Source organism: Pogoniulus pusillus, chromosome 3 (assembly GCF_015220805.1).
Source record: "Pogoniulus pusillus isolate bPogPus1 chromosome 3, bPogPus1.pri, whole genome shotgun sequence".
Lineage (NCBI taxonomy): Eukaryota > Metazoa > Chordata > Aves > Piciformes > Lybiidae > Pogoniulus > Pogoniulus pusillus.
The window spans coordinates 48,425,752-48,669,544 of record NC_087266.1 but is presented as its reverse complement, the minus strand read 5'-3'; the positions used below and the strand labels follow the sequence as shown (position 1 = coordinate 48,669,544).

At 43.6% G+C, this 243,793-nt stretch overlaps 2 protein-coding genes and 1 long non-coding RNA gene across 7 annotated transcripts in view; all 3 read left to right on the top strand.

Moving 5' to 3' along the window:
- Positions 1-450: 450 nt before the first annotated feature.
- On the top strand, positions 451-122,823 carry LOC135192533 (uncharacterized). The gene is made up of 5 exons (XR_010309003.1): positions 451-512; positions 24,875-25,016; positions 97,453-97,572; positions 117,932-118,025; positions 121,746-122,823. It is a non-coding gene; the product is annotated as an uncharacterized LOC135192533 (long non-coding RNA).
- Positions 122,824-190,763: 67,940 nt separating this feature from the next.
- HTR2A (5-hydroxytryptamine receptor 2A) lies at positions 190,764-225,166 on the top strand. Of its 3 annotated transcripts, none has more exons than XM_064175519.1 (4): positions 190,764-191,313; positions 191,862-192,516; positions 197,793-197,993; positions 219,964-225,166. In XM_064175519.1, exons 2-4 carry the CDS (start codon positions 192,102-192,104, stop codon positions 220,761-220,763), a joined length of 1,416 nt encoding a protein of 471 aa, XP_064031589.1. In that variant the 5' UTR covers positions 190,764-191,313; positions 191,862-192,101; the 3' UTR covers positions 220,764-225,166. The 3 variants fall into 3 exon arrangements, with proteins under 3 accessions (XP_064031589.1, XP_064031607.1, XP_064031599.1); XM_064175537.1 differs by having other exon boundaries at positions 191,843-192,516; XM_064175529.1 differs by having other exon boundaries at positions 191,797-192,516.
- A 5,227-nt stretch (positions 225,167-230,393) lies between these two features.
- ESD (esterase D) overlaps positions 230,394-243,793 on the top strand; it is a 14,294-nt gene continuing 894 nt past the window's right edge. Inside the window, exons 1-8 of one of the 3 annotated variants that reach the window (XM_064175495.1) lie at positions 230,394-230,477; positions 231,580-231,655; positions 232,629-232,717; positions 234,927-235,025; positions 237,551-237,675; positions 238,633-238,752; positions 240,901-240,999; positions 242,420-242,587. In XM_064175495.1, the coding sequence (XP_064031565.1) occupies positions 231,588-231,655; positions 232,629-232,717; positions 234,927-235,025; positions 237,551-237,675; positions 238,633-238,752; positions 240,901-240,999; positions 242,420-242,587 (768 nt within the window). In that variant the 5' untranslated portion in view covers positions 230,394-230,477; positions 231,580-231,587. Of the gene's footprint in view, positions 230,478-230,498; positions 230,518-230,697; positions 230,782-231,579; positions 231,656-232,628; positions 232,718-234,926; positions 235,026-237,550; positions 237,676-238,632; positions 238,753-240,900; positions 241,000-242,419; positions 242,588-243,793 lie in introns of those variants that run through there. The other 2 variants (XM_064175510.1, XM_064175502.1) reach the window with 2 other exon arrangements.

The following is a 243,793-nucleotide window of genomic DNA, read 5'->3' as shown; positions in this document are numbered from 1 at the left end:
TTTTATTTTTGTTATTTTATCTCCTTCCCCCCCATCTCCTTCCTTTCCTCCCCATCTCCTATTTCCCCCATCTTCCTTCATTTCTTTCCATCTCCTTCCTTTCTTCTCCATGTTCTTCTTTCCTTCCATCTTCCTCCTGTCTTCTCCATCTCCCTCCTCTTCCCCTATCTTCCGCTTTTCATCTCCAATCTTTTCCTCTCCATCTCCCTCCTTTCAGCACCACCTTCCCTTTTCCACCATACCTTCACCTTTCCCACCCCACACAGCATTTTCCCCTTTTCTCCCCAAACCCAGAGCACCTGTGTTCTGTTTAAGTCTCCTCCCACCCCACACAGCATTTTCCCCCTTTCTCCCCAAACCCAGAGCACCTGGGTTCTGTTTAAGTCTCCTCCCACCCCAGGTGTGACCACTTTGCCCTCCCTGCCCACTCTCCTTTATAATTGGCCCCAGGAAAGGCAGAAGCCCTAAGCTGTGCCCAACTGGGCAGAGGAGTCCTTCTCCTGTCATCACTGGTGAGTCCCCATGGTGCACACCAGGTGAATGGGAGTGGAACAAAGGCCGGGGGGGGGGGGCCTGCTGGTCCCCCCTGTTAGGTAGGACTAGACTTGATGCTCACTTTCTCACTCACGGGTGCTGGCTGGGCCTCCTTACTTAGGCTGAGCTCCTCTATGTTTAGCTGATATTTTTCTGTTCACCTGTGAAACTGTAAAACTGTGAAATGCTTTGAGGAGCATTGAATTGGCATAAAGGAAATGTCTGAGAATCTCTAACAAGGAAAAAGGAATTAACCTGAAATCTCAGAGTCACAGAATGTTAGGGGCTGGAACAGACCTCAAAAGATCTTTTTTGTCTTTTTGTTTCTTTTTTGTCTCTGAGCTGATTTGAGGTGAGTTTCCTTCATCCAGTGCTTCACAGCCTCTTAATACTCATCCTTGATGCATTTATAAACGATAAGGAGATCACCCCTTAGTCTCTTCTGTCTCAAAGTGTTATAAGTAACACTGGGATGGCTCATCTATGCCCTCCTTGGCTTGTTGCCCTGCTCTCTCAGGTGCTCCTAAGGAATTCCCCATCCCCCCTTTAGGGCCTATTGTTTCATGTGCAACCCTACTGAGGTCTTGTTGTATGTCTTCGCTAGTGATGGTTCATCTAGACGTGCAGTTGAGAGAGTAAGGGCAAAGAATAACAAGAAAGATTTTACTGTAAGAATCGTTAGTTTCAGAGTCAGGGAGATGAGAGCAGTGCTGAGGAGATGAGATTGATTTTTTTGCATACAGATCAAGGAAGCCAGAGGGCCAAACTGAGACAGAATAGAGACAGCCCTTATTAACTTGCTGCCTAGGTGCAGGCTGTGCCCCCAGTGAAGCAGGACATAATTAACAGCAGAGGTGTGACTTTGTACCATTATTTGCATCAAATATAATGTCTTTATGAAACAAATTCATGAGACAAAAGGCATCACTTGCTTTTCTCTTTGCACAATACCCTATGGTTAGTGCTGTTGTGAGCAACTGTTTTTATGTACCTGGAATTCTTCAGGAGGAAAACTCCTCCACAGTTTCACAGCTGGAGAAGAGAAAGGAGTGTTTCAGAGCTCATCTGCATTGCTAGCAAAAGACCTTCCTTGTTAGCTGGTTTAAAAAGACTGACAAACAACAAGATTTTGTGCAACTTCCCTACTGATAAATGCGTGGGGAAGATGTCAGTGGTTGATGTGTTGTGGGAAAACTTATTTATCTTCTTCATAATCCTTGAGCTGACAGCCTCTTTCAGGCACAGCTTGCAAGAACAGATCTGATTAAGTGATCCAAAAGGCTTCAGCCACTATGTCAGTTCTGGTTGTGTCGCAAACTTTACTGAACTCTCCTGTCTCAGCAATAAACACAAATAATCAAACTGCCTTTTGAAAGGCTTGAAGAGCTGGGGCCAAATGAGTAATGTCAGACTACAAGAATGAAAATGAAGTATGAAAAGATGAAATTTATCACACACGTTGTAACCAGCCTCCTTGGATGTGCCTTTTTGTTGAGAAGAGTTCTAGTCTAGCCACTTAATGTCATTTTGCTACATTTAAGCTCACTTCCCCCCTTGCCTTTCTTCCCCTTGAGAACAGAACACCCAGAAAGAACATTTATTTTCTATTTAGAGTTTTGCATATTCCTGCCACTGGAAACTTGTTAAAAGTCAACCAAAGACTTTTTCCAGAAGTTCAGGTTCAGGACTTCATCGCTTGCCTCGTGTGCATGTCCCTGTAGGAGTCTTGCCTCCATTACAGAAGGTACTACATAAAATCCAAGAAGAACAAAATAGAATTCCTAGTATGCAAAACAAAAACCTTTGAGTAGCCTGTGAAGCAGTTGGGCTTTTGGGTATCTTGTGCACATATTGAATTAGTTGTAATTATAGTCCTCTAAACAGATGCCTTCCTCTTTCCACCTCACAGGTAACTTCTGGATGTGTAATTGTATCTGAGGGCAGATGGAGCAACAGAAGCATAAGTAACCTTTTTAGGAAGGCCACTTTTGCAGAGATGCTCTGCTCTCTGTATGCCAGCGGTTATACCAAAGTACTCTCACAAAGGGATTGGAAATAGGCTGCAGGTTGGAAATAGGCTGCAGGTCAAGCAATATTTTAATTGAGGGTCTTCAGATAGATATTACATCTGCAGGATATGAGCTCTGCATGAGAAAGATGTGAGCAAGCAGACTCTTTTTCCTTTAAAGACCTGTTCCTTCTCTCTGTGCTCTACTTGGGGAACCCTGGCACTTATTTTAGGGAGCTAGTTCAAACACCTACAATCTGGATGTGGAGTGAATCTCTCCACTCCTTTTGTGTTCGTAGCCAAGGGCAGCCAAGGAAGGAACCAGCTGAGTCACATCACAGCAATTTGAACTCTGCTTCTACCTGGCAGGCTGTCTTGTTGCTATTTTGAAGCAGGTTAGATCCTCCTAGAAGCATTTTTGTGGCACCATTCATTGTGCAAGTGAAGGCTCTCAGAAAGAACTATGGTATTTTAAATGCTGTGGGGGATTTCATTTCATGTTGGATATAAAGCATACAACTGTTTAAACAAGCCAATAGTTTGAGTCTAACATGTGACTAATTCTTGTAAGCTGTGTATTGTACAAGTCTGTGCTTTGATTTCTGTGCCTTATTAAGGATTTCAGACTTCAGCCCTAGTAAAAACTGTTTGTTATTCTTTGAAATGGTATAAGACAATACTCAGCTCTTGCTGAGGAATTAGGAAAGAAAACAAACCATTTTGCTGTTTTACTAGTTTGAGCAGATATTTAATTACAATGACGTGCCTTGGGCAAAACCTAATTAATGCATCATCTCTCTATAACTACAATTAATGGAAGGCTTATGACTGCTGAGCTATAGAAGGGCCTGAAAATGCCTTTCCTGTCTTCTTACTCATTTTTCATCTGATCATCTTTCATTATTTCCTCGTTGGAATAGGGAAGCTTTTTTCCTGATCATACAATTTTAATGTGTACTGATGGATAATTCTTTGCTAGATCTGCTGCTCTGCCAACCTCTCAGTTTTGATAATTTCCGTTGTGACTCACAGCGTGAGTGAATGCTGTGGTAAGGCTTTGCATGGAGGTAGTGAAGGTCCTTTTCAGCCAGTGCTTCCTCAGACAAACAGTTTTTCTCATGGAAGTGCAGGCTGGTGTGTGGGATGTGCTGCCTTCTGCCTTCTTTGAAGCTAGGATACTGTGCTTTTTGCTGGTGTGGCTTCTTGGATTAGGGAGTTTCCTGAGGTGTGCAAGGCATAAAGACGTTGGGAATGGTGGGATTTTGCAATGAGTTCATGGACATCGCCAGGGGAGATGTTATGCCCTTTCCTTGGAATGGGCTTGTAATCAGCTGAAGGGGCAGGGAGAAGTGTACAGGACACTGACATTGTGGATGAGTCTTTTTTCCTGTGGGATAAACCTAGCCCAGACTTTCTCTTGCATGCCTTCTTGAAAGTAAGTTTTGACAAGCTCATCACTAGCATGCCTGTCTCTATCATCTCCATCTTCTTCCCGTTCCTCCTAACTCACATCCATTATTATCATTGATATGACCCCCATTCTTCCTTTGTTTCCATGTGGTGTGAGCTCATCAGTTTATAAAGGTGAGGGCATTTTTTGGTCTCAACTCCTTGGCTGCAACTTACTGCTCTCTGGATGCCTGCATGTATCAAACCCCACTTATTTATGGAATTGATGTTTGTTGTCTTCTGCAGCATTGTTGCTCTGTCCCTCAGATGCCTTGTTTCAACTTCTCCTTGAAGTGGTCTGTAAATTCTCCAGGCTGTTGATCTTTCCCATCTAATTCAAATTTTACAGTCTGTAGAGAAACAGGAGCTGATGGTGTTGACAACTTAAAGACCTGCCAGGATGAAACTAGCCCCCCAGAGAGTGTCTGAATGTTAATGCTGGATAGTTGAACTAGATTCGTCATCTGCTGGATCTCTGTAAGGATCCTGCATTAATGCATGCCTGTAGAAAGTCTTCTGTATGTCAGAAAGTCTTTATGTGAGGTGAACTGAGATGAGGAAAGCAGGAGGCAGGTGAGAGAAGAATGGAGAAAGTGACTTGTCTTGCAGTATGAAGAGGTCATGCTTGAGAGTGAATTACAATGAGTATAGGGCACACCAACCCTTGCTGTGCATAAGGAGAGCTCTTGGTTTCAACAGGGTGGCAGGAATGTGGGGGAATATCCTAAAAAGGATTGCTCCCTGCCTTGAATCTAAATCTGAATTTTGCAGCAGCATAGAATATTTTTTTGTTAGAGACCTTTAAGATCGAGTCCAACCATTACCCTAACACTTCCACATCACCACTAACCTATGCTCCTCAGCACTACATCTGCTCATCTTTTAAACGCCTCCAGGGATGGTGACTCCTACTCCTGGAGTAGCCTGTTTCAGTGCTTTGCAGCACTTTCTGTGAAGATATTTTCCCTGATATCTAACCTAAACCTCCCCTGGTGCAACTTGAGGCCATTTCTTTTTGTCCTGCCACTTGCTGCTTGGGAGAAGACTGACTCCCATCTCACTCTGGTCTCTTTTCATGTAGTTGTAGAGAGCAATATGGTTTTCCCTCAGCCTCCTTTGCTTCAGGCTAAACTCTGGTTCTCCAGTTGCTTGTCACAGGACTTGCTCTCCAGACCATTCACCACTTTATTTCCTTTCTTTTGATCTGCTATGACACCTCAGTGTCTTTCTTGTAGTGAGAGGCCAAATCTGAACTTGAGGTGCAGCCACACCAGTGCCAGGTACAGGGGACAAAACTCTTTCCTAGTCCTGCTGGCCATGTTATTGCTATGCAAGTCAGGCTGCTATGGGCCTACCTGGACACACAACTGGTTCATATTCAGCCATCTGTTGACCAATAGCCCCAGGAACTTTCTCTGAACTTCTGATGTTCCTCATGTAGATGCCTTACTCTTTTTGCATGTGGAAAAACAACAATTGTGAAGATCAGTTCTGGGATTTGTGGGAATTAGGAGCAATGGCTGTGGAGTAACTTCCCTTATTTGTCAGCATCGCATCTCTACCTGTATCTCCTCTTCTGTCTCCACGTGTGGCTTATCCAAGGAGGATATGTATTGCCTAATGCATATGCCTATAAATTGCTCCAAAGATCACAACAAAGAGGAGTGTTCAGGCCAAATCCTTCAGCTTTTATGGCAAAAGAAAGGAGCAGGGAAGGAGAGGCAAGTCTGGAAAGCATAGGAAATTGGAGAGGCATCTGGTGACAGAAATAAATGAGTGTCGGAAAGAAGGGAGAAGGGCTTCCAATCAAACACAAGATCAGAAACAGAAAGTAGGGCTGTAAGAAATATTAAACACCAATATGCTGACAGCTATTGTAGCTTTCCTTATTATCACATTTCTATTTCATGCTGACAACACTGCTTTGTAGTGAATTTGTTGGGTCGTTTCCAGACACAGCTCCTAATCTGTTGCTGGAGCGTTTATGAAAGCTTGTGCTTTTTCTGCCCCTCTGGAGACTGCAGTTCACTCCAGTGAAGATCTGAATTGTCCTCTAAAGAACCTCTTAATTAATGAGACTTAAGCTTAGCTAAAATGAATTTCCACCTTAATGATGCTTCTCATTAAAGAAGTTGCAGCTGGTAAATCCTGTGGTTTAGGATTTAGGATATTCTACAGCTGAAACAAACCATCACTGATGGGTTGCTCCACAAGCGTTACACTGGGTGTTTTAAGCACTTTTATCCACTGAATGCTGTAAACCATCTTTACATTCTCCTCTTGGAAGTGGTTAAACTTGGAAGATAAGTTAAACTTATCTTTACAATCGTCACATCGTAGAATTGTTTGGGTTGCAAAAGGCCTCTAAGGTCACCGAGTCCAACCCTTAACCTAACACCACCATGGCCATTAAACCACATCACAGAATAGCATCTCCACAACATTTCTTGAAAGTCTCCAGGAGCAGTGACTCCACCACCTCCCTGGGTAACCTATTCCAATGCCTGAACACTATATTCCTGATACAGACCAGAATGCTGTTGGCCTTCTTGGCTACCTGAGCACATTGCTGGCTCATATCAGATGGCAACCAACACCCCCAGGTCCTTTCCCATCAGGAAACTTTCCAGTCTGCCCCAAGCCTGTAGCATTGCATGGAGTTGGTGTGACCCAAGTGCTGGACCTCGCACTTGGCTTTGTTAAACCTCATACCACTGACCCATTGATCCAGCCTGTCCAGATCTCTCGTCAGAGCATTCCTACCCTCAAGCAGATCATCACTCCCACCCAATTTGGTATCATCTGCAAACTTGATGGGAGTTCAGCCAATTCCCCTGTCCAGATAATTGATAAAGGTGTTAAAGTGACTTGGCCACAATACTGAGGGCTGGGGAGCACCACTAGTGATTGGCTGGCAGCTGATTTAGCTCTGTTCACCATCATCTGTGTCAGGACACCTGGCTATTTCCTAACCCAGTGAATCACCCATCTGAGTCATGAGCAGCCAGTTTCTCCAGGAGGATGCTGTGGGAAATGGTACCAGTCTTACTACTGCAGACTGAGACAAAGAAGGTGTTCAATACTTCATCTTTATTCTCACCTTTGACCACTACATTCCCCCCTGAATCCACCAAATGACAGAGATTCTCTTTAGTCTTCCTTTTGTTGCTAATCTATTTTTAGAAGCATTTCTTCTTTGCATAGCATAGACAACTCATGTCAGCTGTGCTTGACAAGAAGGGTTTTTGACTCAAATACCATTGAGAATGAATTTAAAATGTTGTTATCTAGACATCACAGAAGGAAATAACATCTAGAGGGCAAGTCCAAAAGTAATACAGACCAAGAGCTGCCAGACAGAGCAAAGAAATAGGGCTGGCTCTCTGGTAAACTGCATGTGACTTGTGTTCAGCCTAGCCCCACACCACTGCAGGCTGGAGCGAGGCAGTTTGAAAGCAAGAAGAAAATGCAGGTGACAGGGCTGCTAAAGCCACCAGACATGAGAAACAAACACTGATGCTAAGGTGGACATGGCATAGAGCCCCCGACTGGATGAAAGAAATGGTTTCTGTAAAGCAATTACAAGCTCATAAGGGGCAAGTGAGGAGGACAGGACAGTGGGGAAGATGACCCAGCAATATACAGTATTGGAAACTGCATGAAGATGTGAGCTCTGATGAAGTGACACTTTTCTGCTGACACAAGCTCTTCTTGGTTGTTTCTCATGCTGCATAATTTTCAGTGGTAACTAAGAATGTGGTTTTTTTTTCACCACCATACCTATTTCTACTTCAGGGATTAAGGAGCAGCTAAAGTTGTTGTAAGGAGTAGTCTGAAGAGCATGATCTGTCTCATCATTGCCATCAGGAATTGGGACCTCCCTTACCTTCGAGGACTTAGACTAAAAGCGTGAGTCTACAGTGGCCTACCCTATAATAAATTACTGATAAAGTTGCTGTTCCATTCCAATGGCATCTGGCACAGATGCAAGCCTCTCTGGGAAGAAATCCTCCTGGTACCAATGGTCCATACCTGCTCCCTATGCCGGACGGTTCCACTGTTTAGGACCATCATCTTGGAACCAAAGAATGGAGCTGCTGTCATCAGTGTAGACTTACACATCACCTCTTTATTGGCATTGTGTAGATCTAAACGTTACCCCTTCACTGGCATTTTAGGTGTCTCTGTTTGCTGCAGAGAGATTGGGCAAGACAACCTTTCAAGGTCCCTTCCAACCCAAAGTATTCTATGATTCTTTGATTTTAAATTTGCCTAATTGCTTTCTAGTAAAAAAAAGGATCAAGTGGGAAAGTTAAATAACACAGTAAGCAATTACTACGAGTTTATTATACCTTCTAAAGAAGAAATGTAGTACTTCTACATGCTTCAGGAATACAATTAAAGCAGATTTTTTTCTCTTCTCATGCTCCCCTAGATTTTAATTGCTGCTAAAACCTGATTACTTGAACATAAGAAGGCATAGAGCAGTAAAGGATGTCAAAGGCAGAAGCAAATTGCTGGAGCAGAGTGTAAATTGTAAATGCACTTGCCTTTGGCTTTGCTGACAGGCACTATAGCTAAATTTCAGCAGGAGCCTGGTCATTTGCTGAACAATTTGTAGCAATTCCCAGCTGCTGCTTCGCTTGGGCAGCAGAGCAGTTTTACGTGCAGCTGTCCGAGTGAATTGTTCTAATGTTTTGCTGGAATGACTACCTTTCACTTTGCTGTACCAAGGGCTATAATTGCACACTTTATGACTAGCTGCATAGCAAGTAAAAATTACAGTAAACACTGGAATATTTTAAGTGGTGTTGTCAAGAGTTAGGCCAACTCAAGTTCCATTCCCTACGTTTAGTACCTAGGAGATGCTGTGACTTTATCCAAGGCAAAGAAGGAAGCTGCTAAGGGTGCTGATTGCTATCACTGCTTGGTCCTTCAGTTCTAATTCCAGATAGAGAATTTCCAGGTGAAAACATATCCAAAGTAGTTTGCTTGTGTTATGGGTTAGATTGGATTCCCTGCAATATCCTTTTCTGGGAATCTGCTCCCCAAAGCACAACTTTACCACACTCATAACTTGGAAGTAAAGATGGAGTTGTATTTACAAGAGAAACTAAGTGTACATCTCAGCAAGCCTGTGAGTGAAGTAGGCATCACCATTGTTTTCCTTCCACAGCCTGTAGTCTAATCCTTCTCACCAGAACATTCCAGCTAGCTTCAAACTGGCACATCCCAGTTTTCCTAAAAAAGCTGGAGAGACCAAGATCCGTAACAAGGCACAAACTGGCTGCCCCTGGGTATTGTAATTTCGTTATCCCAATCCCATAATCCTGCAAATGCTTTAAAAGGGAGCAGCAAGCTCCAGTCTCTCTCTTTCCTCCCTGCCTTTTCAGCTCTCCAGAGGGATCCTTGTCTGGGTGCCTTGGTAACTAGGTAGGAATACCCTGTAGGTCGTGGCCCCCAAGGCTATCACTGCAGTGAATCCAGCCTGCTTGGGGCCTAACTGGGAGAGAGTGGGTGATGGGAGAAAATGAGCACTGGGGTTTTGGTGGATTTAGTTTGCTTGGGAGGAAGGTTTTGGGGGAATTCTTGGAATTCTTATGTATCCTGTATCTGTATTAGGTGTTAAGGATTCATGTATACCATATCTTTTCTTGCACACCTTTCAATGCAATCTTTCTGTGTTTTCTTCTCCAGTTCAGCAAGTGTTATTATTTTACTGCCATTTTCCTTAGAAAAAGAGTAAAGTGAAATAATCTGAGTCTGTAGTGCTCTTACACCAAAAAGCTGTGACAACCTGAAAATATCTGGAAATGGGAGATTTAAACAGAGAAAAAGATGTAATTCTGGCTCTCTGTAGGTGCCTTTAATATCTAATTAACTCTCTAGGTTACTCCATTACCCTTTAGACATGATATTTCAGCTTCAGCAGTCATTTTGGAAAGAGATCTGAGGGTGAAGTTACAGGACCTTCCATTGTAACAGCATCATTGTTTTCTCTGCTGCAAGAGATGGATTTGTCAATGGGAAGAGAAGACACTGCTGTGCTTAAGCTGGCAAGCTACTCCAGGAGGGAGTCTGGATTTCTGTATTGTTTCTAACTTGTATATCATTGTAAAGATATAGGTATATATGCTTGCAGCTTCTGCTGTGCTGTAAACATAGCTTCATCTGACTCCCAAACTGCCTGAGCTCATCTGGTAAATTTCACACTGGGGGAGGGAGAGAGAGTTCCTGTGCCGTGTCACCAATGGAGTGATATAGACTATCTATTGTTGTTCTTCTGTATCCAGTCCCTTTATTTGCCTTCTTCTCAAAGATGTCCAGGAAGTTCCTATTCTTGTTTATAATAACAACTAGGCTAAAGTGTTAGTTCTAAACTATCACAGCCATCTTTATAGGAACCTTTGTACCAGCCCCCCTCTGAGAGCAAAGTTCTCCACTAATTAATCTTCCTAGGTAGCTTCAAGAGCAGCTGATAATCAGCTAAATAAAGGGTTGGGGAGGGAACCACTGGGCTAAAAATGCCTACTTAGTTTTTCATGAGCTTTAGCACTGCGGATTTACACCATCCTCTGGCTGCTGAATGAAGCAACGATGATCAGAACAGGACTGAGGTAGTCTCTTCACAGCAGGCTGCCAGTAAACTTAGTTGAGTACTTACATTACAATTGGAGAGAGAACGATAGATTCCCTCATTGTTTTTTGTTTTGTTCTGTGTCATTGTTTGTGGGTTTTTTCCTGCAGCTGGCATAAGCAAATAAACAACCACTCTGATTTTTTTGAAAAGGGAAAAAAACCCCAAACCAGCCCAAGCCTATAAAAATGTCGAATGTAAGCTTAAGTAGTAATAGCTACTGTAGATTCAAGAGCACAGCAAAAATTCAACTAAAATATTGCTGCTCACATTAGATATTGGGAAGGTCCATTTTGCATAAATTCAGAATTATGCATTGAAACCAAACCTGCATTTTGCACAAGGGCTCATTGTGCAGGATGGGTAGAATTTGCTGACTGAATCCAGCATTGTCTGGAGCCTTGCTACATGTACCTGCTGTGAGGGGAATACCTTCTGCTGCAGCACTAGCATCCCCAAAGCATTTCTCTCTCCCAGTTACTTAAAAACAGATGACTGTATGATTACTGATAGGGATGTTTTGTCCATTTCCTTAACACCTGCAGCCCAGACACTTGTGCAGATAGGTACTGCAGTGATTTTATAAGTCAGATACTGACCTAAGTCAAATTCAAAACACAACCAAAAGGTAAATTCTGACTTAGAGACAGATTGTTTTACAAAGAGTTGGGGGAGTCTTCATGTGAGCAAGTAGTGAGGGATAGCATGTTCTTGGTGTCTCTGGACAGAGCATTAGGTGAGTAAACCTTGCATGGACCTGGTCCATCTGACTGCTGCTTGTTTGGGTTTTCATACCTGTCTAGAGACCTTTCATGCTTAGCTGATTAGCTGAATCAACATTTTTTCCTCTCAGTTTGCAGGAATAAGTGGGATTTCATTGAATCATAGAATGGTTTAGGTTGGAAGAGACCTTAGAAGTCATCTACTTCAACCCCAAGTAGCTGATGCCTCTCAACCAGACTTGGTTGCACAAGGCCTTGTGCAAACCAGCACTGAACACCTCCAGGGAGGGCACATCCACAGCTTCTCTAGATAACCTATTCCAGAGTATTACCTCCCTCATATTGCAGAATTTCTTCCTAAGATGTAGTCTAAACATACTCTACCTCAGCTTAAAACCATTCCTCCTTGTCCTATTACTAGACACCCTTATGGAAAGGGTAGCCTTCCTGTAGGTTCCCTTAAGGCATTGGAAGGCATCTCTAAGGACCCCACCAAGTCTGCTCTTCTTTAGGCTAGACAACCCCAGCTCCTTCAGCCTGTCCTCATAGCAAAGGTGTTCCAGCACTTGGATTATCTTTGTGGCCCTCCTTTGGGCTTGCTCCAACAGCTCTATGTCCTTCTTATCATGTGGATCCTAGAACTGGATGCAGTGTTTGAGGTGGGCTCTCACAAGAGCAGAGTAAAGAGGAAGAATCAACTCTCTTGCCCTGCTAGCCAAAATCCTCTAGATGCAGCCTAGGATATCTTTTGCCTTTTGGGTTTCATGAATGCTCTGCTGGCTCCTGTCTGGCTTCTCACCAGTCAACACTCCCAGGTCTCTTTATTCAGGGCTACTCTCAACTCACTCTACATTCAGCCTGTATTTGTGTCTCCCCTTTAAATTTGTGTATTTCCCTCTAAAGATGAGTTCTGAATAAATGGGTTCTTTAGATCCAGCACAGAAGGAAGTGTCGTGCAAGTGATGAACTCAAGTGAATTGCCTGGTTAGTTCCAGTAGAAAGCTCTTTGCTGTTCACTTCTCTTAACTGCTCTTGCTTACGTGACACACTTGTAAAGCTGCTGGTTTAGATTAGTGGCTGAAAAGTAGTTTTACATTTCTTTGTTTTCGTATGCAAAAGCCATTATTCTGTATCTGTTCTTCCTGCTTCTTGCTTTTCTCCTCTGCATCTCGTTTTTGGGGTACATGCCAGCATAATGACATGCCATTGAAATCAGAGCCAAGACTCATTAGCTCCAGTAATTACCACCTTCCTCTGCCCTGAAGGCTTAGAGCATCTCTCTTAGCCAAGCCTTTCATTAGCGCAGCCATCCATAGCGTTACCAAGCTCACTGGCGGCAATGTGCTGCTGCTGTGTCCACCTAGAGCGTAGGGATGCTCTCCTCCTCTCAGCCAGGAGAATCACTGACATAACAGCCAACATAAGCTGCCAAGGTACACTTGAAAATCTCCCTTCCTATGATTACTTATGGCTCCTTTCCATATTTTCCACATATTCTACAATTAGAAAATAATTTTCCTCCAATACCAATCAGACTGATGTCCTTTGCTTCTCTTTCTCCACAGTTTTCACTACTTCCTCCCCCTGCCCCTAGTAACTTTCTATTGCCTCCTTCTTTCTTCCCACTTCCTTGATATTTCTCCTTGCATCCAATCATAACTGTGGTTGATTTGCCTCACATCTACATCCCACCTCTTGAAAGGATGCAAAATAAAATGAGCAAGAGGGATCCATAGCTATTTAGAAGCTGAAAACCTCCAGCGTACCAGAGCCTTCCTGCTTGTGCCATCACTTCAGTTTGAATTAAAATGCAGGCTGGGGAGGCAGATCTGGGTACCCTGTGACTTGTCATGCTGTAACCTTACTGAAAATCATTGCAAAAACATCATCTCCTGTTATTATCTTGGCTTTGTTCATATTGTTACACATCTACTTGATTTGGATGGAAATTTATTTAACTGACACTTGTTGAAAGAGGTTTTTAATCGCTCAGTTATGACAAAGGAGTAGCAGTTTGGTCATTTTCTTGTTGCAACACAGCATAGCTAAGACTGTCTTTAGTATTAGCAACAGATAACTCCTTCTTTCTAACTGTAGTAGATGGACAGAGGCTCATCTTTTTGGACACTGAGGTTATTTCTTTCCCTTTGTGTTGTTAGAGTTACCGGTCAGAGTTTGGTTTTGTTTTATGACTGGTGTGTATTATTGATCTCCCACTGCTGCTAGTTCTTCTTCTGACAAACCTTATCCTCTCTCTGGGCACCAGAGAAGCACAGGGTATGAAGAAATAGAAACAAAAGGTGTGTTTTGTGAACCAAAACAGCTAGTCATCATAAATCATGCGGAAGAAGGCACAAAGGCAGTTGTGTAAGATTTAGTCAAGGTGGTCTATCCTCACTCAAAGTGAGAACATGGAGTCTGATCTTATGAGACCTGCTCCTACTCTTAACTACAAGAAGCGGGTGGAAACATAGAATCAGAGAACCAACCAGGTTGGAAGAGACCTCCAAGCTCATCCAGTCCAACCTAGCACTCAGCCCTATCCAACCAACTAGATCATGGCCCTGAATGCCTCAGCCAGGCTTTTCTTGAACACCTCCAGGCACAGTGACTCTACCGCCTCCCTGGGCAGCCCATTCCAATGCCAATCACTCTCTCTGGGAAGGACTTAGCCTTGTCTCCTTTGCTGAAGTTGCAGTGAGCCATGCAAACAAATTTTCTGTAGTCTGTAGATGACATAACATTTGAATATCCAGTCTGCATTTCTGCACTAACAGAAGTGTTGCCCTGTCTGATCTGTCATTGTGCTGGATCAAGGGTAAGGCCTTCTAGGGCTGATTAGCACTGCCAAGCAGCTCCTGTTTTCTGTTAGGAAAGTGACATCTAAAGCCTTGTGCCATTAACTAAAAGATAAAATGAACCTAAATAACGCTTCTTGGAGACAATTAGATGCAGTTATAGCATTTACATGTATTTCTGTCACAAAGGCAAGTGCATTTACATTCAAAAGAGGCAATTTGATGAAGGTATCATTCTCACAAAGGAGCCCAAGGAGACAGATTGTTTGTGGCAAAGCATACGTCATATGCTTGGCTAGCTCTGTTCTGTACTCTTCTTGGAGAACAGGGGTCAGACCACGAAGGGCAGTAGATTGGCTTGCTTCCCCTGATGCCAATAGATTTGTGCTGTGGCTCTCACACCTCATCTTCCCTCTCCCCTCACTGGTCACAGATCTAGATCTTCTTGACTGCAGAAGGTTTTCTGGAGGCAGAATTTTATAAATTCAGCCAGATGAAAAACATTTCAAACCTTAAAGTGATTGTTGCCTCTAAATCTAGCTAAGCTTGGAGAGAAGATGTCTATTTATACAAGCCTGCTTCACTTTGCCTCACCTGCTCAGGCCCCTTGCTCTACCATAGTGGAATGAAATGCCTTTCAACTGTACTTATGCCCATTGACCACAGTGGTCACATGCACATGGGGTGGTTTTAAGTTCAAATAACGTTTAAGTTGGCCACATCTTGAATACTCTGTTCAGTTTTGGGCCCCTCACTACAAGGCAGTGTCTGGAGAAGAGCCACAAAGACAGTGAAGGGCCTGGAGAGTAAGTCTTATGAGGAGTGGCTGAGGAAACTGGGATCATTTAATCTGGAGAAGACGAGGCTGGGGGGAGCCCCCATTTGTTCCCTAAAACGCCCTGAAAGGAGGTTGTAGTGAAGTGGAGTTTGTTTCTTCTCCTTAGTGTCAAGTAATAGAACAAGAGGATATGGTCTCAGGTTGCACCAGGGAATGTTTAGAATGAGTATTAGGGAAAAATTCTCTGCAGAAAGAGTGCTCAGCAGTTTGAACAGGCTGCCCAGGGAGGCAGGTGAGTCACCATCCTTGGGTGAGTTCAAGAAATGTGTAGACATGGCACTTTGGGACAGGGTTTAACGACCATGATGATGTTAGGTTGGCAGTGTGACCTGATGATCTTAGAGGTCTTTTCCACCCACAGCAGTTTTATAATAGCATGATTCTGCAAGAATCTGAATCAGTTTCTTGAGGCTTTGTGGAGCTTGGGGGAGCAGCTTCTTTTCATATGCTGAGGTGGTGGTTTCAGATCTGAGAGATTCAAGAATGAGTTGTTATTGGTTAGTCTGGCACTGACCCATGCTGAAACCTACTACCGTAGGCAGAATTACTCTAGAGACACCAATCTGCCATGAGCTTCATCTAGTAAAGAATGTAATCATATGGCTATGTTTAGGGCAGTGAATAACTTTCCTCAATCAGGTTGCTTCCTTGGAACTAATAGGTCTATTCATACATTGAGATTAAGCACACAGTCAAATATCTTGCTTAACTGGAGTCCACTATTCTTTATGTTGGCTGAGACTGAGGTGAAAGGATTTTATTAACAATGAAGTAAAAATTACATTTTTCAAGGTTCTTTTCATTATCTCACCAGGGAACATTTGTACTGTTAATTAATGGAATGATTATCTCAAATCAACTCTAATAGTGCTTGATAATTTCGCAAGTAGCACAGTGCAAGTACAGCTAGCAAAAGGAAGAGATCAACTCTATTAATACAGATAATTCTTCAACATTTATACATTAGAACATAGGAGATTTAACTGAACACTCTCTGAAGACTTTCTTGGGTGCTTTTTTTCTGCAAGATATTTTTTTCCTATTCATCTATTTTAGAGCTGCAGTTTGGCACTTCTATTCTAGCAAGTTAAGTTTTATCTTTAAAGCACACTATTATTTTAAAGTTCTGAATCTTCCCCACACTTTCACTTCCAAAACTAGTAAAAATGTCTTTGGGGGAAGCCAGGTTGGTTTGTATTTGTTGGAATGAGTTAACAATCCATCACAGTACAGTAACTAAATGCCTACAGGTGTGTCCAACTCTGGACTGCAGAAGCAGCTCGTTTGTTAACAGGCTGTAGAAGGCAGGGAGCCATTTCCAAACTCCTTTTTTTTCTTCTCAGGTCTTGAAAGCTCAGGGGCCTCTGCACAGGACAGATACTATTCAGCTAGCCTTGTGCAAGCAATTTGCAAGTCTCTCTTAGTTTAAGACTATCTGATCAAGGTGTACTTTCTGCTCAAATCACACAGGACTAGATTCAGAGGTCACGTTTTTTAGGATATATAATCTAAATGATTGCTTATGAGTCTTAATGATGAGGGTAGATTTGAAAATGAAGAATCCAACAGGCCAAATGTATGATTTTTCCCCCCCCCCCCCCCACATCCTTTTGTTGGCTATCTTGACATGGCCCTTCTGGCCTCGAGGTGTTCAGACCAGTTCACATTCAGGCTACAAAATGTATATGCAGTGTGTATGCTGGCTTTACTGAGCAATGAGCTCTCTTCTTTAAGTCTGTGGATGCTTCACTTAACATCATTTCACTTGGTATCTGTCCAGATGAGAATTTGATATCTCTTCCACCTGACTATGTTTCAAGCATTCCTTGAAGCATCTCTTAGTATCGGAATCAACCAGGTTGGAAGAGACATCCAAGACCATCCAGTCCAAGGAGCCCTTGCTCTGTCGCTGGTTGCTTGAGAGAAGAGACCAACCCTCACCTGACTACAAACTCCTTACAGGCAGTTATAGAGAGCAGTAAGGTCTCCCCGGAGCCTGTTCTTCTCCAGGCTAAACAACCCCAGCTCCCTCAGATGCTCCACGCAGGGCTTGTACTTATGAAGATCTATTTTTCATTGCAAGCTCTCTTAAGATTTGTTTTGGATGCAGATTTGTTTTGTCAATGCAGAGCTAAGCAGTCATCTTCTTGCTCCCCTAAAAAGTTGCCCAACTTCCATTGTGGTGCTGCTGAGCATAACACAAGCTATTAGGGGAATTTGTTACCATTTGCTGTCAATGCTACCCTGTTTCATAATATCAGGCAATGTCTGCACCTGCTTATTGTGCCGAGAAGCTTGTAGAGAGACTCAGGAAACTCAAGGGGAGAAGAGCACTGGTAATCGATGTGCCAAGGGCAATCCTTGCAGAGACAAAGGAAAGAAAGGCTTCTTTGGTTCTGAAGTAGCTTACAGGGGACTTGTAATTCTGCTCTATTGCAGGAAAGAAGTGGTGGAGGGAGATTAACATTTTACTAGTGCACAGAGGTAGTTACACAAGCAAATAAACACTGAAGGATTTCCATGACTTAGAGAGTCTGTCTCTCTGATTTTAATCACTGCTGATTGTGCCACAGTAGCCAAGAGAGCTGGTATGTCAAAATGAGTAGTTGTTCATGAGTTCCTACAGTTCAAGGGGTTTTTTGGAATTTACAGTGTTTGAAGCACCTCCAGGTAAATTACATCAACATCAAGACTCTATAAAAAGGTTGTTGCCAAAACAAGGGAAAGGGCAAAGGCTCATCAGTCAGTTGCGGCAGTTTGTGTTGTTCAGAGATATCCTCTAGCTCTATCCTACACCCATCACTCTTACCTAAAAACACAAGTAACAAATGGATGATGATACCTCTGCTAGGCAATAGTGATAATCTGAAACAAGAAATGTCATACCAGCAGGCTGTGTAAACACCTTCAGCAATATGTATTGTCTGTGTAACAGACATACTCCTCTGTGTAATATTTACTTCTCATAATGCCTCCACTCGTTAAATAGATCAAAGCAACTTACATGGACTGCTCTTTCCAAGCTCATGTGCAGTCAATTCATTGAACCTTTGTGGCACTTGAGCCTTTTTGCAACACTGATGTACTAGCTGAACTGCACACAGTACTCAAGGTGAGGACTCACTAGTGCTGAGTACAGGTGCAGAATTACATCCCTAGTCCTGCTGGCCACACTATTCCTGATTTAGACCAAGATACCATTGGCCTTCCATGCCACTTGGGCACACTTCTGGCTCATGTTCAGGTGGCTGTCAGTTGTTTTGTCATGGGCAAGTCTGAACTTCTGAACCTAGTGTTAGTGATTGACTGATAGGTGGCAGCCAGTAGCATAACTGCATTTGGAGTAGGAATGGGGAAAAAAAAGCAAAGAGCATTTATCAAAGATTGTCATTAGAATCTCAGATAAACAGGGTGAAGTCATCTCTTGCTAAAATACTATTTGCAGTAATTGCATGTTTTATCCTTAGCAGCTCAATGTGTTTGTTACCTGCCTGATTTTTTATTCAGGCTTAAACTGTAGCCACTTATTTAAAACTGCATTTGTCATTTTTTTTCCTGTGCAGGCTGCATAAATGTGTGTCAATAGTGGCAACATGGAAATGAATCAATTTGTAATTGCAGTAGCATTAGAGATGTTTTGCCAGTGTCTGAATGGAAAACATTTCGAATGAAAAATTAATTCCACCCACACAAAACAGGCAATCAGAAGTTGGGCTTCAGTCTTTACCTTTTAAAAATAGCTGTCAGTCATCTTTTCAGCTTTTCTAATTATCTTTTATATATATACATGTACATATTTCAGCTTCTCTGTGAAAATGAAAGCCACTATTCTTTCTGGAAAAACAAACTTGTTTAGAGGGACAAGAATGAAGTCTATGTTGGAAATACTGAATACTATACTCTGGGAAATTTTAGTTTAAGCTGCAAACTGATGGTAAATAAGTTTGGTGAATAAGCCTGAAAAGAGTTTCTCAAACAAACGAATGACAAATGAAGTACTCACAGCAGTTTTTGTTTGGTGCTGTGCTCAAAGTCTCATGACTTGTGCACACCTTCCTGCTTCACGTGAAGATAATCGCAGACACAAGCTGCATTTTGAGTGCCTAAGCATCCAGTTATGTAAGCAAGTGTGAGAGAGCAAGAGTATGCATATGTTCATATGTTCACATGCATCAGGTTGTTCAGCTGCCAGTCAAAACAGTTGCCTGATGAAAAACTCCATGTTACAAATATGGACTTGGAAAAATGTAATAGCAGAGTCCCTAAAAGCAATACAAAAATGACTCAGTAAAACCATTCTTAGTGACAGATCAGTCCTAACTTAATTAGCAAGTCACACAGAAGCTGCCTGTAGTGCTTATTGGGAGATAAAGGTTTTGCATAGAACCAATTATATGTACCACAGTTTCTTAATCATAGAATCATGAATAGAAAGAAGAAAAAAATTGAAAGTAGAAGTCCTGACAAGAATGAGAATAGAAAATGCTGGAAAGAAAGACAACAGCCAAGGACAAGGCAATGGGGCCTTGTGTTTTACAGTCTGCACATGGTGTCTTGAAGGCCAGGTAACCTTGTAGGTAACCAAGTTCCATGAATGTGAAAAGCAGCTGAGAGAGGCTAGTCAAAGCCACTTTGAAGTACTGCAGAAAGAAGAAATCCATTCATTTGGTTCCATGATGGTCCTGACAGCCATTTAGCAGCAGCAAAAAAACCCCAACAAGGTCTATGTGATACTGGGGAGAGTCTACAGGAACTTGGTTATAAGATGAAATGGCAAATAGAGCCTGTGTATTTCTGTATAAATCTTCTATAAAAGAAGTAGAAGATGGAATCTACCTCAAAATACAAAGGATTGTTAGGTTACCACTAATTATGGCATACAATTAAAATCATTATGTAATTAAAAAGCCCCCTAAAATACAGTTTGCAGTTAACTCTCCTAGGTTTGTAGAGTCTGGCTCAACACAAATGAAGGAAAACTGATTTTGCTTCCTGAGACTCCCAACTGAAAATGAAGACCCTGTTTGCCAACTGCAAAGCCAACTTTTGTTGTCACTGACAAAACTGCAAGTGATGTGTGATGAAATAAATGTGCCAGAAATCAGAAGCTACTCTTCATCTGAGGACAGTGAAACTTTGGAGTTCATTAATGTCTTTTTAATGTGTTTCAACTGAAATGCTATCTGAGACAGTCCCAGTGAAATGCAGGAGAAAAACAGATTGCCTTTTTCTGCCAGAGTTTTCAGAATGTTTTAAACTAAATGTCAGGGTTTTGACACTTCCCTGAAACACAATTAAAGGAATATTTGGAGGTCTGCTCAAGTGTTTCAGTTTAGTGATAACACTAAAACACTTGGAGTAACTTTTGCTTTTTAATACAATGACACTGCAAAATAAAATGTGACTTCAAGTGGAAAACTCAGAGTTTGTGCTTTGAAAAGGATGGAAAGAGCTGGATTGGCAGAATGTCCTGAAATGGCTGAATTTTTGCCCTTTTTTCTCTTGTTCTTTCCAACTGAATTTTTGCTGCAAGTGCTGTGTGCCTACAGAAAGGCTCTGGTTTGGGTTTTGGGTTTTTTTTTTGTGTGGAAAAAATATTCTCTAGGAAAATGTTTGACTGGTACTCTTCCTCAAGACTCCTTGATCAGCAAAACTTCAGGTGCTTAAACCTTATGTAACCACTGCATAATGCATGATTTAAAATAAAAGATTTTACAGGGTTTTTCTTTTTCTTCAGAGTGACAGAATACAGGGCTTAGCCTGAAGAAGCTGTTTCTGCATGCCAGCATGGTGATTTAAGCACAGCCAGCAACAAAATACCACACACATGGCCTCTCTTCTACCCCTTGGGTGGGATGGGGAGAATAGGAAGAATAATGCAAAATCTCATGGATTAAAATAAGAAGAATTTAGTAGAACAACACAAGGGGAGAAGAAACAATAACAATACCAATAAAGGTATTTATAAAAGCAGTGATGCACAATGCTCATCACCCAGAACCTAATGCTCAGCCCATTCTGCTCCTCTGTCTATCTTCCTCAGTATGCGTTTTAACTGTGCTCTGAGAACTTCACTTGCAGCAGTCTGTATCCAGATTACTGCTGAAAAGAGCAGGCTCTTTGTTTCTATGGCTGCAGAACCCAGGCAAAGATAGTGGAAAACAACAGATGCCAAAGAAAAGTGACTACTTATGTGAGTGCCTATTTGACATGAAGTTCTCAAAGTTCTCTTTTTCTTACCCAAATATTGGTTGTTATTCAATGCTTAGTTACTGGACTTGTGTAAAGCATATAGGGGAAAGGACAAAAAAGGCTTGCACAGAACATGTTCCAGATAGTGATGGTTGTAAAAGGCACCAAGAAAAGGCTCAGTTTTTGTATTGAGGCCATTTCATTAATGGTGCAACAGATACAGACGTTGTTGTCTGAGCTGTCCAGAGGTGGGCATTAGAGAAACTGGAGAAGGCATTATTTCTGTTTCCCCCTCTTTCAGTTGAAATGTAGTGCCTTGGTATAACACAGTCTGCTCTCACAAGCAAGCTCCACACAGAAAAAAGCCTGGGCTGAGATAAGGGGTTTAATGAAGTGATTACAGTGTGCAATTACCTGAGCCTGTTTCACAGAAAAGCACAGTGAAAGCAGATGCAGTAGCAGAAGACAACTATAAAACAACTCTGCTAACTCCCGAGTCTGCAGCTAGGTCAGCAAAAGAGATCTACAACCCCAAACCAGAAACTAGAAGTAGAAGCTGAAACAGGAAGCCTTTCATGTCACAATCGGAACTACCAAGCCCCATGATACTTTGCTCTGGCCAGCACTTTAATTTTAAAGCTGGGGAGACACCAACATGGTATTGTGAATACACAGCATAGAATCCTAGGATCAACCAGGTTGGAAGAGACCTCCAAGATCATTCAGTCCAACCTATCAGCCAGTCCTGTCCAATCAACCAGACCATGGCACTAAGTGCCTGATCCAGGCTTTTCTTGAACACCTCCAGGGATGGTGACTCCACCACCTCCCTGGGCAGCCCATTCCAATGCCAATCACTCTCTCTGGCAAGAGTTTCCTCCTTACATCCAGCCTATATCTCCCCTGGCACAACTTCAGACTATGTCCTTTTGTTCTGTTGCTGGTTGCCTGAGAGAACTAGCAGAGTCCATTGGCCATGACACTTTAGCAAATACTCTCAGCATCTCTTAGCTGTTTGTCTGTAGGGTTGTAAACGCCTACATTTCCAAATGCAAGTGTTTCACCTCTCTCCCTCATCTCTGAAAAATCTCCTAAGGCAGCTTTGAAACACATCTTTCAAAACCTATTTGAAATGTCTTTTACTTTCAGTTTTACCTTCATTCTCTTTTCATTGTGTTTCCCATCTATTAAAACCAACCAAACAACCCCCCTACACATCTAGTTTGCTGATTGATTTGTTTTTCTTCAGGATCTGTCTGAGGGTTATATAATGAAGCTCAGATTAAGTAATTCCAAAACCTTCTGTCATTCTCACTTCCCTTTGGAATCTTAACAACTGTTACATTCACTTCTAAAACACCTGAATCTAAGGTGAATAAAGGTTTCTGAAGAGTAAATCCATCTAAACATGTCCTGCTCCCTGATTTCTGTGTTTGTGCCTCATACAGTTTAGACAAAGGGATGTTGTAGCCAGGTGGGGTTGGTCTCTTCTCCCAGACAACCAGCAATAGAACAAGGGGACACAGTCTCAAGTTGTGCCAGGGCAGGTCTAGGCTGGATGTTAGGAGGAAGTTGTTGGCAGAGAGAGTGATTGGCATTGGAATGGGCTGCCCAGGGAGGTGGTGGAGTCACCATCCATGGAGGTGTTCAAGCAAAGCCTGGCTGAGGCACTTAGTGCCATGGTCTAGTTGATTGGACAGGGCTGGGTGCTAGGTTGGCCTGGATGATCCTGGAGGTCTCTTCCATCCTGGTTGATTCTATGACTCAAAGGACAATTGGATGATGTTTCTGGAAGCAGAGGAGAGTTTTTTTTCCTTCACAAACATTTGTTGTTGTACTCAGTACCTTCTGTTATACTTAATTTAACATTTCATTTAAATTACAGATAAAGCAGTGAATTCTAGAGTAAAACAATGATAATGCCAGTGATTTCCTTCTTCGACTGAGGCAGTCAAAGCCATAATGATGGATTAGTTTGCAGTGCTTTGCAGATATACAGTGTACATAAAGTATTGCAGCACAAATGCTGTTCTCACTGTTGCTTTGAATACAGATAACCTGTCCTCCTCACTTCAAAAAGTTATTCATGGAAGACTCACTCTCTACAACTAGCTCAGGGCAGGCTGGAGTGAGGTGCAGGGTCTGTCTCTTCTCACATGCAACAAGTGACAACATGTCTTGGGTTTAGAGAGTGAACTTCACACCTCCCAAGAAGAGTAAAGGAAACATTCCACACAGGATTAGAAAGAATTAGAAGTTGAAGGGGAAGTACTATTCACAACTACATAAAACAGTATAAAATCTGGTCAGGCCATACCTTGAGTGCTGTGTCCAGTTCTGGGCTCCTCAATTCAGGAGAGATGTTGAGGTGCTGGAAAGCGTCCACAGGAGGGTGACAAAGCTGGTGAGGGGCCTGGAACACAACCACTGTGAGGAGAGGCTGAGGGAGCTGGGGGTGTGCAGCCTGCAGAAGAGGAGGCTCAGGGCAGAGCTCATTGCTGTCTGCAACTACCTGAAGGGAGGTTGTAGCCAGGTGGGGTTGGACTCTTCTCCCAGGCACCCAGTGACAGACCAAGGGGGCACAGTCTCAAGCTGTGCCAGGGGAGATCTAGGCTGGATGTTAGGAGGAAGTTCTTCACAGGAAGAGTGATTGGCATTGGAATGGGCTGCCCAGGGAGGTGGTGGAGTCACCATCCCTGGAGGTGTTTAAAAGAGACTGGATGTGTGTCACCTAGCACCATGGTTTAGTTAGTTAGAAGGTTTTAGGTGCTAGGTTGGACTGGATGATCTTGGAGGTCTTTTCCAATCCTTTTACTTCTGTGATGTTGTGAATTCCACAGTCAACCCTGGCCATGGGTCTCCAAAAGAACCTCCCTAGGCCAAAGCTTCCAGAAAGCTTCACCTAACCAGGCCAAACCCCCAGGCTCCAAATGCCCTCCCCCTGCCTCTCTGCCCCCCATACCTGAGTCACACAGCCGTGAATTCTGCTTGCCAGCTCCAGGGTGAGCCAAGCTGCCCCAGGCCCTGCTGGCACTGCGGCCAAGGCTGAACTGGGCCTCTCTGCTCCGCACCAAACCCAAACAAGGCTCCATGCAGCTGCCCAGAAGCAGAGGGGGAAGAACAGCCAGGAGTGCCTGGGCTGATGGAGATGCAGGGCTTTGGGGAACGAATGACAAAGAAATGGCACTTTCCAGTGCACCTCCTGGGCCTGCATGGCCTCTGGAGGGCTGCATCCTGTGCTCTGCAGCATTGCGGTGCCTTTAACCCGTGACAACAGGAGATGGGCTCAGGCTGTGCCAAAGCAGGTTGGGCTTGAGAAGAGTTTCCTTTCAGCAAAGGACGTCAAGCTCTGGAACCAGGTGCCCGGGGAAGGGGGGCAGTGGCCACTCCCGGAGGTGTGCCAGAGAGGCGCAGGTCAGTGGCAGCAGCTTGGCAGTAGCGGTGAGCGAATTGCCAGCTCCAGGCTGGCACCTGCACCAGAGGGGCTCTGAGATCTCTGAACCTCAATAGTTCTGTGGTCATTCTGAAACACACATGGGAGAAGCTCCCCCTCCCCTAGGTTTGGCCTGTGAGTCTATAGATCGTGGGGAAATAATGAGCTTTGAAATGCATCAGGCAGAAAGCGTGAGGGTAGGATCATGGCAAGAAAGCCACCTCTTACCCATCAGCTCCTTTCTCTTGGTCTTCTTATTTCAGAAATAGCTTGGGAATCTGAAGACTTTCTTTTCCATCAGCCATTCAATATCTTCCCAGTGCTGTTTCCTAGGAGAGATGTTACGTGTTCAGAAGAGGCTCTTCAAGCAGCTACCAAGCCTGAGGTGACAGTTCCCTACCAAAGGTAAACTTTCAAGCCTCGTACAGCTCCCAGTGGAAAAGGAGAAGATGAAGTTATCAGGCCAGTTATGAGATTTGCAAACAAAGACCTTTAAAGTGATTTAGATTATTTAGGCAGGCAGTGGAGAACATGGAGTGCATCTTTAATTTATTACTTTGATATTATCTTTTGCTGAGCAGGAATGTATAGCTATATCATGTGTATTTCAGTAAGGTCTTCATTACACATCCACTGGGAGCCTCCCAGTATTTTAATCTGAAGGCAGCTTGCTGTGTCTTTGCCTATTATCGATACTTTGGTTTATCACAAGTGTCAGAGTTTATTGTGTGTTGGTCCTGGTGGTTCAGGAGCTTAGAACAGACAGAATGGTTACCCAAAACATCTCATGATGCTTCATCTTTTTAGGAAACCAGATGCATCTTTGATGGTTGTCATTCAGATGTGATCTCTACATGAGGTGGGATGCATATGGATGTCTGTGGTTTTGTGTGTGCTCTTCTTTTGCTAAGCTGGTGAACTGTAGGGGATAAGATGTGGGATACTGAGTGAAAGCTCTGGGTCTTCATCATCAAGTCCTTGCCCAGCAGCTGCCCCTATATGTTAGATATGGATGATGATAGTCCTGAGCTCCATGGGATGCTCCCAAATCCCTCCATGCTTAGGAAATATGAATCATTGTCTGTTTAATTCCCTTTAAGAACCCTTGGGGAAGGAAGATCAGGATCAGATAAGTGAAATCTGATCTTTTCCTTCCAGGCAGTCCAGTTAGCTTAGTCCAGTTAGCCTGGCAATGCAGGCTGCTGCCATCTCTGATGGTGTTTACCGTGTTCAGGTTTAGACAAAAAATGGACAGTAGCTTGCTCAAAGCAGTTTTCTTTTCCTAAAGAGAACATTCTCTGCCACAATACACAGCTCTCCATCCATTTTTTTACAAAATACCCTGGTCTGTATCTAGCTTCCATCCTTTCTCCAAGGGAAAGTCACCGAGGAATCTTCTCAATAATCTGGGAGCAAACACATCAATCCATTTGTCAGTGACTCTGAGCACCATGAGAGAATGGAGAGGACAGCATGAAATGGAAGCACCAGAGGCAAAGTAAAATATTAGTCTAAAGAGCACCAGTGCTACATTCTCATAGAAACTGTTTTACACCACTTGCCATATGAAACAAAGAACTGTGGGGGGGTTTTTTGTCTTCGCTTGGTTTTGTTCCCTTGTGTTTTTTCCTAAAACCCAGCTGCTATTTTGCAGAACACAGCAGTCATGATTTGAATTCCCATACCTGTTTTAGGTCTGTCCAGTGGCCAAAAGAGGGTGATACACAAGGCAGCCTTCACTGGCCCCCTTTGACTGTATCTTGTATTGGATGAAGAGGTTACCAAGTCATAACCTGGCTCAGTCAGGTCTGAAAAATATTCAGTAGAGTATCAGTAGCCATGGAAATCATTTGGAAGAGATGCTTGCAAGTCTTGTTGCAAAGCATTCAGAGAGCAGACTAGCAGACAGGAGGCCTGCAGACTTTCAAAGGACTAACAAAAGCCTAAGCAAGCCTTTGTGTTTTCACATAGCTGTTGTGCAGTAAGAAAGCGGATTGTAAGATGTCCGAACATGACATTCAAACATGTTTTGCAGGAACTGTGAGGTATGTTGCAATTGCTGATGCCTAGACACATAGCAGAAGGTTATGATCTGTAGGAAAATCAAATATAGTTGTATCCTGTGGGTTATCAGCTTCTATTAAGGAGCCTATTAGAGATCACAGCAAAGGGAAAGTGAAAACTGCAGCTGATGAAGGCTGTCCCCTAGAATCTTGAACAGACGATGGCCTGAATCATTCTTGAAATGAAGGGGAAAATCTATGCCAGCACTGGAATAAGCAAGAAACATCAATCTTTTTATGCCCAGACTTCTCTGATCCTGCATATTCTTAGAAGATTTCTAAGACTTTTGTTGCTCAGATCACAAACTCGATGAGTTTTCCTCCTTTAAAGATAGCTCTGGTACTCACTGAGAAAAGCAGTACCCAGTTCAGCCAGTGTCTTTTCCTTGATGGCAAGAGCTGTTCAGCCTTATGAAAATGGATTTACATTTTGGGGGACAAAGCATGAGATGTCTGCCCTGAGCCTTAAATGCAATTAAAAGAACAGGAAAGAAAGCAAAGGTGGGACAGTCATGATCACCATCCCTTGATGGTGATTAGAAATAGATGTTGTTAGTCCTAGACACATGAGCGGTTTTTTACTGGTTTACAGTCAGATTTTCTTGCTGAATATTGGTGAAAATTTCAAGCTCTGAAGACTCCACAACAGCATTCAAATACATTTGATGTTTCCAGGCTATTTAGCAGTCCCTGTGCTGAGATAGGCTCCTTGGTAAATCCGAAGCTATAAAACTAGTAGGCATTAGCCCTCAAGCATAAGTTCTGTGGAGTAATCCTGCAATTTCTTGATGAACTGCAGCAAACCTTTTAGAATAGTAAGTACAAAAAACTGCTATGTAATGTTTATGTCCAACTTTATGTGTTCCTAGGAGTGCAATTTAAAAACAAATGTCAAAAGAGAAAATGTCAGGACTAGTGTTGCATTTTGCAGGTTAAATCCTTTTGATCATAGAATTCATAGAATCAACCAGGTTGGAAGAGACCTCCAAGCTCATCCAGTCCAACCTAGCACCCAGCCCTAGCCACTCAACTAGACCATGGCACTAAGTGCCTCAGCCAGGCTTTGCTTGAACACCTCCATGGATGGTGACTCCACCACCTCCCTGGGCAGCCCATTCCAATGCCAATCACTCTCTCTGCCAACAACTTCCTCCTAACATCCAGCCTAGACCTCCCCCAGCACAACTTGAGACTGTGTCCCCTTGTTCTGTTGCTGGTTGTCTGGGAGAAGAGACCAACCCCACCTGGCTACAACCTCCCTTCAGGTAGTTGTAGATAGTTGTATTTTGTTTTAAGAATTCTAATGTGTGCATTGCCAATTTCCATAATCCTGTTTCCTTCAAAGGAAAAAAAATGCAATTAAAATTAACTAAATGAAAGCATTTCTGGATAAGAGAAGACTGAGAGGGGCTTTAATAAATGTTTATAAACACCTGAGGGCTGGCCAGGAGGCAGGGGACAGGTTCTTCTTGCTTGCTTCCTGTGATAGGACAAAGAACAATGGGTGTAAATTGCAGCACAAGAATTTCCACCTCAACACAAGGGGAAACTTTACTCTAAGGGTCACAGAGCACTGGAACAGTCTCTGCAGAGAGGTTGTGGAGTCTCCTTCCCTGGAGACTTTCAAGGCCCGTCTGGATGTGTTCCTCTGTGATCTGTGCTAAGTTGCATGGTTCTGCTCTGGCAGTGAGGTTGGACTCAATGATCTCCTTGGGTCCCTTTCAACCTCTAATATCCTGTGATGCTGTGATTTTTACATTCAGGTCAATGGTATTTTGCAGTTGTCTTTTAAAAGACAGTTTTTAATACTGAAGTAATTGAAATAAGCAAAACATCTTCAAATGGCCTGGTGCTTGTGAACTTTTCATTCTGTGTGCTAGTTTAAGTATCAGCCACCTCACTTTACATGGAATAGTTACAAATGAGAAAATATTGCATATTCTTGCCCAGACATCCTTTTCAGTATTTGTATTTACTTTATTTTATTGACCTTGAAACCTCGAAGGACACTTCCTCCTTCTTATCTGTGGTTTCTTCTGCTTATGTCTGCATTTCCCATTTTTTCTTTTGGTGTTAGAGGTGGGAGAATCAACCTGAAGGGCTTCTATCCTGAAAACACACTTTTTTGGAACTTATAAACTCCACAAATCACTAGAAAAATCAATGCCAGGTGTGGATAAATAACATGCTAAAATCTACACTGGGTTTCTTTCTAAGACAGATGTTTGCAGTCAAGATGCCTGCTGAATATTTAAATACCCAAATAACTCACCCTCAGAAGCAGGTATAGCATCTATTGACTTTACTGACCAAAGCTACTGGGACTAAGCAAGGCACTTCTCCAGAGCATGTGAATGCTTTCATACATCACCCAGCTGTACCCTGGAGGACTGCATAAGTTCAGTGCAAGGACACATCTGCCCTCCCTTGCCGCAACTGGATCACGCTAGGTCACCATTTGCCGTGGTTGAGAGAGGGAGAGAGCAGTTTGATGCAAGCTAAGCTCCATTTATTGTGCTTTCAGCACTTGGTTATATACCTCAACATACAAGCTAAAAGGTCGTGCCAAATCCTAATTGGCCATTAAGACACTCCCTCCCTCCCTTCTTGTTGGAGTTTTGATGCTGCTCGTAGTTATTCTCCAGCACCAGCTACAGAGTCTGGGGCTTCCCCAGCCTTGCCATCTTTGTGCAAGTGCTTCAGGAAAGGTGGCTCCAAAACTGGAAAATCTTACCTTTTCAGAAGTATCCCAAACCAGTCCTGTGACACAGAGGATGTTAAACGAGATCAGGGTGACCCACAAGAGAAAAGAATTTGACAACAGAAAACAACTGATTCTACAGGCAGGAAAAGTTATCTACACCAGACCCTACCTTGAAATGTCTCCCTATTTGGAATGGAAGGAGGCAGGCACTCCCCAGGGTGAGCTATCTCACCCTAATATTTGTATGCCAATGAAGCTCTTTGGCTTGTGATCTCACCCTAATATTTGTATGCCGATGAAGCTCTTTGGCTTGTGATATACCCTACCCATGCACACCTTGGGATGAGATGATTCTTTCTTGAGGAGATGCCCATTTTTCTCTGTCAGTTTCAAGAAGCCAAGGGTTGCTAGCAGAGATTTAGGGGTCTCATTTTTAGCTACCAAAAGCTAGATGATAAGTATTTTAATGTCTGCTTATTTATTTCTCACTGATAAAAGACAGCCTTACAATAAAACTCTCTTCTTTGCTGCATCTTCCTTCATTGCACATTCAGATCAAATATCTAGGCACTATATTCCATGCGGTCCTTTTTATTAAACTTATCAGACCTAAATGTATATTTTTAGCATGAAAAAAAATATTCCCCTCATAAAAAAAAATCTTGCAGTGAAACATCAAATGTTACAGAGCACAGTGATAAGTTTTATTTACCCATTCTCCTTGAAATGATGTTGCTGAGAACTTGGGTAAAAATACCTAAGAGTGGGAAATGCCACAGCAAAGTGCTGAACACTGCAGAATGGCAAATGAGTCTGCCTCCAGTGTAGTGACACAAACAGCTTTCAGCAAGGCATAGGTGTAATTTTGCATACCAATTCCCATCCCACCTCTTGTACCACCATCCTGGAAATATTTATACCTTTGTGCATGATGACAGTTCTTTCCTCCTTAGTTTCTGCTCTCCCCTCCTCGTTGGTGTCATCATGCTATTTTGTCTACATGCACACAGTTGGACTCACAAGTAGTTGTTTAGTTATAGCTCTCAACATAATTACAGGAGGAAAAATAGCTATAGGAATGCTTCCCCACACGTGGATATTGAGGATGTAAAAGTGCATTTGTTGTAGGAATTTTGGGCACATCCCTGTCCCAGAGTGTCTAAGTTGGCTGGCAGTGACATGCCAGTTCAGTGAAGTGTTTAATGGTGCACCTGACTTTAAGCACCTGGAAGTCCTGTCAGAAACACTGGCAACAATTTGGTGTAGTAATCCATGTCCATGCACTGGTGTGCTTTGAGACTGGGTTCCACTGTTGCTGTAAATACAGAGCTACTTCCATAAGCTACTGAGTTATGTTGAGGATCACCAATGGGACAGAGAACAGGCAAGGGGAGTTTGGATACTGAGACCAGTGGGAATGGCAAAAAGCAGCAGACTGCTTTGGAATGAAATGCTCATCCACAGGTGGAAAGAATGAGCTATGTTGTGGAGTCTCCACAAATCACCTTGTCCTTGCGTCCTGTTCACTATAGCATGCAACTTTAATCTTCTCTTTATGGCCCAAAGCTATTTATTCCTGAGATTATCTCAGAAACCTGAAGGCTCTTTGCAAGTCAGCTTTGTGTGCTTATTCTACCTCTAGTCAGAGCCTCCTGGTAGTGCTCAGTGAAAGTCTGCTAAAGCAAACAAACTAATGTGGCTGCAATGACAGGGAGCAGGCCATATCCTGTGGAGATCTGAGGAGAGGACATCTTTTTCTGCAGCTCCCCTTCCAGTTTTTGCAGCCAATAGTCCCAACATCTCCTGTGGGCTCTCAGAAATGGCAAGCTGGCTTGGGGACAGAGAAGAAGGGGAGGCATTTGGTAGAGTGAACTTCTCTCCATGGTATATCAGGAGGGATTGTGTGAGGTGTTGTAAGGAAGGTCTGTGTTGTGGCTTGCTCTCTGTAACAAAGCTCCTGTTAGCAGCTGGTTTCCAGAGAAGCCCTGTGCAGCACAAGGGGGTCCTCTGGCACGCAGAGAGCAGGGGTGTGGGATGACTTTGGGTCTGAAAGGAGTGTGCAGGCAAACCCATCCTGTTGCAGAACCACAAGAGTTTTGGAAGGATTAGAGAAGAAAAGAAGTACTGAATATGATTCACACTTCGAAAAGCTGCTCAAGTTTTTATAAAGTTACCTTAAAAAATAATCTCTGGTCATCATGCTGATGTCTGGGCACATTCTGGGTAATGCAGTGAAGCGGTGGCAGTGTGTGAAACTGCTGATCTTGAAGGATAATGATGACATGACACATTGTAATGCAGAGCTAGAGTTTCTCTTAATGCAATCTGGTTGCTAAGAATGAGAAAAGGCCTTGTGGGAGCAATGATTTGGTTTGGAAATCTCAAGCTACAGTCTGTAAACACTAGGAACTCAATTCAGTTGGCTTAACATCATTAGAGGCATCCAGGAATAACTTGACAGGGATGGGACTGGTGAGCTATGACCTTCTGGGCTAGCAGCTGATGACAAGACAAAACAATCTTGGGCACATCAAATAATTATGTGACTGTATAGGACTAATTATATCTTTCTGTATCTAGGGCATGGGCTGAACCTCCACTGTATTCATCAAGTGTCATCTTGGTGGGAATCAGATATTGGCTGTCCTTTAGAGGTGAACTCACTTTCCCACCTCCTAGCACTGCAGATACCTCTAAGCTGTATCTGTCAGTCTGTGGTTGTGTAACAGCTAGGAAATGCAGCAGAATTATACAGGACCTTTCTGAAACCTGCCCCCTGATGGTGGCTTAAAGATTGTTTTGGACAACAGTACTGGGGGGTGGGCTGGAGCAAAAGCCCTATGAGGAGCAGCTGAGGGAGCTGGGGTTGTTCAGCCTGGAGAAGAAGAGGTTCAGAGGAGACCTTTTGAGTCTACACTACCTGAAAGGAGTTTGTAGCCATGTGGGGGTTGGTCTCTTCTCAAAGGCATCCAGAGACAGAAGAGGACACAGTCTCAAACTGCACCAGGGCAGGTTTAGGCTGGACATTAGGAAGAAGTTCTTCATGGAAGAAGTGATTGCCCACTGGAATGGGCTGTCTGGGGAGGTGGTGGAGTCGCCATCCCTGGAGGTGTTTAAAAGGAGGCTGGATGAGGCATTTAGTGCCATGGTTTAGTTAATTAGAATAGTTAGGTGATAGGTTGGACTTGATGATCCTAGAGGTCTTTTCCAACCTGGTGAATTCTGTGATTCTATGAGAATAGATTGCCTTGCATTTTCTTCATGTCAAGAAAGTTCATGATGTCCCAGATAGTGCCACTTACACAGGTGAGGTGGGATACAACTCTACTGAGTCAGAATGTCAGTTCAGTGTCTAAGCATAGGTGTGTCCTGTTACAGTCAATGGAGATTCAGTTCTCTGTGTACAGTCACCTAGTGCTCTTTGAAGTGCCCTTGGCTACCTGAGACTTCAAAGACCTAGCAGATGAAACAGGAACTGCTGAAAATGCATGCCTTTCTGGAATGGCAGCTCCAGAAAGTGGTAGCAGGGTCAGATCACCAAGGACATCTCAGATGGTGAAACTTCCTTAATTGTGGGAAGCTGCTATGAGCTTGCAGGACAACCTGCAGGACAATTCAGCTCAGTCTGAAGCAGATACATGTGTAGCCTTTTGCTCACCAAACTCCACTGACTGCATTGCTCTGACATAACAAGGTCAGTACAGATGCTAAACAGTACCAACAGGATCAAAAGTTAGTACAGTTTCAGAGTTCAGAGAGAGAAGCAAAACTTTTGTGGCTCCTTAAGACAACTGGAGAAGCTACAGGAGGAATCCAGGCAGATTTAGCTCAGGCTTTCCTCCACACTGAGGAGGGACAAGGAGGATGTTCCAGTGATCACAGGCATGACTCCATTCCTCATTGCTCAGCATGAGTGACATACACTGGGATAATACTGTGTGCTTTATTTGCAAACATATCTGCATAAGCTCACTAAATATTGCCTACCAGCATTAGAAACTAGTGTGAGGTCCTTCCCTGGCTTTTAGCTTGTATCTTACTTCCTATATTCCCCACCTCTTCCTTGTCAGATTTGACTCACCTCATTTTATGGTATTACAAATTCTCCAGAAAGGATGTCAAAATACCTGCAAAAAGCTAAAAAAAAAACCCAAACAAAACCCCAAAGCCTAGAAAGCTCAGTTTTAAAGAAAGAAATGAGACTGACAGTTTGTGAGACTGTAGAGAAAGATGAGGCAAAAATTTTGCACTCAATGTTGCCTACATCTTTCCCCCTTATTCTCAGTAGTATTCTTCCTGGGTTATTTTAAGACAGCAGCATTGTTCAGCTAGGAGACCTGGGATATAAATGTGAATAGGGATGAAGGTAACTGGCATAACTCCCAGAAATGAGGGAATGATGTAGAGATCACCCACCTCCAGACTGGTCAGAGATTAGTCCTGCCAGCTGGGGTGTGGATTCAGCTCACCAGCTGTGTAATTCTGGCCAGCCCTCTTGGCTGGAGATGGGAGATGCACTGCCAATTCCTTAATCTCTGCAAGTGCTTGAGTGCAACTTGCAATGTCCTGACAATTGCTTTTGCATTTCTTTTTCATTTTGGGAACATCTTGTCGTTAGAGGTGCAGCAATGAGGCCAGAGGAACAGAGAGGGAGTGGTTATTGCTTTCACAAAGACAGAATGAGATGTGCAATTACCTTTAGTGCATCCTAGTGCCTCTCATCTGCGTTACTTGTCTGTGTTAAATCCTTTCGTGTGTGTCACATACCCAGCAAACACTTGGTGTTCTGTATTGGTGGTGGCAGTGTTTCTGAGGGGTACTTTCTCATAAATGATTTCCAAGATGTACTCTTAACTTCCTCAAGCCTTTCACACCCAGTTTGTTAGGGAGTGGCATGCCAGAATTTTCATCTCCCATTCCAGTAAAGAAGCAGTCCGTCAGCCATCATTAGGCACACTAAGCCAACTTTTGGAGTGGGGCAGAGGAATCCTCAGCTCAAGAGAGGAAAAGGAGGGTTCATGAACCCATGCAGGCTGCTGACAATAGTTGCTTGACTTTGCTGTGGTTCCTATGAGACCTATAGTGGAAAGAGAGACAGATGAGCAAACTCTGACGTTCTGCTGGAGGGAAGGGAGAGTCTATTACAGAGGCTGCCCAAAGACAGGTAGGATTAAGCTCCTAGCTTAGAGTCTCTGAAATGTACTGCATACAAGGATTCAAAATCAGCATGAATACCCTGGCATGAGAGTATGGAAAAGACAACACAGTGGCTCCACACCACTAGCAAAACCTCAGTGTAAGAGAAACCTTGCAAAGGCTGAGTGGAGGGATTTGCTTTAGGCCAGGTGTGGGCCTTTAAAGCTTTTAGGAGTAATTCAGGATTGTATCCCCTGTCTGTCAAAATGTGACCATACCACCTTAAAATGTTTTAAGAGAACATCCATAGGTTAGCATCTTTCATTGTGTGCTTCTTTGTGAGTCATAGAACAGCCCATGTTAGAAGAGACCTGCAGAGGTCATCTGAACAAACATCTGGGAAAGGAAGCCTAGCTGAGATTGCCTAGCACCCTGCCCAGTTGGACCTTGGAAACCTCCAGTGATGGAAACTCTGCCACACTCTTGGTGAGGTTGTTTAAGTGGTTGGTAAAAAACACCTTTCTTTTGCAAGACAAAACCTTGTCTGGTGCAACTTATACCCATTGTCATTTTGTCTTCTCTATGTGACTTTTTGTGAAGAGAGCCTCACTTCTCTTTGTAGCCACCTTTTAAGTACTGAAAGAGTATGATGAAGTCCTCCTGAGCCTACACTTTTCCAGGGGGAAGAAACATAACCTCTTCATAAGGCAAGATCTCCAACCCTTTGATCATCTTCATGGCTCTTCTTTGGACCCTCTCCAGTTTGTCTCCATTTTTCTCATGTCATGGGCACCAGAAGTGGGCACAATACTCCAGGTGCAGCCTGAGAAGTGCTTAGCAGGGTGAGGTGTTTTCACACCTCTACTAGTAAAGGTTCTGACTTTCTTTCTTCCTGACTGGAACTTCTTTTTTTTTTTTTGAGTGAATGTGTCTCAAACAGACAGGAAACATCAGGAGAAACTGAAAAACTTGGCAAAAGAATGTTCCTGCCTTCTATACTAGCCTTTCATGTGACACCTCACCTTTACTTTCATGTGACTGAGGGATCTCAGTAATCCACCTTAATAGATGTATAATTTGCAAGTGAGATTTCTCTTTTGTTTTTAAGTTAACCTAGACTGACTTGGAAATCCATTTGCTTAATCTGAGCTGGAATTGTTTGAATCAGTAAGCAGACAGTGGCTGAGGATAATGGATCATTAGAAAAGCATATGGCTTCCTGCATCTTCATTTGTCGTGCCAGAAAATCACTAGGCAAACAGTGTTAGTACAAAACATCCTCTGACCACTAAGTGAAACATAGCCAAATCCTGTGCAGTCCTCAGAGAGGATAAAGTGTGGGAGTAGCAAAGAAAACCCTCACAAATGGCTGCTTCCTAGGAAGTGAAGAAGAACTCCACTTCTTAGGAAATAGATTGAACTTTCCTTCTGATGATCTACTACCTCTAACCTTGAGGTCTGCCTAACAGTGCAAATCTCTTCATCATGTCACTCCTTCCTTCTACACCAAACATGTGTTGGACTTCAGCGGAGACATTCCTTCTGTGTGGGATGCCACCTCAGGTGGATGACTTGGCAAACAGCAGATAACATTTGGGATGTGAAGAACCAAGATACAGCTTGGTTTTAACGTGGCTAAAACTGGAAAGAAGAAATGGAATAAGTAGCACTTTCTTGGTGGATCTGAAATCAACATTGTTACAACAGGTCAACATGAGTCTCCTCACAAATGTGAATTCTGATCTCCTGTAAGGTGTTGGAGATAACATCTAACAGTCACATTATTTGTTACTTTTAGGCCCTTAGACAGCTTTAAGGTTAAAGGAGTTCTGAAATCATGTTTCCTAACAGGATGCAGGATGCTGTATTTGTCCTTAGCTGTTCTTGGCACTCTTAGGTGATGTGCACAAGTACTTCTCTGCTAAACAGATGTATAACGTTTGTTATAAATCATGCTAGAATTAGGTGGTGGATTAGAGCTATCCCTCCCCACTATTTGAAATTTCCCAGGCTCACTCAGTTTGGAAGTAAGATGTGGCTGTATTTACAGCATGGCAACATTTATAAGCATATACACACAAGATATACAAGTATTTACAATTATATCCTAGGTAGAAATAATGCAGAAATCCAAACTCCCTCCCAAAGAAAACTGCCCAGAAGGCCTCAAAGTTACCCCCCTCTCTGTTCCTCCCCTCCTCTATCTCAGATGGACAAACACAAACAAAGTAGAAAGCAGCAGCAGCAGCCAGCAAAAGATTGTGTTAGCTGCTGAGATTAGAGGCGAGATATCAGAGCAGATTGGAGTTAACACAAAGTAATTAATTCTAAGGACATAGACCAGGCAGAGAAAGGAACAGGGCATCAGCCCAGGACAATGTTTCGACTTTTTATCCCTCTCAGCAAACCTATGAGTGATACAGACACCACCACTATTTTCTTTTCACAACCAATGATCTAAGTTCTCTCATTAAAATGCTCCAGTTAGCCTCAAACCAGCACAAATTAGCTGATTTTACAAATGTTTATCAAGGGGACCTGTAATTCTCCACTTTTGAAATCTGTGTATTTACCATTTTCTCCTAAGCATTTTATTAACCATAGCTGTTATTTAGTGTGGAAAGTTTCTGTCAAGTCACTATCAACATCTGGTGTTTTGTAGCTCATCTTTTTCTTTGTCATGTTTGCTGTCAGCCCCTGGTCACTCACAACATGCAGGTGGTTGCATTAGACTTTTCAGACATACATTGGTTGATCTCTGCAAATTTTGGCTTGCCAGCTATCTTTTGGAGAAGAGATCACAACTAAAACAATCAGTGCCATTCCTGCCTCATTTTTAATTGGAGTGAACTGGTTATTTTAATAATGATGTACTGAGATGCAGGCTACACTACAACTGATTTCAGTGTGGTTGACTTTCTGAGGTGGATTAGAATATAGCTCCTGAGACTTGTTAGTGGAATATTTTCCTTTTCTCCACCATGTTTTCTTCCCAATGTGTGAGAAATGTTTGACAATACTAAAGTGATGTCTTTTATTCCTAATGAGCACAGTGTGTTGCACGTTTGTAATCCAGTTGTGTGCAAAGCAGCACAGAGCTGACCAAACCAGTGTATCAAGAAGAAGGCTTAACAACATCTGAATTTCCCCCTTTCCCTTTAAGCTTTTGGACTAGGCAGATTCAGTGATGCAGAACATCCAGGAGTTTTTGAGTTGTGTAAATGAAGCCTTTTTTCCTCTTACTTCCCAAGGTTTGTAACAAAATAAGCTCAAAATTAAATGATTAATTTTCATTTGGAGTAAGTACTGACTTTACTGGACAAGAGGAGGCTCAGGGCAGACCTCATTGCTGTCCACAACTACCTGAAGGGAGGTTGTAGCCAGGTGGGGGTTGGTCTCTTCTGCCAGGCAACCAGCAACAGAATAAGGGGACACAGTCTCAAGCTGTGCCAGGGGAGGTCTAGGCTGGATGTTAGGAGGAAGTTGTTGGCAGAGAGAGTGATTGGCATTGGAATGGGCTGCCCAGGGAGGTGATGGAGTCACCATCCCTGGAGGCATTGAAGCAAAGCCTGGATGAGGCACTTAGTGGCATGGTCTGGTTGAGTGTCTAGGGCTGGGTGCTAGGTTGGAGTGGATGATCTTGGAGGTCTCTTCCAGCCTGGTTGATTCTATTCTATTTACATGCCATGGTAAAAAGCCACTGGGGAAAATAAATAGCAATACCTAGTAGGATCCAGGCATATTTATCAGATGCTGGAAAACCAAACCAAACCAGACCAAAAGTTCTGAGATGAGTGCAAATTGCCACTAGCAGAAAGCACATGGGAAGTCTAGCCTAGCTGCACCCTGTCCAACCATTTCTGTCAACACAAAGTAATACATTATCCACAGAAATGGCAGAGGAAGGTCTCTCCAGCTCAGTGAACTGGATTTTCAGAATGAATGCTGGTTTTGTCTTCCTCTTCTGTCCTTAAGAAAAAACAATCTAGTGCTTTTGAAAAGCATCTGCTATCTAAGGAAAGTGAAAAACTGCAAAGAAATCTGGAAAAAACCCACATCTTAAAAAAACCACCCCAAAACCTAAGTGTGTTATGTATCACATGTTGCAGAGTGATTAAAGGAGAGATGAGATCCTTCTGAGTATAAGCCCAACACAATTCACAGCCCACAGCTGTGACTCAGAAGGGAAGTTCTCTATTAAAATGTCAGCCTTGTCAGTTCTTCCTTTTGCCGTTTACTCACGTCCTCGAGGAAAATTTTGTTCATTAATGCCATTCTATATTCTTGGTACAAGTCAGGCTCTGGTGGACAATTCTGTTTGCATCCAGTCTTGAAATCTGGAGTCTCTTATGAAAAGTTTATGGATGATCCTGTGCTGCAGGTAGTGTTTGACCAAAGCAGTGTTGTGTGTGTAAATATCCACAGCACCACACAGCAAATAAGCTGAAGACAAATACCTGGTCAAATTCTTACCACAATCAAGAGGAAGAGGAGAGCAGAAGACAATGAAACAAGCTTGGAACTTACTTTCCTTCTAAGAGACTCTCCGGGAACACATGCATTCAGGGCTTGAACACAAAATATATATGAAAAGGTAGAAGAGAATCATGTATTCACACTGGAGTACACAGTATCATCAAACTCATCAGTGCATTGGTAATAATGAGAGATAAAGCAATGGAAAGATATAAAAAAGTGCTCCTCCCTGTTAGCAAAAGAAGTCTCTGGTTACACAAAAAAGCTGTACAGGGACTGCTGAACGCTCACTATGGCTACTCATAGCAAAGGAGTGTCCTGACATCATTTTGACATCTCTGAGAGCCAGAGCAAAGGTTGATTGTCCTGTAGTAGGCAATGATCTCTCAAGCTCCATGTAGCTCAGAGGAACAATTCTGAGCTGTTCTCTGCAGTAGCAAATCAGAGTAGAAAACATATGGGGCTCCTTACAGTATCATCTAGTCCTAAAATTCCTAACAGAGACATTTCTGTGTGCCTGGGTAGTATGAGCAGCTGCACTCGTACATCTTCTGCACATCTTGTACATCATTTGAGGGCTTCCTGGGAGGGAGGAAGAATGTGATTATGTTTCTGTTATCTGAATTTGACAAGAGATGTCATGCTCAAAGGTACAGTGCTTTGCTTCCATGAATCTGAGTGACACGTGTTAGTTACCTTTTAGATGAGGAGATCATTGGAAATGTGCTTTTCTACCATCTCTGACTGGACTTCACAGAAAATCTCTATTACCTTTTTAATATGTCTTTCAGGAAGAATGAATCTGCTTCCTTAATACACTCCAGCTTCCAGACATTGCAATGAGCTACTTATTCCATGTTGTTTTACTGTGTGGATGACCTCTGATTTAGTCCTTGGTCCTACTGGTAGAAGAAGGGGCTGCTCTATGTAAGCAATGATTTCATAGTCCATCCCATAACGCTTTTCATGACAGCTTTTGTGATTTAACATCACTCCACTGAGTGTACTGTGGTGGTTGGTACCAGGTCTGTCCTGGTCTCCATGTACATCCTTTGCTGTACTGATCCAAAGACTCCTTTGCTGCATTTCCTCCACAACATATCCTCCCCTTTGCTGTTGTCTTTCTCAGATGATGCTGCTATTTCCTTTTGTCCATATTCCTCCATCCTGGAGCACAGTCTTTTTCACCTGCACCCTAGCCAGCTCTAGTTAACCCAGCTGACTGTGCCAGGCCATTGCAGAGGCTACCAACTTAATCCTCCCTGTCTCACCTGTCTATGAAAAACATCAGCGGTTGGGAGCTGGGAGCTCTTGACAACTGGGAAGTGGTTCAGAGCAAGCTTCTTGAAGGGTAAACAAGAGAACTCTCTGTTCCTGTGAGGCATCCACCATTGCCACCTGGCTGTATGATGCCTTTCTCTGGAGAGAATTGCTCCTGAGACACCTCACTTGCCCCTGCTTTGATCGTGATTTACACCAACTTGAAGGCAGCAATCATGTGCAGGTGAAAACGAGGCTCAAATGCCTTAAAAAGTGAGGGCTGGATGGCTTACAGAGAACAGAAGTGAAGCTGTATTAATCTTCAGTCTCTTATGATCATGTTGCACGCTGAGCTGGGTACCCTCATTTTGTAATGATAAGTCACTGGCTTCACAAGGTGTATGTAAGCTGTGCTGTGTCAGCATGTACTGACAGCATTACAAGGTTACCCTGCACACTGGATAAACTCTAGGGAAGAAAATGTGCTTAATGTGTTTGTAGGATTTCAATAAGTAGGGCATTCAGGACATTACTCTGCACCATTTGTAATCTGAACCAGGCACTTGCCTGCTTACATGTGAAAAATAATCTTTCACTTTGATGCCAAGAAATATCCCTGTGCTAATATCTTTTTAATGGATGCATCCTACTCAGGTGCTTTGTGGTGGTTTTTTTTAACAAAAAGGGCTGGTGAGAAGAAACACTTTTATAGAGCTGACTTCCAAAAACCTCCTGCAGATTAATCTATATTGCATTAGATGAAATACATAAGAGGCTGCATCCCTCTTGATTTATGAGCAAAAGTTTTATGAGAAATATGAACTGTATAATGTAGATGATCCATCATTCAGGGATGAATATGAGTAACACGAGCTGAAAATCAAAATTCTCCTGGGCTGCTATCCAGTGGTTATATGAGATAATTTTCCAGAGGTCCCAGAACACTATGGCATGGGTAAATTGGCCTTCAGACCAAGTGCTGCACTGGAACCTGGAATTTCTCAGAAAAAAGGATAATTAATCTCCATTTTTACCTGAGTTAATATACTCCAAGGATGGCAGCACAGTTTTTTCCTCAAATTCTCTCTTTTTGATGTTTGTCCAGCAACTTATGAGCATCTGCTTTAGAACAGCTTCCAGCCTTGATTATCACAGAATCACAGAATGTTAGGGTTTGGAAGGGCCCTTGAAAGATCATCCAGTCCAACCTCCCTGCCAGAGCAGGATCACCTATGCCAGAGCACACAGTAATGCATCCAGGTGGGTCTGGAGTATCTTCAGAGAGGAAGATTCCACAGTCCCCCAGGGCAGCCTGTTCCAGTGCTCTGTCAGCATCACACTGAAAAAATTCTTCCTCACATTTACCTGGAACTTCCTGTGCCTCAGTTTCCATCCCTTACCCCTTGTCCTGTCATTGGGCATCACCCAGCAGACCCTGGCTCCATCTTCTTGGTGTTCACCTTTTACATATTTGAAAACATGAATGAGGTCACCCCTCAGTCTCCTCTCCTCCAAGCTAAGGAGCCCCAGCTCCCTCAGTGTCTCCTTGTAAGAGAGACGTTCCACTGCCTTAATCATTTCATGGCTCTGCACTAGGCTTTCTCAAGCAGCTCCCTGTCCTTCTTAAACTGAGGGGCCCAGAACTGGACACAATATTCCAGATGTGGCCTCACTAGGGCAGAGTGGAGGGGCAAGAGAACCTCTCTCAACCTACTAACAACAGCCCTTCTAATACAGCCCAGAATGGCATAGCCCTTCCCAGCCACCAGAGCACATTGCTGGCTCATGGTCATCCTTCCATCCACTAGGACCCCCAGGTCCTTTTCCCTTTCATTGCAGTCCAGCAGGTCAGCCCCTGGCCTATACTGATACCTGGGGTTGCTCTTTCCCAGGTGTATGACTCTACACTTGCCTGTTACCATCAGAATGGGTTAATTAGGATGTATTGCCTTGATCTTAGTTGTTGATATCATTAGAACTGTATTCTGTCCTACTTTATTTCAAAGTGGTATAATAGATGCTCAAGATGTTCTTTCCCAGGGAGTGGCCAGGTTAATTTTGCACTTCTGCTGCTCTTTGCCTTCTGCTCACTAAGATTTAATTTGATTGATTTTAAAGTATTTTTAACCCCTTTTTCTTAGAGGGCTTTTCTCATCCTTTGTTTTTGTTTCGCTTTGTTTGTTTGATTTTATGGTGGAGTACCACAGACCTCATGGTAACATGAAGGCAATGGGATCTCAGTTGAGTCTGACACCATTACTCACCAGCCATGCAGAGAGAAGTGGTGATTTTACATTTAAAATGATCTGTTTAAGATAATCTTTCTCTTGTTTTCTCAAGACTCTGGTGATTTCCCAGTATTTAAACCTGAACAATGCTTCATTTAATCTTATTACTTTACATTACCAATTGATTATGTTCATTTAATACACCCAAGGGCAGTGATGGATATGAGAGGCTGACTTTGCTAACTCCTGCCAAGGACATGACAAACGAAGGTCTCCCTTTCTCAAAGCTTTCTGCATTTATCTTCCAGCTACAGATGAAATGTCAGTGATAGCTTCTGCTTTCTACACTAGGCAGTGCTGTGCGTGGCCATAGCTGTCAGTGTCTGTGTTGTGGCAAGTGAATGCTGTCCACTTGGAAGGCTGAGCCCAGTTCACCCCTTCCAACTTGGGGTGCTCCACTGGAACTCTTCCTTCTGTGCAGGCATCCAGTGCTGACCATATTCCCAGTTTGGGCATCTCCATTAAGTGTCTGTATTGTAGGTGGAGGTGAATTTGGACCAATGCCTCCAAGTAGAAAGTCTGACACCCCTGTGTGCCCCTGGTTAAAGATCCAGTTGAGTAACAGTCTTTCTTTCCACACTTCAGCTGGGTTCAAGTGCCCCAGCTCAAGCCAAAAGACCAATATCCCTCCTGACAGGAGTATGGAACATTTCACTGCCTTCTGTTCTCAGCCTCTGCTTCCTTCCTTCCTCTTCTTTTCTCCCCATTCATTCCGTGGGCACTTAGGGGCTTCTTTTTTCTTGTTTGACTTTGCTGTCCCTCTCTTCTTTGGTATTTAAAAAGATCTGTGGTAAATGGAGTGTGACAGATAATAGCTGTGTGCCCTGAGGGTCTTGAAGTGTAAAGGTAATGAATCTATACCCAAGCAAACAAATAGAGGAGAAAAGAACATCAGTCACAGGCTAGGGAGAGAGGAGTGCATTGCAGCTAATACACTCCTTGGAACATGGCCTTTAAAGACTTTGCTAAAGTAGGAAGAAACTTGAAAAACATTAAGTAAAGGATATTCAGACACTGGAGGGAGATGAAAAATTAGGTTCTTTGCTTTATTTCTCCTTTCACAGCTAGATTATCAGAAGGTAGGTAGCCAAGTATGGAGATGTCACTGTCAAGCATAGGATGATATAAACATCCCTTCAAGAGAAGTCCACTCCAGAGTGGTCCAGGGAGAGCTCACTCACATGTGTGTGGAAACATCACTCGGGTACCAGATTGCTCCCAGGTCTAGATGAGTATGAAGCATTCTGAGGCCTGGCTTTGTGTCACTGGTGCTGAAATGCATCTGTTCATTTATCATTAACAGTTCAGTTAGTCTCTAATCAGAGCTTGTCATCAATGGTAAATGTAACAGCTTTCTCGCAGCAAATGCTGAAAATGCTGAAAGAAATTAAATGGATTCATGTCTGAGTGCCATGGTCCTGGCAAAATGTCTGTGGAAAATTAACAAAGTGGTTTTTTAGATAAAAGATTGTAAGGTTTCAGTTTGACTTTATTGTCTCATACATTTACTTCAGAGGATCATAGAATCAACCAGGTTGGAAGAGACCTCCAAGATCACCCAGTCCAACCTAGCACCCAGCCCTGTCCAATCAACCAGACCATGGCACTAAGTGCCTCATCCAGTTTTTTCTTGAACACCTCCAGGCACGGTGACTCCACCACCTCCCTGGGGAGCCCATTCCAATGCCAATCACTCTCTCTGCCAACAACTTCCTCCTAACATCCAGCCTAGACCTCCCCCAGCACAACTTGAGACTGTGTCCCCTTGTTTTGTTGCTGGTTGCCTGGCAGAAGAGACCAACCCCCACCTGGCTACAACCTCCCTTCAGGATAAAAAATATATATAAGAATCTACATAATATGTTAGACCAGTCAAAGGGAAGCTTTTTTGTTTGTTTGCTTTTCTTTTGTGATGTAGGATGGAACTAAATAGTAGTGTCTTGAAGCTCCCCCTCCCCCCCAGGATATGTAATTTGAATTTCACCATCTTGAATTATAATACATTGTTTCTTCCTACATAAGCAGCTTGGCTTACTTATCTGTGCTGGAAAACAAATGAGAGGCAGAATTCTTAGCCCTGGATCTGCACATGGAGAAGGAAGAGGAGATATTTCTAAACAGGAAACATAAGCTCTCTCTTCTGCTTCAGGCTACATTTGATTAGCCCAAGACTGTGACTGAAATCCAACCTGCCCACACCTTTAAAAACTACTCTGGTCTAAGAAAAACAGGAGGAAAATTGTCTTTGTCTAAGACACATCTCCCCCTGCCCACTGTATAATCTATCCCAACACAATGCAGCATTTTGTCTCTCATTTGATGATGAGCACTCGTGCTGATATTTGTTCGCTTCTCCAGCGTCACCTTCAAAGAAGTGTTGCAGTCTGTGTTTTCACACCAAGCGTGGTGATTTCATTGCTCAGAAGACACAGAGCTGGCACACATTCTGATGCTTCTGGAGCGAGTGTGTATTATGGAAATGAAAACTCATCGCTTCTGGAGGCACATACAAAGAATGAATTGTGTGCAACGTGGCAGTTACTCCGTCTGAAAATGCTTCTGTTTTGTCTCCAGATGAAATGAAGTTGCTGTCCTACATGAACCACAGTGACAAGTTTCTCTGTTGTTTGACACTCACTGGCTAGAAAATCTCAATCCAAACACAAAGTAAGGGCATGATGAGGCACTCAGTGCCATGGTCTGGTTGAGTGGCTAGGGCTGGGAGATAGGTTGGACTGGATGATGTTGGAGGTCTCTTCCAACCTGGTTGATTCTATGATAGGAAAATTCCTATTTAGCTTTTATCCTGTTGAGGATTGTGTCGATCAAGCCTCGTGTATCAAGGCTGCAGTGATGGTGAAGATCTTTATCATTTCTGCACTACTCAAAAGCAAACATTGACAGCCTGAAGTGCATCTGAGCCTGTCCATGTCAGACTATTCTTCCTGCTAAGCAGTCCTGCATGGTGTCTGGCTCCAGGAAAATGATCTAGCACGGCACTGATTTAAACTATAACCCTCTGAAATCAGATTTCTCATGCATTTGTCATACAGTGCACCCTGATATTAGGGTTGTGGTTTCTCCTCCAGCCATTATAAAGATCCCATGTTCCCTTTATGATAGGTGCTGTGACAGATAGCATTGCCATGGTGGACAGCACTTGGGCATAGGATCATAGCATCATGTGTTGTCTTGTAGAGCAAAAAGGGTCTGATGCAGTTGCTAGTGCTCACTTCTGCCTTCCTCAGGCAGGCCCAGTACAGGCCTGCTCCTTAGTGCCTGTCCCAGAGAGCAGGCTCCTGCCAGGCCCAGTACAGGCCTGCTCCTTAGTGCCTGTCCCAGAGAGCAGGCTCCTGCCAGGCCCAGCACAGGCCTGCTCCTTAGTGCCTGTCCCAGAGAGCAGGCTCCTGCCAGGCCCAGCACAGGCCTGCTCCTTAGTGCCTGTCCCAGAGAGCAGGCTCCTGGCAGGCCCAGTACAGGCCTGCTCCTTAGTGCCTGTCCCAGAGAGCAGCCTCCTGGCAGGCCCAGCACAGGCCTGCTCCTTAGTGCCTGTCCCAGAGAGCAGCCTCCTGGCAGGCCCAGCACAGGCCTGCTCCTTAGTGCCTGTCCCAGAGAGCAGCCTCCTGGCAGGCCCAGCACAGGCCTGCTCCTTAGTGCCTGTCCCAGAGAGCAGGCTCCTGGCAGGCCCTGCAGGCTGGCGGGCAGAGGAGAGCAGCACGAGCTGGCCTCACCATCAGTTTACAGAGATAGCTGAAGTGTGGGATTGGACAACAATCTTCTGGTCCTCAGAGGATCTTTAACCCAGCCTGGGCCACCTCTGCTGGACATCTGGGAGCTGGGCTGAGTTGTGGCCCCAGGCCATTGCCTAAGGACCATTGCTGTTGGTCTCTGCTTTTGCCTCCTCTGAACGGTGAGTCACATCCAGGCAGTGAGCTCAACAGCCATGAACCCTGCCCTCTCTAGGGTAGCTTCTGCTTTGTACAGCAGAGACAGCAAATGTTTTAGCTGCTTGAGGACACTTCTTACTTTCTCTGAAGAATCTTAGAATGAAAAAAACATTGAGTACAAGGCCACAGCTTGAGTGCTGTGTCCAGCTCTGGGCCCCTCAATGCAAGAGAGATGCTGAGGTGCTGGAAGGTGTCCAGAGAAGCTGGTGAGGGGCCTGGAACACAAACCCTATGAGGAGAGGCTGAGGGAGCTGGGGGTGTGCAGCCTGCAGAAGAGGAGGCTCAGGGGGGACCTCATTGCTGTCTACAACTACCTGAAGGGAGGCTGTAGCCAGGTGGGGTTGGTCTCTTCTGCCAGGCAACCAGCAACAGAACAAGGGGACACAGTCTCAAGCTGTGCCAGGGGAGGTCTAGGCTGGATGTTAGGAGGAAGCTGTTGGCAGAGAGAGTGATTGGCATTGGAATGGGCTGCCCAGGGAGGTGGTGGAGGCACTGTCCCTGGAGGTGTTGAAGCCAAGCCTGGATGAGGCACTTAGTGCCATGGTCTGGTTGAGTGTCTAGGGCTGGGTGCTAGGTTGGACTGGATGATCTTGGAGGTCTCTTCCAACCTGGTTGATTCTATGAGATTGAGGAGCATAAACGACACCGCTCTTTAAGAGAGCTTCTAGATGGAGTGCCAGATGTGTATCACACTACGTCCCTTAACCACCTGCCTCTCACCTGCTCGGAACACACACCAGTTTCCTTCCAACTTCCATGCCTGCATTTTTCCTTGGAAAAATCAGCACATGCAGCAGGGTGCCCTGTGCTTCCTGTGCTCAGACCAATATGGAGCCATGGTGTTCAGAGAAACATCAAAGACAGCACAGGATGCTGGGTGAAACGAACTTTTCTGGCAGGTTACCCCCAAGCATCTGCTCCTCAGGCTAACTCACAGGTTGACTCACATCATCTTTCATTTACCACAAGTTTACAAGAGTTTCTAATAGCAAATACCAGCACCCTTTGGCCTGAGAGTGGCAGCCCAGAGAGCTTGCACTCTTTATGCTTCCCAGTTTGGGGTTTTAGCATTAAACTCAAGTGAATGGCTGAGAGACAGAAGTTGTTCCCTAAATTGCCTGTCAGCAGTGATCCCATTTAAACCACAGGAGAACCTGAAGTGCTCTTGGCACTGAGATTTGAGCACAGGGTCTTCAGGGCATACACCACAAAATAATGAGGGTTTCACAAGAGTTTTCAGTTTGAAAAAGGAAGAAGCTGCTTTACTGTTCAGAGGATACCTAGGTGAGTGTCCTCAATGAGATTATCTTGCCACATGTGCTACTGGGAGTCTTATGAATCAAGTGAAAGTGTTGTGCTGACACAAAACGCTACCCACTGGTGATGGCAGTGTGGATGGCTTGAAATCTGTATGACACTATGCCAGAGAGCTGAAGGGCTTATGTTGATGCAACAACATGTCTTTGGCAGTGCTGTCTCCTCAGGAAATTAGAGTATGGAGGTGCCTTTCTGAGTATAGTAGTAAATATGCTTGCCTCAAAGTGGATGTTTTTAGTGCAGGACATAGTTGGCAGTGGTTGTTTGAGGCTAGTGAAAACAAACCTTTGGCCAGTACTTGTGGGTAGCAGCTGTTATACAACAGTTTGTCCAGTGCCACCTTTGTCAACCTACCTCATAGGCCTATTCTTTTTGTTGTCTGCTCACTTTATTCTCGCCAGTCAGGCATCCTCTTGCACCTCCCTTGGCATAACAGCTTCCAGCTTCTGCTTCACTTGCAACGTTCCTGAGCCCCAGCTCCAGCATCTGGGTGTCCGATTTCAGAGCTACCTTTTAGCCGTCGTAGGAATGGTGATTTGCAAATCTATTCCCTTTGAAGTCTTCGCCGCCTGTGTGCAAAGTTCACACTTCTGCACGGCCATCAAAATCACAGATCTAAGTCAGCAAGTTTGAAAATCATAGGCCTATTGATGTGGCTGATTAGTGATTCTTGCCTCTCCCACAGGTAGCTGTAATAACGTGTGAGCCTGGAGTGTACCACTAGTGTTTACCTATATGTTGGTATTTGTGTACCTGTAAGAGGTCTTTTTGTGCCATACAACTTGTTCATAGTGGAAATATCATTCTCTCTGTTTCCACACCTAAGGTAACAGATGAACTCTTTTCTTTTTCCTTTTGGCAGAATTGAAAGTATCTTCTCTATGACAAACCCAAGCATTTTATCACAGCATATGCACATTAACAAGAAAAACTTTTGTCACTGTTTCCCTGCACTTTGTCTGCTGTGTTTTGTGTTTTATGGTTGGTTTGATGGTATAGGAAGAACAGCTACCAGTGTATCTACCCTGAGGAAAAACTGAACTAGTCTCTAGAGATTTATGCTGCCCTTTGCAAGGCAGAGGAATTTTTAAGTTCTCCCTGGGCATGTGTATGAAGCTGTAAAAGCTTTCTCTTTATTTTTAGGGTGTTCTTTGTTCACAAAGGATTTTCCCAGAGAAGCTGTGAAGGGTAGTATGAAGGTCTCCATCTACCGACAGTGTCACAAACTAGGGTGCAACTCCCTCCTGACTGTCTTTGGAAAGTGATGCTGCTCTCCATTTATCCAAGGCCTGTGGAAAAAAATGCATGGCTGTCTGTTTCTTGCATCATCTCTGCTTAGGGAGCCTGCCTTTTTAAACTGATCTTAGCATCCTTTGCACATAATTGTTTTGGGCTTGCTCCTTGTTTTCTTGGTTGCCCTTTGGGGTAGTTAACTACCCCTGCAGCCAGACCAGAATTCATCATAGGTGTGCAAAGGGTTGTGTAGACCATTTATAAATGGACCATGTCCATTTATTTGAAGAGGTAAAAATGACTCTTCCCTCTTCTCCTAAGGGACAGCATGGTCTAGTTTTTTTCCTAGGACAGTGGAGCTTTACAATAACCCTGATTACTCAACTGGTAAAACTGGCACAACCAAGTCCATCAATATCACTGTGAATAGCCTGGAAAGGTAGGTAGGCCTAATCAGCCTGCTTCACACATGTGTGAGTATTGAAGTAAGAAAATTTGCTTCAGTTCCATAGAGGGAACAAAAGCAGGACAACAGCTCTATTATACACCAAGAAAGTTTTAAGTGTGCACATACAGCTACAGTACAGCATGCTTCTGCTCCTCTCCTGAAGTTAGATAACCATTTTGCCTCAGTGCTGCGCTATTAATCTGCTCCCTGACTCACAGCACAGTTAGCCAGCTTGGAGTTGAAGCTTCACACTGTCTCAAAGTCAGTTCTAGCTAATAAGTCTTTTTCCTGCAGTCCCCTGCATGCTGCAGTTGTACTTTGACAATGCTTTCCACTACCACCCACATCTGCACCCTAAGTGATAGTCCAACCTCACCATCATTTGCATTCCTACTAAGCAATCTCGTACTGCCTTGCACTTATAACTTGAAAGGATGCCTTGATGAGAATAACTGACCTCCCAGAGTTAATGATTTGGTTACTGTCCTCATTTATGTATTCTCAATCTAGGCATGGCATTTCTTATTAGACTCTCTCTGCTGAGACAACTGGAGAAATATGAAGCCCCCTGTAACCTCTTTAATCAAGTTCTGGTGAAGCATCACTAAGGTCCAGCACATCCCTACAAAGCTGATCATTTTCTTGCTCTCTTCATCTGCTTCCTGAGTACGGACTTCGGAGAAGGATTTCTCATCTCTCCACAGAGGCAGGCTGGGATTAGACTGTTAGTGATGGGCTCGCGTGTGCTCTGGCAGTGTAATTTAATGGGCTATCACTCTATGATGAAGGCTTAGGTCTCTTCTGGCATTTTCATTTGAAATGGCTGGGTGCTTTGCTTCCTTTCTTTATTGCATGATTTTCATGTAATTGTACCAAGTTACACATAATTACATTAGATCTCCTATTTAAATGCAATATAGTGATTTTCCTTATTCAAAAGCCTGCCGCTGTTATCAAACTTCAAAGAAAATGGAAATGTGAGACACTTTCCCAGCAATTGCAGGCTTCCAGTCTAAGTCACTCTTTTACTCTTTACCCACTTCGTACCCTGAAGCACTAAGTGCACAATCTTGTACCAGTCACAGCTCTGAAAACCTACTGCAGTGAGGCAAGGCTTAACAAGGGAAAGCAAAGCAGGAGGGTGAACACTTGACCTCTCTTTTCTTAGCTCTTATTTATATTCAGGTAGCTAATAGCTTCCACCTGAATTTACGAGTGCCTGTGTAGCAACTGTCCTGAAAATGACTACTTCTAGGCCTGAAGGCTGTTGCCTCTTTTGAAAACACTTCATCCCACAAATAGTTTTGTGTCGTGCTCTGCTCATGGATCTTTATGCCGCAAAGATGATGTTTTTATGCCACTGCAACAATGCCTACCTTCTCTTGAGCTTGCAAGCACTCCCAACTCTTCTCTTACTCAAGCCTTATTTCAAACACCACACCACTTGCAGAATCTGTTGCTCCCGAGGTGAACTTATTGCTTGGTTTGTGTATTTATTTCTTTATCTCCTCCTATTTTCAAAAACGGTTATTATGAATGATGTGGCTCAGAGTATGTATGTTTTTATTAGAAAAAAACATAATTTCCTTCAAGTGTGGTTTCACTTTCTAGATTGCTTTGTGTGCTGCTGGGTCCCAAAGCAAACCAGGGAGCCAGCAAGCTGATCAGGGTCCTGATGAGAGATCATTAAGCCTAACAATTGGCACTCTGTGAATTACTTATCAAGGAGTGCAGTCCCAGCCAACATGAGATTTTCACACTAAACTATCACCCAAATGCAGAAGTACTTTGTAATTTGCCTATTGAAGGGAGAAGCATTAGAAATGATAGTTCTTCTGTAAGTTTTGAACAGTTGTAGTCACACTGAGCGGGCACCAAAAGCACAGTTTCAGACAGGGCTGATTGCTGTGTAAGTTAACTCAAGTGCCTGATTTATCTCATTCTTAGACCTCATTTCAGATGTTCCTTACGTTGCCAGCAATTAACCATCTGAAGTGAACCTCTGCCTGTCATGTCTACTCGGGTGAAGTAGACTCTACTCATCTTGCTGAAAAACAAGCTTGTGTGTGTTCAAGAGGCACTTGCTACAGCTTCATTTTTCGTGTCATGCTGTTTTCAAGAGTAGAACTTAGGAGCCTCTAAGATTCTGTGCCATCAGTGCTTTTAAATGGACTTAAATGACACATAATGATCAAGGAGCTCTAGCACAGTGTAGATGGGACCAAAGCTTATGATTGCTCCTTCTGAACCACTGAAGCAATCTTAACCAAATCTGCTGACCTTCCCACCCCATGCTTAATGCAAGACTAAAGGTTGGGGCAACAATGTAGTCTCATTTCCAAGGCTTCAATTAGCTAAGTTCCTATTGCAAATTTAAAGGCTGTTCTAAATAACACAGATCTTTATGACCCCTTTGATGTCTTTCTCATTCTCAAGGTAGCTAAGTGAGAGTAGCTATGAGGCTTATGGTCAGTTTGTTTGCTTGTTTGTTTGATTTTCCTAAGAAAAGGTGAGGGAAAGATCTGTGCTGTGCTCCAGACTGGGGACTGCGTGTGTTAAAACTTGCAAATGATCCTTCAACAACTCCAAGAGGTGGAAAGCTCCTCCAAGCATCAGACTGTTCATGATGCTTCTGTTGGTTTCTTCTTTGGTCAGAAGCTCAGAGCATGTGCTGATGTTCTCCTAGTTCTCTAACTCAGAATATTTTTAAACAGGGCGTAAAGCAAAAAGGCAAACCAAGTGGAACCAGAAAGAGGAGAAGAAATAAATTCTGGTATCCAAGTGCTCTTCACTATGGAGGTGAAGCTGATGGCTGTGGCTGTATGATGGTCTTCTTCTCTGTACCATAGGTAGGAATATCTGAAGATGAGGGTCCCAGGAGACTCTAAGCAGACAAACATGAGGATAGTATAAATTGTTGTTTCAGTCTCTAGGTTTTGTCTTCATTTTCTCTTGTTTGAAGACTGAAGTCATTGTCTTCTTCACTTTATCTTGTTTCAACTATTTTTATGGTCCTCAGAAGAGGAGGTGGATAGCATTTGACTATTCTCTCTCTCTTTAGGTCTAGTTTCTGCCACAGCAATTTTGGTTCAGTTTATTGCTCCACTTGTTTATCAGACATGATTTCAGCATGTTTCCTTGTGCTGTGTTTGGGACAATTTGTCTCAATTCTGTACTTCCCTCAGAACAGCAGGAGTAGCTGTGGCAGAGCTCAGCAGCCGTTGGCTTCTCAAATATTTACCCATCTTCCCAGCAACGTTTTGAAGCTATTTCTGAGTTCTCAACTGCTATGGGCATGTTGTTATCAGCATTCCACCTAACAAACAGAAGGCCGGTTGTGTTACACCTGCAGAGTGGTCCCTGGAGAGTAGCTGCACATAGATAAGCCTCAGGCAATGCTGTCCTTGCAGCCAAATTCTTTGATGATAGTGGTAGTAATCACTGGCAGTAACACAGTGGACCATCTGCAGGACTTATTTCTTCATCACTGAAGACACTGCTAACAAAGGAAAGGGATATTTGATTGAGTTCATGCTCATTCCCTTTAGCCCACGTGCTTTGGCAAGATCTGTGCATCAGCAAAGAGGGAAATTGACTCTGGTACTGAAAGAGAAAAAACCCAGAATCAATGCCATGTCATTATCAGCAGTTTCAGCATCCCACACTGTGTCAAAAACAAAACCACAGAGTCCACTACTGGAACATTAGTGTCAGCTGAATATTAGACCTTTGAACTTGTGTTGTCTTCATCTTCCTTCATCTTCCTCTGTTAATATTTCCTGTATTGTTTGTTTTAGTAAGAAGACAACAAGGAAGATGTCCAGATTGCTCTACTGGTCAGCAATTTTAATAAGCAGCACTGCAATTCTGACAGTGGTGCTAACAACAGGCAGGAAGGGCCCTCTTGAGCTTCAAAGCTCTGTCTTAGCTTTCATTAGGTTTTGTGCCCCTGCCTTGACCAAAACATTGTTCCACTAACTTCATCCTCTAAAGGCAAGAAACTTTCCCATTTTCACACTGTGTGCACAGCTGTCATTTTAGTATATTGTTTAACTGGCTTGTTCATTAAGCAACACATGTTACACATAAACAAATACAGGCCATTCTTCCACTCTAGCTGGCTTTAACTTCGTATTCTTCTCTCTGACAGGACAGGCAGATCAAGTTGTTCCTCCTTTTTCCACCAAGATGAACTGCCTATTGCTTTGGCCACCTGGACAAGGCTGCTCTGTATCTGTTTAAATCTCAACTCCAGTTCCCAAATATTGAAAGCCAGAATTTTACCCAGTTCTCCAGTCTGTTGTATGATACTCCTATGTCCTTCTCCACTAAGAAGTAGTTATTCGAAGCAAACAGCAAAAATAGTTGCTTATCAGCATCAAATTAATAAATTTGCTTTATTTCTAATAATGTTCTGTCTTCAGTGGAGACCTTGCAGACTTAGTTTCCCATGCTCCTTCATGTCTCATAAATGTAGCTTTATTTCTAATAATGTTCTGTCTTCAGTGAAGACCTTGCAGCCTTCCTTTCCCATGCTCCTTCATGTCACATAAATGTAGCTTTATTTTTGATAATGTTCTGTCTTCAGTGAAGACCTTGCAGCCTTCCTTTCCCATGCTCCTTCATGTCACATAAATTTAGCTTCTCAGTCTTACCAAATCTTCTAAATTTTTTCAGCAATTGCAAGACCAATAAAAATAGCATGGAGTCTGCTGGGAGTTTTGGCTAATTAGTTGAGAATTCTGCCACCCATCCCATCTGGAAGTAGCTTATACTACTATTACTCATCATATTTATTCTACATTCTTTATGTAGGACATTGAAGTCTCCCTTAATGCTGTGATTAGTAGTAAAACTCTCTTTCTAATATTACCTAAATATCTGTAACAGACAGATTTCATGATGAAACTATATGGTGACTTCTCATCCTGCTAAAACCTCTTTTTCCTTTTTTTTCCCCCAGTGAGATGAGGACAGATAGAGCTTTACTCATGCCATTGTTTCTACCTTTACACGTTTGTGCTGAGTTCCCTTGTTGATGCACCCTACTGCCTTCAGCTTCGTCTCCGTCTTTCTGCAGACTACTGTTCCTCAATGCATCTGCTGTAAACGTGGTTGCTGTTTTACCACGTGCTGTTATCCCTTACAGTCTGATTTCATGTACTGTTCCAATAGTTTGTTCTGTTTACCAGGCCTCCAACATTAGCACACATTAGGGAAGCAGTTTCTTGCCAGTCACACTCAGTAACCCAGCTGGGAGAGAAATAGTCCCGTAAACTTGCTATCAGCTACTTGACTTTGGTTCTTATTGGAATGAGTTTCCTTTCTCATGCTCTATCAATTGTTGCCACATGTTTGGTTATCTCACTTGTTGCTCCTGAGAACTAAACCCATGTTCAGTTTCATCCTTCATTTCTTTTTCTAGTCTGAAGTCCCTTCTATGGGCCTTGTCATCCTGTTCTGCAGGAGTTCAGGATTTCATTCAACAAGCTGCATCCTCTTTCCATGACTGCCTCTTTGTAGCTGGGTTCTCCTAAATGTCCTAAATATCCTGTGCCAGGGCAGGTTTAGGCTGGATGTTAGGGAGAAGTTCTTCATAGAAAGTGATTTGCCACTGGAATGGGATGCCCAAGGAGGTGGTGGCATCACCATCCCTGGAGGTGTTTAAAAGGAGACTGCATGAGGCATTCAGTGCCATGGTTTAGTTAATCAGAAGGCATTGGGTGATAGATTGGACTCAATGACCTTGAAGGTCTTTTCTAACCTGGTTAATTCTGTAATTCCTTGATTTTGAAACCTGTTTTTCTCAGTGTTTGCTTTGCAGCAAACATGTGAAACCTGGTAGCCTGAACCTGGAGATGTTCCACTTGCAGGTAATACAATAAAAGTTTGGAATTAAGTATGGAAGTATTAATTTAAAAACCAACCAACCAAACATGGTTGTCTCAAATGCCATGAGACAAACTAAGCAAAATCCCGTTTATACAACAGCAACATCAGTGAAAGTTAATTCCTCCAGAAATTTCTTTCATACAAATAATTTATTTAGATAGAAGTAACCAACTTCATTGCTTATAAAGTAAGTTTATGCTAAGGGCATGTCCTTGCCAAAGAGTGAACACACCTGAAAGCCCAATTGTGCTACTTTGTTCACTTCAGTGCTGCATAAACCCAGGTATTAGGTTGAATGCTTGCCTTGGATCATGAGCTGTGCCAATCCAAAATTAAGATGGTATTGTGGGAAAATCTGTTTGAAAGTGTCATTATTCTTCTGTTTCAGTAAACTAAGGCAAAACTGTGAGGGTTTTGCTATGGTGGCAGATGACAGAAATCATCTTCTAGGAATGAAGGGTGTTGGTGGCATTTTGCATTGACTCAGAAACATGTTGTGGAAGTGTAGGCAAAGAAGGCAATCAGCAAAACCCCACTGGTATGGTCAGTTATTTGGCAGGGCAGCCTTGAGTCCAGGCTGGCAGGACCACATAGTAAACACAAAATAAGCACCAGTGATGCAGCAGCAGTATCAAATGGACACTACTGATCTGTCAAGTCCTGAGCTGCTTTCTTTGGTCATCCTAAACACATTCTTCAGTATTTTATTTGCCATGCTTAGGCTTCTCTTTTGGGAATCCTTTTTTTGGTTGTTTGCTCAGGAATTATTGAGTTTCTAATTTTTTATGATCTTACTGAACTCTATTAAAAGCCTAATGCAGTCAATTCCCACCTTGCTATAAACTCCTTTTGGGTAATTGCAAAGGGTGATAAGGTGTCCCTTGAGCCTCCTTTTCTCCAGGCTAAACATCCCTAGTTCCCTCAGCCATGCCCTGGCACTGAGGTCAGACTGACAGCACAGTAGTTTCCTGGATCCTTCTTCTGGCTCCTGTAGATGGGTATAGAATTTGCTAACCTTCAGTCATCTGGAACTACCCTGCTTAGCCAGACCTGCTGATAAAGGATGGAAAGTGGCTTGGTGAGCACTTTGGTCGCTCTTTCAGTACCTCTTGGGATTTTATGTGGCTCCATGGACTTGCATGCATCTAGGTCACTGATCATTCCCTCCTGGATTGTGTGGTCTTTGTACTGCTCCCCATCCCTATCTTTCATCTCAGGATGGCTGGGCACTCAGAGAAAAACTGTTCTTGTTAATAAAGACATAGGCAAAGAAGACATTCAATACCTCCTTGGGTCCTTGATTCCTATGTTTGCTCCTGCAACTGATAGTTGATGGAAATCCTCCTTAGTCCTCCTTTTGCTGTTCATGTATTTATAGAAACATTTTTTACTATACTTTGTGGCAGTAGCTAGACTAAGTTCTAGTTGAGCTTTGGCCTTTCTAATTTTCTCTCTGCACAGCCTCATGCCAGCTTTGTAGTCTTCCAGAAGGCCCGTCCCTTCTTCAATAGGCTATAGACTTTTTATCTTGAGTTCCAGCCAAAGCTCTCTATCTAGCCATTCCAAATTTCTTCCCCACTAGCTTGTCTTACAGCACACTGGGGCAGCTTGCTTCTGCACCCTAAAAATTCCCCTCATGAAGGAAGTCCAGCCTTTCTGGGCTTCTTCACCCTTCAGGACTGCTCCTCATGAGACTCTGTCAACCAGTCTCCTGAACAGATCAGTCTGCCCACCAGCATTCCAAAATAGCAGCTCTTCTAACTCTTTTTACTTCTCTGAGAACTGAAAACTCTATCATTTCATGATTGCTATGCCTCTTCAACTGTCACATCACCCACAAGCCCTTCTCTATTCACAAACTGATGTAACAGGGAACCTTTCTTAGTTGGCTTATGCACCATCTGTGTCAGGAAGTTATGTCCCCCACACTTCAAGAGCCTCCTGGACTGTTTTCTCTCCTCTGTATTGTATTTCCAGCAGATATCTGGAAATGTCTGAAGCCAAAGTCCCTCACAAGGACAAAGGCAAGCAATTGTGAGACTTCTCCCAGATGCTGATGGAATATTTTGCCTGCCTCTTCATCCTGTTTGGATGGTCTGTTACAGGCTCCCACCATATCCGTCTTATTGGCCTTACCTCATTGTTACCACAATTAAGCTCTAGACAATCAAGACATTGCCCAACACACAGAGCTGCCACCATGTCTCCTTCCTTGCCCATCCTTCCTGAAAAGTTTATAGCCATCTGTTGCAGCATGTCAGTTGTGTAAGTCATCCCACCATGTCTCTTTGATGGCCTCTGCATTGCAGTTTTCCCACTGCACAATCGATTCCAGCTCCTCCTGTTTGTTGCTCATGCTGTGTACATCAGCGTAGATGCACCTGAGTTGGGCTATTGATCCCACCACTCTTTTGGAAGGACAAGCTCTAATTCCTACATGACCATTCCCAGGTGCTTCTGTGGTTTCAACAGAGTGTCTTTACTGTCACACAGACCTCCATCCTCCACCTCCATTGAGATGGCAGATTGAAGGCATTTGCCAGAATGCCATCCCTCAAAAACTACCATGCTGCTCTCAGGGTTATTACTAACGAGTCTGGCAAGCCTTTCCCCTTTGGAATCTAGTTTAAAGTTTTCCTTAGGTTTCTCTCAGTTTTCCTAAGTACTTAGACTTGAATCTCAATTTACAGGGTGTATTAGTTGGTAGTATTCAAGCTTTTCCCAGCAGCTCAGGCTCCCTGCTGCAAATCAGTCCCATGGATCCCTTTTCCAGTCATTTCATTGGAAACATAATCATTTTATGCTCTTTCAGTAACTCCTATACATTCACTGGCTTTGACAGTCTCTACAGAGATTTTCTGCTGGCACCATGGTCCCCGTGAAAACAAGCAGCATTTACTGGACTTCAGTGCAGCAAGACCTATTTCGAAAGCAAAGGAGTCCTGATTACTGCTCTGAGTGTATCTTATAGCTAAAGTATTGGATCATTTTCATAGACCTTGTTCTCAGAAATGCAACAGAACTCATACATACACAATTAGTGCATGGAATTACCTGGATTTCATTCACAGTTACTTGTGAGTGCTCATATTTAATCAGACATTGCTCTGGGGATCATGTGTGCACTGCACTTGCAATTAGAGAATCATCTCCTTAGCTCTGTAGTAAAGGGAGTTGGCATTGCTTGTTGGCATTGCATGTGGAGCTGCTCTAGAAGAAGCTAATTGTATTGTACTTTCGATATGGGAACTGATGAGGTTCATTAATGAGGGTGCTTAAGCCTATTGCTTTGCTAATATTATTCTATTAATGGCATTGTTTACAGCTGTTTGTGTGGTGTGCCTTCTTTTTCACAGTATTTACTTAACTGCTGTTTGGTTTGGTGGGGCTTAAGCTGGTACTTAGAAGTAGTCTAAAAGTGTGGGGCCTCATTGAACAAAATGAATATCCAAGGATATTTCAGGACATCCAAATCACCCTAAAGGAGAACAGCTGGGAAGGTGACACTGTTGGAAAAAGAGAAGATCTTGCTGTAAGGTTTTTAATTGCAATTCCATGCTCAGAGTTGTGTGCAGTTGCACACAACAGTTTTCTGTGTTAATATTTTCTGTGGAATTTAGCAGTTCTCCTTTACATTCACACTCCTGGAAATCACCAAGACCCTGATTTTCTTCAGGCTCAGCCAGGCAAACAGACCCCAAAGGGAGGAAAGCAGAGCCCTTTTGGGTCAAATCTTTGTGGGAAAACATAGGTTTGGGCAATTTTTGCCTCCACAAAAGGAGTTGCCATAACTACCCAAGAAACCTGTCTAGAGAAACCTGTCCAGGGTTAAGGTTTGTCTCCCTTGACAGGCTGCCCAGAGAGGTTGTGGAGTTTCTGTGGTAGATCAGAAAATTTCTCCCCTACTACTTGAAATATCCCAGAGTAACTCAGATAGTCTAGAAGTAAGATTGAGCTGTATTTACAGCATACAGCATGGCAAAGTTTATAAGCATCTGTACACACTCTATACAAGTGTTCACAAATATTTACAGTTACATGCAAGTTAGAAATAATACAGAAATCCAAACTCTCTCCTGGACAAAGAAAACTGCCCAGAAGGGCTCAGAGCTAGCCTTTCTTTCTCTTGCCCCCTCTGTCTCAGACGGGCAAACATAAATAAAGCAGCAGCCAGCAAAACTGATGTGTTAGCTGCTGAGATTAGAGGTGAGAAATCAAAACAGACCGAGTTTAAAGGGAAGTAGTTAGATCTAATGACACAGACCAGACAGAGAAAGGAGCTAGGCAACATCCCGGGATGCAATGAGACAACACTGTTTACATTTTGACTCTTTATCCCTCTCAGCAAACCAATGAATGGTATAGACATCATCATTATTTTCTTTTCACAACCAATGATCTAATTTCTCTCATTAAAATACTCCAATTAGCCTCAAACCAGCACAGTCTCCTCTGGAGACTTTCAAAACCCACCTGGATGCACCCCTTGTGCAAACTACCCTAAGTGACCCTGCTCGGCAGTGGGATGGACTTGATCTCTGCAGGTCCATTCCAACCTCCAAGGTTCTGTGACTCTGTGACTCTCTGTGGTATTTGCAGGCTAAACTGATGAGCAGGCAGATGAGGAAGATGACCAGCAGAGTTTAAACCTAGCACTCTGTGAAAGTGCTGGGCAGTTTTCAATGCAGTTTTCAGATCATATGAGATAAAGAGGCAGCTGCTGTTATCATTTTGTTCTCATAGCTTCAGCCTGAAGCTCAGACGTTGATGTGATATCATCTCTGCCTCTTTTTCTGTAGCCTGTCAATATGTTATATTGGAAGTTTTCTGTTTGAGTTTTAACTCAACTAGAATTTTCTTTCATGAATATTTGATTGTCATACTAGATTATGAAAAAATCTTAACTGATGCTTGTCTGTACCTGGAATGCTCAGTGTGGTGTGCAGGGGTTCATGGGGCAGCAGATGTGATAAATGAGTACTTGTCCACGTAGCTCTGTATGTTTTATAAGGGCTATGGGTTTATTTGTTACATGCAGGAGCTATCACTCTGGATCAGAGCTGTGGTGATTCATTGACTTAAGGCTACCAGAACAAGAAGCAGCATTCACATGAGAATTTCAATGAAAAAGCAGGAAAGTTGGGAGATACACACAGGGAGAGTGATTCATCACTGGAAAGGCACTAGGGTTAGGCACAGCAAAATTTGCATTTGTGTTTTCAGATTGTCACTGGAGGCCTTTCTGGAAGATGTGCTGTAGCTAGAACCAAGTTATTGGATTAAGTACAAGGATAACAGAGTGAAATTAGAAGACATATGACAAAAGAGTGGGCTAACTCAACAGACAGACTTCTCAGTTTATTTATCCTGCATGCAGAAGAATAACATTCATAGGAATGGAAAAGACTAGTTTTCTCAGGAGGACTGGGGCTGCCTCCTCCACCAGTCCCTTGAAGCTGAGAGGGTTTCATTCTGCTAGCTTGTTGCTTGCCTTTGACAGAGACCATTGGCACAGTGCTGAAGCTCTGTAATTCTTGCATTGAGGTTGGCTTTAGAATATATGAGACCTTCTGCAAAATCAGCATGTGTTTGCATGGGAGAAAAACCACGTGGCAGAGTGTGTGTGTGTGTGTGAGGAGGAAGGCAGTTAGGAAGATCAAATCCATCATTTTCTGTTCCTAGCAACCACAAAACATAATCATCTGGGGTTTTTGTTGGGTTGCTTTTTTTTTTTTGCTTTGAAATTTTCAGCAAATTTGAAATAAATCATTTCCTAGCCTGGATACACCTTAGCATATGATCACATGTCAGGGCTACAGAGTAACGTATTTGGTTTCACTGATGTGGATTGCTCATATCTCTGAATTTGTTATTCATGCAGGCCAGATCTCAATAGGTGTCTTCATTCACAATAGTTTTGGAAAGACCATTATAATCTCCTGTTGCTTTCCACTCTGGATAGAGTCATATTTCCTCTGTGGCAGCAAAATAAACTCAGATGTTAAACCAGGGCTTGAATGAGGCCTCACTGGACTGAAAAGGGACAACATGCACAAGGTGGTGTTCCTTTACGCCCTTATTTTTTTAGCTAGGATGTTGCAGACACTTTCATTTTGGCATAATTTTTCTGTCACGTTTCCTGGCCTTGCCTCTGATTTATCTTGTAAAATTCACACTTCTGAATACCCACCAGTAGTCACCAAATTGAAAAGAGAAATCTCACAGTTCTCCATGTGCTGTGGAATTCATGTCTCCTGTAATGAGCAGATTTATGGGGTCCGAAGGAAAGATCAGGTGTTTGCAGCAGCTTGCAGCACATACAGTTACAGAAGGAATAGCTCTTGTCTCAATTATTTACAGGTCTGGCTAAACTGGTAAAAGCTGGCTGCCAAAACTTCAGTTACAGAATTGGCCTATAAAAGTAAATTACAGAAGGGGCTGTGTTTCTCAAAGTTACTGAGCATTCTCCCACTAGGATTCAGAGTGTCTGTAAGCTTGTAAAGACTGTGAAAGATTGCTTTGGCTGAAAGTGGGGTGCTGCATCATCTAACTTTACTATGCCATATCCTAGGAGTGAAATCCAGCAATATGTCTTCACTGGCTGTGTGCTCCTCATGAAGAGGCTGAGAGCATGTCACCTTAGCAGTGTTTCATGGCTCTGTTTTGGTCAATGCCAGTGAGTCCTCCACAAGATAATGGTGAGACACTGTTGGTGGGGATGATTCAACTCTAATTATCCCTTTACACCTGCAGAGAGTATGAGATGTAGCCCTTCCAAGTATCTCCAACAGCACCTGCAGCTACCTTTCTGCCACACTCCATGACCTACTCCACACACTTCTAGCTTCACAGTGTACAACACCATTCACTGAGGCTGCATTTTTTAACACGAATTTGCTCTGCCAAAACACACACAAAAAGGAATCATCTTTTTCTGAGTGGGACTCAAAGACCAGCTGAGTGCTGTGTTAGGTGGTTGTGGTCATTCTACTCTTTGTGGTGCTACATGAGAAAGAGTTTTTCTCTGGTCCTTCTTAATGAATTTTATAGGCATAGGCTAAGATGTGTCAAGAGAGGAGCCAAAGTAGCAGCAAGTTCAGCAGAAGCTTCTTCATTCCAGAGTGCTGGGGATGGAGTCAGAGAACATGTCAGGAAATGCTCAGACACAACTGGGCCTGGAATTGTGGACCTATCTGGAGCTTGGTCATCTGACCAAATATTCCAAGGAAGAACTTCTGCCAAACTGGTGACCACAAGTGTGATAGGTGGCAGTATCCTTTTTTACAAGGGAAGAGATCACTCTGGTGCTTCTTTTGACTAATGTGGTGAGATATCAACCTACTAGGCTGCAGTTGAAATTCCAGACTCAGTTCCTGCCTTAGCCTCCTAAGGTTCAAGGAGAGTCCTGGCAAGGGAAGGAGTGTCCTCTACCTCTCCTCCTGAAGCTGTGCCACTGTGCAGAGGAGACATGCTTGATGTTTAGAGCCTTTTTATAAGCCAATCTGAAGCTGATGTGGTCATTAACGGGACAAGAAAGAGTCCTGCGTTGCATGCTAAACAAAGTCTGAGAGATGAGACCATGAACTTCAATCTGCAGGTGAATCATCCCAGCCTGGTAGAGCTGACACTGCACACATGGGCATTTTCTGCCTTTGGGCTGATGGAGAGAATGATGTGAGAGTGCACACTACCCATACCCCTTTAGCCTACAATCTTGTATTGAAATTATATCCTTGCCATATCTTGCCTATGAATTTCAATCCTTGTGCAAACCTTGTTCAAACCTTGCATCCTTGTGCAATCCTTGTGCATCTTCTATACATCTTGTCAGATTTGTGGCATTTGGGTAAATTTCTATTTCTTTAATGCTATCAATAATAGCTATGCTCCACATTGCTAAGTCCAGCTCAAGTGATATCTTTTGCAGTTCTGATATGCTTCAGTTAAATGCAGGCATGATACTATAGGCCTATCACTTACCATTTCCTTCACCTTAGCACCTTATCACATAGTGAAATCCTTTATACTCTGAAAGGTCTGTTGATAGGACTGGGCAGTTTTGTGCTTTCTACTATTAGTAGAAATACAAGATACAGCTTCAAACAGTCTCAGGTTTTAAGCCTGATTCCTGATACCTCAATGATAAATGATGGCTAAATAAAAGGTAGAAATCAGCCAAACTATTTCCATTACCTCCTGACTTGATAAAGAGAAAGCAGCAGCTAATTAGTTTCATAACTTGATGCAGCAGGTTTTGAGAAAGGAATTAAGGTAAAGGAGGATTTAAAATATGAAGCAAGTTTTAGTCTCAAATACCAGGAGCCAAAGAAAAGAAAGGAAAATTAAACTTTAAAAAAGTTTAATGAAATGATTCCAAGTAACTTCTAAAGAGAATTCAGTTTCTGTTTGGCTGTTGATGTTTTGCATAGATATTCTGGAGAAGCCCTAGGGCATTACCAATGTATCAGAAACATCAAATAACATTAAATACAAATAAAAAGAGACTATTTATAGGCAATTCTCTGGAGCTTATTGAAAAGGGCAATGTGGCTTCTCAAGTGTTGCATTTTGCATGTGCTAAAGTAACAAGAATAAACAGAGTCTTTGCAACTGCATCCCATCTTAACAGAAAAATCCATGGTAATGACATCCTTAGTAAATTCAGTTCATGGTACTGTTTATCTAGCAATACCTTGGGAATTGAAGTTAGCTTTAATGTTAATAATTTTGGTGCAGTTTTCATGTGTTATTGACACATTTTACACAAAATCATAGACTCATAGGATAGTCTGAGTGGGAAGATCAGGTTAGTCCAATCCCTTCTGCAGTAAGGGGCATCCTCAGCTGGATCAGGTTGTCCAGAGCCCTCTCAAGCCTTACCTTGAATATTTCCAGGGATGGGGCCTCAGCTAGATCAGATTGTCCAGAGCCCTCTCAAGCCTTATCTTGAATATTTCCAGGGATGAGGCCTCAGCTACCTCCCTGGGCAACCTGTTCCAGTGTTCCACCACCCTCAGAGTAAAGAACTTGCTTCTATCATCCAATCTAAACCTACTTTTCTCTAGTTTGAAGCCATTTCCTCTTGTCCTGTCACTGCAGGCCTTTGTAAAGAGTTTCCATCCTTCTTGTAGGTCACTTCAGGTACTGGAATGTTGTTATTAGGTTTCCCCAGAGCCTCCTCTTCTCCAGGCTGAACAACCCCAGCTCCCTCAGCCTGTCCTTGTAGCAGAGGCGCTCCAATCTCCTGATGATCTTTGTGGCCCTTTGCTGCACCAGCTCCATCAGGTCCATGTCCTTCCTGTACTGAGGGCTCGAGACCTGGACACAGTACTTCAGGTGAGGTCTCACCAGAGCAGAGCACAGTGGCAGAATCATCTGTGTGGATTTGCTGGCAGCACATCTTTTGATGCAGCCCACGATGCAAGTTGCCTTCTGGGCTGCAAGTGCACACTGTCAGCTCATGTCCAGCTTCTCGTGCATCAGTACCCCCAAGTCTCTTTTCCAGGATAATGGAAAACTTTTTAGTGCATGAGTTTTAAAAATGGTTTTTCAAATACAATAAAGCATAAAATGAAGTAAAGCAATCCCCTAGGAGCACTGGCATGCAAGGGAGTATTGCTTGGCAGACTTGTCTCCTGCCTGCAGGGCATTGGCACCAATAGTATGGCATCTCACCAGCCAGTTTAGGATTGGCTCTCCTGATTCCCATGAGTATTCCTTTCTAACTTCCCTCCCCTCTCTGAGGGGATTGTTGGAATCCTAGATGTCATTCTTCTCCTCTTCCTCTTGTTGTTCTAGTTGTCCCTGGCCTAGAAACAGGCAGTTACATTTAATAACCAGAGGCATGGCATCATTTCACCTAGAATGCAGGACCTGAAAAACCTCACTGTCCCTTTGTTGTCATGGCAGCCTTATGAAAAACACAACTGAGGATAACACAACCACAAAACTCAGGATGTGAAATTCCAGTGAAGTCAGGATATTGTTTGATAGACTAACTGGGTAATTCAACAGGAGCCACTGTCTTCAAGAATCATGCAGCCACAGACCAGTGCTGATGTGAAGGAAACACAGTGGAGAGAAGTGTTGCTTACTCTTGTCCAGTTCTTCTGGAAAATGGTGAGACAGAGGGGTTTGCAGTGAGGCTTTTTGATGCAGTCTCTGTTTCCATGACCACAGAAATCGTTAGAGCTCATCTTGAATGTGTCCTTCTGCCACATTAGTTAGAGTTTGGTCTGATGTCTCACATTTTAACAGCCTCAGCCCTGAAGGGATTTTGCCCTCACTTGAAATGACCAGTTATTAGGCACCAATTGTTTTGGTGCAGGCAAGCAGTCTGAGATGTGTTTAGGACAACAATCTAATGAAAGGTGAGTGCACAGGTCAAACTCTAATGTCTCTACAGAAAATCAGTAGAGACAAGTGGCTACTTAGGGCCAGGACCCAAGAGAACTTTTGTTCTTAACGGACTTAAGTGGCGATGGAGTATCCCACTGCCAGGCTGAAGGTTGCTTGCTGTCTAACCTCTAACTGTGTCACATATTTTGTAAAGTTCATAGCACCTCCAACCAGTATTAAACAAATACTCATCAGTGATGCTCACTCAATGATTTGGATTTCTGTTCATTAGTCATTTAATTTGTATTGGTTCTTCAACAATGGACAGCTGCTTTCCATGAAAATACCTTGGAAAAGTGTCTAGTGTCAGCTCAGTCTAGTATCAGGCAGTAGCATCCTTGTTACTGCCTTCCTCTGCCACCATCTTGCAGGGTTTCTGTGCTATCTCTATCTCAGAGTCATGACTTGTCTCTTGCTCCATGTCCCTAAGTACTGAACATACCAAGGTGGACAAAAGGTACGACTCAGAGCTAGGAAGATGACAGTTGTGTGGGACAATGGCTTAAATGTGTTTCAGCCTTCACCCTATTCTCACCATGTCTTAAGGCCCCAGAGGCCACTCAGTCTGCTCCTCTTGCTTACATCATAGCATCCACACAGGCACGTTGGGGTAAAATTCAGAAACCCATGTCCTTCAGAGCAGGAAGACAAGAGGAGCAGCTCAATTTACACCAAGTAAACTTGGCCTTCTGGTGCTCTGGACCGTGGGTATCATCTGTTGATGCCAATTTGTACACAAATCCCTCAACGAAATGGAAGTCACCCATCCAGCCTGGAGTGCACATATTACCAGTGTGTTCACACCAACACTACTCTGCAGTGTGACTTCACCCTGCAGTGACATCCCTCGCTGTGCCCTAAAGGGTAAAATAAGGTTTTAAAACAATAATAGGTGTTCAACCAGCCATACTTATCACAGGATGGATACTCTAAAGCAAAAATGTTGGATCATATCCAAACAGAGCAGGGAGAGAAAGAAAATCACATACAGCAAAAATGGAAGGGAAGGGTAGATTGTGGCACTGCCAGAAAAGGAAAGGAAAATATTGATTAAATGATAATATTGATTAAAGGCAATGGACTTAAGTGCTGGTGAAGAAACAGAGGGAAGAAGCATCTGCCTCTGAAAACACCAGAGAGAAAAGAACCCCATGGGATTTTGTTTTCCTGGTGATAAAGTAAGGACAGCCCAGTCTGCTGCCTGCAGAGAAGCATGTTGGCAGAGGGGAAGCGTGACAAGTGCATTACCATGCTTCTCTCTGAGCAGAGCCATGAATGTGCTTTTGAAACCCTGCCGATGCCAAGCAGTGCAAGAGCATGAAAAGGTGGGAGAGTGTCATTCCTGCTCTCCTGACGATATGTGCTGTGAACAAGTGACAGATGGAGCTTCCAGCACCAGCAGCCTTTTCAGGCACACTTGCTCACAATGCAGGCTTGTTAGGAGTTTGAAAGTGTGGCAAAGGCTCTGATGATGAGGTTCCTAGCGCACATATGTTGCCCAAATCCTCTTAAATCAAAAGTGATGGTTAAGTACCACCACCCATTTCCCCAGAGTGCTGAAGGTTTGTCCTTCCATGACCTCTCATAACACTGCATACAAGTCTCATCTTGTTGCATACAAGAGATTTTAATTGGGAAAGAATGGATGAAACACTTGAACACATGCAATTAGTCACTAAGTTTTGATACAACAGGTTTTAACTGGAGCAACATGTCTGAGTGGAATCTGCACCCTGCTGACAGACAGGAGCTTTTATTTGGTTTGGCTGAGCTGGAGTTAATTCTCCCCCAATGCATTCTTCCAGTGCTGTGCTTTGCAGTACTGTAGTAGTATTTTGGCTGCTGCTGAGTCCAGCACCCAGGCTGTGTATTTCCAACATTTCTCCACTCTGAGAGTATGCTGAGGGGTGGGCAAGATCTTGGGAGGGGACACAGCTGAGCCTGCTGACCTGAACTGGCCAAAGGGCTATTTTATGCCCTATGACATCAGCTCAGATCTAAGAACAAAGTGAAAGAAAGAAGAGGGGAGGCTATTTGTTGATGGTGTCTGTCTGTTGGAGCAGCTGTTATGTGTAGCATCCCTCCTTCCTCAAACCAACTACTGTCTGCTAATGGTAAGTAGAGAATAACATTTCTGTTTGTTTTCGCTTCCACACACTGTCTACTGCCTGTAGAAGCATTATTGAGTTCCTTCTATCTTATAATTGACTGTTGTTATAGTCTCCCTTCTCCCCTGTCCATCTAAGAAGGGGAGTGATAGAGAGGCTTTGGTGAGCATTTGGCCCCAGCATTTGGCCTCCCACCACACCATCCTTGCTGCAGTTGGTTCTGTACCACAACAGATAGCAACCACAAGAGTGTGCAGAGGCTGAATCTGTCCAGAAAGTTCAACTCACTCCCAAATTTCAGATGACAGGTTGATGGAGGACAGAAGATGCCAGGCTCCTTTTGGGCTCTCCAGCAGAGCTGACTCTCCTATAATTGGTGAGTCGCCTGCTTGCCCACTAAAAATGAGTGGCAAGGCCTAGCTTTTCAATGGCCTTGTTTTGAGTCTGAGGAGGGAATGATTTTGACTAATGTGTCACAGTGTTGGCTTTTTGTGTCTTTCTTGTTTGTTTTGCAAGCTTAGAGGTTGAAAAGTTATCTTGCTTTATTGACTGGTTTAAAATGTATACTCCCTTTATTTCCCAGATGGTATGTCATGGCTGGTGGCTAGGATGCTGTTTTAATGAGTTATCAGTTGTGAAAAGCCCCAGATATGTGCAGTAATTAAACATAAACATAGTTGAGGATGGAGAAGTCATTCTGTGAAGGAGAAAAGGCTGCTTCTGATGCCAGTATCCTTTCCGCCAGTCCAGCACAGCAGAAAGCTGTTCCACGTGAATACTAAGGAGATGGCTGTGGCCCACAAGAGATCTGAAGAAGTCAAAAGCAATAAAAAAACCCCAGCACGTTTGTGCCTGAGCAGTGTAAACAAGCCCTGAAACAAATAACAAGTGATTTGCAGTGTCTTGTTCCGTGGCTGATGAACAGGGCTGGGGGGACTTGGCCATGCTGCTGCTGGTGGGACCTTCTTGTCCAGATACTGCGGGGCTCACTGTCAGCATACTGCTCCTTTTAGTTTCCTTTTTGAAAATGAGTGCTGCTGTCTGACCTAAACCAAAGGAGCAATGATTTTGAAGGGTATGATGAGACACAGATATTCTGGTGTGGACCAAAGTGTCAGGAGCGTGACAGGAAGCAGCAGGTTGTCGTTCAGAGTAGCAATTTTCATCATATGCTTGTGATTGCCCTAGGAATTCACAGCATTCCAAACCATTGTGCAGATCAGTTCTGGTGCAGAGACATTTTTCACATGCTGTGTTCTTTTTCACATGCTGTGTTTGTCTTTACACATCATGGAAATGATTTGAGAAGAGCCCACAGGCTTTCTTAGGGAGTAGAAAAAGAGGTTGCCTTGGGAAAGGAAGAAGTAGAATATAAGGACTGAAAGCTTCACCTATGTGTGCTGAAACCAAACAGTGATTGGAGGTTAAGGGACTTGCCCACTGGACACATTTCTTGTCTCCTCTGGAATCCTGTGCTGTCCCTGGGGCAACTATCTCATATGTTTTGTGTAAACATGGAGAGGATTTTTTTCACTGTGGAGGTGACAGAACACTGGAACAGGCTGCCCAGGGGAGTTGTGGAGTCTTTTATTCTGGAGATATTCGAAACCCACCTGGACACGTTCCTGTGTGATCTGGTATAGGTGATCCTGCTCTGGCAGGGGGGTTGGACTGGATGATCTTTCAAGGTCCCTTCCAGCCCCTGACATTCTGTGATTCTATGATTCTACAATTCTATGTCAGCTCTGCTTTCTCCTGGGAGATCATATTGATGGGAAGGAGTGTGAGAGTGGCAGCACAAAGGTAACTTCTGCTAAAATTTCACTTTGGTCAATATGAAAAAAAATCATTGTTACAGAGCAAAATCCCTGTCCCATTCCACTGTCCTGTATGTGCACACACTCCACGTGTGTCAGCTCTAGCGTTGCTAGCTGGCATCCTGGCATCTGCATGTGGTCACTAGAAAGGAGAAGGTACCTGTGGAAGAGTCTTTTCCTTGTCTAAGGGCAGATATTAAGGCTAAGTTATGAGAGCATCATTCACTGAAAGATATATCAGAACATTGCATTCTTCCTTCCTCAGTGGAAGTTCTATTCCTCCTCTCTACATCACAGAATCATAGAATCATGGGATTGGTTTGGTTGGAAAAGATCTCCAAGATCATCAAGGCAAACTGTCAACGTATCACCACTATGGCCATGAAACAACATCTGAAAGTGCCACATCTACACATTTTTTAACACTCCCAGGGGCAGTAACTCCACCACCTCCCTATTACAATATCTCTTCCCGTTGTGCAGTTTCAGGCCATTTCCTCTCATTCTGTCGCTTGGTACTAGGGAGAAAAGACCAACATCCACCTCACTAGACCTTTCTTTCAGGTGGTTGTAGAGAGCAATAAGGACTCCCCTCAGCCTCATCTTCTCCAAATGAAACAGCCCCAGTTCCTTCAGCCACTCCTCATAAAGTGTGTCCTTCAGGCCCTTCCTTCACCAGCTTCGTTGCCCTTCTCTGGACACACCCCAGCAACTCAATGTCTTTCTTGTAGTGGGGGGCCCAAAACCAAACATAGTATCCGAGGTGTGGCTTTACCGGTACAGAGTAGAGGGGCATGATCTCTTCCTCACTCCAGCTGGCCACGCTGTTCATTTGCCAGACCAGGATACTGTTGGCCTTCTTGACCACCTGAGTACACTGCTGGTTTATGTTCAGGTGGCTGTGAACCAGTGCCCCCAGGTCCTTTTCTGCCAGGCAGCTTTCTGGCCACTCTGCCACCAGCCTGTAGCTTTGCATGGAGCTGTTACAACCAAATGTAGGACCTGGCACTTGGCTTTATTAAACCTCATGCAGTTGACCTCAGCCCATGAATCCAGCCTGTCCAGATGTCTCTGTGATTGAGTGCTGGGACATTCCCCAGCAAATACCCTAGCTGTTTGGAACATGTCTTTGAATTCAATCTATGGAAATTATTTTGAGGCTGTTCTTAAAGTTCCCAGGCTGTGTGTCCCTGGGCCATTTAGAGTGACAAAGTGTGCCAGGAATGCAGCTCACCCTTGTCATACTTGGTTCCTTTTTTGGTGGGGTTCTGTAAGTCCCCAGGCTGCATGTGAAAGGACTGTAGCTATTGCAGCAGCTCAAGGTCAGCTTGTTTAATCTGCACTCATTGCTTCTGGCAGTTCTAGACTTGGATGGATTGCAAAAGAAATTATGTTCTCAGGTGAATTTAGGTAAGAAGAAAGGTGAGGAAAACCACATTTTTTCATTGTCTGTACAGTTCTGTACCAGCAAAATGAAATTGTGGAAACAGAACAATAAGTGTCTTGGAAAAAAAAGAAAGAAAAATCATTCCTTGCACCTTCGCTAAGGATTGTATTTTATCATTCCTCTACAACAAAGGCCTTCAAAGGCATAGCCTCTTTTGTGTTGCCTTAACACAATCTGCTGTAAACAAGACTCAGTCTCATGACTGAGAGTGAGTGAAAAAAAATTCCAAGCAAAAAAACCCTGATAGGGTTAGACCAAATCTCTGAACTACTACTGCTGGGCCCCTCATGAGACCAGCCAGATAAAACCAATACACTCCTCCATTTCTGCATGTGCTACCATCTCTGTCATGGCAGGGTGCACTGGATACTGCACTGCCAGGTCCCAGATTCCCACTGGGGCTATTTGAACATCCCTGTTTACCTCCTTTGGTAGGTCCAGGTCCTGCATTGGCCAGCAATGTGCTCTTGTGGCCAAGACAGCCAGTGGCATCCTGGGGTGCATCAGGAAAAGTGTGGCCTGCAGGTCTAGGGAGGTTCTTCTTCCCCTCTACTCTGCCCTGGTGAAACTACATCTGGAATACTGTGTCCAGTTTAGGGGTTCCCAGTTCAGGAGGAACAGGGACCTGCTGGAGAGAGTCCAGCAGAGAGCCACGAGAATGACTGGGAGACCTTACAAAGAGAGACTGAGACATCTGGGTCTGTTTAGTCTGGAGAAGAGAAGACAGAGGAGATCTGATCAATGTGCACAAGTGTCTGAGGGGTGGGTCTGAAGCAGATAGGGTAGATCTCTGTTTGTTGGTCAGCATCAATAGGACAAGGAGTAACAGCTACAAACTGGAACATAGAAGGTTTCACCTCAACATGAGGAGAAACTTCTTTACAGTGAGGGTGACAGAGCCCTGGAACAGGCTGCCCAGAGGGGTTGTGGAGTCTGTTTCTCTGGAGACTTTCTAAACCCATCTGGATGCGTTCCTGAGGTGACTACCCTAGGTGATCCTGCCTTGGCAGGGGGGTTGGACTCGACTGATCTCTGGAGGTCCCTTCCGACCTCTGAAGTTCTGTGATTCTGATTGCTGTATGTAAACCCACACACAGAGAAGTGCAGCTCACAGTAGTTAGGACAAAAAGCTGGCAGCATGGAGGCTTGGCCATGCCATGGTTCTGTGCAATAGCACTGTTGTCAGAAGTGTGCTTGACTGTGTGACCTGTGGTTCTGAGCCCAGTAAGCAGGTGTGTTTATGTGTGCTTCCCCACTCTAAAGACAGGGTTCTTTCAGAGACTGAAGGCTACCTGTGAACTACCACACAGTCTTCCCACTAACATCCAAGGACAGTTTTTTAACTGGGTGGTCATCAGCTCTGAATAACACTGGGCTTCATCTTCTGTTTGCAGTTTGTGCTAATTATGGGAGCTGTTCAGTGGGGTTGCCTCAGAAAAAGGCACCAAGGGAGCCATATCCACCTCCTGGTGGCATTGCCTTCTGTGATGTGTCTCACCTACATGCTGCTCTAACACAACCTTGTCCAGCTGTGTGTGACACCAGTTTCTTCACCCTTATGCCAGAACTGCTTCAGTTATTTCCTGGTCTCACATAAAAGGAAAACTGTGTCCTTATATCTAGATCCTGCTTTTTGCAGGCAGAGGCATGAAAATGAAGGGAGGAGGAAGTGCTCTTTGCAGCCTGCCAGCTGCCTCCTGTACTGTATCTCTTTACTGAATAGGAATAAATAGAACACGGCCCAGATGGGCTACTTGTGACTGACAGGTGTCAGGATGTGCATACAGTTTTGTTAGTCAAGTCGCTACGTGTCAATGGAACAACTGAAATGGTTTGGGGCTCCACTTGTTTGTCAACATCTGAAATGCTCACTAAAATCAAGCTGGAAGATACACAATTAACTATTCAGCACTTTTAACCAGAGCTATATTCTGCATCAGAAATTCAGCCAGATTCTCAGTGTATGCTGTCATGTACAGTTTGGGTTCATCCAGGTGAACAAAACTCATACAATCATAGAATCATAGAATGGCTTAGGTTGGAAGGGGCCTCAAAGATCATCCAATTCTGACCCCCTGCCATCGGCAGAGACACCTCCCACTAGAACAGGTTGCTCAAGGTCTCATCCAACCTGACCTTGAACACCTCCAGGAAAGAAGCATCTACAGCCTCCTTGGGCAACCTGTGCCTGTCTCAACACCCTCACTGTAAAGAACCCTTTCCTAACATCTAGTTTGAATCTCCCCTCTTCTTTCAATCCACTACTCATGCTGTCATTACAAGACTTCATAATCCCTCCCCAGCCCTTCTGTAGGCCCCCTTCAGATACTGGAAGGCTGCTATAAGGTCTCCTCAAAGCCTTCTCTTCTCCAGGCTGAAGAGCCCCAACTCCTGTAGCCTGTCCTCATAGCAGAGCTGCTCCAGCCCTCTGATCATCTTCGTGGCCCTCCTCTGGACTCACTCCAAAAGTATCATTCAGCATTATTATTGCTTCTGCCATTGTCACTTTTCACTTGAAGATGTAGTTTTTTGCAAATGCCATTCAGTCCTTGTTGGAAACTCTGTTCATCTCTAACTGTACCTACAGGAATGTTTTGTTAGCTGTGCTACTTTCTACTTATTTAATGTTCATTGCAATTTGTTATTCCCCCAGGAAATCATTTTCCCAGGTAGGTAACAGAAACAATGCTGCTGTGTATATGTGACATACCACATTAGAAAGGGTGATCAGTGAGTTCACAGAATCACAGAAACATTCCAGTTGGAAAAGATTCTCAGGGACACCAAGTCCAGCTGATATCCCTACTCTGGAACACTCACCTAAACCTGATCTCTAAGCACCACATCCAAACGACTTTCAATCTCATCCAGGGCATTGGGTTAATTCAGTGTCACTTATACATATTATGCCTCCTTGGCAGTTTGAGTGATGTTTACCAATCTCTCAAGTAGCAGTGGGAAAATACTAAAGACCCCCACAACTAAACTGCTTATTGCCCTCTCATGCGAGTTGCCAGATATGTAGCAGTGAGACATGTCAGCAAAAGCAATTTCAGTGCCAAAGTCACTAACCTGCTGGACTAATGTCCCGACAGAGCATCCCTTTGGACCACCATGGACAGTCTGCAGAGACTCTGTCTAACTTGGATAAACCTATGAGGAGATAGTCACAAGTAATAGCCCACAAATATGCAGTGCTTTTCCCTGTGTACTGTGTTCACAAGGTCCAGGGATTTTTCCCAGCCTAGATGTTTGGTTTATACATTTGTATACATTGCCTTTGTTTTGTGTGTGTGTGTGTTAATTCCTCCATGAAGTGAATGAAATGCTGTAGTTACAAACTGGAGTCAAAGCTGTTTGCTAGAAGAGAAGCACAGTAACTATCTCCATAGTCTCAGGAGGTCTCTTGCTGTCTATACTCCCTAGTTTTGTGAGGCTATGTATGTTCTTGGTGCCCTTTCCTTGTGCTCAGCAAGGTAAACAAAACACTGGGAAAGCATCCCATCTGTTGTATAAGAAATTGGGTTTTGTTACTTCAATTCTCAAGGCAAAAATCCAAGCAAACATTATTTTTCTTGTATGCAGCAAGTTCACAGGAACTCCCCAGTGAAAACATGCATGTACACTTGAGGCTAAGGGATGAATGTTCTGACTCAGACTCCTAAGAAATAGGTTGCTACTCTCACAGCAGGCAGCTGCTGCTTTACAGCTGAGACAGGCTCTGTTGCCTCCCTGCCAAACACATGTACAAATCATCCTCTGTCTCATGGCTTTTCTCTAACCGTTTATATTTGCTAGTGTTTGTTTTACAACTAGGAGAAAGCAATGCTTCCTTCACCAGGGGTGACACAGCTTGCACCAAGTGCCAGCATGTCTCACTTAACTCTCAGTGCCTTCTCCTTTCAGTTCTGTGCAGTCAGGCAAAAACTTAACCCATGTGCTATGGTTTTTTTTTTTTTTTCTTGGTTGTTTTTTGTTTATTTTTGGGGGGGATATTTTTGAAAAGGGAGAGAAGGATCAGCAAAGGTAACACAAGTGTGACTGAATTCTTTCACTTGATAGCATAAATCAGGCTTTGGCTAAAGCTGGATAGCATTTCCCTCTGATATTTCTTGATATAAGTTTGTTCTTTGCTTCTTGGCATGATGTCATCCTCCAGAACATTTGAGGTTTACACTGATGGTAGCTCATTCATTTCAAGAACAGACACAAGCATGATAGCCATAGATCTCTTTCCAATAGCACAGAGATTTGTTTTTCTCTCTTAGAAGCAAAGATGACTGCAAACATTTTTCTGTGACTTGTTCAGCAAGTCCCTTTGGACAATATCTTGAATGGTTCTTTAAAGATGTCACCACGTGGTGGGATACAAGACTGCTTAGCAGGTAGTAGGGCAGGCAATAATCTCACTTTAGCCACAGGGTAAACTGGAAAGATGTTGAGATGCTAAAATGTGTCCTTGAGAGATGCTCAAATGTGTCCAGAGAAGGGCAACAAGGCTGGTGAGGAGGCTGGAGCACAAACCCTAGGAGGAGAGGCTGAGGGAGCTGGGGGTGTTCAGCCTGGAGAGAAGGAGGCTCAGGGGAGACCTTATTGCTTTCTACAAATACCTGAAGGGAGGTTGTAGCCAGGTGGGGATTGGTGTCTTCTTCCAGGCAACCAGTAGCAGAACAAAGGGACACAGTCTTAAGCTGCACCAGGGAAGGTTTAGGCTGGATGTTAGGAAAAAAATAATCACAGAAAGAGATACTGACCTTTAGAATGGACTGCACAGGGAGATGGTGGAGTCCCCATCCCTGAAAGTGTTTAAAAGGAGGCTGGATGAGGCACTTAGTGCTGTGTCTTAGTTCACTAGATGGTGTTAGGTAATAGGCTGGACTCAATGATCCTGAAGTTCTTTTCCAACTTAATTAATCCTGTGATTCTGTGGTTAGCCTAAATTTAAACAGCATGCTAAAATACAGTGTATTCCCACCCCTGTCCTGTTCATAGTGGTTTTCTTCAACCAGGAGTGCCTTTGCCCATGTTTGAAGTTATTTTGTGCTGTACTACAAGTCTTAAACTAGTGTCATGAGCTGAAAAAATGTAGCATTGTAACCATGATTCATCTCACATCAGCAACCAACTCCATCTGGCAGCATGAAGCAGGACTTTCACTGAATAGAACAGTAAGTGTCCATTAGAATTGGACTGGAAACCTATTTAAGGAAAATATACCATTAGGTGACAATGGTAATACATCAGGTCAGGTAGACTGCTCTAAACCAGGAGCACTGAATACTGCTAAGCAGCTGCGTTCTTCAAGCAGCCCTTGCTCAGCACTAGCTTGAACCAGAAGTGTAGGGCTGCAGTGGGGTGACCATCAGTACTGCAGCATGTTGCCCTGACCCTTGTCTACTAGCCCACTCCAAGCAACGTGAGGAAGAGTCCAAAGAGGCAATTGAGAATGTTGAGTGGGATGTAAATGGAAGCTTCGTGAAGAAGTGAGTTAGAGCAGTACCAGGAGCAGCACAGAGAGAAGGTCCTTGTTTTGGGAAGGACATACATGCACCAAGTGACGTTTAAGATGTCTGGTTTTGCAGCAGGAGTTATGAAGCAGAAATATATCCAAGGACAAAAAGCATGCGGAGTAGTGAAAGGCTGGTCTTCGTTTCTTTGCATCCCAGTGCTTTTGCAGGAGATGTGCAGGCGCGCTGCAGGTCCAGCGTGCTGTGAACTTGAGGAAATGTGGATCTGGCAGTGCCTCCAAAGCAAGTGCTGAACTGATGCCCTGAGCCGTATGGTGGCAGCACAACCGTGCAGTCACGAACAACTCGTGCTTCCCGAGTACCCTAACAGCACACCAGCGCTCTGGAAGCAGAAGGTGCCTCATTGCTGTGTGATCCACGGCAGATGTGTTTCTGCCCATGTGGAGACAAAAATGTTGTTTGAGAAGCAAGCTACCTCTTTCAACACAGCAGGAGATAAAATAAGATGTTAACAGGCTCCTTGCCTCAGCTACCCAACGACTATGAAAGATTAAATCTTGTCTGAAAATCTTCCTGATAACGGCACCTGCTGAGATCTGGAAACTCCTGGCTTTTAGCTAATTCAAATGCAAACACAGCCTGCTTCTGCATCCTGATTTACAGTTGCAGCACAAAGGGGCTGATCTCGCAGCCTTTAATCGTGCACGTAATCTTTTTGCTGCAACTGAGCTTGAATAACAACATCATAACCAATCCACAGGGGCTAAAATTTAACCTGAAATGATTGCCCAGGGTAGCAGGCCCCTCAAGCTTTTTTTTCTTCACTGCTAGATAGATATTATGAAGTTTCCACATATGAGTAGAAGATTGTGCAAGTTCACAGCATCACAGAATTAACCAGGTTGGAAAATAACTTTGGAATCATTGAGTCCAACCTATCACCTAACACCTTCTAATTGACAAAACCATGGCAATAAGTGCCTCATCCAGCCTCCTTTTAAACACTTCCAGGGATGGGGAATCCACTACCTCCCATTCCAATGGCCAATCACTCTTTCTGTGAAGAACTTCTTCCTCACATCCAGCCTAAACCTGCCCCTGTGTCCCCTTATTCTGTCACTGGTTGCCTGGGAGAAGAGACTGATGCCCACCTGGCTACAGCCTCCTTTCAGGTAGTTGTAGACAGCAGTAAGGTCTCCCCTGAGCCTCCTTCTCTCCAGGCTGAACAAACCCAGCTCCCTCGGCTTCTCCTTGTGCAGCTTTTGCTCCAGCCCCCTCACCAGCCTTGTTGCCCTTCTCTGGACACATTTGAGCATCTCTCAAGGATACATTTTAGCATTTCAACATCTTTCCAGAATTGGACACAGCACTCAAGGTGTGGTCTGACCGAGTACAGGGGAAGAATAACCTGCCTTGTCCTGCTGGCCACCTGGGCACACTGCTGCCTCAACTTCAGCCTACTCTCTACCAGCACCCCCAGGTCCCTTTGTTCCTGGCTGCTCTTCAGCCACTCTGTCCCCAGCCTGTAGCACTGCTTGGGCCAAAGTGTAGAACCCTGCACTTGGCCTTGTTAAATCTCCTCCCACTGGCCTCTGCCCACCCATCCAGCCTGTCTAGGTACCTCTGCAGGGCTCCCCTACCCTCCAACAGATCCACACCTGCTCCTAGCTTAGTGTCACCTGCAAACCTACTGATGGAGGACTCAATTTCCTGGTCCAGATCATCAATAAAGATATTGAACAGGACTGTGCCCAGCACTGATCCTTGGGGAACACCACTAGGGACATCTGCCAACTGCATGTGGCACCATTCACCACTGCTCTCTGGGCCTGGCCCTCTAGCCAGTTCTTGACCCATTTCAGAGTGAATCTGTCCAAGCCAGGAGCTGCCAACTTTGCCAGGAGCTTGTCGTGGCAGACACTGTCAAAGGCTTTGCTGAAGTCCAGGTAGACTACATCCACAGCCTGCCCCACGTTCACCAGGCAGGTAACTTGATGATAAAAGGAGATCAGGTCTGCTTCCTGATTTCACCTGTATTTTACCTGTCATGCAAGGCTGTTGGCACATTACAAGTCAGCATTTCTCCTTCTGTCTTATGCTACAAAACAGTCAATCCAAGTCAGATAGAAGCATTCATTCTTTAGTATCTGCACTGCTGTGGGCTAAACATCACTTGCACACAGAGGGAGCAGCCTGATGGCTGAACGAAGCAGCAGTGTGCTCCAGCAAACACATTAGAAACAAAATTTCTTCTGGGCATTTTGATGTGCTTATAGCACACTGAAATTGCTACCTCATTGTGAGTGATATTGTGATCTCCCTACAAGCAGTTCCTCCCAGTCATTTTGGACACTGTAGGGGACAAGAGTGAAAATCTTACCCTGCCTTTCCTAACATTTGGTTCTAGAAAAATAAAATTGTGTGCTCAAGCCTTTAGACAGTGCAGGTTGAACTCTCAAGGATATTCATGCCCAGTTTCTCATGTTTTGGTGTCCTTGATTTCCCTGTGAACTCCCCTCCATGTGCCCTGCAGAACTCACAAACATCTAAGAGCAGCTGGGCCAGGGATATTATTGCTTTAGTTTTGCTTTGATACTGGTAACATCACCTGGCACCATCTTTGTTACACCTCTGAGCTGCCTATGACCTTACCCTCCAAGGGAAACTGCCACCTTCCTGTTTGATCACCACTAAATCCTGCTCATCCATCAGCAGACCTGGGATTATTTAATGCTTTTTCTTACTGTTAGGAAAACATAAAGTGAACTTTAACAATTTAGCCTGTGAACTTCACAGGCTCCTTTGAAAGGAATCCAACATCTCAGGGGGAAATGAGTCTGATCTTGTATCCAAGTCTGTCAGGCCTTTGCTTTAATCAGAAACTGCCTCTATTTCTGTATATATATCTTAGGGGAAGCATTTTTTTTTTTAACCTATATTACTACAGTAACTAAACAACAATCCTGGACAGGTTTAACTACTTTATGTAGGTTTAACTACTTTAAGTAGGTTTAACTACTTTAAGTAGGTTGTCTCAGGCTACAAAGTGCAGCCGTGAGGAACTGTCAACCTAGGGTTGTGGGAGTGTGAGCAAGTGTGTATGCACAAATACCTAGATGATAATGTCCTCTGTGAAGTTAGCACAGCTTTTCTTTCACTGTGGTGTAATTCACTTTTTGTTTAGGCTTCCATCCATAGTGTTAATTTCTGGGTTGGAATGAATAGTAACACATTGAGGAAGGACTGTTAAAGAGCCTATGCCTCCCACTGGGTGAGCCTGACTGAGCTCAAAAAAGTCCTGTGAGCAGCAAGGACTTTACCATCACCACTTTGCATTTCTCCCTCACAACATGTGCCAGATGTTTCCTTTTTCAGGAGCAGTCATTAGAACCATTTAATGAAGGGGTGGACGGAAAACAGAGGCCACTCAAAGTACACAGCTGAAAAACTCCGCCATAATCATTGCTTAGCCTCTACAGGGGAAGGATGGAAGAAACATGCTTTGGGAAAAACAACTCATGTAGCTGGGAAGATAATTCATTCCAAGTTAATCCAGGCACACCACAGAAATAACTCTGTTGGAGGTTGTTCTGCATAGATGCCATTCTTGATTTGTGAATATCCCAACACCAGGGACTGAGAAAGTGTCTCGTAGTGACTCAAGCATTCCTGTATGAGTTATTCATAAATGAGTGGTGCTATCTAATTCTGCCTAACAAAAATGCCTTATGAAAAATTAATAGAAGCAAACCCAGAATGATCTTTCTGCATTAAGAATCTGTCTCTCAAAAGCAGTCATCTGATATAGCTTGAATAGACAGGTTCCTGGCTGCTCAGGATGCCTGATAAGGGAAGGTGCTAGACAACCACACATACAAACTACTAACTTTTTGGTCTTTGCTGCTGAGGATGGAAGTAACAATACACCAAGGAGTAAGACTCAGAACATTTTTTTCCCCACTGTTGGTATACAGTGTATCAGCTACTGAGATATTCCAATGTTTGCTTTCCTTTTACTTCTGTGTGATTTACAAGAAACATTAAGGCATCAAGAATCTCAAGGAGCTCTGTCTGGTATTAATAATACAGTGGGATGAGATTGAACAGGGCCAAGTGCAGGGTCCTGCACTTTTGCCACAACAACCCCAAGCAGTGCTGCAGGCTGGGGACAGAGTGGTTGAAGAGCAGCCAGGAAGAAAGGGACCTGGGGGTACTGGTAGATAGTAGCTGAAGATGAGCCAGCAGTGTGCCCAGGTGGCCAAGAGAGCCAATGGCATCCTGGCCTGCATCAGGAACAGTGTGGCCAGTAGGATGAGGGAGGTTATTCTGCCCCTGTGCTCAGCACTGCTCAGGCCACCCCTGGAGTGCTGTGTCCAGTTCTGGGCTCCTCCATTGCAGAGAGCTGCTGAGGTGCTGGAAGGTGTTTGGAGAAGGGCAACAAAGCTGGTGAGGGGCCTGGAACAGAAACCCTATGAGGAGAGGCTGAGGGAGCTGGGGGTGTTCAGCCTGCAGAAGAGGAGGCTCAGGGGGGATCTCATTGCTGTCTACAACTACCTGAAGGGAGGTTGTAGCTAGGTGGGGGTTGGTCTCTTCTCCCAGGCAACCAGCAGTAGAACAAGGGGACACAGTCTCAAGTTGTGCTGGGGGAAGTCTAGGCTGGATGTTAGGAGGAAGTTGTTGTCAGAGAGAGTGATTGGCATTGGAATGGGCTGCCCAGGGAGGTGGTGGAGTTGCTGTTCCTGGAGGTGCTCAAGAAAAGCCTGGATGAGGCATTTAGTGTCATGGTCTAGTTGACTGGACAGGGCTGGGTGCTAGATTGGACTGGATGATCTTGGAGGTCTCTTCCAACCTGGTTGAGTCTATGATACAGGCATAAACAGAATGAGGGAGAGTTGGGTGGGTCTGTGGAGACATGAAGTTTTACAGCATCGCTGGATGTGACCTTTCAATGACACATTCACAGATGTGAGGATGTAAGGGGGGAGCAGGAGGAGCTGATATTAGTCATTATGTTTCTGTTGGATTCCAAGTCTGTAATTCCAGCAACAGGATGATGCTGGCACTCAGCTGGGTTGCAGGCAGACTCACATTCAGCACTGACACCGCAATATTGCTCTTTGCTGTGACTGAGAGTCTAGCAGAGTGAGCAGTTGTTTTGATGCCTGCAAATTTCCAGGGGGAATGAAATGTCACTACACTAATTTTTTTGTGGGTTTGCTCTCCAATCTATTCAAGCCAAGTGAAAAAGAAGCTGACAGCTGACAGCGTACAGGGGAACTTGCAGTCAGACTGCTGCAAAGTTTATTCCCCTGCCCCGTAATTGTGCAAGAGAAGAACCTCATTGGCAGCTGTGGGAATCTGAAGGATCCAATGTGCACGACTCACTCTGCCCCAACGGCTGTCAGGAAATGCCTGTCAGCAGTGGAGCAGAGCAGATGACTGTATTTGTAACATCTTGAACTAGATGAGTTGGACTACAGCTGCCATAATATACTATTAAACAGCTTCCATGAGCTGTACCATCAAATAAGTTACTCTTATAACATTTTAAGCCTGAGACTCTACCCTGGGAAACCCTGAGTGAAGAGACTTCTTTGGAGACTTCTTTCTGTGGAGAAATGCTGCCTAAATACTTTATTGAAAGGTACATACCCAACAAAGGGAATACTGCAGTCAAAAGTGCTAACATAAAACAGCTAGAAGCTCTTGTGAGCACTAGACTTCATTTATTGACAACAGAGTATGTGAAATGCAAGGAATGAAAAATGCAAGGAATGCAGAGAAGAAGATAACAGTTGGAAGTACCAGAGAGAAGATGGCAAGGAGAATTGTGCTGCACAGTACCTGTGGCAGGAGGTTCCAGTGATATCTGGAGGCTTTATGAAAAGGTAGAAGGTGTCAAATAATGTGGCAATAGGTTGATGAAATGGACAAATCCCATAACATTTAGATATCTGCCAGGCTTCCCTAAGTATTTTGACCACTTTCTCAGCATCTTCTCTCTTACTCTGACCTGTTGTTGTTTGCTGATGCTCTTCACAACAAGAGCACATGTGAGAAGCCGAGGGATGCAGATTGGATAGTTTGCAGAGGAAGAATTTGCTCATCTTTTCTCATCCTTGCTGAAAAGGTCAGGGAAATGACCCTTGTGAGAAGTCTGGTAACAGAGGACAGCTTCCTGGTGTTCTAGAAAAACTATCTAAAGTCTATCTCGAGGCTTCATGTCGCAGGATCAATGCAGTCCCAGGTGAAATGGCAGCTAGAATGGCAGGCTGTTGTGCCTGACACTTGTCTTTGCCAGGCCACACTGGGATAGACAGAGGATTCTTCTGCTGCTGAAATGACTCTTGATTCAGGGAGTCTGTATTTAGTTAAATGGCCACAGGTCTGGAAATAATAACTAGTTAAATAACAAACAGCAAGTAGTGTTCAGAGAGGAAGAGGTGTGAAGAAGCAACATTTTTGACACGTACCTTCCAGATGCTTTTGCATTTATGTGACATGTGAGAGCACCTATCTGTGCTAGAGTTTGGTCTGAGCCATCAAAGACTGGATGCTGTGTTGCCTGAGCTGCATGGGAAGAGGGAACCATTGCTGGAAGTTTCTTTAACTGATGCATTCAGTCTTGATAAAACTGGTGCAAGCCTGGTTGGCAGTTCAGAGCCTTCCAGAGGCTGTCAGGTGGGAGCCTGTCAGTGTTCCCACTAATTAAAGCTGCCACTCATTTTCACTGGCTGGTTTTAATATTTTGCATGTAACCTCCCTCTTCCCCCTAACTGCACTATGGCATGGAGGCACAGACTGCTTCTGGTGAGACAGTGATCTTTCTGTTCACTTTTACTTGGGAAAGCTGTTTGTGGAAGGTGAGAACTTCTGGTTTTGGTGGCAGGAACAGGTCCTTTGGTGTTGCTGCCTGACAGTGCCCTTGGGAAAACGCACAGCGACTACCCCTTAGCAATGCAGCTCTCATTGAAGGCAGCACTTAAATGTAAATAGCAACATTTCAAACCCATGTAGATGCCCTTCCTGATACTTGAGTGTTTGGGAGACTGATGGCACCCACACACTGAAACAGGCAAATCAGCATTTTGCAAATCAAACCCATGCCACTCTTGATGATAAATGATTTTGTACCATCACTAGCAGCGATGCAAACCAGAGCGAATGCAGCTCAGGCTTAGCCCAAGGCAAGGCTCTCACTTCTCCAAAGACAAGATCGTGTCCTCAGGGAAACATGATAAAGGGACTGAACACAGAAATAGGATCACAGAATGTTTGAGGTTAGAAGAGGCATTTAAACATCATTTAGTACAACTCCTTAGCAGTGAGCAGAGACATCTGCAACCAGATCACGTTGCTCAGACCCTTGTCCAACCTGACCATGAATTTCCCCGGGGATGGGGAATCTGCTACCTCTTTGAGGAACCTGTTTCTCTTTTACACTACCCTCACTGTAAAAAATGTCTTCCTCATTGTTGTGAGTTGGACTTGCACCCCAACAAACTGGACATTTGCCTTCCAGAGTAAATTTACTGCACTTAATCAGAGTTTTGGAAGTCAAATGAAATGATATTTACAAAAGTGGACTGAATACAAAAGCATAAAATGCAATAAATAGGTACAAGGTATATTTACAGTGCCACAGCAACACCACACCTCCTTGTACACTATTTCAGCTCTCTCCTGTGCTGGTTTGAGGTCCATTGGAATATTGTAATGAAAGAAATTAGATCATAGGCTGTGAAGAGAAAATAAGGGTGATGTTTATATCACTCCTTGGTTTTGCTTAGGGATTATCTTGTATCTAGTTTAAATTTCCCAGAGACACAAAATACAGCTAATAGAACCAATACAATAATAGGATGCCTTCCCCACCCCCCTCCCCCTTTTTGGAAAGAAAGGAATTAGATGTAGAGAGGAAGAGGGTAAAAGACCACAGCCAAATAAATAGCCTTGCTTTGATTTGGAAGTTAAAATGAAAAAACCTTTAACAATAAATAAAAGGTATTTGAGTTAGGGGAGTTACTGCTGTCTCTAACTCCCACATCTCCCTAGTACACTCACACAGCCAAAACAGAAGAAAGTCAGACAGGAAAGGTCAGGAGCAGAGGCAGAGCAGCCAGAAGCCAAGCTGAAAGTAGCCAGAGAGAGAGAGCAAGCTTGTACAGCAAAATAGAAGACATTCAACAGGCCAATGAAATTAGATACATTTATCTTATTATTGTTCCATGTCTGATCCCCCAAATTGTTTATCCTTTAGACTGGAATTCTCTGGAAAAAGCTTATTCTTGTTTGTGATTAAGACACTAGACTAGGACACTAGCCCTAGACGCTAACACTTACACTTAGTCTAAGTCCACCTCCATTTAGTTTAAAATCTTGAGCCCTCATCCTGTTGCAAAGGGTCCTTAGTTAAAAAAAATTGTCCCCATCTTTCTTGTAGGCTACATTTGAGTACTGAAAGGCTGCTTACCATCTCTCAGTGGAGCCTTCTCTTCTCCAGGCTGAAGCACCCCAACTCTCTCAGCCTCTTCTCACTGGACAGGTGCTCCAGCCCTCTGATCATGTTTCTGGCCTTCATCTGAGCCTGCTCCAACAAGTTCACGTCTTTGTCATGCTGAGAGCTCTCAGAGGTGGATACAGTGTTTCAGAAGAGGTCTTAGAAGAGAGAACTGTGAGTTCTGCCTCATATCCAGCTTTCCACACGCCTGTACTCCAAACACCTTCTTCACAGGACTACTCTTAAACCCCCAGATGATTTTGATACTGGAGGTTGCCCCAACCCAGGCACAGAACCTTGTATTTGGCTTTGCTGAATCTCGTGAGGTTCCTCTTGAGCTTGTAAATTGGTGTCAGTTATTATTTATCTGTTATTAGATTTTTCACTTTCTTTGAAAGTGACTATTTAAGAGAAATTGGCAATTTCCCAGCATCACAGTAAATGAGGTTGCATGCACAGTGTCTGCTGAAACATGTTACCAGCTCAGTGACAAAGGCAGACAAGCCATGAAATAAAGGAGCAACTAAGTAAAAGGGCAGGCTGGTGGTTACAGAGATTTTATCTGCACTACAACAGAGTGAAGTATGTCAACTGAAGCAAGCAAAGGTGGAAGATATGTTTGTAGGACTAAGGCAATGAAAAATACACACTGACAAAGAAGTAAGTTACACTGCAGTGCACTCAAAGATGATTCAGGCAGTAACAAAGGTCAGATGAATCATAGAATCATAGAATCAACCAGGTTGGAAGAGACCTCCAAGATCATCCAGTCCAACCTAGCACCCAGCCCTAGCCACTCAACTAGACCATGGCACTAAGTGCCTCATCCACGCTTTTCTTGAGCACCTCCAGGGATGGTGACTCCACCACCTCCCTGGGCAGCCCATTCCAATGCCAATCACTCTCTCTGACAACAACTTCCTCCTAACATCCAGCCTAGATCTCCCCTGGCACAACTTGAGACTGTGTCCCCTTGTTCTACTGCTGGCTGCCTGGGAGAAGAGACCAACCCCCACCTGGCTACAGCCTCCCTTCAGGTAGCTGTAGACAGCAATGAGGTCCCCCCTGAGCCTCCTCTTCTGCAGGCTGCACACCCCCAGCTCCCTCAGCCTCTCCTCATAGGGTTTGTGTTCCAGGCCTTTCACCAGCTTCTGCTAGATCTGCTTTAAATCTCGGGACATAAAGCTACAATGGTTCAAACTTCAGGGAGATCATTCCTGAATTAATGTGATAAGGGATTCTCAGCTCTTCCAGCAGCAAGCAAGCTTCTGACCCCGAGCTAAACAGAATAAATAAGTCCTTGCAATAGCCACATCACGTACAGTTTGTGTTGCCACCCTTCAGTCCTTTCGCTGCTGCAGCAAATGGAAAGTCTCACAGTTTCTGCAGGAGTGCATTCCCGTTCAGCATGCTTGTCACAGAGGCAGGGAGGCAGCCCTGCATGCCAAGCAGTAATACAGTCCTATTAAATAAATGCATTTATAATTTCTATTATCCTGGCTGTACCATGACCTAATACAGTGTCCTGAGTCTCTCATCTAGTTTAGAATTGTTTTTCACATCCCATGCACTATTAAAGATTTTCATGATACCTAAAGCTCACATCTGTCTTTCCCAGCACCAAAGAATTGTTTGACTCATGATTTGAATGAGGCATACCAGCTAATACCCTAGAATATAGTGCTTTGCAACTTGCTGAGGGCATTCAGGTCAGTACTGAAGAGCAGCTGAAAACTTGCTGAAGCACATTTTAAAGGCTTCTCTGATGCAGGGTCACATTTCTCAATTTCTAACTCGTTATTTCAAATCATGAATACCTAAAGGCAACAGAAATCAAATGTTCCTGCAGAGCAAGAGTTCCATGAAGCAGAGAGTGTGCTAGTAGTTGACTTATGTCTAAACTGCTTTCTTTCTAGATCCATGCATTTTCCTAACAGATAGAACTGCATAAGTGATGTTAGAAGTCATACACAGTTTTGTTTTGCAAGCTTGCAATGGACCTTTGACTTGTGAAAAACTAGAACAACAATGTGGTTGTGTTCAGGGAGGCATTCTCTAGTTCTGAGTTTCAGGCTTTGCTTGTGTAATGTTGCTTTCCTGACTTCTTCTCCCTGTCTGTTTGGAGAGTTTTCATTCACCTTGTTCTGAAAGATGTAAGATGTGTGATGTGTGTCCCTGATGAACCATCTCTCCTTTCTCTAACCAATCACACCTCTCTTGTTTACTGGCACTGCACTGGAAAATGAGACCTCCCAGTGATCTCAGAATTTTTTTTCCTGTGCTTGGCAGGAATGAAGAGACAGTGCCAATAGCAGAGACATTAATGCTATGGCCAAAGGATTGCCTTTTATCTTTCTGAGTTTCTACTCCCAACAATGAACTACTAACAACCCTCAACCCTGAATCATAGAATCAAACAGGTTGGAAGAGACATTCAATATCATCCAGCCCAACCCAGCACCCAGCCTTGTCCAGGCAACTAGACCATGGCACCAAGTGCCTCATCGAGGCCCCTCCTGAACACCTCCAGGGATGGCAACTCCACCACCTTCCTGGGCAGCCCATTCCAATGCCAATCTCAAGGTTTTATAAATCAAAGTATGTCATTAACTCATGTTATGAACTGATCACAAGTTGCATGAGGGAATCAACACAGAGTTTTTAACAGGGTCTTGGAAATAAAATCCTGAGTCTTCAGTGAAGCAGAATATGTGTGGAGGGTAGAAGAATGTGTCTTGAAGAGGAACAGAAAAACTGTAGAAGACATTGTACTGAACTCAGATTGTGGCTAGCCCTAGAAGTGCTGTTCCTTAATTTATATTCATTGTCATTGCTGGGAAATGGGTAGGTGATGACAGTTCCTACTTTTTTACCTCCTTCTAGGCCCTTCCCCTGAGCTGAACGAATCAGACTAGCAATGGATATGCTATAAGGCCATTTGCTTCCATACAGGTGTGTGCAAAGAAGCAAGAGGGTCTCACTGAATAGGGTCTTCCCTACAGGAACACCTCTGGTGAATGTCCTTGCCCTGTGGAATCCCATGACACATGGTAGTCAGCCAAAGAATGAAGATGAAAAAATGACCTTCCCTTACTCCTGTTACAGTTGGTTCTGATAGATTGCAGATGTTCTTCTTCAGACTAACTGATCACCTGGTGGGAACTGTCCCTGTAAGGACCCAGGACAGCCATTTCTAATTATCTTGATCATTTCCTGAGAAGATGTTTCTCAAAAGAATGTGAGACTGAGAAATGTGAGGAAGGATGGATGGGTTTGTTGTGACTTATGGTGATGCTGCTGAGACAGGGCACACACTGTTCTGTGGTCACTGCAATAACATCTGCCCTAGAGCTTGAACCCTGCTGCAGTCTGGTCAAAGTTTATTTTGAGCCTTGCAAGATCTACTTCAGTATTTTGGTGAGATTTTTAGGTGACCATGTAGGTTTCCAACACAAAGTGTAGCCTCCTCCATCACCCCCTGAAGTGTCCAGGTACACTTGCGTTGTTCTGAGTGTACTGTTGGAGATCAGTCATCTCCAGTACAGGCTCCCAGTGGCAGTCTTTTTAAGCCCAAATCTGACTTGGTTTCTAATCAAATCAAGGCACTGTAACAATGTTTCCTCTGTTAAAGGCAGAAGAAAATCTTGTTGGCCAGGCAATAAATTTTATGTGCAAAGTAATAGTGTTAACATTTGGGACAGCCATTTAAATAAAAAGGTAATTAAAAGTCCTAGACCTTCAGGAGCTCATTGTGTGGTTGGAATATGAGATAAATCTTGAAGGATTTATCTCATATTAAAGGAACTTTTCAAGTTTAAAGATGGGGAAGACATCTTCTGCCAGGCAACCAGCAGCAGAACAAGGGGACACAGTCTCAAGCTGTGCTGGGGGAGGTCTAGGCTGGGTGTTAGGAGGAAGTTGTTGGCAGAGAGAGTGATTGGCATTGGAATGGGCTGCCCAGGGAGGTGGTGGAGTCACCATCCCTAGAGGTGTTCAAGCAAATCCTGGCTGAGGCACTTAGTGCCATGGTCTAGTTGAGTGGCTAGGGCTGGGTGCTAGGTTGGACTGGATGATCTTGGAGGTCTCCTCCAACCTGGTTGATTCTATGACTCTGTGATTACAGGTCTGTTATGTGTCAAATGTTTATATTCTTTTGCGTTCTTCATTCATGAGAAACAGAAGGAACTACTTTGAGAGCTTAAGAAAAATGAGTTAACAAACCATCCATGTCTGGAAATAACAGAGATCTCTTGCAGTTTGGGTGAAATTTGTTTGTTTGCTTGTTCGCTTTGATTTTTCAGACATGACATGTCTGGAATGAAGATGTTTAGGACCTGTCTGGAAAATACAAATGAAAACATAAAGAGAAAAAAAAATCGTTTTAATGAATAAGGTGGGAAAAGCTGAGCAGAAGCACAGTGTTGGGAAAGGGAGCAAGACAAATCCAGACTTGTTTGCTGTGTATTATCCAGACATGAAAAGGACTCAATGCCTGTTAAAGACACTGATTTCAGTAGATACTTGTTCAGGCCTAGAAACACATGGTTTGAGGCTTGAGTTTACCATGAAAATTCACCAGAAGTCTTTGGCTTTCTCAAGAGCAGTCAGACACCTGGAAGATGACTTTCAGGTTGGCTGGCAATGTTATATGTCATACTTTGAAAAGCTCTTTGCATTTGGGCCTGACAAAGATTCATTTCTCTTGTCTTGGGTTAACAATTGTGTGCAGCTCTCCCATTCCACACCTACTTTCAAGGTGTTGAAAGCTCTCCCTTTCTGCCTTAGGGGAAAATTAACATCTCTTGCAAGGCCTTCTGCAAAGGCTGAGGGAGAGAAAAGAGGATATGCTAAGCAGGTAACAGCCTAGTGGTTATTGCACCTCCAAGGCTGTAGATAAAGGCAGCTGCAAAACGATGTGCTTATGTAAGTAGCAAATGAAGCTGCACTCTCCTTTTCAAGTGGCTGCTGGCCCACTGGTTTGTTGGTTCTTCTCGGGAGGAAGCAAATTTCTGCATTCTGCCCATCTTAGGAGCTCAGCACAAAAACTACTTTTTGAAAAGGGCCAGCCATGCTCCACCTTTCCCTTCTTGCTCTGAGAAAAGGATTGCTTAGCTAGCTCTGCCACCTGCCAGAAACACAGATTGTTTTCCTCCTCATCAGATATGGAATTGGTTGTACAAACTCTTAAAGACATTCCACTGGGGAAACTCAAAATTGATGGAATGAAACAGAGCTAAGATCGTGTTGAAATGTCATTTCTGGATTCTTGTGACCCTCACCTCCCTTTTGTCCTGTGCAATTCCCTTTTTGCTTCACCAGATGTAACCAATCAATATATTTGGTCAGAATAACATGAGGAAAAGCCATAGATCAAATCTACAGCACAGCAAAACCAAACCGCTCTGCATTCTTTCTATGTGTGTTCTTGCTCCTTGCTTGGTTGCTTTCAGGGGCAAAAAAAAGGCTTTAGGTCTTATACTACAGTTAAAAATGCTGCCCGTGGCCTTCAGAACCGTAGAGTTGTAGAGCCATAGGACTGTTTGTTTTTATTTTCTTTTCTTTTTTGAAGAGGAGACCTTTAAGATCAAGTCCAACCCTTAACCCAGCAGCATCAAGTCACCATTAAATCATGTTCCTAAGCACTGCATGGATTTACCTTTTAAATACCTCTGGGGGGGATGGTGATGCCACCACTTCCCTGGGCAGCCTGTTTCAGTATTTCACAACCCCTTCAGTGGAGAACTTTTCCCTAATATCCAATTTAAACCTTTCCTGGTACAACTTGAGGCTATTTCTTCTCATTCAATCACTTGTTACTTAGAAGGAGAGACTGACCCTCACCTTATTATTACCTCCTTTCAGGTAATTGTAGAGAGTGATAAGGTCTTCCTCCAGCCTCTTTTTCACCCAACTAAACAACCAGTTCCCTTGGAAATCATAATGTCTCAGAAAGAGTTCTCCCAGAAACATAATGTGTCCAGAGAAGTCAGAATTGGAAATAATGTGCAGGGTTCAAATGCTGCCATTTGTAAAAAAAAACAACCTGTAGAATGGGTTCAGAGTTTTTCTCCAGCTCTTTTTTTCTCATACTTGACTCACAGGGGCCTTACTGCTGTCTTGTGAGGAACATCTTGAATTTTGGGAATTGAAATATCCCTGCCTTAAAATAGCATGGAACATTTTTTTCCTCCAGACTCCCCAGCATTGGTATTAGAGAGCTATTTTTATGCTATCTGATTTGCCATCTCATCCTCTAATTTCTCAGCCAGTTTCTTGGTATTCTCAGAAACCCCAGACACCAACTGAGTCATTATAGCAAGGTCTGAATTACCCAAAGCCTCCAGTGTCCTTTTGGAAAACATGAGCATCCAAGGTTTATCTGCCACAGGAGCAGGGCTCTTCCTTTTGTAATGCCTCTGGCCACCCTGGTTTTGCAGAACTTCATGCTTTAGTTAGCAACCAGCATTTTAACTGGTGCATTTGCTTGAGAACTCAGTCTGATGAACTTCAGCTCCAGACACACTTTACTCAGCAGATCCTCTCTTCTGCTTTGCTGAGCATCACATGGTGGGAGTGACTTCCCTTGTTATTTTGGGAGCTCAGCCACAGGTTACTAGCATCTGCCAGCTACTTGGAAACTATGAGCTGTTTGGCCTGGGTTGTCAATGGAAATAGCATCATAGAATCAACCAGGTGGGAAGATGTAGCAGCTACCTGTTGTTGCTGTGGGAGAATGTGATCAAAGCTCACACAGATCAGTGTGATCAGAGCGATGCCACATGGTCTCCACATGATTCAGTGTGAATTACACTGGAAACCTTCACTGATCATTCTGGCTGTCATTACATAGTCTTGAGCATAGAGCTCACACCTACACATTAGCATAACTTTGCATGGACTCCACGTGATTCAGTGTGAATTACACTGGAAACCTTCACTGATCATTCTGGCTCTCATTACATAGTCTTGAGCATAGAGCTCACACCTACACATTAGCATAACTTTGCATGGACTCCACATGATTCAGTGTGAATTACACTGGAAACCTTTATTGATCATTCTGGCTCTCATTATATAGTATTGAGCATAGAGCTCACACCTACACATTAGCATAGTTTAGCAGTGCTGTAAATATTGCTACATCTTACTTCCAAACCGTCTGAGTTAGCCTGGGTAATTTCACCTAATGGTGGTGGGGGGAGGGTTCCTAACCCATTACACTACTGGTGATGATAGGCAGTAATGAGCTCTTGCTGAGAAGGTGAAAAGCTCTTCTCCACAGCCACTTGCCTGGGGCCTGTGCCTTAACTTTTAAACACATATCTGACACATTCTCCGAGCCATGCAGTCTGCAGCAGTTTACACCTCTTTAAAATGAATTTATCTAAACATATTTGTTGCTTCCTCTTTAGGTCAGGAGCTGTCTTCTTTTTGTGTGTGTGTAGAGGCTCCAATGTCTCAGGGCTCCTGGATCCACTGGTGATTTACAGTTGCTAATACAGCTAAAAATAACCTGATCACTTTGCTGCACCCACCTGCATTCAGCTCAGGTCTCTACAGAGACCACAAGTTTATTCAGGTTGCTTCATAGTCAAAGGAGAGAGGGAAGAGCATCACCAGAGAGCTCACCACCCTTGTTCTTTTAACACTGCAGCAATGAGAACATCTGGCTTCCTGGCTTAGGTATTTTGCTTAATAGTAAGGAATGAACCTGATCCTACACCTCCCAAAGAGTAAGCCTATGTGTAAGGAGTAACCCTGTACCTTAGGACTTCTGGTGCACTGGGATTTTTTTCCCCCTGCAAGGTAGTGGTTCAGGCCAGCAAAGGACATTCAGTCATGGATTGGATCATATTTTGAAGTATTTTTCACTACTTGAATAGGCTTTTCATCTGAATACTAAGTGCATGAAGCATTTATCATAGCAACTGTCCTAAGGAACTGTCCTAAGAACAGACTTCAGGCTAAGTCCAAAACCAAAAGAAGGTTAACCAATATCTATTTGACCTGTCTATGAACAAGCAGCTAATACACCACAGTTTGCTAAGCTGCAGAAGTATGTGTGACTGAGAGCAAGTTTAAGACTGCTGCAAGAGCTAACAAGCAGGTCATGATGATTAGAATCACAGAATCAGTCAGGGTCGGAAGGGACCCCAGGGATCATCTAGTTCCAACCCTTCTTCCATAGGCAGGGACACCCTACCCTAGATCAAGCTGGCCAGAGCCATGGTTATTGAAATGCAGCACTGCACAGTTCTGAACCAAAGCCAATGTCCTAAGCTAGTGTGAGGACAGGGCAAATGTATGGAGTATGAGCTATTTCCCATGCATAGCAGTATAATGATAGTCTTTACCTGTGCTTAGGATAAAATTGGTATTTTTTAGACTGTTTCAGTCCAGCAAGCAACTCAATACATATCACTGAACTTGTGGGCTCCAGGCACACCAGGTAGCAGCATCTGTGATCTCTGTGCACCCTGAAATTGTAAGGGCCTTGCAGCATTAGACTTCTTCAAAGGAGAATATTCACTGTTATAGACAGATGCTTATAAAATGAAACTGCAGACCAAAAGTTTAAGCAATAAAGAGGCTAAATGATCCACACAAATGCAACATTTTTTTTTGTCATTGAATAGCTGCTGCCCTCCCAAAAGCACTTAGGCATAATGGGGAAATCATCTTACAACTGCATAATAAGATTACATGTATTTAAAATTACCCTGTATTTAATCTAGCTCTGCTCAGAGCTTTATTGTTCTGAGTCATTAAAAAGGTACTTACACGTGGGAAATATTTTGTAGAATTGAAAGAGCCAACAATGCAAAACCCACAAGTCCTGAACTCCCTTGCAGCTTAAAGCCCAGTCTGTGTCTTATGATGAATATATCCATGCTAGCAAACTCTGACAGCATCCTCAGAGAGGTGCAAATTAGCATATTTCTCTCAATTGTTTCCTCCATAGAAGCTTGAGCAGTAAGCCAATCAGTTGTACTGCAGCTGGCATCATTAGCAGTAGCTAATGCCACTACTGATGGGTGCAGTTTTAAAATGGACTTTCCATTTTGATCCTGAGGAGTACTAATTTCATTTGCAATAATACATCTATCTGAGCGACAATCAAGTGTTAATTAGAAAATGACATCACTGAGAAAGAGTTTAAAGGAACTGGTCTTGTTCTGCTGGTCCTTTACTCGTCCTTGTGGCCTGAAAGGTCTTGCTGCAGGCAAGGCAATTCTTGTGCAGTGCAAAAGGCACTGACTGCAAGGCAGCAGCAGAGATTTATGCTAGCAGTTTCTATTAAAAGTGCTATTCTTGTGTTACTTCTGCCATTTGCCAAGAAAATTCACCAAGTAGAGTTCTTTTCATGGCAGGAGTCCTTTCAGACTTCCATTATATAGTCCTAGACAATTTTCTATGCAGCAGGAAAATAGGGTTTGATATCCAAATTCAAACCAGAGTTCTGACTGGTGCTGGTAAGGACTTCCAAAGAATCCTATGCCAGGTGTTCCAGGGGAAAAAATAGTGACTAATCCAGGCGCAGGAAAACTGTCCTCAGTCTACGTCACACATATGCAGAGTGTATGTAAACAGATGAGTGCTACTTTGTCACATGAATCAGGACCGAGCTTGTATCCACAGCTCTCAGTTGTGCTCTCATCGTGGGACAGGAGCTAATGTGCCAAGATGTGGCCTTTGCACAGATGGAGATGCCAACGCTCGCCTGGATTTGCAGCTGACTAAAGTGAAGGGTTAGCCAATGTCCCCTGATTGCCCAGAGCTCCGAGGAAATGCTCACAGATGAATTAACACTCCTGCTAAAGCTGGAGCTAGCTCTCCAGAAGGGCTTGCATGGGATCATGCAAGAGAGCCAAGAGCAAAGCCAGAGTAAGCCCTTGCTCTGCTCTAGGCTATTAGACTTTTCTGTTTGTGTCAAGGGTTAGGGCAGAGCCAGCTGCTTGACAGCTGACAGACACTCTCTATTAACCTTTCTCCCTTCCCAAAGGGAAGAGAGACTTGAAGACTGAAACAGAGAAATAAAGTAGTTCTAATGAAAAAAAACCCAGTACAAATCCATACAAAGCCAGTGTTGAACTCCCAGGTGGCAATTACACCACAGCCAGCACTGATGGTGTGGGAGGCACTGGGAACATCCCAGACTAGACTCAGCAACATGTGGGAATCAAATTCAGGAGCTAGATTCAGAAAACGGATTCAGGCACACACAGACTGGGATCAAAGGTAGAACAGACAGAGTCCTCGGCAGGTGGTGGCCTTTGAAGAAGACAGCTTAACACCAGTGATCCCTCCGATTTACACTGAATGTGGAATGGACTATCTTGTTAGCCAGTTCGTGGTCACTTGTCTAGTCTGTTCCTGTCCACAGCCGTGGCCTTTTGCTCCACCCCCAGCAAGAGAGAAGCATGCTGCATTACCCAGCGGTGAAGAGAGGCATACAGAGCAATTAAGCATTGTTTTCTTTAGTAGGGCACGTTTACAGTTGCTTTTCAAACATGAGGCTTGGGAAAGTAAATACAGAGAAGTGCTCTTGGAAAAACTCATGCACAGAGCCCTCAGTGCTGACTGTTTTATTCTGGGAATGTTTTTTTGTCAGAAGCTGATGGGGATTTTCAGAATCCATGTGTGATCCCCACCCTCATACTGCACGCCAGACAGGTCTCCTGGCTATTTTCCTTCACTGTTTCATCAGTTCAGCTAGCTTTTTCTTTCAGGCTATGCTGGATGCCACATAATGGTGTGACTAATTGAAGTTGTTTCTTTCCCTCCTCCTTCTCCAGATCCCTTGATTAATATTTTGTTGTATACCTTAATTAGCACATTTCTGGCTTCTGGCTGCTTGTATCTCTTAGAGCTTTCTGAAGAGACACTAGCAAAACTTTACACATTGCACGATGACAAATATTGCAGATGCAAGCTCCTCACTAGGTTTGCAATTCTATCATGCCCACAGAATTCTATTAGAGCCCCAGCACGACATCACAGACAGTGAAATGGGGAACAGGTTGCTTCCTTAATGCATGGAATTAATTCTGGTAAATCCCCTCACAATCATGTAACAAAGTCAGACCATTAAAAGGAAAACAGCAATTGTTAGCCTTCCTAACAGAGGTTGTGTTTTTCAGGGGGCTTTATTTCAGTGGCTCCTGCCTACTGAATCACGCTTTCAAATGGGGTTTGTATACAAAGACACAGAGGAAACCATCTCTGACATCAGTTTTTCCATGAAAAACATTCATTTTAGCTATAATCAACAGGCTTACACTTTCTCTTACAGAAGTTTAAGATGCCTTCAACCTCTGCTTTTAGCCTTACATGCACACAAAGTTGTCCCCACTGAGATCCAAGACATCTTGGATCTTGGTTGTTCAGCCTGGAGATGAGGAGGCTCAGGGGGGACCTCACTGCTGTCTACAACTACCTGAAGGGAGGTTGTAGCCAAGTGGGGTTTGGTCTCTTCTCCCAGACAACCAGCAACAGAACAAGGGGACACAGTCTCAAGTTGTGCCAGGGCAAGTCTAGGCTGGATGTTAGGAGGAAGTTGTTGGCAGAGAGAGTGATTGGCATTGGAATGGGCTGCCCAGGGAGGTGGTGGAGTCACCGTCCCTGGAGGTGTTCAAGCAAATCCTGGCTGAGGCACTTAGTGCCATGGTCTAGTTGAGTGGCTAGGGCTGGGTGCTAGGTTGGACTGGATGATCTTGGAGGTCTCTTCCAGCCTGGTTGATTCTATGATTTTTATGCTTCTATGATACTCACAGTAGACAGGAAAGTAAGTTTTGCACAGTTTTAAAGAGGTTCAGGAGGAAGATGGAGTCTCAAACTGGGCAATCTATAGCCTTGTCTTCCAAGGCCTGATGCAATTTTGTGCCTTTTGATGTGAATCAGATTAAAAGGGATGCCTTTGGAGACTCCATGAAAAAGTGCCTCCTTTAATCTCTGTGCATACATTTTGATCTGCGTTGGGCTGGGACAGAACGCTACTGCTATAAACTGATTTGGTGAAACCACTTTGCTTGACTCAAAACTGTGGCTCTTGCACTTTAGGTTGCAAGTGAAGATTCATGTTTTCTGGGAAAGTGTAAATTTCCTGTGCAGCCTTTATGGATCTGACTGCACTGCTTCTATTAATATCAGGATGAGCCCGTGTAACTAAATCCCCGTGAGCAAATATGTCCCTTTCATATGCCAAGGCTTGGCAAATCTATTTCATTTCCCCTAAATGAAGAAAGCAGTGACGCAGAAAGACAATAAGCTAAGCCCACTGCTCTAGGCATGTGATCCTTGAAGGGATACTTACTTATCTTATTTATATGTTTTTAATAGAATTGCAGGCTTCAAGCATTGTGTGAGTTGCTTGGAACATGGATTACGGTGGCTGGAATCTTACTGACATCAACCACAGCGACAGAAAACATCCAGCTTTATGAAAAAAGAAAGACCTTGGTAAGTGAAATAAGTGTGTGTGCATTCTTCCTGCTGAAAAAAGACTGGGTTTGAGGAAAGATGGTTGGATGGCACACAGTAATAATCTCTCTTTCTATAAAAGCTGTCACTCTGTGTCTTACAAAAATTACATAAGGCAGGCATGTAGAGCCAGATGGTTATTTCCTGTTATTAAAGCTCTGAGGGACAAATTAATCTCTGTTGTAACTCCATTGATTTCAACAGGGTCTCTATTTACTTGAATGAAATTACATTGCAAATTATTTGGATGTGGCTTCTGGAGGACAGGGGCCATTTAGAGCATCATCTGTGCACAACTACTGCATTTTACTTAACTGTCATGAGTTGTCTGTATCTTTGGAAACAACTTCACCATGTAGCTCTTCCTACTACTAATGTAGCAACTCTGTATTACACATTGGAGCATCAGAGAACCACAAAACTTTAGAGGTCGGAAGGGATCTCCAGAGATCATTGAGTCCAACCTCCCTGCCAAGGCAGGATCACCTAGGGTAGTTCACACAGGAATGCATCCAGGTGGGTTTAGAAAGTCTCCAGCGAAGGAGACTCCACAGCCCCTCTGGGCAGCCTGTTCCAGTGCTCTGTCACCCTCACTGTAAAGAAATTTCTCCTCATGTTCCAATTAGTTGCTATTAGTACTTGTCCTATTGCTGCTGGCCACCAAAAAGAGATTGGCCCCATCCACTTGACACCCACCCCTCAGATATTTGTATATATTGACAAAAATATCCTCTCAGTCTTCTCCAGACCAAACAGCCCCAGGTCTCTCAGTCTCCTTCTGTAGGGGAGATGCTCAAGTCCCCCAGTCATTCTCACAGCTCTCTGCTGGACTTTCTCCAGCAGGTTCCTGTCCCTCCTGAACAGGGGAGCCCAAAACTGGACACAGTATTCCAGGTGTAGTCTCACCAGGAATACTGGAGAAGGAGAGAGCAGAATGGTGCTTAGATTTTTAAAATACCATTGTGGACATAACTGGAACAAACAGCTCCAGTGTTGAATCAGCCTTTAAGTTTTGTGGAGTTTGGAGCAAGTTGTTAGGCTTGCTCAAGATAGGATAGGGAGGAACGGTGCTGATCTGGTCTGAAACTTTGCAACACTTCAGGCATCAAACACACAATCAATGTGGTGCTCAGTCTCACATCTGGATATGTAACCTCTGTGCTTAGTTGTTGAATCTGTGCCCTTGAGTGGAAAAAAATGACAGTCAGGGAAATCCATGGATGGGAGAATCCCTTTGCAGTTTAGTGATTAGAACACAAATAAGAACTGTGCATCCAAGTTTTACAGTAGGAGTGTTAAACTCCTTTCCACTTCTCCTTTGATAGCCACCTGACACATCCGCTGTCATACAAAATGGGAGCAGCTCTAGGTGTTCATGGCTTAACCTCTCTCAAGCTTTTCTTCTGAGCCTCTCTCCTCTTTTTTCTAACCATTAAAGAACAAGGGAATAGAGGGCATGAAGTTTCTCTTCCTGCGAACTGAGAGCTGAAGTAAAAATTTTGCCAACTTTACACGTGCCAAACAACTAGAAAGGAGCAAATGAACTTTGAGGTCCCTTACAGTCTGTTATTCTGTGATTCTATGAATTTAAACTACCTCAGCTCCAGTAGCTGCTAATCAGAGGTTGTGATGAACTACAGGGTTGAAGAGCTAACGTGCACCCAGCGCAGTCTTACGCTCTACTAATCCCACTCTGCTGATGTTACAAGAAATGCTAATGAGGGATGAGCTTTGACCAGCAGGCAATGAACAAATCCCAGCACTGCAGACTGAGGAGTGAGCTGTAGCTATCAAACTGTGAGACTTTCTCCCAGTGATATTCAGATATCAGGGAAGTCAAAATAAAACAAATGGTGAAAAGATTCCAGCGAGAGAGGATCTTAGGGTAAAAAATGGTATTTCAGCGTGTCCTTAAGAGTTTCAGTTTTAAATCAATCTTAGTGTACTATTTATTAAACAACTTAGGATACTATGTTGATTTATTTGGCAACTTCAGATGCCAGTTGATTACTTCAGAATATGACAGTGAGTAGAATAAGGATAAAAAGACAAATACATCTTAGTCCAGGACTTGGAAGGGCAATCTGCCACCAGAGACGAACATACTAGCTTAAGCAAAGAGAAGAAATGTTGTGTAGTAAATTCAACACAGGAGAAGGCTGTGTGCTGCCCCTGCCACTGCACTGGGGTGTTATGGGCATGGTTTACACTGTATCCCAAGGTGGGCAGGATCTGACCAGTCTCCACATCTCTCAGAATGAGCAACCAAGCCATGATATACCTGGGATGCTTCTAAATATTCCAGCCTGTAGTGCTGTAGCCCAATGGGAGGAATAAAGAGCAGTGTGGATATAAGCCTAGACCAGTTGAATATCTATGCAGATAGGAGACAAAAAAGTCTCACTATATATATGTATTTTTAACAAGACTACACAATGAAGCCTTCCCTTAGGAATATAGGCCAGGAATGACAAGGTCAGACATGTGTGACACTTTGAAAAGAGGCTGTTAAGAGCAAAGCAGGTTTTTAATCCACTTTTCATTTTCTGTATGCAGAGAGTGTTTCTCTGGGTATGATGAGAATGAACAGCATCACGTCTGTGGTTTGCTCTACTCTGGAGATACTGAGAAGCAGAGAACATTGTTTATTCCTCTTTAATTAAAAAAGTGTTTCCACAATGCTTAATAAGTCCTGGTAGAAATGAAAGATAAGCCACAGAAGTATTTCAATCCATCTTGAATTCACTTGGCTTGGAAAATTGGCCAAATATAGTCATATGCAAGCAAAAATATCTTTACCTTCCTTGTTTTTCCCAAACAAATTACCTGCATGGGGGAAAAAGAAAAGAAGATAATTCCTTTCCTCTTACTACTTTGATGTAACACTTAGAGTAGATTTTGTTTATCCACTTACACTAACTTGATGCTTTACTGAAGATCTTATTACTGATGAAAAGAAATGTTGAAGGCAGAGACAACAGCCACTGCCCCAATGTGCTGTACACAATGTGCCCTTGTTACAAAAAGCTTAGCAACTCATTAAGTAGCATTTAAAAAACCCTGAACAAACAAACAAAAAAAGCCCCCCCCAAGCTCTTTACTAAGCCTAAATTGATGCTGTTATGTTTTTGGGGTTTTTTTGTTCACAATCAGCAAGATAACGGTGAGGGGCCTGGAACACAAAGCCTATGAGGAGAGGCTGAGGGAGCTGGGGGTGTGCAGCATGCAGAAGAGGAGGCTCAGGGCAGAGCTCATTGCTGTCTACAGCTACCTGAAGGGAGGTTGTAGCCAGGTGGGGGTTGGTCTCTTCTCCCAGGCAGCCAGCAATAGAACAAGGGGACACAGTCTCAAGTTGTGCCAGGGAAAGTCTAGGCTGGATGTTAGGAGGAAGTTGTTGTCAGAGAGAGTGATTGGCATTGGAATGGGCTGCCCAGGGAGGTGGTGGAGTCACCATCCCTGGAGGTGTTCAAGCAAAGCCTGGATGAGGCACTTAGTGCCATGGTCTAGTTGAATGGCTAGGGCTGGGTGCTAGGTTGGACTGGATGATCTTGGAGGTCTCTTCCAGCATGGTTGATTCTATGATTCTATGATTCTATGATTCTATGTTGTTATTGGTTTTGGTTTGGATGCTTTTTGTTTCATTTTGAGATGTGACCTAAATGTAATGTACTTTGCCAATGGGATCAAACTGCCAACAATCAAATTGAACAAAAACCAGAAACAAAAGGTACAGGAATCTGGCACCTACTTGAGCTGAGATTCTAAACTCAGGGATTCAAAGACTGGAAACAAAGAAATCTTGGTCCAAATTTCAGGATTGTAGGTGGATATTTTAAGCACTGTTTAAAATACAAAGTTGACAGAACTGATGGGTTGGTGTGATGTTGGCCATTTAACCCAGCAGGGGATGCAGTGTGTTTGAGTGTGGCACAAGAAGCTCACTGCAATGTAGGTATTTTCCAAAGAGAGCTGTCTGGGGTGGAAAAAGGGAATATTGGAAGAGGCAGAAAGCAAGTTGTTCTCAGCTTGCTCAGGCCATTAATGTGATTAATGCCGTGAGGTGACTAACCTCAGGCCTCTTAAGAGATGCTTGTTTTCAAAAGTATAGCAGAGTTTGCAGATCTTGAAACTCAGGCCATTAAAGGTCTATTTCTGTTGCTGGTAAAGCACAAGTCAAAGCTTAGCTGCAAACCTAAAAGTCACCTAAGCCTGACTTCTATGATGGAACAGCCCAAGCTCTCACCCATACCACCCTGGTGGCACATGAGAAATCAGATCTCAGGCCATGGCATATGGCTAAGCACAAAGGTAGTTGTCCAAGGCTTTATTGCAAGGAGACAAAGAATCATTAGGATTACCATGGTGAGGAACAAGCCTTTGCTGCTTCTTGCAATGGGATCTTTCCTGTCAGCCCTCCTGAATTTAGCACAAAATGTAGAGACTGAACATCATTGGTCATTTTGGGACACCTTAACTCTATTTTTATCCCTCAGAAAACCTAAACTGGAGAATGTCTGATTATTGAGGGGACAGAAATTCATGTGCTCTCTTTTGTTTGGTCCTGTGATTTGTACTCCCTTCCTTAGAACAGTTTTGCTGCTGCAAGCGATGTGCTGTGACAAATAAACCAAACTACACTGTCTGCCTTTCCAAAATATAGGAGTTGCCATAAATCATGATGAATTCTCTATGGTCTTGTGAAGTCAAGCCTTTGCATCATAATCATGGGATAAACATCAACTTTCACTGCAAAGGTTTTCCCTGAGTACCTCTACAGTGCAGCATCACGGCACTACAATAAAGAAAACACAGCTTGGCTGTAGAGCTGTTTCCTAATGACTCTCACATGTCTACACCATTGAAACATTGCAGTGATAATCCCATTTGGGTGAGTCCTTTACAAGAACTACTCAGGAGACAAGAAACAGATGCTAAGGCTACACTCAGTTTGTGCATCTGGCCTCTTTTGATTATGTGACTTGCCTGACCAAAATATCTTTTGGGAGAAGTTATCTGGAAGCTATTTTGAGGAAGATACATGACAACCTCTATCCATCTCTTTTCTGTCACCCTGATGATGTCTGCAAACCATTTTCCGTTCCAGTGAGGTAATGATTGTTAACATCACCCAAACAACCTTTTTATCTTAACTATTTTAATAGAAAAAAAAACCCTTGGTCTTAGAACATGTCCTGAAGCAATGCCTAATGCTGTATTGCATACATTTCCCCTTTCAAATCAACATTGCCTTACTTAGGTGCAGTTTGGAGACTGGATTAGTAATCAGTGCTTGACTTCACAGCTCTCTGGGAAAGCCTAAACTGTTTTGCTCACTGTGAAATATTTATTCCAACTGGGCACAGGGACAAGAATCACTCCCAGTGAGAATGAAGAAGCACTGTAAGAGAGACCCAATGAGGCTGTGGAAATCTACAGCCTTGATAGTTTTCAAACCAGCATCCTGAGCAGCCAGGATTAACTTTGCTATTTACCCTGCTTTGAGCCAAAGAGCAGGCTAGATGACTTCAGAGGCTCCTTCCAAACTACTTTATTAGATGAGTCTATAAACTCACCCAAGTTTTTCTGTGGGCTCAAAGTCCTCTGGTATAAAAAAGGGAAATATGTTATACACAAAGCACTGGTGATTATACCAAAGTTAATGCATATATCACAAAATCACAGAAGGTTAGAGGCTGGAAGGGACCTTAAAAGATCATCTAGTCCAATCCCCTTGCCCTCCAACCTAAACCATTCTATGATTCTATGATATACACATTTAGCCATTGGCCCTGCATTATAGGTATGATCTTTTTACTTGCATGAACAGTTGCACTCCAGAGCCTTTCCCCAGCTGGCTGCCCCAGCACTAGTTGTCATCTTGTGGCAGGTTCAGGAGGGCACTGGTCAGCGTTACACAGGAGGGTTCTGGACTCTCTCAGATGGGTTTTACTTTCCTTATCCTCTTTGTAGGATATTAAGCTAAAATCTTTCAAAACATAAGTGCCCAGTGCTGCTGGGAATGAGCAAGCACTCACATTTCGACTGCCCAGGATGCTGGGGCCCTGTGGCACAGATGCTTTGCCCTGATGACTGAAGTGCTACTGTAGATAGCAGTCATGTTGGTGTATGCTGTGTGGGAGGCAATGATTTTCAGCTGGGAGTAAGACAACAGCCAGATCACAGCTGAAAATTACTGTAACTGGACAAAAGTCAGTTTGGTTGCCAGGCTCAGGAGTGGGATTTCCAAGCTGTCAGGTCACAAGAAATGATGCTTTCAAGGGGTCCCTTGGCAGAGCTGTAAATATTGGCACACCAAGTTGTCACTGCTCATGGATTCCTTTGTGTGTCTGTAAATATCAAGAAAAACATCCCAGGCACTAATAGACCAAGCACTTTAACAAAGGTTAGAAGTCACAAAGATGTCAGGCAGTACTTACTCACTTGCTCAATGGCCTGCAGCTGATAGCTAAGCTGGGCACTGTCCCCAGGAATCCTCACACTTTGAGAGACAAAAGCCTCAGATTGCTTCTCCTTCAATTCTTTCATAAGAACACAGAGCAATGCATGAAAAAAACAACTCAAACTTCTTTAAGTTGAAGAGCAGCTTCTCAACAGTGAAGGAAAAAGTGTGCTTTGTCTTAAGTAGCACCATATTGTTCACCTGAAACCCTCCAGCACCAGGACAGTAGGAAAGAGGCAGCATCAAGCAGGTCATAATTCTCTCCCTAGTCAATGTTTTGAGCCTAAACTGACTCTTCTCCCATATATGTAACAATCACTATATAAAATGCTCCATTGTATCTTATCCTGCACTTGTTCATTACAGCAAATACAACATGCAGAAATGTTTTATCCTTGGACTATTTTTCTGATGATAAACTTCACCATGTATGTGCCCAAGAAATCCATTGACAGCTAACTGAAAATCCACCCAGAAGCACTTTGAGCCTTAGACATAATAGGAGGAATTGTGGTTTCTTTTCTATTTTCACACTCTGGAAGTGTTCATTACTGCAGCTACTTTTACAAGGAATAGGAACTTAAGTGAGAGGAGGGCAGTTTGGTGGCAATCACACAAAGTGCTTAGTTATATCTGTAGTTGTAGGCAAATGCTAAGAGTTAGTTGGTAATATACCAAATCAATTTACAAGGCTATGTAAAGATTGCTCTAGACATAGCTGCAGAAATTATTTCTCCCTTTAAATGTATGCAATTTGTGTTCTCTCTAAGAACTTTTTATCCCTCCTACTCAATCCTTGTTATGAAAACCATACTGGAAGTGATGTTCAAATTTACATTTCCTAATGCCTCCTACTCTACTCTTTAGTGATAATGAAGGGAAAGTTTTGTTCTGGGCTGTTTCTCTGCTTCTAGAGCACCCACATAACAGACACATGTGAAAATAACTCAAGAAAGTATGAAAGTATGCATCTTGCTGCTAATCTCACATTTTTATTCATTGGAATGGGCTGCCCAGGGAGGTGGTGGAGTCACTGTCCCTGGAGGTGTTGAAGTAAAGCCTGGCTGAGGCACTTAGTGCCATGGTCTGGTTGACTGGCCAGGGCTGGGTGCTAGGTTGGACTGGATGATCTTGGAGGTCTCTTCCAACCTGGTTGATTCTATGATTCTAGTTGCAATAAACATCTCAGCCCTGAGATCCTTCTTTACTTCTTTCCCCATGTCTTGTTCCTTCATTTGCTTTTCCTTTGCATGCCTTTTCTTTCCTGCCTGTGCAATACTTAAGCCCACTGCCTCTCACTTCTCCATCTGGCACAACACTTGTCCTTTTGCCTTTCCTTAGATTGTTCTCCCTGTTTGTCGTGTCTTTAACTCACTCTTCCCAGAAGGTCTGGCATTCAAGTAAAAGATCTGCACAAAGCAGAGGCAAGCAGTTTTTCTGCTGCTCCATTTGAGAAGACAGAGAAGTATGTTGATGTGACAAAAAAAGGTGAGAGTCCTAAAAGATTCTGTATTGGACACCAACTCTGCATGCTGCTCTCCTCAGTGAGTCTTCCATTTGTCAAAGGGGTAGAAGAGTGAGGGAATCTTTTTTGAACAGTTCCTTAGTGGTGGATTCTGTTAGCTCTCAAGGTCTATGGACTAGGAGAATGCATTGCCAGCGGCAACACCTGAGGTTGGGGAAAGGGTCTTCTTCAAAGACATTGGTGTGGGGGACCTTCTTCAAAGGGATTAGCTTGCAGTACTCTCTCCACACCTCGAATGCCTCTTTGGCCATAACTTTTGGAAGACTGTTTTCAACCAGATGAACTGGAAAATGGATAAGTCATGGTAGAATAATACATATAATAACAATAGAATAATTGAATGATCAAGGGTGGTTTGCATTGGAAAGGACTCTTAATGATAATCTAGTGTCCAGGGATCAGCTTACTCAGAGCCTGGTCCAGCCTGACCTTGAATGTTTTCACAGCTTATGTTTCTACCATCTCTTTGAGCATCCTGTTCCAGTGTTCCACTACCCTCATTGTAAAAAAAAAAAAAACGTTCCTTAGATCTAAATCTGCCTAGTTTTAGTTTAAAACTATAATCTGTTGTCCTATTGCATTGGGCCCTTACAGAAATACCTTCTCCTTTTTTATAGGCCCCTTTTAAACATTGAAAGGCCATGACAAAGTCTCCTTGAAGCCTTCTCTGCTCCAGGCTAAACAGCCCCAACTCTCTCAGCCTTTCTTCAGAGCTGAGGTGCTTCATCACTCTCGTCATCTTTGTGATGCTCCAACAGAGTCATGTCTTTCCTGTGCTCCTGACCCCAGAGCTGAATGTAGTACTCCAACGGGGTTACACAAAAGCAGAGTAGAGGGGCAGAATCCCCTCCCCCAACCTGCTGTCCATGCTTCTTCTCGTGTAGCCCATGATACAACTTGGTTTTCCAGGCTGATCTGGTGACCAAGTCCTGGAATTTTGCATGAAGCACATCTATGTTAGAATGTCTGTGTGTCTGTGCATGTGTGTGTCTGAATCCCTCAAGCTGTGATTTTAGCTGCTTTCATCCTTGTAGTGGCAAAAATGTGAAAGAAGAATCCCCAGTGCCAGAAATTTGATTGTAGTTCTACCTTTTTTCTTTTCCTTCTAATGAATAATCTCACTGCAGTTACTCAGGGAGTTCTGACCTTCTGAGCTGTAATTGTGCTGTGCTTGCCAGACAAAGAGTTTAAAGGCCCATTAGGAAAATGACAACCTGATTATTAAGTTAATCATCACATTCAAATTGTACATACAAGAGAACAGCCCTGCTAAAACTAGCTCACTTTCTGAAATGGTCTGAGCCAGTAACTCCCCATGAGGTGGATAAACAAGCAAGGCAAACATTTCCACTAGCAATGGCATGACCAATGCTGAGCAATAACACTGATTTCTACCCTACTTAAGAAATTTGCAGCAGTTTAAGGAGAAAAACATTCTGGGAGACATTTCTTACTGAGCTCTCAGACAGCAGGATACATACAGCTGTTACCACTGCAGTAGGCCTGAGGTTTTCTTGTTTACCAAAGCAACATTCTGGCTAAGCTATATCTGGCAGAGAAAGAAGTTCACCTTGCTTGCAGCCTATTAACTTTTTAAAGGAAGCTCTCCTGGACAATGCCTGCATCACTGCAAGGAGCACATTGAGATATGAGCCTCCTGGGATACTCCCTGTTTAGATATTTTACTATCTTACATCCTTCATTTCAGCTAAACCTATATTGTTGATTGTATAAATAGCTTTTGTTAACCCAGGTCAGTGTAACTTTTACTTATTTCAGAGAAATCTCACGTGGTGAAAAAGAGAGAAAGGCAGCAATCATCAGAGAGTGACCATGTCATTCTCTGCAACTGTGCACTGAAATACTGCTTTTATTGGCAAGTTGTGCCGGCGGAAGTACAGGCTGGATGCTAGGAGGAAGTTCTTCCCAGAGAGAGTGATTAGCATTGGAATGGGCTGCCCAGGGAGGTGGTGGAGTCACCATCCCTGGAGGTGTTCACGAAAAGCCATGGTCTAGTTGACTGGCTAGGGCTGGGTGCTAGGTTGGACTGAATGATCTTGGAGGTCTCTTCCAACCTGCTTGATTCTATGATTCTATGAGGGCCAGTGGTGCTATGTGAGACTGAGAGAGGGCATAGTTTTTGCCCTGAGTGTGATTCAAAGCTGAGAGCACAGGTTCTGATGCCTTTGTCTTAGACTGGTGAAAGAACATTCACACAGCAAAGTGGAAATACTTGAAGTAGGAATACAACTCTACGAATATCACTCAAACAAATATTCAGCTGCACATTCTGTATCAAACCCAACAAGAACTTTTCTCCTAGGAGAACAAAAGCCATGTGAGGGCTGCCAGCCAGCTGTCACCTGGGGTGACAAAGGAACCTAAGGGTAAACTGAATGGAAAAAAAGCTCCTAGTGGTGTTAGGACTGGCAGTGGTTGTAATGCGTGTTGCTTGCTGAACTGCTGTTACAGCTTGGATGATGAGGAGTTTCAAACATACAAATATCTACTGCAGCTGCTGAAAACATGCCTTGAGAGAAGAAACTGCTCTTGGCAACTGCTCCTTTTTTTTTAACCTTATGACATGGATCAAGTGAACCTATCCAAACTACACCACCCCCTCCCTCGCCAAATATTTCACATGTCTTGGAGCCTCTAGTCCCAGTTTAGAAGCTAGGCAGCCTTAGCTTTCCTTACCAATTCAGTTTTTACTCTTAGCAGTCAAATCTTCAGCAGTTCAAACTATTAATTAAACATGTCCATCCCTACTAACTTGCCCAGAACCACAACAGCAGCTGCTTCTGATGGAAGAATAAAACACTTCTGATGGAAGAAACAAAGGGAAGCTCCAGCTCTGTCATATCTTTTGTCTGGATGAGGAAGAGTAGAGGTGTCTTTGAGAAGAGCCACACACAGGAGTATGTCTCCAAGTGCAAGTGAAGATTGTGCCTGCCCAGAAATCTTACTCAGATTAAGTGCTGCACAGTGCCTTCAGGTTAAATACTGCACATTTTCAGCCACACACAGGAGTATGTCTCCAAGTGCAGGTGAAGATTGTGCCTGCCCAGAAATCTTCCTCTGATTAAGCACTGCACAGTGTCAAGTCCACTCCTAGGTTCTCATCAAGTCCACTCTTAGGTTCTCAAGTGCAAGAAGGATGTGAACACACCAGAACAAGTCCATCAGAGGGACACAGAGGTCGTTAAGGGACAGTAGCATCCCTCATAGAAGAAGAGGCTGGGACTGTTTAGGGCAGAGATGTCTCATGTGTATAAATGCTTCCTGGGGAAGCAAAGGAGATGGACCCAAACTCTTCTCAGTGGCATCCTGTGAAAAGTCAAGAGGAGATGGGCACAAATTAAAACACACCAAATTGCACATAAGCATAGGGAAAAACTTTTTACTGGGAATGTGCTTAAGTACAGAATTAGGTTGCTAGAAAATCTATGGAATTTCTAACCTTGAGGATATTTGAATCCAGACTGGGGACAGTTGTGAGCAGTCTTCCCTAGCTGGCCCTTTTCTGAGTAGAAGGTTGGACTGGATGATCTCCAGAGATGCCTGCCAGCCTCAACCTTTCTTTGATTCCATGAAACAGAACACATTAAATATGCTCAGTTAATCATGTGTGTGGAATACAAATATTTCTCCCTTAAATACATCGACCTAGATGAGACAGCCTAGAGCAACTCTCTCCTCCAGATGAATCCTGCACCCAAGACATCTGACTTGCTAGAGCTTATCAGCTCCACTTCTGCCCAGTGGATGAGCAATAAGTTTCTTCTCTGCAAATATTTCAAAGGGGCAAGTTGCTGAAATGAAAAGAACTAATGTGGCCCTAGCACAGGCCTCTATGCACACAATGCAGGGTGTTCTGGATCCCCAGGAAGGCTGCAACTGCCTGCAGTCTAACCTGCTGAGGTATGGAAAAGCTTCCTTCACTGTGCAGAGGGCATGGAGCAGTCTTACCTGCCAAGGAAAAGGGAGAGCAAAGCACAGTTCCCTAACTCTCTCCCACCATTCATGCTCACAGTGTACTTACTCACATCTAACTATCAACCCAGATATACCACTCTAAGGATAGCCCCCTCCCAGGGAGGGTGCTGGGCACAGGGCAATTCAGTAGGAGTGAAGGGTTAAATAACTCTAAGAACTTGTTCTCACTCCATAATTGCAAGCATGGAGAAAAAGAAAGGTGAGATTCAGTTCAATTTTGCTTTTATTAGATCCTTACTTTCCCCCCCCCCAGGCTTTTAAAGACAAGAACCTGACAGTGAAAGGGGGAATGAGTCACTGCAATAGCTTGTCATTAAACTAATGACAAGATGTATAAACAGAGGGAGCTCACTTGGCTAATATTGCTACTATCCCCAGTGCTAAGTCCTAGAAAATTAAAACAGAATAAAAACCAACTCATGTAACATGCCTTGGACTGAGCATTCAGTTAACCTTAAATTGGAAGTGTTAATATGCAATTTGAAAACAACAGGCAAGCATTTCCACCAGGTGCCCTGTAGACGGACAGGGTTAAAAAGAAGTAAAACCAAGCATCAATCTCAATTTCCACTTTTGAAGTGAATCTGTCCTGGGTGGTAAACAGCTCCGTGGAACCACATTTCCAGAGGTAGGCAGCTCCTTGCTGCTCGCATTGCTTTCCATTTTTAATACTGAGTCAATTACCCAAACACCTCCACAGGCTGTGGTAGGTGCTGAACGCTTCTGAAACACATCCTCTCAGTAGAAGTCATTATTTGCCTGCCTGACTCCATAAAAATCAATCTGCCAGAGAAAACAAGTTCTGGAGGACCCCATGCTCACGCTTCTCCTCAGAGAACAACCCCTTTCACTGGAGAAGGGGCTGTGAATGAACCTCACCCAACCCAGAGAGGTTAGAGAGGCCATAAGATGCTAACTGGCACAGAGCAGAGCAGGACGCGAAGAACACTACCAGTTGTTGTGCTGGTTTGGAGCTGCCCAGAATACTTTAGTGCAAGGAATTAGATTGCAGGCTGCGAAAGGGAAACAGTGGTGATGTCTGCTTCACTCACAGGCTTGCTGAGATGTTGTTAGGAAGGGGACTAGTTGAAATCTGAGTTTGGGGTAAAACGCAATGAGGCCAGTTTAAAAGTTATTAAATAACTTATGAGTATACACAAAATGATTCCCCTAAACTTACTTACAGCTCTCCATGCAAGTTCTTGGATGCAGTTAGCAGAACTGTTTCACAGAATGGCTCTGTACAAGGGAATTTTTTAAGGGCTTCAGAAAATGTCTTTGACACAGAGTCCACTGCCTTCATTTGCCGCTTGTGAGGTCGACTACAATCCTGTAGCAGCTTCCACAAAGCATGGACAATACTCACTAGGCCTAAAGGCCGTGGCCCAAAACACAGGTGGGAAAATATTCAACAGAAGCCCTGTGGTGAATTCCACCTGGGCTGCAAAGTGGAGTCAGCTGCTGGCCGAGGCGGCTGAGGCGGCTTGAGGTGGCTGAGGTGTCTGAGGTGTCTGAGGTGGCTTGAGGTGGCTTGAGGCAGCTGAAGTGGCTGAGGTGGCTTGAGGCGGCTTGAGGCAGCTTGAGGCAGTTTGAGGCGGCTGAGGTGTCTGAGGTGGCTTGAGGCAGCTTGAGGCAGTTGAGGTGTCTGAGGTGGCTTGAGGCAGCTTGAGGCAGCTGAGGTGTCTGAGGTGGCTTGAGGCAGCTTGAGGCAGTTTGAGGCGGCTGAGGTGTCTGAGGTGGCTTGAGGCAGCTTGAGGCAGCTGAGGTGGCTGAGGTGGCTGAGGTGGCTGAGGTGGCTTGAGGCAGCTTGAGGCAGTTTGAGGCGGCTGAGGTGTCTGAGGTGGCTTGAGGCAGCTTGAGGCAGCTGAGGTGGCTGAGGTGGCTGAGGTGTCTGAGGTGGCTTGAGGCAGCTTGAGGCAGTTTGAGGCGGCTGAGGTGTCTGAGGTGGCTTGAGGCAGCTTGAGGCAGCTGAGGTGGCTTGAGGCGGCTGAGGTGGCTTGAGGCAGCTTGAGGCAGCTGAGGCGGCAGAGGCGATGGGCGGGTGAGCACCAGGTGAGTGAGGAACGAGCGAGCAGGCAAGCCCCTTATTCCCCTGTTCACCCCCATTTATAGGGTAATGACCGAGGCTGATGGTCTCTTTGGCCACACAAGCACCCAATCACCTCTGGCAGTCACCCAAACAGACCCAAAAACGGCAGAACCCACAGGTGTTGTCTTCCAAGACTGGGGGGCGCATAGGCCTTGCACGCGACAGGGGCGTGGGCCTCATGAAACCCCCCTCAGGCGACCGGATCAAACCAGACCGGGCTGCCTGGGTTTCTCTGTGCTCTTTTCCCGCCTCTGGCTGCAATGCAGACAGGCAGGTACATAAGGCAGGACATGCTTGAGCCCATTTTATGTCCCTGGGGACTATTCAGCACAGAAACCAGAACATGAATGCAGATAATGGAGGTGCTCTGTGGCTCTGGCTGCCTGCACTTCTCTCCCTGACTTTCTGTCTGTGTAACGAATCCCTCTGCTTCCCAGCTCCCCTGGCTGATTCTCCAAGCTCACCTTGATCGTAAGGCACACTCTGGGCTAAGGTAAAGGGGGGGAAGGGAGATGGAAGGGCGGTTGGGAGCCCCTCCTGGGGACTCTGTTTTCTGGGAGGGCTGCTGTGCTTCCCTATTACCTTTTTAACTTATATATTTCTATATAGCTGTGTATGTTGTAAATATCTGCTTGTATATTGTGCTAAGCTGTTAATGTAAAGCTTCATTCCTTAATTTCCAGCTCAGCTCAGCTGTGTCTAGTTTGGGTGATTTTTTTAAGCATGGGGGTGCAGGTAACACCCAAACCACCACAGTTGTATAGAAACATAAGGCAGACACAAAAACTGGCTTACAAATGAAGTGTGATCAGCCCACTAAACACATCTATTACAAACTGTGTGATACTCCCTATATGACAAAACCTGAGAGCTGAGTAATCATTTGTTTTCTTCCTGGCATTGCTCAGCATGCAGCGGGAGTGCAAAAAGCAGAATGATTTCTATGCTGAGTAACTCTTGCTAATAAACAAGGTCATTATTCTGGCAAGGGGAAAAATAATCACAACTAGCTGAAGCTGGGTGGGTGGGTGGCTGGCTGGGGGCTTGCTGATAACCTATAATGGAGATATTTTTGAGCCTGGACATAAAATTAATTTTCCCTACTGGTGTTTGGAGAGAGGCCTTTCAGAAGTGGCAGCTGAAAATCAAAGAAGAAGGTTGTTATTACACACTGTCAGCCTGACAGGTGCTTCTTCATTAACATGCAAATAAAGATGGTGGCTTGTGCTATTTTCAGTTTGCTTGACAAACTTCAGTGGTTTGGACCAACAGCTTCCACAAGAAGCGAATGATTTAATTGCAACCTTTGTTTAAGTGCTGTCTAACCCTATTCACCCTTGTCTGAGAAAGGGATTAAGGGAAAAGAGGTTTTGTTTAGTGTACCAAAAGTCTTACATGGCTTTTTAATGAAGGAGTTCTAACACCCACATGTGACAGAGCCAAGATGACATTCATCTATGCAGATTGGGTGCCAAAAGCAAGGTTGCATTTTGTGTAATTTCTGTGCAAGTTGGTTGCTGTTTCAGCTTCAGTTTCATCTAAGGTTGATGTGTTCAGTGCATTCTTTGCCTCCACTCTATATGTCTACCAGACCCCTGTGAAATCAAAGTGAAAATGTACTGGTTTGAGGCTAAGCAGAATATTTTAATGAGAGGAGTTAGATTATTGACCATAAGAAGAAAATATAGTGATGTCTGAATTACCCATTTGCTCTGCTGAGGCATATAAAAGCAAGGACACAAACATGGCTAAGACAGCCTCTGTCTGGCTTTTGCCCTATTAAATCTTCTGCCTGACCCTGCACATCTTCCAACTTGTTCTGCTTCTAACAGCCTTGCTGAACTTTCCGGCTCATCTTGCACATAGGGGAGATTCTGACATAAGGGAGAGGGTGGAGAAAAGGTGGAGGGGTGGTTGGGAGCCCCTCCTGGGCATTCTGCTATTGACTGAATATGGAGGGCAAAGCAGAGGGAAAGGAAGGAGTTAGCAGAAGCAGAAGTAGGACATGGGAATATATGCTTGTGATTGGAGTCAAAAAGAGATAGGACAGGATCTGTAACTACCAGATAAACCTGAAGTAGACGATGCCATCCTTGATTTAGGGCACTGTTACACTGCCACACCACTGCCATGGAGAGCAAAGTTCATCCCAATTCAGTAACTTTAATGTTTGCATTGTAGGATGTGTAAGTAGGGGAGCAGTCACCAGGGTGTTAGTCCGCACCATGATACATGCATGAAAGCTTGCATAGAGAGCCATCTCTGGGATTCTCTGAATGCTTGCTGTTACACTAGTCATAGTTTTAGGATATTCTTTTGTACTGATAAGTCTCTCAGCAAACAGTTTTGCTTTACCTAACTCTCAGAAAGGCATCCAACTGGAAAGTGAATCTGCACAGAAAACAGCTCAATGTGCTCATTTGCAGAAGCTTTAATAGTAATGAAATTCAAATACTGTTATTAAGAAAAGAAAACCCCTTCTGCTACTGCTAAAATCCCATAACTTTGCTTTCTTAATTCTACAGAAAAAAATAAACCAGGAATGTTTGCTTCCACTCAGCACACTCAGAGCCTCTTTCCCAAAGGGAAAGGAGGTTGACTGTCTGCTCTCATTCCAAAGGACAGGAGGCAGGATAATGTTAAAGATACTGCACTGAAAACCCACCACACTCCACTGTCTGTCTGGGAAGAAGTGAAAGCTGGAGTTGGAGAAAATAGATACAGAAAGATACATCTGAGCTGAAGGCCCAGATGTGATTTCTTCCCCTGTACTCAGCACTAGTCAGGCCACTCCTTGAGTGCTGTGTCCAGTTCTGGGCTCCTCAATTCAAGAGAGATGTTGAGGTGCTGGAAGGTGTCCAGAGAAGGGCGACTAAGCTGGGGAGGGGCCTGGAACACGAAGCCTATGAGGAGAGGCTGAGGGAGCTGGGGGTGTGCAGCCTGCAGAAGAGGAGGCTCAGGGGGGACCTCATTGCTGTCTACAACTACCTGAAGGGAGGCTGTAGCCAGGTGGGGGTTGGTCTCTTCTCCCAGGCAGCCAGCAATAGAACAAGGGGACAGAGTCTCAAGTTGTGCCAGGGCAGGTCTAGGCTGGATGTTAGGAGGAAGTCGTTGGCAGAGAGAGTGATTGGCATTGGAATGGGCTGCCCAGGGAGGTGGTGGAGTCGCTGTTCCTGGAGATGTTGAAGCAAAGCCTGGCTGAGGCACTTAGTGCCATGGTCTGGTTGAGTGGCCAGGACTGGGTGCTAGGTTGGAGTGGATGATCTTGGAGGTCTCTTCCAACCTGGTTGGTTCTATGATTCTATGAAATGAAATCCTATAATTTCTAAAGCCACAGGCTTCTGAATTCTGAGTCCAAGCACACATTTGCATACTTGCTAAATCTGGACTTCATCAACCAACAAATCTTGTTTATTAACAAGAAGCAAAAGGAACTGATTCTATATATTGAGTAATGCACTGAATGATTACAGTTTTTATCCAGTGCCCCAGACAAGGGAAAGAGTGAAATCAATTGATAAAAAACCCCTCTCTCTTGTATGCAAATATCAAGGCAATCATTAAGCAAGAAATTGATGAGTGATAACTTCAAACACAGCAGCTAACTCAAGAAGAATCACTGCTTACAATGCACTAACAATGAAAATGTCAAAGAGGCTGAGAAAAGCTTTTTTCCACTAGAAAATTACTTTAAAATAAATGACTGATAGAGGCTGGGTTGAATAATTGCAGTTAAGTAGTCTAATATGAATACAGACAATATGTTCTTCAACTTTAGGATTATCTACTTAGGCACTATTGTGAAAGACAAATCTGATCTAAAAACTGTTTTTCAACACTGGTAGTATTTACCTAAAATGAATCATTTCATAAGGTCAAAGTGGCATTAATGGATTTGCCATGATCTAGTTGAGCCATGGTCTAGTTCAGTGGCTAGGGCTGGGTGCTAGGTTGGACTGGATGATCTTGGAGATCTCTTCCAACCTGCTTGATTCTATGATTTAATAGAAGCATAGGATTCTGTGATTCTATTTATTATTTGTGAGCTAAGATTCTGTAAGGGAAGCCCACACAGGATTAAGCACAGAAACCTCTTAAATTCTGGACATATTATTTAAGGTGAATTAGTAGATGAACTGGAAAAAGCACAGATTAAAACCATTTTTTTCTGTGATTCATTAAATTTTCTTTATGTTTTCAATAAATGGCATCACCTAGTTTGAGACAATTTGTTCATGCACCTTAAGCCTAACTTTGTGTTATTTATTGTGGCAGCTTAATGTTTATTGGAATATTGTAATAAGAGAAACTGGTACTCTCCTGACAGTTCACTGCAGAACCTAACTAAATTGCACCATTGGTTGTAAAAGAATAATAACAATGATAACATTTATTTGGTTTGATAAGAGATATAAAACACCACTGTGTGAACAAGCTCATTCTTAGCTCTTGGGCATTGGATCTGTCCTCCGCTCCTTTGCTTTTCACTGATCTCTTCCTCTAACCTGGGCTGACCAGATAAAATGTGAGCTTTGCTGGCTGTTTTCTATCTGGAGGGAGAGAGAGTGATGTTGGCCCCTTCTGGGCTTTGTCTGGGGAGTGTGTGTGTGTGTGTGTGAAGATTGGATTTCTGTATTATTTCTGAATTCAGTATGATTGTAAATATCTTTTTCTATATGTGCTTGTAAATTTAGCTTTTGCTGTAAAATCTGTCTTTATCTTACTTCCAAGCTGAGCTGGTCTGGCAAATTTTAACTAGGGGAAAGCAGGGCAGGGGAAGCTCCTAAAGCACCACATTTACAAGCAATATTTCTCCTGAAGTTTTTTCAGGGAAAGGAAATTCTAGGATTGTCAATCTCCAGAAATGGATTGTCAAAAAATAGTAGCCTGAGCTACAAAACACAGCAGTTTCCTGTGTCTGTGCTGTTTGGTCTCTTCTGCCAGGCAACCAGCAACAGAACAAGGGGACACAGTCTCAAGCTGTGCTGGGGGAAGCATAGGCTGGATGTTAGGAGGAAGTTCTTGCCAGAGAGAGTGATTGGCATTGGAATGGGCTGCCCAGGGAGGTGGTGCAGTCACCATCCCTGAAGGTGTTCAAGCAAAGCCTGGCTGAGGCACTTAGTGCCATGGTCTGGTTGAGTGGCTAGGGCTGGGTGCTAGGTTGGAGTGGATGATCTTGGAGGTCTCTTCCAACCTGGTTGATTCTATGATTCTATGATTGACTCTTCAGACAAAATACATCTAGGGGACTTGCAGGCCTGAGACAGTTCTTGGTTGAAATTGAATACCATTTTGCAGATGGGTTTTAAGAACGAAAAGCACAATCAAGTTAATTAATCAAACATAATGCAGAGGATAAGAAAGGACAGTAATGTAACTGGATTTCACATCAAGCTGTCCAGATGTAAATGCCAACACTATAATTACAGAGAAGCCAGGAGATGATCAAGTGAGGCAGCTCACAAAGCAACACTAACTTGTCACTATATCAGAGTGCAGACATGCATGTCATGTTGGAATAGGACAAGAAGAAATTGCCTTATTTTCTTACTTTGGTGATTTCTCCATGTCCCTTTACACAACTGGGACAAACCCCAGGAACTTCAAAGGGACCAAAACAAAGCAAGCAAACAAGCCCTCCCTCCCCACAAAAATACAGCTTTAGAGCAGTAGAAATAATTACTTCTAAATGCTGATCTGTTTCATTCAAAGTCTGGAGCTACCTTTCAGTGTGAAAGCATTTCTGATATGAAAAAGTAGAGCATTTCATTTTGAAGATATCTGAACTAGATATTAAACAAATGTCAAATGTTTTTTTTTTACTTGAAGAAAAAAAAAACACAGAAAGCAATTCTTTGTCATAAAAATGTCTGCTTTTGACAAACTGGCATTTTCAAGCAACAACAAAAATGATTGCCTTGTAGATCACATTCAGCCCTACACATCTCCAGGCTGCATTGTGATGTATTGATTCTTGTGTGACTATGCATGAGCATTAGGAGGCAAACCAGCCATGGACTCACAGCCAGATGGTCTCCCACGATCTCTGGACTCCTGAATGTGAAAACCAAACAAAACTAAAAGCAGCAAAAAGAGGTTTCCACATTGCAATATCCCTCTTAGGAAGCTTTAAAAGTGGTTTTCTCTCTGATTCTGGCTTGAATACAACAGAGGTGACTACTAGGAAATGTTATCTATTAGATAAATTAATTGCCTGAGATATTTTCATTTCCTTTTCAATATATATATGCAATTACACATCTATTAGCAGGTGTATTTCATTTGGGGAAGATGATATCACAACTTGAAGAATTATCAACTGAGAGCTTAATCAGCCACCTAAGTACTTGTGAATATAATTTGTAAGTATAATGAATTCATTTTTCCTCCTTACTTACATCTTTATGCCCCCAATAACTGCAGTGCTGAAGTGGAAATGGGAGCTGTATCCCAATAGCAGTCAGCAGGTCACATCAGATTGCAGAAGCACCCAGCTTAGCTATCTTAGAGCTAGTTGGCCTCTGCCTTGTGCTGTTTGGTAGAACATCAACCATCTTAGTGAAGCAGCAGTTGGGTTGTTCTTGAAAAGGAAACCTGGGGCCAAGAACTCTGCCAACTGTCCACCATTCTGACCCTGAACGTCAAACAAAGAGGCCAAAACACCTCAAGTACAAATTTTAGAGCAGTCTAAGTGTAATGTTGATGTGATTTCACAGTCACTTCTTTGTCAAAGTAAGCAAGACTCTGTGTTCCAGCCCTGCTGTACTCTGGTGCATCCCAAGGTCCAACCTCTTCCTTGGCAGGAATTGGAAGGGGCTGGCATAAGGCAAGCCATGCCTGGAGCATCCTTTCCTGCCCAAAGCCAGAGAGTGCTCGACTCTTTGCAGATCTCTTTCTATACATGCAGTCTATAAAAGCTGACAGATCAGGGAAATTGGATCAGTGGCTATTGCACTCCATATTTTCCTCTTCCTAAAGGCAGACATTTCTTATCAGCCTGCTGCACAAAATGGCAGACAAGGCAGTGTGCTGTCAGAGCTGGCAGGCTGCAAGAGCTAAGGATGCCTTGTCACACGGCACTTTGGACGAGAGAAATGGCACACAATGGAGCTGTTTAAAGGCAATTTTCACATAAAAAACTGAAGAAAGAAATCTGACAACAAATGGATTGGAGGCTGGAGGGAACACCAGTCAGTCACCATAGATACACATTATCTCCCAGCAAAATACAGCTGAAAAAAACAAGGGAGTGTTGACCAGAGCTTGCTGAGAGCAGAGCAGATGGCTAAGGCAGTATGAGGGCAATGCCATCCAGATGTCAAGTGTATCACAGGAGGAGAATTTGAAGGTATTTTTAAGGTATGCCTTCATATTTATTTGTCCCAGTTGCATGGCAAAATAAGAATAAGCCTTCTTTACTAGTGATGCTTTGTTGCCATTTATCTACATGCTCATAAACCATAGCTGGCATGGCTCTATAAACAATGCTATGGCCAACTCCGGCAGCGATGAAGCTGTAAAACGTGTGCCAGAGCAACAGGTGAATGATGTTCTTAGAGCCACTAAATCTGTTCTGTTCAGCCTGAATCAAGAGGAGATTTCCTCTCATTATCATCACTACCATTAGCTTTATGATTGTGACATATAGAGGTTGTCAGAGAATAAAATATGTCCCTTACTCCACAGAAGGCTCTGATTTAAATTTAAGACATGAGACTATTAATAACACCAGAGAAATAAAGAGGGATCTTCAAGGAAACAACTGCTAATTGACAAGATGGGAGGGGATATCAGGCTGCCAAACAAAAAAAAGGGATAAGCTCTTTCAAAAGTTTTTTTTTTTAATAGAAATTGTGTAAAAAAATTTAGAGAAGTACTCTGAATGACAGCAAAATAGAGCAGAAGATGTTTATGGCACTGTCTTCCCAGTATGAGTGAGGATGAAAGAGAGGCATCACAAACATCTGAAATTCAGCAAGCAGAAGATTGGAAATTGCAGATCAATCAAAGACAGCAGTGGCCTTTGAAGAACTAAATGACAGATGACAGGTAGAGTAAGGACAGGTCATGAAAGGCTTTGAAAGTACAATGTCACTTAAATTTAGTGAGATAGAGAAGCAGGATTCAAAGATGTGGAAAATAATAGCTAATGGTAGCACTCTGGATGGATAAAGGGGGAAACCTTTCTATCAAAGCCAGTAGAAAACGTGTTGTAACAACCAAGATGAGCTGATGATGAGAGATGTAAAAGAGATTTGATTATGTGGATGAACTGCAAGCAGTGCTGCACTTAGGCTGGTAGGGAATACAAAGAAGCTACAGATGAAGTTGATGACTGGATTAAGAACCTAGGAATGTGTACTACCCAAAGGAACTAACACCAAAAGGGGAAGGAAGAGATTAAATACTCTGGTTAGTTTAAGTGATAGTTGCACACCCATGAGAAGGCATCAGAGATGTAGGCTGGCCTCTGGTGTATCAATAGAGGAAGGTTGTCTTAGAGCCTTCTTTTAATGACACACATGAGCTGTCTTGTTGAGCACTGGAAGAAGATCCAAGCAAAGGCAGTCACTACAGTCAGAGAAAGGCAAGGTTTGCCAGAGGATAATATAGTCAGTGATGTCAAAACAGAGAGGCAGCCAGGAAGTACATTCCTGCAGCAGGGATGCAAAGTCTGCCTGTGAAGAGTCACTGAAGACTGGGAATGAGAGCTTCAGGAAACAGTGTAAAAGATGGAAACAACTTTCACAGCAAGGTTTTCTGTGCAATCAAAACGAAGGAATGAATTTCTTAGCAAGGACTAGTGCAAAGGGCAGCAGTCAGAAGAGGTAAGGGAAACTGAAAAGACTGTTTTAAGATTGATGAAGTGGAAAGTTTTCTACATCATGAGGAAAAAGGTCGAGATGAAAGTGAAAGTGTAAGTGAAAGGATAATAAGAGTTCTGGGGAGACCAACGATGGCTTAGCCAAGAGAAATGAATGTTAGCATTGCTGTAGGTACTCTCTTCTGCCTCAGTAACTTATTAGTAATGCATTTGTGAGCTAGATAACTTGACTGGTACCCAAATTTCTCCCTGTAGAGCAGAAAGTGTGAAAAAAAATTGGAAGAGGAGTGAAGAGTTTTGGTGCCTCTTCATTCTGATTCAAAAATTGCTGTGGCTCCCAAATCAGATAAAGGCATCAGAAAAAGAGACTTTGGCTCTTGGAGAGTGGTGCTATAATGAAGCCAGTGGGTGATTCACCACTGATTTCCAAACAAAGTCTCACCCCTGATCTTAGGTAATGTCTGGACTTTACCAAATGACCTAGCAGATAGAGAGATCCAAACAACTCTTTCAAGCTGAAGTGAGCTTCTACACAATGTTGGCTTCTATATCAGCTGCTCTGAGCCCTTGGTTAAATGGGAGGCTTCTGACATTGTCATGCACATCTTTTTTCACTGGTCCATGGCCCGGCAATCTCTCTAGTGTGCTACAGCAACCACCAGATATAGGAAAACTGGAAACATCAGATCTCATTTCAAAACGATTCCATAGGTGTTTGCTTCTGTTACTGCTGCTATGTATGAAGCACTGTCCATAGACTCAGCTCTGGAAAAGACAGACAGTGAGTTACAGAATCATAGGGTCATGACATAACTCAGGTTTGAAGGGACCCCTAGAGGTCTTCAAGTGATCATCTGAAATAATTCAGGGTGCTGGAACCAGCATGACTTCTCTCATCAGTATCACCAAGGAGAAGGAGCAACAGCATCTTCTGTGACCTGCTATCATCTACCATGATTTTTATACCTCAGATAACCACCAAATCTTTAAAAGCAACGTTTTTGAAAGCTGCCCTAGGATGTGAGAGACTTCCTCAGGTAACCCACAGAGCATCAGAGCTGGAGGAAAAGGTGATTACAGACAGAAGACAGACATGTTTCTGTAGGCACTTGGAGAGTAGCTGCAAAGAAACAGCTCAGGAAGGGAAGTCCAGGAGAAGAAATATCTTTTTAAGCCCTATTGTCTCAACCTGGGACAGTTATCCACTTATATGTTCAATCTTTATTGCTACTGAAACATGTTTGTTTAGTTTGCACAGGTGATATCTACTGCATCTCTATGACATGTAAGACAACAGCATACAACAACTCTACTCTTCAGCTGAGGTTAAACATCTGAACACTGAAAATGGTCTGGGTTCCCAGAAGGAAGTTCTTTCCTGTGACAATCAAGTGTTTTTCATTTGTTTTTCTCCGGTTATTCCTTCATGGGAAAGAAATCCCAGTGGCTTAGTAATGCTTGTAAGAAACTGCAGAGAACTAGGAAAAGTGAGGGAGGGAGAGTCACCTAAACAATCGAAGTGTTGATGCAGGATTTGAAAGGAAAGGTGGTGGCTTGGCTGGATTGGAGAAAAAGAAATCCAAGCACAGAAGGAGGAAGGAGTAGAATAATGAAACAAACACAAATTGGAAGTGAATTTTGTTTGCTAAGTGGGAGGTAGACAAAGCAGACAACATATATATAAGGATTCGTGGCAGCTGCTTTGTGAATGCAGCTGTGAGGGCTTTGAAAGAGAACAAACTACTGTCTGAAGGGAAGTGAGACTGTGGAAATGAGGTGGGTACAGCCAAGCTGCAAGATCCAAGAGCAAATTCAGGCAAGGCAGAGCATATGGAAGGTAGAACCAGGCAGATAACAGAACTTTTTTGGGGGGGAGGTAGGATTTCTCCTGCCAGCTCTAGAGTATCTAAAATACACATCCATATCTAAACCTGTCACTGACTCTAAGTTTAAAACTGCCACTCTGATTCTTCCTTTATAGCCAGCAGAGAGAAACAGGCACTTTGAAAGGGGAATTGGAAAAGAAACTACTAGCTAAGGTCAAACTTCTAGATGTCTGAATTAAAGCAGACTGTGGGTGTGAGCCTCTTTCCTAAACATAGATATGTACTGCCATTGGAAATGCCCTAAAATATCACTCTGTCACTCAGCTATTGGTAGTGAGAGCTCAGGCCTCCTTTAGGTTACATCTGCCAGGCCTGATGGGGGGCCCTAACACCCTGTGATGCCTGAAGAGTCTCTAGGGACTACATGTGGGAACTGGGCAGAGCTCCTTCTATCAACCAATGGATCTGGATTTTTCTCTTTTTGGGGAAAAAAAATCTGCATCTCAAAGTGATTATTTTTCCCCCTATTCATTTTCTCTCACCTCTGCTAGAAAGTTGACTGGCTAGGGCTGGGTGCTAGGTTGAACTGGATGATCTTGGAGGTCTCTTCCAACCTGGTTGAGTCTATGATTCTTTGAAAGACATTGGACATGTCTGCTTTCACAGACTGTGATGGTTTACCCTGAATGGAAATGGTGGTCAGGCTGCAGAGCTAAAGGCTAAAGCAGAATGTGATGTGATGCTTTCCATTTTAGCACAAGATTCTCCTCAAACTTTAGACTTCTAATTGGTGCTGCCTGAGTGCGAGTTATTTCCTCCTGACACAGGCTCATTCACTAGACAGCTGTCTGGTACTGCCCATTCCTGTCATTTGACCCTAGGAAAGTATGTGTAGGCACCCATTTGGCATGCAGATAAACAACCCTGTAGCCAGATTGCAGAGATGATCTGGGTCCTTAGCAAGATCTGCTTTACTTCCACATCCTGAGAGGTCCTGATGGGATGATAGGGTAATGGAAAAGAGCAAGGAAGCAGATCTGCCAGCCATGATAGTCCTGCTCCAGAAGACCCTTGCTCTGCTTTCAGTTCCCTCCTGTCCACCAGCTGCACTGGTGATGCCACCTTTTCAGCTACCATTGGCTCAGTTGTATAGCTGTTGAGGAGCAGAAACCTCCAGCATGGCAGCAGCAGTGATCATCTTTGGATGATTTTCCTAAGTCAATTACTATTTGTGCCTATGAAGCAAAATTAACAGCTCCAGCTGCCAGTGGGTGCAAGCTGGAGACAGTGAACATATTAAACTTTTAAGACCTGAGTCTGAAACATATAATTTAAGCCAGATTTAGGAGGTCTCTGCCTCACATGGAACATGAGTAATGATCTGGGTCTCTTTTCTGAGTCTTTGCTCCTTATCTAATCCAGGCCTTTCTACAGTCAGAGAACAAAAGCAGCCTTGTATGAAAGGACTTGTCTGGAGCATAGGAAAGCACTTTGGGAAAAGCAGAGACTTTAGAGAGCTGAAGAGTAGCAGTTGTAATGCAACTGTCCAGGGAACAGCTCATCAATTGAAGCAAATTGAAGTGAAGTGCACACTCTTAGTGGTATGGTTAAATTCTGTGTAGTTAGATTATAGTAAATGACTCCTACTTAATTACTTTATCATTTTCACTGATGGATTTAGTGAAAAGGTGTTTAAAAGGCAGTTGTTAACTGTGAGAAAAAGAACTCCACCATTGAACTCTTTCCACTTTGAGATATGCCAAAGCAGTAGGGAAAAGCTTTTGATGATTCTCCCTGTTTCTATGCAACATTTTTACATGCCATTACTAATATCCAGCAATCAGAGAGTTCAGATTAATTGCCTCAAATTCACACTTAGCAGAAAGCCTGCTTTGTTTCTGGCTGGATTAGTCCTCTACAGGGCTCTGGGCAACCTGGTCTAGTTGAGCATATCCCTGCAGGACTATATGACCTTTGGAGATCTCTTCTAGCCTGGACCATTCTGTGACTCTGTCATTATGTCACTGTGGATGTTTAGGAGCAGGGCAAGAACAAGTGAAACATTTCAGTTATGAAGTAGGGGGTTAGTTTCTTTTAGCAGCTGCTAAACATCAGTGCTAGTTAAACTGCACCCTCACAGGTTGCTCTCATGGAAGATTAAACCAACCTAAATGTGGTCTGGGCAACCTGGTCTGGTTGAGCATGCCCCTGCAGGACTACACGACCTTTAGAGATCTCTTCCAGCCTGGACCATTCTGTGACTCTGTCATTATGTCACTGTGGATGTTTAGGAGCAGGGCAAGAACAAGTGAAACATTTCAGTTGGGAAGCAGGGGACAGTTTCTTTGACAGGAGAAGGTGCCAGGAAGGGAGAGAGCTCAGAAGAGGCCAAAAGACCCTCCTTTCTCTGCCATACAGACAACAAATGAGTGGCAAGAACAATAAAGGCATGCAGCCTTACACTCTGGTTGGAGGTGGCGATGCAGTGTAAAGTGTGAATAGCACTGCAGTGGACACCAAGCAAGGAATAAACACTTCTCTGCTCTCATCAGAGCAGCTTTTCCTAGCTTGAGGAAGCTTTAGGCCCCCAAATTATTCCCACAAATGCTGTGCCCCCACCTCCAGCCTCTCAGTAGAAAGTTTGACATCAAGTTGTCACCAAATTGCCAGTAATTAATCTTATGTTGTGTTTCCTGGAGTAATTTTTGCTTCACACTCTTGCAAAGAGTACATTTTGAGGCTCACAAGTGACAATTCTTGTCACAAGGAGCAGATCAGTGATTAATTCTTTCTGCTCCAGATTAATTTGTGTGACAATCATTTGTGGCAAAGATTAATCTTTCAAACAATTACTGTGGCAATCTTCTCCACAGAGACAAGCCATCACACTTCTGCTTCTTTGCTCTGACCTTGTTTTGTGACTTTGGGAAAGTTACTCTTTCCCCAAGACTCATTTTAGCCATCTCTGAAATCTACATAAGGCACCTACGTGGAGTATTACTACACATCACAGGACATGAGGTCTTTGAAAAGCATGAAAGCATCCAGGAGGAAAACAAACCCTGGAAAACAATCTCTGCCTTCAGTTAAACAAAGTAACAGCCAAAGCTTCACAAACATTGAAGGGAAGAACCATGCAAAACATTAAAAAACTCCACACATATTTTGCTTGTCTGCTTTAAAGCACTGATGGTGTTTTCATTGCTGTCTACAACTACCTGAAGGGAGGTTGTAGCCAAGTGGGGGTTGGTCTCTTCTGCCAGGCAACCAGCAACAGAACAAGGGGACACAGTCTCAAGTTGTGCTGGGGGAAGTCTAGGCTGGATGTTAGGAGGAAGTTGTTGGCAGAGAGAGTGATTGGCATTGGAATGGGCTGCCCAGGGAGGTGGTGGAGTCACCATCCCTGGAGGTGTTCAAGAGAAGACTGGATGAGGCACTTAGTGCCATGGTCTGGTTGAGTGGCTAGGGCTGGGTGCTAGGTTGGAGTGGATGATCTTGGAGGTCTCTTCCAACCTGCTTGATTCTATTCTATTCTATTCTATTCTATTCTATTCTATTCTATTCTATTCTATTCTATTCTATTCTATTCTATTCTATTCTATTCCATTCATAAGTAATTGCACAATTCTTTGGAAAAAAAATGCTATCCAGCATTTCATAAAAGGAGTTGGGGAAGTGATCAAAGCTCTATGTCTAGCAAGTAAACAATATTAATAACACTAAAGAAAGTTAATCTGCCTTTTTTTTCTTGGCAGGACTGCAGTGCTGACAAGGTAAAAGTGTTGGGGGGAAAAGAAAAAGTGTTAAGGTTTAAAATATTTCATTTTTATTGAAGTATTTTGGCAACCTCTCATGAACATCGGTCCACACAGTGACTTTTTGAAGCACACAGAATCCTTTCTTTGCATGAAAAATTAATAATGCAGAGATAGGGTTATTCTTAGAAATACACAGGGAAAATGTGAGCAGCATGATGGAGAAGGTAGCTTGTTCTGTTAACTGATTCCTGCTCTCTCTCTTATCTTTCGTGCTTGAGCCAAATATGTACTATGCAGCTACCACTCTTGTCCAAATGGTTTGTGCCCAGGGGGTTATGTAACAGCTCACAACAGAAAGCAGCCAGGAAGAAAGGGACCTGGGGGTACTGGTGGATAGTAGCTGAAGATGAGGCAGCAGTGTGCCCAGGTGGCCAAGAGAGCCAGTGGCATCCTGGCCTGGGTCAGGAGCAGTGTGGCCAGCAGGACAAGGGAGGTTATTCTGCCCCTGTGCTCAGCACTAGTCAGGCCACACCTTGAGTGCTGTGTCCAGTTCTGGGCTCCTCAATTCAAGAGAGATGTTGAGGTGCTGGAAGGTGTCCAGAGAAGGGTGACAAAGCTGGTGAGGGGCCTGGAACACAAACCCTATGAGGAGAGGCTGAGGGAGCTGGGGGTGTTTAGCCTGGAGAAGAGGAGGCTCAGGGGGGACCTCATTGCTGTCTACAACTACCTGAAGGGAGGCTGTAGCCAGGTGGGGTTGGTCTCTTCTGCCAGGCAACCAGCAACTGAACAAAGGGACACAGTCTCAAGCTGTGCCAGGGGAGGTCTGGGCTGTATGTTAGGAGGAAGTTGTTGTCAGAGAGAGTGATTGGCATTGGAATGGGCTGCCCAGGGAGGTGGTGGAGTCGCTGTTCCTTGAGGTGTTGAAGCAAAGCCTGGCTGAGGCACTTAGTGCCATGGTCTGGTTGACCGGACAGGGCTGGGTGCTAGGTTGGACTGGATGATCTTGGAGGTCTCTTCCAACCTGGTTGATTCTATGATTCTATGATTCTAAAAAGTCCTTCCCCAGCTCTTTTTAGGCCCCCTTCAGATACTAGAAGGCCACAAGAAGTGCTGAAAGGGATAAAAAGCCAAAAAGCAAACAATCTGGCCCACTCTGTTCTGCAATGCTGCTCCTGTTTGCTTCCTCTTCACTCAGCAAATAACAACATAATCTTTGCCAATTGCTTTTGTTTGCCTGGCTGGGAAAGTAGAGGGAGAAAGGGAGAGTAGAGAGGGTAGCTTTGAGCCCCTTCTGGGCAGTTGTCTTTGTCTAGGAGGGGGTTTGGGTTTCTGCATTATTTCCAGTTTGTATATAGTTGTAAATATATTGGGTATATATGCTTGTAAATGCTGCTTTGCTGTAAATACAGCTTCATCTTACTTCCAAGTCACCTGAGCTAGCCTGATAAACTTCAACTGTGTGTGTGTGTGTGAAAGTTCCCAACCCACTATGGCGTGGTCTTGCCGAGGCCCTCCGCTATTTTTGGGCACCCTGCACACACAAGGCTGAGAAATGCTTTCTTTGGGGAACAACCAGGATGAAGCAATTTCTTTATCCAGGCTGAAAGTTAATGAGCCTGATGCAAAGTGTAAGTAAAGAATCATTCCTGGAAATTAAAGTCTTTCAAGAACCATTGAGTGTAGACATCTGGGGGTTCTGCAATTCTTTTCCGATGTAAAGCTTTGGGAACTGCTGCTCAGCTGTGAATTTAACCAGTGAAACATTTGATTCTGATGATGGAACAAAGGCACTCTAAACAAAGATTGATTTTTTTTCCTGTAGAATGTTGTCTTAATCCTTAATTCAGTTACAAAAGGGCAAAAGCAATATATTTCATGCAGCTGAAATTCTGAAAAGGATTAGATACTGTGGTTACACTGGAGGCTGAGGATGTAGCAATGGGTTGAGGATGTAGTAATGGATTGACAAGAAAGTTATGTGGGCATCATGGGTGGGGTACTGTAAGAAGAAGTTTTGTCTGAATGGGGCTACTGACAGAGCTCGTCTAGAACCAGTCAGAAACAAGAGTGATCAGAGCACAGTGCCCAGGCCCAGGGTGACTTGCAAGGCAGCCACTGAAAGACAGCTCCAAAGTTAGGATGGATTCAAGTGAGATGTGCCCAGAAAAGGATAGGAGGTATCACTGCCACGGTTCTAGGCAATAGTGACACCTCTCTTGAGTTTTGTGTGTAATCAGAACATCCATGCTGAAGACTACAAAAGCAGAACAGATGCTGGAAATAGAATCATAGGATCAACCAGGTTGGAAGAGACCTCCAAGATCATCCAGTCCAATAGTCCACTTACAGACTTCTCAGGGCAAACAGCAGACTGGGGCAGCACTAAAAGTACTTCAAAATGAAAGCAGCTGTATCATCCCATCCATACAAATGGAGGGTTGATAGGAGCTGCACTTCATGCTAGATGAGTGTTGGGCTTAGACTTTGGTCCCAATGTACTACTTAATACAGAATTCAGTGTGTCCTAACCTGCAGAAAAGACTGTTGAGTCATATCATGGCTAACATCAGGTGCTCAAATCAACGAGCTCCTTCTCAGAAGTTGATGATCTTATTTGCCACAGAGTGCTGTAGGTTTTGTGTGAAGCTGAGCTGCATGCACACTAGACTGTCACAGTGACTGTGCAAAGCTTAGGGCAGGGGACATACCTTGGGTTAGCTGTGCTTCAAGCAGTATTTTTAACTCTGAAAAAGTCTGGCATGATTCATTTGAGAAAACAAAGTCTCTTTTCTTGTATAAAGGAGAATACTTAAGTGTAAAGAAAGAACTGAGACAGGCTAGACCCTTTGCCTTACCAATGAAGTTTAGAAGACCTTCAGTGAGCAGAAAAGAGAAATCTGACTCACCTGTCATCTAGAAAATAATCTGAGTAAAAGTAATGCCTTGATCAAGCCATGCAGCTCTTCTCACTGCGTTCACTTTGCAGCTATTAAAATGTCCTTGTGTGGCTATCAGTGATTGTACAGAGAAATAATTCCCGTCCTGGAGAAGTCCCTCGACACCAGACTATCATTTGAAAGATCAGTTACTGCAAGGAAAAAGCTGTGGCTGCCCACAACACAAAATGAAGGCATGTCCTGTCAGCCAGGCAGAACTGGCACAGCCCTTGCTTCCCTTGTTCTCACCCTGTGCCCAAGTATGTAGATTCTTTGAATCATAGAATCAGCCAGGTTGGAAGAGACCTCCAAGATCATCCACTCCAACCTAGCACCCAGCCCTAGCCACTCAACCAGACCATGGCACTAAGTGCCTCAGCCAGGCTTTGCTTGAACACCTCCAGGGATGGTGACTCCACCACCTCCCTGGGCAGCCCATTCCAATGGCAAATCACTCTTTGGCTGCTCTTTGGCTCTTTGCCATTCCGAGGATTTTCAAAGATACACAACAAATTCTGGAAGAGTACAATACTTGATAACTGTAATCAAAATCTAGGAGAATAAGTCAGGATCATTGATTATTAGGCCTACCATTAGAATCATAGAATCATAGGATCAACCATTATCACTTGTGAAGAAGATCCACTGTGGGAGATCAAGTTTCCAGTAAGTTTGTAGTTTCCCACATGGCAAACTCAGCTCTGTTGTGACACAGAATCACAGGATCACAGAATGGCAACTGTTGGACATCATCTAGTCCAACTGCCCTGCTAAAGCTGGTTCAGCTAGAGCAGGTTGCACAGGATCATGTCAAAATGGTTTTTAAGTACCTCCAGAGAAGTAGACTCCACAACCTGTCTGAGCAGCTGGTGCTGATGCTCTGTCATCCTCAAAGCAAAGAGAACTTACAACAGGTTAAGGTCACCTTTGTGCTAATGTCTAACCATTTGGTCTCCACAGCAGTTCAGCTGTGCTTGATTCCTGCCCCTAGTGTTTGGAGCTTACATATGTCTGGTAGACCTTAGACAGCAAACCCTTGAGCATCAGGCTCCACATCAACTGCTCCTGGCTCTCTATCCTCTTTTTACTTTTCTCTAGCACCCCTTAATAAAGACAAGCCCAAGGGGATGGAGGAGCAAGGCGCGGTCTGCAAAGTGGCATGGTCCTGCTTCAAAGAGCAGTTTGAAGACTCCATTGTTCCTCCTCGTTCTTTTCTCTCCTGTCTCCTCCATTGCTCACTCTCACTCTCTGAGGATTCAGGTGTTCTAAACCAAGCAAGCAAATCTTATGATAAACAAAAAGATTAAAAATAAGAAGACGTTGGTTTATTTTGCCAGTTGTTGTTCTAACCTCAGCTCATTTTGCTGATTCCATTTACAGCATAGTCCTTACATAATACTGCTGTGAAGGGGCCAGGTTCAGATCAACAGCAGGTAAATTTTTCAGCAAGTTATTCATGTAACTGGACCTCCAATTTGCCTAAACAACATAATTTAGATAAATGCAGAGCTGTAGTCCTTACCTGCAGATAGCTTAACCTCTTGCTTTTTTTTCCTCTTCTAATCCTAAGAAAATATGTGCTCTGGAGAAAAGCTTGTATGATTTTTCCCAATTATATTGCTTAGCCTAATAGAAGATTCCCCTGTTCAGTAGAAAAGTGACAGGATTATGTAAGCATGCCAGGAATATAATAGTTGGGAAGGTTTTAGGCTTATTTCAAAGCTTTGTACTCATATTGCTCTGTGGGCTTTGTAAGAAACGACTCTGCAAGAGATCTCACGGAAAGAGAGGTGATGTTGCAATACCATAATCTCTAAACAAGTCAATTCCACTCCTTCTCAGCCTCCCAGAGGTTTCCTTCACTTTCCTCTGACCCCTATGCTCACAGGTATGAAGGCATGTATGCCCAAGCAGTTTTGGATTGCTTGCATGTGACATAGAGAACAAAGAATGACAGCAGCTGAAGATTCAACACACATCTTGAGTTTCAGAGCTGCTTTTTGGAGCCTTTAGCAGTGGATGAGATTTTGGACTGCTTGCCTGCTGATTTTGACTCACCCCTTGCAAATGTTAGGCAAAATGCCTGAATTTCACAACTTGTGCTTTCCTCATCTGATAAGCTCCAGTCCTGTTTTTCATTCACTTGACAACTCTAACTTTAGTTTGGGTTGTTCCTCCCTTTAATCAGGGTGAAATCACAGATACTGAGCTCTGTGTTGATTAACACATGCCTTTCCTTTTACCCTTTGTGCTGTTGCTTCTGGTGTTTTTGCACATTTCCATTCTCACTCCTTTCATACCAATCTTCACTTTTCTATTACAAATTTCTGCAGTGCTGGTGGAGTGAATCCTAATGAGACACTGGAATGGACAATTCTTAGTAGCCCCTCCAGAGCTGCCAAATGCATGTAATGGTAACACAACTGAAAGCTTTTTGTTGCTTTGTTTGTTTTCAATTCAAGATTTATTAAAACATATAGAAGAATCCCATGCCTTTAAGCTCACATAATACAGGTCATTCAGAGAGGTCGTAGAAGTCCCCCCCGTGCTTGGAAACACTCAAAGACAGACTGGATGGGTCTTAGAGCAACCTGAAAGAGTTAAAGATGCCCCTGCTGACTGCAGGGGGGTTGGAATAGATGACATTTAAAGATCCTTTCCAACCCAAAGTATTCTATGATTCTGTCATTCTTTGATTTTAATATAGGTACAGTTCTTCAGATAATTTGCTCTTGGTTAAAACCATGATGCTATTGCAGTCACTTGTCAATGCACCCACACCTTCTGTATGGCATCTTCCAGGTCAACAACACCTCAGCCCACCTCAGCTCTAGCTGAGGAAGATTGCAGCTGATGCACTTCTCTGGCACTCACTGATTCTTCTTCTTGATGTGCAAGCAGGATCTCAAACAGTGCTTCTTAATCTCTGACAAGAATGCTTCCCTCTAACAGCAGGCTCATAAGCAAACAACAAAATGTCATTGACAAAATGATTACAGTGGAATGACAGAATGGATCTCCATAGTAACAACTAAGTGGGGCTAATACCACCCCTCACAACATCACAGGCAGCCACTCAAAGTTTCCTGTACTTTCTTAGAGCAGTATGCACAGAAGATCTCAGATGCTGCTCAGCCCTGGGGGGTGGAGAGCCAGAAAATGCTTCTAATGGCTGCTTATTGCCTGCTTGGGATGGGTAGTCAGATACTGTCACAGCTGTGAGCAGCACCTGATGTTTCTTAAAACTGTTCTAAAGGAAGAAGCAGGACATAGTAGTTGCCACCATTGGCCCTCTTCATCTTCAGTAAAGCAAGCTGAGCATGACTCCCTGCTAAGCATGCTTTTGCACCCACATGCAGTTCATTTCAAGTAATTCTGTGTTTTATTTTGGAAGTGACACATGTCGAGTGGTGATGAGGTGCCCAGGCAGCTTTTGCTCTCTTGCTAACCACATAGTTTACTACCATCAACATTTTGACCACTGCAAATATGCTGCATTTCTGTAGCATTGAATACTTCTACTAAGTCTGTTGAGTTCATGCAACAAGAACAGGCCAAAGTTTCAACCCTTAATTTAGCTTGGGTTAGGATTTTGTTCTTTGATGCTGTTTAAATGTGTTGCTCACCTCCAAGGGAGGTGTAAATTCAATTATTTCAGTACATCTGTACCATTTCCCTCTTTTAGTATCTTGTCCCATTACCTGTTTTGTTAACTTTCTTTAAAGGCTCCTGCATCCACAAATGTTTCTTGCAATTCCCATGTCAAAGGTGAGAAATGCATGGGTACATTTGAGAGGAAACATATTCCTGGCATGCACAGTTCTTCACTCTGAACAGCACAATCAGCCTCCAGGTGGATAATCTGATCTTAGGGCATACAAATGATTTCCATAAGCGTCACTGCTAGGTGCCTGACTCATTCCTCACTCACAAAGCAGCCCTTCCAAAGTGAAGCCAGATTGACACTGAAGACCAGCACACATCTTCTACTGAGCACTTTTCTTTGTGCTTTTCTGTCATTGTGCATGAAATGAAGTTGCTGCCTTGAGATTTGATTCAACATCACTTTGGTAGGTACCTGCTGGGGATAATTCATGTGAAGGCATGGTATTATATATCTTGAAAGGAGGATGTGCTCAGGTCTTCTTATGCCCCTGGCATTAATGATTAACAGTAGTCTCTAAGCTATTAATATAACTCACATTGGCAGTTTATGGCTTCTTTCCTACAATACATTACTTCCTCCAATTCCAGGCAGTTTTTCAGGCAAAGAAGTCATCTGAAGTGGCTTAATTTCCCTTCAACACAAACTTCATGCAAGCAAATCTGCTGCTGTGCATTTGCAGAAGTCTTTCCTGATGCGCAGCAGGTAGCCATAAAAAACCAACAGAATACAGGGCAATAGAGCTTACAATTGACCACAAGCAGACAGAGCATGCAGTGGTGGTACTCCTGACAAATGTCTGATCTTCTTAATCTGATTCAAAAGGACCAAGAAGACAGTAAAAAAAAAATGCTGCACGCATGCTTTGATGTGGTAATGTAGAAAGCTACATAATAAGAGGCAGCTTTATTTTGTGGGCAGTGATTTTCAACTTAATAGTTGTCTGAACTCCTTTGTGGTCAATTTATGACTGTCAGTTTTGTGGCTGGTATTAGGGTACCACTTCTGGAAGTTAGACTGTCTGATGTCCACTCCTGTGTAATACTGTTAAGCACAGCTGGTCATTTCCATGAGTAAAGTAGGGCTTTAATGAGGTACTTTTTTGCACCTCTTTTGCCCCACTTTCCTGATAATAAATGTGTTTATCAGGTTCAGTAAAGAAGTTCCCCCTTGTGTTGAGGTGAAAACTCTTTTGCTGCAATTTACAGCCATCACTCCTTGTCTCCTATCACAGGGAGCAGTGAGCAGAGCCTGTCCCTCCCTCCTGGCAGCCTTCAGATGCTTATAAACATTTATCAAATCCCCTCTCAGTCTTCTCTTCTCCGGACTAAGCAGCTCCAGGTCCCTCAGCCTCTCCTCACCAGGCAGTGCCCTCCTGTCCCCTCATCATTCTTGTAGCCCTCTGCTGGATCCTCTCCAGCAGATCCCCATCCCTTTTCAACTGGGGAGGCCAAAATTGAACACAGTATTCAAGATGAGGTCTCAGGAGGGCAGAGTAGAGGGGGAGGAGAACCTCCCTTGATCTGCTGGACACACTCCTCTTAATACACCCCAGGATCCCATTGGCCTTCTTGGCCAGCAGGGCACATTGCTGTGCCATGGGTAACTTGTTAGCCACCAGCAACCCCAGGTCCCCCTCCACAGGGCTGCTCTCCAGCAGATCACCTCCCAGCCTGTACTGGTGCAGTTTGTTATTCCTCCCCAGATGCAGGACTCTGTGCTTGCCCTTGTTGAACTTCGTCTGGTTCTCCTGTGCCCAGTCTGTCCAGGTCTCTCTGGATTCCCCTGCCTTTGGTGCTAACATCTTCCTGGGTAAGCATTATTTCAAGTGACACAGAACTACTGTAATTCCAACAATAATTTATTATCTTTCAGGAGCAAAGGTCATTTTCATTTTGAGCAAATAAATGTCAAATAGCAGATGATATACAGGATAATAATGCATGAGCAGCCAGTCACAGGAGATAGCTGTAATTAAATTCAAGCTCAGGATGGCATGGAGAGCCAAGAGATGAAAACTGGAATGTTTTTAGGGAGCTTATCAAAGCCCATTTTACTGCAGGATATGCTGTTATCTGATCCCCTAATCCTGTCTGTGCCCTGAATTGATCTCATAAAGCATGGAAAACTTGCAGGATGAGAGAACATACAGAAGTTACTCTCTTCTGAGGGCCCAGGCAACCAGCAGGATGGCTTTATGGAAGCCATGGGCTGGTGCTGATGATTCACATTCAATGGAGATGCAACAGTTTCCAGCAGTAGAGAAGGTGTTCAGGGCCCGTGGAGCTTAAGTGCAACAGGGAGAGAAGCATGAAGTGCTTGAAAGGACAAAACTTCAAGGAACAAAACTTGCTGGGTACTGTGGGGTACTTAGGCAGCTGTCTGCCTTCCCTGCTCTGGTCACTTTTGCATCTTCACTTGAGATTCAGTTCAAGGGCAAAATACCCAACTGTAGCTTCAACAGGTAGATAGTCAGGGGTAAGTGGAGAATAAGGCTTCTGTGCAGTTGACCTACTTTGATGATCTTTTAATCTCTAAATCCTCTGATAGTCTTGTCCAGCAACATACTTGTAAATTAAGCATATGGCTTAAAGTTTTGTTGAATGTGTGCTTGATTCCATCAGTATTCTGCATTAAGCCCTCAAAAAGTAATACAATCTATCCTGCTTCTCTTCACTAACACTGAATAACCTTTGCAATAGGTGTGGGGTGTTTTTCCCTACTTTGAGATTCATGCTGGTTTGTGTTGTGGTATTGGTTCAGATCCTGTTAACTAGAGACCTTTTAAATGTGCTCTGAGGTAAGGAATCTGCTTTTGCAATGTACATCAGTTACAAAGATCTGAAGGTCTTAAAACCACAAAGCCACCACACTGAGATTCAGTGCTGCACAGGGGAGAGATTTTGTAGTCTGAAGCAATGCTGGCAAGGGCTTCTGATCATGGAGGCAGTCATTTAACAGATATCATATTTGCATACTTGCCAACTGTTGCCCTTTCACTCTGTGCACTGAGCTTTAACTGATTTGGCACATCTGCTTTCCTCTTGCTCTAGGCGTTTTATCCAACAAAGTGTCAAAGCTTGTGATGCTCTAAGGATGACTCAGTGGGAATACTTTTGAGGTGCTGGCACTTAATAAAACATTTTTTTTGAGAGTAACATCTGGCAGATGTTAATTTAGAAAGTTTTTATTCTGAATAAACAGATTAAAATTGTCCCAGGAAATCAAAACAGTTTGTGCTTTTGATGCTCCAAATCGAGAATATAAGGTGGAGAGCTGTCACATTCAAATGTGCTTGCTTTCACAGAGGATGGGTGTCTTTATTTCAAGGGAGAAAAAGATGGCTCTTACCTATCTGTCCTTCCTCTCTTTCTACCCAAAGAGTTCAGGCATTCCATGAAATGGAGCAGAAGAACTCTTATGCTGAGCAGAATGGAATTTCAGGGCTAGGAAATGTACTCTAGAAGTTGCTTTCTCGTTAACCTTTTATCTTCTTCAACATTTACAGAGTACACACATATCCCCAAGACAGCACAAGCAATGGGTTTTAAACACTAGTATTGCTGCACTGGACTATTGTGTTGTGCAAATACTTAGAATCATAGAATCAGCCAGGTTGGAAGAGACCTCCAAGATCATCCAGTCCAACCTAGCACCCAGCCCTAGCCACTCAACCAGACCATGGCACTAAGTGCCTCAGCCAGGCTTTGCTTCAACACCTCCAGGCATGGTGACTCCACCACCTCCCTGGGCAGCCCATTCCAATGCCAATCACTCTCTCTGACAACAACTTCCTCCTAACATACAGCCTAGGCCTGCCCTGGCACAACTTGAGACTGTGTCCCCTTGTTCTGTTGCTGGTTGTCTGGGAGAAGAGACCAACCCCCACCTGGCTACAGCCTTCCTTCAGGTAATTGCAATAAACTCTGTCCTGAGCCTCCACTTCTCTAGGCTAAACAGCTCACTCCTCTTCTCTAGGCTAAACAACTCCCTTTCATTTGGCCGACCTACGTACACAGGAAAGCAGATTGAACGTCACAACCTGATCTAGAATGAATTCCTCTCTTATTGGTCATGAGGTAAGATAAAAAGCACTGGAATTGTCTTGCAATGAGTGCTAGATCACAACACTGCTAACATAATGTTATCCATGACTGCTAATACTCAGGCAATAAGCCCTCTTTGCCAGGTGAAGACTGCCTTTCTGCATATCTCCGAGTTGCAACAGCAGATGTCCTTTGCACTAGGCTCAGTATTTAACTAGTAACCTACTGCAGCCTGTTCTGTGGTGTGACTCATAGTGGTGAGCACAGAGAAGTGGTCAAACACCTGTCATGTCCTATTTGCTCCTTTTCCTCAGGAGGAACACCTAGGTGAATTGTTCCTTGACCCCTTCTGCATCACCTCTCTGTTGGTTTGCTGAGAGGGTGTCTTAAACCCAGATATCTGCTAACATTTCTGGAATGAGCCTCACCATGTTTTATAGAGGAAACCCTGGAAAAAATGAAGAGCAGATTTGGAGTCAGGACTGTAAGGCGTACTTCTGAGATTCACAGTGCTCAGGGTGGGACATAGAATCATAGAAGCATAGAATCAGTCAGGGTTAGAAGGAACAAGGGGGAATGACCTCAAGCTGAGACTGGGTAGGTTGAGACTGGACACTGGGATAATTTTTTTAAGAGATAGAGTGGTCAAGCACTGGAATGAGCTGCCCAGGGAGGTGGTTGAGTCACTGACTGTGGATGTAGTTAAGGGTCGTTTGGATGTGGTGCTTAGGGATATGGTTTAAGGAGAATCTTGTTGAGTGGGGTTATAGGTTGGATTTGGTGATCCCGAGGGGCTTTTCCAACCTGGATGTTTCTGTGATCATCTAGTCTATGTTCTGTTTCCTGAGCCAGTAGCCTTTACACTGTAACCTCCACACTAAGATGATTTCTGTTTGATTAAACATGTGATTGGAGAAGGGCATCCATCCTTGACTGCAAGAAAATGAGGTGACAGAGACTTTATCAGCTCCTTCTACCCAGCAGCTAATCACTCTCCCTGTTAGAAGTTTGTCTCTAATTTCTCATTTGAATTTGGCTTCACTTCCAGTTGCTTATTCTTGATGTGCCTTTCTCTGCTAGATTAAAGAGCCATTCAGTAACTGGTATTTACTCCCCATGAAGGTTCTCACATGCTATAATCAAGCTGTCTTTTGATCTATTTGATAAGATAAACAGATTGAGCTCTCACTGTTCTCTCTGTTTTCCCCCCTTTCAGCTATCAAAACATATCCGTGGTTTATTTTGAAGTTCTCTGTAGTATCTCAACAGCCCTTTTAAAATGTTGACATCAGGACTGTATACATTATGCCACATCAAGTCCCAACAATGTCACACAGTAAAAAAAAAAAGAGGTAAATTTCCACCTCCTACTCACTCTCCTGTTGTTTATACTGACAAGAACCGAATTAGCACTTTTTGCCTCTGTATCATAGGGGAGCTCATGCTGGTTCAGTTTGCCTTGGAAGCCAATGCTAATTTAAGTCAGTGCTTTCCAGGCTACAAACTCCTTGCTGCAAGAACAGTCTGCATTGCCTGCTTTTAAATGGAGACCTTTGGTTTGGCTAGGGTTTAGCCTACCCTACCATGAGACGAATCTCTGCTTTTGGCAGTGCTGCTATTTTCAACAGCAGTTAATATGACAGCACTAAAGATTTTGTAATAGCTTCCTGAACAGATGAGACTACTCAATGCAGTGAAAAATCTCACCAAACTTTACAGACACTCCTAGAACTAAAACTGTCTAATAAACATCCCTGATGACAGTTTGCTTTATTTTTGAGACCTTTGAGACAGTCATAGAATGGTTTAGGTTGGAAGGTTCCAACACCCCTACCACAGGCAGGGACACCTCCCACTAGAACAGGTTTCTCAAGACCTTATGCAACCCAGCCTTGAACAGCTCCAGAGAGGGAGCAGCCACAACCTCCCTGGGCAACCTGTGCCAATGTTTCACCACTCTCACTGGAAAGAACAACTTCTTAACACCCAGTTTAAATCTCCCCTCTGCCAGTTTAAACCCATTACTCCTCATCGTGTCATTACCAGACCTTGTAAACGGTCCCTCCCCAGCCCTCCTGTAGGCCCCCTTCAGATACTAGAAGGGTACTTACAAGGTCTCCTCCAATTCCCACTGCAAAAGATCTGAAAGAACAAAGCAGCAATTTTGCATCAGAGCTTGCTGATTTTGTGGAAACATTATGAAACCTGCCTGGGTTTTCTTAGCTTACTGCCTGAACCTCTCAGCTGCCTCCCAGGCAAGGAACCTGAAACTGCAAATTTCACGTATTAAATGACTCAGTATATATTTCGTCAATACCACAGAGAGCTCCTTTGTTAATCACTGTGTTGTGTGACACTAAACCAAACACTTCACAGAGGTCTCAATAGTACCACATCTTTGCAATTGCTCTTGCTGAGAGAACTTGTAATCTCATTTACAAATGACATCAGTTGTCTGAGAACATCTACATCCTTAACGTACACTGAGTGCCATTAATGGCTCACGCTCCTGTATCTTATAACAATCTATTCCTAGGTCACCTGGTTTGTTATTCTGCCTCTGGCAGATGTGCTGTCAAAGCTGTACAACGTTCAGGTCAACTCATTGCACTTTTGAATATTGGTGCTGAAGCAGCACTTTGAGGACCTTGCACATTTCAATTGGTATGGCAAGATTTGTTGGGAAATTGCATTGCCAGCAGACATAAAATACTGTAACCATCTCCCGATTGCAAGTAGTACAGGACTGGCAGTTAGAGAAATACTTGTCATCTATCAGCCACCAAATAAGAGAGCACAAAGCACTTCAGCAACATGCACTTCATCATTCAAAGACCTCACTCTGCTCTTCCTAAACAGCCTGTAAGATTATTTTTTTTCCCTAGCATCTTTGCGTTTTCAACACCTCTACTAAGATTTCCATCTAGCACATCATCTATGCCAGTGCCAGGGCTGATACAGTGTCCTGATACTGTCCTCTGATTCACAGACAGATATGGATGCTTGCCAATGCCTACCACTTCCTCCTGATTGTCTGTTCTTGTTACACATTGCACAGTGGCACACATGAAAGCAAATTTCAAGAGCTCATAGAACCTCATGATTAGACTGTTCCTCCAACAAGGTGTTAAATAATGGCTTATCACAAAGCCTATGAGGAGAGGCTGAGGGAGCTGGGGGTGTGCAGCCTAGAGAAGAGGAGGCTCAGGGAGGACCTCATTGCTGTCTACAACTACCTGAAGGGAGGCTGTAGCCAGGTGGGGTTGGTCTCTTCTAACAGGCAACCAGCAACAGAACAAGGGGACACAGTCTCAAGTTGTGCCAGGGGAAGTCTAGGCTGGATGTTAGGAGGAATTTGTTGGCAGAGAGAGTGATTGGCATTGGAATGGGCTGCCCAGGGAGGTGGTGGAGTCACCATGCCTGGAGGTGTTGAAGCAAAGCCTGGCTGAGGCACTTGGTGCCATGGTCTAGTTGATTGGACAGGGCTGGGTGCTAGGTTGGCCTGGATGATCTTGGAGGCCTCTTCCAATCTGGTTGATTCTATGATTCTAAAGTTATCAGACTAGCACTAAAATGTGCTACCTGTGTGTATTTTGTACAAGGAACCACAGCAAATGCTGACTATTACATTTGTTTTACTACCTTGTAACAGAGACTTCAGCTTACCCACAACACATACATCTCCCCAGGCATGATATTAGACCTCAGAGAGACTCAGAACACTCACACCACCAGCCAGAGGCTGAGAGTTAACTCCAGCCATGCCAAAAGCACCACTTGTCTCTGTTGAGGTAACTGTATGTGGGCTACCTCTCCATAGAACTGTCAGCAGAGATGAGGACAAGACTCACCTCAGAAGGGAGAACATCTCTCCTGAATAGACTCAAGTGTCTCAAACAGGGATGTCTAGTGTCTTTTGGAATGCTCTTGTGTGCCCTGCTTGTTATTCATCTAACAGTCTCAAAGGTCACCTTATGTCCCATGTGATATATGCCAGCCCCATAGGCTTATCTTGGATAACCTGAGGCATCTTAAATGGCAGTAGTCCATGAAATTGAATGATCCCACCTAGATGGTCAGAGAAGTCTCTCTTTAAGCTTCACCAGCTGCAAACATTGACTGGAATAGAAGCTTGGAAAGCCTATTTATGCATAGATACCTCAATTAAGGTGGCTTGGACATGGACAGTTAAATTAGAGTTTCTTGATTTTGAACTCAGTCCCATCCTTCTGGTTGCTTCATGGTGGGCTGGAACTGAGGCTTTTTATTTTATAGTACTTATTTAAGGACCTTGTCCTCTCATACTTAGTTAATAGCCAAGATGGACTAGTAATCTCTCCCAGGTTGAGAACTATAGGGTTAAAAATCCTCTAGGGACTAGAGGTTTTTTTTAACCCCATAGTTCCCAGCCTGGGACATAATCTGAGGCAAAAGTGGTGCTTTTTGACCACGCAGTCATGATTTAGAAACTATGGGTGACAGATCTCTGTAGTCCCTCAAAACTCTTTAATCTCACAATGTTGATATGTTTTTTTCTTTGCTTTCAATAAACCTTTGATTCCCAGTACACTTTGAGCATTTTATCTGCTTACTTTTACCAAGATTAAAGTGGTGTTAATTTTACACTTCTGTCATTGAAAGAGAAGTTCTATCCTCAGCTGATAAGGCCACTGATTTAATGAATCTTTCTCCAACAAGGTCTTTACCAATTCTTCAATTGTCAAACTATAGTTTTCAAATTAGCTCCTATAAGAGCATAATGCAATGAACAAGGGTTAAATCTGAGTCCTTTTGATCTCCCTGATTCTGAAAATATCTTTTCATGTGTCTACTAATAGCCCATTAGGCAGTGCATTTTTTTTCTCTTGCTAGTCCTCCTTTTCGTGTGCTTTTTGTTCCCATTAGTAAGACAAGAACAAAGAACTGAGCTTTGTATGTGAAATTAAATGTCCTGTGTAGTGTCATTCTTATTTCCTACAAACTTCAAACTCAGTGTCCTGAGACTGCCCTTACCCACTCCCTCACAAGGTATCTGCCTGGAAAGATAATGGAACAGATTGCCCTAGAGGCTATGCCAGGGGCAGAATAACCTCCCTCATCCTACTGGCCACACTGTTCCTGACACAGGCCAGGATGCCATTGGCTCTCTTGGCCCCCCGGGCACACTGCTGCATTTCTCTAGGGCTTTATTTCTCCTTATACTGATATATTTCAACTATAAGAAATACAATTTCATTTCCCCCTACCTTCTCCAAAAGAAAATCCATGTTTGGTGAGTTTATTCTACTGGGGGGAGGGATCCACCCTAACCTGAGACATTAATTTGCCAACCACCTGCAAACTATCTGCAAAGGCAGAATTTCCCTCTGTATTTCACACAGAGCTTGAGGGCAATACTGAGGGGTTTTCTCACTTGAGTCACAGCATCTTTTGGAAGATGTTAAAAATTGGAGGCCATTCTGATAGCTAATATTGATTCATGCCTACAAGTGATCCTCAGAAGTATTCTGCACAGATTTGAAGTTCATCATGAATGGTTGAAATGGAACAGCCATTAGCTCTTGCACCCCAGCCACGGCTACTGGGAGAAGGAAGGGACACATCTTCGTGTCCTGTCTTTTTTCTGTTCTTCACCTTTCCCTCTTCTGCTCTGTGCTACACAATTGTTGGCAGTTGCTTCTCTTTAGGTCACCCCCTGCTCGTTTTTTGCTGTTTGCACTCCCCTCTTTCCACCCTTCATCCAGAGCTGTAACACTTCTCAGGCAACAGGACATGGTGAAAAATGGATTCATGCTGTTTCACACCTATCAGCACACATTTTAAACATCAGAAAATCAAAACAAAAGCTCTTTTTCAAGTGCAATAAAGAGCTAAGTAAACTAGTTAAATCTTTTGGGTTTGTTTTGTTTTGTTTTGTTTTTGTCTTTTTATTGCTCTTAAAGGTTCTCCCTCCTCTCTTTAGCTCCCTCTCTTGAATTTCTCCTTTCTTATTATATATGCTTGCAATATACTACCTTATATTTAAACCCTATAAATTACCCAGACTGTTGGGCTTGTTCATGGGGATGACTTTGCCAAAACTAAATTTTCCAGTCCTTCCAGAATATAAATGATTCAAGCTACATTTCAAGGTCTGGCCAAGAGCCATCCATATCTTTATAAAAAAGTAGTTATATCCTCTCTTCTTAAGCAAATTCCAGTTAAAGAGAAGTTTGGAAAATGGTACCTCCATCAGCACCTCTATCACCCTGCACAAGATTGTTTACTTACAACATTCCCACCCCAGAGCACCTTCCCTCTTCAAACACTTCACAGGTGTAAATACTGAAAAAGCATCTTTAACCTACTGGTGATGTTGTGTTAGTCATTGCACAGTAATGAACTAGGACAGACAGAAGCAGTTGGTCATAATTCACTGTTAGTTTGCATCAGTTTAAACTTGCTCTTAGGCTTCCTCATGCTACTGATGTATTTAATTATAAACTCTTATCTTTTTTGTCTTCTAATTGATGCTGCAGTTCTGCCCTGTGTCATGATGAGGCTCACATAGTGCCAGGCTTTTAACCTGAAATAAACTATAGCCTATATATGAAAGAATTTGTACTCTAAGTTAAATATTTCAGTTGCAAATCTGTTGTGGTAGACCTGATAGGCCCAAAATAGGCTTGTACATGTCCTGCCTTGCCTGGGCATGTTTTTCTGCTCCACCAGAGAGGCAAGTGTGGAAACGGACACAAATGGACCTGTAGCCACTGAGTCTGGCCTGCCCAGGGCCCTGTGGTGTAAGGTACACACACTGAGCTTGTGCCTGCCTGGTGCAAGGCCTGTGCTGTTCCCAAATTAGGGAAAAGTGAGCCTGTGGCTTTGCCTCATGGTATGGTTTGGCTAACTGCCATCCTGATTGGCATTCTGTGTCCAAAGGGCAATGAATCTCGGCCCACATTGGTAACAGGAGATGTGCAGGTGAACAACCTGCTTTTGCTTCCCTGCTTTTGCTTCCCTGCTCTGTGCCTGCTCTCTGCTGTGCCCAGCCCTGCTGCCATTGCACACTGCCTTATTGCTGCCTGCTAAACTCCACTGCCACCAGTTACCAGGAGCAGACCCTGGATGCCTGCAGGCGATCAGCCTGTGTGGGCAGCTGACATGGTGCTGAGACTGCACACATCTGCCTCTGCACCTGAAGGTCCTGCCTAGAGTCCCTGGGCACATACACAGATGGTTCAGAAGCAGCCAGGAGACAAGGGCAGAGATTGGCTGCATCCTGTCCCTAGAGGCCGGCAAGGTTCAAGCCTCAATGTCCAACAAGACAGAGTCCCCTGAAGGCATTTGGGCACTGTCTGGACTGTGGCCAGCCCCCACGAGGGTTATAATAACAATCTGTGAGTAAATGCTCAGTGCCTCTTTGTAATTCTCTACTGCCTTCTGCCACAGAGCAGACAGAGCTTGAGCCCAGCTACTGGGCAAGTGGCATATTGACCACGGAACCTTCTCTTCCAGCTCAATTCCTGTTTCTATATCTTGCTGGTTATTTCTAGATCTAGATATTATCCATAGAATGTTTCCATGGCCATGGAAGAACCAAAATATTATTGAATATGAGTGGTCAGGGGTGGCAGAGTTCTGAATAGCAACAGTAATGAACACTATTAATTTTGGAACATAGCATCTCACATCAATTAATTTCCCCTCCACAACAAAATCCTGCCACAGCACCTGCAGCCACCATACTGATGCATGACTGTGTTCTCACCAGCACTGTCCTCCAACTTCTTTGTAGTGTAACCCTTTGAAAACAGGCAAAGAGATGTGACAAGCCACAGCTTTGTATATAAAAATATAGCTGTTGCTATTGGAGGGGCTGACAACTGCACTGTGCTCTCACTGGTTTGGATGTTCTCATGCAAAACTAAAAGCTGTTATAAGTTGTACACCAAGGGGGGAAAAAAAAAGTCTAGAAACTTGGCTTTCATGCTGCTTCTTTGATCTGCTGAGAGATTAGCTTTTCCTGTGGTGGTGCAAATAATGTGTGAAAACCTGATAAACTTTGCCAGGGAAATCCCTGAGCTGTTGAAAGAACCAACAGGACCCTCTGCAGTCAAAAGAGCTTTCCACAGTGCATACCAGAGAGGGGAAAGTGCTTTGAGGGTGATTGCAGTAACTTTGATCAATCTAAATTGCAGCCAGTGAATGAATCACACTGAAATCTCTACTGCATTATCTTTAGGCACCCTTAGCAGGCAGAGTTCCTCCATTCACAAGCTTTTGAAGCTTTCTGCAAAACAAGTGCCATGGTCTAGATGACTGGATAGGGCTGGGGGATAGGTTGGACTGGGTGATCTTGGAGGTCTCTTCCAACCTGGTTGATTCTATGATTCTAAGTGAAGGCACAGCCAGAAGCTGTGATAGAGTATGCTGTATAAAGAGCAATTATATTCAGATCCTTTCAGAAGGGTTAGCAGAAGTCCATCTCATGTCTTCAAGCTCCTCTGTCCAAAAGATCTCTGTGAGACAATGGCACAAGAGCTGTTTTGCATTGCCTTCACTCATGGCTTGGGTAGCAGCTACTCACATCCCTCTAAAGAGCTGAGCTAGGCTTTAAGGATCTTTTTCATTGGTTGAGCAGGGAAACACCACCCTTAAAACACTTCAGTCAGTCATTTCATTTTACTTGACAGTTTATCCATCTCTTCTTCAGTCAGCTGCATTCTTCTCAGATGAGCCCAGAGAAGGTCTGAAACTGCTGATCTTTCCCACAGAAGCTTCTCTGTCCTTTTAGGCAACTGTTACACCTCTGAAATTTAATGGTGAGTAGATAGACTGTGAGTGTGGAGCCTAAGCTGAAAAAACTCTCTGTAGTAGTTTTCTTCCCCTTGATCATGTGGGGAAGCACCACAGGGCCTGTAAAGCAACCATTCTATCCTTGTTGTCATCCACAACACCACTAACTCACTCACAGGCTCATTTGTTATAAGCTTATGCAGGATAAAACTTGCCCCTCTGAAAACAGTCATCCAGTCTTTGACACACTTTCATCTCACATAGAAGTTGAATAATTTTCACAAGTGCTTATATGTCTAAATTCCTTAAATGACAAAAATTAAATGTTGCCCACAGAGTTATTAACACTCCTCATAAGCTCTACTGGAGCTCAATTTGCAAGTTGTATCTATTGTTGAATTTTATGGAACCTCTTTTCCTATTCCAGTGGAAAACTCTGAATGGCTATGAAACAGAAAGGAAACTCAATAGCCATGAAAAATCCAGAAGCTGGCTACCCTTATACAGCACAAGTGGATAGCAATATCATTTTCAGAGGTGCAACTAGGTCAGTGATATTCAGGGACAGGACAGGATAGTCCTTTATAAACTTAATGAAAGAGGCTCTTGATGCCATTCTTCACAATATGGCATTACTTGGAATATTTATGTGCTCCTTTTCCCTGTCCAGAAAGAGATAACTTGCAGTCATCTAAATAACTTGAGCCACAGCAGCAATCTCCCTTCTGCCCAATGCCAGTGGAGATCCTGGCACTCCTTTCCAACCATAGCGATTCATCGTGATTAGATGTTGTGCTGAGGGATTTGGGTTAGTCAAGGACTTGTCAGTGTGAAACTAATGATTGGACTTGATGATCTTGAAGGGCTTTCCCTTCTGTGAGATCCAAGGGTGGGTTGAGTAGGTTCTACCAGCATTATTCCCATATGGATCCAGCAGTTGTGTCATATAAGCTGTGGAACCTCAAAGAGCAACCACACTAATTGTCAGTCTTGCATGCCAGTGCAAGATATAGTCATAAGAAGTTTTCTTTCTACATGCCACTTAAGTGTCTTACAAATTAAGTAGCAGAAGAGCTTGCTTGTGCTTCAGTTGTTCACTTCTTTACATAAGTGACCTCAGAGAGTTGCATAACCCAACAGAACACTGTGATTCACTGCAATGTTCTACCATATTTAGTCTTATTAGCAGCTATTTGAGAAACGCTGCTATTCACTCTGGAGGAACCATTTATAGTGCTATATAAAGGTCTCTATATTTTTCCCCTGATGAAAAGGATTACTGCAGCATTCTTATCTGTAATGCAACCCAGAATAGGAGACGCTCATTGATTTTTGAGGAGGCGTCTTCAGTATGGTGACCTGTTCCACGCTTCCATTCGAAGTGTAATTATAGCACAAAACACCAGGATGGGAGGTGTGTGTTGTAGGGGGAAAATCAAATATGTATGTATTTTCTTGACATTTACTTGCCTATATTTTTAAATGTTAATGAGCAGCACACACAAGAAGAACCAGGGCATTTCTTCACAGAGCCTAAATACTCACCATGCTTATACCAATGGCAATGACAGTACTCTTGGAAAACACGAAGAGGATGGCATTTTCACTCCCAGTGGTAGCTCTTTTAGTGGGGAGGAGCAGCCAGAAGACAGATCTGCACTGCCAGAACATTTTAACATTAAAATCAAGGAATAGATGCCTTTTCCCCTTGTCCTCCTGCACTGTAGTATGCCTGGATTTTGACAGAGCTACTCCTGTTACTGTCAGTGCGAGTGGCAGAGGAAAAGCAAGGTTGGTGTTAGCCTATTTGTCAGAAAAACAGGGTTTGCTCCTTTAACCTATGTGTTTTATTATTCCTTTTGCCTCCAAAACATGAGAATTAAACTAATCAATCTTGACATGTTACCCCTGTCAATACTAGATTATCAGTCTTGACATGTTACCCCTGTCGATACCAGATTATCAATCTTGTCATGTTACCCCTATCAATGTTAGATTATCAATCTTGACATGTTACCCCTATCAATGTTAGATTATCAATCTTGACATGTTACCCCTGTCAATGTTAGATTATCAATCTTGTCATGTTACCCCTGTCAATGTTAGATTATTTTTGTTGGGAAAAGTAGGTCTTTCATCCTGGTCATTCTGGACTTTTTACCCCAGACTTTCTGCCTGAGGCTGAGGAATGAACATTTCCTACCCCCTCAAAGAAAGCCTCAGGTGGGCTCAGATTTTGTAACAGGCAACACCAGGAAAATCCTTGAGAAATTAAGAGCAAATTTCATATAAACCACAAAGTTCCTATGAACACCCACTGCCAAAATCCACATTTGAGGGCATTCTGCACTTCTGAAGAAGTCAGCACCTTGGAATATTCAGGCCTATTTTCTTTGTAACTGTGAACTTGCTGTAATGGGAATTCTAGGGAAATCTAGAGACCTCACCATTATTGTCAATACCATGAAAGTAATGTTGCTGCTGTATGAAATGATAAAGAAATGTCAAACAATACTGGAGAGCACACAAACAAACACCTCTTGATTTTAAAGCCCCTCTGTCATTAAGAAGAATCTTTCTTCTGGAAAACAGATGTGCTCAAATCAGCAGGGCAACAGGGTTGTCACCATCCTGAACACAACATTACAGCTGCCCTCGCTTCAGCTATCACTCACAAGGTGTTGCAATGGGGTTTCACCCAGCAGACAACTACCAGATCTCATCTTCATAGTGTCATGAGCTTCCTGCAGTCAAAGATAACAGTGTGATAGCAGGTCTAGATGAATCATCTCAGGGCTATAGAGATCACTGATAGGATGAAGCAGTGCTCAATCATCACCTTTCATCACAGGCTCCTGTGAAGCAACTTGCCTTTGTTCTAACAGCTGCTGTTACATCTTTGACCCTGGAGCTTTTAGTGGCTGTGAACATGCTGGGTTTGTATAGAGAGGCAAATGTCCACCTCCATCGTGCCTTCCTTGTGTTGTCTACTGGAAGTGGAGAGATGAGTGTCATGCATCCAAGCAAATGAGACTGGATGTACTGAAGGACTCTATTACTGGAAAGGCATGACAGGACTGGAATAGATCCCTGAAACAAATGTACAATCTCCAACCTTTGAGATTTGGCTGGACAAAGCCAGAAGTGCTAATTCTGCATTAGCACAGATCTTAGTCTGAATGAAAGTCAGGGCTGTGCATCCTATTGAGGTCTCTTCCAGTATTTCTATGGCTCTGTGACATGTACCTTATGTCTCCTGTAAGTAGCAAAACCTCCTTTTCTCACTCTTATTTGTAAAGGAATTGGAGCTACTTGAGTACTGATCACATTTTGCCCAGACCTCACGATGCTGGGTTAATGCTTTCAAGCCAGGAACACTGCTCTGATTGGACTGCTGTGTCCTTTACAATTTCAGTGCTGCTCTTCTCTTTGCCCAGCACTGCAGTGACTTCAGCGAGGATGTACAACTCTTTTCATTGATGCAGATCTGCTTGTTTAGCAAAGACATCTCTTGAACTTCACTGTTAATTCAGTCCTCTTCCTACCATCCCTTACACTTGTAGATGAGACAGAGCAATATATAAAGAAAAAAGGGAAATAAAACAACTGTGAGGGCTGCAAAAACAAGACAGTTGAAACAGAAAGCTGGAAGAAAGCACATTTAAATTGAGTTGAAGGAAGAGTTGTCAGGGTCTTTTGGCCACAATTTAAAGGACATGTAGAAACCTGCCCTGACTGCACTGATCCTTTATTTTTTATGAACTGAAAAGGCATGCAAATTTGCAGATGACAAGAACCAGAAAAGTAAGCAAATGTTCTGGAAGACAGGTTCAACATTGAAATTAATCCTGATCAACTGAAAAAAAAAAAAAGAGAGTGCAAAATATGAAAGGTAGAACTCTGTAAAAAGGAAAGCAGGGTAGTCCATTAAAGGAGGCATTCAACAAGGAAGTCCAAAATGGGAAATGATGTAGGAAGTAGCAGAGTCAAGTATGTGAGCCTGCAGGATTCAGAAGATAGTACTAGATCCTTGTTAACAAGGGAGTTAGACACAGGACACTAGAAGTAATTATTCTGCTCTATTTGGTATGGAGGGAGCCAAAGCTGGACTGGTGGGTCCAGTTGTGTGTGATCCTTATACAGTGAAGAAGCATACAACTATTGAAGCTTACAAGAGGGATATGACTTAAAAAACATGATGTAGGGGAAAAAAGGATTTGTTAGAGGAATCTTTATGTGAAACACTGCTGTAAGGATGGTGATGATTCACTATACTGTCTGCTATGTCACTACTAAACAGCAGCTGAAGAAGAATCATAGAATCATAGAATCAATCAGGTTGGAAGAGACCTCCAAGATCATCCAATCCAACCTAGCACCCAGCCCTAGCCACTCAACTAGACCATGGCACCAAGTGCCTCAGCCAGGCTTTTCTTGGACACCTCCAGGGACGATGACTCCACCACCTCCCTGGACAGCCCATTCCCATCCTCTCTCTGCCAACAACTTCCTCCTAACATCCAGCTTAGACCTCCCCCCGGCTCAACTTGAGACTGTGTCCCCTTGTTCTATTGCCCGTTCCCTGGCAGAAGAGACCAACCCCCACCTGGCTACAGCCTCCCTCTGGTTGCTCCCCAGTGCAGATGGACAGACTGCATGATAACCTCCCTCTAGCCTTCCAGAGTATAAAGACTTGGACACAAATGCAACGTGTTCTGAGGACTTATCTTGCTAATCCTCCCTGAAATCCCTTAGCCAGTTTTGTGGCTAATTGTGTGAGAGCACTGTGAATGAGGCAATTAAAACTGAGAGCCAGAGGGCAAAGAAATATTGCCAGAAAGTCCTGCTCAAATTTATTCCTCTGGCTGTCTTTAAATCCTTCTTCATTTGACAACTCTCACCAACATCCCGCTTCAGCCCCAGGACACGTTATGTATTTATTCCTGAGAATTGCTGAATTTAGACTGTCTAACTCCCTTCCTCTCACACAAGCGGCATGTACTTGCCACGTGCTCTCTGGCACCCCTTCTGCAGAGCTCTTTTCCAGATCCTGAAGAGGCATCGACAAAAGAGCATGTTCTTGTCAAAAGGTTTCCACTTTGTTGAATAAGACTTTGCTGCTGGGCAGCCTTGGGAATGTGACTTCCAGCAATTCCACGACGTATAAATGTACACCTGCTTGTTCTGCTTCGTCAGCAATGAGTTATGATTTCGGAGGTAGGCAAAGTGAGAAAGCTCTGGGAAGGAAAAAGCTCTTGCATTAAAGATGTAAACCAGGTACTTGTGTTAACCTTATTGCAGCAACCCAGAAATTTACTATCTTTTATATACTTTCAGTACTTGCCTTTAAATTGCCCCATCCTGTGAGGGAGGAAAGTATGATACCTTTTTGTACGTTGGAATCTGGGTTGGAAAACTGAGCAGAGCGCACGGCTCAGAAACTGACTGCAAGTCTCCCCAGCTGCAATAGTCTGCTAGCATGCATTACCCTGCAGCATGCACTACCCTGCAGTATGCATTACTCTGCCAGTGCCTACTGCTGATGAACATTCCTTCCATTATGGTGGCTAATTCTGACCCCATGTCAAAATTCTTCCTTGACCTATTCTGTACTTACATCAAGCATTGTCTGGGGGTGCTGACTGCTGTGCACAATATCTGAATGATGCTGTTACGCAGCGGATAATGAAGCAAAACCTGTTCTCTAGCTTTTTCTTCTTCTTTTTTAATATGACTACACTTTAAGCACCAAGAGGGAACAGTCCAGTTCCAGAACCCTCCTGCTCCATGTTCATTTTCTCACTGCTGATCCAGTATTCTTCAATGCAAGCTGAAGATTTCTCAGTGATACACCCTCAGGAGAAAAAAACCTCAAACACATTTCTTCTTTCTGCAGATGAGTTTTGTGGAGTGTAGCTTTACTGATTCCCTGGCACATCTGCAGCTTAGTGATTAGTGCTGTTCTTTATTTTGACCATTTCTCCTGGACTGTCCATTAGTTCACAGATCATAGAATCACAGAATCAACCAGAGTGATTGGCATTGGAATGGGCTGCCCAGGGAGGCGGTGGAGTCACCATCCTTGGAGGTGTTCAAGCAAAGCCTGGCTGAGGCACTTAGTGCCATGGTCTGGTTGAGTGGCTAGGGCTGGGTGCTAGGTTGGACTGGATGATCTTGGAGGTCTCTTCCAACCTGGTTGATTTCACAATTCTATGATTACAGATACTATTGATATATATATATACATATATATATATATTTGCAATAATCTGTAATGAAGATACTTAGGAAAGAAAGATTTGGTGTCCTTGGATATCATGAAATCATGTGAACCCAGTGCCACAATAACCTTTTAAGTCACAACGGTTACCTAAAGGTAGATTTACAGCATTCACTACTAATACCAGCAGGCTTATAATGTTTGCCTTTCCTACTTTACTGCCTAACATGCATCAGAAAACAGAAACATCAGCAATGGAAAACCAAAAGTATTATGAGATTGTACAGAGCATGGCTTGGCTGCTGTACCTCCCTGTGGCTGCAGTTCTCCTGAATTTCATTCTAAATATGTCAAATTCCCTTGAAGCTAAGGAGTCACAAGGATTGAGCCCTCTTCTTCAGTGGCTGACATTCAAAGAGGACTCCATCTGTTCTGTCTTCAATCATAATCTTCGTGTTTCTGAATCCAGTTCCAGAATCCAACCCTCAAATACACATCCCTTCTGCCATTGAGTCCTGTCTGGGGCTTCCCAGCACCAGCGGTCACGGAGATGTAACTGCCACTGCAGCTGCCTGGGTGTGCATTGTGTCCAATATGTTTGAATGTACCTCCTTTCCTTGCTATTATCTTCATTAAAGCTGTTTCAGTTTTCTTTTATAATCCATCTCTCTCCCTCTCTTGCTCCCTTTCTCATCTCCTTTGGGAAGGCAGGGGGTTAGTAAAAAATGCTTGTCACTTGTCTGGTGGCCAGTCTAGCCCTATCCCTTGCCAAGGGCTCCCAAGGATGAAGCATGTACTGAGTTACATTCTCTGAGGTCCCTCAGCTGCTCTTTGTTCAGATTATGTCACCCAAACCAATGAAAAGCTGATCTGATTCCCTCTAACTCCAGCACACTGCTCTCTGTTCCCCAGCAGTGCTAAATCAGTGGCAGAATTTGGTGCAGCTCTTAGCACCTCTGGAGGCTGGGCTTGATGACCTTCGAGGTCTTTCCCGACCATCTCTATTCCATAGCTCTAGGGGGGAAAGCCCTGTTCTGCAGCGCTGACACACTTATTGGCAGGGAGGCGGTGTGGAGGAGTATTCTGCTGCATTTAGGGGTGTTCAGTCCTGGAGTCCTGTACACCCCTCAATTCCTCTCCCTCGGCGGCTTGAACGGGCGAGGAACAGCCGCCTGGTGCCCCCCCCGCCCCGCCCTGCAGGCGTGAAGGGGGCAGCAAGGGGCCCTCAGGCACGCGGGCTGCCCGCGCAGTGCCCGCGCTGGCACCGGGCTGGGACCGGCTGGGACCGGCTGGGACTGGCTGGGACTGGCTGCACCCTTGGCGCCCAGGTGTGGTAGCTCTGCTCTGTGTCTAGGGAGGGTACAAATACTGGGGCACTTCCCGCCTTGGGGTGCTTGCCTTGGAGTCCGTTCCCCGCCTGGCAGCGTTGGTGCCTGCCTGAGACTTCTGCCCGGCCTGGCCTGGGTACAGACAGGGCGCAGCAGCGCAGCGCTCCACAGGCCTGCCTCACCATTAGCACCTTTTGTGCAGGCCTTAACGACCCTTAACGGCTCTGCTGCGGCGCCAGAAGAGAGCAGAGCGCAGGCCGCGGGACCAAGCCAGCCTGACGGTGAGTTCTTTGGCTCAGCTTTACTATTAAGTGGGAACGCTATTCAATTAATACCTAAAGCCTTTTCCAGCTTCTGGCTTCCCAAATGGTCAGATCATCGATGGCACCCTGTAGATCTTCTCAAGGAACTGAATCTGGTAATTAAACTCAATTAATTTCTGTCTGTAGTTTTGGGGGCAGGCTTTAGGGAACAGAAAATAACTATTTTGGTATGAAATTCCCGACTCGGCCACATTAATTCCCTGCCTCCACAACAGGTCTCTAAGGTCCTGTCCCCCCATCATTTTTCACAGGACTTAGATCCCTTGCAGTTCAGCTTCTTAATCCAAACAAAAAGCATCAGAGCTCCTTTCCAGAGTCTGGTGTCCCTACACAGCCAGTGAGAGATGGTGGTTGGGGCACTGAAGCAAGGCATACAAAACAAAGGTCTGGAGATGATGAAACGACACCGAGTTCTCTGTGCTGTCAGTCCTGGTCTGAGTTAATATGTTTAGGTCTGGGAGTGGGCAGCTATGTCTGGTGTGTCACTGCAGCCATTGGTCTTGATGCAGTCACTAAATGGTTGTTCCTGAAAGGCAATCGCAGATGGTCTCAGGTCAATTTTAATATGAAATTGGGCAACTTTTTTTGTCTACAGACAGGGGAAGCTGATAGGGGAAACTAACAGAAAACTGTTTTAGGGAGCCCCCATATTGAAATGCTATCTTCATCTGTATTTACAGAAACCTCAGGTGCATAACCAGATTCTGTGGACAAATTATGTAACTGTCTGCATTCTTCCTCAGACAGAAGTTTCAATCATATGCCTGAGCCCTGCTTCAAAGTATTTGATTACAAATCTGTATTTAGATTTGGCCATGCCACTGTGATAGGAAATATAAATGATGTTTCCAATTCTTATAGATTCCAATTTTATTCAAATGGGGCTTAGCTGTCTGCTCACATCTCAACAAACATAAATTTTACTGGCAGGGATACACACAGCTTAAAATTGTGTGATCTGAATTTGGCTTCTGCTTTTCCCCACTACTTGATTTGTTTTTTAACCCACTTTACAGAGTAATCATTAGACATATATTTATGCTGATTATTAGGGTCAGTTTTGAAGTTATCTGCAAGGATTCTCAGGTACATATCAAACCTTTTACCCACATCACAGCTAGCTACAGAGTACTCCTTATTAAAGTGGAACTGTAATATGGTTTTATCACAGATGCCCTTTATCTCCTGGAGAGGAGAGGAGCCAAGAGAGGGTGGGAAATGTGGTGCTGACAGACTCCTTGTGTTAAATCTTGCAACAGGGAGGTATGACAGGATGGTATGGGAGTCAGGGATGCTCTACAATTTAGCCCTCAGTACACAGACTATCTGAAACAAGTCTGGATGGCCAATGTACCATGAGCCCACCTGCACATCTCTGAGCCAGATCCTGCTCTAGTATCAGGAAAGTGGAGGGGCTCAGAATATTGGTCAGAATAGGACTGCTGGTCAGAGAAGGTCATCTAAGCCTAATTTGTGGGCACAGAAGAATGATAATAGAGACAGTGGATTCTGTCCATGCTGAGAGTTTCCCTCTCAGTCCCACGAAGCAGGGGAAAGATCCAATCGTTATTGTGACTCTTTTTTTCCTTCCTTGGATGGCCCAGGCAGCTCTTCCAGCTGTGCCATTAGGCATACAGTGCACTACCATTTGCACTAGAGTGACTTCTCTAAGGATGCTTTGCATCACTACTCTTCAGTAGTGGAACCTTAATCTCTGTGTTAAACACAAGCCCATGTGTTTCTGGTCTTTAAACAAGATTTCTATAAGCTGAAAACCTAACATTCATTAAGAAGACTAGTCCCTAAAGCAGTGCTGTGAACATACATTTATCCCTATGCTGTGGCTATATTAGCTTAAGGAATGGTTAAGATTTATTTACTACTGCTGGATCTTCCTAAGAAAATTAGAGTATTGCTTCACACAGATTAATTTGTTACCTTGCCCCAACCTACACGTCAGATTGTATTACATTCTCATGTTTCACATCAGTGAGTATTTCAAGGAAGAAGGAACCAAAGATAACACAGAAGGAAGTGTATGCTCAACCCAACATACCTCAGTACTGTTGTATCCCATGAGTGGGTTGTTGATTATAACTGAGCATTCAGCCAAGCTGAGCAGGACTTTGGCTGCAGTCTAGTGCGCAAACACAAAACTAAATAGGAAACCCATTCACTGCCAGTGTGACAGTTACATTTGTATCAGACACGATTTTCATGTGCTTGTCTTGTTAGGCAAGGTAAGTCTAAAACCCACTGTAGTGTCAAAAGGTTTTTGTTTTAGCCAGGATCAGTATACTTAGCACTTTAATCTTGATCAGAAGACAGGAAGACACATCAGATTCCACTGGTTTTCACTAGGTCAGAAGAGCAGAGTTCAGATTATTGAGCAGATAAAGGCATTAAATTTTGCAGCACTGAAAACCCATAGGAAGATAGATACTAATCTTCACAGCAGCACTGAACACTGTTTTCCTGAGGCACCATATAGAATCACAGTAGCAAGCAGCTCCTATCTTCAAGTAATTCAGGCTACTGATGTGGCTGGGGAAGACTGAGGCATATTCATAGGTAGCTTCATTATAACAAGCAGTTTAAGAGAGGCCTGTCATTGTAGAGCTTGAAACAGGAATTAGAGACTGATAAATTTATTGGGAGATTCCTGAGCACTGCTTGGAATTCCTTTAGCAGGAAGCCTCAGCTTACAGGTATAAAATTCTAACACTCATTTTAATCCTAAAATGAAGAAGAACAAGCAGATGAAATGACTGTGTCAAATGAAGGTAATGGTGCTGATTTAAGTAACTGCAATGTTGCAGAAAGAAGCTACTAAACATGTTTGGAATGAGACATGAGACATTACAGCACTCTTAATACTGAAAACCCTTTCATATGCACTTGTTCAGACAAAAATGTTCACAGGTAAATGAAGTCTACCTTAAACAAGTCTATTAATTTTTGGAGACATAGTGTCATTAATATCCTCTAAATAAACAAAACGAGGCATTACTAAATCATCAATTAAGCACTGTCAGATGTATTATAATTACATGGAAGAAATACCATCCAAGATGAATTGTTAAACTGATAAAAGAAAGACTGGATAAAGAAAAATCAGTTACTAGAGTGTATTATAAAATTACAGTTGGTTCAGGCAATAATAATATGTATGAGTAAGCAGAGGTGGTCAGATAGAATCATAGAATCAATCAGGTTGGAAGAGAACTCCAAGATCATCCAGTCCAACCTAGCACCCAGCCCTAGCCACTCAACTAGACCATGGCACTAAGTGCCTCATCCAGTCTTTTCTTGAAGACCTCCAGAGACCAGCTGCTCTTGTCCTCCCCTGCACAGGGGAAAGAAGAGGCATAGGTCACGCATCTCTTCATGCATCTTGTATTGTCATTTTCCAGTGCTCGTCTATGTGTGGCATACTTAATTTCTTGTACAAGAATTCTAGAAGCTCCACATAAACAAGATGCAAATATGAAGCTGTATAGCTTGAAATCAAGCTGCTCTAACTTAGAAGGATGTGACATGGCTTTGCCAATATTTCTTGGTAAGGGAGACATGGATAGATGTGCATTCTGCAAACAGCTGTGCAAGTGTCATCTAAGATTTCTGAGCATCTTCTCTCCAGCTTTTCACAGCCATCCTTCTATATCATATCTGCCTGCAGAGCTGCTTCCAGCTCATTTCACTGCTATTTGTGCACCAGACTCTTTTGGCATAGCTGTGCCAGCAGTTCTACTGCCCTGTATAAGGTAACAAAAGGATAGGGAAGAGGTTTGAGGAAGATGAAACAGATACTGAAGGGACATTGTAGACAGGTGGGGGTTGGTCTCCAGGCTGCACACCCCCAGCTCCCTCAGCCTCTCCTCATAGGGTTTGTGTTCCAGGCCTTTCACCAGCTTTGTCGCCCTCATTCCATTTGATTGCTAATTAGTATATAGTGTGCTACAGAAATTATTCCTTCTCCTTTTTGCCTCTTCCGCCTGCAGCCTGCTTTGCATTACTCCCTTACCTCTTTCCTGACCTTCTGCTGGCGTGTTGCATCCGTGGGGTACCGGCGGGGCAGGAAGGGAGGTTGCTGGTAGTCTGTTTTGAGTTTGTCCAGAGGGGTGGACAAACTCGAGGGGGTCTTTTGTGTCATTTCTGAATGGTAAGTTGTTGTAAATATATGTGAAAACATTTTGTATATATGCATTGGATTTTGTGCCTTTAGGTTTTTAGCTTGCTTGTAAATATAGCCTCATTTTGCTTCCAAACCTTCCCAGCTAGTCTGATGATTTCATTCTGGGGGTAATTGAAACGCACCACAGGAGCTCGGGTGTATTTGCTGCCTCCAGGCCCTAGGCTTCATAAGTCATCTTGACTGAAACAAAGAGGCATCCTTCTCACTTTATTAATTCATGGTGGTTCACACCCTAGTAGAAGTTCTCTGACCTAATGTTGATATCTAATTTGTAAGTGACCACCTGAAAACATTTTCCTTATTCATAATTAAAGAGAGGAACAGCATTCCTGTGGTGTGATTCACCTCGCTGCCATGTGCACAGACACATTGTAAGATGTGCTATGCCTTAAAAAGTGCCTGCTTCTCTCCATTGACTGGATGGAGAAGCTATTCAGACATACAGGCAGCTGACTCACCTGACATAGCTAGCAGAAGCTGAAATGTAGATGGGACAAATCTATTCTGCTATCAATACTTTCTTTTGCTTTCTAAAACAAAAAACTAGCGTGTCTAGCAGAAGCTGGTGAGGGGCCTGGAACACAAAGCCTATGAGGAGAGGCTGAGGGAGCTGGGGGTGTGCAGCCTGCAGAAGAGGAGGCTCAGGGGGGACCTCATTGCTGTCTACAACTACCTGAAGGGAGGTTGTAGCCAGGTGGGGTTGGTCTCTTCTCCCAGGCAAGCAGCAATAGAACAAGGGGACACAGTCTCAAGTTGTGCCAGGGGAAGTACAGGCTGGATATTAGGAGGAAGTTGTTGGCAGAGAGAGTGATTGGCATTGGAATGGGCTGCCCAGGGAGGTGGTGGAGTCACCGTCCCTGGAGGTGTTCAAGCAAAGCCTGGATGAGGCACTTAGTGCCATGGTGTAGTTGAGTGGCTAGGGCTGGGTGCTAGGTTGAACTGGATGATCTTGGAGGTCTCTTCTAACCTGGTTGATTCTATGATTCTATTCTATGGGTATCTAGACATATCTAGCAGAAGCTAAAATGTAGATGGGACAAATCTATTCTGGTATCAATACTTTTCCTTTCTAGAACGAGGCACAAATACTGACTTTGTCTCTCTCCACTACAATATCTCCTCGCTTTCTTTGTGGTTCATACAACTGATACTTTTTTTTTCTAATGTGTGACACAACCTCTGGGAGGTGAATGCTGAGGCTGGTAACACTGTTTTCCCTGTCACTAAGTGCTCTTTTTACTTGGTATTCTATGTATGAGGTTACATTGCAATACCCATAGACCACAGGAGGCCCTTAAAACGACCACAAGTCCCCCTGCAAGGGAGCTACTGGAGACCTCCTTGAGAGAGAGAGAGCCTAACACATCCCATTCCAGCTAGACTCATTGCTTTTTAAAGCTTCTCTAATTCATCCCTGCTGTTTGCAGAAAAACCTTCAAGAATCAGCAGGGAGAAAGCCCTTAGGCTAAAGAAATACCATTTAACTTTGGCTGAGTTATAAACTGTTAAAAACCACAAGCTTCCCAATACAGCTTGAAATCCTCAGGGAAAAAAAATAACTGTTGCCAGAACAACCCAAAAAATGAGGGGAAAAAGGATGTATGCATTGGTTTATTGCACTGACAAGCAACATCAGTGAGTTCTGGATAATCTGAGAGTGGCAGACTGAGCCAAGTCTGGTTGATCATAGAATCATAGAATCAGCCAGGTTGGAAGAGACCTCCAAGATCATCCAGTCCAACCTAGCACCCAGCCCTAGCCACTCAACTACACCATGGCACTAAGTGCCTCATCCAGGCTTTGCTTGAACACCTCCAGGGACGGTGACTCCACCACCTCCCTGGGCAGCCCATTCCAATGCCAATCACTCTCTCTGACAACAACTTCCTCCTAACATCCAGCCTAGACCTGCCCTGGCACAGCTTGAGACTGTGTCCCTTTGTTCTATTGCTGCTTGCCTGGGAGAAGAGACCAGCCCCACCTGGCTACAACCTCCCTTCAGGTAGTTGTAGACAGCAATGAGGTCCCCCCTGAGCCTCCTCTTCTGCAGGCTGCACACCCCCAGCTCCCTCAGCCTCTCCTCATAGGCTTTGTGTTCCAGGCCCCTCACCAGCTTTGTTGCCCTTCTCTGGACACCTTCCAGTGCCTCAACATCTCTCTTGAACTGAGGGGCCCAGAACTGGACACAGAACTCAAGGTGTGGCCTGAGCAGTGCTGAGTACAGGGGCAGAATAACCTCCCTTGCCCTACTGGCCACACTGCTCCTGATGCAGGCCAGGATCTGGAAATACCTCTCTTTACACAGACATAGAATCATAGAAGCAGTCAGGGTTGGAAGGGACCACAAGGATCATCCAGTTCCAACGCCCCTGCTATGAGCAGGGATATCCTACCCTAGAGCAGGCTGTCCACAGCCTCATCCAGCCTGGCCTTAGACACCTCCAGGGATGAGGCCTCGACCACTTCCCCAGGCAACCTATTCCAGGCTCTCAGCACCCTCATGGTGAAGAGCTTTCTCCTCACATCCAATTTGAATGCACCCACCTCCGTCTTTGCTCCATATCAGAGTACATCAGTCACATCAGATCCTGCTATGAGCAAAATCTGCTCCATGGAACAGAGCCAGGCATCTTTAAGCAGCCTCTAGAGGCGTGATGTCAGACACCAGCCATCCATCTCCTGCTTAGGGCAATAGCTTTCTCTGGACAACTGAAGCACTGGGCCACAGTGCCAGGCAGAGTGTAAGTCCTGCACGATAACCTGCTGAGGGGGAGATTGTTAAGGTTATAGAAACTAAACTTTTGCTCAAGCTTTGAACTTGAAAGAATAATGTTGGTTCTTTGCTATCCTCTGTATCTATCATGACACAGCCTACTTCTATTTCTCTGTGCTATTTTTTTCCCCTCATGATCCCATTAATCCCACACAGCATAATGATATTCCTTGCAGAGGGGAGAGAAGAGTGATTTCATATGCAATTGTGATATGATCTTGCCTTCATTTTTGTGGCCTTGTAAGGTTGTTTCTTAACCCACATACGACACACAAGAAATGCTGCTAAAGTGATGTGGATTTGATAATAATTCTTTTCTACTTTCTGACTATTTTTGTTTCTAACTTCCTATTTGTGATGGTGCTACAGAGTTATTTTAATTTGATTTTGTCTAAAAGCTTCATTGCAGTCACAAAACTGTTTGTGTTGTTTAATAATGCCCCTGACACCATAAAAATGTTGCTACATTTTTCTTTGTACGAGCAGATGTAGAATTATTACCACTTTGCTGCTCTGATTTGGTAAGACTCCAGCTGAAGTACTGCATCCAGGTCTGGAGCACTCAGTACAAGAAGGATGTGGATCTGATGGAGTGAGTCCAGAGGAGGGCCATGAAAATGCTCAGGGGCTTGAAACACCTCTCCTATGAAGACAGGCAGAGGGAGCTGGGGTTGTTCATCCTAGAGGAGAGAAGGCTCTGGCGAGACCTAATACCTGAAGGGAGCCTATAAGAAGGGTGGAGAGACACTGTTTAAAAAGACCTTGGTGATAGGATGAGGGCTAGTGGTTTCAAACTAGAGAAGAAGAGATTTATATTAGATATGAGAAGCAGGTTCCTTACTGTGAGGGTGGTGGAACACTGGAACAGGTTGCCCAGGGAGGTGATTGAGGCCCCATTCCTGGAGATATCCAAAATGAGGACTCTGGACAACTTGATCTAGTTGAAGATGTCTCTGCTTACTCCAGAGGGTGTTGGCTTATATAACCTTTAGAGGTCATTTTCAACCCAAACCTTTTTATGATTCTAGGATGGCAGCTATCTTAAATGTTGTTTATATCAGATTTTACTGATGATGAATTTTACCTGATGAAAATAGTTTCTTTCAACAAAACCAACTCAGCCATCATATTTCTGGCTTGTAATTCCATGTCTGTGACTAGGTCTATTGTCTGTTTTAAACATCTTCATCAGCTTCACTACTTAAAGTATTAAGATATTCATAGGCAGTAAAGTTTTCAGCTAGTCAGCACATATTCAAGTGAAAATTATTTAGCTCCCCTAATATTTTCTCCTAAGTATCAGACATTCAGACAGGGATGATGCAGGATCTCAGATACTGCTGACTTCTAATGAACAATTAATCTGAACTGTATAATTTAGCTTCAGAGCATCCAAAAATTAGAATTCATTTGCAGCTGAGTACCACTGCAACCTTCTACAACTATTAAAAATGTGAAGACATATAGAAGATTATTACAGGCAACTGTAAGCTGGGTAGTAAGCCCTGATTTAAAGAGATATTTCCCCCTCTTCTCTTGCTTATATAATTGAAAGGAAGATTGACTAAATCATCAGTGAAACCTGGCCAGCTCAACACAGTCATGTAGCTATTTATTAAGCATTAGTTTCAGAATGGACTTGTCAGTGTGAAAGTAATGATTGAACTCGATGATCCTGAAGGAAATTCTGTGATCTTGAATCAAATTCTGTGACTCTGTGAATTCAGCATCCTAAAACATAGATTTTTTTGTTTCATTAAAATAACCACCTCCAAAAGCATCTAAAATGGAACATCTCTGCTATTCTAATGCAACTCTGAAATGCAAACTTGCAATTAAAAAGTCATGGATAGGACTTCATGTTTGAAAAGGTTTAGAATATTACATGGAATATAGATATATAGGAATATATCTACAATCTATAGGAATATATCTACAATCTATAGGAATACATATATAGCATATATGAATATATCTACAATCTATATGAATATATATAGTATATATGAATATATCTACAATCTATAGAAATACACATATAGCATATATGAATATATCTACAAGCTATATGAATATATATAGCATATATGAATATATCTACAATACATTTGAATATTGCATGGAAAATATATATACTCATTTCCAGCCCAAGTAGATTGCACACAAGTGAGAAACTTCTGGAATAGTCAACAAATGCTTATAGAATGAACAAGAGTTGCCCTACATAGATTCTAGTGTATTTATTGCAGAGATTTAGTATGTAGTGTGCAGAAGGTAGAGCTTTGACACCAGGACTAAGCCCTCATAGTTGAGGAAGCTTCAGATCCAGCTTCAGGTTATAAGGATAGAAGAGCTTCAGCCCCATTGGGCTCTATATGTTGATTGCCAGCCTGTCCCTAAATGGTAAGAAGCACAGAGCTAGGAAAAGCGATGATCTCCCTTGACATTCAACCACAGTAGTTCAGAGGGAACTGGTGTGGAAGATGTCATGAAGAAGAAAATTTGGAAGCTGCCTCAGAGTCTTGCTGGCAAACCATAAAATCCACCAACGAGTTTTGAAGAGCTGAGGGAGGTCCTGCTCTGCAGTGACTTTGTACAACTGGAACAGAACTGTTTTTTTCCTGGAGATGGCTCTCCTTCCCTGAGGCCGCAGTGCTGTCTTAGAGGAGGGCTTGTGGGCAGAACCTCAGGCACCATTTTATATCTATAGATCAGACTCAAAACCAGAGGATATCAAATTTCCTTATAAATTGTTTACTAAAACTGTTGCACCTTCCATAACAATGGAAAGAGTGAAAGAATGCAGCTGGGGTTGTGCTACACATGAAACATTTTATATCTGAAGAGGCTTTTACCCTATATGTTTATCAAAAGCAGAGCTAACTACTGACTGCATCATGAAAGGTGTTCCTTGGTCCAACACTTTGTGGGCTGGAGAGACCGATTGCTGGATGTTAGGAGGAAGCTGTGGCAGAGAGAGTGATTGGCATTGGAATGGGCTGCCCAGGGAGGTGGTGGAGTCACCGTCCCTGGAGGTGTTCAAGCAAAGCCTGGCTGAGGCACTTAGTGCCATGGTCTGTTTGAGTGGCTAGGGCTGGGTGCTAGGTTGGACTGGATGATCTTGGAGGTCCCTTCCAATCTGGTTGATTCTATGATTCTGTGATATCCAAGCAGGAATCTGCAGGTTACTGATTTAAAAGCAGTTAATGACAATATATCTTCATGTGGCTGATGATATGGTAGAGATAGCATTTTATCAACAAATCAAGACATAGTCCTTGAGATGAAACAGAGGAATGAGCATTCCTGGAATGAGGACAGAAATTACTTCTCAGGGTTCAGTAGAGAAAACAATAGTTCCCATAAGATTTACTGGACTTTACAGAGACACATTTTCTCAACTGCTTGGAAGCATGTAAATGATCATAATAACTTCTAACATGAGACAAAAGAAAACCTTTGATGTTACATGTATAAAAAACGTGCACAGAGCAATTCAGTAAGCTGTTTATACATATTTCAGGAGGTTTATACTAGGAAATAGGCAATATTCTGCTTTAAAATCTTGGCTATTTCACTTTATGAAACCATACTGATTGAGAACCACTCCACTGTGCCCAGTCTTAACTCACATGCTAGCCTGGAAATAGGGTTTTCTTTACATAAAACATGACTGGGTAGATTGTAGATAATCTTCTGACAGAGATTCAAATTAATTTATTTTGTTCATATGAAGACCTCAATGAGCTTATCTCAGAAAGAAAAGAAATATTGGAACATATTAAACCTGTGAATAGAATCATAGAATCATAAAATCATAGAATCAACCAGGTTGGAAGAGATGTCCAAGATCATCCACTCCAACCTAGCACCCAGCCCTAGCCACTCAACTAGACCATGGCACTAAATGCCTCATCCAGGCTTTGCTTGAACACCTCCAGGGATGGTGACTCCACCACCTCCCTGGGCAGCCCATTCCAATGCCAATCACTCTCTCTGCCAACAACTTCCTCCTAACATCCAGCCTAGACCTCCCCTTGCACAATTTGACTTTTTTTTCCCTTTAAGAAGCAGTAGTGCTTCTTGTCACCCAGGTTTCTCTGCATCACTGCCAGTCCTACTTGTTTTCTTCATTCTTTTCCAAAGCTGGAGTGTAATTCTAAGAGTTGCAAACAAGAGCAATTTTCTTACTTGATTTTCTAATTAAGGTGTGTGAAGTCAAGCTGAGTAGATATCTACCAAAGATACCCTCCCTGGATGGTGCTGCAGTTGCAGATAAGCCAAGATATCCTAAGGCATTCTAACTGGCAACTGACCTGTGTGAGGGCTATGTCTTAGTGTCTCTGCTCACTGTAGTCATTGGATCCTACAGGGAAATTCAGCTGAACAAACATAAGTGTCTCTTAGGGAGAGAAGACTTTTCAGATGGTATTGACTGCAAGGATGGAACAAGGATACCTTAGGACCAGACTCATGTTAGACACCCAAATGTAGGTACCTTTGTTCCTGAGCTACATGCAGCACTAGAAGGCCCAGCCAGGCATCTTATCACTACCACAGCTGTGGTCTTGTTTGTTATGCTTAACTGACCCTGTTCTTGAAAAATGCATGACATTTGCCTTCATCTGTTTCGCCTAGATGTACCTAGACTAGCTCTTCCAGTTTTGAGGCAGTCATTTCAGTCAGTTAATTCCTTTCTAGCTCTTGGGTATCTATTTCATAAAGCTGCTTATCCTATTCTGTTTTTCATTATTACCATCAGCAACTTTTTCACTAAGATGCCAGCTTCTCAATTAGAAATATTGTCTCTGTAGAGTTGACAATGCTTTAAAGCAAACTTAGTTATTTCTCCCTGTAATGCACCTTAGTTAGCTTTTCATTGCACACAGGGAAAAAGAGGAGCTCTTATACTGACAGATTCCATACAGGGTACTGACAGTTAATGGAGTGTGAAATGTGCAGGCATAAAAGCAAAGTAATGTTAATTGAAAATGGCTCCTAAACAAGTGTGCTTGTTTTACTAGCACATGGCTGGGGAAAATGCACATCCATTTCAACCAGCTCGGCACAAAATCACCTGTTTCTGTGCAACAACCTTTTAATCATTGTTTGCAACAATTGGGCTTTACATTTGCTGCTGTCATAGAATCATAGAATCAACCAGGCTGGAAGAGACCTCCAAGTTCATCTGTAAGAAACTTTAATGCAATTGTGGGGTATACAAAGAAAGGTTTCATAAGTGCAAAGAATGTGATTTTTCTGCCCCCCACAGCACTGTTGAGAACGTGCCTGGAGTACAGAAGTGTAAATATAATGGGAAAATCTGAGAAGAGAGTGACACAACTTCTGAGAGGTTTAGAAAACAGACTGATAAGGAACAACTGTCAAGGATTATGTTTCTTCAATCTAGAACAGAGACATGAAGAATGGCAAGGCAATATACCTCTCATTAGTGAAATTACTATTAAAAGCTAAAGAGAGGTCAAATGTTTTCCATGTTCACTAGGTGTCTTCAATATAAACCCAGTTCTCATAAAAAGGACTGCAACCAACTTTGCACCAGGTGTGGAGTACTAAGGTCTTTGCCACAAGAGAGAAATAATCCAAGTATAAGAAAACAAAACAAAACAACACCCCTAAAAGCAACATCTAAGGGTAGTGATATGTGACCACATGGATCTTAGAAATATTTGGCACTTGTGACAAGCAGTGTCTGTACAAACATACTTATCCTTCACCAGAGAAAGGAGATGGCTAAAAGGACTTTTTCAAGTCCCTTCCATTATTACTAACTTCTCTAATTCACAAATTCATACATAGACTCATAGAATCAACCAGGTTGGAAGAGACCTCCAAGATCATCCAGTTCAACCTAGCACCCAGCCCTAGCCACTCAACTACACCATGGCACTAAGTGCCTCAGCCAGGCTTTTCTTGAACACCTCCAGGGACGGTGACTCCACCACCTCCCTGGGCAGCCCATTCCAATGCCAATCACTCTCTCTGACAACCCCTTCCTCCTAACATCCAGCTTATACTTCCCCTGGCACAACTTGAGACTGTGTCCCCTTGTTCTATTGCTGGTTGCCTGGGAGAAGAGACCAACCCCCACCTGGCTACAACCTCCCTTCAGGTAGGTGTAGACAGCAATGAGGTCCCCCCTGAGCCTCCTCTTCTGCAGGCTAAACAACCTCAGCTCCCTCAGCCTCTTCTACACAGCCAACTTTCAGGGTCTCCCACTCTTGTGGGTTGGATTTGCACCCTAACAAATTTGCATTGTATTCCTCAAAGTAAATTTACCACACTAAGACCTTTTGGAAGTGAAGTGAAACTACATTTACAAAAAGTGGACTAAATGTAAAGGTATAAAGAGCAATAAACTTGTATAAGGTCTATTGACATATATTTACAATTGAATAGCAACACAGTACCCCCTTGTACAGTATTTCAGCTCCCTCAATCCCAGATACAAAGCCCAGAGAGGCTCTACGCAGCCAGCCTGCTGTCTCTCCTCCCTGTATCTCACCAGTCAGAACAAGAAGACAACCAGGAAGCAAGCAAGGTCACAGAGAGGCAAGCAGCAAGCAAGAAGCAGCACAGAGAGAACATACTGTGCTCTTAGACTGTAGAGAAATTCACAGAATCAGTGAAATGAATTTATCTCTAATATTCTGTTCAGCCTCCCTCGGGGATTTGGCCAGCCCAGAACTAGAATCCTCTGGAAAATTCTTAGTTACAATTAAGCATAGCCTTAAAACTATAACACCCTGCAAGCTGCCCCAACACCCAAACAGCCTGCCAAATGCAAAACAAGGTTACTGTCATCATCAAAAGCTCCTAGGCAGTTTTCATTCATCAACTATCAGTTGGTATTAGCTGCCAAGTAGACAGCTGTCCTAGCTGTGAAGTCTTCTTTTTCATGGTTCCTCTCCTTTTACTGCTAATGCTTCCTGCTAGTCTAGTACAGACTGCATACAATCACTCTTCTCTCACCATTTCATCTTATGGTATTTTGCTGTCTTCACAGAATCCAAGCATCCTTTGTTTTGTTTTGTACTGTATATAATATAAAGACATGATCACTACAAACCATATGTTAAGCAGACTTTTACAACAGAACAGCTGTCTTGGATTTAGTGGAATGGTTCAAAGAGCTCTCAAGAGCACTTCCTTTAAAAGCACCGGAGCAGGTTTGTATTCCTCTGATAGAGTTGCCAGTGCACAGTCATCAAGCGCATGCCCACTCATGATGTGCTATGATCCAGGTGTTAAGAGGAAAGCAGGATGGATGTCTGAATGCAGAGATGTTGTTTCACTGACTAAGGTTCTACTGGGAAAAGAAAAAATCAGGAGGTGTTGGTTTCTGTTTAAATGCCAGCCTAGATTTTACAAAAGGTGGGGTGCAAAATTGTGTCACATGGGCAGTATGTTCCATGGGTTAGCCTTCTGACTGAAAATAGGATGAAATGGATGAATAATGCCTTATGTAGTCCTAATTATTTATCCTGTCAAACCATGGTAGCTGAGCTCAGCTGAGATCTATAGCCATCATCTGAAACCCCTCAGCACCTACAGCGCTCGCATACAAATTCTACTCCCTTCCAAGTCTCATAAATCCTAATTAGCTTTAACTCTGATGCCTTAGAGACTCTGCTGAAGGAGATCCTAGTATCTCATTTTGCTTTGGGATTCCTCAAGAAGCAAAGTACAACATTTGAAGAGCAGTCTGCTACAAAGCTAATAACCTACAAGCATCATGTTCAGACTACATTTCATTAAGGACATGCCAGCTGGAAGTTCATAAGAAAGAAGAGAGCAGAGAAAAGCAAAACACTTAGAAGAGGACAGTGACCATTTAGAAATGCAGTTCTTGTGAGTGCCTTTAAGAAATATTCATATCACAAATGCATTTGATATTGGTGTCATTTACTTCAGAGCAATTTGGGATCTTGCATATGAACCCTTACTGGTTTGTAACTGGAAGAGTGCTGAAGGGTTGACTGCATTGCTCCTACGAAAGGTTACCTGCAACCTGAGGAGCCTGTCTCCCCTTGGGTTATCATTTTGTCTTTCCTTCCTTAGAATACACCAAGGCTGATTGCTTCTTACACTCTGCAATCCCTGCTTTTAAAGATAATGGTCTGCCACAGCCTGTGCTTTCTCCCTTTCTGTTCCAGGCTTGTCCTTTCTACTCTCAGCCTTTGTGGTGTGACTATCAATTTGCTTTTTATTTCCTGCCTGCAAACCCACACTTCTTGGTCCCTTTTTCACATATGCAGACTTACTTTGTTCCTCAGATCTGCTTTTTGAGTGCTACATTGGAAATTCAATTTGAGCTTTCCCAAGTTAACCTCATTTAACTTGTTGACAGTATACTCAGCATTATAGCGCTCTGCCTATCTTCTTACCTCAGAGAGAGCCATCTGATGTCCACAAGAATCGCGTCCATTTCCAGTAACATGTCTTAAATCTTCTTCTTACATCTGTCCACACAGGCAAACACTTAAGAATGTTTTTATCTTGTCTGTTCGCAGGCATGTAGAGTGCCATACACACAAATAACGATGCCTAGAAGCAGAGGCAGTTTTAAAAGGATCCTTCCCATGAGAAATACTGATCAAAAATTTAAAAGCCATTCAGTGAATCACCAGGTCACAGTCCAGGTGAGAATCAAAGCTGTGCTAGAGGCAGTTTGAAAGAGGTGGTTGTTAATTGTTGGTTCTCAGACTGTCACCAGGTCCAAGAGGACCTCGGGGCTGCCCTGATACTGTTGCTGTTCCACTTCCAAGAAACAGAACACTAGTGTCTGGTTCCATGAGCGACTGTTCCTCTCTGACCTGCTCTGCCTTACTTCCCAAATACCTATTTGTGACTGTAATTTTGAATCCTAGTATCTGGAAGCAGACAGTATCTACTGGGCAGAAGATGCTTTTGTTGGCAGTGGTCTAAGTTAGGTTACTGGGAAAATGCATAAGAGACTGATAGAGTCGAAAGTAAAGGTAAATAAAAACTGCCAGCAGACATCCAGCCTTGAAATCCACAGCCAGCTTGTCTGGAACATAGAAGCTGTGGGGACCAAATCACTTCCCATTAACTCATGGCAACATGTGCTAACCGTAGCTCATGGGAGCTGTAGGTATTCTTTTCCCCCCTGCCACTAAAGACTTTTGAATATAGGAAGGAAAGTAATTCTCAATATATCTCTTGTGACAGCAGACAGATAGCTGAAACCCTTTTGTATCTAGGACAGGAGCAGTTCTTGGAGTGCTGTTGCAGTCTCCTGAGAGACACTGATGTCCTTTATTACATGGTAAGCAGAAGCAGGTACCTTGCATTTTCCCTGGAAATTGTTTCAGTTTGAGAAGATTTGGTGCAATCTTATAAAAAAGAAATACCTCTCAGCATCCAAAATAGTTTACTCAATTCTGTTTCCTGTCACAGTTAAATAAATACTGTTAGGGTTGGTTGGTTTTTTGTTTGTTTGTGGTTTTGTTGCTTTGTTTCCTCCTTGCCCAAGGTAAGAAGAGAAGTAAAAAGTAATTCTTCACAGAGATTGAACCAATTCATGAAACTTTTTTTTTATTAGTGTTAGTGCTGTAGTCATTTACTGTGACAAGTTCTTTGCCTGCATAAGGAGGAATGTAGCCATCACCATGCAGTTTGCTGACACTGTTTTGGCAGGGAGATGGCAGATGTCATCCTGTGGGAAGCCCAAGGGAAAAGTGGGGATGTGACCTTAAACTATACTTCTACCTTCAGCTTGGCAGCACAAACGCCCTCTGTGACCAGCCCCAGTACATGTTGTGCCTTACACCTGCAGCTCCCAATGGTAGAGGATGCTGCAGAGGTTAGAGAACGTGCACAGGAAGAGTTCATTGTTCAGTGGTTTTGTGCTGCTGGCATTCGTAGTACAGATGTCTGGTGTTGTGAACGGCTGGTTAAGAGGCACATTTCATAGGGAAAAGGGTGGCAGGGCCTGTGGGTGGCGCTATTGGCAGCTATTCCCTGCTTTGTCAAGTGGCCACAAGCAGGTGGCTATGTTAGCCACCCAGCCTGAGATGAGTGGGGTTAAATTTCTGCCCTCCTTGCCTGAAGATGTTGTCGACTGTTGCTCTTCCATGGCTTCAGAAGCTTTCATAGTGCCACCACTGAATGTGCAATAAATCCAGTCTCCCACACAGATCCACCTATCTTCTGATTCCTTAGAGCAGGTGCGAGTTTTGTGCATGTGGGGATGTCAGATATCACTCTCTATTTCAGAGGCGAACTCCCTGGGGAAATGTGTCATGCTGCAAAAAGCTGAGGGCAAATTGAATTTGAGAAGAGAGACAGGCAGAGGGTGAAGGCTACATGAATATGTAAGGCAGGGGGATTTCTGCAGAAGACATTCCTGCAGACTCAGCTGCATTTAAACTGCCCACAGCTGCTGTTTCTCTGTCACCTTTGTAAGTGGAAGATGCTTTAAGCAGCAGCAAAGTCAAAGGAAAACTTCAGGTATTACTTGAGATCTTGAGTGATCACTGTGACCTCCTAATCCCCCCAGAGAGAGTGATTGGCATTGGAATGGGCTGCCCAGGGAGGTGGTGGAGTCACTGTCCCTGGAGGTGTTCAAGCAAAGCCTGGATGAGGCAGTTAGTGCCATGGTCTGGTTGAGTAGCTAGGGCTGGGTGCTAGGTTGGACTGGATGATCTTGGAGGTCTCTTCCAACCTGGTTGATTCTATGATTCTGTGAAAATATACATAGTGATCAGATAAGGAAGCATTTCTTTTGCTGTCGCTGCAGTTCCCCAGCTTCACCAAACCCCCCTGCTCTCTGACACTATTCTCAGTCCCATTCTATACAGCTATGCAGATTTTTTGGGTAAAATTTATTCCAAAAGGAAGATATTTTGGTGAAAACAAAAATAATATCAAAGAAACAAATCCAAGTAAATCCTAACTACCCTATTTCCCTTCCTTTCACTAATAGAACATCAGTACCTTAGTCACACCTTTAATCTGACTCTGTGTATGATTCAGAGAGTACCTGTAATGGCCTCACTGGTATGTAAATAACTCTAAAAGTTAATACTGCAAAAAATAGAGAAGGATTAGATACCCAGTAAGTGTGCTCTTAACTGTAAGGGGCATTGCAACTGCTCGACAGTATGCAAAGTGTGAAATCAACATGGAGTAGGTAAGAATTATTGTTTTCACCAAAACTTGAAGCTCTAAATTGTGTGGAGTAACATTAATTACAGCATAGCTCTTTGAACAGGGAACACCACACCAGTACACAGGAGTGCCTCTCTTAATTATCAACTCTTGACAGATGTTTTAAGTCTGCTTACAAAATGCTCACTGGTTTCTAGTAGAAGAAAATTAGAACTGTAAGGAAGCATCTCCTTTATCCCAGTGTGAAATTCATATAGTACCTTCATGTTGCTAGTCTTCACAAGACATCTTCTGCCTGGGAGGAGGCACTGCCATCAGCAAAACCAGAACTATTCATCGTCTCTGAAGAGAAACCATATACCTTAGTGAAGCAAGATGCAAACTTGGGATGCCTTCAAGTTTCAGAAGACTATGCATGGGGGAGGAGAGATGATTTGTGAGTGAAGAAGATGTGATGCCAATCTAATTCTGACTTTGACCATCATGCTGAGAAGACACCTAAAGAACTTTGTCCAATGTGAAGTCAGGAATATTAATATAATAATTCTAGGTTTTCACTGAGCATTTATACAGTACTCGTGCCCAGGTGTTGGCAGGGGGCTCTGTGAGGAGCAGCCAGGGCTACACCCTGTGCCAGACACAATCAATTCCTGCCAGCTCCAGCAGATCCTCTGCAGAGTGCAGGTGGGTCCCTTAGCCTAGACAATGGCATCTCAGAGAAACAGTGTTTTAAAAAGGGTAGAAAATGTCAGGCATTGTAAGAAAGAGAGGAATAAAGAAGGAAGGAGCAAAAAAGAGGAGCCAGTTCAGATCAACCATAAACCACTTATTCTCAATTCTCCCTGCACCATTTGGAGGAGCAAGAGGAAGAGGAGTTGAAGGAGTAAAGCTCACACTCAAGCTTGGGAAGGAGAGGGTGCAAGGAAGGTGTTTTAGTTTTGGTCTTTGTTTCTTACTGTTCTATTCCATTTTTAACTGGCAGTAAATTAAATTGAGCTTCCCCAAGCTGTGATTCTTTTGCTTGTGGCAGAAAGCAATTTTCCTGCCTTGATCCAAACTCATGAACTTTTTCATACAGCTTTCAGTCCTCGTCCTATTCAGAAGGGTAAAGGAAGAAGCAGCTGGGTGAGTGTTCAGCACTTAACCAAGGCCAACTCACCCCAGCATGACATATCTGGACTTGGGGAATTAACATGTGGCCAACAGAAAGACCACTTGAAAGAGACTATCTCCTCTTGAAAGTGTGCAAGTGATTATCACTGTGCATTTGCTCAGAAGCACTTCATCCCTGTAGGTGATGGATAAACTACTTGCAAGTACAGATGAACCCACCAAGGAACTACATGGAAATAGTCAAGTTTACTATTTAATCTGAACTAAGCACTCAATTCCCAGTTTACCTCAAAGGCAGAAAATCTGTTTCAGCTCACCCTTTATTAAATACAAGTTATTTTGCTTTTCTGTCAAACACAGCAAATTATTTAAGCCTCAGCTTTACTGGAAGTGCAATTTAATTGAATCACAGACTTATTATTTTAATTGGATTTGAGTGAATCAACTTTTCTGAGAGTCAGGAAAGGGGGGTTATTGGCTTGACTTCATAGATGCTATTCATGCTTGCATTTCAGCTAGCACCAGAAGCAAGGTTATTCCTCTCTAAGTCTCAAACAATGGCATCCGCTGAAGTTTTATTACTTTGGTAACATAAAAGTGCAAGAAAATGGAGCATTAAAATCAATCTCTCCCTTTCTTAACACCTTTTTCAATGGTGAAAACGTTAATCAGGCTGACAGCAACTTAATCATCAGGCTGTATCTTCAACTGGAAAAAAAAAAATCAATGAAAGTGGAAAAGGCTCACAATTTGGTGAAGAAATTTTCTTGTCAGCTTCATCACACGACTGCGGCTCTTGATCCACCCCAGCACAGTCAGGTAGCAGAGACAGAATTGATGTCCACAGAAGTGTTTTCAGTTCCCTTGACTGTGCTAAGTCAAGCAAATTTGGCAAACAGGTGAAGAACAAGCAGACTAGTCTACACTAAACTAAGAGTGGGCTCCTCCTGTGCTCTGGCAAGACTTGCTAGGTGAGGAAACATCATACAACCAAGACTCAAAAATCAAAAACTTTGCAGAACAACTTTTAATGTAATTCCACCACCCTGTCTTAAGATGGAATCAGCACTCTGTCAGGAAGTTTTGCCATTAAGAAGTGCATGACTATGACAATTACAGTTCTCAACAGCAGGAGCTTCTAGATGGTGCCTCAGTGCAAAAGATGCTTCCATTTCCTCTCCCCTTTCCAATGTGAAGGCAGACAAGAGTGGGCAGTGTGTGTTATTAGTGTTTGTGTTTAGGTACCACTTACATGACTCAGCTGAGTCTGGAGCTCACCATGTGGCCCCTGAAGGTAGCAGTGCCTACAAAAGAACAGCACACACTTCTTGCTTCCCAAAATTTCTGAGATGAGTGGGACAAGAAATCCTATGAAAAGAAATGAAACATGGAGAGGTGAAATGATATGGCTCAGTCTGCCCACCAATAGAGCTGGAAACTGCCATTAGCTCTCACATGTCTGAGACTGCCTTTAATCTGATACTAATCTTAAAGCCATGCAAGTTGTTCTTACACCTGCTTCCACAGAATCAGCAGTAAATGGTGGAAGAGAAGGTTCTTCACAAGTGGGGCATTCAGTGCTACCAAAAAGATTATGTAGCCATGATTATTTTTATTTTCAAAGCCTAACAGCAACATATACAAAATTAGAATTCAGGAAAGGAAATTAATTTGTATTCTCTGACTGCACTTGTAAACACCAAGGTAGATGTTGACATTTAATTTTCTAGTATTTATACTCCTAAGAGGAAATTATACATTCAGTTTACATAGATTTATTGCTTTAATTGCTTGGCAGCATTTGGTATAATACCAAAAAAGTTTAAAGAATATTTGTTAATACCTACTGGGAGGTCCTGAGCCCCTGTGGATTACAATTCTAAAGCCTTCTCTCTGAAATAAAAAGCAGCCTATAACTGAACCTGTACAAATGAAAAGGCTTCATAGGTGGGAAAAGGGTAAAAGAAAGAGGTAAATGCTAGCTGAAGCCCAACGCAGGAAAGCACATTCCTGGAGGTAAATACTGTCATCTCTGGTGGGTGGAAATAAGTGTGCACAGTTGCACCTGAAGTCCTGAGCTGTGATCTTCTCATTGCTTGTTCCTGAGCAAAGACCCTGGAAGAAAAGGAGCTCAAGCTTCTGGTATAGAAGTCTGACAAGATCATCCACTGCCAAGCACAGGGGCTCATTTCATGCTTGCCAGTCACACTTTGCAGCAGCTTATTAAACAAAATCTTTCTGCAGACTGCATTGCCCTCCTCTCAATGCTTTCAAATTGTGAATGGATAGACTGCTTTTTCTCAACCAAACATATAGTCCATTTCCCCAACAAAGTCTCAGTGTTCCCCTAAAGAATGCTTTCTTTTCCAAACAGCTCTAGTGGATATCTCCTGTCAGTAGCTTACTACGTAACCAATTATCATTTAAGGTCAAGATATCATTTGCACAATTCAGCTTAGTTTGACTGAAGCCCAGATAGTTATGGCTAAGTGGTGAATTTTCCAAGATACTGTGGAGTTTGTTCCACAGCACCACACCATCCTCTCTGTGTTCATTCCAGCAAGTGAATCAACAGTGACTAATGCATTGAGTCATTTCCATCTCCTTTCCAGTTCATATCAGGGCTGCACGCTCCACCGGTAACACCATTATATGCTGGATGAAGTATGGTCTTCAGTGTATTCCTTTTTCAGGCTTAAATGTTGGCCACATTCAGAGCCCTGAGCAGCTTAAGAGCTGCCCACTGTGGCTAAATAGGAAATTGTCTCAATCAATTTCCCACTCTGTGATGATGATTTGTATTGTAACTGCAGTGCACGACTCCTGCTGCTAATTTAGCTTACTATGAACACTTAACATCACAAAAATCATTTGGCAGTGGCACTGTTAGGATGATATTTTATCTGGAAATGCTACAAACTGCGAAGGACTGAATCTGAAAATAAGAATATGGAGTTGGAAAACTATAGCTAACTTAATTATGTGCTTGTCTAAATCATTGTGGCACATCACTGGCTGCACTGTAGCTGTTCATAGTTTTTTCCTTACTACCGTAATCAACACATTTATCTGGAATTCAGCATTTCAGCTGATTTTGATGGAAAAAGAACATTAGACTTAGCTATTCTCTGTGCTTCCTCAGGCTGTTATTGGTCTGAACAAGTTTCGCCATGAGTGCATAAGTAAAAATTACAGCAGGATTTAGGGTTCTGTTGCCAGCTGCTGGATTGACAAAGTTAGAGCTGATGCTAAAAATGAGCACATAAACCATTTCTGCATATCAGGCCTAACTCAGTGCTCTTTATTTGCTAAAATCCTCACTCACCAAGTTCCCTATGGTGCATTTCTCCATAGAGTTATAGAGTCAAAGAATCAACCAGGTTGGAAGAGACCTCCAAGATCATCCAGTCCAACCTAGCACCCAGCCCTAGCCACTCAACCAGACCATGGCACTAAGTGCCTCAGCCAGGCTTTGCTTGAACACCTCCAGGGACGGTGACTCCACCACCTCCCTGGGCAGCCTATTCCAATGCCAATCACTCTCTCTGCCAACAACTTCCTCCTAACATCCAGCTTATACTTCCCCTGGCACAACTTGAGACTCTGTCCCCTTGTTCTGCTGCTGGTTGCCTGGGAGAAGAGACCAACCCCCACCTGGCTACAACCTCCCTTCAGGTAGTTGTAGACAGCAATGAGGTCTCACCCCTGAGCCTCCTCCAGGCTTCTCTTTACTTTCTTTTCCAAAAGAAAGTGAAGGAGGTAAGACGTTGAAAGAAAAACTATCTCTTGCTTCAATCTGTTTCTGTTCCACACTTTTCCTTGCTTAGAATTTGCTATGGCTGTTTTTTCTGTGTAGAATTGTTACCCCTCAAATAAAAGCTAAGGCAGAAAAACGTTGTCTGTTACTACCAGAACTGTAGGTTGACTGTTTGCCACTACAGACAGCTTTACTCCTCATCTTAAGTGAGACAATTGTGGCACTTTTCACAACAAAATTGGACTTCCAATTTTTTATTAAGGCAAAGCTTAAGCTATTGAGCTGTCCTGGTTTGGCTTGCAAAATACAGTGCCAGATTCAATACAGGATTTTGCAGTCTGTGAAGCAGTGGCATGGGACCCCTTGCAGTTTAGACCAGTTTTCAGCTGCAGTATCTCAAGAGCTTTTTGTGGCAGGGAGTATGTGCAGTCAGAACACCAGCATGGTGAGTGAAAGGAGTTAGAGTGGCCAAGTGCACAGACTTCTGTGAGAAAAACACATTCAGTAATTTGTAAAGCCTATTGGTAGAGCCAAGATTATTCTTGAGGTGTTAGGTTATAAATGAGCTGTCAGAATGACATTCAGGGGCTGTCTCACTTTGTTTCGCTCATTTATTTGTAAGTACTGCCCAATCTCTTGTATGCAGTTAACCCACATCAAAACCCCTGTCCCTATACCTCTAGCTAGACCTCAATCCTGCAAAATGGAACACAAAGCCTATGAGGAGAGGCTGAGGGAGCTGGGGGTGTGCAGCCTGCAGAAGAGGAGGCTCAGGGCAGAGCTCATTGCTGTCTACAACTACCTGAAGGGAGGCTGTAGCCAGGTGGGGGTTGGTCTCTTCTCCCAGGCAACCAGCAGCAGAACAAGGGGACAGAGTCTCAAGTGGTGCCAGGGGAGGTCTAGGCTGGATGTTAGGAGGAAGTTGTTGTCAGAGAGAGTGACTGGCATTGGAATGGGCTGCCCAGGGAGGTGGTGGAGTCACCATGCCTGGAGGTGTTCAAGCAAATCCTGGCTGAGGCACTTAGTGCCATGGTCTGGTTGAGTGGCTAGGGCTGGGTGCTAGGTTGGAGTGGATGATCTTGGAGGTCTTTTCCAACCTGCTTGATTCTATGACTCTATGATTCTGTGAAACTGCCTGTACTGTCTGAAAACTCAAGCAAGGGGTGGTGACACCACTGTGACTAATGAATGTGGGCCATTAACTAACCAAAAAAGGGACTTCCTGCCTCAAACTCGCTTACTGTATGGGAAATGCTACTATTACACTTTGGGAAACAGTACTGGCCTTTTCTTTTTACCCTGGATGTTTATGGGTGTTGCAGTGCCAAAGACTTAAAATAGAGTCAGGCTTGCTTAACACTTAAATACTTGCTTGCCCATTTAAAGAAGAAAACAAGTGAAATTGTGGATAAACCCCTATGAATAAGAGGGCAGCTGAAGAAATGTGCTCCAATTTCTCAGAAACAAAACAAAACAAGCATTATTTTTACATGCTAATCTGTTCCACTGAGCTGCTTGCAAATGCCAGTAGGTTGCTTTATGCTTCTCTGTCAGCCCCTGGGAAATTACTGTGACCATTAAGCATCATGGAGCTAAAACTAAAAATGACTGATACACAAAGCTTCCTTATGCTAATTACAACAGTGAGTGTTTTTCAGCATACCTGTCATCTTGGTCACAAACTGGCAGGATCCACGAAGCTGAGGTTGCTTGCACGACTTCACCCAAATATTGTAGCTCCCACTACATTAGATTCACATCCCTGGGCCACTTCGCTGGAAGGATGTTTCTGTAATTGCAGAATATTATACTTGTAGTGCTACAAGCTAAAAGACCAACCCTTGAATAGAGATCTTTCTTAGTGTTTGGAGTCTTCTTTCTACCCCAAGGGGAATTTTATCACTAAAGGTCTTACTTCTGACAATCTTCTTTGTTAGTGTCCTGCTCTGTCAATCATAAGGTGGTGGAAGACTATTCCAAGTGAATGCTTATTCACTCTGCTCCATTTTACCATGCCACATCATCCCATATTTAGGTGTACTCTCAGTATAGATTGTTTTCCCTGAGCTTTAGCTCTTTTTGAGGTTACAAATCCAGCTTTCCTACATTCTCTGCTGCACCATGAAGCCTGCTTTTCTCACCCAGTGCAATAAATTTAGCTGACAGCAGTGCTGCACTACTTCCTTCTCCCCCACTATCCCTCTAGCCCATCAGCCACTACTGCCCTATCTCTTCCTCCTGCCGTCTCCTGCCTATTTAGCCTTCCCAGTTCAACCTCCCAGTGTAATCCTTACTACACCATCTCCAGCTATCCTGCTCAAAACTACCTTTTCCCCACTTATGCTCACCAGTCTTCCAGAGCACCTGCCTTGCTTTACCTGCTTCACTTGTAACCAACACACCTCCCATGCCTGACTTTCCCCAGATCTTCTTAGCACTTAATGTTAGATTAATGACAGAATGAAGCAGCTATGAAATGGGAAGTGCAAAAGCTTTTTTTCCTCCCCTCCTTCCCCATCTCCCATTTTTAAGGGAAAAAGCTGCATACACAATTTCAAGGACTGCAAGTGGCTGAAATTGCACTGGAGAGGACAATCTGTTCCAGCCCAGAAGGTGGTGGGAAGAGAGTCCAGGAAAAAAACAACTGTCTATCTTCAACTATAAAATGGAAGAACAGTAAGATTAATTATCTTCCCCTTTGGATGCAAGGGTTTGGCAAACCTGTCCTGACTGCTGTATTCCCATCAAAGCTGAAATGTAAGATGTATGCTCAGTAAGACATCATAAAAAGCAGGGCAATAAAAAAAAGATGTGGATGCTGCATGAAGAAAACTGCTTTTTAAAAGGCTAAATATGCACAGAACTGGGTTTAAACAGACCTGCAATAGAAAAGGACACAGCAAATTTCTTATCAATTTTTGAAGGGTCTGGGCACCAAAGGGAGTTACCTCCTTTAGCAGAAAAGTTGCAATTAGAAACAGCAGATGAAATCACAAGGTGAATTCAAACTGCCCACTGTGGAGGGGGAAAAAACCACCAAAACCAACACCCAAAACCAACAAACCTAAACAAAAACCTCTTTGTACAGGAAGATATTCTAGGAAGTGGATATCTCACTACTGTGCTGGTTTGAATACTTTGATGAGAGACATTAGATCACTGGTTGTAAAAATAAATTAATGATGTCTCTACCACTCATTGGTTTGCTGAAAGGGACAAAAAAAGCCAACAAGCAAACAATTTGTCCCACTTTGTTCTGGGGCACCGTTTCCTTTCGCTTCTCCTACACTCTGCGCTTATCTCTCCACTAACAAATGCCAATGTAACTTTGTTGGCTGGTTGGTTTGGTTTCTGTCTGGGGAAGGGAGAGAGAGAGATGGTAGCTTTGAGCCCCTCCTGGGTAGTTTTCTTTGTCTGAGAGGGAGTTTGGATTTCAGTATTCTTTCTAATTGGTATACAGTTGTAAATAGATTGTGTATATGTGCTTACACATTGAGCTTTGCTGTAAATACAGCTTCACTTTGCTGTAAATACAGCTTCATAGAATCAACCAGGTTGGAAGAGACCTCCAAGATCATCCAGGCCAACCTAGCACCCAGCCCTAGCCACTCAACTAGACCATGGCACTACGTGCCTCAGCCAGGCTTTTCTTGAACACCTCCAGGCACAGCAACTCCACCACCTCCCTGGGCAGCCCATTCCAATGCCAATCACTCTCTCTGCCAACAACTTCCTCCTAACATCCAGCCTAGACCTGCCCTGGCACAGCTTGAGACTGTGTCCCCTTGTTCTGTTGCTGGTTGCCTGGGAGAAGAGACCAACCCCACCTGGCTACAACCTCCCTTCAGGTAGTTGTAGACAGCAATGAGGTCCCCCCTGAGCCTCCTCTTCTCCAGGCTTCATCTTACTTCCAAGCCGTCTGAACTAGTCACATAAACTCCAATAGTGGGGAGCGGGGGGGAAGTTCCTAACCCACCACAACTCCTTAGGATGTAGAGAACTAGACTGATCCAACAAAAGCACACTGCTTGCAGCAGTCCTGACCTTGCAGGGTTTTCCATCCTGTCCTGGACTAAATGACCACAACCACAAGATTTGTGTGTGTATATATCGGAATGGTTTACAATTGCCTCTTTGCGCTGCACCCTCCAGGCTGGGATCTGTTTGTTTTCCTCTGTTGACAATCCCAACCCCCCTGCAATTATTCATGAAGGAGTGGGTTTTGTTTTTTAAAGCTTTTCTTCTCCCATTACATTAAATCAGTCTGGGAGTTACACTATTGTGCAATTAAGTTTAATACATTTGAGTTGGAGGCACAAATAAGGCAGATGCTGTAGAAGAGTGCCTGCAAGCTTCAAATTTTGAATCTAATGGCTTGCTCCTGGTCTTTTCCAGGGAGCATGTGTGAGATAGACACAGGGTGCAAGCACAGAGATGTTTGTCTTGCAGAAGTCAGCAGCTACACAGTGTATGTGAACCCATACCAGTAGCCCTTCACAAAAGCTGGGGACGAACACAGAAAGCAGACTTCAGGTGGTGATTTGCTAGTCAGTCTGGACATTACAGAACTAACTGCTCTTAGGTATCTTGCAGGAACTTGGAACATCATATACATGCATCTGAACAGCAGCTGGCTGGGGAAATGGAAGGACCATCCCAGACAGCTGCAGGCAGGAGGGATGCACTATTTGTTAGCTTCAAGTTTGCATTTTTCTGGGTTGGCCTTCCTAAGGCACAAGGCTGATTTCTCCTATGATGTTCTATAATACCTAGTTTTCCATAGTTTGGACAGTGAGTAGGTGGCACTGATTTGTTTGTTTTGGAGAACCACCTATAAGTCCCAGTAAACATTGTGTTCCCATGCCAGAGAGCATTTGGCAGAGTGCAGCCTGTAAAATAGGCATCCTTTTAGTACTCGGAGTCACTGAGATAGGCCATGCACCCTCTAGTTTACCTTCTGTGGGAGCTTGAGTCTCCATTAGCTTTGCATTAGTGGGAACATTATTGGTTTCAGAGAATTGACTGTTAGGAAAAAGAACTTTTTTGCTTTTACAAAGCCTTCCTTTATTTGTCTTGGATCATGCTCTTCTCTTTGTTCACCTACCATCAGCACAAGACAATGCAATCCGGATGCACCGGTTCAGCAGCCTGGTACTTAAGAACATGCAGGAAAAAGGCATTCAGTAGCCCTTGAGTCAGGAGTTGGACTCTGCCAGGCTGACACGTCCCGGGGGGGGGTTGACTATTACAAAAGGATACAAGACTTCTCTCCTGGTGACACAGAGGCACTGACTGGCTTGATCTTGGCCAGAAGCAGGTCAAACCTGAAAATGGGGGAGCTTCTCAAAGCTCCTTAGAGAAGCCATGCCAGTAGCTCCCTTCTTGCTACCAAAACCCCACCAGACACAAACCTAACACACTCTGCCGAGCTCTCCTTTCTTAGACTAAACAGAGGCATAGGTCTAAGTTACTTGGGGATGTTTTTCTTTCTACAGCACAACAAAAGCATGATGATCAAACAGTCTGAAGCATAAAAAGAGAATTAAAATAAGGACTTGGCAGTGTATGAAAACCAAGAAAAGATCAAAATTTTAAAGAGAGGCCTCCAGGACCTCCCTTTTGGACAGACAAAAAAAATTTCTTTGGTTTCTTCTTTGCTTTTCAAGGTTTTGCATTTGAAGTAACAAACTTTCAAACCATGGATGTAGGAAAGGATCATTCCTGGGCCTACAAAGGAATCTGGATGACCAAGGGAGACAGAAAGGAGCCTTTGTTAGACTCACCTGTCTGTGCATAGCTGATATGTGATTTATGAATCTGTCTACCATAACTGGTATTCTTCCTTTGCCCATCAAACATTAGCAACTCTTTTTCCACTCTCCCATACACCTGTCACTTTCTGTTCTGAAGATCCTGCCACTTTCCAGTAACCTCTGCTCCTGATATCTTTCTTCCTTATTACCCTGAGTGTCTACTTTTACATATGTGTTGAAAGTGTCTTCTTTTTTGTCCATGCCTCTGCTCAGCTATGTAGTCACTAGAGCGCTAGGTCTCTACTGCCACTCTTATCTGCCAGTCTGTCCCAGGCAATACTGTTGGTCTACCTGACTCTCATGAGTGCCTCTCAAACATCTGTGACTAGCCCAAATGTGCTTATGCATCCTCTGTGCCCTACAGTAGCACTGGCAATCTTCATGAAATCTTTTCCCTGATGGTGTTGCACAAGAGGATGTGCAGACAACTGTAAGGCTACATATTATGCTAGTAGTCATTCTCAGGAGAGATATGTATCCTGTGGGAAGTACTGTGATCTGCTCTGGTCTTAGTCCTGTACCTAGATACATACATCCTTCCACTGGGTCATGTCAGCATCTCTCTCAGGACTTTCACATAGGTGACCAAAGCAGACCAGTAGGTAAGTGGGTTTTACTGGGTGTGCAAGAGAGTGATCCTTGCATTAGTTAAGTGGCAGGAAGCTGCAGTGTCCTATATTGTATTTAATAGACATCATAAAAAAACTGTGGTTAGAAGAAAGGCAATGACTTTTACCACTCAACACTTTAATACTCTTAATGGTAATGACTGTTCCCTCATTCCTGCCTCTCATCAACAGCTTTCAAGGAAGCATCATTAAGAAGGCATATTCCAGTACAAGACAGACATCAAGCTCATCTCATTTAAAAGAGATATTTCAATAAAGCTAATTTAACATTCAGATCAGAGGCACCCTCAGGGATTCTCATGCCTGCCCCACGTGTCTCTGATGCTCAGCTATAGCCCATCTTTATACAATACTGGTGCATAAGACATGGAGATGCCCAAAGTCGGTAACACAAGTCAGCCTTTCATTAGACCCCACAATACAGTGGAGCTCAGACTGTGGGAGGGTATAAATTGCACTACATAAAGTGATCAGGTTTGCCACTTGCACTCCAATGTACAGTACTTGTGTCTCTGATTGAAAGTGATAGAAAAAAATGATATTTTGATTGTTGGTGGTCTCAAAAATGAGTAGAAAGCAAATGGAAGTCAAAATATTTACAGAGATAGCGAACCCCACTGGAAAGGATGTTTTAGCTTTCAGTAGTAGTCCACTTGTTTCCTTAAGTGATTTGATGCTTTAAGTAAATAGTTTTGATTGCCTTAAGTGTTCTAAAGAAAAACATTTGGATTCCAGTGGCAGAGCACAGATAAAACAGTGCCTATTAAACTAGATAAGTAATTGCAGCTTTTTCTTCAAACCAAGTTACAAGTTTCTGTGGTCTCCCCAGGACCTTCAAAGCAGAATTTGACAGGCTTTGTTGAGGGTACCTGTTCACAAACTGCTTCTGAAGAAGGGTGATACATTCTCTCTGAAATGCCTTAAACTATAGTAAAATATAGAAATACATGAAGGAATACTGCATTTAAAACATTGCAGGTAACAGGGAAGCTTCATCACAGTCAGTGCAGACAATTCATAGAATCAACCAGGTAGGAAGAGACCTCCAAGATCATCCAGTCCAACCTAGCACCCAGCCCTAGCCACTCAACTAGACCATGGCTCTAAGTGCCCCATCCAGTCTTTTCTTGAACACCTCCAGGCACGGTGACTCCACCACCTCCCTGGGCAGCCCATTCCAATACCAATCACTCTCTCTGTGATTTAAAACGTTGGAGCGATTTAAAACATTGGGGGTAACAGGGAAGTTTCATCACAGTCAGCACAGCCAGTTCAGAGTGTTGCATCTAGAGGTAAAGAACTATGCAGCTGGAGGTGACATCCTTGTTTTAACATATTTTGCCAATGTTCTCTTGGCTTTAACTATTTTTAAATCCAGTTTACTAAGAAGACAGACAGTTTGTAGCTCGATATGGCCACCTTGCATTAAATGATTCAAAGAGTGGGATCCAGCACAGTAGCTCAGTGAGTGTCCACAGATTTACTGCCACAGAATCGGTGGAAGCTTTTCCATTGACTCTCAGCAGAGAGGCTCAATTGCCTTTCTATTAAGGTGTCTGTTTTGCTATGTACCTACAACGTAGATGGTCATTTATCTTAAACAGGCAGACTAGATTTTAGCTTACAATGCTAACTGCCACTGTTGACAAACCACAGTGACAACAGCATGACTAATATTTAAGGACTGCATCAGACAGTGTGTCAGTGTTACAAGTTTGCACCTTCTTGCTGATCCACATTGCTTAAGCAGTCTCTTAATGCTGAACTATTTTTTGCATAAAGACAACTTTGCCTAATTTCACACAAAATTAGACCTACTGGGGACTGTTCTTCACAGAATTCTTGCATGCCTCTATTCAAGCTGTTCTAATCAGTTAAATATAATTAAACTAAACCTGACAGCAAAAATCTTAGGGTTGCCAAGGAGGAACAACTATGTCTAGAAATACATCATGCATTCCATAACAGACATTCACAGCAATGCTAATTTATGCATTGCATGATGTTTTCCATCTTGATGGTTATAAACCACACACTCTAACTTACCAAGTTGCAAAATGTGCTATCCCATGAATAAGAGAGAAGCATAACTGCAGTCACCTGCCCATTTTGAAAAAAGGCAGCAGTTGTTTGGTTCTGCTGTACTTAAAGAGCAAGAAAGGTATGCAGAGAAAACCACTCATAATCTTAACTCCAGCAGGTCTGGCACCCGTGTCCCCACAGACTTTGGTACTGTCTGCCATACAGTGCTGAACCCATGAGCTGCTGGAAAGATGGAAAGTACAGACATATTTGGGTTCCTCTCTGCCACTTTGTAGTGCTGCTAAACCAGTAGAGGTGAGCCACCTCTTCAGATTCAATATTGACTTTGTTTTTTCTCTGAAATGCTTCTCCATCCATCAACGTCCAAACAGAAAGGTAGCAATATCCTTATGAATTCAGCTTACTCTTTCTGCTTATGTGCCACTAGAAAAGTAAGAAGGGGAGAAAAAAGAAAAGGGGGGAAAAAAGGGGGGGAGGGGGAAGATGGCACAGAGAAATATGGACAGATCAGTGCCTGTAGCATATCTTTTACAAAGTGATGGAAGTTATTGGTGGAGTGGAACGAAAGGAAGGGCAAAACAAACCCACCTTCTGCAGTGTCTTCCTGCCAGATGAAAGGATAAAAGAGCCTTTAACAGACAGGCAAAATGCCCCAGAGTTGACGCTGGCTGGGCAGAAAGTTCCTGCAATGCCATCTTTGCAATATGGTGTACAGTTTGGATAGTTTTGATCACCACATTAAAAAGATGCTGCCTTGCTGGATACCAGCTGAGGTGATAGAGCAGCGTTAATTGTGGGCAGCAAGTGCATCTTTAAGCAAGAAACTGAAGAAAATGGCGTGGGAAGTGCTCGCTACTGTTCAGCAGTTTAAACTGAGGATGAAAATACTGGAAGAGATTCTGGTAGCAATGGTGGAACACAGAGCTTTGTGTCCTGGGATATGCACTGCTGTGTGTCTGACTGAAACAGAATTTTACCTAGGGAGGAACTGGCCAATTTGTAACTCAAGATGATCAGAACACAGCATAGCAGTGCTTCAGAACAAGGCAACTTGCCAGCTTTGTCCTAGCAGAGCTGGAATGGAAATACCCAAAGCCAAACATGTTTTAGTAAATCCAATGTCTGCAGAGACCTCTGGTGATGTAAAAGCTATTGTCAGGTATATAAACAGTTAACATTTACAGCTGAGATAAAGATGTGAAGAAGAACCTTCTGGTCCCTTCTGGTTTAACTGAAACAAAGCACATCTTTTTAGAGAAGTTTCTTTAGCTAAGGCTGCAGAATTCCTCCTTAAAGCATAAGAGACCATTTGTTGCTTCAGCACAAAAGCTTAATGGACACTTCCCAGTAGTTCTGCCTCTAGTGGGAAATTAAATTTCCACAGAATCAACTTTTCTCCAAGAAAAAAAATTAATTTTGCCCAAAGCAGTCAGTCTTCCTTTGGGAAAATCAAAACAAAGTATTTCCTTCACTGCATAGGCTTGACTCAAATAAAATGTTTCAGCTGATTTTTAAATGGAACAAGAGTATTTTATTTCAACTCATTTCAACCTGAAACCACCTCTGGGCTTGCTCTTAGGGCAGATACATATTGTCCAGGAGAATAAGGGAATAAGGCAATTTGCATTTCAGTTAGTTGGCTCACAAGAAAACATCTTTAATTGAAAAATATTAAAACACTACATTTAGATCAACAAGACTGGAGAAAATGTTTGGGCACATCCAAACTAAAGTTCTTCAGAACTTTTTCTCCCATGGAAAAAATTTGACACAGGAAAGGGAGTGTTTAAATAGGAAAAATTGCACATGACAGGAAACATTTCCCAGCTCTAATTCCCAGCCAACTGATCACTGCATCAGTTTTATGCTATAGCATTTCCATCGTGCTCCACTGGAACCACCAGAGTCATATCAAGCTAAAAGGGGCCACAGGTGTAATATTCCTGACCTCAACATGCAGGTTTAGGTGGATAAAAGATGTGCCTTAATCATCTCTTTCACATTTACCTCCTTGATGAGAGTCTAAACATGTGAAGAATCATAGAATCAACCAGGTTGGAAGAGACCTCCAAGCTCATCCAGTCCAACCTAGCACCCAGCCCTAGCCACTCAACCAGACCATGGCACTAAGTGCCTCATCCAGGCTTTTCTTCTACACCCCCAGGGGTGGTGACTCCACCACCTTCCTGGGCAGCCCATTGCAATGCCAATCAGTGTGTGAAGAACTTCCTCCTAATGTCCAGCCTACTGTGTCCCCTTGTTCTATTGCTGGTTGCCTGGGAGAAGAAGGAAGTTGCAGATCCAGAAAGAGTGATGTGGTACGAAAGAAGGACATCCTACAAATTGCTAGGAATACTGCACATCTTTCCAAAACTCATGGATGAATGATCTATTATACATTTCCTTAGTGCAGAATGCTTAGTATATATTACACCTACAAATTGTAGTTAAATTGAGTGATTCCAGCTTCCCCTTCAACCTCAACTTGTAACATCCTTTCTTTCATTTAAAACCAGTCCAGACAAAATCAATATAGATTACAAGTTTTGCAGCAGAAACCCCCCCACAACACGTCAGTTACTCACCACACAGTTTCACTTATCAGGAGCTGTGGCCCACGGGAAGGCAGAAGATGCTGGTGCCACAACTCTCAGCTTGCTTGGGATCATCAGCTGTGGACAGCAAGTTTGAGGGACACTGCTCCTGTGTGGATTCTGGAAATGTCATATCAACCTCTTCTCACCTCAGTGCAACAGCATGGATCAAGAACATCAAGACACCCAGAATGAGCTTGACAGTGGAGTGTGTGCTAAAAGGACAGTTTTGTGCCATTTAGTTCTTTTTCTGGTTAGTAATGACTGAGTTCTGATTCCTGTCTCTAGGCACCACAGTGTTAACTGCTCCAACAGCCCCTAGTAGATGTAAAGATACCAAATAGTAGTATTCTTGACCACAACAGGAATCATTCACATTCTACTTGCCTCACTTTCAGATGTCAGAGTGAATGATTAACCTCTGCAGTTTATACATTTACTGATTACTCAATGCACTCAAATCATCAAGGAGGGCAATGACAAACTCAGAAACCAGGGAGATTTTTTGACCTGAAACAATCCTGACAATACCAAATATGAATTATGAAACTAGGATTTTTTCACTTCTCTTTCAGATGCAATTGTTGAAAAGCAGCATTTCTAGGAAGCAGTTATGTGCACCATGTCAGGCATAGAAATCCTGCCCAAGAAGACAGATTAATGTCCTACAACATTTCCAAGCAGAGCTAGGGAACAGAGGAGGGGCTCTCATGAATCCAATATGTTGGTGCTTTCCAGAAATTAAAAAGCAATATGTAGACTGTTCCTGTGCCAGCCCTGTTTCTAAAGAGTGCTTTATGTCTAATGCAGACCACATTATCACCATTTTAAGCTACAAATTCACTTAATTTACATAGAGTGGGACAGACTGCAGCTGCTTGGTTTTAGTTCAGACATGCCGCCCAGGATTGTAGGCGCGGAGGCAGAGCCTGCATGTGAGGCTCTGCTGCTATCACAGTGCAAGATTACTTGTTTTAAAATGGAAAATTATGGGACCTGCAGTTTTCTGGTGCTACTCACCTGCAGGAAAAGCTATGGTCAAGTCTAGCTTTAGCCATGCCTGATCATCTGGGAGTTGTACTTGACTGTTGTCTCAAGGCAGAGCACATACTCGGTTCTTTGAGGAGACAAGAGCACCTGTGGAAGCCCTGGTACCATCCTCTGACTGTCTTAGAATCATAGAATCACAGAATCAACCAGGTTGGAAGAGACCTCCAAAATCATCCAGTCCAACCTAGCACCCAGCCCTAGCCACTCAACTAGACCATGGCACTAAGTGCCTCAGCCAGGCTTTGCTTCAACACCTCCAGGCATGGTGACTCCACCACCTCCCTGGGCAGCCCATTCCAATGCCAATCACTCTCTGACAACAACTTCCTCCTAACATCCAGCTTATACTTCCCCTGGCACAGCTTGAGACTGTGTCCCCTTGCTCTATTGCTGGTTGCCTGGGAGAAGAGACCAACCCCCACATGGCTACAACCTCCCTTCAGGTAGTTGTAGACAGCAATGAGGTCTTCAGCACATGAAGGCTGGCTATTTTATTGTTGTTGACTCCTGTAATGACATGATATGGAAGAGAAGCCACATTCAGATTCTTTGGGGGAGGCAGGAGGGATGTTTCATGCAGTCAAAAGAAGTCCTGAGATAAATAATGTCCTATACTGGTGTTCAGTAGCACCTCTAACACACTTTGCTAGAAGACATAAGGTCATAGATTTGTTTTTGACATGCTGGGCTACACAAAAGTGTTTTCTGGCTCATCCATGTTCCATGCAAAAACCCAAAAAGACATTCTGTCTACCTGTGCCTTGGTTTCATGTGTGTCACATCATCTTCTGAGGGGACAGAGCAGTGTTTAGAAGGCAACAAGATGTTGTGGTGGTGTGTCTACAGCAAGATCAAAGGAAATGGTGCAGTGCCTACCTAAAGAGCATATGACTTTATCTGCAAAGGCATTAGATGAGGCAACATTCATCCTGTTTGCACTTGACCTTTTATGTTACTGATGTCCAGAGCAGAGCTGCGACTTTGAGTCACTGGAGCAGAGGAAAGATGAAATGTCTGATGGAAATTCATGCCATTGCAGTGAAGAGGAGATGAAGCTACTCTACAAGGAACTGGAAGGCCTCTTGGACATCTGCCTCAGCACTACATGGAGCTGCAGGTGTAAAATCAAGATTCACAGTCCTTTTACACACAGTCTGTTTCTTAGCACATTGACTGGCTAGGGCTGGGTGCTAGGTTGGACTGGATGATCTTGGAGGTCTCTTCCAACCTGGTTGATTCTATGATTCTTAGTGCCAGGGTTTAGTTAATTAGAAGGGTTAAGTGATGGGTTGGACTCGATCTCAAAGGTCATTTCCAACCTGAATAATTCTTTTTAGCCAGCTTTTGTTGACTAATGATATTCTGGCTTTATCTGTGGGATTGGGAAATTTAAGCACTGAGATGACTTGTCCAGCTCCCACGTGGGCATCAGTGGGATCTACTGCCTGGCTGTTCCATCCTGCTGTGACAGCTACTAATCTGAGCTCATCTGGGAGAACTGACTCCAAAGGCACTTTTCTGTGACGGTGCCTCAATGATCTGGATGGGCTTTGGGAAGTTCTCTGAGACTCGCGTTGATAAGGGTTTGACCTGAAGAGATTAGCACATCGGCTGAGCTGTGGTAACTCTCCATGTGTTTGCAGCCCCTGAGATCTGCAGCAGAGCTCTCACTGCAGACTGCCTGCACGAAGCTATTGCTGTAGCTGAGGGGAAGCTGCTGTGTATTTAAGGATGGGTGGTGGAGCATCAGGCCCACTCAGCTGAAATTTTGGCAACCCAAAGTCTCAGTAAACCTGGGAGTAAGTTCCATGTTAGGTGGCAATTTGAAGAGTTGGCTACTTCTTCATTCCTGTCCTGGCAGCAGAGGTAGAGAGGCAGAAACAACAGAAGGCTGTTTTCGTTCCTCCCCTACCATAGGCCGAGTTGTTTCCCTTAACTGCTTCACCTGGGACGCTGGCTTGGGACAGGGCGCTGGGGTTAATTGCTCCTCTCACCTCCTGACAAACGAGCACGACACCAAAGCCACTTCGGTTTCTTTAACGAATACCTCTTGCCAAGGTGATTCCCTCTGTGAGCACAGATCTGCAGTTAAAGCGGAGGGGGATGGAACATTGCCGCTTTCCTTAAACGCTGTCAGGATTTCCCCTCTACGCGGAAAGCTTCGCACGTTTTTCATTAGCAGCTGTCATCGGCAGCCTTAGATTCCGTCTCCCTTAAGCCTGCACCCTGTAGAACGCTGCAATTGCACGCAGCTGTGTTCGCAAGCCGCCCTCTGGAGCCCTGAAAAAGCACCCAAGCAGAGGACTCCCAAAGTGCACACTACCAAAAGCTGCTGCTTTCCTGAGACCCTCTTGGGTCTGCCTTCCCCTGCTGTTGCTACCTTGCAGCTAAGTGGGAGGTCTGACAAGCCGAGCAAGGCAGCGAGCAAGAAATTCAGTTGCTGTCGAGATCAGGAATTCCTCCGTGACGGCTGCTGTTGTGTCTGTGCGTGTGTTTGCGTTCGTACTACTCCGAGAAGGGCTCCGATATTCTTACTGCTTTAAATATAGCTTGCCCTGGGGCGGGGAGCCGCACAAGGAAGGAGTCGACAAGCAGCCTATCTCTTAGAAGAAAAGAGCAAGCCTCGCAGCTCGGGAACTGGCTTCACTCAAGTGTGCAGTTCAGAAGTGAAAAAAACCCCACCCAACCGACCAAAACCCCCCATGAAATACCACCATTTTGGAGAAGGCTGGAGAAAAAGGATACAAACCTGGCTAAACGGAGTGAAGAAGATGGTAAATCAGGGTAAAAAGCACACCTCTTTGCAGTTCGAAAGCAGGCTCTGAGGTACGGTGCAAGTCTTCCTTAAACTGTTTGGGGGTTTTCGTTTGTTTGTTTGCTTGTTTGGTTGGGTTTTGTTTTCTTTTTTTAATTCATAGTCTCTAGTTGTTTAATTTCCATCCTGAAGCCAGGATGAGGCCAAAAGTTACAATTAGCTCTAAAACCCAGCATGGAGCAGAATATGTAATCTCTGATAGGAGGCTGAAAACTGTACTGAAATACCACAGAATTCAGAGACTCTCAGCCATGTTAGGGAAGATGAACTATAAATGAAAGCATATCTAATTATTTCAAGAGAAAGATGCTGGAGGGAATCTTTAATCAACTTTCTTAATAGGGAAGCAAGAGCTCTGCTGTTTTGTATGGCAAGCTGTTTTAATGCTGCTGTGTTGAAAACCGTGCGATTACAGTTACCAATAGCAATAAGATGTAGCTCCAGAGGGCAGTCCTGGTGGTTGCAAAAGTTTTTTTTCTCTTTTATTTCTACAGAGCTTTTGCTCACTGAAGCCTCAAGTCTACATTCTCTGTCCTACAGCTTGGTTTTTGCTTTTCAGCTGAATTTTCAATGTCTGCCAACATTGGACTTCCTATGGAACTTAAAAGAAAGCATTTCAGCTTTTGGAGTAATTCTGGCATGTTTTTCTACATCACACTAGTGGCAAAAATACAGTCAAGAAAAGATTGTGCTCCTTAAACTTCTGGCATGGACAGCTGAGGAATATAAAGCCTGATGGTGACAGAGGGTGATCACTTCCAGTTTTCCACCGTTTACTTCACCGGTTTTGGACTCAGCAATGGATATTCTTTGTGATGAGGACAGCTCTGTGAACCCAACTGCAAACTCCCTAATACAAATAAACCATGAGAGAAGACTCTACAGAAACGTTTATGGAGCTGGGGAGATTAATACATCACATCTTTTTAACCTGACCGTGGAATCTGAAAATCTAACCAATCTTTCATGTGAAAGTAGCACGAGTCCCCCTTGCTACTCTTCCCTGCTCCAGCTTTCCCAGAAACATTGGCCAGCTCTGCTGACAGTGATAGTGATTGTTTTAACCATTGCTGGAAATATCCTTGTCATCATGGCTGTGTCCCTGGAGAAGAAACTACAGAATGCTACCAACTATTTTCTCATGTCACTCGCAATAGCTGACATGCTGCTGGGTTTCCTTGTCATGCCTGTGTCCATGTTAACCATACTGTATGGTGAGTATTGGCCGTGTGACTGCATGTACTGAGAAGCTTTCAACACTGCATGCACATGGAGCTCGTAAGGTTTCCTTCCCTTACCACCGAAAAAGGCTGATCCCCCACACCAATTGACATATATCTAACTGGCTAAGGAATATATGTAGCTGAATGTAAGAATAGGTGCAGGACTTCAGTATTTTCCAGCTTTATAATTCTAGTTGCAGGCATTTTAAATGTGGTGCAGAACATTAATTTATTACTCAGCTGCTGGATGAGTTTCAAAGTGTATAGGAAGATGCTTTGCTCTCTCTCTTCTTTCAGGCTTCCCCCTTTTGCTCACAGTTTTCAATATTGCTAATAAGAATGTAGGGTCCTGTCAGTTACTTTGCTCTGCAAATATGCACTAATCACTACCTTTAGCTTCAAAGTAGGGAATCACTTTGTGGGTTTTTTAATGAAGTAATGCAAAGAATTAATGCCAGTATCTTCCTAGACATTGACTTACCAACAACTGCTGGAGTAAATACCATGGGAGTTAAAAAAGCTGATGGGAATTCATCCTTACTGACTTCTAGTAGCATTTACAAATGCAAACCTATTTTTTCTTAGGAGAGGTTAGGAATTAAGTGAATAACTACTCACAGTTCATACCCTTGTGGGTGACTAATAGCAGATCTTTCTTCTCATTTTCAACAAAATCACTTGCAGCACAGCTCATGTATGAAAAAAATACCCACCAACTAGGAGCTTATGTGTTCAGTATCAATATTGTCAGGCTGCTAGAGCCCCTGAGCTTTGAAAAATGAGTTTTCCAGTGCCACAAGTGAATTGCTACACTTCAAGGAGAAGCCAAAAATTGTGAGGAAGAAAGTCAGGTTGCTTGTAAAGATTTGTGTACCTCCGGTATTTTGAGACTAAAGGTCAAGCATTAGCCTGTGACTTAAGAGAGATTTCATTCAGAAAAACTGGATTTTCCTTGTCACTTTCATTATTTCTTCATCGATTGCCTTGGGTAGCATTTGTAAACCGCATTTGGCCTCAGCACAGCGTTTTGATTGATTGTATTAGCTCTGCAATTACCTTTGACGGTAGACACCGGAGAAGAGAGCTGCGGGAGCAGAAATTGTCCAATGAGTTAGACGAAAAAAACCGTTCTAAATCCTGCCTGATTCCCTGAGACATGCAACAGGGACTCCTGCTGGCCAGGCTCTGCTGCTGAGGAAACAGATGCCTGAAATCCACGGTGCAGAAGTGGCTTGGAAGTCGGGACGTGGGATTTCCTGCACGCAACAGAGTGAGAGCCCTCGCTGAGGGGGTGGTAAGCCTGCATCACCCTCCTTGGCCACTGCTGGCACAGAGAAGCAGCAGGGCCCCAAAAGCCACAGGGGAGAGAGTGTGCAGGCTTTGCCTCACCTGTATCTGCTTCTTCTCTTGCAAGGTCAAGAAGGAGAGGTCTTTACAGGGTCACTTGGGGTGAAAAATTATCTGGTGGTGCACACAGATACTGGAAGGGCCATCTTGGCATGGTGCACTATCAAACTCCAGGACAACCACTGGTGTTGCAGAGGGAAACTTCCCCTAATGCGGGAGCACTTGCTTGGTCTTAGCTGCTCAGAGAAACATCAGCCACACCAACTATGCTGATAATCCTGAGCCCAAACTGGGGGCCTTTGCATCTGCTTTGCTAGGCTGAGGTGCTTCCAGGTACCTCATGAGAGTGTTTCGGCATTTGCCCTACAGACCCTTGAAGTGGAGTTGTGTCTGGCTCAAAGAGAGATGATTTTCTGCTTGAGAGCTTTATGGCTACCGTGGACAATTTCCATTCAAGTGTCCTGGCCACAGCAGCCACATTTGCCCAGCCTGCACCCTTTGGTGCAGGTGTTTCTCTAGACACACAACAGTACAAACCTTTGCTGAGAAAAAAACATCCCCACCAAGGTGGACATGTCCACAGAGCAGAACTTTTAGAGTTAACAACAGCTCTGGTTCCCACCAGAACACGTATTGGCAGCCAGATACTGGTTACTCCTGCGTCAGAGACTTATTCCCTGCCAGTATGGAGAAGCTGTTGGAATTATTGGCAGCGAAGGCACCATGCTTATCAAAGGGTTCCTGACCAGCCAAGTGCTGACTTTAGGCATGACCTCAGATGAAGCTTTCTTCTCTCCTCTCTCTCGTCTCCCTTAGAGCTTTTTCTCAGCCCTTTGCTCCAAACAGTTTCCCCATACATCCTGTTACCGGTGAGCCCAGCCACCCTGGCCAGCTTCACTTGTTTGCCTCTCCTGAAAAGCTTTGTGAGGATGTATTTCTTATCTCACAGATGCTACTAAGTTGTTACATCAGAAAGAACATCTTACCACATCTACTTGGCCTGCCTCTCAGCCTGAAAACACACAAATGCACAAACCTGTCCCTTGGATAGGACTCCCTGATATGAGCTTCTGGACTTCATGAGCTTATGTGGATTAGAGGAAATCCTGGACCTTGTAAAACTTTCTCTGCCTACCCACTCACTTTTTTTCCTTCTTCTTCTTTTCTTTTTGGTTCTATTGACCAAGGATGGAGGGGTGAATTGAACAGCAGCCAGACCACAGCACAGGGCAGAGCTGCTCTGTACCACGTGCCGCAGAAATGTCCCAAGACATGTTGAAAGATGTTATCTACACCTGTCTTAACTATTACTGCATCTACGGTTGTCTTCTTCTACGCAGTTTCCCCTTTCTTGGCTCTGTAGTCTCCAAGGTAGCTTATATGATGGATGCTGTTTATTCTTGCCTCATCCGGGTTTAGAGCAAGAGGTCTAGAAGAATGTAACAAATATGTTCCCAAAGGCCACTAAAGCAGGAGAACAGATGCTTGTGCTCAGGTGTAAAAATATTTTATTGCTTTTCCCTGTGTAAACTGTCCTGACCTGACAGAGAGATGCTGCTGGGAAGACACCCTGAAAGCCACTCCTCGTGTAACACATTCCAGAGACTGAATTCTCCATTAGAAAAGCAGAAAACCAGATAAAATACATCCATAAATGCTGTGTGGCTTGTCAGGATCAGCTTATGTTACAGTAGTCCAAGAGCACCAGGAAACAGGTCTCAGTGCTTACTGAGACTAAATTTAACTAGGCACAGACCTGTCTCCCCTGCTGCTTTTGCAGGAGAAGATCTCTGATGGAAACAGGCACTACTCAAAATCTTAACATGTTCTCAAAATAGCAGCTTTGGCATTGCCCCTTGCCACATTGTCATGGGCAGCTCTAAATTAAATCACCACAAGTTAAGAAATTTGCTCTGAGAACAGTTATTAGTGGCTGCTGGAAGGACTAGAAGGGCTTTAGAGCAGGGGGCCTGGGTGTGCTCAGTACTACTGCTAACAACTTGGACAGTGTGTGGAGTGTGAGCTTACAGTGCCTTCTGAAAACACCAAGCTGGAAGAGGTTACAGGCACTCAGATGGACAGGATCAGAATTATCAGCAATCATCTGTACCCCATAAGAGAAAGTCTGAAATGAACAAATAGCACTCAGTAAGGATAAATTCAAAAGATACCCACTTAGGAAAAAGACAGCAAAGCAACTGCTGTTGGGGGAATTTGTCAAGGCTTCAAGAGGGCTGAACAAGATCTGGCTGTCAGAATGATTCCTAAGCTAAGCATATGTCAGAAGTATATTTTTATGCAAAGGCACTCATCATTCTGGGTGGTGTAAGTAAGAATATTTCCTGCAACACCTGTAAAGAATCTTCTATTTCACTTAGCAGTCAAGAGGCCTTTACAAAACACCAAGAGTCCTGTTTTGGTCACTAAATGATAAGCAAGATGTGGACAAATGAAAAAGATTCCAGTGCAGAGAAACAGGAATGCAAAAGTTGTCAAAGTAACATCTGTAAGCAAAAGATAAAGGAATTGTCTCTGCTTAGTCCAGAAGAGAAAAAGAGAAAACTAGGCAAGATGTGATAGCCATCTTCCAAGAGCTTCCAGGAGGGACAGCAATCAATTATTCTTCATGGCTGGTGGAGAGAACAAGAAGAAAGGGATGGCTTAATTTGCAGTAAAAAAGATGTAGGTTGGGTATTGGCAAACTTTAATGCATTTCCTGTGGATTGCTTTCACTTGGAGGAGCCTATCAATATCTACCTGATACAAGGAATATCCCTATTTAAGTATGTGGTTGGTAGGTGCCTAAAGATAGATGAGATAAATATCTGTGGTGTGCAACTAAACACATTTCTTTCTGTGGTGTGCAACTAAACACATTTCTTTCTGTGGTGTGCAACTAAACACACTTCTTTCTGTGGTGTGCAACTAAACACATTTCTTTCTGTGGTGTGCAACTAAACACATTTCTTTCTGTGGTGTGCAACTAAACACACTTCTTTCTGTGGTGTGCAACTAAACACATTTCTTTCTGTGGTGTGCAACTAAACACACTTCTTTCTGTGGTGTGCAACTAAACACATTTCTTTCTGTGGTGTGCAACTAAACACATTTCTTTCTGTGGTGTGCAACTAAACACACTTCTTTCTGTGGTGTGCAACTAAACACATTTCTTTCTGTGGTGTGCAACTAAACACACTTCTTTCTGTGGTGTGCAACTAAACACACTTCTTTCTGTGGTGTGCAACTAAACACACTTCTTTCTGTGGTGTGCAACTAAACACATTTCTTTCTGTGGTGTGCAACTAAACACACTTCTTTCTGTGGTGTGCAACTAAACACACTTCTTTCTGTGGTGTGCAACTAAACACATTTCTTTCTGTGGTGTGCAACTAAACACACTTCTTTCTGTGGTATGCAACTAAACACATGTCTTTCTGTGGTGTGCAACTAAACACATGTCTTTCTTCCTCTGCCACTAAATCTAAAGTTTTGCTTTCTGAATTTAGTGACTTTTCTTATCAAGCAGTGCTAATAATGCAGTAATTGTATGGATAAAAAGTCCTAAAACAAAACTGAGAACTTACAGGTTTGCAATGACAAAACTGCTTCTCTTTCCATAGATGTCCCTCCGTGAATAGTTAGTTATAGCATCAAGCATTAGCAGTTTGCAAACACAGTTAAAAAGAAAAAACACATACACTGCTGGTAGCCTGGGGAAGAAGCAGAATTAATCCCAAAAGCTACAGATAGGAGATTGCAAGCAAATAAAGAAAGTTTCTTAAAATAGTGTCAGGCAGCTCCTGCTGAAGATGTCACTTGGTACCAACTTCTACTAGAAGGACATATGCACTGAGACATACATGCCAGAAAAAACAAATGTACATCACATTCTTAACTGATGTCAACTTGCTTTTGTGCAGGATATGCATGGCCGCTACCTACAAAGCTCTGTGCCATTTGGATATATTTGGATGTGCTTTTCTCCACTGCCTCCATCATGCACCTCTGTGCCATCTCTCTGGACCGCTATATTGCCATTCGAAACCCCATCCACCACAGCCGGTTTAACTCAAGAACTAAGGCTTTTGCAAAAATCATTGCTGTTTGGACCATATCAGTGGGTAAGTGAGGCAATATTTCAGCATGGAGTTGTAGAGTCCTAGCCTTTGAGAGGGTTTGACGTGTATAGCAGTCTAAAGCTGTATTCTCTGCCTGCAGTATTTTGCTTGTCACATTCTAAGTGCTGTATTAGAATCATAGAATCAAGCAGGTTGGAAGAGACCTCCAAGATCATCCAGCCCTATCCAGTCAACCAGACCATGGCACCAAGTGCCTCATCCAGTCTTTTCTTGAACACCTCCAGGGATGGTGACTCCACCACCTTCCTGGGCAGCCCATTCCAATGCCAATCACTCTCTGTGTAGTAATTATGCAATGGAAATCAACAACAACAATGGGAAACGGAGGAGAACTGAGCAGCACTGTCCCTGAAAAAATACACATCAGTGATATGTCTGCTGGGTGCATTTCAAAGACATGTTTATTTCCCATATTGGTTATCCATGGGTACCTTAACATCTGAAAAGACAAAAAAAAATTATCTCAACTGAAAAAAAAAACATTTCCCTGTTTTATGCAAGTCAGTTGTTCCAAACTCCTTATTAAGGTAATGGGCTTAGAGGTGTTTCTTACAGGCAGATCTTTTCTAGCTGTCATGGTACACAGAGTGGGGTGTTTATGCATCCTCTTTAGGATATTTAGACATACTCTGTGTATGCTTTAGATGGAAAAAGTTTCCCTACAGAATAGCTCTGAGTTGCAGCGTAAAATAGATGGCCTGAATGACTCCCTAGATCCATCTCTGCTTGCACTGGCAAAATCCAGAGGCTTGAAACAAGGAGGAGGAGTTCTATTCCCATGATATTGGCAACCTCAGTCTACAGCAGTTTCATGGTGAAGGAGGTGGAAAGAGCTTGGTGTTTGATGCCAACAGACACCAAGCTCCCTGGGGTAGGGTTCTGAAGCATGTTGCCAGCACAGTTCCCTTTCAGCATATCTGGTTTTGTAGGTCGTCTGAGCACCAGCTCACTTATTGAAAAGCAGAAAAAAAGTGACTGTCTTGCCCTGGAAGGGATGAGTGTTGCTGGCATTCAAAAGTAATTAGCTGTTTCCTGACTAATACAAATTATTGCAAGCAGTAGCTGTAATCCATTACCACTCTTCCAAGGGGAAGGAACGGAGATGATGCCTAATGTTGCTGCCTGCCTGCTGCTTTGAACTGTTTCCTGGCTTTCCTCCTGGCTCAGATATTTAGAAAGATCAGTCCAGGATTTTTAGGTCTTAAAATAGCTCCATCTTCTGCTGCACAGTAAGAAATAGTGGGTGCTTTCTCTTCACAGGAGAAACGTTCTGCATCCTCCAAGAGCTGCTGGGGTTTAACAGCACCACACATGGCTCTGCGGTGCGTTCAGATCATAGAATCATAGAATCAAGCAGGTTGAAAGAGACCTCCAAGATCATCCAGTCCAACCTAGCACCCAGCCCTAGCCACTCAACTAGACCATGGCACTAAGTGCCTCATTCAGTCTTCTCTTGAACACCTCCAGGGATGGTGACTCCACCACCTCTCTGGGCAGCCCATTCCAATGCCAAACACTCTCTCTGTGAAGAACTTCCTCCTAACACCCAGCCTATACTTCCCTGGCACAACTTGAGACTGTGTCCCCTTGTTCTGTTGCTGGTTGTCTGGGAGAACAGACAAACCCCACCTGGCTACAACCTCCCTTCAGGTAGTTGTAGACAGCAATGAGGTACCCCCTGAGCCTTCTCTTCTCCAGGATAAACAACCTCAGCTCCCTCAGCCTCTCCTCATAGGGTTTGTGTTCCAGGCCCCTCACCAGCTTTGTTGCCCTTCTCTGGACATGCTCCAGCACCTCAGCATCTCTCTTGATTTGAGATGTAGATGTCTAGCACAGATGCACCTAGCTTGCAACTACAAAAGGAGCCTGGAGATACTCAGATGCAGATGTCTTCATTGAGAGTAGATGAATCATTGCCTCTATCTTTACAGTGACTTTGTCACAGTAGAAAACACATTACTTACTCTGTCCAGTTTCTCCAATGTGCATTCTCCACATCACATTTAGAAGTCAAGCATTCCTTAAATGTCTGGTGCCTGTGCTTAGTGTGTGTGAAGTGACTGTCCTTCTTAAAGACAAATAAATCCCCTGCATTATCAGAATGCCCACTCCAGGGGTGAAACAGTGGTCCATGCTGCTCAGCATCTTTCCTTAGAGTGGCTCACTGCCAGAGCATCTTGCAAGTCCACTATTAAAATAAACCCACAAATAAATATTCTTTAAGCCTCACTAACCAGAACATGGTTTATGTCCTGCAGCAGGAGGGTTTGTTCTTTGATATCTTGATGCTTAATTTCTTTTTTAAATTAGGACCATTCTTTTGCAGTCACAACTGATAACAACTTACCTATTGTAAAGCCACTTTTTCTGCTCTTTAGACCATTCTCTATTAGGCACATTCTGATGAAACAAAAATGTTATCACCATGGCAAGTGATAGCAATATGGTCTGAAAAATACAGCTCCTTATTTTACTGGAAAGCACTTAAGCATGGTGTGGCTGAAGAGAACAGAGTCCTGCTTTACTGCAGCTGAGTGAGGACATATGTAAGAGACCCCTGGATGTTAGGAGTTGCTAGGGTGACCTCCATCACATTCACACATCACATCTCACCAAAACAGCAAGTAGGTAAAATAAAGAGAAATTAATTCAGGCAAGCACAGTGAGGTGTGCAAGAATGATGTGATGCTGAGCTGGTTTTTCTAGTCTTGAGGAAGCAAGGGGCACAAGGAGATGAGTTGAAGGAAAATGGGTCCATTCCCAACTTGGCAACTGTGTCATAAATGAGCTTTGGCATATGTGATGTGCTCCAGAGGACAGACAGGGACACAAACACTCAGCAAGTTATAAAAAAAGCTGCTGAGCTAGTCATTGCCAGGGTGGGCTGAGTTTGCAGCATGGCACATTGCTATACTAATAGAATAAAGAGAAACAACAGCATTATAAGGAGCCTTTAGGGATGCCAGATCACCCATGCAACCTGCTGCCAGTCGATCATTGGCTCCTTCCTCCTCATCTTCTGTGGTCTCTCTCAGAATAGATAGGAAATGGTTTCTGAAGAATGAGGTGCACTCTGCATAATTTACTAATAGGAAATGGCTTCTGAACAAAGAAGTGTTTTATGTATCATTTCCCAGGCTCCAGGCTCTCCGTGCCACTTAGAGTGGCAGGGCTATAAATTATTTAACTCTTTGCATTTTCACAAAGCTAGAGCTAATACAGGCAGAGCCAGAGTCAAGGCACAGTGTGCTCTTCACAGTGTATGCTCTGAGTGCTGTCTCACTGACAAAGTCAGGGGGGCATGAATTTTTTGAGGTTTCTGGCCTCAGTTAGATATCCTTTGGGTTTCACCTTGCTCCTGCAGCTGGGAGCTGAGCTGGTGCACTGTGAAGTTTCATGATGTACAAGATGGAGGGTAAAAACCAAGAGAAAGTAATGGAAGCTGTTGTGCTCCCCTGTACAGGTTTGTTTTGTCAGGGCAAGAGGAAGTGACCTACAGATAGAGAACCTCAACAGCTCCTTCACTGACATTATCCTTAGTTTATCCTCTCACATATTCTCCTTCAATAATTGCTGTATCAGTCTGAATCCAGATATGTACTGGTTTTGTTTATGTGGCAGTATTCCATAACTAGGTCATCTTTGTACCCCTGTAATAACATTTTCTGCCTTGTTCTCAGCTCCCACATTAATAAGCCCTACCCTTCTTTTAGTCTTCAGAACCATACCCACACACTGAGCTTGATGATTCCAAAATCATGGAATCACAGAATGCTTTGAGGTGAAAGGGGCCTTTAAGCATCATTTAATTCAACCCCTCCCACCATGGGTAGGGACAGCTTTCAGTAGATCAGAATCCCACCCAACCTGACCGTGAATGCTTCCAAGGATGGGATATCCCCAACTTCTTTGGGCAACCTGTTTCAGTGTTTCATGACCCTCGTCATAAACTCAAAAATCTGAGAATCATAGAATCAGTCAGGGTTGGAAGGGACCACAAGGATCATCCAGTTCCAACCGCCCTGCCATGGGCAGGGACACCCGACCCTAGAGCAGCCTGGCCACAGCCTCTTCCTTATGCCCAATCTAAATCTACCCTCTTTCACTTTACACCTCTTGACCTCTGCCTTGTCACTACAGGCCCTGTGAAAAGGTCTTTCTCCACCTTTTTGTAGGCCTTCTTTATACATTGAAAGGCTGCAATTATGCCTCCCTAGAGCCTTCTCCAGGCTAAATCCTAACTCATTCAATCTTTCTCCATGAGAGAGGTGTGCCAGCCATCTGACCATTTGCATGGTCCTCCTCCCTTTCCTGAGTCAGGACAGTTTTGCATATTTAGATAGGGTTCCCCCATAACTAATACATGTCTCTTTTCTTCTTAGCATTGAATTCTGTCTGCTACATCTGCTGTCCATTAGCTGAGATTTATGAGGACCTTCTGTAATTCTTTACAGTCCACATCTGTGTCACCAGCACATTTACACAGTTCCAGTGCCCATGCAGGCACATCAAGAATAGTCTCAACAGCACCAGTGAACAGAGAGTGCAATTGGATTCTACCTTCTATCACCCTCACTGTGGAAACAAACCATTTAAGCCTACTGCTTGTTTCCCTGCTTTCAGTTCATCCTTTTTCTACAAGAAAATGTTTCTTCTGCTGCCAGGAAAGTTTAATTTCTTTAACAGACTTTGACAAAATAGAGCTGTCAGAGCTTTCAGGAAATCCAAGAACTTTCTATCAGCTGGACTGCCCTTATCCAGCTCCTCACTGACTTCCACAAATACTTCAGGCTGATTCATGGGAGAAGCAGAAATTCTCCTGATACTTCCCAATTTATCCATGGCTCTTTTATTATGATTTTGAATTTACCTAAGGAATAGCATAATCATTCACTAGATCTGTACTTTTTCTTTTATCTGGCAAGTTAACCAATTTATCCAGGGAATTTGATCCAAAGATCAGTGGTCCTCCTTCTGTTAGCTTCAGTGATGAACTGTATTAAAACAGCATTGAAAAGCACAGGTAGTTTGATCTACTTGAGTTCTGAAATATTTACTCTCTTAAAAAAAAAGAAAGAGAATAATTATAATAATAATTGTACTAACATTTGGTTTTACATTTAGTGGCTGAAGAGGATTTAGCCAGCAGCCTTTCTTTCACCAGACCATGTAATGCCACAGGCAATTGGTTTAAAATAGATTCTAATTACTGCAACAGATTCTAATCATGTCTTTAATACTTAAATCACCCAGCACCCAGAGTGGCTAGATAATTAGATTATTTGTAGCTGTTGAAGGCAAAAGCCCACAAAACCCTGAAAATTGTTCCACGTGTGTTAAAGCATAGAGGTCATTACTGAGAACAGGTGTAAAGAGCCCAAGTACTTCCCCTTCCCAGAAAAATTAAGAGCTAAATTTTGGATGGCATTTCAGTGGAATTTATAGAATGGTAACTAGAGCCTGTGCTGGGAAATACAGGTAAAGCACCTTTGAGTCTTGAGTGGGCCTAGGAAATGTATTGCTCTGCAAGAGCCCAACAATTGTCTCCTTAAAAAAACTCAATCACATAAAAGAAATACAAACATTAATACTAGGCCTTTAGATACATCATTCTTCAGGCCTTATTTCTCTCTGTTCCTCTGGTAATGGTCTAAGTAATGTGGAATTTTATGAAGCTCAAATCCTCTTAGCTGGTTTTTCTCTTCTCTTATCATTTCACACTCAGCCTACACATCTGTTCACTGCCTTCAGGCAGTCTCCTCTCTCCCCAGTCACTAACAACTGAGATTTATTCAGTACTTCGCATGCAGAAGCCCAAAGTGGAGCTGGATGAAGATGGTCAAATATCTCCTGCTGCATAACTCTCTTAAAACGCTGTGATTGCTTCTGAGGCTTCAAAAATACAGGGATACTGCAGCATGTGAAGCAATGTTCTCCAAACTGTAGCCTTTACAAAACAAACTAGGTGCAGCTGAACCCTCTGATGATTTGTCAGTGTGATGCTTTATGCTGACAAGGAGGCTTACACCTTCTTCCCAGGCTGCTGGCAACTTCTCTGTGTGAATTCTTGCTGTCCTAAAGAGTACAAAGGGCTAGGGAAGCAGTTGGGATAGGGAGAGTACAAATATCAGTGTCTCTGGGTTGTGGTTTGCTGACAGTTTTGGCCTCCTTCTGATGAAGAGAGCTTTTATTTCAAAGTCTCTTCACTGTTTTCAAAAGGCACAAATAGCCAAGGGGCAGCAAGCTGGGAATCCCAGATCCACCACCTCATCCATTTCTTCCAGATGACATAATTTGCTGGTTCATGAAAATGTAATTTAGTGATGACTTGGCACAGCAGAAGAACACCCCACTTGTTATAATATGCAATATACTGCCAAAACACATGAAACTGCAAATAATTACACACAGCAATGTACTCTGACAATATAGATTTAAAGCTGAGCATCTAAATTTGGAAGTGCTGGAGCTAAACTTGAAGTATCTGCTGCACTACTCTCTTTACAGTGTGGTTGTTCACTTTTATCACTTGCATTTTTTCTCCTGGCTTTGCATTCTCATGCAGTATTTATACTAATTTCCTCAGTTAATCTTTTGTTCAGGTGGCGGTTTTTGGGATTTGTTTGGGTTTGCTTCAGTTTGCTTTGGTTTATTGTTCTCCCAAAAGCAGTCCCAGAGCAGTTTACTCTTCCTAGCTGGAGGATATCAAGGGCAAGAATTGTAATTTCTGTGTTTTGGCAATCCCAAGGGACATAGAATCATAGAATCAAGCAGGTTGGAAGAGACCTCCAAAATCATCCAGTCCAACCTAGCACCCAGCCCTAGCCACTCAACCAGACCATGGCACTAAGTGCCTCAGCCAGGCTTTTCTTGAACACCTCCAGGGATGGTGACTCCACCACCTCCCTGGGCAGCCCATTCCAATGCCAATCACTCTCTGCCAACAACTTCCTCCTAACATCCAGTCTATACTTCCCTGGCACAACTTGAGACTGTGTCCCCTTGTTCTGTTGCTGATTGCCTGGCAGAAGAGACCAACCCCACCTGGCTACAGCCTCTCTTCAGGTAATTGTAGACAGCAATGAGGTCACCCCTGACAGCAAGCTTTTCCATTTGTGAAGATAGATGCCACCATAAAAATAAAATGCCCCAAAGATGTTGTCTGACACAAAAATTCTGACACAACTTGTAGAGGAATTTGCTCTAACTTAACTTCCTAAGGTGCTGGAGCTTCATCAGCATCTCATGAAAATAGCATCCTCAGTGGCTTATTTTACAGAGACACAATGTATGAGGCATAGTAGTCAGTGACAATTATGCCAGTAGAAAGTTCATTGCCATATTCATGACTCCACCAGCTGTGACAGCTAATGGCTAAGTACTTCATCCCTAGGTTGTCTGAAAGAAGTTAACATTCAGTGCAGTGATGAACATTTCTCAGTTGGCTGGCACATGTATTCTGATTAGGAGACATTACTTAAGATGGTTCTGAGAAGGAGAGATAAATATCATAGTTATTCTCCATATGGATGCAAACTATTCTCATGTAGCAGATTTCTTTGCTTGGTTTGTTCTTCCCAGAGCAACGTCCACATCTTACCCACCAGACCAACACATACCTTGTTCTTATAACTGTGAAGAATAACAAACCTGGCATTTTGAACCTGAATATGTTTTCTCACTCTCTGACAAGGAGGTTTAACTAACTTTACACTTTTCTTTAGGAAAACATGCTCAAAGGAGTGATGATGATCAAACTGCATGCTAAATTCTTCAGATTTGGAAACATTGAGATAAATAAACCACATAAAAATCCATAGGGTCACGTTTCCAAACTGGAAACATTCAGCAATCTGACATACACCCCTGCCTGGATGATCTGGTATAGGTGAACCTGCTCTGGCAGGGCCGTTGAACTAGATGAGCATTCGAGGTCCCTCCCAACCCCTGACAGTCTGGGATTCTGTGATACATCTGGATGGGGAAGAATACATTATACTAGTATATATGTACTGTCTCATTACCTGATTATCAAGAGGAGATCATAGAATAGAATCATAGAATCAGTCAGGGTTGGAAGGGACCACGAGGATCATCTAGTTCCATGCCCTGCCATGGGGCAGGGACACCTCACACTAGATCAGCCTGGCCACAGCCTCATCCAGCCTGGCCTTAAACACCTCTGGGATGGGGACTCAACCACCTCCCTGGGCAACTCATGCCAGGCTCTCACCACTCTCATACTGAACAACTTCCTCCTCATGTCCAGTCTGAATCTCCCCACCTCCAGCTTTGCTCCATTCCCCCTAGTCCTCTCACTCACTGATAGCCTAAAAAGTCCCTCCCCAGCTTTTTTTGAAGGCCCCCTTCAGATACTGGAAGGCCACAATGAGGTCACCTCAGAGCCTCCTCCTCTCCAGACTGAGATGAAAGCTTTTGCCTATGAAAAAGGCACACACTCCCTCTGTGAGCATCTATTTCGCAGTAAGCATTCTCTTTATGGATAAAACAAAGTGATCACAACATAAATGTGTGGCCTTCCTTTCTTCTTTGGTTTCATTTTTCTTTGAAGACCATAAAGGCTATGTTCTTCTTCCCCTTCAAGCTACTGGCAACCAAAAAGAGCATTAAGTTTGGCTGGACCAGTCTGGTTCTGTTATCAGGTTTCTTTGAGTGAATAAGTAACTCTTTGTGGTTGGCAATATGACCTATAATCAGCCAGCCTCTCTTTGGATCAGAGTAAATGGAATATTACAAGGAAAAAGGCAGCAACAGCACAGTGCCTATGATAGGTTGCTCCCCCTTCTATGCAAGGTTATATATTGCACAGTGTGCAATACATACAAGACTCCACAATGGGTTCTCCATCTACAGGGGGAAAAATGAGCCTAGGTCCTACTGTAGCATGACCTTTTCTGCAGAAAGGGCTATGGCAGGAGTTGGAACATGCAGAAAGAACATGGTCTTAGGCCTGCTCTGGTCTTTTTGCAGCAAGTCTCCACAACAGAACATGATCAAAAGGAAATCCTATCCTGACCAAGAAACTCTTAAAGAATTTCTAACCAGAGGAAAAGGACTTCTGTAGAGCAGAAGACACATGCAATATATATGAGCAAAAGAGAAGTGCACAAGGAATCGTGTTGGGGTTTATAATCTCTCTCATTTGCACACTGCAGTTGCCTTCTAAATTAATAATGTTGTTAAAGCAGCATTGTAAAGGCATGAAACAAAATGTCAAGAACAAAGAAGTTTTCATTCATTTAAAAAACTATACAGAGCAATTTCACAGCTTCTTTGATGTGTTTTAAATGATTAAATTTTATTTAAGGCAGATGCTGCATTTCCCAAGGTTAGGTAGGTCATGCACACTGCAGAATTCCACTTCAAAATGAAACCCTCACATTTTCCCCAGTTAGCAGGAGCACTGCAAGCTCTTGCACACTCAAGCTGCAATTAGCTTTCCCTGTGCATTTTCTGGCTCATGTCATTGGCATCATTTCTAAGCAGAAGTCCAGCTAATAAAAGTCAGGGGGGTTGCCAGAGCTGAGACAATATCTTCCTAGGTATCTACAGCAAATTTAGAAATGCCTCTCAGCTGATTTTCCCTACGATGTCCTCCAGAGTCACTGATAGAAAAGAGCCCATCAGATTCCTGTGAAATCCTATGAGCAGGCTGAGGCGTAGTGATAAAGGCTCTCTTTCCTGGCTGAGCAAAACTGGAGCTGTGCACTTTGCAGCATTCCTTCCTGCATTTGTCTTGCAAGTAAATCACACCCACTGGGAAGACCTATTTCCTTTTGGCAGAACATAACTCTTATTATGATTTTGTCTTTGAGCTGAGTTTTGAAATGTCAAATTGACCTCTATTGCTAGAATCATAGACTGAGGTGAACTATGAATATCCTAAGATTAATACTCTATGGCTTCAGATCTCAGGTGCATCTGCCACCTTCTAAACATGACCAGGGCACTGACTGATTTAACACAAGAGCAGCTCAGTCAGGGTGAAGGACATTATCGATTAGGTGGGTAGTGAAGCATAAATCACAGAATCCTGAATCATGATGTTGAGATCAGCACAGGTCTCCAAGCTGCTTCTCATGCTGGTTTTCCTTCCAAATCACCCACTGCTTCAGGACATCTCACTCAGTAACTGCTGAGCCATTGCTGCAGTCGCCTTGTCTAAGTAGTAAGAAGCTGTTAATCTGCTTAATCAGCACCATCTGCAAGCAACCACAAAAGGAGACAGAGGGAGACAAGTCAAATGTCTGCATTAAAGTGGGATCTGGTTGAAGGTCTCTACAATTCAGAAGAATTCCAGTTTTGCTTCTGTGTGCCCTTCAGACTCAGTGTGAAATTGTTGCTAAAAAAATCATATTAACTAAGCAATGTATCTGATAGTTACATTCAGAAACCTTTTGAACTACACAATGAGGTCAGGCAGCACTGCTAGAATCTTTTCAGTGAGATACCAACAGAAATCTGTATTCAGTTCAGTGTAAGATGAGGGCAGAGCTAAGGAAATTATTAGCATTCAACAAATTGTGCCAACTAAAGGGGCAGAAGTTGAAAAACTGGGATGGCAGAGGATCTTGTCACTTAGCCTGCCCTAGGAGCCATCACATTACCTGTTTATGATAGTGGAATAGCTAAGGTCTTTCCATAATTTCTAGTTTATTGCCTCTCTCTATATGCATACATATATACAATATATTTAGACATTGCTGTGCATGCAGCATGCCTTGCATGTAATCAGTTAGCCCTGGGGAGCCATCAGAACCTTCCCAGCTAAAAGGGCAAACTGATAATACCTGATCTGGGAAGCTCCTGCTGTAAACATGGTGTTTCTTTCTTTCTCAAAGCGCAGTTATCCCCAAACCTGTTCTCCTAGGGCTCTGGACAGTGAATGCTGTGATCTGATATGGAGCACAAAAGGGTCTTGTGCTAAACAGAAGGGAACACAAGTGGCTGAAGCTGGTCCCACGTAGAGGCTGTTTCCCTTTCCAAATTGAGATATTTACCCTAGCCAGTGACAATCACAAATTTATATCTCCCTTTGAGTAGAAATGAAACCATTGCTATCGGGAAGATAAAAACATCAGTGCAATTTAAAGAACATTAGCTGAGCACACAGAAAGAAAAAGAGGTGTTTGACCTGGTCTGCTGCATTTCACTGAGCCACAGAATTAGCAGGTTTGCCCATAGAGAAGCTTTAAATAATGAATAGAACCTCATCCCTCTGCACAGAGCTGGGCTGGAGACCTGTGGCACCTCTTGCAAGTCTTCAGAATAAATATTCAGCTCTTTATTATAAGGTCAGTCACTTCTAATCACTTCTAATCACCATGGATGAAGTGGTTACACAGCTGTCATCAGCCTACATTTGCTGAGGGTGAAGATTAAGGCCAGCTCCCTCCTGACTCCCAGATGACAGCAGGAATAGCTGCCGTCTGGCTACAGTGGGCTTCAGCTCTGCTCAGCCAGCATCCCCCAGGCAAACCAGTTCTTCAGCCTCCTCTCCATGCTTAGCCAGACACTGCCATACTCTCTCTGCTCTTCCCACACTCTGGGGTAGTGCTAAGTCTCAATCTCCCCAGAGATCAGACTGTGAATAAATTGGTGTGGTAAATAAAAACGCAGTTAAATTACAGGGTGGGAGCTCTTAAGGGCCTTTTACTGTCACATTAGAAACCTCCTTCCACCCCTAGATTTTTGCAGCCACAGTCTCATTTCCTCTAGGCACTGTGCAATGCAACATGCTTCCCCCTCTCCCTGCTGGCAGATCTTCCTTGGTGGCTGCAGGGATTAAAGTGCAGGCAGAAGTACAGACCGAACTGGAGTCAATCTGAAAGAGCTGGCACATAGGGCCATGGGGCCAACCACACTGGAAGTGCAACATTTTAGTCTCAGCACGGAGCCTGGGGAGGTGTTCAGGCAGAGGAATCCTTCAAGGAGACATCATCAGACCCATATGAAAATATAAATGCTATTGACACACTACAGGGACAGAAAACTTGCAGAGATCTCCACTGCTACCCTACACCCTACCTGCCCTACGCCCTTGAGAAAGCTGGCAGGTCATCTCCTTGGAGCTAACAGCCACAGCAGCACTGAAGTACTGCCAAACTGCAGGCTGAAGGTTTCACAGACCTCTCCTTGTTCATCTTCAGGGGAGTGCCAATGTTTGTAAGGACCTACAGATGCTGCTACAGAAATGAGGCTGATGTGAGCAGCGATGACTTCAGATAACGAAATCAAAGCTTGTAGCTGTGTGACTTAGAAAAGGTGGCAGTCTTAGTTGAGCAGGTGTGTGTGAGCGTGCAGATGGGTCTGTGTCCACGTGAAACTGGTGCTTATCTCCAGCCCTGTTTCTTCTAACCTTCTTTGTTGTGGTAACCATGTGCCTCTAAGCTGAATAGGATGCCCTCCTCTCATGATATTTCATATTCTTAGGTTTTAAAATGTACCTGAGGTTGTAGGTAGGTCTCCCTGACCTTCCCCTTGAGAACTCAGCAGGACTTGCTGGCCTTAAGGAGGGCTAAGGAGAACAGGAAGCCTTTTGCCAGATGCATGTCTAGCCTAGCTCAGCTCTCAGTGAATAATAACAACCACACAGATGGCTGATACAGTTGTTCCTTCAACACTGCCACTCTGACACTAGTTGTCCAGGCACTCTAAGCATAGAATCATAGAATCAAGCAGGTTGGAAGAGGCCTCCAAGATCATCCAGTCCAACCTAGCACCCAGCCCTATCCAGTCAACCAGACCATGGCACCAAGTGCCTCATCCAGGCTTTTTGTGAACACCTCCAGGAACGGTGACTCCACCACCTCTCTGGGCAGCCCATTCCATCTGGGAATCTGGCATCATCTGGGAAGTGTGAGATCAAGCAAGGCAAAGGAGAAGCAATGTTACCTGGGGTGTGATATGGCAGAGTGCTAGCAAAACACTGCTGAGTCACTCCTTCTCTGAGGAAAGCCTGAGTTTGCACAGGGGAAACACAGGGATGGTGCATTCTCAGGTTTGCTCTATGTGGCATGGTGGCAAGCTCCTTACTGGAAACTTGACTGAGTTCCTGTAGGTCATTAAAGAGGAAAAGGATTTTTAGACTCTTTCTATTATTGGATTTTAACCTCTTGGACACCTTGGAGCTAAACACATCATTCTGGCCTTTTTGCTGCAAAAGCAAGCCATGATGCCTTCCTGCCTCACTTTTCTCTGTAGGTGCATTTATAATGACTTGTATTTGCACAGTAATCAGGACTAGCTTTAGCAAGTGCCACTGCCTCCCTGCTAATGAAAGACCAGACAAGGCTTTCTCCACACAATATTTTACCCCTCAGAGTCCTCTCCTCTGCCCACTTCAGTAAGCAGAAGGTGAAGGCAGCATGTACAGGTAGACCTGTACTGTCAGTAACTTAACATACTGTGCTGTCAGTAACTTAAAGGGGTTTGAATGCAATAGCAGGATTCTCCACTTCAGCTTGTACAGTTGAAAGCACCGAGGTCTGTTCATCACTGCTCCTTGTTGTATACACGAATGGCATTATCTGATATCTCTTTTCCAAGGTTAATTCTTTCCTTTCTTCCTTCCCTCCAAACTCCTTCCAAGTTCCTTCCTTTCTTCCTTCCAAACCTAGACTGCTATAATCCCCCATTGGTCCCTTTAGTGACTGGGTAATGATATTACACAGAGGGATAACATCTTCTGCTGATTTGAGATAGTTGTGAGAAGCCAATAAGCACCTTGGCAGAAGCCTCTGCCCAAAACAAAGTTGAGGAGCAAAGACTGTTCGGTGAAGAGGGTCCCCTTAAAATTGCTATGCAGAAGCTTGTACCTTGCTCAGATACTCAGAAGGGCTGGAGAATCCAACGAGGAAACAACAACGACCAGGCATGAAGGACACAGAGTTGCTGCAAACAAGTTCTGCAGCACAGCTAAGGAAGGGGTTTCAGGTCTGCATAGGCAGCAATAGCACTTGAAGCAAAGAAACTGCTTCCTGCTGGCAGGTTCTTGCTGCCTCTAGGAAATATGACTGTGTGCACATTTTGTAAGGGAACAGGATTATGTCGAAGCAGCAGTCGACTCCAACAGTTTTCTTTTCATAACTAAGCCCACCTATCTAATCAGTTGAGTCAAAAGAGGGTACCTGTCCTTTGCTTCTCACTCTGTCCTCCCTGTAATGCTCATCTAATTCTGTTTCTATTTAATTTCTTATCACAGCCCCACAAATTAATTTGCACATCTCTGCACTTGCAAGAAATTAGCTTCAGGAATAAGAACATAAACGAGAAGTATGTCAGGAAGACACTGTGGGTTTTCTGACTTTTGTTTTTCTCCAGCGAAATATACAGCATCATAGCTGCATATATGATTATTTGCAATTACATTTTTTACCATAAAACTTTAAATTCATCTCCTACCTAGCCTAAGGAATATGTTTCCTCAGAGGTTTTCTCTGCTGCCAAGAACAAAGCTATTTCAATATTTATAGAATAATCCAACTAGCACCTCCTATGTGAAGTTAAATATAAAGCAGTTCTCCTTTCTGTTGTATCAAATAGAACATGTGTGACCAAATGAAATGTTCCAAGGGACAGCTACAGAAAACTAACTCTGTGTGTGCCCCTGAATAAAAAAGGGGATTTGACCTATGGACAGCACTAAGAAAAACTACTAGACCCATTCTGACTCCAGTCTTGCGAGGATTGTGCCCTGGAATCAAGCAAGGAGATGATGCTCCACTGGTACTGTGACTCGCATAACTCCCGAGGATATCCACCCAAAAGCAAATGTTATGTGAGGATTTGTGAGAACAAGCTCCTCACCCTGCCCTGCCCCCACTAAAACACAGAGTTAGCTCCAGGGAAAAGGTGCATTCTTGTCTCACATGGCCTAGCACCTAAGGCTTGGTGACACTGCCACACTGACTAGCAAAACCAGAAAGACTTAAAATTCATGCTAACTAGATGCAGCCTTAGATGGTGGCTGCCAAACCACTCAGAGCTTTTCAACACCTGCACCTTGAGTACTGTGTCCAGTTCTGGGCCCTTCCATTTAAGAAAGATGTTGAGATGCTCAAATGTGTCCAGAGAAGAGCAACAAGGCTGGTGAGGAGGCTGGAGCAGAAGCCCTATGAGGAGAGACTGAGGGGCTGTTCAGCTTGGAGGCTCAGGGGAGACCTTACTGCTCTCTACAACTACCTGCAAGGAGGTTGTAGCCAGGTGGGGCTTGGTCTCTTCTCCCAGGCACCCAGTGACAGAACGAGGGGACACAGTCTCAAGCTGTGCCAGGGGAGGTTTAGGCTGGATGTTAGGAAAAAAGTCTCCACAGAAAGAGTGATTTGCCTCTGGAATGGGCTGCCCGGGGAGGTGGTGGAGTCACCATCCCTGGAGGTGTGTAAAAGGAGACTGGATGAGGCACTTAGTGCCATGGTTTAGTTGATTAGATGGTGTTAGGTAATAGGTTAGACTTGATGATCTCAAAAGGTCTTTTCCAATTTGCTTAATTCCATGTTTCTGTGAACATCTCACATCTCCAACTGGAAATTTCTGTTTCTGCATTGTCACCTACCAGCAAACTGCACAACCTTGTTATTGGCAATGTGTCTAACTTTATTTGAGTAGCAGCAACACTGTGACATGAAAGTCTGGTCATGACTTCAAGTGAATCAGCTGGGAAATGACATTTTCAAGTGCATGGATAAATCAGTTAAATGTTTGCAGGTCTGAGACAACAATGACTCCTGTAACACTGAGTGCCACATGCCAAACAGTGACATGGAGACAGACTAAGCAGTTGTTCTGCAGATGTTTAAGTGAAAGTGCATGAGTAGCTGTTGCCAAACTCCTGATATGAGCTCCAGATATATTTGCACACGCGGTACGTAGTGGAGCATACAGTCCATGGCACCTTCAGAAGAAGTTCACTATGGCTTGTGTTCCTAGATCAAGCAGACATCCACACAGGGCACCATGGTAGTCCAAATGAATGAATATTATTTGGTATGGTTGTTTCAGCCCAAAATGTTGGCTGTGTTGTCTCAAGGCACTTTACATACAACACAAGAGTATGCATTTTGTGCTTTGGGATGTGCTTTTGGGTGGCTGTTTGCTTGTGGAGATATGCCAAAGGAGGACATTCTGTGAACATCTCATATCTCCAACTGGAAATTTCTGTTTCTGCATTGTCACCTACCAACAAACTGCACAGTCTTGTTACTGGCAATGTGTCTAACTTTATTTGAGTAGCAGCAACACTGTACCATGAAAGGCTGCTCATGACTGGAAGTGAATCAGCAGAAAATCACCAGGTACCAGGCATGGGGATTTTATTCTGGTGAAATTAGATAATACTGCCCCACTGAACTGCCTGAAGGAGAGACTGGCCTTCTCCAAGCAGCAATCCCTTAGAGCTCTCCAGTGTCACAGCACATCTCTGCAGGGGTCTGGCCCATAAGCTGAGTATGTCTGAATCAGTGTGACTGATAACACTTGAACCGGGGAAGCTTTTTTTGCCTTTTTCACTCGAAGGTGAACAAAGGAGATTAATTGTGTTGAGGAACTGTGATGGCATTTCTAAGAGATATTTTCTGTCCACTGGACATTTTCTTAAGGCACATGGAAAGGCTCATTTATATTCAAAATGGGTATGAGGCAAAAGCACCTGAGTGACAGTTGTTGTTTGAAGGAAGCTTTGCAGAAGAAACCTTGACTTCAGTTCACTTGCCCCTCCTTTTCCTAATCCTGAGTAGCCCGAGGGTGCCACCCTGCAGGGCATCTTTTAGATTCTGCCTTTGATTCATTGATAGTCTCAGCAGCTCAAGGCAGCTGCAAACCCAGTTTACCTGTCCAGTTAAAGTGGTTTTATAGCTGCTGTAAATCTCTGCAGATTTGCAAGCCAGACATATGTAACACTAAATCAATCCCTGTCGATTTTGCCAGGCTTTTTGAGAGAACAGCAAGAAGGATACTATTGCTTTACTTCTTAACCTTTGGTGTTTTCAAGAGCCTCTTGTCGTTCTGAAGTCGTGCCCAAATCCATGAGGTTCAATGCAGGATTTATGGCTCATCCTTATTGTCTGGGGTTTGTTATGTGGCTTGTTAAAGTCCATAGAGTTTGAAGCAGCCACTGACATATAAGTCAAGCTATATAAATAAACCAACTTCTACCAGAGGAATGTATTATTTAGGATTTGTCCACAGAGGAAATGTTCTGTTCTAAGTGGGAATGTCAACTTGAAATGCAGTGCCTAACGTACCTCCAGTGCTTGGATGGATTTTGCTTGTGCCTCAGCTTAGTTTGATTTGGGACTAAGATAAAAGAGCCCTTTTTACAGACTGACCTTGAGCTAGTGGGAGCTAGGAGTGTGGAACGGGCACGGTGTGCAAAAGCTGTTCTCTTACAGCCCTGCCAGGTGGCTTCCTCCAGATCTGCTGTTTGCAGGTGGTCAGTTTCCCAAGTAACTGCTCATGCCCACCTGTGAGCTCTGCGTGACACTTTCTTCTGGGGCTGGTTTTCTTCTGTTGATATTTGAATGCATGCACACAACCTGCATCTTCTTAAATATCCACAGTGACCAAAGGTATGGAGCTGGCAAGCAAGGACAGTAAAACCAGCAAGAAATCACACATCTCAAGCATCAAGGAGAAATAGATCAATCAGCTTTGGTCTTTAAAGGATTAGATTCAGCCTCCTACAATAATGCTAATACAGCTTAGACAGGGACTTTTTGTTGTGTTTCTACAGGACAAGCTTGAGCTTGATCATGCCTGAGTGACATGAAGGTGACATTCTGGGCCATGTGTGATACTCCTTAAAAATCCCATCAAAATAATGGATGTGGGCTGCACACAGAAACTCCTTTATTTAGAGATTAAACATTGTTTCCTTTGAGTTTGGTCCCAGTGTCATTGCTGGGATTTGATATTCTCACGCTACAGAAGCCAGAAGCTACCTCTCAAAGAGAGACAACCCTGTTCCTTTGGCGAGGGGAACAGTAAGTTCAGTCCATGTAGAGCTATGAGGAGACACAATAGGGCTGGAAGAGAATTTATTCCATGCAGGAATGTCAGGATATAATTTCACAGAATCATAGAATGAATCGGGTTGCAAGGTCATCTAGTCAGAGTGGCTGTGGATGTCTCCTCCCTGGAGGTGTGTAAAACTGGGCTGGATGAGACCAGGGGGTGCTGTTGGAGTAGATAATCTCTGAGATCCCTTCCAATTTAAGCCATTTTATGATTCCATGATGAACCTCTCTGCAGTAAGTAGGGACATTCCCAACTAGATAAATCTACTCAGAGCTCCATCCTTCAGTGTCTCCAGGGATGGGGCTTCCACCACCTCCCTGGGCAACCTGTTCCAGGTTTCACCACCCTCATAGCAAAGAACTTCTTAATGCCCAATCTAAATCTACCCTTCTCTGTTTTAAAACCATTTTCCCTTGTTCTATTGCTGCATACTCTTGTAATCAGTCTCTTCCCAGCTTTCTTGTAGATCCCCTTCAAATGTTGAAATGCTGCTATAAGGTCTCCCCAGAGCCTTCTCTCCAGACTGAACAACCCCAACTCTCTCAGCCTGTCTTTGTAGGAGAGGTGCTTCAGCCCTCTGATCATATTTGTGGCCCTACTCTGGACCCTCTCCATCAGGTGCATGTCCCTCTTGTGTTGAGGACCCCAGAGCCTGACATAGCACTCAAGGTGAGGTCTCACCAGAGCAGAGTGGAGTGAAACCCAGGGAGAGATTGACATTCTGGGCTATAAGTGGCATTGTTGGCTCATGCCCAGCTTTTTGTTCACCAGTATCCCAAATCCTTTTCTGCATGGCTGCTCTCAAATCTCATCATCCCTGAGCCTGTATTGATAATGAGGATTGTCCTGACACAGGTGCAGGAGGTTTGTCCTGAGGACTTGTGTGATCCCCTGCACCAGCTGAACAGGGGTGTAGTCAAAAAGCAGGTCACATCTGCCAGTGTCCTCTGCTAACAACCTGTGGTAGCTCTGGTATTTTCAAACTGAACCTAAGGCAGTTACCCATGGCTGCAGGGAAAAGGTGCCTTGGGTGGTCAGTCAGAAATACTTACATGCCCAGCAGGGCCTGCCACAACTCCACCTGAACAGCACTTTTGTACTTGTCCAAGGAATGACAAGGAAATGTGGAAACTCCAGCTAGAGGCTGAAGTTAATTTCCATTTTTCAAAGGCAGAATTCTGGATTTAGATGCTAGTCCCAGAAGCTCCTACAAAGCCCCCCAAAAAACCCAAGAAAGCCAAGAAAGGAGCTGGGAAACTGCTGCCCCTGCATTCCAGGTGAGAAGTTGAAACTCACTGGCATTTGACTTGAAAAAGCTTGCAGTTACACCAAAGTTTTCCTCTTCCTGGTGCTGTTCCCTCTCCTCCCATGCCTCCTGATGCAGCTGAACCATAAGGTCTGTGGTAATGAAAGGCATCTTTTACTCTGCCAAGGCCATTGTTTATTTTATCTCTGCAGCTCACACCAGGTCTTTGAATGAAATGAAAAACAGCTTTGCTGTTATCAGTACAGGGCAGAACCGGATGGGAAACTTGTGGTGTTGCTCTGACTAGGGCTGTGTCTCCATGCAGCTCAAGTGCAATGCTGGGAGGCACTGGCTGCCTTCAGGACCCCTTCAATTCATCCAAAGAGGAGAAGGAACTTCCAAGTATTCCTCTTTTTCCTGGAGGTGTTAGGCACTCCAGTGGCTGAGCAATGTGGCTCCTGTAGGTGACTACTCCCTCCATGCCCTCAGTTGGACTGACTCAGGTGTTTTTAGGCAGCAGTTTTTCTGGAGTCACTGGGAAGCTTTCTTCACCTTGACCCAGCAGCTGCCACACACTGCGTGAGTTTGCACCTCACCCATTTGCATCCCACATCCAAGCTGAAACATTTTAGGACTTGTGTAGTCTTGTAAGAGAAACAAAAAGGGCAATACCACAGGCTCTCCACTAGCTTCTGCCCCGGGCAGATAAGAACGGTACTCTTGTAAATTCGCCCAAGGCATTGCCATGACTCAGTTCAAAGCTATGCAGATAACATAAGCTACAGTGTTACTAGAAAAATAGAGAGCAGTGCTGTCAGAAAGAAAACAAAGAGCCTCCTAGAAGATCCAGAAGCAATATCAGAATGGAACATTCAAAGAGAAAAGTAGTTTAAGATTTCTATTACTGTTGTTATTATTGCTTGGACTCCAAGACTCTCCCTCTAGGACTGGAGTTGTCCTATTGGGCACTGGACATGGGTAAAATGAAGAGACAGCCTGAGCTTTTGAACAGCTCCCAGCCTAAGCACCAGAATGGGAAGAAGGGAAAGGAAGAGAGGTACCATTTCAGTACTGATGTTGAAAGGATGAGTTTCAGGACTGATCTGTGAAGCAGGAAGGACATTCCTGGGCACACAGGGGACAAGATATGGCACAGCACCGACCCTGTATTGTAACAAAATTCTCTCTAATTTATTTTTCCTTAAAAGCCAAATACAGCATCTGAGACTTCTGCTCAAAGTTGCAAAGGATCCTGAAGCTCTCAGATTCAGCTACCTACCCACAGGAGTCAGACTTCTAACTGCTGTTTTCCAAACAAGGCTGCATTATTGCTTTCTACTTCACAACTCCACTTTTGCTGTCTTCACAGTACATCATCCCTTTCACTCTCTAACATTGCATCTCTTGGAGAGACAGAATCCGTCTGGGAGGAAGAAAGGGGACAAAATCAACAGCCAAAGAATCAGCAGCTGTTTGATCTTGCTCAGATGCTAGCAGTATTTGCAGAAGTCCCTAAGGAAATGACTGAGTGGGCTTGAACGAGACAAAGCAGACCAAGGAGTATGGATTTCATGATCTAGCCTTGTTGTTCATTACAGGGCAAGGGCACAGCACATGCTCTAGGGCAACACAGTATTTGCATGGCTGCTGTTGCCTTCAAGGCTGTGCTTCGAGACAGCAGTGCCTGGCAGAACTGTAAAGGGACCTTGGTAGTCCTACAGTGTGAACCATATCTCATATTGTGTCCCTATCAGTGCTTAATTTGTACCTAGCATTCCTCCAGTCATTGCTGTGGAAAGTATTGTATTTACCATTCAGACTGTCTTTACTGTATGGAGGTTACAGGGAGGAAAGAAAAACATCCTAATAAGACCTAATAAACCGAAATCCTAAAATCACTATTTCACAATCTACTCAGAAACCAGTGCTGAGAACACTTCCAATCCTCCTACAAAAGAAAAAAAACCCCACAAATAAACAAACAACAACCCCCCCCCAAAAAAAACCAAACAAACAGCCCAAGACAACTCTTAAACCATGCCAGAAAAGAAAGGCATGATACCATCGTGATCACAGTTAATAAAAGCCTTTGCCAAGGTGGCAGGAACCAAGAAATAAGCCTCAAGAGCATTAGAGGGAGGCCAAGAGCTAAAAATATAAGGAACTATGGTTTTGATGCTACAAGGTGTCGTGGGACAGTTGGATGGCAGCAAATGGGTTCTCCTTGTGGCTGAGGTTCTGTTGAAAGTGAGAGGGAATTCAGATTAGAGCAACTGCAAACTCCCAGATAACGCCACGGGACCTTGCAAATGTGGTGGCAGCACAAACGCCAGAGCTTGACAGACTGCAGCTTGATTCCTACAGCTCAACACCTGCATAACCAAAGTTTTACAGCCCATTCCTTCCTAGTGTGGCCCCAGAAAAATGTCAAAGCCCAGAGCTGACACTGTGCTGCCAACATGAGATGCAGTATTTTTCCTCGCCTTATGCCAATTCAGTTTGCCTTGGAATTTCTGTCTGCTGTGGCTCTAGCCATTAGTGTTTACTTGTGTCCTACAACCACTTATTCTTTGAGGAAAGATTTGTGCACTGCCCAAAGTATTTTCTTGGGAGACAGGAAATCGTGGGGTTTATTATTGTGTTTAACCTCCTTCTTCTCTAATCCACCTTCAGGTATCTCCATGCCCATACCTGTGTTTGGACTACAAGATGACTCCAAAGTGTTTAAGAAAGGCAGCTGCTTACTTGCAGATGACAATTTTGTGCTAATAGGCTCTTTTGTGGCATTCTTCATCCCTCTAACCATCATGGTAGTCACCTACTTTTTAACTATCAAGTCACTGCAGAAGGAAGCTCTGTTGTGTGTGAATGACATTGGCCCAAAGACCAAGTTTGCTTCCTTTAGCTTCCTCCCTCAGAGCTCCCTGTCCTCAGAGAAACTCTTCCAGCGCTCTCTGAACAGGGATGTGGGGACTTCTGGGAGGAGAACCATGCAATCCATCAGCAACGAGCAGAAGGCTTCCAAGGTTCTTGGCATTGTCTTCTTTCTGTTTGTTGTGATGTGGTGCCCGTTTTTCATCACCAATGTGATGGCTGTAATTTGCAAGGAGTCATGCAATGAAGAAGTCATTGGAGGACTACTTAACATATTTGTTTGGATTGGCTACCTTTCTTCTGCAGTTAACCCTCTTGTATATACCTTGTTCAACAAAACCTACCGCTCAGCTTTCTCTCGTTACATTCAGTGTCACTACAAGGAGGAGAAGAAACCTTTCCAGCTGATTTTAGTGAACACTATCCCAGCACTTGCATATAATTCCAGCCAGCTCCAGCTAGCACAAATGAAGAGTTTGAAAAAAGAGGCCAAAATGATGGCCAAGGATTATTCCATGGTGACAATAGGAATACATCATTTGGATGGTACCTCCAAGGGAAGCATCAGCCCAGAGAGTGAAAAGGTTAGCGGTGTGTGATGGTTGGCAGGCAGCTGCCATGACAACCACCGTGCATATGCTGCCAATTTCACCTGGCTGTGAGAAGATCTGATAGCTTAGAAAAACAAGCCCTCTTCAAGAGACCCTCCAGCAACATCACATACGCCTCACGTTATCCTGGGGATGGAAAGCAGGGTTGAAACGGTATCAAATGTGCAATTTCTTTTCATACAGTACTTTGGCTGTTTTAAGCACAGGCTTTATTAAACTTATTTTTTTAATATTCTAAAGGATATCTTTCTTAAAGAAAAAAAAAACCAAAACCAAACCACAATTTTCACATGGGCTGTGAAGAAATCTATGCTCTTCTCTTTGCAAATGAAAGCTAAGCTGTCCTTTGGTGTCCATGCAGAGTAGGCTCCAGCTAGTTTGTCTTGCTACAAAAGAAATTTCTTATCATTAACTGATTGAGCACCTTATGGAATTTTAAATAAAATCATGGTTAACTTAATAGTATATATTTAAAATCGATTTTAAAGCACTAAAGAAAAATCTATTTAAATCTGTACAGATGAATTCTATGGACACTTTGGTAACTGTTTTTATGGGTATTTTTTCTCCTGAACGACCATTCCAAACTGTTACTGGGCTTTTCCATCACTTGTTCTATGGTTCAAGTTAGCAATCCTCAAAGGTAAATGATACTTGAATGATCCTCTGTTTTTACAACCCTTCTGTATTTTGATTTAATCTCTTGTACTTTATTTCCATTCCAAAACGTTCATCCCTTTTGCTTAAAACTTGAAAGAATTCTTTTCCAAAGTAATTGTTGAGCTTGGTTTCCCTGTTCCTTCCCACTAGTGTTGGCAGGAAAGCGAAGTGAGAGATGAGTAGAAAATCAGGCACAACATTGCTAAGTAATTCCAGGAGTGACTCCACATCCTTGCCTCTGTTCGATTCCAGCAGAGCCTGATTCAAGTAACGCGACCAGAAATTTTGCATGAGTAAATCCTCCAGTAAAAGGTTGCAGCAGACCCTGCCTCACCATTTCCTTGTTTGAAAAGTCCATTATGAATGTGTCCTGGTTTTGATTTAGGTCTGGCAGAGCCAGAATCGTTAGAAAGCTGTTATTTGTTCAAAATGGTTTCCCCTTGTTTCTCTGTTTTGTTGTTACAGTAGATTGCTCAGGAATGGTAGGTAGCTTGCACTACTAGGACTCAGCCTTAATTAAATATATATGGACAAATGGAGCCCACTTGAAAAATTACAGGGCTTATAAGTGGCACTGTATTTCAACTGCATAGCTCAATGGTCAACATAGACTACATAAAGAACACCAGATGCACTGCTTGACAGAAATGCCTAGTCATGAAACCGTTTCTTTTTTTTGTATCACAGACTATTTCACTGAAGCCAGCAGAATTCTGCTGGAGAGCAGAGATACAAACGTTGAATCCACCTGCAAAACCTAAATCTAAGCATTTTATTCATTCCATGAATGTTGCAGCCATGACCATCAGAATCAGGATGTACTCCAGTTTCAGATTCTTGCCAGTCTGAAATAAAATACTGCCTAAACAGAAGCTGTTCAGGCTGAACGATGAAGGCACTTACTCCAATGCCTTCATCAATCCTTGTCTTGAAGTTGTTCAGTTTCACACAGTGATCAAATGTCCACCAAGTCAAAGAAAGAGGCAGAGAGAAACTGCATCTCTTTTCAACTAAAAGACCCCTACCACCTGGGGGGTCTTTTATTTTAAAGCACAGATCTGTGAGAGAAGAGGACATCAAAGTGGGATGGGTATTTGGCTGACTCCCAAGAAACTGCTGTTATTCTCTTACTAGTATTATAACTATATCTGCCAGTTTTATGAGCTGTTTCCTGCAATGTGAGATAGGTCAGAGCCACTATGCACACAGGAGCTCTGTATGCACATGAGGTCAGAGGCACTACGCACACAGGAGCTCTGTATGCACATGAGGTCAGAGCCACTACGCACACAGGAGCTCTGTATGCACATGATGACACTGACTTCAGCCTCCACGCCGGGGTTAAAGCGTTATGTGGCCCTGCTGCAGTGATACCATGCAGGTCATCCATTGGCTCATAACCTGTAATGGCTTTCCCCCCAACCTGGGGAAGATAGGGTCACCTGATAAATGAAGTGGTATCAATTCTGTCTTCACTGAGGCAGTTGATATGGTCTCTATGGCTGTAAGTACACTTGATCCCTACAATCAAACTGAACGGCTTCAGTGGAAGGAAGAACGAACTAACCGCTCCTGCCTCCCTATGCACAAATCCTGCTCAGGCACAGTGCCATGTGAGGAGCACCACACAAGCACAGAAGAGACTTCAGGGGTAATCTGCTAAACACAGCTGAGCATGAGGACTACCACAGGAGTAGGTGAGAGCAGTGACTTCCTACTGTTTCCTGATGAGTTTGATACATACCCTAAACCAAGGAGTTTGAACTACGGGCAGTGGCCACCTTCTATCACACAGGCCAGCCAGGCAATGCATGGAGCACCACAGAGAACATGAGGTACAAGGCATTCCACATTACAGGGTATTCAGGTACCTCCTGAGGTCCAGATGTCTCCACATCTGCAGTAATGGTTTTGAGGATTCAACCTTGAGAGCAGGCACCCCAAGGACAAAGTAGAGAGTAATAAACTCAAAGGTCTTTTGCGAGTAGAGGTCTGAGGCTTGTGATCTGCCAACAAGCTGCACTGCCTTCATATGATGAATGCCAACACAGACTCAAAGGCCTCTAACTCTCGTGTGTGAGGGGAAAGGAAACACAGAGGCTCCCACCAGTGGAGAGAACTGCCCCACGTTTTGTGACTCTGCATCCATCTTGATGCAAGTGACTCTGACATTGCAAGAGAGAGTCAGATGAGACAGACAGCTCAGGTCCTGCTGCCTGTTTGTGGCAGGGAGCAGAGCTTGCCTGCACACTCTATGATGCCTATGGCACCCTGCACTTGTCTGAAGCTAAATTCCTCCCAAAACTCCTGAGGGTCTGGTTGCTGGTCTGTGAAGTCTCATTCACCATCTTGCTCTTGATAAACCGTTACTGAGTTTTTAGCCTTTGCTGCTTATGCTCTCCACTTACTGTCTGCATTTCACCTACATTGCAGAGCAAGTCATCCTCCCCTGCTTCTCTTTCATTTCACCTTCCTTTCCTTTTTCACAATGTCACATCACTCAGGTTGCAAATACTGACAGGGAATGTTTCACTACAAACAGAGAGGGTTTCAATTACTTGTTTGATGTTTCATCAGAAGATGACTCTGAACAATACCTTTTTTCCAGCTTGTTAAAATAAACCCAGTGGTTTGGCCCTAAGAGTCTTGACAGCATTCCTTAAATTGACAGCTGGAGGTAATAGAGCACTTTTTTTTGCTGAGGAGCAGAGACATCTGATGCCTGCTGGTTTCATTCTGTGAGCACTCAGGTGGTTTTACTGAGTGATCAGCAGCTTTTGCCTAAGATGCTTCTCAAAGCCACGAATGCACAGCAGATAAAGATTAATATCTCCAGGTCTTTGTGGACATCTTTGACAGTTTAGCAAGGCCTGATTCTGCCACCTTGCACTGAAATGTTAACAGATTTTTGTGTGGTTTGCCTTAGTGAGGATGACAGAGCCAGTGTCTGAATCTGTCCTACCCACCAGGCCATTCATCAGCAGACAGCAATTAGGAGAGTGATTAGAATGCAGAGCTCTGACAAAGTTCAACCGTTTTACACCAGAATTGATAGCACTGGGCCCATGCTTGGGATGGAAGCTACAGTTTCGTATGACCAGCCTCACAGCAGCACTTCCATCCTGCAAAAAATATGTGAGTGTTCTCATCGTGCATCAGACTGCAATGGAAACTTTGGTCATTTCCCAGGCAAAAACAAACGAAAGAAGACATTGACACAGACTAGCTCAGAGATGAGGGCCTTCTCCTACCTTACACAAAAAGCATGCTGAGTCAGTCTGTCATATCTGTACCCTAACCCCCCACTTTGTCTGAAACAAACCTCTGCATTTTAATTAACAATTTTCCAAGTAGATGGAAATTTTCTTGCTCTCAAGGCTGCTTCTGAAAAAACTGTCCAAAGACATGAGGCTCACCATGTATCTCCTAAGCTGGTGTGCATCCTTTACACACTTCAGGGTAAAAACTCTTATGTATCTATCCCATCCAGCCAACCGTGCACTGTACTTAGGTAATGATTGCCAGATGGTGGGATGCATTCTATTTTGAATACCTATATGTTTGCTTATGTAAATACATAGAGAACAACAAATGTTTGCTGTATTTTGTAATGCTGCTGTAAAATGGTGTTGCAGTGCTTTACTGTTTGGGCAGATCCCACTGCTGATAAAGCAGATTAAAACATTTAAATGTCAGCAGTTGTTTTATAAACCGAAGGTTTGTCTTAAGTATTTCTTTGGTTTGGTTTAATTTCTCCCATACATATTCCCAGTACAACGTCTACTGAAGGATAAAGTAATTTTAAATGGTTTGCTGGACAAAGAGAAAAAGCCTGTAGCAGGATTTAATCATCTCACTAAATTGGTCCAAAATGAGCCATTGTAACCATCCTCTAAGGACAGCTGTTCTTCTGCTGAAAAGGTATGCTCTTCAGATAAGTACACCTAGCACAAAACTTTTCAGCCTCAGAATCAGCCTACTTGAAAGAAAATAAGTCAACTAAATGAATTTCACTAGGAAGCAGCTCCAGAAGATTAAAACTGATAAGCAGCATAAACAGCATTCCAGTTGCAGAGACATAAACACCCGAGTCACATAACCGCAGTGCCACCTCTTGGTAGCAACTCCTTTCGCAGTGAGCATTGAAATAGGAAACAAAGATGGTTTGTTTTTTAGCTTTTGGTTTTCTCTCTCTTAAAACCAAAAGAGAATCATTCCTCCGACTGACCTTGCAGTATGCATGCTCCTGTTTACAAGTGCAATGCATATCAAAGCAGTACGGCTGTTAGTAAGAATTCCCTTCAAAGCCTCGGTGTAACACCAAGGTTTCACCAAGCTTTGTAATGTGTAGAGAAAGGCATATTAAGTTACCAAACAAAGAGAAACAGATGGGTTTACTTACGAACCTGTAAGGTACCAGAGGGTGAAATGTGCCAAATAAGAAGTCTGAGTTGAAAATCTACTCAATTTACCCTTGTAGTACTAGACTACTGTACATAGGTGCCAGGGTATGATAATTTCTTATGCTCTTTGGAACACTCACTGCGAGATTTCTCTCTTCTGACATCCTTCGCAGTGACTATTTAAAGAGAACACATTTAGCTTATCCATCTGATGCCTCAAGCCAGAAAAGCAAAGATATTTGAAAAAGGAGATATTTGTTTTCCAGGTGTATGGTATAGATGCAGTATAGATGATCAGAAGGCTGGAGCAGCTCTCCTATGAAGACAGCCTGAAAGAACTGGGGCTGTTCAGCCTGGAGAGGAGGAGCCTCTGGAGAGACCTTATACCTGCATTTCAGCGTCTGAAGGGGACCTACAGGTAGGCTGGGGAAAGGTTATTTAGACAGGCTTGTAGCAATAGAATGAGGAGCAATGGTTTGAAACCAGAGCAAAGCAGATTTAGGTCGGACCTCAGGAGGAAGTTCTTTACAATGAGGATGGTGACATACTGGAACGGGTTGCCCAGGGATGTAGTTGAGGTCCTGTCCCTGGTGACATTCAAAATCAGACTTACTGTGGCCCCGGGCAGCCTGATCTAGTGGGAGGTGTCCCTGCACACTGCAGGGGGGTTGGATGAGATGACTTTTGAGGGTCTCTTTCAGCTGATGGAGTTTGTGAATATGAACAGTATAATCTTCTGAGGACACTCCTTGAAATATGGCAAAAGGGTCTTTGGGAATTGTATATAACACACCGAAGTCCTGTGACACACTTGCAGCTTTGACACATGAGACCCGGCAAAGAAACACAGGCATTCAAAAGCCTCCTTGATGGAATCTTATTATGTTTGATGTAAGTTAATCCTGTCATTACAAACCTTGTAAATATTCCCTCCCCAGCCTTCCTGTAAGCCCCATCAGATACTGGAAGGCCACCATAAGGTCTCTTTGAATCTTTCTCTTCTCCAGGCTGAAGAGCCTGAACTCCTGAAGCCTATCCTCATAGCAGAGCTGCTCCAGCCCTCTGATCATCTTTGTGGGCCTCCTCTGGACTTGCTTCAACAGTTCCATGCCCCTCTTGTGTTGGGGGCTTGGACACAGTCACTGTGCAACTAGTACAAAGCCATGCAAAACAGGTGATGGTTATACTTGTGTTAATATTTTAACTGCCAAATTCCTACCAGAACTGAAAAACTAATACAAACAAAGAATTTCAGGTGGTTGTGGAGAAGAAATAGAGTTCATCGTGGCCAAACAGTGTAATTTTTCAAGTGCTGGACTTGTTTGGGTCTTCTCTAGAATGAACAAGGTGGTGTATTTTAAATAAGACTATTTTGTTGTCCTGGGTATTGACAGAGTGTGTAAAGAATCAGAACCAGGATCTTTCCTTAGGAGATCTTAATATATAAACCTGGGGAGGCTCAGGGGAGACCTTATTGCTCTCTACGACTACTTGAAAGGAGGCAGTAGCCAGGTGGGAGTTGGTCTCTTCTGCCAGGCAACCAGTGGTAGAAGAAGAGGACACGGTCTCAAGCTGCATCAGGCAGGTTCAGGCTGGATGTCAGGAAGAAGCTCTTCACAGCAAGAGCGACTGGCCATGGGAATGGACTGCCCGCAAAGGTGGTGGAGTCACCGTCCCTGGAGGTGTTTAAAAGGGCTTAGTGCCATGGCTTAGTTGATTAGAAGGTGATAGTTTGGACTTGATGATCTCAAAGGTCTTTTCCAACCTGGTTAATTCCATGAAAAAAGCAAACAAACAAACAAACTACCTTTTTTTATTAAAAAACCCAACAAAAAAACAACCAAACCCAAAAGCTGTGTTCACACTGAGGAAAGACCTCATGTCCACCACACAAAGGACATAAAGTAACCTATGGATTTATTCTCTGCAGGGACCTGGCACATACATGTATCAACATGATTCCTCATTGAAGGCACAGAAGAAACTAACCACAAGTTAAGACAGAAGGCTCTTGCATGGTGAAAGACGGGAATGAGGCAAGACAGGATAATCAGTCTTTACTATGGAGGTAGGACATCAGTGAGTCCCATAGGGGCCTCTAGGTAAAGAAAAGTATCAGAAGTGACAGTGTGCACAGTGGAAAATTGATTGCAAAGGCCACAGGGTTCTCTGTGGTAGCTATGGAAATGGCAGGTGAAATTCCAAGTAAAGAAAGTAAGATGATGCTTTTTTTTTTGAGGGAAAAAAATCAGCTCTAGCTTTGCACACAGATGAATATGCTCTGAAGTGTTCCTACACAACAAGGGGTTCCTTCTGTTACATTACTGTGAAAAAAAAACAACCAGCAATACTTTAAAAAAGTGTATAAGGGTAACCATTATGAGTACTGAGGAGGGCAGAAAGGACAATCCAAATTATAGGATTGCTTCTGTACAGGTAAATGTCTAAATAGGTGACAACTCTTAAAGAATTGGGCAAATTCAGGAAGCCAAAGAGGGTTCTTTGACATAGAGATGATAGGCATTTCTAGCCTGAAAACTGAAGGGATGTCAGACTGCTAGATGCTAACTGGTGCTCTCTGGAGCTGTTCCCAAAAAGGTTGTGCTCTTCCTTCTACCAGTTTGTGCTATACCTCAACTTCAAAACAGAGTATTGGGCTGAATGGACCTTTGGTCTGTTAGATTTCAAACAGAAGTGTGATCTAAGAACTTAAACAATACTTCATTTTTCTGTTCCTGTTTTCCCACAAACATTTCTGCATGTACACTTGCAACGACCTACAAAATCTCAAGGAGTTGATTTGTAAATGCTTAGGTCACAATTCACTGACAATACAAATATTAGTACTTTGGGAGCCTGTTCTTATCCTTCCTGTTACATGGTAAGTGTTCTGTAGCAACAGAAAAGATTGCTAGTCTGAAAATCCATAAACACTTCTTTGCTGCTCTGAAGAACTAAGTAATATTGCATCCAGTTTTGTGCCCCTCAATTCAAGAGAGATGCTGAGGTGCTGGAAGGTGTCCAGAGAAGGGCAGCAAGGCTGGCGAGGGGCCTGGAACACAAAGCCTATGAGGAGAGGCTGAGGGAGCTGTGGGTGTTTAGCCTAGAGAAGAGGAGGCTCAGGGGTCACCTCATTGCTGTCTACAACTACCTGAAGGGAGGCTGTAGCCAGGTGGGGTTGGTCTCTTCTGCCAGGCAACCAGCAACAGAACAAGGGGACACAGTCTCAAGCTGTGCCAGGGGAAGTCTAGGCTGGATGTTAGGAGGAAGTTGTCGGCAGAGAGAGTGTTTGGCATTGGAATGGGCTGCCCAGGGAGGTGGTGGAGTCACCATCCCTGGAGGTGTTGAAGCCAAGCCTGGCTGAGGCACTTAGTGCCATGGTCTGTTTGAGTGGCTAGGGCTGGGTGCTAGGTTGGACTGGATGATCTTGGAGGTCTCTTCCAACCTGGCTGATTCTGTGATTCTATGAATAAAAAATACATTTACGCAACCACACAGCAGCCACAGGATATGGAAGCAAAGGAACCAGAGTTAAAATGATGGTTGCTGAGTGTCCAAGCAGATTTACAACACACTTGTTAGGTAGAGCCTCTGCTGCTAAACAGTGCACAGTTACAAAGATGTCTGGGTGAAGAAAAAGCAAAGAGTGTGCAAGTTTAAATCCTCGTTTCTCATGGAGTCATTTAGGCTTGGAACTGCTAGGGGTCTGCTAGTTAAGTGTCCAGATCTAAGCCAGCTGACCCAGCTTCTCAAACACATGGAGAAAGGAGAGCAGCCTAAAATTAGCATTTAAGGGGAGTGGAAAGAATTGCCCTTTAGAGTTGCCTGCTGAAGAAAACCCTGGCTTTCAAACAGCTTCATTCATGACGGCCATGTAACACTGCATTCCAGAGCTAAACACTTGGGGCTTGTGGGGCTAAGGTGAAGCCTGGAGCTGTAGTATAGGGCATGAATTTCCCACTGTAGATGTTACAGAAGGGTCTGGGACCCTCTTCCTTTCTAAACTCCTTCTCGGAACAAAGGCTAGGTACAGCTGGGTCTGGCTTTAGCCCTTGGCTGTGAAGCAGAGTTCGGGCCCCAGGAGTGTGTCAGGTGGCAGCGGCTATGAAGAATGCTGAAATAGAGAGAAGTGCTAACACAGTTAACATTCATTAATGCAATGGCTCAAGTTCAGGCTGCTCCAGCCACTTTTTTCCCCTTGAGGTCTTGGTGGAGAGGGCAAATAACGCCAAGAGAAGACCTCGCTCTTTGGCAGAGTTCGCTGTTAGCAGATTTTCTGGATGAACGTTTAATTTCTTCCTTCGTTTTGCAGCTCAGGATTGCCCAGTTTGGGCTCGGGACGGCTACCTCTGCAGCACTGGGGCAGGGGGTGCCACAGCCCCGGCGAGGAGCCGGCCGTGCGCCCGAACGGGATGCGAGCAGCAGCTCGGCCCAGGGCACGGCCACCGCAAACCGGCAGCGCCCGCGGCCCAGCGCCCACCGCGGCTGCCCCAGAGCCTCCTGGGCCGCAGGCGCCCGCACGGGCCGGGGCGGGCCGGGGCCGCGGGCGGAGCGGAGCGGAGCGGGGGCAGGCCGCGCCCCGCACAGGGTCCGCCTCCTCTCCCGCGGCGTCTGCTGCTTGTCCCGCCGGTCCTCCGCGGTAAGGGAGCGAGGGCCAAGGGCACCGATCCGGCGCGGGGGTGGGTGGTTTGGAGCGGGGAGCGCGGCGAAGGGGCCGCGGTGTGGCCGCGGGAGGAGCGGGCGGCGGCGGCAGGCCCGGGCGGGCCCGCGGGGGAGCATCGCTCTGTGTACCCAACGGCGGGAGGGCCGAAATGGAGGGCGCTGCGCCGCAGCGGCCAGGGCTTCTTTGTGCCGGAGGGGGAACGACCGCCACGGCCCTCACCGGGGCTGGATCCGCTTGCTGCCTCAGCGGCCCCCGGGCTTGGCGCTGCCGTCGGAATGGGGTAACTCCCTTCTGCACGGACGGGCCTCGGCTCCGGCCCCGCCAGGGTGGTGCGGGACAACAGGCCTGCTGCGTGCTCTCCCCTGCCCTTTGTACCGTAGGCGTGCATAAGTGCGAGGGAGAGAATGTTTTCGTGCTGGCGTTTGTTGCCTGGGCAGATGTGACTTGCCTTATCAGGGCTTTTTTGTGCGCCGGCCCTCCAGGCCTCTCTCCGTTTTAGCCGCGGAGTTGTCCTTGCTGCCCATGCGAGCTAGCGGAGCCTCCATAGCGAGGTTGCCACAAGAGCACTTTCCGTGGCTCTTAGCTTTTCCATGAGCCCTGTGTTTCTGCTCTACCCCAGGCGTTTAAACAGAGGCGATTAATTTCTGTCAAAGCTAATGACAGTATTGTGGTAATTGGTGGCTCTGCCCATACAGCAAAGTAAAGGTGGGACAGGCTTATAGCCTGCGTGGTCATCATACGGAGGCAGCAGCCTGGCCGCTACTCAGGGGCAGCTCCAGGCTAACCACGGCACATTGGTAGCAGTGTTGATAGATCTAAGTACCGAGCTACAGTTGTTGCATTGCTAAATGTTATTAGAGATATGGATCTCTAGGAAGGCAGGGAGGCTTTGTCAGTTCTGCTCACAGTAGTTCGGCTCCCTCTCCCTCATTTCTGTGAGGAAGTAGGAAGTTAATGAAAGATCAGAAACATTAAACAAAGTCTTTAAGTTGTATTCATGTTTTCTGTTCTTATAACTCAGTAAAAGTGCAGGAATGCTTAATTTTCAAATTTAACTTGCTCTCTTTTTTATTTGCAGTTAAAGCCATGGCACTGAAACAGATTTCCAGCAACAGATGCTTTGAGGGTTTCCAGAAGGTGTTTGAACATGACAGGTAAAGACTGCAAAAGCAAACTAGATGTTTAGCAGTGGATCCATGCTATCATTGCTGTCAGTGTCTGCAGGAAAATTGTGTCTTCTCACCAATACCCATGTTTCAGTGAGGAATGCTGTCTGCTGCTCTTTTGGACTTGTATTTCTCTGTTAATGTTTCATGTGTCTAGTATACTTAGTGCTGCAGATCTGAGGTGAGAAGCCAGTATTTTTTACCCTTGAAAATGAAGCTCCATTGCTTTTGGTTGTCTTGTTTGCAGCACAGAGATACACTCTATACCTAAAGTTCTGTTCACTCTTACTGGGTATTTCACTTCTATACACTTAAAAGGTGCTGTGAGCAAACAGGTGCAGTAGATAAATGCTCGTTTGGTGCAGGTGAACAGAAGAGCTCAGGTGTTTTTGAGGTTTGGTTGTGTTGGGTTTTGTTTGTTGGATTTTTGGTGGTTCTTTGTTTTGTTTTGTTCATTTAGTTTCTGATCCAAAGCAAAAAAATCATTACTTATATTAGGCAAGCTTTTATTGGCAGTTCTGGACTTTAGTCTCAACTAGGCAACTGGTTAGTCTGAACACTTTGCACACTGAAAAACACTTACTGGGTTATGCTATGCAGTCGCTGTGCTACAAGTCACATGGATGTCTTCTTCAGTAAAAATTACTTCCCAGTTTAATAGACAAAGCTCAAGTTAAATTTTGCTGGGGTTCAAAAATTTTCAAGCTGTTTCTGCAAAAATGTGATTTCTTTGTAAGTTTCTTGTTTGAGTGTATCCAGAACAAGGTAGGAGGGTTAGCTGTTTTCCATTCAAAAGGCTTTGGCTGAGTTTTAAAATTGCTTTTCACTTTAACTTAGTTGTTATAGTTCACTGACCAAATCTCTCTTTAATCCAGCTTTCTTTTTTTTGTTGTTGTTTTTTAATGTTAAGGACCTTGTTAATTAAATAGTGGGGGTAACAGGGAATATTTTATTAATACAGTGCAGAGCTAAAATGCAGAATGAAATTTGGAATCTACTTGCCTCCAAAAGCAGAAACTGGGAGGTGTCCTGTACTCTACTGGCTCTCAGGTGAGTAACATGAATTTTAGTAGCTTTAAAAATGCAGTATTAAGCATGCTTAAGATACCGTGCTGCACTTACTGAAAGCATGATGCAGAGGTACTGCAGTGGCAGCTATTACAGTCCATAAAAGATCTCTTTTAAAATACTGGGAGTGTGCTGTGATCAAATTGGATGCAGCTGGCCTCAGGGGTAGCCTACCAGATTGTGTTGCGAAATTTTCAGTGTTCATGTGGTGGTTTGGCTGTTACCCCCCCCCACACACTTTAGAAGGTACCCAGACTAGACTCAGCTGGACTCTGGGAATACAAATGAAGCTATTTATTCACAGCTAGCACAATATACAAGCAGATAGTTAGAATATATACAGTTATATACAGAAATATACAAAGTAAAAGTAATACAGAAGCACAACTCCCCTCCCAGAAACCTGAGTCCCCAGGAGGGGCTCTCAACCACCCCTGCACCTTACCCCAGTCCTAAGGAAGAATAGAGATTCATCCAAGAGGTTAAGAAAAAAAAGTGAGTGTCAGGTGAGGTTAAGGAGATGCAGCTCAGCCCAAGCCCAGCCCGAAAGCGAAGACAAAAATGGCGAAAGTGTTATCTAGTGTTTACCCTTCTTGTTCCCATACCTCTCAGCGAGACTGTGAGGGAAGGAGACATCACAATTGTTTTCCTTTTCACAGCCAATTATCTACTTTTTCTCACCAAAACATCCTAGCCTGCTTCTAACTAGCACAGTTCAAAATGTTCTGCCCTCTTGTTCTAAAAGGTGCATACCTTTTCTTCTGAAACATGTATCTGAAAGTTTTCCTGAAAGGCCTTCTTACTGGGGACACCTCCTGCTTCCCTGTGTCTGTAATAGAGTGCTTCAGCCAACAGACTGGAGAACAAAATCTAGCCTCTCTGAGTCAGCAAATTTGTCCTGCAGACCCCACCCTCTTCAGAGTGCTGTTTTACAGGGAGCAACTGGTAAACTTGCAAAGGGAGGTGCTGTTAGCTGCCTTGGTGCAGGTACATCTAGAGTTAGGTAACCCTGTGGAATCAAAAATGACCAGAAATTGAAGAGGCTTGTGTGGCAGCAGTGAAGTTGTCTCATCCATAGCATTGTTTCTTCAGCTCCTAGCCATTGGCCGTCTTGCGAGCAGTAAAGCAAGCTTGAATGAGACTGTATGGACAAGCACGTGCTCCCAGTTATCCTGGCTTTATTCCTCCACCCACAGAGCACCAGAAGTGCATAAGTGATATTAAGGCAAGGCTTCAAAATAGTCAGATAGATGTTGGTGAATGGCTTCAGAACAACAATTTCCCCCCCCTCCCCCCCATTATTCATCTGGAAAAGCAGAATGTCTGTTTGGTAATTTTGGGAGTTGCTTTGCTGAAGGTTGTGTTTAGGAAGTTGAAGAACTGACTGGTGGAGACTATATTTGTTGTATGTATTCCTTGTGCAAAATAGCTAGTAAGTGTGATTTGTAGAGTGGTAGTGAGCGGGGTAAAAAACTGTCTGCTCTTGAAGTTGGAAGCATCAAGACTGGGTGAAGAGCTCCAAGTCATGCAACACATTTATTTTCTCAATCTTAAGCCATGCTGTCTTGGCTAGTGTGTCAGTCAAATTAGGTTATTTGCAACTTGCCCTCAGAACTAGAATCATTTTACATGGCACAGTGAAGAAAAATTGAGATAGTGGTGTGCAATGTTATTTATTGGTAACCAGACTTCAGCTGGGCCTGCTGTTGTACATGGATTACTGTGGGGTTTGGAGCTAGTCTGCTTGCAGGCTGTCTAAAGGATGTAGCATTTGTCAGGTCACATGTGTAATTCTGTAGTGGAAAGAGCTGAAATGGCAGTAGAAAGAAAAACACAGCAGTTGCAGGGTTAGATGTTAGATGTTACCAATGTTAACCTGAAGCACAGTGCATGTTGTCCCTGGATTTAAATACAGGGTACTTGAGGAAACTGTATGCCACACATGTAGACACTCAAGGGGATACAAAGTACACACTGACCTGGTTTTGATCAAATCATAGTGTCACTGGGTGTGAAAGTGCATCTCCCTCTGCTTCTGTGTAGTGATAGTAAGTATTGAACTTAGTGAAAAGACTTTTCCATGTTTATGGAGATAGGAATCTCTCTTGTTTTTTGAAACCTTTTCTGTCAAAAAGAGTGTTTGAAACTGGTATGCTATGGGCAATGTGTGATGATATTTTTATTTCTCTAGGGTTAACTTGCACAGAACAGAATTTTATAACAAAAGCTGGCTTTCATCAAGCTGCAGCTGAACATGGCCTTATTGTAGTTGCCCCGGACACAAGCCCACGTAAGTTTTAACAAGAGACACGATAACAGTCATTACCCTGAAGTACACTGTCTTTATCCTCAGAGAATGGAGTGCTGCACTTTGGTACAGTGTGTTGCCCACCTGAGTCAGAGCATGACTTCACCTCTATATCTTGCAGTTTTCTAGATTATATTGTTTATGTTCTTAATATCATGGTAGTGAGGGTTTGACATTTGAAACTCTTATTGTTGTGGTACCAAAACTAGAACAAAAGGGTCATTGAGTTCAGCACAAATGAGGAGAGGGAAGAAAAGGGAAAACAAGAGGCATGTGTTACCAGAGACAGTTGCCTGCACTTTCTGTCTTGCTGAGACTTCAGAAAAGTCTGCAGAAATGTGTTGTCTTCCAAAGGTGATTAAAGGCATCTCTCCAGAGAATTCTGCTATTTAAAAAGGCAAACCAGAAACTTGTCCCCATTGCAGCTTCAACAGACTAGTGGCCTTTTTAAAGTGATGTGCTGGTATTTGTGTAAGGCTGAGTTTATATGTGATGTGGGACACCCCAAAACAGTGGGACTGCACTTACTGCCAGTACAGTCTTCTGGGGGTTCAGTGTGATATACTTAGTATTTGCTGGATTCTGCTCAAGTCTCATGAGTATGACCAGGTGGCCATCATCCTAAGCTTTAGTGGGTCATATTGGAGCACAGGTAATATGGGCATGAAGCTATGTTCATCCCAGAAAATGTTTTTAACTGAAAGGTTTTGAAGTTGTGTCAGATTAAAACCAGAAAAAAACCATCTTTCTAGTGAAGGAGAGGGACAGAAGAGCAAGCCTTGTTTATTAATGAGCTTTCTGCTTCGTTGTTGCTGCTTGCTGCAGACTAGAGATGAGCAACTAGCCTTTGCATTATTCACATTGAGTAATTACACTGGGACTGTAGTCCCGTCTAAGTTGGCTGTCTTAATGTATATAACTCCTCTTTTCAGCTTCTCTCTTGCCTTTTAATCCAGTAACTGATGAGGACTGCTATGCTATTTAGATGGATTTTGTTACATGTTTTATATTATACTCTTAGATTTTAGCTCGGAGACCCTGGATGCTCTGAAATGTCTTTGAGCAACAAGTGAAATTTTAGGAAGCAAGTGAAGAGTAGTTCAAATGTAACCATAAATTAAGAAATCTGAGCATCTGTAGTGAAAACACTTACATGTGCTTTTCTCCTGTGTAGGTATGGCTACATGAGAACTACCTTCCAGGGGCTAGGGGATGAGATGTGTCTGAATGAAACCATGAAATACCTGTCATTGCAAGACCCTCTGTCACGCCTTTACTTTTCATGTACTCTGTCACAACGTTACTCTTCCTTCTCCCTAAGGGTTTGGTTTTCTAGATAGATGTGCTATGAAGTGATTGACAGGTTCCTTTTAAAATTTCTTTCATTCAGAGTTTCCCTAAGTTTCTTTTAGCAGAATCAGTGTTGCTTTTTTAGTCTGGCAGGACTTCCTGAGTTTTCAAAGGTAGACTTTTATGTCCAACATGTTGTGTAAGCAGTCTCAGTCCCCACAATTGCTGGACTGTTAACTTACAGAATCACTCTGTGTTCAAGGGCATGTCACTGGAGCAAACTCAACTTTGGTCCTTTGAAAGATTTGATTGCACATTGTGGCAAAGTGATAGGTATCTCTGCACAGATTGTCAGGGACTGCCAAATGACATGCTGGTGTGCAGTGTAATCTGACAGCGGTGAAAGCCCATGTAATTGTGGGTTGCAGAAACTAGGAACATTGTGGAGAAAAGGAGGACATTATTTCCTCTCACGTACGCTTTGAAATATTACATTCTGTCCTGCAAACCAGTCTGATAAATCATGGGCTGATAAGTGGAACAGTAAGAGGACTGGATGAGGTGTACTGACTGTCAAGGAGACTTCTGCAAATCTAGTTTGAAAGTGTGGCCTTGGAAAAAAAAGGATACAGCCCTGTAGTTATTGAAAGAAGAAATTACTTGAGCTTTATGGGGGATCATAGATGAGAGCAATGAAATGAATTGCAGAAAAGGCAGAGTTATGGACTTACAAAGTGATAGGAACAGTAAGTGTTATTATGTTGCTGAATCTTAATAAGGGAGGTGTAGCAGGCATTATTTGGAGCACTGAAACAGGTCTGGATGCATCGTTGAGTGATACATGGGTCTGTCCTAGCAGAAAGAATCTTCTACAGTTTCTGTTTCTCACATAGTTTCTTATACTTGATCGGAGGAGGTCTTGTAACTGAAATAAGCTGATAACGCCCATTAACAGGTGTCAACTTTTGATATGTGTGTTATGTTTATTTATGAAGGGATACTGAAGCAACTTAGAAGTTCTATACATGGGCAGCATTGATGAACTTGAAAATGCTGTACTGGTGAATGAAAATCTGGATTTTCTTAGAGCTGGGTGGGTAGAGACCCATTGATAGAGAAACTCATGTCCAGTGTCTCTGATTTGTGTGGCAAGTTCTCCAATTCTGAACACCTAATAAAAGGGAAGACAGTAATGATAGAAGGAATTTTCGTGACAGGTGGCTGCAATATTGAAGGAGAAGATGAAAGCTGGGATTTTGGCACTGGCGCTGGTTTTTATGTAGATGCCACTGAAGATCCTTGGAAAACAAACTATAGGATGTATTCCTACATAAAGGATGAGGTAACTTTGCTGCTGGGCTCCTCTGCTATTTTTGGCTAACGTGCAGAATGGGTACAGTTCAGTCATGCCTTTTGTTCTTAGCACCAAAGCTTGCCATCTTGATAGCCCATGGGTGGTTTGTTATTTTCATGCTTTCCTGTTTTATAAGAGTTTACTGGGTTGTTTTTTTTAATCCTTGATCATTTTGTTGGTTGGATTTATCCAGTTCTTATCCCTTCCCTCACCAAACAGATACCATCTCAGAACTGAGGAAGCAGAGAGATCGTAACACCTGGCAGGGTTTGAGCAAGAACTAATTGAGTGTAGTTTTCCTGGCAGACATGCCACAGGCTTGGCCTACATTTCTAATCTTGTTATTTTCACTTGTACAGTCTGCTGCTTCTGGAACAACCCACTGCATTTCACTGCACCAGTGCTTCAGCTGGATTGCTTGTTTAGACCATTTTCACTGCCTGTCTTGGGGAGGGTGTGGTAGTGGTTTTGTTCTTTTTCTTTTCTTTTTTCTTAGCACCTGAGCATTAAAGTAGATCCTTGAGGTACATACTAGAAAGCTGAGTGTGCAGTTTACGTTGTATGTGGTTGTATCATCTGTTTTGTAATGGAATTGAAGGGCATATGGTGAGCAAGTAACCTCCCAGGAAGAGTTTGCCATTCTGGTCACTTACAAGAGCATGCATGGGTTTAAGTACGAGAATAAGCCTATGCTTGATAGGAAATTCCCACAGCTTTTATTACAGAGTTTTGATAGGTTTCTACAGAGATGTTTTACTCACTGTCAGATGAGTTGTTTCCTCTTGGTTTTATTGTTCCAGTTCAAACTGCTTTCAGGCCATGATAACAAATGTCAAACTAGGCCAGAGAAGTGGGCTTCTTGGCCTTGTGTTAGTTATTTGTCCTTTTTCTTATAAACATGCTCAAGTTACAGCAGTATTTTTTATTGTTACTGTTCCTTTACAGCTGCCTAAACTAATCAATGCCAATTTTCCAACTGATCCCGAACGGATGTCGATTTTTGGGCATTCCATGGGAGGTCATGGGGCTCTTATTCTTACTCTGAAGAATCCTGGAAAGTACAAAGTAAGAAATAATGCAGCTTATCTGCGGTATATACTAAGACTGACAGAGATTTCTATAGAAGTGAAGAAAGAAAACATAATACCAAGTTCTGTTATAGCATTAAACCTACAGATGGCTTCAGTGGTAGCAGTTCATTGATACCTAGCATTGGAAGGTGCAAATTGCCAAAAATACCACTCAGGAATGATGAATAAAATTAATAAAAAAGAAGTAGTCTGCACATTTTAAAAGTTAAGAAAAGCTCAATTCCTTTTGGGTAAAGCTACAGCTCTTCAAAACCAGGTATTTTTGACTCTGAACAAGCTCCTTCTAGCTCTGCAGTTACTTCATGCTGCCAGTATTGTTTAGGAATCTGTTTGTGTGCTCTATCTTTTTAAATCTCACCTTGCTAGTTTTGGAACTTTACCAGCACAGTTTCCTGCCACTATTATATGTGTGTTTGCTTGGAATTTACTGCAGAGTCTGTTAAGTGATAGCAAGTGTACCTGTAAGCACCTGAGCTGCACATGGAGTAGTATCTGGAGGACGTACACCCCGACTGTTTTTTCCTTTCCAAGAGTTTCATGGCAGCATTTTCAAATGTTCATTTGTTTGTCTGTTTATTTCTTTATTGAGCATTCAGGGTACCTGAAGTTGCATTTGTTTGTGTTTTACTTGAACCTAAATCGAAGATGCTGGAGCCCATTTGGGTTTCCTTTTACAGTCATGAGAGTTTGAGAGAAATTTCATGATTTGCTTTGGAGCTGGGCTTGTGTAAAGTGCATGTGGAGGTGTTGGAATGTGTCCAGAGAAGGGCAACAAAGCTGGGGAGAGGCCTGGAACACAAACCCTATGAGGAGAGGCTGAGGGAGCTGGGGGTGTGCAGCCTGCAGAAGAGGAGGCTCAGGGGGGGGACCTCATTGCTATCTACAACTACCTGAAGGGAGGCTGTAGCCAAGTGAGGGTCTCTTCTCCCAGGCAAGCAACAACTGAACAAGGGGACACAGTCTCAAGTTGTGCCAGGGGAAGTCTAAGCTGGGTGTTAGGAGGAAGTTGTTGGCAGAGAGAGTGATTGGCATTGGAATGGGCTGCCCAGGGAGGTGGTGGAGTCACCATCCCTGGAGGTGTTGAAGAAAAGCCTGGCTGAGGCACTTAGTGCCATGGTCTGGTTGAGTGGCTAGGGCTGGGTGCTAGGTTGGAGTGGATGAGCTTGGAGGTCTCTTCCAACCTGGTTGATTCTATGAAAGATGTGGGGCTCTGCCCTTGTGCATCAATCCTTTCATGGGCTGTGAGGGCTGTGCACTAGTCAGTCAGCTGCTGCAGAAATGCAGCTGTGATTTTCCATTAGCACAGTACTCAGTGCCATTAGCTTGGCCTTATAAAAGACTTGGATATAAGATAAAGCTTTATTTTTATCTCTCAGTTTTATCTTTTGGAGCCCATGGTTCAGAGATTTCCGTTTTCACTGTTGGCACTTAACTGTGAATTTTATAATCTAAAAGAATTAAGCATTAAATTGAAAATACTAAAATCCAAGAGGACTTGGCTGTGGCTCAGATGGTTTGCTGCTTTTTTTTTTTTGCAAGGTATGAGGGTAGAAATATTGATGTCTCAGGGCTAAATCCAAAAAAAGAGTGTAAGAATAGGGCTTGGAGTCCTGGCACCAGTACCAGGAGCTGTGATCTGAAATGTACTTTTCTTCACCCCTGAGCCTGGAGATACCTACATTTGTGAGACACTCTTGAATATTTAGACTGGCCAAGCAGCCCTGTGCTTCAGGAACTTCTGTTATGTTCTGCCAAAATCCTGTTGGAGACAAAACGGTCCCACACTGGGACCATGGTGACCCAACAGTAGACTTGAGATCCTTCTGTGCTGCTTAAAGTGATGCAAGCCAGCATCTCCCAACAAGGAAAGGAATGGGGCATCTAGCCCTGCCTTTTGGAGCTTGGCTCAGGAGCAAAAAGCAAAGCAAAACTGTGAGACTAGGGTGAACAAATAAGAGGAAAGCAGGATAATGTTTAGGCCATTTAGAGGGTTGGTGGGGGAGGTCCTGGGTTGTAGCAGTAAGTGGCAAATGTTTTTTGAAAAGGCTGTTGGTTTACTTGCCAGTTGGCAGAAATCACCTTTCTTAATTCATGGTTTGTTTCATGCTTTCTTTCTGAACAGTCTGTATCAGCCTTTGCACCCATCTGCAACCCCATGCAGTGTCAGTGGGGGAAGAAAGCCTTTGGTGGGTACCTGGGATCAGATGTGAGCAAATGGGAGGTATGTGATGCAACTTGCAGTCCTTCAGTAACACGTGAGTGAGTGATCTGTACTTACATCACAGCAGGAGTCCAGGACAAAACTCTGGGGTGCCTCTGCACTGGTATTGTTGTTTCACTACACTCCTAAGCATGGATAAGCGTTTATGTGTTTCTAGTGGTTGTGACTTGCCTGATGGTGCTTCTAACAAATGTCATGAGAGAGAAGACTCAGCCATCAACTAGATTAGAGTCCTCCTTTTTTAATGAAGATCTCAAAATATGGTCTAAGAAGCGTTGTGAGCAGTCTGAGGCCCTCCATACTTCATGGAAGCAGTGAGCAGTTTAATAGACTAGAACTGTGGCCTGTTTCTCAAAAATTCAGTTCTCAATGCACAAAACATCTGAGGTTTTTAGTGGCAGAAAAGAGAAACTGCTCCAAACCATACAGAGGCCGAGGAGCCCCATGGCATCTGCAAAGGCATCGTTTTGGAGGCAGCTCACAGAGGAGCCCATTGGATCTTGTGAAATTGCTATCGAGTGGAACAGGGTTAAACAAGAAAAAAGTTAGATTGTAGCTTCAGGACCCTAATTTTGGAGTACAGGTAGTCCTGGATGGATGGGTAGGATGCAAAAGTATTGGTATGCATGTTGCTGCACTGCCTGGGCAGCCCTTTGGGGGCTCAGCACAACCGTTGTGCTGTGTTCTAGGATTAAATCAGAAGAGATTGCTGTGACCAGGTACTCTTGATTTCCTTGTAAGTAAACACAAGGCAAAGTTAAATCCCTTGTAAATTGGACCAAAGTCCCTCTTAGAAAGATGCCCAGGCCTGATTAAAACGTTGCTGGAATGCAGAGCATTAGCTGCTTTCACAGTTAATAGTTTATGTATTTCAAAATCACAAAGCAAACTTGCTTACAGTGCACACAATGAATTAATCTGGGGGGTTGGGGAAATGTTTTCTGGCCTCTTACCTTGATTTGGAGCTTTTCTACAAGCCCTGTCCAGTACATCACCAGCAAACATCAGGAACAGACAGACCTGTCTTTGCACAAATAGCCTCCAGTTTCCATATTTCTGCTTTAAATCACTGTCAGTTACATTCATGTTCTGACTTGTAGGTGCCCAAATAGTTACATGGAGATACTGAGCTCTTTTTCCAAGCTCTGGTTTCTGTAGGAGTGTTTGAGTTGGTACTAGATGATTGCAGTTCTTGGTTCTGTGTGAATCCAGCTCTGGGCTGGACATGGTGTTTGGTCCAGAAATAAGGTCAAACTGCAAGCTTGGTAATTACTTAGGTCATACCAGTGGCCTTTTTTTAAAACACAAGTATGGCTTCTCACTTGCCTGGAATTTCCCCAGTCTGGAGTTTTCCTCTCTTGCAGTCAGCAAATTTGACCCAGTCACATAACTTACGGTTGTTTCTTTCCTACTTCTGCAGGCATATGATGCTACACAACTTGTGAAGTCCTATCCAGACTCTCACCTGGACATCTTGATTGATCAAGGCAAAGATGACCAGTTCCTCTCAGCAGGGCAGTTACTGCCTGACAACTTCATTGCAGCCTGCACAGAGCGGAAAATCCCAGTTGTCTTCAGACTGCAGCAGGTAAATCGCTCTGCAGCCTATGCTTCTTGGGTTGTTGGTTTGTGATCTTGGAGTCTGTGTGGCAGATAATGGAGAAACTGATTCTTCTTGGGGTGTCAGTTACCTGTAGCTGTGCCCCTGGCCAGGTGAGGAAGAGGTTGAGAAGTGACGTTTGCCTTAGCATCTATCAATCATCAAGGAGTGCAGTATCTGTCAGTTTAGCTGCACGTCACCACTAGGTGGAGTCATGATTGTAGTTTTCACCAGACTGATGTGTTGATGATGATTCAAGTTTCCAGTGGTCAGCAGAAGCAGCAGTAGTAAGGCTTTTTAATAAGCTTCACAGTCAGTACAGCAGCAGTGACAGGTGTGCTATGGGTACTGTGTTTAGCATAAATCTGTGTTTTGGTTTGCATGCTTCCGTGCATGGGGAAAGGCATGGAACTGCCTTTGCAAGCAGTTGACAACTTGGTCTGATGCACTGAGGGGCTCAGTTATGAGAAGCGAGAGGGATTGTCTTCTCAGGTTTGTCATAAGGGCTTGCACTTAAAGATAGATGCAGTGTTGACAGAATGCAGCAGTTCAGAGCTTTCCTTGTCATTTTAGTGTAGTAATTTAGACCTGGATTGTCTTCTCCTTATTCTCCCTGTGTTTTACCAGTAGGGCAATGCAAGCAAGGGCAGTAATAGGATCATAGAATCATCCAGGTTGGAAGAGGCCTCCAAGATCATCCAGTCCAACCTAGCACCCAGCCCTGTCCAGTCAACCACTCAAAAGAGTGCCATCCACTCTTTTCTTGAACACCTCCAGGCACAGTGACTCCACCACCTCCCTGGGCAGCCCACTCCAGTGGCAAATCACTCTCTCTGGGAAGAACTTCCTCCTAACATTGCTTTCTTAAATTGCATCCTGCCCTGCAGCTGACATTGGCTCTTCTCCATCTCTAATTTACATGCCCAGATTTACAAGTGCCAGCACAAGCTGGGGGCTGTCCTGCTGTAAAGCAGTTCTGTGGAGAAAGACCTTGCAGTCCTGGTGGATAGCAAGTCCTGCATAGGCCAGCAATGTGCCCTGACAATAGCCAAGAGAGCCAATTGCACCCTGGGGTGCATCAGGTAAAGTGTGGCCAGCAGGTGTAGGGAGGTTATTCTCCTCCTGTGCTCTTCCCTGGTGAGACCAAACTTGGAATACCGTGTCCAGTTTTGAGCTCCCCTGTTCAAGAGAGAC

Bases quoted from the DNA above. Each gene is read 5' to 3' on its own strand.
- HTR2A (XM_064175519.1), top strand. From the start codon at position 192,102: ATGGATATTCTTTGTGATGAGGACAGCTCTGTGAACCCAACTGCAAAC. The intron at 192,517-197,792 runs GTGAGTATTGGC...GCTTTTGTGCAG, and splicing joins CATGTTAACCATACTGTATG to GATATGCATGGCCGCTACCT. The intron at 197,994-219,963 runs GTAAGTGAGGCA...ATCCACCTTCAG, and splicing joins TGTTTGGACCATATCAGTGG to GTATCTCCATGCCCATACCT.